This window comes from Dipodomys spectabilis, unplaced genomic scaffold (assembly GCF_019054845.1).
Source record: "Dipodomys spectabilis isolate Male_0828 unplaced genomic scaffold, ASM1905484v1 ptg000019l, whole genome shotgun sequence".
Taxonomy (NCBI): Eukaryota; Metazoa; Chordata; class Mammalia; order Rodentia; family Heteromyidae; genus Dipodomys; species Dipodomys spectabilis.
Window position 1 is genome coordinate 647,256 of NW_024870696.1, and position 271,047 is coordinate 918,302.

The following is a 271,047-nucleotide window of genomic DNA, read 5'->3' on the forward strand; positions in this document are numbered from 1 at the left end:
TTTTTGGCAATATTGAATTTGAACCTAGGGCCTCATGCTAGGCAAGCACTCTACCACTTTAGCCACACTACCTAGACCTTTTGTTCTTAGTTTTAAGTTTTTTTTTCAGATAGGCTTCCAAATGTTTGCCACTGCTGGCCTTTAACAAAAATCCTACTATCATCACCTCCTGAGTGGCTGGGATTACAGGCTTGGACCATCAAGCCTGGCTATTATTGAAGGATCTGAAATGTGTATGTTAACCTTACTTTCCAATGACACTTTGCATTTTGAATATGGCCAACCTGTGCTTCGTCAATAGTTATTTCAAACCAAGGAATGATACAAGTGGAGTGGTGATGCATGGTAAAGCTATTTTGTCCCAAGCCTTCTAGCCCCTTTTGCCTTTTAATCCACCTCAATGAACTGCTTTTGACAAGAAGCAGTGAGGGAAGGTTTCATTCAGGCAGTGGGTAACATGGTCCTAGATTGTTGATCCCCTTTCTTGCCTGGTGTCTATAGAAGAATGAGGTGGACAATAAAGTGGGGATGTCTAACAGTTAATCGATTCCACAGACTAAATTGTTCTTTCATACCCAGAGCCACCATGGTAAATTGCCTACATCACTCTGGGGCATGTGGTTAAGTACCAGGCTTAAGTCCAAGTCTCAGCTCTGTCATATAATTGAGTCATCTTCGCTGTGGCCTAGTTCCTTAACCTATCTGTTCCTTGAATTTTGCATCCAGAAAACAGAGATAACAATAATAACAATACCCGTTGCAGCCTGTTGCAGCCTTGTTGGGCAACTTAAATGAGTTGCAACATGTAGAAGAGATTAGAAAACTGCCTTGTGCATACTGATACTCAGAAACTATTCGAAACTTGTTCTGAAATTTCCTAATTCCTTCCTTTCTTTCTGTAGAATAATCTGCAAGCAGTTTCCATTTGTTCTTAAAATAACCTGAGTTTTCAATAACTGTCTCTGATTAGCCAAATAGGAGATCAACCTAGATGCCCTTCAGTAGATGTGTGGATAAAGCAAATGTGGTTTATTCGCATAGTGGAAAACTTCTCAGCCATAAGCAAAGAATGAAATCCTGTCATTTGTAATAACATAAACTCTAGAGATTGAAGAAAACAAGCCAGACACAGGATGATAAAACCAAACGTTCTGACTCATTTGAGGAAATTAACAAGTCAATATGGTAGAAGAGAACAGAAGAAGAAACTAGTGGTCACGAAAGACCAGGAAAGGCAAGGAGGTCGGGGAACAGGGGGAAACTCAGGGGGACTTTGAAGCACTGGGAAAGGTGGTGTGGTATGAGGTAGAAGAATGTGGAGGCATACAGTTAATCCATGAAGTACAACTAACTCGTAATTTTCTATGCGTATACTGTATGGAAAATCACAGTGAGTCCCATTCATTTCTACCATTACTATAGATTCATCACTGTAATAAAAATCATAAAAGATAATAATTGTGTAATAAAAGAATTATATCAGAACCAACTAGTGTAATCAGTGCTCATGACCAAGATGTCCTATAGGCTGCATCTAAGTTGTCTTAGGGAGCTACCTGTGTTTGTGCCCAGATAGGTTCTCTTTCTGGAATGGCAGGAGGGGAAGAAGAGGCCTTTCCAAAGAGCTAACGTTCAGGCAAGTGAATGCAATGTTTTCTTCTGTTTCTGCCCCATTTTTCTTTCTTTTCGTTTCTCTCCTTTTCTTCTTTCAGCCACACTCTTCTGGCTTTCTCAGTTGCTGAAATTCCTAGATGTTAGATTTGATATCACCATTAAGACTTAATGGATGGATCTCTCAGTCCACTGGGTGAATTAAGCCTAAGTCCCATTGGAGCTACTAACTGATCCTCTGTTCTCACAGCACACACAGATCATTGAAGAGACAGGATCAACATGTGAAATAGTAGAACCATGGCAATATAGATACTGAACAGGAAGACAGCACTCAAGAACAAGGTGACTTGAACAGCTAGGGGTTCATGGGTTATACCCACAGTGATACAACTGTCATGTAACCTGGGAGAAAAAGGTTCCACTGGAGAAAACTAACCTCTAATATCTGAGCAAAAAAGCAAAGGCGGTGAAACAAACACAAAAAGGAGCAAGTAGCAATCTTGAGAGGGTGACTACTCAGTGCCCTTTCTCTCTCTCTCTCTCTCTCTCTCTCTCTCTCTCTCTCTCTCTCTCTGTTTGGCTTTTCTAGCAGCCCACTGAGTAACGGTCTCTTCTGTTCATGGCTTCTTGTTACTCTTGTGCACAATCTATTCTCATCTATCAATCTAACATTTGAAAATGAGATTAAAGAAAATACATCCCCTAAGGAGAAACTCAAGGAAAAAATAAGTATAAAAGCTATAATTTGCAGATCTAGAAAAGCAAGTTAGAGTAATTCACACCAAGTGAAAGACCAATTAGAACCATTAGCAAGTTGTTAGCACTGACTTTGAACTCCAGGCTCTGATTTAGCCTGAATCATTCAGAAGGGGTCTTGGTGTCAGTCAAGTGACACCATATAGTCCAAACACATAAACAGCTCTCAATTCACAACTACCTATTGATGCTTTACTTGTGTCTACAACATACACGCACACGCACACACACATTTCAAGCCTCTAGCTATTGATCTTCATGGTGGAGCTAACATAAAAGATATGAGGTGTCCTCAATAATGAAGGTTGTAAAATTTTTACAAAGAAGAAGAGGATAATTTAAGATGCAGAACCTTCGAGACTAGGATCACCCATATCAAGTTTGAACTTGACCTTGAAGGATGAATAAAACAGAGGCAGAAAGCAAAGACAATAAAAAGAAAACATGTTTCTTAACAAAGTGTGGCATCTGGCATATGACAGGAAGAACTGAAGTGGCCACTTGGCTTGGCACTAATTATTTTACCCGTGTGTCTCCATTTGAAGGAAGATAATATGAATCCATCTGATTGTGAGGTTGGAGGACAAGTAATTTAGCACACAGTTACTATGAATTACAGAAGCCTACACTTGACACTCAGCAGACAATCAGCATTCAGTGATATTACAGATACAGCACTGAATAAGACCAAGAGAACAGATTTCAGAGTACCCAAGGCTCATCCATGTTTGAATTATGTCTATGTTATTTTTTTTTTTTTTTTGGTCGTGGGTCTTGAACTCTTGTCCTGGGCACTGTCCCTCTCTCTACCACTCCTGGTTTTCTGTTGGTTAATTGGAGATATGAATCTCCTGAGTAGCTAGTTTTACAGGTGTGAGCCATGGGTGCCCAGCATTTTTTTTTTTTTTTTTTTTTTTTTGCTTATGTGGTGCTGAGGAATCGAACCCAGGGCCTCAGGCATGCAAGGCAAGCGCTCTACCACTGAGCCACCTTCCCAGTCCTGCCCAGCATTTTTTTAACTTCCTTAGTCAAAAAGATTATTAGGAGACCTTTTAAAAAATAAATCATATACAATGAATTCATCTAGATTTATATGAGAAGCTATAAGGAGATGGTGTATTGCTTTTACCATCTTAGTCTTTGAGCAACCAGCACTTCTTTTGGATTCCCATCAAAGATAAAGAGAGCCTGTATGTTTTAGTTCCACACTTGGGTATCTTGAACCACAGAAATACATTTCTCACAGAACTGAAGGTTGGAAGCACATGATCATGGTGCTGGCCTTCAGGATCCAATGACTACCTTTTGCTGAGCTCTCATTTGGAGGTAGACACGAACAAGTTCTCTGGCTCATCTTCTGAGGGTGTTCATGAATCATAAGGACCCCATCCTCATGACCTCATTTAAATCTTCCATAGGTCCCACCCCCTTATATCATCACATTGAGGGTTATGTTTTCACCATATGAATTCGCAGGGGCTAGAAATATTCAATCCATAATATAAATATACTTAAAAATAATAGAACAAAAATTTAGTCTGCTGAGTTATGAATGGTCTTACATAGCCAAGTATTAGTAAACAAAAGCTTTATTTTTTCTTAATATATATTTTTATTGTAAAGATTCTGTACAGTGTGGTTACAGTTACATGAGCAAGGTAATGAATCCATTTCCTCTCCAGCATTGTTACACCCTCCTTTACTCTCCACCTTCCCAACTCCTCCCTCTCCTCCCCCCCAAAAAAGTTGTAAAGTTCATTTTTAACATACTGTCTTGTACATCTAATTATTACAATGGGTCATCCTGAATCCTTATTTCAGTATTTTGTTATTTCCTTTCCCCTCCCAAAATTAGAAAAATGTATATACAAGATGCAAGACATTGGCATCAAATACAGTAACAACAGGGATTGTACCATGGGGGAAGAACATACAAAGAAACAAAAAAATCACATAGTACATTATAAGTACATTAAAAAGAACAGCAACAAAGATAAAACCACTTGTGTCCCTATCTTGGGGTTCATTCGCTTAGCATTAGGTTATATGGTCATATATGCATAGCTTTTGACCTCTTCTGCTTGTCCTAGACATATACTAGTTATTGCAGATAAAGGAAACCATGGGACTTATGTTTCTTTGAGTCTGGCTTGCTTCACTTAATATAATCTTTTCCAAGTCCTTCAACAAATGGGGCGGTGTCATTCTTTCTAATGGAGGCATAGAATTCCATTTTATATATCACATTCTCTTGATCCATTCATCTACTAAGGGGCATCCCGATTGGTTCCATATCTTAGCTATGGTGAATAATGCTGCGATAAACATAGTTGTGCTGGTAGCTTAATATGGCCTTGTTTTTGATCATTTAGGTAAATGCCTAAAAGTGGGATTGCTGGGTCATAAGGGAACTCTATGTGTAGAAGAAATGATCAACTTCTGTAGCCAGAAAAGAAATGCAAATCAAAACAACATTGAAATTCCACCTCACCCCAGTTAGAATGGCTATAATCAAGAAATCTAATAACAACAGATGATGGAGGGGATATGGCCAAAATGGATCCCTACTGCATTGTTGGTGGGAGTGTAAACTTGTACAACCACTTTGGAAAGCAGTATGGAGGTTCCTCAAAAAACTTCATGTAAACAAGAGCTTTAAAAATTGGAGAAAATGTGTTGAGATGATGCTACCTTCGAAGATTAAAATGTTGCTTTTCTGGGTAGAAAAAAGAATATCATTGTTTTGGAAAACTCTATTTATAGCATGATAAGATATGGAATTCAGAGATTCTAGTGGTGTGGTGAGGCCAGGAAAATTTTATGTAAGTATGAGTACAGTCACCACAATAATTACATCACTAGGAGATAATTTGGTGATAAAAGGTCTAGAAGATTTAGCTTCGGCTGACCCAGCTGATGCGTGGCCTTTGCTGCTGCATGGGTAATGGCACAGGGCCACCTCCCAGAGCCTGGTGCTTAACCTGTTTGTCCCCTCCCCTCCTGTGCTTTCCTTCTTCTCTTCTGTAGACTTTGCCAGTCTTTAGTTCCCCTATGGGGGGGGAGGGGAGCACGCTGGTATGAGGAAGCGTGCACGTGTGTGTGTGTGTTTGTGTGTGTGTGTGTGTGTGTGTGTGTGTGTATGTGTGTGTGTGTGATTTTTCTGCTGGGAGTTTCCATACTGAAAGACCTAGAAGGTTGCTCATGACCTTCCAAGATGTCTTTGTATTTTGGTATTTGTTTTTTTTCTTTCCTTTTCCCCCCTAACATTTTGAAAATATATGTGTTGTTATATTTAAGTACAAAGGACTTGCCATTTGATATAGCAGTATATGCATATCTGCATTGTGCAGGCATTTTATTTGCCTTTTAAAACATATTGACCATCACTCCCTGAATTCTAGATGTGTCAAGCCTTATACAACCTCTGGTCCATTTAACTCTATGATTCCTTCCTTGGGTTTTCTAGATTATTTTGAGCCCTCACTATTATATTGCTTCTGAGCAATGATTTCTCTGAAAAACAAATACAAAACAATGCCATCTATGCCTGGGATCTGGCAAATTGTCTGGTTTCTAACTACTAGGTTTTAAGAAATGTTTGATGATTGAATGACTGTTAAAGGAATAAGAAAACGAAAGGAAAATAGAAACCCGTGAAGCACTTCCTGAGTGCTTCTCTAGGGAGTGTGGTATTATGATGACATTTATTTTTCTTATACTTGGTGAGGTTTTCATGTTTAACAATGCTCCACAACAAACATAGTTCCTTGAATAATTTAAAGACTTGTTTCTGAGGCTGGCTGCATGGGCAGGCCTGCATCCACAGATGTATGAAGTGCTGCTTGGTGGCTTTCCATTACCTCTGAGGATATCAATTCAAAGAGGATCTCATAGCCTGGCCATCAAGTGTCTGCCACTGTCTGATGAGCCCTGAGGGGACAGAAACTCAGGCCAACATTGAAGGGCTTCATCCAAACAGGGTGGTCTGAGCTGCTGAGGGAAGCAGAGGAGAGGGGAAGAATGAAGCATTTGGACTCCAAGTTTTTTTTAATATAAATACAGATCTACACACACACACACACACAGAGTCATGTATATATTGTGTTTTTCAACAAGAACAGGCTTCAAATCTCCAGGGAAGAGCTGATTATATTTGGATAAATTCAGCAGTAAACCCCATAATTGTAAGAAGGAATATAAAGAGAGCCAAGGTATGCCAACTTTGGATTAAAAATATATGCCAGGCACTGGTGGCTCAGACGTGCAATCCTGGCTACTCAGGAGGCTGAGATCTGAGGATCATGGTTTAAAGCTAGCCTGTGTAGGAAAGTCTGTGAGATGCTTGTCTCCAATTAACCACTTTAAACCAAAAGTGGAATTGTGGTTCAAAGTGGCAGAGTACTAGCCTTCAGCAAAAAGAGCTCAAGGACAGTGTCCAGGCCCTGAGTTCAATCTCTGCCAGCAGCAAAACTTATATCTCTATCTCTATCTAAATATCTATCTATCTATCTATCTATTTTCAGCTAGACACTGGTACCTCACCTCACACAAAGAGTCTCAGATCTAATGATATTAAGGTTCAAAGACAACACTGGGTAGAAATGTCTATAAGACTCTTATTTCCAATCACCCAGCAAAATACCAGAAGTAGAGGCGTGGCTCGAGTGGCTCAAGTGGCTCAGAGTGCCAGCCTTGAGTGAAAAATCTAAGGGAGTACAAGGCCCTGAATTTAAGTCTCAGAATAGGAACAAAAGTAAACCAGAACCAAAATATACTTGAGATACTGGTTTCTAATTATTGATATCTTTCTAGTGTCAAACACAATGCAAAGTGAAGTGTCTTACACACGTTACCACCTCATTTTATTTCCCATTTTCTTTCATAACAAACTCGGGAGGTAGAACCTATTAATATCAATCTCAGTTCATAGATGAGGAAAGGTTGACAGAAATCAAACCCTAGGCTTGTGATAATTGGGATGTGGCTGAAAAACACAGATTGAAATCCCTCTTTGTTTACGCACCCCTTCTTAGCCAGTCCCTTTCAAGTGGCTAGACTACAAATTCAGGTTGCACTGGAAAAAAAAAAAACCGTTCTAGAATCTGGATAATTTTTTTCCAAATCGAGTCTAAGTTAAGTTTCATGAACAATGTGACAGTAGTTTTTCAAGTTGGAAAATGAGTGGGAAAGGAAATACCCTCCCCCCCCACCAAAAAGGCTGATTTCCTGAACATGAATGGGTGATTACTACCTCATTTCATTAAACTGAATTAGGAATTTGCTTTTCAATCAAGTGTCTCAGCCTTGTCGTGGCTCTGGATCCTTTTCTATTTTCCAACTTTATCCTGGCACAATGTGGGAACGACTGGGTTGTGCATAATCCACGAGGGCTGCAGAGGGTCTTCCACCCTCTATTGTTTCCTTGGGTGTCCTCACTCTGGGAGCCTGACATTCCTCGCGTGTCTAAGGCAATGACGGGGCAGTGAAGCGCGGGGAAGCTGCACAAAAGACATCCCAACGCTGTCGGCACGGAGCGATCAATTCAGTGTGCACACGAAAAGACCCAGGATGCCAGGCAAGAGGAGAAAAATAGCCGTTCCCAGAGGGTAGGGGATTGGTTGACCTTCTCCGAGGGTTCACTTGAACTGGATGAATGAAGTGTTGGGTGACGATCTCTCCAGACGCCCTACAATCCCCACCCTCCACCCCCCAATTCCTCAGTTAGGCCTGGTCTCAGCCCTTGGGTTCTAGGAGACCAAGGGAGGGTGGGAAGCAAGGCGCGGGAGTCCCGCAAGTTCTCTCTCGACCCAGCCGCCGGGGACTAACCCAAGCTCCATTCATCTTGCCCGCGCCACAGCAACCCCGGCAGGGTGGAGACGCTCGGTGGTGGCACCCGGGCCTCCGCTGCCGATCCAGCTCGGCCTAGGAAAGGGGCAGTGAGGATGTCTAGCCTTCTCGGGTCTGCCTTTGCATGCACAGCCCCTCCGCTGGGCCCGGATCTCCCACAGAGCTGGATCCGCCCGGGATCCCCGCATGACAGGCCCAGGGAAGGAACCAACAGTCTTCCAGTTCCCATCTCCCCTCGGGTGGCCCCGCCAGCTCGGGCGCGCGCGCACATACACAGCACACCCTTGCTCGCGCGCACACGTACTCACACACAGACACACTGACACACACACACACACAGGAACACACATACACACACGCCCTCCTGGCAGCCCGGCAGCCCCCCGACCCTCGCTCCAAGGTGCGCCGCGCCCTGGCGGCCTTTGCAGGCCCCGCCTCCGGGGAGGGGCGCAGGACGCGCGGGAGCGGGGCGCAGGGAGGGGCCGGCGGTGGGGGAGTGTCTGGCTGCCCCCGCCCCTCGAGTGAGTGACTGGGCGAGGAGGTCTCCTCCCTCGTCTCCTCCTCCCTCCCGCCGTCTCTCCCCCCCCTCCCCTCCCGCCCGTCCCCTCCCTCGCTCGCTCCCTGCCCACTCCCGGGGGGGTGGGGGACGTCCGTGCCGCGGCCGCCGCGGCCACCGCTTCTTTCACACTTTAGTTGGGAGCCGCGCGCCGCGCTCAGTTACTGGAGAGCTGGCCGCGCGCCGCCGCCTCCCGCACGCACGCACGCGGGCCGGGCTTCGGGGTTCTCTGCTTTTACTCGGAGCGGCGGGGAGGAGGGGGGACACCCGGACACTCCGTAGGGAGGAGAAGGAAGAGGAGGAGGAGGAGGAAGAGGAGGAGGAAGAGAAGGAGGAGGAGGAGGGAGCAAGAAAAAACCCCCCCAGGCGAGGAGGCGAGGGGCGGGGGGCGGGAGGCTTGCCACCTTCAGCCCCCCCCCGCGAGCACCCAAGGTAAGCGAGAGCCACAGCCAGCCGTGGGGTGCAGGGGGTGCGGGTGGCGACGGCGCACAGCCCGCCCGGGCTTGGCTCCCCGGGCATCCCGGGTGGGCACCGAGGGAGGCCTGCGGGGTGTCTGCCTGCCGCGCGGAAGCCAAGGATGGGAGCCCGCGGTCGTGGCGCTGCCGGCGCGGTGCCCGGGCTGGGCTGCTGCTGCTGCTGCTGCCGCCGCCGCTGCTGGTGCGGGGCTGCTGCAAGGGAAGGAAGCTGGGGTGGGGGGAGCGGCCGGGGGTGCCTGGTTGCAGGGTGGAGGGGCTGGGATGCGGTTGGGGTTGCTGACGACTTTCGTCACATCGAGGCCTGGGTGGCTTGGTGTGAGACACCCCTCCCTTCCCACCCGCACCCCTCCCTCCCCCCTGCGCCCTCAGCCTTCCAGCTCTTCCCGAGCCCTGCCCATAGCCCCTGTACTTTGCCAGGCAGAGCTGGAACGAAAAAGAAAAAGAAAGAAAGAAAGAAAAAAAGAAGCCCACCATTGAGAATCCTTGCCTAAGTCTCCAAGCCCCTTTTGCCTCTTGACTGATGGGTTTATGTGGGTGGTGGGATCCCCCGGGATTGCTGAAGTTTTGACCTTTCGGGGTGGCTTGTTTGGGTGCATCTGTTTTTGCCATGCTCTGTGTATTTATTATTCGTGCCCATGCAAGGTAGCCGGAGAGGGTGCTTGGTGGTTGAACACGACCAGATCTCACTCTCCACTGCAGGCAGTTGGTGAAGTGCCTTCCCCGGGGCTGCCTTTGGTGTGCTGGTTTAATGGCCTTCCTACTATCCTCCCTGCCCCCTCCCTCTGGAGCAGTAGCCGCCCCCCCCCCTCCCCCGCCCCGTGTGTGTGAGAAGTACCTAGGCTTAGAGGAATTCACCCATTCATTGCTCTTCCAGAGCTCTGAATGGCTCAGGCAGGCTGGTAAAATTTGGGGTGGCTTTCTTTGCTCTTAAGAGTTGCACAGATTTAAAACAAAAACATGCCCATGTAAACACCCATTAATCCTGAGAGATGGCAAGCACAGTTTGAGAGGGAAGTGACTTTTTCCAAAAGGAAGTTGATAACCTATGAGATACCACCATTGGATGTAGTTAGGGAAACTGTTTTAAAATAGAAATTGATAGAGCTTATTGCATTCTGCATTCTACATGGCTGGAAGACAATCGTTAAGTTCAGTTCTTGGAGCAACTCTGAAAGTGAGACACCCTAATCCACTAGAACCATGGTGAAGACACACATTCACCGTGACTCACCCTGGGAGGGGTCTGACACACCATGGATTGATTCAATGCAGGACTTTTTTTTCCCCTTGAGACAATCAGGAAATGATAAGTTCATTACACATGAACACCTCCTCTTTCAAATGGATGGGCTTGCTTTCTACCTTAGTGAGAAAGAATTACCTTGGAGTTTGGAAGGATTGTAATGCACTAGGAAGAAAGAAAAGAAAAGAAAAGAAAGCAAACAAGGGTGGAGTGGGTCTTGACTACTTTAGCTTCCAAAGGAAGCAATTGGTGTTTCTGCATGGTCTTATTAATTTAAGTCCAAAATGATGAATTTTTAATTCTCTTTTTCCTAGTTTTTGGAAAATGGGTTATAAGATGAATAGAGCTTGTTTTGCCTTGGCTGTTTGGAAATGCAATTGATCAGACATAGAATTTGGACTTACCCATTTTTTGTTTGTTCGTTTTGCTACTCACAAAATAAAAGTGGTTGTGTGAGCAACTGAGTATTTATAGACATCCAACCCCATTCTGACACTAGCTTCATAGATCACAAATGCAGCATTGAAATGTAATCTCTCCTAATGTTTCTTGCTGTGCAAACTGGGCTCAGAAGATAGCCCTGGAAGGTGACTGGGAAAGCCACTAAGACTACCAGGCTGGGCCCTTGGATTGGAGGTTGACTAAGGAGGGGTGGGTGCCTTGGTTGGCTAGCTCTTACTTGGTTTGGGCACTTTTCCCTATTGGATAGCTCATGTGGTAGAAAGGAATGACATCCTTCATTGTGAAAAGTTCATCCTACAAGGAACTGGAGGACCTAGCTTCCTTCTTAGGGCTGACTCAGTTTGTCTCTGAATTGAGAGAGCTGGTGATTTTATTTTCTTGGTTAGTACTTGATCCTTTTCTCCACCCCATCTGGCTCTACAAGTTAAGGAACCTTTGTCTAGAGAGGTTTGAATTCTTGAAGAAATCACAGAGTGTAAAGGAATAACTTGTTCATTCTTTGCTATTGTTTCTTGTGACTGATTCAAACACCCTACCCAGGAGGAAGGTGGTCTGCACCAGGAGTATTGTTTACAGGTTGCCTGTCGCCATACTGTGTTGGATTTAGGACCAGGCAAGCTCTGCATGTTACATCTGAGTAATTTGTGCCAGGATCTTTGTGGCTATGAAGACATGAAAAGCTGGAGCCTCCTTTAGAGCAGGAGACACAGGAGATATTCATGGATGATCCCAAGTATGCCAAGTGTCACAGGCTCTATTTGAACTTAGTGTAACTTGTAGCCCTTCTCTTCCATTTAAATACACAGGGCATGCGGTACTACATCATTCCGAGAGTTTCTTTTGGGCTGCACTTTGAGAGTTGCCAAGGGAGAGAATGTAACAATAGTTATGGAGGGAGACTATAGAAGGAGAGTACTATCTATGAGACAATCTTGGAGTTTTCTCCAGCTTATTAGAAGCAAAGGAAAAGGAAGGAGGGGTGACATGTCTTTGTATGTCCTGTGTGTTTTTCCCGCCTACTGTTTTGCTTTTATCTCAGACTGTGGGCACTGCTTGTTTTATGTGGTTTCAGCTGCTTCATTTTGGACCCCCCCCCCCCCCGCCCCTCCCCTCCATGGGTGGAATGAAGTCTAAATTTACCAGAGATTTGTTTAGAGATGGGGAAGCTCCAGGGAGTAGACAGCAACTCTCTAAGTAGCACAATGCTCATTGTTACATCTGAGTGACTGTACCAGGATCTTTGTGGCCCTGAAGACATAAAAGGCTGGAACCTCCTTTAGGGCAGGAATGAAGGGTAACAGGTCTGATCCCCAAATGCAAGTTTACCTGAGAAATAGATTTTACATAAAAGTTGATTTGTCCCCAACTTTTCAGGAATGTATTGACTATTGAAATCAACTCATACATCATTAAGGGTTCATTCAGATATTGATTGGATCCAACTTAGCTTCATGAAAATGTACATCTCTGAAAATATGCTGTTTTGCAAGAATGTGTGGTGATGCTTTTCTTCAGGATGGGCGATGGGAGATAATGCAGGTCTGGAGGGCCTCACACTGTAACACAGCCTGCCTTCAAGTGTCTTGCTGACCTTTGCTCTTTTCAGTTTTAGTGGAGAGATAGTTTTTTTTAAGTGTGGTTTTTTTGTGTGTATGTGTGTGGTTTTAGGTAATAAATACATTTTGGCCATTTTTGGCCATTCTGTGTCCTCCGTTGGACTTCACTTTTTAAAGCACCATAGTATGGGGAAAGAAAAAGTTGTTTTCTAAAGATTCTTGATAAAACTTGAAAAGCAGTTTGCAATACACACTATACCATACAGCTTCAGCTGGGCACCAGTGGCTCATATCTGTAATCCTAGCTACTCAGGAGGCTGAGATCTGAGGATCACAGTTTGAAGCCAAGGGGAGCAGAAAAATCCATGAGACTCTTATCTCTAATAAACTGACAAAAGTAGAGCGGAGGCTCAAGTGGTACAGTGCTAGTCTTTTGAGCAAAAAAGAGCTCAAAGATTGTGCCCAGGCCAAGCCCTGAGTTCAAGCCCCAGGACCTGCACGAAAAAAAAAAGTTCAGCTGGATGCGTTGTTCAAGTGGTAGAACATTAGCCAAGCCAAGCAAGAATGAGACCCTGAGTTTAAACCCTAGTACTAGCAAAAGCAAACAAACTAGCAAGTAAAAAATACTTAGAAAACTGTAAAAACAAGGATTGGGCTCATGTACAGGAAGAATTACGACAGTGAAACTCTATTTTAAAAAAATGGTGACAGCTTTGACTTTCAGAGATCATAACTCAACAGCTTATCTGAAGTGGCATGTAAATTATAGACATATTTTAAAAGTAGGCAATTATTTAGCTTGACTATCTGAGTTCTGAAGTTTAATTTTCTAAGTTACAGTTGCAACAAGAAACAACATGACATGCTCTGGTTATGCAATTATGACTGGAGTACTTGGTTGTCCATGGGGCTGGGATAAACACAGACACGAACACACAGCCGTTTCTGCAGGCACTGGGTATTAAGAAGTGCCTTCCCTTCTGACTGAGTATCTTGCTGGAAACTGTCTTTCCTAGATTGTAGGCTAGTGACATAATATCAAGATGGCTCTCTGTGTCTACTTGCAGAGAAAGGACTGTAGCTTCCCCATTTGGAATGGAAACTAAGAAGCATAATTGATCAAGCTATGGGAAGGCAGGGTTGGGAGTCTGCTCATCTCAGCAACTCCCTTACAGCTGGCATAGCACACTACTTGAACTTGGAACTCACTCAATATGTTATCAGATCCTAGGACTTCACCTAATTAGTTAAAATCTGGAATGTGTCAACCCCTAAGAGAAATACATTAGGTGTAGACATAAGTTTTAATAAATCTGTATGATAGTTGTATGTTAAGAGTTGCACATTATGCTTCAGGTATGAGTTTTAAATGTTGAAAAGTGTTTGACAGAAGGTAAACATGCGCAATACAATGTTCTTTGTCTGATTACTGATCAGACAAAGATCCTGATTGGACTAGAGATAATTCCTCACTTGACAAATACTTCTGTCTATTACATAGTCTTCATCTTACTTGTTTGAGAGGCTCAGTGACTAACAACATCTCTTATTTGTCTTGTGCCTTATGGATAGCTTGTTTGACACTCACTGTGGCCATAGCGATTAGGGTCTTTCAGGTTGGGATCTCTTGGAGAATGTGCTGGAATCCAGGAGTAATTGGGGGGGGGGGGGAGAGAGAGAGAGAGAGATCCTGAGAAAGCTCAGGTAACTGCAACTCTTGATTTATTAGATGCACAGCTTCTCCTTCTAAAATAACTTGCAAAAAGGGAAGTGGAGCCCTACCTGGTGTTGTGAGCTTGATCAGGCTCCCACAACTCAGTGGCTCTCATCTAGATCTTTTTTTTTTTTTTTTTAAATCTCTTTCAACCTTTTATTTGCCCTCCCTCACCCTCCCAAATACAAACAAACTTACAAACAAGGGTAAAAGAAAACAAAAACAGCAACAATGGGAGAAACTGGGAGAGAGCAACAGAAGGGGAAATATGGGTCAAAAAGAATTGTACTCATTACTCATTACTTAATTCCTGTAACGGTAACCCCTCTGTATATCAACTACAATACATTTTTTAAAAAAAAATTAAGAAAAGCTCTGGCCTCTACCCAGTATCCCTCCCACCTTCCTACCTTCCTGTTCCTCCTGAGGCTCTTTTGATTTCTATCTCACAGATTTTCATCCATAGACCCTCCAGCTTCTTATCCTAACACCACTCTTTAGACTGGAGTGCAAACGGAGTGAGTTTTCTGAGTCTGAACGAACAGTTCTAGTATTTTAACCGCAGCTCCAGAGCTACTCTCTGTGGACTCCTCTCACCCATCTACTCAACAGTAGAATTCCTGCTGCCAGCCAGCTTTTCCCTTCTACCCCTAGGGCCCCTCTGCTGTTGTCCTGCTTTGCCCCATGCCTCCTCCCTGATTCCTCCCACCCATTCCTTCCCATCTAGTCTTAGATCTCCCAGGCTATGCCTGCCTCTGCCTGTTCTTCCAACTCCTGCCATCTCAGCAGACTCCTTCCTGTAGAGCATTCATCAATCCACAGTGGTATGTTTGCTACCTTGTCAGAAAAATGGAATTAGAGCCACTCCAAGTCCAGGGATCTTTCTGCTTTTGTTTTCACATTTGATTCTGTGTTGACTTTTAAAGCCTCTTAAGCCATTTAATAGTAGCTGAAGTACTTTGCTTTTTCGCTCCGTTTAGCTATTTACATCCTCTGATGGGTAGTACAGAAGAGAAATATCTTGGTGATTATTGTTGTTTTTAAAGATTTGGACAGCAAATCTTGGAACGTGTTTCAGAGCTTTTCATAATAATACCATTCAAAGGCTTTATTACATACCAGATCCTGCTTGGTAATCACAAAAGTTGAATGGTTTATTTACTATCATTTTCATTATCTTTTTTTTAACTGTTCTGTTTAAATCTATGTTTCTGTAACTTGAACCATTTTATTATTTTTTTTCAGTTGTGGTGGTTTTAATGCTCTCCATGAAAAATGTATAAATCATGAGATGCATTTATGCCAAACAAAGATTTCTTAGCTAAGACCTAACATTGCTGTTTTCTCCTAAAAGTTTGTTACTTACACTTACAGTGATCATATTATAAAATTTGTGGAGAGAAAAAGTGGCAAACAGACCTACTGCTGGGCAGATATATCCTATGGACTTAGTACTTGAAAATGAAGATTTTCCTCGAGAACTCTACTTAAAAGTAGATCTAGCCAGGTGTCAGTGGCTCACTCCTATAATTCTAGCTTTCTGGAGAACAACATATGAGGCAAGAAAATTTATGAGACTCTTATCTCCAATTAACTTCCTAAAAGCTAGAAATGAAGCTGTGGCTTAAGTGTGTTACTGGCCTTGGGTGAAAATGCTAAGGGATAATGCCCAGCTCTGAGTTTAAATCCTAGTACCAACACAAACACACACAAAAGTAGATCCACATCCAGATGCAGTGGCTCATTCCTGTAATACTAGTACTCAAGAGGCAAGGAACCATAAGATTATGGTTTGAGGCCAGCCTGGGCACAAAGTTTGTAAGACCCCCACCTTAACCAATAAAAAGTTGTGTGCTATGCCACACGCCTGTCATCCCTGTTAAGTGGGAAGCACAAAAAGAATGATTATGATCCAGGCTGGCTTGGGCACAGAGTGACCCTATTTGAAGATTAAGTAAAGCAAAAAGTATTGAGGGTGTGGCTTAAGTAGTAGAGTGCCTCCTTAGAAGTGTGTCAAGCAGAAAAGGTCAGATAAGTTGATGTTAGGGGAATGAACCCCAAGATAAGTATTCAAATGTTTTTTTTTTTTGGTTTTCCTTTCATGCAATTGTTTCTAACATATTTATAAGATGATTTCTTTGTTGCTTTGTATGTCCCTCCCTCACGGTATAACCCCTGCTTTTAATGTATTTGATGTTGGTATAATTTGTGGAGGGGAAGGGAAAAAACAAATAGTTTAACTAGGGATACAGGTGGACCCATTGCAACAATGAGATGTACAAGTCGTTATGTCAAAAAATGAACTTTACAACTTTGGGGGGGTGAATTGGGGGGGGGAAGGGAGGGAGTATGGGAAGGGATGAGAAGGGGAAACAAAGAGGAGGCATCAATGCTTGATAAGAAATATACTCATTATCTTGTCCATGTAATTGTAACTCCTCTGTATGGTATTCTCACAATAAAAAATAAAATAAAAAAAAGTAGTGTGGGGCCCTAACTTCAATCCTCACTACTACTAAAAATAAAAATAAATAAATAAAAGGTAGCTCCAACACTAAAAATGCAGTATTCTGAGTGGACTCTGCAGGGCTTTTGGAAGCAGATACTTACAACAGAGCAGAGAAATGATGGTTTTCTATGTAAGAATTCCTTGTCTGATGGATTTCTTTGCATGTGGTGCATTTTACAGTACTTTCCATTTATTGTTAAACCACATGTTAGGATAGATATATTCCACTTCATTTGTTGACTTGGGGCTTTTCCTGACAAAGGTAGGTAGGGAGAAAGTCCAAGAAGGTGATCATTTTTTCTGATTTGTTTCATAGCTGTTACCTAAGGGGTAAATGATAAGAGGCAGCATTACGGCTGAACCCCAGGGTTTGGTGAGGAGGACTCCATATGGCCATTTCCAGCATGATGGAGCCCCTGGATAAACACTAATTCTCTCATGAGAAGATTGAAGGAGATACTTCATGCAGGGACAGTGGAGAACTTTCCAAACAAACACGTGGCTAGTTTCTACATGCCAAGGTGGATAGAACACCTTTGGCCTTTCTATCTGAACGTTCTACTGAAAGCAACTCTTCTAAGTTAATATTCTAGCAGTTTCTACAATGGAAAGGTTATAAAGGAATAAGCAACTTATAGCTCATTATATGTCTCAGGCAGATACTTTAGTGAAGGAATGGACAAACCAAGAACCTCTCTGTGCTACTTAATATTTGGCGAAGATTCAGATGGCCTAGTGTGTGTGTGAGGAATCTTTGGTAGTCTGGATGCAATTCTCCAAACCCTTCTGACGCTTTCCTTCATGGCCTCTTCCACAGCTTTACTGCCTTGCCATGGGACAGCCTCTTTCATCTCTTTTGAGATGGAAGTCATTTTTCAAGTGTCAGTTCTTTGCATCAGTTCTTTGGGGGAAAATGTTTTTCTTTTTACCTTCCCTAAACTCCTGTAACATTTATTTTATTTTTTTTTAATTACTAGGGGTGTGTGTGTGTGTGTGCACATGTGCACACCTGGTGCTTTAACTCAGGGCTGGGCACTGTCCCTGAGCTTGTTTGCTCAAGGCTAGACTTACTACACTTCCCTTTTTGGAGGCTAATTGGAGATACGACTCTCAAAGACTTTACTGCCCAAGGCTAACTTTGATCCTTCATCCTTAGATTTCAGCCATCTGAGTAGCTAGGATTATAGGGGTGAGCCACTGGTGTCCAGCTTACTAGTTTTGATTAAGTACTTTTTTTGAGGTGTTGGTGGTCCAGCCCAGGATCTCATGCATGGTTGGCAAGGGCACTACCACTGAGCCACTATCTCTAGCCAATTGTTCATGTTCTCTTTGGACCCATCGAAATATGAGCTCTTCTATGATATGCACTGAGCCCAAGGAGTTGATTGTGTGTTGACTAAGTGGTTATTTGTTGGTTGACTAGTGGTCATGGATCTGAGGCTTGGAATTTCTCTGTGAAACCAGGTAGAACTCTATTTAAACAAAAGGAGAACGTGTAGTCTAGACTGAGACAAGATATTGGGAATTAAAAAAGAAATGTTAACCAAGACTAAGGCACCTAATCTCTCTTATTTGCTCATATAATTTATTGAACAAATGTTTGCATTTGTTGATGACACCTTGTATCAGCTCAGTGCCTGACACTAGAGAAATGTTAGAGGCAGAGAGAAAAAGGAACTGCCCCTGTGTTTGTGCAGTTCTCAGATGAGCAGGGGAATTGACCTGTGGACACATGGTATGGAAAATGGACAAAAGTACTTTGGGTGTGGAGATAAGGAAGCTCACCATGAAAAGCCATGGATAGCTTCACATTGGAAAGTCTGTGGGCAAAGCTAAACAGCACGTAGCATACATAGTCTGTCCACCAAGCTACTGCTCCTGTTTCTGAAAATCTTGGGGGGGGCTAACATTAATTTGATAACTCTTTGCTTTTATAATTTTACTCATTTGTAGATTCATCTCTCAGTTTTCATAGACTGGCATTTGGGGATAAAGGAGGCTGGAGTCCACAACTATGTTTAGCACAGCATTATTCACCATAGTTAAAATATGGAACCAACTCAGATGCCCCCAGTAGATGAATGTGATATATATGGAATTCTATGCCTCCATCAGAAAGAATGACCCCATTTGTTAGGAAATGGAAAGACTTGGAAAAAAATATGTTAAGTGAAGTATGCCAGACCCAAAGAAACATAGGTCCCATGGTTTCCCTTATTTGCAATAACTAGTATACGTCTAGGATAAATCTTACCAAACAAGCAGAAAAGGTCAAAAGCTAGGTATATATGACCACATAAGATGATGCTAAATGAAATGAACCCCAAGACAGGGACACAAGAGGTTTTTTTTTTCCTTTGTTGCTGTTGTTTTTAATGTACTAGATTATATTTTTGTTTCCTTTGTATGTTCCTCCCCCTATGGTATAACCCCTGTTGTCACTGTATTTGATTCTGGTGCCCTGCATCTTGTATATACATTTTTCTAATTTGAGGAGGGGAAAAGAAATAACAAAATGCAGCAACATGGATACAGGGTGACCCACTGTAACAATGAGATGTACAAGGCACTATGTTATAAATAAACTTTCCAACTTGAGGGGGGAAGAATTGGGGAGGTGGGGAGGGAAGGGAGAGTAGGGGAAAACAAAGGAGGGGGTAACAATGCTCGATAGGAGATGTACTCACTGCCTTACTCATGTAACTGTAAGCCCTCTGTACAGCATCTTTACAATAAAAAATATTTTACAAAAAGGAGGCTGGAGTCAAATGGCAGATGAAATAGGGCATTTTAGGCTGAAGAAACGTGATGTAGAATCATGTGGCTATGGATCTGTGGGATTGGACTTTTCACATGTGAGTCTGATAAACTATGCCGAGTTAGTTTTTTTGTTTGTTTTTGTTTTTTGTTTTGTTTTTTCCAATCCTGGAGCTTGAACTCAGGGCCTGGGTACTGAGCCTCTCTGTGCTCAAGGCTAGCACTCTATCACTTGAGCCACAGCACCACTTCCAGCTTTTTCTGTTTATGTGGTACTAAGGAATCAAACCCAGGGCTTTATTCATGCTAGGCAAGCACTCTACCACCTAGCCACATTCCAATCCCCTATGCAGAATTTTGTAGGTCATGCTATACAATTTAGATTATGAAGAGGAGAGACACAATTTACATGATAGATTGTTCTTTCATGAGTGCAAGTAAAAGACTAAAAGGGAATAGAGACAGATCAAATAAACCAGTACCAACTTGGTATGAGCTGCTGAGAACAAGTGAAAGAGAGGAAAAGGGACAAAGAAGAAGGCTTTAGGAAGAAGAATTGGCAGGACTTAGTAAAATCAGGCAAGGAGAATGATGAAGGGAATAAAGGATAATTGCACATTTTCTGGATGGACTAAACTCATGGAGATGGGGAATCCAGCATTGAGGGAAAAGTAACTGTTTTTGTTGCGTATATTCTCTTAGATGGAGCTATCTAATAGTAACTGAAATTCTAGTCTGGATTTCAGAGGACAGGGTTGAGACAGAATTTTGGGTTTGATCTCAGCTTAGCGATCACTTTCTATGGGAATCATTTTATGATTTCCAAGTTCCTCTGTTCTGCTCCCTAATCATACTTCTTTGCCTGCAAAAAACCTCCAATGCTGTAATTGCATGTTCATCTTTATGACTTTTAGATTATCATTAATACCATCCCCAATTGTAATGTCTATGAGGGCACAATTTTACATTAAGGGGAAACCTATGACAAACCTGGAACACATATTTGATGAATGGATGAGTGAATTAATGATTGAATGAAATGCAGCAGGTGCTATCATAATGTGACATGAGACCGTATGTGCAAAAGGAAAAGATAGAGAAGGAAATTGAGAAGCAGACAAAACAGGCAAGAATGGCTTTAGGCAGACTTGAACCAGAGTATCAAGCAGTGGCATATGGCCAGAATTCTTGCATGCAGATGTAAAATCTAAAGAGGATATCTCAGGATTCGAATAATGTCTTCTTTCAAATAGAGATGGAAATATTTCCTCATTGTTCGGAAAGATATCTGGCTGCTTATCACCGTGATATTGTATTAGCTTATGCTGTATGTTTCATGGCTTCATTAGTTTTGAATGCTTGAAATCTGAGGTTGGCCTTGTATAATTTATGCCAGCACACGATGTAGTAAAAATTTGGAGCCATATTTAGGGAGGAAGAAGAAATAGTACAATGTTCAATCATTATAAACTGATGAGTGTGCATATTGATTTAGAAGAGTTCGATAAAATCCTTCTAGCATAGGAATAGCCAACAACAACTACAACATATTAAGGTACCACCATATAACTAAGGATGGCTGATTGTCTGATTTTAGAAGTAGAGTCTGAGAAGTTGTTCTTAAAGTTTTTCAGTACAAAGAGGATACTAATTACAGAGTACTTGATTCTTACTTGCTCTCTGTCACTACTCAAGGTAGAGGCTGGGAGACCTCATAATACACTGGGAAGGATATAGGCTTTGGTAACAACAGATTCTCTCCCAGTTCTGCCACCTCTGACTTGGTGGTCTTGAATAACAATGGCAATAATTGACAGCAGTGATAACAGAAGCTGCATGTACTGAACTAACATTGTCTGTGCCAGTACTGTGCTAAGTACATTACATGCATTATCTTTAATGCTTATAGTACTTAGCATCAGTAACAAGTACTTCTATTTATAGATAGAAAAAAACTGAGGCTCAAGGTGTTTAGAACTATGATTAAGGTCTTGCAACAAATAAGTATATTGCTAAGATTGGAATCCAGGCTCTTCAAGTTTACAATAATGATCAATTCCTGGCCAGTTCTGCTGACCTCCCTACCTTTCCCCTTACCTCTTGATTCTTTGCAGCAAATTACGGACATTGCATCATCTAGTTTGTACATACATGATTTTATTTTAAAAACAGGGATTTTCTTTTAACATAACAACAGTAAAATAATCATACCTAATCTTTTTAACAATAACTCTTTTTTAACAATAACTTCAAATATCTAGGCAGAGGAAATAGATTTTTGAGTGCCTCATAATTGTTTTTTAATGATGGTTTGATGTTATTCAGGATCTAAATAATTTCCACACCTGAGATGCATTTGTCTTTATAGACTTCCTGTTTCTATTTTTCTCTTCCTTGTTTTCTTCTCTAGCAGTTTATTTGTTGAAGAAACAACAATTTGTCCTGTAGGATTTGGAGGAATGTATCTTCTTTCCATTTTTCTGTTTCCTATGGTTCCTGTGAACGGGTAGTGTGAGCCAGGGCAGAAGGTTGATCAGATGGTTTGGGGAAAGTACATCATAAGAAGTGTTGTGTCCTTCCTGACATACCTTATTGGGAGACACAGCACATTTTTTTTTTCCTTTGGGACTCTAAGACTCATTAGTGAATATAGTGTTATCAACCTGACACATTCTGGGCCCATCAGAAACCATTGATGGTCATGGTCATTTCATTAAAGGTTGCAACATGGTGATATTCTTTTACCCTTTCTGCATTTGCTAGCTCTCAAAAACAATAGCAACAGCAGCAGCAGCAGCAACAACAACAACAAAACTCAAAAAAACAAAGCTTTAACCACATCATTCAGAATAATGAATTGATTTTCTAGTTATTGTCAAAATTAAATCAACGAAATATTTTGATATTTTGTTGTTTCTGTGTTTCAGTAGCATTAGGCACACATGGATTTTAATGCAATATATGCTTCAGTCCCTTGTAGTTGTGTATTTTGATGCCTAAATTATCTTTGACCAGTGGGAGACTCTTCATTTCTGAATTTGACAAGATTATAGTAGTCTTTGCCTTGTTAAATTTCTGATTTAACAAGGTATTTCAAACTTACTCTTTTCCTAGCTAGTGGTAAATGGTGTCTAGAGACCAAAGTCTAATTGTTAGAGGTTTTTATTGCATCTGAGCTGGTCATTATTTCTAAATCTTTTAGTGGACAGGGATGGGAAAACATATATTTGTATTTGTATCTATTAATGTATATGTATAAATTTATCTATGTATATGTATGTATATGCCTGTGTTGTGTTCACATAGGCATATAAGACATATCAATGTATACACATGTGTATATTTACATATTATATATGTTTAAGGTAAACAAGTATCTTTATTTATTTTCTCTAGAAAATAAGGTAGTGTGCTATGATTATGTACCTTCCTCTTTGCCCTTTAAAAGCATATTTCAGAGATCACTTTGGAGCTATATATGGAATTTTCTATATATTTTCTCTTGCATAATTACCTCAAAATCATTCATTTGGATATACATGGCTGTTTCTAGACCTTTGTTCTTACATTGCAGTAGGGAGTGGTTTTTGTTGTTGTTCTTGTTGTTTGTGAGTATTCATTTGCAAATCATATACATAAAACCTTAAACTGGCTGGGCACAGGTGGCTCACGCCTGTAATCTTAGCTACTCAGGAAGCTGAGATCTGAGGATTGTGGTTCAAAGCCAACCTGAGCAGGAAAGTCCATAAGACTCTTATCTCCAACTAACCACAAGAAAACCAGAAGTGGAGCTCTAGCCTTGATCAAAAGAGTTCAGGAACAGTGCCCAGGCCCTAAGTTCAAGCCCCATGACCTAAAAAAACAAAAACAAAAACAAAAATCCTTAAACTGGAGTATTATTTTTCATTATAGTTAGGTGAATGACTGAATGAACAGTGTGTCAATGAAGAACCTTTTGAATATATATGCTAGCATTTTTGCCAATTTATGACAGATCTCTAGAAGTGGAACAAGGGTCAAATAACAAATTCAGTTCAGTTATGCTGGGTCCTCTCTCATCCTCCAAGCCCCCCACACCAGTGAATGGCCTGAAACCCGATAGATAGATAGACATGTTTGTGATAAAGCTTAATGTTTAAGTTAGGCACAGTAAGAGATTAAAACAGAAAAATACAGCATTATTGTTAGCTAAACATTATTAAAACATTATTAAAAACTTACAAGTTATACTTTTACTGCTTTCAGAGTCTTACCAGTTGGTACATTGTAGAACCTTGGTGTCTTTGTCACCTAAATGTAAGAAAGAATCACTGTGTATCTCTATTATTACAAGATGGCTAGAGTCCTTTTGTTCCTGATAAATGTCTTAAGTGTGGATCATTTGCCTCTTTTTTTCCTTTTGATTATTTCTTATTTTTTTGCCCACTTTCATTGGGTTGTAGATATTTCCCCTTACATTTTTATATTAGGGATATTATCCCTAATATTTGATGAATTTTGTCATAGTACATCATCTGGCATTTTTCTCTGCTTATAGTGTTTGTTACATAAATTATTTTCTTTGATATAGTCAGTTTTATATCTTTAAATTAAAATATAGCCTTTAAGCCCATTGTATTGAGTCAAAGTTGGATCAAAAAAGTTCTTACATCAGTTGTAGAGCCAGCATTGGCCAGTAGGACTATGTATAAACTACATGTGTAAAATTTTAGCAGCTACAAAACAAGGAGAAACAGGTAAATCTAATTTTTTTTTAGTTGGTCATGGGGTTTGAACTCTGGCCCTGGGCACTGTCCCTCAGCTCTTCAGCTCAAGGCTAGTACTCTACCACTTGAGCCACAGTGCCACTTCCAACTTTTTTTTTTGCTTATGTGGTGCTGAGGAATTGAACCCAGGGCCTCAGGCATGCAAGGCAAGCACTCTACCACATTTCCAGCCCCAGTAAATCTAATTTTAACAATACATTTTACTAAACCCAACATGGAAAATTATTATTTTGGTAAATAATCAGTATTAAAAGTTATTGAGATAAAATTTTCATTATGCTATATTAATTATACAAACTAATGGGTTTCATTGTAATGTCTTCATAGATGTATGTAATGGACTTTGATCATAATTAAATTTTTAAGAATGTATGTCTGTTTTAATTTTTAACACTTCTCAGTTTGATTACTAAGCTTTGATTATAAATGCTTGTTCTGAAATTGGATTTCACAGATTTGCAGTTGAGAAAAGTAAATTCATATAACTGAGTTGTTCCAAGTGTCCTTGAAAATTTTCCAACAACTGAATTATCAGTTTTTCAGTTTCAATTAGTTAAAATTAAGTAAAAAGATCGTCAGTTTCTCAGACCTATTAGCCCCATTTTAAGTCCTCAGAAACCAGGTGGGAAGTGGCCACCAATGTGGAGAGCCACCAGTACGGGGGGGGGGGGGGGGGGGGGGGGAAGTCACCTATAATTTCTGATAAGGCTTGGGTGATTTTATTGCATGTGAATTAATGTTGGTACATGGTGTGGGGGAATGGATCCATTTTACTCCTTTTTAAATCTTGGTTATATGGCTACCACAAGCCCTCCTGTTATAAAGGTCACCCTTCCTCAATGCTTTGTGATGTGTCCTTTTATAGAGTTACTTTTCATGCATCTTCAGCTATATTTCTACATTTTCTATTCAGTCTTGCCCTTCAAGCTGTAGTATCCCACTATTTTTATTAAGTGTATAATACATTTTTTAATATTAAATTCATCGGTGGCTGGGTGTTGTAGGTTGCTCATTCCTGTAATTTTAGCTACTCTGGAAGCTGAGATCTGAGGATTATAGTTTGAAGACAGCATGGGCAGAACAGTTCATGATACTCTTACCTTGAAATAACTACCAAAAAGCTAGAGGTAGAGTTGTGGCTCAAGTGTTAGAATGCCAGGCTTGAGAACAAAAGCTAAGCATCTATGTCCTGAGTTCAAGCCCCAATATCAGCATACAACAAAATTTTTTTTTAAAAATCTGTGATGAGATACCATCTCAGATTAGCAAATTTATGGATATCAAGTATTGAAGAAGGCCAAGGAACAAAGGGTCTGCTGATACAGTGCTCCAATAACTGGTACAATGATTTTGGAAAGAGATTTAGAGTGCCTTGTATAGTGGTCCCCTCATCCATGTAACCATCCAGCTAGCAGAGCGAGATGGGGATGGAGCAGATGACAAACTGGAGTGAGAAAAGTTTTGTCTAATAATTATCTAATTCTAATAACTTTCCTTAATAAATTGGGTCCACTAATTTTGTCATGCCAGAATTATCACATTTCTATGTAAAATGTATCATGCAAAAGGTTAAGAAGTGCTGCCTAGAGAAACATATATGAGCAAGAATGCATGGGGCAGTGCCATTCACAATAGCAGGACATTTGAGACAGACTACATGTCTGTCACAGGGACATAGGATAAGGACAGTATGGTACATTTATACTACACCATACTGAGCATGGCCAATACATGTGCTATCATACTGTGGCATTTGTCTACCATATTTTCCTCCTTGACATTATGTTTTTGAGATTCATAATGTTTAGTGGAAAAGCAATATAGAATCCAGTGTGATTCCATTAATGTAAAGTTCAAAAATGCTTAATTATATGGCTAGATTTAGATAAAGGGAGATTATTCAAAAAGCAAGGACATGATTTGCATAAAGCACAGAAGATAGTAGGTACTTACTTCTGCAGTGAAGGGCAGGCCATATACATACTCCAGGAGACATACAGAACTTCACAGATACTTGTGATCATCTATGGGAAGGCATGTACATGTTCATTTCTTTTTTATGTATTAAATTGTACTTGCATTATGTGATTATTTTATAACAACAGAAAAAGAAACAGGAGTAAAATTCCAGATTCAGGAATAGGCTAACCAAAACTCTGGATTTATGCTTGAGAAGGACTCCTGCCAGGTAGGAAACACTTGACTCTTTTTGTTTCCTATTTATTGGCAGTGATTTTTTTTTCCTTTTTGGTGTTATTAGATTTTGAACTCAGGGCCTCCCACTCTTACTTGTGTGTTTGTCTGACACTCTAGCATTTCCTTTTTTGCTGGTTATTTTCGAGACAGAGTCTTATGGACGTTTCTGTCTGTCTGGTTTCAAATTGTGAGCTCTGGATCTCAGCCCCTTGTAGTTAGGCTTGGCTAGTCCTGTACAGTAACCAACTGAGTTTTTTTACATTAGTTTTAAGCTATGGTTGGTGCTTTCCCATTTGAACCACTCCTCTACTTTTGTCTTTTTTTGCTTGTTAGTTGGAGATTAACTGATTTTTTTGACATCAACTTTAAGCTATGGTTGATGCTCTTCCACTTAAACCATGCCTCTACTTCTGGCTTTTTGCTGGTTAGTTGGAGATAAGTGTCTTGGAGTTTTCTGCCCCAGCTGGCTCCAAAGTGCAATTCTCAGGTCTCAGCTTCTTGAGCAGCTAAAATTGTAGCTGTCAGCCAAACAAAGGTGCCTGGCTCAACTTGTTAGATTTTGAACATCTTTTTTATTTCTTGTTTCTTCAAGGATAACCTTTGTATCCCAAGTTACAATAGGAAATTAAACTTCTTCCTTGATATGGGTAATTATCTAGCAGTATATTTTCAAATCAGACCCAGCACTAATAATTCCTATTATGCTTTGATGTTACAGCTGTTTATCTTCACAATTCCTAGTCTTACTCCCCGTTCCTCCTACTGATATTTTCATCAGGAAACACAGCTGCTACAGGGGCTGGGGTGGGGAGAAGCATTCAGATGAATATGTGGTTGCTAGGGAACCTAGTTTACTCAGAAATTGTGACTTGCAAAAGTTACTTCAAAATCACAGCAGAACTACTTGGAGTCTTTATCTATTCCTTTTGAGGTTGCTGCATCTCTGGGTTTTCCCTTGGAGCTGCTAGACTTGAACTTTCTAGGGAGTGAATACAGAAGAAATGCTTTCACCTGTTGTGTCCAGAGTTCAGTGGGAGAGAACTTGCTTAGAACACAAGAGGAACTGGGTTCCCTTTCTACCACCGCAGAAAAAAGTTTGTAAATCCAAACAAAAAGAAAGTCAACATAAAAGTGGAGATGTTAGCTTCCATTTTGTCTTCTGATTTGTTTGTCTTTGTGTGTATGTTTTTCTAATAACACTGAAGCTGTCTTCATATAATGCATTCTATTTTTATTATGTTTGAGTCACTGCCAAGTTTGCTTTAGGTTCAAATGTTGAGAAAAAATACTTTCTCATAGTGTAATCTCAAATGAAAGTTTTATGATGCTCTGTATGAAGATAAAAATCTCCAACATGTGTTCTGATTTTTTTTCACTCCTTTTAGCCATCATGCCTCAGACTAACCAAGTTAAAAAATAAACCAAATCTTTATTTAAAGAAACAACTGAACTCCTGGGATTAGCAAAAGTAAAATGAATATATCTAGAAGCAATGTGCCTGGGGGAGTCATCTTGCCTTTCTGTCACTTGGTTAGATGATGAATCAACAATTTGGCAATCCTTCTTTGGGTCTTAAATGTTGCCAGTCACAAAGCTGGGATTAGAGTGAAGGGAAGGAAGTAACATCCTTGGAAGAGAAGGAAAAGGAACCCAGTATTTATGGTCGGTGGTTGTTCTTTGGGAAATAAGGTTCCTTGCTGAGTTGTAGAGAGAATTGGAATGGTGGCACCACCCAGCACTGCCTGCCTTCCTACCGGCTTGGGAAGCAGAAATGCCCTTGGAATCTTCCTAAAGGATTACTCAGGAAGGGCTTGAGACCACTCAGTGTCTTCCATGGTGTTTACTGAGCCAGCTGCTCATATAAGGAGTAAGGGAAATTTGGTACAGTCCGTGGTCCAAGGTTAGATTCATTCATCAGAGTTTATTAATGTTTTCCCCTCCTTCCTTTCCACATTGTTCCCTCCCCATTTGTTTTTCAGGTTAAGTGTTTGATGTGGAACTTTGATGATCACATTTTACATGTCTATATGAAAGGCCCCTAAGTGGTACTTCCCATAGTTGAATGCACAGACAAGCTACATGTGTCTGGTAGCCCTTAATATGAAAAACTCAGAAATTCTTTTGGGTGAGATTTTTCTTTCTGAGCTAAACAAAAAATTTCCCCACAGGCTTTGCTGCCTCTTAGTGTGGTATGTGTATCTGTTGAGTAAATGAGTGTGGTTAGACCAGAGAGCCAGTAGATAAAATGTATTGTCTTGACTTATTTCGGTGGCTTAAAAAAAATCTATTTACTTCCCTTTGAAGTATGGTGCTCTGGGTGGGAATTGAAGAAGGTGGACAGACACATTTAAAAGGAAGTATATCAGTCTCTAGCAAATCATTTGTGACTATTGGGGGGGGGGGGGAACAAATGAACACTGTGTTTGATATAGCTACTAACTTCTTTGTTGTTTTTTTTTTTAAAATCAAGACCTCTAAAATAATATGTAAGTATGTCTATATATGTCTTTGTCATGATCAAAGGGAACTGTCTGAAAAAGATCCTGGTCTGGATTTTTCACTGCATGAACATAGAATTTCATCCCATGGGCTAATGGATATCAGGAGAGGACAAGAGCCCTAATTATCCACTCTCAGGGTTTAGAAACCACCAAGCAGGGTACAGAAAACTGGGCGTTCTCTCTCTCTCTTTCTCTCTCTTTTCTTTCCTTTCTCTTTCTTTCTTTCTCTCGCTTTCATTCTTTTCTTTCTTTCTCTCTCTCTTCCTTTCTATAGTTTGAATTCTGGGCTTTGTGTTATCTAGGCAGGCACTCTGCCTCTGAGCTACATACTTCCAGCTCGTTTTTTTGCACTGGGCAGTTTTGAGCTAAAACTTTTCTTCCTGCCTAGGTACATGTCTGGACTGTGATCCTCCTATTTTGTTCCACCTCCTATTTCCACACTACTATGCCTAGCTTTTTTCATTTGAATTAGAATGTAGTGGGGTTTTGTTTTTTGTTTTTTTCTGCCTGGGCTACCTGGAACCTTGATCCTTCTGATCCCTCCTGTGCAGCTGGGATACCCAGTTACTGGTTGAAAAGAAGTCTTTTTGCCCAGGTTGGTCTCCAATAGTGAGGCAATGTTACCCTCTCATAGTGGCCTAAGCCACTATGCCTGGCTTCATTTGTACTTTTATTATCCTGTCTATAACTTTGTTATCTCAGTTGATTAATTAAGAAACAAAGCAATTGGAGAATTAATAACCCTGTAAAATTGAGATTAGTCAACTAAGAAGGGAAAAAGGTCTCCTAAGTAGAAATTGTAGCAATTTGGTATTTCCTTGCTGAGTAGGTAGATGACTCAGTATACTTGGTAAAACATTAAAATTGTTCTATTAAAACTGGAAAGTGTGTGAGTGTTAATATTATTACATCACAGTGGGAAATGGCTTGTTTTGGTTGGCAGTAGTTTATTTGCAAATCAATCATAAAGACTGAGCTCAAACATTACTTTTCATTTACTAGATGGATATCTGAATGGACAGAAAAGCATGTAGTTTGGTTCTGTAGCTGTAGCTAGGAGTTTGGAAAGTTAGTGCTTGGAAGCTGATATGGTGCTCAAAGAGACTTCCCTTCCTAAACATGAGACCTTTGCTAGCTGTGAGAAATTGGTGCTGTACTGGACTTTTTATTGCCTTAGTTTTTTTCATTCATCATTATATTGAATCCAGATCAATAAAGGATTGTCAGTCAGACTTACCAGACTAGGCCTGGAGCTTTGGTAAAATGAACCATAACTTAAGTATTTATCATCAAGAAGCAATTTTTACCTGTGGGGAGAAGGCTGGTCCTGATAAGCACTTGGGAATGGGAAGAGTCACCGAGCTGCTGCCAAGCAGCTAGAATGTGGAGGCACATCCTCCCCAGGGCCCTGTCATCCTCAGGGGACAGTATGACATTTGAAAAAGCAGCTGTAGGGGAGGTCAAGTTTCACCATCTTTTCTGTAGCATCCCAATCTGATAGAGTTTCAGACATACCAAGAAATGGTAGGTACGGATCCTTTTAAATGCTGACAATGCTCTGTCAGAAAATGCTAGAACAAAGTCTGGGCCTAGATCCCATGGCTATTCTCACGGTGACCCATTGAGTCTAGATGTTGCATTCTTTCTATAAGAGATAACCAATCGTTACTTCAACCAAGAGGGTGATGTATGGGTGGTTTCCAGTGCTTCTTTCTCTTTCTGTTTCATCCTTACTCATTTTTTAAACATGGTTTGCTTTGGTATCTTCTGCAGTTGGGGATCGGTAGGCCATTAGGTGGCAAAGGTAGGATGGGGGTCTTGCTGTATTTCTTCCTGGTCCGGATGAGGCACAGCTGAGAGACCCAATAATGTGCTGTTATTTATGGCAGTGAAAAGGTTCTTCCTATATCGGATTCCATTCTGATTCTTGCTTTTCTTTTTTCTTTTTTTTTTGGGTGCGGTCGTGGGCCTGAACTCTGGGCCTGGGCACTGTCCCTCAGCTCTTTAGCTCAAGGCTAGCGCTCTACCACTTGAGCCACAGCACCAGAAGTGGTTATGTGGTGCTGAGGAATTGAACCCAGGGCCTCAAGCATGCAAGGCAAGCACTCTACCATTGAGCCCTCTTCCCAGCCCTGATTCTTGCTTTTTTTAGGAAGAAATGGGGAGGTGATAAATGAGATGAGGTTGTGCTAGAAAGTTTGTTGAGGGTGGAGTGTGGGCTTGGGGGAGGGGACAGGAAATCTATAGAAAGTAACATTGGATGGAGCAAAATCCACGTACTCTTTCAGGTGTCTACTAGAATAAATTAACTCATAATACATCTTGATGAATTAAAACAGAAAGAAGAAAGAACATGATCTGCACCAAAGTAGTAGAACTTTCTTGGTTATGAATTACTACTTACAGAGAGCTGATTCATTCCTTACAGTGAGGATTTTGGTCCACGTATCCCTGCCTAGGTCTATCTCTTCGTACCTTAAAAGTGCCAGGTTGACAGTGGGCCTCCACAAACTGAATTAAATTAAATATGATCTCTGAGTGTTGATTGTTTCAATTCTCATCTCTGTGAGTCACTGACTAATAATCTTCTGGTCTAAGTTGGACCCCCAGTTGGCCTCTTATTTATATACTTCCCTAGAAGCACAGGACAGTAGCTACTGGCAGAAGAGAATCTAAACATTTATATAAATGTGTGTGATGGAAGAGAAAGAAATATAGCAGAATAAGGAGAAAGTGTGAAAAAAATTGGCAAGCTTAAGAGAAATAAGAGTGATCTATTAGACATTCTCTCTGGAACAGAAGGTATAGATACAGTAGGTATTAGGATCTTTCCCTGCCATCTCAGGAAGCCACACAGAGGCGGGCAGGCACAGGAGGAAGATTATAAGGTTTATTAGAGGGTCCATATCTCCCCAGGGAGGGAGAGCAATAAGGCGTCTGCCCCTATTCAGATGGTATCTCTGGGGCTTAGTGGGTCAGGTACTCTGTATGCACAGGTAGGTATGGGTAGAGAGTGAGAGTGGCCAGCTATCTTGGCAGGAACCCTAGCGCAGGGAGAAGCTCAGGTCTGGGTGAAGCTGAGGACTGGAGGCTGGGAGAATGCTAGCAGCAGGAAATTTATTTTTCTCAATATGAACTGAAATAAAGTGTCTGCCCTGAAGTTAAAAAATAGACAAGTTTCTTCTTGTTTTAGACTTTATTGTGTTCTCTTAAAAAGAGAACCTGTTAAATAAAAGATCTGTGAGAAAGAAAAAAAAACAAAAACAAACTACTTCAGCTTGCTGAGGAGAACTTCTGGCCCTACCTTAAAAAAAAAAAAAAAAAAAAAAGATCTGTGAGTACTGTACTACTTTGAAAGTAAAGTCCTGATAATTATGTAGGTAAAGGTGTTTCAAGAAGTTCAGATTTCTCTTGGGAAGGTTATGCTGAAGTACATTTTTCAGGTTAGAGTCTTTGATTTTTATACTTTTAATCCAACTTTGGAAGATGTTGAAGGATTTTGGTCAAATCTGTAACAACACAAGACATAAGGATTTAGACTTGGTTTGTTTCTAGTTGGACTCAGTTCTGTAAGTTGAAATAATTAATTTTATGTGAATAAATATTGGTAATGAAGCCAATGTCTGTAATCCTAGATGTTCCAACCCTCTAGACCAAGACCTGAAGGACTATAGTTTGAAGCTAGCCTGGGATAGTTGCAAGATTGTATTTCCAATTAACTGGCAAAAGGCTGGACTGGAGATGTGGCTCAAATTGAGAATTGCCAGTATTGAGAATATTGAAATGAGAGTATTGAACAAGATTTTGTAGTCAATGTGCAGATTTTCTTTTACTAAGTCTTCTGAATGTATTTTATCTGATATAATAAAAGGCTAGTTTGCTGAAAATACTTATTTTCCTAAGTCTCTGTCAACTAGAATTGCTTCTGTTAGGCAATTCTAAAATCCTACAAGAGAATGTAAATGAAATATTTCCGATTTGGAGATAATGCCTCATCAATTCAATACAAATATATGAAACCTAAGAAAGTTTGCAGTCAATTGCAAGAATCTTTGAGGTTCCATTTGTCCATCTAGTTTCCAAGTCTTCACTTTTAAGGGTAATTAGAACACTTGCTGGCTTTTCTTTTTTTCTTTTTTAATTTTTTTTACTTTCTTTTTTTTATTGTGCAAATACTGTACAGAGGGGTTACAATTACATGGGCAAGATAATGAGTACATTTCTTATCAAGCATTGTAGCCTCCTCCTTTGTTTCCCCTTCCCATCCCATCCTCCTCCTCACCCCCCACCCAACCATCCTCCCCCGGCCCCTACCAAAGTTGTAAAGTTCGTTTTTTGACATAACAACTTGTACATCTCATTGTTGCAATGGGTCCACCTGTATCCCTATTTAAGCAATTTGTTTTTCCCTTCCCCTCCACAAATTATACCAACATCAAATACAGTGAAAGCAGGGGTTATACTGTGGGGGAGGGACATACAAAGCAACAAAGAAATAATCTTATAAATGTGTTAGAAACAATCGCATGAAAGAAAAAAAAACATTTGAATACATATCTTAGGGTTCATTGGCTTTTCTTGTCTGTGAAGGCTCTTCTTCAGGTGGACTTGGGGATGTTTCTCCTTAATAGCTGCAAAGCAAGAATGTTTACTTGTTCTTTTCAGTAAAGCCTGGATATTGAACAGCATTCCATGCTTCCCAATTAGAGTTCAGTGCTGCCTTTTTCTCAAACCAGCATAAGAAAGAGCATTGGTTCCATGCATTTCCTCATTGGTTTCTGCTGCTTCTGGCAATAAGCCCAAGTCCAACTCCAGTTCACAAGCTTGCTGCATAGCATCCCAGGCCCCAATGTGAAATACTTACTTGATGTTCTCCTGGTGCTAATGATAAGCTAGATACCTAAAATTATGCCAGATGGTGTATTTAGAAATTACCTGATTGGCCTATTATTCATCTAATAAAATTTCAGAGAAGCTGGATGCTGATTGCTGATGCCTATTATCCTAGCTATTTAAGAGGCTGAGATCTGAGGATCACAGTTGAAGCCAGCCCAGGCAGGAAACTCTGTGAGATTTTTATCTCTAATTAACCAGAAAAAGTTAGAAATGGAGCTGTGACTGAAGTGGTAGAGTGCCAGCCTTGAGCAAAAAGCTAAGGGAAAGCATCCAGGCCCTGAATTCAAGCCCCGTTACTCTCTTTTTCTCTCCTCCCCGAGTCTCCGCCCCCCCAACCAAATTCTCAGAGAGAAACAGTGGGAAAGGCTTTGCAGTCTACTTCTGTATTTATTTATTTAATTGTGAGAGAGACAATGTAGCCACACTGGCTTGGAATTTAAGATGCTCTTGACTGGGATTACAGCTATGTACCACTATACCTAGTTAGCTGGCTTTTGAATATAATACATTCTGCAGTGAAGGGTATTATCATTGGGTGGCTGATATATTTTTATTGTGTTTAATTTATTTTACTTCCCACACTCACATTAAACAAATATCTCTGTGAGATAAAACAAGTTTTTTCTTAGAAAATGATGAAGCCAGGCCTAACACTGTTAAGGCAAAGTGAGTCATCTCTCAGTGACTGTAAACAGGCCAGCTATGTGTCTTCTTGGGTAAGGAATGTGTGCCTGAAGGTATAAATGCAGGCTTGGGTCAGGTGAACCTGTTTCTAGGCTTGAGAATGTCTGTACTAAACATGAGCATCTTTAGGGCAGAGAGGTAGGATGCATCTAGCCTGTGAGCCATCTATAGCATGTGAAATGTTTGGTTCATGATAAGATAGACAGGTATGCTTGCTGCCAGCTGCCTGTGGCTGTCTGCCTATATCAATCATTTTGTATAGCCTGAGAATGATGTTATAAATATCCAAGTAGTGTTGGCAGAGAAGAGGTGAGGGAGTCTAGGTGAAACACACTCTCAGTGCTTAGCCATTTGCTTGTTTCTGGAAAAAACACAAACACAGTAACAAAGACAAAGTACTCACAACACTAATGGTCTAGTGATCAATCAGCCAGAAAATGTTATACCCAGGAACACATTCTGTAAGGCTTGCAGATGTGGCTTTTAACTTTCTGTGTAGTTAAAATATTCAGCTATAAGATAAAAATATGTCATTGCTTTGGATGAGTGCAGCTGTTGGTGCTGCCCATACTGAGGAGATTTCTGCTTGTAGAGGAACACAGAGGATTGACGGTTTCACTTCACTTGGGAAAATCCAGATGTCTTCTGAAGCCAGTCTAGAAATAATCCTGCTGATTAATGCAAGCAGGGAACAGTGAAAGACATCATGCTTTCCACATCTGGAGGACTTAACTCTCACCATGTAGTCAACCTAAGCCTCCAAGAACAAGCACCTCTGCTGCTCTTCTGTTATTTGCTCTGTGGATTGTGATCTGAGATGATCTAGCCACTGTGAGCGGTTTCTGGATTTCTCAACTTAGGAAGTGATTTGGGCTTCTGTGGGCTGCCACGTGTATGTCTGTTCAAGCCTGACAAAATATATGCATGAGAAATTCTTAAAAATGCTAATGTTTGGGGCTGAAACTGTCCCTCAGTGGTAGAGTATTGGCCTAGCATGTACCAGTCTCTATTTTCAATCTTGTAAAATGAATTAGTGACTAATGACTGAATATATAAATAAAATGCTCTTTATCATCAAACCCCAGAGGGAGGGCTCAGTCACACATCTCCCTAGAATTGTAATTATTCACTATCAGCATTTGTCTGAACTAAATCTCCAGTATTAAGATTGACCAAAATCAAGAAAGGTTTTTGCGCTCGCCTGGATGTCTTATGTTAAAGTGTTAGTGATAATAGGAATGTTTTGTTTTTAATTAATTTATAGACTCATTGATGTGTTTGAAAGCTATAGAATATTTCTCTCTTGTTTTGACCAGCTACAAAACTAGGCAGAAAATTTCTGAAATAGCTTTGATGAGTCCTGACCATCCCTGAAGAGTCTGTATCTGTAAAATACCCACTCACCTGAGGCATTGAGTCTGAGGCTGTGATTGGCTAGGCATTCTTCGAGAAGAATAGATGTATGAATGAAGAGATAGGACATGCCAACTTTGCTTTCACTTCTAAAGTCTTGGGAAGAGATATCCCTATCATTTAAAATGTGGCCTGTGTGTGGGACTGAGGCATCTTCAGGCTTATTCTTCCATTTACATTTGGACAGGAAAAGAAGAAAGGGAAGTCTCAAAGCCAGAAAGAAACAGCAAGGGAAGGTCATTTTACATTTGCCCATTTTCCCGAAAAGATATTTCCCCAGTGTCCACATTTGCAGTTGCTTCTTCCTTCCTCCCAGGGGAATCCTGGGTACTATGGTGTGCTTTCTTCTATGATGTATAACAATAGCAGAATTCTGATTCCCCACCCCACAGAGAGCTTTTGTCATAAAACATGTGACTTGCCAACGGTAGAAGATCTGTCTCAACCCCCTGGAGCTTAACACTGGTTCAGAAGTTAATAGTGGCATATTGAATTAATTTAGCCTATGGGCAGACCATCTTTGGGCTGCCTCTGGAAGAGAGGGCAAACACACACAGCAGAATCCCCACTGAGCACAGCTCTTACTGTGGGAATTTCTATGTCTATGGACTGAAGCCTAACCAAGGAAAGACAAACTAAGTGGAAAAGCCCTTCTGGTGGAAAAGCCAAGTGGCAGAAAAGCAAAGCCAAAATTGTAACCAAACTATGGAGTTGTCAATAAATGCTCCCATTTCATGTTCTCATTTTATTTTCTTGCATGCTGCTTTATTTAGCATCCTAGATAGACTGCTTTTTTGCTGATCTTCCTTTGTTAAAATCTTGGAAAGCCGTTTGTAAGCTTTATAATTTAGGACCTAAAGCCAGTGGTTCTGATGACTGGTTCTTTGATTCCTTTGGCCACTTTGGATCACTAATGTCATGTTTTGTTCTTCCTCAGTGTGGAAGGAAAGCAAAGCACTTGTGCTTTTGTTACGTCTTTTTTCAACCCTTGAGACCATTTTTTTTCAGTTACATTTCCTTTCTTGTGAATTGCTGATGTACGTATTTTCCCATTATTTTTCCTTTTCTTCTTTTTATATTATGTATTGTTTATTATCAAGGTGATGTACAGAGGGGTTAGTTACATAAATAAGGTAATTAGTACATTTCTTGTTGAACTTGTTGCTCCCTTCTTGTTCATTCTCCCAAGTTGTACAGATCATTTCTAACATACTGTCTTTTGAGTATCACTGTTGCATTGGTTCTTCCCTTGTCCTTTGTCTCACCATTTTGTTCTTCCCCTTCTCTTCCCTAATTCAGATAAATGCATATACAATACTCAGGGTACCAAAATGAAATACAGTGACAACAAGGGATAAACCATAGGGGGAAGAACACATAAAAGGAAAAAAAAATCACATAGTACATTAAAAACAACAGCAGCAAAGAAAAATGTCTTGTGCCCATGTCTTAGAGTTCATTTCACTTGGCCTCATCTTATACAGTCATATGTACATAGCTATTAAGCTATTCTGCTCATCAGCTAATATATATACATATATTTAATATATGTATATACTCATATATATACATATATAACACATCTTCTTGATCCATTCATCTACTGAGGGGCATCTGGGTTGGTTCCATATCTTAGCTATGGTGAATAATTCTGTGATAAACATAATTGTGCTGATAGCTCTAGAATGGCCTTGTTTGTGGTCATTTTGGTAAATACCCAGAAATAGGATTGCTGGATCATAGAGGAGCTCTATGTTTAGCCTTTTGAGGAACCTTCATCCTGCTTTCCAAAGTGGGTTGAGCAAGTTTATACTCCCACAAACAGTGTAGTAGCATTTCCTTTTGGCTACATCCCCTCCAGCATCTATTGTTACTAGATTTCTTGATATAGCCATTCTAACTGGGGTGAAGTGGAATCTCAATGTTGTTTTGATTTGCATTTCTTTTATGGCCAGAGATATATAGTTTAGATATGAGGCCCTTGTCTGTTGTATGGCTAGTGAAGATCTTCTCCCAATCTGTGAGCTTTCTATTTTAGGCCATTTTTTTTGGTAGGTCAGAAGTATATTGGATGAGGATGCTACTGCTTGAATAATATCACACGAGAATTGCGGTGTCTCTTTCCATTCCTTAGAGTCTAGCACTGAGCCAGAGGTTAATAGTTGAGTTGGCCAAACATGTGATGCTTTTGGTTCCCATCTTCTTAGAAATTTCATATAAAAATGGTAGCACCCTTCCTATGGTTCTTTATGACTCACCTGGCTACAGTGTGTTCTAGACCATGGAGGAACATGGGCATTGAGTCAAAAGTGATGGACATGGGCCATCAAAGGAGCCTTATGTGCTTAATGAACACAAATCTGGGAGATAGGAGCAAGTATTCCCACTTTGGGCCTGGCTATTAATTAGTAATGTGGCTTTGAAAAATCAGGTAGCCCTTTTGGACTTATTTTCCTTATGATTAGCTGATCTAAACTAGTTTTCAGACTCGAGAACACATTAGAATCACCTAGGAGGTTCATGGAAAGAACAATTCCTGGACTCTTCCAGCAAATATTCTGTTGCAATAGGTCTGGGATAGAACCCAGGAATGTGTCCATGTTGCATGTGCTGTTTCTGTGGAGGTGGACTGTGGCCCACATGGTCAGAAACACATGGTTTGGGTCAGCGCTTTCCAAACTGTGGGAGGTGACCCACACTTGAATGAGTCATGAAATCAATTTAGTAAGTGGAAAAGCCTTTTTTACAACATGAAAGAGAAATAGAAGAGAGAATATCAGTGGAATCACAGAGTAGAAGATCAACCAAGTTTGATAGTCTCCTTGTACACCTCAAGGTATTTGTTATAGCAGCACCCTACCCCCAAGCACTGACTCGAAGGGACTCCCATGCATTACTGACAGTTGACCTCTCAAGTGTAGACTTGGATTCACTTGTTGTGATGGTTTTGATACTGACAGTGCTACCTGTCCTAGGATAGATGTGTTGATTCCACCATCTCAGGGAAGTTCTTTCTTTTCTTAACATTAGAGTAAGAAGTCCATTCCTAACTCTTTTCCTTGAGAATACTGTGGTACAAAGAGACTAACTGGAAAATTCTCAGAAATAAGGACTTCTGTTTGGTGTGTTGACATCTTGCACCATGAGTGAATGAGCCATTCCTTTATGCAGGGGATCCAGGCTGGATCTGTTCATCACCTGTTAGTCATTCAGTAGCTGTTTCAGTTATCAGATCAGTGGTCAGGACATTGCTGTGCTTGTGTCTCAGTAACCATTATTTTCCTCAGTGATGGGCCTAAAGTGCAAGAGTGGGAACATGGGGAGTTCTTGGATGGGAAGGAGAATTCATAGTGTCCTTTTAGTTTAGTGGGAAGGTAAGTTTACAATAGGGTATACTGAAAGAGACTTTTATTGGTAAGATAATAGCTTATTACAATATACTAAACTTGTTTGACTTATTAATCATTACTGGGTTAATCATTTACTATTCTTCATTTATAAACTGAACTTTATCATTTGCTAAGGAAACAAACCTCACAATTTGAATAGGCTTCATTACTGTTATGTCTCGGATATCATTTATGCCCAGTGGTTCATGAGCTGGAAGTTTGACCTTCAGTGTGGCAGTGTTGAGGTAGTAGAACCTTTCAGGGAAAGGCTAGAAGAAGATAGTCATAAAGACATTGCCCTTAGAAGGGACTGATGCTGAGCTTACAAGTCAGTTCTCATGAGAGTGTGTTGTGATAAACTGATACTTCTTTAGATGCTTGGCCCCTTCCACATTTGCAGAGTCATCTTTCTACTCCCTAGTCATGTTGTGATATAGTTTGTGTGTGTGTGTGTGTGTGTGTGTGTGTGTGTATCCCTTGCCAATGTGCTGGCCCCATGCTTTGACTTCCAGAACTGTGAGTTAAATAATCTTATAGCAACACAAAGTGATCTAGTATAAGGACTGTGGTTAAGATATCCGGGATCTTTGATCCAATCAAGAAGAAATGCCAGGGGTAAGCTGTATCTTCACAGGAGCAAAATCATCTGCCCAAGAGTCAGTCTATTGTGAAAAGGTCTAGATGGTTACTCTTCTCAAACTGAACACCTCTCTTGCACACACACACACTCTCATTCTCTCTCTTTCCTAGCATTCGATCAAAAATAGTTTTAGATGAAGACTTTTGAAAACGATTCCATGCTAACATGCTGTTAGCCTTCTTACTCATTCAACTATTTGCTTCCTTGAAAGCATGTATTTGAATATTTTGTTTCCATTAGATGATTTCAGGTTATGAGATTGACAATGAAAAAGAAATAAAGTTTTTGAAAATTTAACTGCTAGATTGGGAGGCAGTTAATAGGCATCATTCATTTAATTTTATTCATTACACATCTACACATGTGGGCCTAATTTTAAAACATCTTAAAGTAGCTTCAGTGTTTTGGTACTAATCCCAAAAATCTTATCATTGCCTAAAAACAAACAAAATCCAAGATTATCCATCACCAAATGCTTTTATAACTCTTCTTTTGAATTTTCTTTTCATCCTCATGAAAAAACTGGTTTCATTACTTAATGGTTTCAGCTCCTCTTTTAGGAAAAAAACGCTATTACTCAACATGAGTACCTACTGTACTTGTCAAGTTTGGCTCTGAGTGCCTGTTTCGGTTGCTTCCCAGAGTCACATACATCTTCAAAAAAAATTACAGCTTGCTGCTACACAACTGCAGTAATGGGATTCAGGTTTTGAATGCAGCTGAACAGGAAGAGTTTCAGGCACGTAATCAATCTCCTCTGGTGTCTCTAAAAGTGCTGCATTCTAAAGGTGAACACTGCTATAGTGTGCTTATGTGAAACTTCTGAAGCACTCATTTGAAACTAAAATTGTGCACACCTAACTTGATGATTGATAGTTACCATTGAAAGATCTAGAAACTTAGATGTTGGAATTATGCCAGTTTAACTATGACAGGGACCTGAAGGGGCCTTGTCTGTGACCTCTTAATGGAGTGTGTGTGTGTGTGTGTGTGTGTGTGTGTGTGTGTGTGTGTGTGAATTCCAGTGGATTTGTACTCTGCCCTTATGTTTTGTACTCTGTAGTTTGTGAACAGTAAGAGGGCAGGGTTGCTGACTAGGGAAGGCAAGACATGTACAAAGTAGATGGATTTCTGTGTAAGACCTTTGCAGTAAAAAGAAAGCTGCATATAGAGAAGATGGCCTTTACTAGCATAAGAAAAAACAGTCAAAATTTAGAGCTGCTTCCATAGCGACAATGCTATTTTTTTTTAAAGTACAGTTAGATCCTATGTACACCCTTCCCCCAAAGACATCCATGTGTCAAGACAGCTTTTCAGAGTGTTTTTAGAATACTTGGATAAGCTTTTCATTTCCCTCCACTCAGGACAGCAGGTTTATTTTACATTACTAATAAAATTTAAATTTCTATAAATTATAGCCTTCACATATTACAAGTTTAGCATTTAGTGTTATCTTGATTAAAACAATTTAATCAGGAAATTAAAACTTTAGAGGTCTTAAGTGATCCCCAAAGATTCTTCTGCACTTATGTGTTCCAATTTTATATCTTTGCACTCAAGTCACAGCATTATTAAGTTAAAGGAAAACAACAGCCAACCATGTGTCAGATATTTAACCTGAATCAGGTCACGAAGATGACCACTTCCCATCTCAAAAGGTGAAAACACATGCTTTCTTAGGCAGTGTAGGGGAGAAAGTACCTGAAGAGTCTGGATGAAAAGACACATGAGGCAGGCCTGACAGGTGACACAGTGTCCTCTTCCCAATTCTGTGTGCAGACTTTTTCTCCCATGTCCTTGGTTCAGGCTCTGGTTAGGGTGACAATAGTGACCTCTGGCTACTCATTCTCAGCCCTCTCTCCCCTCCTGGTCTATTGTCTATTTTAAGCCAAACAAATGGGTAATTGGTTTGGTCTGCTTCCTCCTTGAAGAAAGGCCAACCCTTCTGGAAACTCTTGCTCATCAACTCTGTCTTCTTTGTGGCTGGGTGTTGACCAACACCTTGGTCCACCACTATGATGATTCAAAGGGAAAAAAAGCTCCAATAGAATTTTTCTATCTGTATCTGCTGCTTCTTTGGGTCCGGTAGGGCTTGACTATCTGAGTTGACTTAGGTTTTGTTTTGTTCTGTTGGTTCTAAAGGTACTCCTGCAAACCTCAGAAACTGTGATCAAGAAGTAATTGGTTTACAGGGCCAGAGATGGTGGTCTGTAATCCCAGCTACAGGGATGGAGGTAGGAAAATAATAGACCAGCCTAAGCAAAAATCTGAGACTTTACCTTAACTGAAAACAAACAAACAAACAAACAACAAAAATCACTAAAGCAGTAAGGTCTTGAAAAAGTCTTAAGTGGTGGAAATAATTGATTTACAGAGTACTTTTCTTGTGTAGATTCATTTATGTTACATGTAGTTTTTTTTCTCATTTTATGTCAAGATCAGCAGGTCTTACATAAGGCTGGCAGCTAGCCAGTTTGTTAAGGCTTAGTAAAGAGGTCAGGGTCTGACTTGGTCCACAGCAAGTCTTAAAAGAGACCAATATTGAATTCAGCATTTGCTGATACTGTTAGTTTGCTGGGATATTGTTTACTATTGTGTGCCCTATTGGAATGATTTTTACAAGCAGACTGTGTTGTATTATGCAACTATAACTTCTTTGACAGAATTCTTATTGTGCTTATTTTATTTCATAGATCTAGGTTTTCTCTATCATTAACTGCACTGTAGAGGCTTTCCACAACCTATCCATAGGATCTTTCTCTTTAGTGCTATTGAAGAGGCACATCAGTTTATCGTGAAGGAGACTGAATTGGGACCAAAAGGACTGCCCTGAATCTGCAGAAAGCCCACTGTGCGTGTTCATGGTGGTATGATTTGGGTTTACTTACTTAATTTTTGTGAGCCTGAGGTTGCTCCTCTGTAGAATTAGGACAACAATGTCTTACTTATTGGTTTTTAGTAAAGAGGAGATGAAAAACCAAGTAGAATACAGTGCCAGGTGCTCAGCAAGTGGTGGTCATCAGTGCTTTTCAACTTGTGTTTCCATAACAAATAACTTAAAATGAAAAGATATATTTGGTTTATGATTCTGGTGGCTAGCAAGGCCAAGCAGCATGGTGCTACAGTCTGTTGAGGACTCTGGCTGAGTTACTACATGGCAGCTGACAGCACGTGGTAGTGGGGGGGGGGGGAAGGGTACAGAACTAGTGATGGTGACAAGGTGCTTGTGGAAGAGGCCAATGATGTGGGGTGACCTTGCCTAATAACACCTTATTCTTGGTAACTTGTCCAACTGTCTCTTGACCAGCCAGACTCTCAGGAAAAGCATTAATCCTTTTTGAAGGCTCCAGTACCTCTCAAAGTCATCACCTCCAACATCATCACATTGCGGGTAGGGGACCAAGCTTTCAGCACGTCAGGGGACATCCAAACCCTAACATATAGAAACTCAATTACTTGGGTTAGTTTCTGTGGGCCTAATTAAACTAGTCACCATCTGGGGCTGAGAAGGTGGCTCAGTGGTAGAGTGCTTGCCTTGCATGCATGAGGCCCTGAGTTGGATTCCTCAGAACCACATAAGCAGAAAAAGCAGGAAGTGTGCTGTGGCTCAAGTGGTAGAGCACTAGCCTTGAGCTGAAGAGCTGAGGGACAGCGCTCAGACCTAGAGTTTAGGTCCCATGACCGGCAAGAAACAAACAAACAAACAAGCAAACAAAAAACACTAGTCACTATCTACCAAGTATGGAATACTGAATACTTCATGGAATCAGAAGTTAAAGCAGTAATAAGTATTCATTAATTTATTCATTCATTCTGCAAATATTTATTGCACATATGCTACCTAGTAAGTGCTTGAGATTTCATCTCAGACCTCATAGAGCATATACTTTAAATGGGGAAAGAAGACAATAAACATAGTAAGTAAACAAGAAGGCAATAAGACAAAAAGATAATAAACATAGCATGTCACTTGTTTGAAAGTGTATTTCCATGTGGGGAAAAAATGGAGCTAAAAGAAATGCATTTGTCAATGAATCTAATTGGGCCAGAGACACTCCTTCCAATATTTGACAGTGAAGGACTTGGGCCTGCAGCTGTTTTGGAGAAGTACATTCTAGGGAAACCCCAGGCATCCTGGTCAGTGGCTAAGATGAGCAAGGGAAAACCACAGGAGGGGACACCGTGCTATGATATGCATGGTGTTGGAGGCCAGGGAGAACTTTGATTTTGATTCTCAGAGGAAGTGAGAAGGTGTGTAACTGAGGAATGATAGGATCTGACGGTTGTAATGGGAACACTGGCTGCCACTGAAAGGGAACCATGGAGGTGGAACACAGTGATCATACTGGACACCTTTGACCCCCACCTAGGAGGTAGCATGGAATGTGGTCAGGGTTTGACTATTGTGTCTGCCTCTGTTCTCATGGCTGTGAGACATCCAAAGCTGCAGGAAATCTTCAGGGAAATGTAGAAACTGCTATTAGACTGAAAGCCAGGATTTAGGCTGAGCAAGAAGGAGAACAAAAATACTGATTCCATTTATTTTTACTCGCCATGCATTTATTTTTGTAGCCTACAATTACTTTTGGGGTGTTTGTCCACATAGCTTTGGCTTTATTTATAGATACTTCAAATCTGAAGTGGGATTTCATTATGTTGCCTGTGACATGTTATTAGACTTAAATCTCTGGGTTTGGTTAACCGGGAAGTTGGCTGTCAAGCCATTATGGCACTGGAATGCTTCTGTGGAGTTACAAAGTGAGGTCTGTGATAGTATATCAACTTTACCTAAAGAAAGACCATTGCGAAGGCATCTAATTTTAGACTGTTAGGGGAAAAAGAAATAACCTGGCTTAGGCTTGCCTTAACCTTAAGCCTTTTTGCTTTTAATTAAGGTCTAATACCTCAGGCTTTCTACCTTAACCTCTATGTCGAAAAAACCCCAAAAATGTCCTATCTGGCATCAAAATATACTTTTATCCTCCCTTGATGCTAAACTTGAAATTATTAAAAATAATTGAAATAATTTTTTAATGAATGAATCTTCCTTCAGGTCTAATATTTCAAGTATTTTCCAAGTATTTTTAAGCCTGTTATTTAAAACAAAGCATAACAAAGCAAAACAGGAGAAGAGGTTTATTAGGAACACACGCAGGAAGTTCATAGGAAAGGAGGTTTTAGACCTGAGGCATATACACCATCTTAACAAAGAGTAATCATGTGTAAAGGGACTAGACAAAAAGAAAAAGGGGATGGAGTAAGTTGTGAGAAGGTGACTAGCAAGGATAAGGTAACTAGAGGTTGATTGGAAAATGTCGGATAGGTTTAGTAAGGTTTATCATGCAGTTAAAATGCTCTCCACTTCCAGCACCAGAGAGTAGTAAACATCTTTGAAAACAGAAGTTTATGTCACCCTTCTAAAGAGCGACTTATATTCTGCTCTCAAGCAGAAAAGGGGAAGGCAGAAAGTAGTTCTTTTGTAAAAAATGGTTTTCACCTCAAAATAATTCTAATGCCAAAGCAGCAAATTTTGCAATAAGCCTATGATTTGTTTTTTAAAAAAATATAAGGAGATGTGTAATAATAGATAGGTATTAATTGATGTACAGATGTCACATTACTAATCTTTTGGAGGGGATGATTATCCAATTTTTTCATAGTCTGGGTCTCTTTGTTCTCTTTCTCTCCCTTTGCTTATATTGTGATTACAAATCTATGTCCTTTTCTATGATTGGACTCTAGGAGGGAATAGAGATGCAATTCCTATTTATCCGTTTTGTCCGTGAACTTCACAGTTCCTCCAAAGCTGTGGTCCATTTTCTGTGCATTTCCTTCTGACCTGCTATTACACTTCTACTTCAATGCATTCTTGATGTGTTTGGTCAAAGCATAAATAGACCAAGAGAAAAATAAAGTTCCTGCAGGCTTTAAACCAAACAACACTGATATTAGCTACATTCTGACATTGGGACATTTTTCATAAGTTTTGTATCATTTTTAACATAAAATTACTTTCTACTTTTTCTACTTTATGTGAATAAGGAAATGAAGAAAGGCAACCAGTATGCCTGGTAACTTGTATCAGGGAGGGTGGAGGTGTCTTTGTCTCCAGTTCTCATCTACTTAGGTAGACATAGTTTTAAGTGAGAACCAGAGCTTTCCTCTCCCACTGGTCAGAAATGCAAGAGGAGGAATTGAGATGACTAGGAAATACTGTTTACAGCAGAGCAATCTGTAGTTTGGGCATGGTTTCTAATTTCAGCTTCAGACTGGTAATTAAAAAACAAGTGTCTCTGAACCTGAGCTGACAAGCCTTAGCCTTAGTGCTTCATGAAGGAAGATGTTCTGTAAGCAGAAGCATCCTGGAGCTCTATGGAGATCTGATCATATGTGTACATGTGTTTGCATGTTTATATGGATGAGAATGTATAATCACCAACTGATTGAGAATAACCCTGATCAAAGAGGTATTAACTAAGTATGAAGGAAGCAGAGTATTTCAAGAAGTGACATGAGATGGTTCTAGATGATGGCTAAGATTTCATTTGGTTGAGATTGCTAGAGAATGAGTGTTGTACAGAAAAAAGAGGGAGCCATAGTACCATGAGAGGTGAGGGTGGATATTGATGGTTCCTCCCCTCTCCCCTCCTTTCATTGTCTTCCCAAACTCAGCTGCATCCCTTCTAAAAGCTTATGTGGTGAAGGCCTGGTCCTCAAGCTGGTGATCCAATCATTGGGAGATGACTAGCTCCTGAAGGCTTTGATGTAGTCAGTGGATTGAACCACTGATGGATTCAGAATTCGGAGGCATTGTTGGGAAGTGGTGGAGACTTTCAGGGGTGGTTTGAGGAAGTAGGTCCCTGGAAGGAGGGTTATGCTCTTTGAGGTCTATATCTTATCCTGGGCATCTCTCAGGCTCTGCTTCCTGGCCACCATGAGGTGAGAAGCTCTGTTCCACTACACCCTCTCCACCTCATCACAGCCTAAAAGCAATGAAGCCCTCTGACCATGGACTGAAGCCTGTGAGGTCCATGAACCCAAATAAGTCTTTGCTCCTTTGAACTGTTTCTCTTGCATACTTGGTCACACTGATGGAAGGTCTGGGAAATACAAAGATTTTGAAATGTGGATGGATATTCAAGTCTTACTTTCTATGCTCTTGGACAAGTTTAAGTGAAATGTATATAATACTCGATGTCAGGCAACAACTTTAGCCCTATGTTGGCATTTTGTCTCTGTCGCATCCCTCTAAGGTAGGAGTGCTTTCCATCTCATTTCACAGATGGGGGAACTGAAGTGCAGAGAAGGTCAATGATTTTCTTAAGGTCACCTAGCAAGAAAGTAGCAGTACTGAAAGATGAGTAGTGGCACTTTGACTCTAGTAGCGATGCTCTCAGCTATGTAACCTCTCTGGGTGGCTGGATATTTGTAAAGTTTTGTGGTATGATTTGAAGCAGTGAGTAGTTGCTAGTATGAATACTTCCCATGAAGTATTCATGGGAATACTTCACCTGCACCATGACTGAGTGGTCCCATTGGGTCATAGGTTGTACGGGGCCATAATAACTGATTTGCCTATTTCTCACATTAGATTACAAGATTTATTTTCAGTGTTTGGAAAGGTCCTTGTGCTGGCTTGGCTGGTGCTCTCTTTTGAGTCTTATCTCCATTCCTTGTTTTTTTTTTTTACTACTTATTTTAGAAATTGAATCTAGTGACCTCTTCTCCCTGGGATGGCCTCAAACTATGATCCTCTGAATTTCAGCCTTCTGACTGGCTAGAGTTACAGACATGAGCCACTGGCATCCACCCAATTATAAACTTCTGGAGGCAGAAACTCTCTATGTAGAACTTCTTTCCTTGTTGAATGAGTGGACCAATAAAGCATTATGACTATGGATAGTCCAGATCCAGGAAGAATCAGCACTGTGGTATCATTCACAGTCAGGACTTCAAGGCATGTCCAACTTGCTCACAATCTAGCCTTTTCACCTACTAGTCTGGTGTCTTAGGTATATTTTATATATATATATATATATATATATATATATATATATATATATTCCTTTAAGGCTTCTCTTCCTCATTAATTTAATAGAAATGTTAGACTTGTCATCAAAACCCAAAAAAATTATATATATTAAGAATTTAACAAGCTGGGCGCTAGTGGCTCATGCCTGTACTCCTAGCTACTCAGGAGGCTGAGATCTGAGGATCGCGGTTCAAAGCCAGCCCGAGCAGGAAAGTCCATGAGACTCTTATCTCCAATAAAAAGCACAAGAAAACTGGAAGTGGTGCTGTGGCTCAAGCGGTAGAGCACTAGCCTTGAGCTGAGGAGCACAAGGACAGTGCCCAAGCCTGAGTTCAAGCCCCACAACCGACAAAAAAAAAAAAAAATTTAACAGAATATCTTATTATGATAGGCAATAAACAATCTTGACTATTGCTTTTATTAAATGATTGCTGAATGCGAACTTGGGCTCTGAAAAACAAAAAAGAATTCATAAGACAGAGCAGGGATGAGGCCCTCAGAGTTGTAGACTTAATTGACTAAGCAATGGGAAGCCATTGAAAATTTTTGAGTAGGAGGGTGACATCAACAGAGCTGTCCTTTAGGAAGACTAATCCGTCAAAAATATGTAGGATGAGTTAGTAGAGAGAGAAGTGAGGAAATAAATATCACATAGACCTTTAGTGGAACCTCCTACATGGGACAAAAAATCCATTCTGCAGAAGTCCTTACAGATGGCCAGCCACTGATGCCTAAATGCACCCAGCACAGAGAAGTTTCCTGTCCCCTTAGGCAGCTCTCTCATTTCACCCCTCCCCTTTCCCTTAGAACTTCTCCTTTCCCCTCCCCTCCTCTGCCTTTCCATCCCTTTTCCTTTTCTCTGCCACACCTGTCTGTCCATTCATCCATTCATCCATCAATCCATGCATTGATCCACCCATCCATCTAGTCATCTGTCCATTTATCCACTCAGTCATCCACTTGATTTGTCTATCCTGATTTGGGTGTGGGTTCGAGATAGGACAAGCCAGTATAGATGGAAGGTCTTTGTAAACCAGCAAGGGAACTCTAATCCTGATGTCTAAAGGTGTGGATCACACATCTACATGCCAGCTCCTGGGTTAGGTGCTGGGTATGATGGAGAATACCATGGTCTTGCCCTTGAGGATCACATAGTCCCATCATCAATGTTTTTGCTATAGTTTAAAAATTGCTGTGTAATATTTGAGGTTGTAAGAAAGTTCTTTTTTCTTTAGCTTTAGCCAAATATTCTCTTTTAGAAGTCTCTTTCTATTTTTTTCTGATTTTCTTTTGTAAAATACACTGTATATACTTGTTGTGTATACACATGAAGGGTGAATGCTTTGTGTGAATGTTTTTTTTTATCATAGTCACAAACCTTATCATGGAATTTCTTGACTCTCTTTGGAAAACCGAGTTCCCTTAAAATGTTCTCACAAGTCAATTTCCCAAGATTTCAGGATTTCTTGAGCTGAATGAGACTCTAGAAGTCATTTGGAATTCATATTTTAGTCATCATCACTCCACAGGTAGGATCTGAGTCACAAATAAGTTGTGACTTGCCTGAGATCAAGGAGCTTGTGAGTGACAAAACTGGGTCAAGAACTCAGGCTGACAGTGTCCAGACTTGCACAATTAATGCTCTCTCAAGCTTCTACCCTTGGTTACCTTTCCCAAGTGCTCTGTAACTTTTTAACATCTCTCAAAATGTAGAACCAGAAGTTAAATGTAGTGTCTCCAGTGTGTTCTGAAGGTGACAACTATGTTGTCACTCAAGGCCATCACCACCGGAGTGCCAGCTTGGTGCCAGCCTGTGACTACATTTTCTCACTTTGTATCCTTGAAGCCTGTGTGGCATAGGTTTAGTTTGCTAGAATTGGGATGGGGAAACTGAGTTCCACAAGAGTGAAGAGGTTTCAACTTCCTAGTTGGATTTGTTCAACCTTGTTGACAAAGGATAGAATAAAACTTGAGAATGGGGCCTGATGCTTGTGTGACCTCTGGCTGAGTCTGAGTGGGGTGGGTGGTAGAGCAACAGTGCTCTTGATATCAGGCCATATCAGTCATACCAGTACTGACCTGGGTGTGGATGCAAGATTGAACAAGCCAGTCAAGATGGAAGGACTTTGTAAACCAGCAAACTCTAATCCTGATATCTGAAGATTTCACACAGCTTACTGCTTGGAATGCTCCCCTGTTCCCTCAGAATGTTGCCAGCCAGGGTAAGAGCAGAGGTCAGTTTTGAGAAAACCTACCTTTCTCCCCCAGGATTAATGTTTCTTGCCAATGTAAGCTCTGACCTATATGTTTCAAGCACTTTGAAAACCCTTATCTCAATCTGTTTTGATCAATGCTTGTTTTACCCAGACTTCCCTGCTAGCCTGAGAGTTCCTTGAGAACACAGGCCATCTAGTTAAGTAGTGCTTCAGTTGGGTCTTTTGACACTAGCCATCCCCCTGAGAGTTTTATGCTGGGCATCTTTACTAATTTCCCTCTGGCAGCATCATCCTCATCAAGATAAAAACTTTGGAGATGACAGGGATCAAGAGCAGAGCCAATGAGAAATGTAGCCCCGTGAAGCACATCCTCCAAATTATTATTCGAGTATGCATTAACTTGGATAATTGTTTGGTAATGGCAAAAATAATGTATGACCTATTATCTAAATGCTCTAGGACTCTCCTAACTGGGGAGGCTCCTCCAATTTGTTCTGTACCCACAGCTACTGCCTGTCTGATTACATCTTTTCCTTGCATTATTTTGTGTGCCTGTGTACCTGTGTGTGTGTGTGTGTGTGTGTGTGTGTGTGTGTCTATTTTGGCACTATTAGTTTGAATTCAGGGACTTAAACTTGATAGGCAGGTGCTTTACTGCCTTAGCCACACCTCCAGACTTCTTTTTTTTTTTGCTTTAGTTATTCTTTTTTAGGTAGGATCTCCTGCTTTTTTCTGGGCTAGTCTGCTCTGGGATCCTCCTCCCTATGCATCAATATCAGCTGGGATCTCAGCTTATCCACCACCATTCCTGGCCCAGTTTCCCTGCTTTAAGCTCTTCACTGTCAAACGACATTGTTTTCAGAGCTGGAATACAGTACTCAAGAGCCCCATCACGGGGCTGGGAATGTGGCCTAGTGGTACAGTATTTGCCTAGCATGCAAGAAGCCCTGGGTTTGATTCCTCAGTACCATATAAACAGAAAAAGCTGGAAGTGGTGCTGTGGCTCACGTGGTAGAGTCCCAGCCTTGAGCAGATGAAGCTCAAGGACAGTGCCCAGGCCCTGAGTTCAAGCCCCAGGACTGGCTAAAAAAAGAAAAAAAAAAGAGCCCTATCACCTATCAAGGTTGGCTGTTTCTGAGTCCATCTTGGGGTATACCTTGTTTTCTTTTCATGCATGAGCTCCGTGGATTCTTTCTTCTTTCAACAAGATCTTTCCCCCATCTGTTCACTTTTTATTTCCTGTCTTTATTCTTGACTTAAATAACATTTCCTTAGAAGAGTTCTCCCTTGTACCCCCTCTCATAGTGCCCAGTACTTTCCTGCATAACACTGCAGTTATTTGTGTGATTCTCCTTCAGGTAATACTTGCCCATCACACTGGCATCCCATTTCCCTCCTGGCAGGCAGGGACTTTTGCTCTCTGCTAAGCAGGGTAAACTAGGGCTTCAGCCCATGTCAGACACCTTGTTAATGCTCAGCAGGTCATGTGAATGAGCACAGACACTAAGTATGAATTCATTCATTCAGGTGATTCTGATACCCTCCTATGTGCTGACCTGGGGACCCACCAACTAACTTGGAGAATTCACCTGTGTAAACAAACCATTAGAAGAACATGTCACCATAGTTAGCATAGTGACTGAAAATTCCCCTGAGAGTGCAGAGCTTCCCCTCCCAGTCTACAGGGGCTGGCAGAGGTGTCCCAAGAGTCTGAGTTCAACTCTTTATTTTGCCATTTCACTCTTCAGCTTTTAGACTGTCACAAACACTTACCAACCTTGCCACACCTAAGTGGACCAGGCTTTTCCTGCTCACCAAAATAGGATCAAAAAGTTCACTTGATATGATATTCTTAGTGGATCCTGGTAAATGCCTTGGGCTTATAGAGATTTGTTAAAGCCTCGTTTTAGCTTTGACAGAATTCTGGCTACTGGTTCAGCTTCCTAAATCTAACCTCATTTGGAAAAAAAATGTTTAAAAAGAAAACTTGACATACCTCCTTTGGTTGCAGCAACTTCTTTGACTGCTGAGTCCCTAAAGATTTCTCAGAGAAGCTTCAAGGTCAGGACCTCATTCTCTAGTGTTATTTTTTTTTTAATCATCTCACTAGGAGGCATTGGCACTGGCATGGAGTCTGGGAACTCAGAATCCTCTTCAGCTGGGCGGTGTTAGATAGGATATTTAACCATGGCTTTGATCTCTGTCTTAACCCTGACATGGTTAAAATGAATGAACTTCTCTCCCTGCAATACTTGGTTCTAAGAAGCTTCCTATTCTAGTAATCTTCCAGCTCCAAAACACAGGCAGAGTAGCTTCACCTTCAACTTCAGACTTGTGCCCTTACCTTGCCATCCTTCTTGATTAGAAAAATCTGGTTGTCTTTCTTCTCCCCAACCTTCCACCATCTTTTCTCCTAGAATTAGCTTCATTTGGAGCACAGGCATCCTTATATCTTATAGATTTGAACCTCACTTGGCTAAAGATTTTTGTTTGCTTCACTGTAAGGCTAGAGTATTCCATGACTTCCCTAAAATAGAATCAGCTTGCCTAATTTTAAATCCTGGTTCAGCTCTGTGGCCTTGGCAAAACTCTACCTTAGCAAGTTTCATCTCAACTTCTTCATCTCCAAAATGAGAGTGGTATTTGGTGTTGTGAGGTGTCCATAGCTCATTCTGTTCAGTAACTGAGGTGTGGTGAGTGCTCTTTCTAAGTTAGACATTTTAAATATTAGTGTCTATTTCAGTTTTTCAACCATTGGAGCTATTCTCAGCAGATCTACCCTGAATTCTTCAGCTGGCTTGCATGGCATGACATTGGGCAAAGGCCCATGGATCAGGAGACTGACTATAGGACAAACTTTGCAAATGGCCAAGTTCATGGCATGAAGAAGTCCATGACCGCAGTAAGCAGGGCTGGGACAAATAGGAGGCAGTCAGGGAGCAGCAGCAGGATTCTTTTCCTGAATGTTGCTGCTCGTGGTTTACTCTTGGAGGTGATGAACACTGCAATGGAAGTAGCACATGTTTGATGGGAAGTATGGTGGACAAGGTTATACCTGGCATATGAATAAAATACCTTTTGCTTTGTGTCTAGTTAGAATACATTGAGCCATAAGAGCACTGAGTTGTAGTTGATTATTGATTCAAAGTAATCATACGTTGCAGACATTTAGACAAACATGTATTCACGTTGGTAGTTCTCATTTCCTTTTGTAGTCTGGAGCAAGTTGTTTGTTTATTTGTTTGGATTTTTTCTCCCTCAGTCACAGATACTTCTGCAGTTCTGAGAAAAGCCTGTGGCCCACTGACTTGTGCTCCAAGTTGATAAAGAAGGCCCAGAGAAGAGAAGTAGCCAGTAGCCAAGTAGGAGATGCAGAGAGGGATGTTGTCTCTGTGCTATTATTAGCATTATCGCCAACAAAAGATCTGGTTAGAACAATGGGCTGAAGGGAGGAACCGTGGTCACCAGGTCTTAAGTCTACTCTCCTGGTGAGGTTTTCCCTAGCTGGATCCCTCCCTTAACATGGATTTGTTTGCAGTGACTCCGCACCACCTGCACTGTCACTCAGACATCTATCAAACATCCACTAAGAACCTAGTGCTCTAAACACCTGGCTTACACAGATGAGTTCAACACCCTCCTATGCTAGAAATGCTCTTAGTCCATTTCTTTCTATTTGAGCCACCACTCATAACTAACATCGAAGAATAATGAAAAGATGGGACCACTAAGCCCTGGCATGTTGGCTGACCTGTTAAATGAGGTGTTCACATCCCTTTTCTTACCCCCGCACTGGAAGCTGGTCACAGGAAAGTTCTCTGCACTTGCAAATGACATAATATTTTTTTCTTAAAAAAATAGAATCTTTGCAAGCCTCCTGTTCTAAAGTTCTATGATTATATGGTTCTAGATTAATTTAGGAAAGCAGGCAGACAGTTTTTTGAGTGTGTTTCCATGGACACTGGGTGTTCTGTTGAGACGTCTGCTTAGTCACATTTGTTGCCATCTGTCCTAGAAGAATTAGTGGATTTGGGTCTGAGGGCAACTCAAGGTACTTAGAGGATCTGCTGTCTTGACACTGTTGAATGTTCTAGATGCTTAGCTTAACATCAGATGGATGGTGTTAAGTTTGCCATGGTGAGCACAGTTTATAAAAAATGCAGTTTTTACTTGCAATAGCCATTGGCTCATGCCTGTAATCCTAGCTACTCAGGAGGCTGAAAGCTAAGGGTCTCAGTTTGAATCCAGCAGAGGTAGACAAATTAATCCGAATCTTATCTCTAATTAATCAGCAAAAAGCTGAAAGTGGAGGTGTGGCTCAAGTCATAGTGTGCCAGCCTCGAGCAAAAACAGCTAAGGGAAAGCACACAAACCCCGAGTTCTAGTCTGAGTATCAGCATTAAAAATGTTTTGTACTTGCAATAATTTAAAAGAAATTAGGATAAGTATATCCCCAGCAATATATTTTGGGATTTACTTAGACTAACGTGTTATCTACTCTTTATAGGAAAGTCAATAACTGCAAATTTGATAACTCTGGGCAGTACCTATTTAGGATGTGTGTCCCTGGTGACAGATGGGTACAGATACAAATACCACACAGAGCTGTTTGTTTTATCGAATGATTTTTTTTTTTTAAATAAAAGCAACTTTTCAACTAGTTCCAGTGAATACCCTCCACTCTGCCTTTCCTGAGATAAAAGGAGTTGCTAATTCAAACGTAACACATTTTGTTATTTGTAGGCCTTTGATTAATGTTTCTTCTCTCCTGTAATGAAGTCATAAACAACCATTCTATTAAAATACTTTGAGTGTCCATAAATATCTTTGATACATTCATTTGCAATCAGTTACTTATATTTTTAATCTTTTTAAAAATGAGGCAATATTTGGTGAAAATTGAATTTCTAGTAATTTATGAGTGCTTTCTTGGCTTTGTTGTTGTTATTTAATAAAATAGCTGGAGAATTTATCTGGATCAGGATGTGTTAAATCAAGCACACATCTGCCAGCATCTAACCCCAAACTCGCAGATACTTTCACAGCTCCTCTTTAGTTCTTATTGGCCTTGGAATATTTATAATTAATTGTACCCATTCATCATTTCTTGTAAGAGCTGGTGTCTCTCTGGGGAACAAGGAAAAGTATAGTTCAATGTCTTTGTAAAATTGACAGGCTTTGGTGAAGTCTTTGAGATAATTAAGAATTTCTCTGCTTTGCTTTTGTTGTTTTCAATGAAGGAAGTGAGAATATAGAATATGGTTTTGATGTTTTTAATTGTTGCAATTGGTATCAAAAGATAAATTCCAGAATCTTTAAAAATATTTTAAATTTTATCATGTAATTCTTGATACTAAAGCATAGGGCTGCTTCCAAGTCATCTCAAGTTTATAGAGTGAAGAACCACATGGAACATTCATTTCCAAGTGGATGATCTTTTTCTAAGGACTGCACTGCAGTTCTGCAATAGCCTAAAACAACAGGTGGGTCTAAAAGATATGGGTATGGCCTAAATGATCAGGGTGTGGCCTAAAGGGCCAAAGAGGACCCACCTTTTCTTGGCTCCAGTGGAGTTGTTGTACAGCTAGCAGTCCTTCTGCCTGTGGAATGGTTGGAGAAGGGTGTATATGAATGCTAGTAATTCTTGGTTTTTAGTCTTTTCTGCTCAAGCTGCCCAATGCTTGGGCTCCAGACTCTATTCTGGACTGACAGAGAGAAAAATAAGTACAGAAGACTTTTTTCCTTAAGCTGCCCTTCTCAGAGGACGGGGTAAGACTGGTGTAAGCTGGGGACAGAGGCTCAAGTTTGTAATCTCAGATACTCAGGAAGCTGACATCTGGAGGATGATGTTTGGAAGCCATCCTAGTCCAAAATTTGGCATGATTCCCTCTCAACTAATGGTGGTGGTGAGCCAGCTATGCAGGTTGTACACAAAGGGAGATTGTGGTTTAGGTCAGCCCCAGGGCAAAATTGTAGACTCGATTTGAGAAATAATTTTAAAGCAAAAACAGGTGGGGATAGAGCTCTGTGTGCACAAGCTCTTAGTTCAAACCCTGGTACTGGAAAACAAGTCATACAGGTGTGGTGACACCTGGATGGATGTCTGCCTCTGTACATGCAGATGTATGACTTGTTCATACTGCTGCCTCAGTGGCTCCCATGATTTATGGAATGAACGATTATGGAATAAACTCAAGTTTAGTATCATATGCAAAGCCTTCTGTGACCACTGTCTGTCTAGGTCTGCCTAACAGAAATATATATGGAGCTTAAATTCTTTAGTTGTTACATTATGAAGTATGAGAGGAAACAAGTGAAATTAATTTTTCATAACATATCTCATTTTATTTTCATTTTGCCTGATCTTGACATTATGTTATCTTTACTGATAGACAAGGACACTGAGGTCCCAAGTAAGTCAATCAGTAAATAATTGTTTAGCAACATCATCTCTTGGAATAGCAACAGTGAAGAGAGAGAGAGAGAGAGAGAGAGAGAGAGAGAGAGAGAGAGAGAGAGAGAGAGAGAGAGAGAGAAAAGAAACCACCTTTCAGGAGCTTCGATTTCAGGCAATTGAAACATGCCAGGAAGTACCTTATACTTCCAATTATCTCCTGACTAGTTCCCACTCTCTTCAGAGCCATGGAGTCTGTAACAGTAACCACTTAATACTGTGAAGCATCTTCCCCATGTTAGAGACAGTGATCCTTCTAAAGCTTAAATCGTGCCATAGCCTGCCTTTGACCATCAGTGTTTCCCAGTAATTTAGAAGAGAATCTAGAATCTCTGTTAACAAACTCCCACAAAGCCTTACCTCATCTCTGGCCTCCATGTTCCTCTATTCTTCTAGTTTACTGCCATCTTGAGTGTGACAATAGCTCTGTTCTGTTGTTACTTATACACGTTACATACCGTAGCCCTTCTTCCAGTCTTCCTGTGGAAGTCCTCATCGTTCCTCAGAGTGCTCAACCCATTGCTGCCCCTTCAAAAGGTCCATGGGGGTCTACAAAGCCACAGCCCACTCCAGGAAGCTAGAGTTCCTTTCTCTGTCTAAAGCAGAGTAGGCCTTGCGACCCAGGTGTGCCCACCCCCCAACACCCATGACTTAGGACCATACTTCTCTAAAGGTCAAAAACTTGCCGTCTGCTTCACTCCCTTAATACACTGACTAAGTATTAAAACACATGAAGTTTCACTTTCTTTGTGCTTCCTAGGATTTCTTGTCCCCTTGTTCTCCATCTCATTATTCTTTGACTCCATAAACATCTGTAGAGTGCTCACCAGTGACTAAAAAAGGTGCTTGGGAAGTGGCGCTGTAGCTCAAGTGGTGGAGCGCTAGCCTTGAGCTGAAGAACTGAAGGACAGTGCCCAGGCCCAGAGTTCAAGGCCCATGACTGACAAAAAAAAAAAAAAAAAAAAGGTCCTTGGTCTCATGGAAGATCTGGGAAACTGAACCATAACCAAGGACAGAAAGTATGTCATGCACATCTTTCAGATAGGAAAAAGTGCTGTAAAGTCAATAAACTGGCTGGGTGGTTGGGAAGTACTTTGGAAGGTTGCTCTGAAGACCTGACCTTTGAGTTGAGACGTGAGGGTAGAGAACTAGCTCTGGAAAATCTGGCAACCTGGATTCTTATCTGTTTTGGAGAAGAGGAGGCCAGAGGACCCCTGGAGGTCATCTCAATTTTTTTTTTTTTAGTGAAACTAGGATTTGAACACAGGGCCTTCTGCTTGTCCAGCAGAGGACCCACCACCAAGGCATGCCATGTTGTTTGTTTGTTTGTTTTGCTTGTTATTTTGAAGACAAGAGTCTCACTTCCTACCAGGGCATGTGCCTAGGCCATGATCCACCTATATTAGGTTTTCTCTCAGAGCTAAAATAATAAATATACACCTTTGCACCTGGCTGTCTTTGAGAAGATATCTTTTCTTCCCAGGACTGGCTTTGAACTTGATTTCTTCAGCCTTCCAAGTAGCTAGGATTATAGACATGAGCCACTATGCCTAGTTCTTAATTTTTTTTAACTGTTTGTGTGAAAGTTTATAATGTTTGAATCTCACCAGTGGAAGGCACTTCAATTCTCTTTATCCCTCTGTGTTTCTATCTCTGTCTTTTTGTCAGTTTCTGTCTTTCATATGCAGACATAAACACATACATTTTCAATAGCTATTCATTTCAGGAAACAAAATTATCCTGTATGCATAAAAAAAGAATTTGGTATTTGGATAAAGCTTAGTCTCAAATGAACATGGAATTGATCTGAAGCACAAAAATCAAAGCTTTTCTTTCAGCAACACAAACAAATATAGGCAAATAAGGAGATCCTTCTCAAACAGGCAGCTTTTTCCAGGCCCTCCCTTGACTCTTGTTTTCCCTCCTATCTGAGTTCTTTGTGCTTGGCTCCTATGTTACTGAGAACCTTTCCCCCCAGGTGTCACACCCTGAGTGTAAAGATAGTGAGCCACTGTACATGAAGGTAAGCAGGAGCCACACAGGTGTCAGGTGTATGTGTGCAGGCTGGGTGGGGCCCCGAGGGAATTCACATGTCACCTGCAGCCGTCACACCATACTGTGGACATTTCCCAGTGATAAAAAGAGGAAAGCCAGAGTTTATATTCTTGTTATTCCTGGTCAAAGCAATGTAGAACATAGCTCCTTTCCAAACTCTGTGCTGCCTGACACTTCCACAGGTGCCAGGCTGAGAAGCAAGCTTCCCTCTCCACTTGTGTTTCCTAGTCAGGAATTTGAAAGCTGGAGCTTGCCTGCTCCTCTGGGAAGGTCCCTGGCTTCCTCTTCAGTGCAGTTCCAGGGCTTTGTCTAGCTGACTTAGTGCTGAAAGGGTGGACTGGTCCCTGCAGCTAGCCAGTGCCTTTTCCTGACCTTTGTGCACTTTTTAACACGTGTGAAAAATGACAGATCTTGTCTAGGCATCGGGCCTAGATGATAGGCAATGTTGCCCAAGGCCAGATGATGAGTGACTTGTGGCAGAGAGGGTATTGTCTTGGTGTATCTGCAATCCTTTGGTGGCTGGCTTATTCATAGCCCTGCCCATAGGCCTCAGTCCTGTTGCATTCATGTCAAGGATCCTGTGGTGGAGGAGGCTCATCCACTTCATGGACCTGTGTGAAAGATTGATAGGAAGAGCAAAGGGTTATGATCCTAGTACCCTTCCAAGGACACCTCCCCAGTATCCTACAAATTTCCCACTAGAACCCAAGTCTTAAAATTTCTATCATCTCCCCCAAAGTCCCAAGTTGGGAACCAAGCCTTTAACATGTGGACTTTTTGAGGACCATCCCAGATCCTTGCTATAGCACCTTCATCCCTTGAACAAGCTTTCTATAGCTTCCAGATAGCTGAAAATATCTGGAAAATCTTTAGTGGGAACAGCTGCAGCAATTTCTTTCTTAGTTTCATTAATAACTGAAGATATATCATTAGGTTGTAATCAAGATACATTAAAACTCATTTTTGTATGTGTGGTACTGAGGTTTGATCTTGGGGCCTCCTTTTGCTAGGCTGGAACTCTACTACTTGACTCATATCTACAGTCCTGATTTTTGTTGGTTATTTTGGAAATGGAGTCTCATGCACTAGTTAATTGGAGATGGAGTCCAGTGAACTTTTCTACCAGAATTGACCTCAAATTACAGTTCCTTTGAGATCCTAGTTTTCTGAGTAGCTCTGTGGTGAGACCTGGTTCTGCCAGTGGTTGGCTGTTTCATTTGAGCAGGTTATTTCACCTTTCTGGCCTTAGTTTCCTCATCTGTTTAATTGGTGATAGTAATAATATCTAGTATGAGATGGGAGTCTGGACCCTGCCCTGGCATGACTGAGTCTAAAGTCCTGGCTTTGTATAAGTCTATACAATTCCTTCTAGAGACCCTTTTGATTACCCACACCACGTCATGTGCACACACTGGAGAAGTCAGGAACTACATTTTTTTTAAAAAAGTGGTTTTTGTGATTTAGTTAAAACATAATGGCTAACAATGCCTGGATTTACAAAATACTTGAGGCCAATCCAACGTTTTATAAAACATCAGAGGCCAGTTATTCAGCATATGTGACTTGGCATTGTCTCATCTCATGTTTTGGAGTCACAAGATGGTCACAACAAAGATGCTATGGCAAGTGGCATAAAAATGGGGTCAAATGATTTCTTAAGGTTTTTTTTAATTGGTAGTTGTTCATTTAGGAAAATAAAAATGTAATAATTGAAAGAAAGAAAATAATTGAAACAAAGTCTTGAGACATCATATTAGACATGTTCTTGATTAAAAATTTCCCCTGACTATATAACTGAGGCTTCTAAATTGAGGAGCAATAAAGTAGATTGATAAATGATTGTTAAGAGAGGGTGGCAGGAAGTGATTTCTGAGTTCTCCATAGTATATATTTGGTTGCTTAAATGGTGAGACTCATGTAAGATAAACAGCGTTAGAAAATATCTCTATTTCCTTTTTTTGAATATTAGAATTTGTTTAAATATATTCATTAAGGAAATTTGAAGATTCTATCAACTTCTTTGAAAAAAAATCACTAAGAAGTTATATAAACATGTTCCAGTATAAAAAGAAAGTTTGAAGACTGTCACTGATACTTTAAAGGCCTCGTTAAGAGAATCCAGTATGTGTTTGTTTGTACATATGTACATGTATATATGGGGGGGGGGGGAGAGAAAGAGGAGAGACAGAGTTGTGAAGTTTTTGAAGTGGATGTCACTTAAAAGCACCTGTTAAGTCACATATTCAGCATTTATGTTAAAAAAAAATGATTAGGAAGCCAAACTTTGTAGTGTTCCCAGCACTTGGGGACACTCTGGCAGCCGGATCATGTGTTCAAAACCAGTGTGGGCTACATAGTGAGGTCCTATCTCCAACAATCATTTCAGAAAAGATTGGAAACAGTTTACCTGTTTTCAGCGAGTTGGCAGGAGACCAGCCAGATTCTGGTTTCTCCAAGAAAAACAAGTCCTAGAAAGGTTTTGCTTTTCCTTTTGAATGTTGATGAAAAGATGCATCAAGAAGTGGAGAGAAACTCTGCCTGGTTGTGGAATGGAAAGGGTCCTGGTCCCATGCTTTTGTATTTAACTCAACCTCTTCAGAAAACTGCATCTCATTCAGTTCCTTTGAAGAGACATTAGAGGAGAAGCATCTTCTCCTACAATGCCAAGTCTTCCAAGAGAAGCAAGCATTCTCTTGGTGAGTGGAAATTTCCATCCCTGGATCTATACACATTTTCACTTCAGTGTAGCCTCCTCTTCATTTTTGTGATTGAATTATTTTTAGTGACTTAACCATATTTCTCCTTTTCCCCGCTTAAATATACTATGTCTTTGATTTCACCATTAAATAATCCCCACAGCCCTTTCTTAAACTTTTTCGACATGAAGAAATGGTTTAAATTTTATGTTCTTGTTAGTTAAAGAAAGAGTGTGGGCAACATCTGGTTTGTGTAGAAATCAGATGCCAGATCTGCCCCCAAATTAGATTCTTGTTCTAGATTTATATTTTTGTTTCATGTAGCAAAATTTTAATTCATTCACTAGTTGATTTGTTCTTTTATTCTTATTCATCTTGAAAGAACCTTCTTGTCTGAGATCCAATTCTAAATGAGAGGGCAATAGTAACGTGATTATTATAATGTTGAGTTTTTATTACATACTGAGAAGCAAAGCATATATGTAACTTCAGTTAGCATTCATGTAATGAACCTGCCACATAAGTTGTGACTTCTCAGTTTTATTAACTGGTAAGCAGAGGTAGTCACTTTGATGACTATGGTTTGGGTTTTCTCTCTCTCTCTCTCTCTCTCTCTCTCTCTCTCTCTCTCTCTGTGTGTGTGTGTGTGTGTGTGTGTGTGTGTGTGTGTGTGCCTGTATTGGGGCTTGAACATAGGAACTGGATCCTGTCCCTTAGCTTTTTCACTAAGGGTAGCACTCTACCTCTTGAGCCACAGCTCTATTTCTAGGTTTTTAATGGTTAATTGGAGACAAGAATCTTTCAGACTTTTTACCTTGACTGGCTTTGAACCTCAATCCTCAGATCTCTATCTCTTGAGTCGTTACAATTACAGAGGTGAGCCACTGGTGCCCAGCTGACCTCTGTGTTTATGTTTCTAATACTCTGCCATCCATGTCTAATCCTGACTTCATTGTAAACAGTATATATTTTAGAATCATATCATAGAATGTAACACGAAAGAAGAAATTTGTAGGCCCATTTTTCAGTACATCCTGTCTAGCAGGTATTGATGTTTATAGGGCTTGATCTTCACTGGTGTTATAAAAGATGGTGGTGAACGTCAACAGCCACATTCTTGGACTCCATCCGTTGTGATATGATAAATAAATCAAGCAGCCTGAGTGTGAAGTTCATCCTGGATTCTCAGCTCACATGGAACTTGATTTAAACCCTGACTTTCCTTCTACTCTTGGAGGACCTTGCAAGCTAGTCAACTCTTCCAACCACATTATATTCATCTGTAACATGAAACAATTGTACCTCATGCAGCAGTGATTAAATTAACAAGGAAAATGTATGTGGATGGCTTAGAGGCTTACACATAATAAATATCCAGTGAAATGGTTGTTAATTACAGCTGTCACAGAGATTTACTGTAAATTCTAGGTCAATATAACCTCAGTTATTAGTCTCTGAACTTCTCTTTCCTCGTCTGTACAATGGACATGATACTTAAAGGAGGATTTTATGGCTGTTTGGTGACTCACATCTGTAATTCCAACTACTCAGGAAGTAGAGATAAGAAGATGATAGTCTGAGGCTAACCTTGGAAAGAAGCACAAGACTTCTTTGAAAAACAAACTAAAGCCTAAAAGGAGATAATAGAGACATGGCTTAAATGATAGAATGCTTCCCTAGGAGCAGTAAGGCCCCAGTTCAAACCCCAGTGTTGCAAATAAAGAAATAAATATTATAATAACATTATATAAAAATAGAACATCTGAATGTGTCAAGCACTAATTGGTCTATAGAAGTGGTGGTGTGCTATTTGTGACAACCTCTTGGACTAAGGCAGCTTTTAGGGATCGAATTTCAGTAGAACTTTACTTAATATTGAACATTAGTTTCCTGTGGCATTTGCTCATTTCATCTCAGTAGTGGAGAAAGTTACTTTTTATTTCTCTGAGTCATGATTTTGAATAGATCTAGAAATACTGTAAGGTTCCTAATTCATTCACTTGTTTGTTAAGACTGAAATTTGTATTCTCAGCGGGGTGGCTGTAGCCCACACCTTTAATCCTAGCTACTCTGGAGACTGTGATCTGAGGATCGTGGTTCAATGCCAGCCTGGGTAGGAAAGTCCATGAGACTCTTATCTCCAGTTAACCACCAGAAAACTGGAAGTGGCGTTGTAGCTTAAAGCCAAAAAGCTCAGAGACAGCACACAAGTCCTGAATTCAAGCCCCATGACCCACCCCCCCAATTGTATTCTCTCATTGTTGTTATTGTCACCATCTTTTCCTAGACATTCTGTGCTGGACAAAATTATTTGTCTGTGTGCAAAAAAGGAAGTCCAAAGGAATATGACATCCAGTACATCGTAGCAGTTCACATAACCTGTAAATTGTATGGGTCAGTATGCTATTGTCACTGGTGATTGGGAAGTTAATATTGAGGTCATTAGCATTTTTCTTTTTTATGCTGGTCCTGGGACTTGAGCTCAGGATCTGGGCTCTATCCCTTAGCATTTTTGCTCAAGGCTAGTACTCTACCACTGCCACAACTGGTTAATTGGAGGTAAGAATCTCATGGATTTTCCTTTCCCAGGCTGGCACCTGTGATCCTCAGATCTCAGCCTTCTGAGTAGCTAGGCTTACAGGTGTGAGCCACTAATACGTATCAATCAGTATTTTAAATAACTTAACATTGGGTGACTTGTAAAATTTTTACCTCTGCTTCATTCTCCCTTCCTGTCCACCTTGGCTTGAAGTATACTATTTGAAATCAGTAATAATAGCAGTGATGTGCTGAGTTCCGAAGTTGCAGAAAAGGTGAGAAAAGCAGCTCAACAAGATGTTTCACTGTGTGTTTTCCTAAAGGGAGTTTCTTGGTTGCAGCCTCTTCCCTGAGGTTTAGGCACAAAACTCCTTAATATTTTACTTTGCACTCTTACTCACATGCGCAAATTTATTTTTATTTCTGGGGACTCTGCCTGTGTGCCCTGCATAAAAAGCTCTAGGTGAGATTATTACGTGCAGTGTTAGATCTTCTCTAACCTGCCTTTTCACTGTTTTGGAACGGAAGAGTGAATGTAGTTACCTTGTTTTGAACTGCAAAGTTTTGTTCACCACTGGGTGCCAGATTTTAGATTCTCCTGGTGGACAGGTCTATAAATGCCATGTTAACTTTCCTCCCTTCTTAGACAAAGGCATCACCTCCAGCAGCAACTGTCACGAACCTATAACTGGAGTGACCCCTGGAGCCTGCGAAACACAGTTCCCCCGAGAAACACAACCCGTAAAAGTCATAGTATGTCTGCTTGGTGGTATTTAAGGAGCACGGGGAGACTTCCTCACTTTGTTATTTTCTCTAGTAATTACATTGTTGATTTGTTCCTCAGAGATCTACACACCTCCTCCCCCAAGCTAACCTGTGTTTCCCAGGAAGGTCAGTGCCAAAGGTCTCTAGATGTTCATTATTCATCACCTCCCCTTCTTCGTCAGCAGTGGAAGGGATGGAAGGACTGAGTAGGTTGCTGTGGACACGGAGTTCATGAAGTGAGGTTTCAGGCTCAGAAATCTAAACAAAGTCTGAAGGCCACTAGATCCCACCATGAATGGAGGCTTCTTCCTGCTTGGGCAGGGGATGAAAAGGTGGGTCCTCCAATGGGTAATGTACACAGGCAGCATTTCCTATAATGACTGGGAATGAATTTTAGAATGAGCTAGTAACTAAAAATTTCTCCTCCTGTGGCTGGGAAGTTGGCTCAGTGGTAAAGCCCTTGCCTTGCATGCCTGAGGCCCTGGGTTCGATTCCTCAGGACCACATAAGCAAAAAGAAAAACGCCGGAAGTGGTGCTGTGGCTCAAGTGGTAGAGCGCTAGCCTTGAGCTGAAGAGCTGAGGGACAGCGCCCAGGCCCAGAGTTCAGGCCCCTCGACCGGACCCCCCCCAAAAAAAAAGATTTCTCCTCCTCTTCCTCCTCCTCCTCCTCTTCTTTCTCTTCTTCTTCCTTCTCTTCTTCCTCTTCCTCCTCCTCTTTTCCCTTCCCCCTCTCCTACCCATTTCCCTTCTTTCTTTCCAGATCTGCAGCTGAATTCAGGGTTTCTTGATGTTGTTCAGCTTGCTTGCTTATCTGGTGCTCTACCACTTGAGCCATGCCTCCATTCTGGCATTTTGCTCATTAATTGGAGATAGAATCTCAAGGATTTTTCTGCTCAGACTGGCTTTGAATTGAAATTCTTTGAGTCTCAGTCTAGAATAGCTAGGAAAACAGGCATGAGCCATTAGTGCCCAGCTTGAAAGTTCTTTTGCTTAAGAAAATTCTTATTTCTTGGGTAGTATAGACTCCTAAAATCCTATTCAGCTTTAGTTATTAAACAACCTAACCATCAAAGTCTCAGCAAAGGAAGACACATAATCTTTGCTGTCTCCGTCCTTTGTCCCCCAGGTTGGTACAGTAACCACCTCAGGTCATTAACCTCGCACTTGTTTACTGTCTGAGTGGACTGGGTTCCAGGTGCCTGCTTGCTCTCTGTGAGACTATGGGGAGGTCACATTATGTGGGAGAATGATTGCTTTATGTAGAAATGAATATATGATCTACAGCCTTCCTGTGTACTTTACAAGGCTGTTAGAAGAAAATGGTGCTTCACCCAGCCATTCCAGGAGCACATGATATGCACAAGGGTGAGGTTAAGCCAAACAGAGGCTGACAGGGGCCTCTGGCAGCAGAGCAGAGCCCATCTGACCTGCTGAGTCCTCAGGTGTGAGCCCTAGGGTGCATATAGCATTTCCTCAGTGACTTGTGATGCAAGGTAGGATCCTAGCAAGGCGGAGGGATTCTGGTTCCAGAGGGTGTGTGAAGAGTTGGACCTTGATGGAACACCTCAGATGCTGCCTGTACTTTATGCACTGGTCCTGCACTGGCATCACTCTCTGATTTTTGACTCATCCTGTTTAAATCACTTCAGAGTTGGCTTTATAAATGCATTAAAAAATAAGCTTGTTTTCAGATGAAAGTTTCTGAGGTATAAAATTTTACAATGAAAAGTCTATTAACTTCTCTGGTCCTTTTTAGTTAAAGCATGTTTTGTTTTTATACCTGGAGCTTGTTGCTAATGACAGAGTAATTACAGTACCCAGGAGTACTCAAGGCATTGGAACATGCTCACTCTAGATGCTGAAGGAAAATTTGTTCTTTACAGGTGAGACTAAGAGAAAAGTCAAAGGCAATAGGACAGGTTTTCTGAAGGAGAGCCAGTGTAGGCACATTGAATGTGTCCCTTACGAGGCCATTAGTAAGGGATTCTTCCCCTCCAGCCCTCCTCTCTCTTTCCCTCTCCTCTCTTTCTTCCTCCTCTTCTTCCATCTCCTTCTTCTCTTTCCCTTCCCCTCTTCCCCCCCCCCCCACTTTCTCCTTCTCAGGGTCTAGAACTTGCTAGGTAGAACCTGCTCTACCACTTGAGCCATGCCCCACTTCAAGCCTTGTATTTCTAATAGGCACATTGTGCAAAATCAATGTTTGGATCCTTAAGAGAAAGCGAGTTATGTGAGTGCACTGGTGAAAAGCAATTACGATGATATGCACAACCACGAATCGTTTTGTGGTCATTACAATAATCACACCAATGCTAAGTTCTTGACTAAACGTTTTTTTCTAATAGGGTAAAAGGATGAGATTATATGGACTCTGTAAGATAAAAATAACTTGGATCCTTCTGGCTCTGCCTCTCAGGTAGCTGGGATTACAGATATGAGCCACCACACACATCTATAGTCTTATCATCTTGATGCGTTTAGTATCAGAGTGATGAGCACCAATTATTAGCTCAGTGCCATGGGCAGATGCTTGGGGCTACTTGAAATGTCATTTGAAAGCACTAGAGCACTACTGGAGTATGCAGTTGTTTTATATGTTTCTGATTTGCTTTTTACTATCCAGTCTTTTTGTGCCATACTTTTTCCTGTTCTTCAACCTCACGTTGTTTTTTCAAACTGTCTTTTATCCTGTGACCAGTAAGTATTTTATGATTTTTCAGCTCATCTTATTATCCTACCTTCATGTCTCCTGATGGAACTCCAGAGTCCCTACAAATTATTATTGCTAACATATTGAAACTGAACTTGCTCAAATCTCTATAACCAGTGCTAATCTATGGGATGCAAAGGAATCAATCAAGCCAGGCACAGTGGCTTCTGGAAGGCAGAAATTGAATTGTAATTTAATGCCAGCCTGGGCATTAAAAGGCCATGAAACTCCATCCTAACCAATGTCTGGGCATGGTAGAACATACTTATTGTCTCAGTCATGAGGAAAACACAGCGTGCATCATCTCCAATGACATGGGAAGCTCGAGTAGGATGTCTAGGCTTATTGGAGCATGAATTGAGACCCTACCTTGAAGGACTGGAGGCATAGTTTTTTAAAAAAAGGAAAGAAAACAAACGAACAAGTTAAATGATACATTTAAGAGTCTGTGGGGAGGGAACAGATGGGATGTGGAAGACTGATGGATGGAGTGAGGCCAATGATGATCAAGAAGCAGTAGACACTTGGATGACATGTTAAATTGTAACCCCCTGGTACAACCTTTTGAAATTCAAAAAAAGAATGCAATCAATAAATCAGCAAAATTCAAAAGAACACAGACAACCCCCCACCCGCTACATTAAACAGAACAAATGAGCAAGGGGAAAGGAAAAACAGGCATTCAAGGCTGTAGACACATGTCAGCCTCTTACAGAGTATAACCTTATTTAGAGCTTGACTTCCACAAACTGTAAACAAAGTAAGAAAAGTCATGAAGCAAATGTGAGAAGATGAATATTAACTGGATGTTTGATGCTTTTAAAGACGGTTAAGTGTTTAACTTGTGACCATGTTGGTGTGGTTGTTTTTTAATGGCTCTTTCAGAGATAGATATTGATATTTAGGGATGAGATGACATGAGTTAATAATAATTATTATAATTATAATTGTGTGTGTGTGTGTGTGTGTGTGTGTGTGTGTGCACATGTGCTTGTGTGCCAGTTCTGAGGCTGAGGCGTGAACTCGGCCTGGGCACTATCAGCTCAAGTCTAATGCTCTACTACTTTGAGCCACAGCACTGTATTTTTGGTAGTTAATTGAAGGTAAGAGTCTCATAACTGGGCTGGCTTCGAACCTCAATTCTCTAATCTCAGTCTCCTGAGTAACTAAGATTATAGGCATAGGCCACCAATATTTGGCCGAGTTAATAATTATTGAAATTGCACATAGGTATGAGCAACTGTTATTCTCTCTACTTCCAATATGTTTAAAAATGTCTACAAGTACATGTTAAAAAAGACAGTAACAAATTGAAAATGCAGTCTTATGTCTGTACCACCCACAGTTTCCAATATGTTTCTGAGAATAGTGGTCTGCATTTATTGTGGAGGCTTAATTCTTGGGTGTTTGTGCAGAAGAATGTCCTCTTCTGCACCCTGTTCCTTAGTCTTCTTCTTAACCTTCTTCTCTTTATTGCCTTAAATTCTAGGAGTTCTTAACATGTGGCTTCACAGACAAACTTCAAAGTATGTATAATTCTTCTGAAATACACTGTCCTTTATGTATATGCATATGTGCATCTTGTGGTACTAGGACTAGAACTCACAGCCTCAACTTTTCACTCAGCTTACTTGCATACATCTGGCACTCCCTCCACAATTTGAACTATACCTCTAGCCAAGCCTTTTGCTGACAGTATTCGTGATTTAAGAAAGCTACAGATTGTCTCACTGTACATCATCATAAATAATAATTGATCTTGCTGCATTTCCTTTCTACCTGCAGGTTTGGTATCTCACCTCTGGTGCCCAAGAAATCTATCCTTTGCTTTAGCCATTTTTTGTCTGCTCTTTATCTCCAATAACACCTCAAAGACAGCATGTCTGGGTGATGATTTTATATACTTTTACAAATGCCTCTGAATGAGCCTAGATTTCATTTTGGCTTTTACCTAGATATATTTATCTAGATCTGTCGTGTCCCTTTCTTTTTTTGATATAGGGTTATTCAGACCCTTGCCGTTTGTCATTTGGTGACTGGATCTTCTCCAGAAACCTTCATTATAGTCTCCTTGCCTCTACTTCAGACTTGTCTTTCCCAGTAATTGTATCACTAACACAAAAGTCTAGCAATTCCACATCTCTGCTGGTTATTGATGGCTTATGAGTTCTTCACAAAGGCCATCATTATCTAGTCTTCACCTACTTAAGCACCTTCATTTCCTGATTCACCTTCCTCGGGCCTCTTCAGAGCATGATGTGTTTGTTAAGACCTGACTTTGTTTCTGTGTTCAGTTACCTAGAGGCCACCATCTTGAGTGAACACTTTGCCTCTTCATCTTCACCATATAGTAATACCACCACTTTTCCTCTCTGTCTAAGGGTGACCCACTTCTCTAAGGCTTCTCCCTAGTCTGTTGGGCCTCCTTAAGTGCTACTGCTGCCATTTGTAAATACCATTATTCTGGATGTCTTTTTCTGGTACTCAAACTCAGGGCCTGTTCTTGCTAGGCAGGCACTCTGTGGCATATGCCGTGTCCCAGTCCTTTTTGTACCAGGTACTTTTCACATAGAGTTTTAGTTTTAAAATAAATATCTTCAAATAGTTGTATAAAGGAGTCACCATTCAACAAAGCAGTTTCTAAATAGAGTATGTCTTGATCAATGTCACCTCCTTCTCTCTCTCTTCCTTCCTTTCTTTTCCCTCCCTCCCTCCCTCCCTCCCTCCCTCCCTCCCTCCCTTCCTTCCTTCCTTCCTTTCTGGACAGCAATCCTCCTATTTATGATTTCTACATAGCTGGGATGATAATTGTATACCATTATATCCAGTTTTTGTTGGTTGAGATAGGGGTCTTTTGAATTTGTTGCCTAGACTGGCTTCCAGTCATGGTTCCTCTACTTCTGCTCCCTAGTAGTCATGAGCCACTATGCTGGAGCCTGGAAGGACTGCTGTGGTTGATTTTAATTGTCTTGTGTTTGCAGCTCTGCACACTTAACTTGCTGGTACCTTCATAGCTGAGAACATTTATCTCTTGTTTAAGAGTCATGCCTAAGAAGCTACTGAATTCATGATGCACTGGGTCTTTGGTCTTTCCATCTGGGGAGTGTCATTTGGAGCTCTTTCAGGGAGATAATGGCAAGGAGACCTGAGTCTTGGCTCTCATTTCCCTAAGGGAAGAAAGATATGAAGCACCTGTGTCAGGAGGGATTTGAGAGAGTGTTCAAGAAGAATTTTCTCCATTATGTTCCTCCCTTTCTAAGTTCCCCTATGCCCGCCTAGCTTTTAGTGACCCCTTTAAAATGTGGGAGCAAAGAGTTTGACATGTAGCTACTCTCTTCCTATCTTCCTGTCTTAAAAAAGCTATTTCTAAATGAATAAAGTGATCAAATTTTATTTAAAATTCAAAATTAAAGTGTATTTAAATTTAGTACTTTAGCACTGAAAATTGGGTTTAACCAGATTTCTAAATCTCCAGGAATGATTGAACCTCATTAGCCCCTAAACTCATAATTGAAGTCTTCTGAGAACAGATTTAGTCAGAAAAGGTTTTATCAGTGATCTCCATATTATATATATAATACCAGTCAGAATTAAGATATCCATATCCAATATATTTATAAGCCTGCAGATTGGCAACTGTGAGCATATATCAAATTGTGTGTTCATGCAGCTCCTTGTAGCTCTCCTTCATTTCTGAGCCGCCTCATGGGGTTGGGGGTGCTGGTGGGGAGAGGGGAACATGCTAGCTCTTCATACTTCTGAGGTTATGGACAAAACACCATCTGGGGGAGCATTTTATGGTGAGATTAAGGTGTGAAGTATGTTTATTTGCAGGTATTGTGAGTCAGTGGTCTACTACAGATGGAATGGTGGAGTCATGGCGGTGAAGCCCCATACGCTGTGGGGACCATGTGTATGGGTCACCACACAGAGGGTTTTGCACAGGGGGCTTGTATACAAGGTTCAAGAATCTCCTTTTCATTGGGCAATTTTAGAGTGCATGAACTGGGGAGCTAAGCTGGTGCAGGCTTCTCAGGAGCTGTTCAGGCCCAGCACCCCTCCAGGCATGCAGAATTCTGGTCTCTCTGGCTGCAGTGCAGCCTGTGCTGCTGCTGCTGAACCAGCCATAATGCTAACTAAGGAAATGAATGGTGCTAATGATAAAATCTGTATCTGCCCAGTAACTCATGCATTTAAATGGATGTCATCAATGCCTTATACAGAGAAGAAGAAATGAAATCCATGAGCTTTTTGGTGAAAAGAAGCAGAGATGACATTCCCAGTGAGGTACCTACCTTGTGGGTTTCATTATGCCCCAAGATGTGCATTTGTCTAGTTTCCCAGCCTCTTTCTCTCCTTCTCTCCTTCCTTCCCTCTCTGTCCCTCTGACTCTACATCTCTGTTTCTCTCACCTATTCAACATCACCTATACACACATCTACCTGTATGCACACACAGATACACACACCTATATACACACCAACATGTACATTCCCACATACACATACATACATACATACACAACCATACACACCTTCATATATACCTCACACGCACATGTACACATACACACATACAATTCACTCTACTTCTTCAAAGACAGGAAGTATGAATTTAGAGCATGATCACAAACAAGAGTTAAAAGCTCAATGAACACAGTGGTTTGTGCCTGTAGTTTTATCATTTGGGATATGAAATTTGAAACAGCCTGGATTCCATGGCAAAACTCTGCCTCAAAAATAAAGCTAGCTGCAGAATTCTCCCCAAATGAGATCTTGCACTGAATGCCTCTTCTGCTCCAAGTTCACAAAAAGGGCAAGAGCAAATTACAAAGCATCTGAAAACTCAAGTTTCCCCTGTTTATAAATTTAATGAGCAAATGCTCCATTGAGTGATTACATCCTTTATAAATAGTTTTGTTTTCAGAAATAAATGTTAGTTTGTTGTTGGAGACGAATAAAAGTGTTAATCAGTCCCCAAGTGATCTTTTGCTTTCCCTGGAAGGCAAAATATTTCCTGACATTGAAGTCTAAGCCAGAGCCAACTACTTAAATGAAATTCCTCTCTGTGGCATATGGAGTGCTTCTTGCCTGTGCAGTGTGGCAGTATTCCTAATGACTGCTTCCTACAGAAAGCCTGGGAGGATCTTATTATTTACAAGAGAAGAGCTTGGCTGGCAGGGGAGCAGTGAAGGATGATGGGACCTCCACCATCTTGGCTGGGCTTCTAGCATCCTGAGCTCCTAGGTAAGGTTTATTTTCTTCCAGAGAGCTAGCTGGCCAGAGTCTCCAGAGGCTGGGACACAGCACACATGCCTTTATCATAGGCGTGGCTGTGAGAACAGCTTGTCCATTGGAAAGGAAGATGCAGGCCTTTTCTCACTGGTTGGGTCCATTTGGAGAATGTCGCTGGGTGCTATCTTGTATAGTACACACAACAGAATGAAGGAGTGTGCCGGGAACAAGCTCTGTGTTTCTCTATGTGGAAAACAAACTCCTATTTGCTCCACAGAACAGCAGCTTGATTCCATTATGGCCAAATGGGGAGAGGAAGATATGATCCCCCAGCTCTCACTTGCCCTTTGGAAGGGGCCCTGACTTCTACCTTTTCACATGTCCCTGTGTGGCTGAGGGCTGATCGTTTTAATCAGTAATGAACACAAATGTTCTGTGAATAGCTTGTTATGATGTTACACAGAATTGATGACATACAGTCTGGGTTAAACCGAAGAAGATCAACATTGTTTATTTCTTGTTTATCCTCAGCCCTGTCTCCTCATGAGTGCTCTCTGTCTTTCCTGTGACCCAGCTTAGGTTTATCATAAACTGCCCTATTAGATGAGGGATATTTTAAAGCCTTTAAAAAATTTAGTAGCTTTGCCTCATCTCCATGGTTTGTGCCTTAAAAGCCTTCCTTGGCTTCGTAACTGGAAAACTTACAGTCAGAAGGTCACATAAAGCCTTTTGCTGGGAGGATTGCAGAACTTGGGTCTCTTATCCAGCTGTTTCTTTCCTGAACAGAAAACTGACCTACCTAAAACCATGATCTGCTTCTAGAAAGATTGAGCTGGGAAGCCCACTTTGAGATGCCTCTAAGTAGGCCAGGCATCTGTAATCCTGGCTACTTGGGAGGCTGAAATTGGTTGGAAGCCAACTTGTTCATATAGGCAAGACCCCCTTGTCAACCCAAGCCAGGTGTCATGGAACATGCTTATCATCTCAGTTGTATGCTGGCTGACATCGGGCAGAGATTGCAGTTCTAGACCAGACAGAGGAGAAAAGTCTTTGAGACTTCCAATAGAAAGAAGTTGGGCATGACGGTGAGCATTCATCATCCTCCCAACAATGGCATACCTAATATAAGTGCATCATAGTCCAGGTTTACTCCCGGGCAGGAAGTGTGACCCTATCTCAAAAGAAGCCAGTGCAAGTCGTTATGTCGAAAAACGAACTTTACAACTTTCCCCGGGGCAGGGGGGGATTTGGGGGTGGCGGGGGGGGGGGGGATGGGAAGGGATAGGAAGGGGAAACAAAGGATGAGACAACAATGGTTGATGGGAAATGTACTCATTACCTTGCCCATATAATTGTAACTCCTCTGTACAGTATTTTCACAATAATAAAAAAAATTGTTCCCCCCCCCCCCAAAAAGAAAAGTAGCCAGTGCAAAAAAAAAAAGGCTGGAGTTGTGGCTTTGTGGTGGAGTACCTGCCTGGCAAGCATGAGGCCCTGAGTTCCAATCCGAGTACCTCCAAAAAAAGAAAAAGACCTAGGTTTGAATGGTGTAGATGCCATTGGGGGACAGGGAGAGAGCTGTGCAAAAATGAGCACAATTCCCTTCTGCAGAGACTCCACACAGTGTTAACTGAACTACATTTGTCTCCTACAAACTCTAGCTGAAGACAGCACCACTTTGGGGGCAGCCAGGGCAGGAAATGATGCTTCTGCTTTGGTTTTGTAGCTAACTTTCTTTGCCTTCCATCAAGTTTTAGATTGGAGTATTGTGTAATATGCAATGTAGTAACACATTTTAAAAAAAAACTAGAATTGCCTTTTTTGGCAAATTAGTGTTTTACTTTCCTACAGGAAACAGCTCAATATCGATATGGGTCTGTGTTCCTCTGCTCTGCCTTTTCATGACTAGGTGGGATGGGCTGGTTTTAATATCTTCTCCCTGTTCCAAGGCTTGACTCTGCAGTATGCAGGCATGTAGTTTTGTTTTAAATCTCTGATGCCGTCTCCACCAGAACTGGTTTTTTATTAGGTGGTTTTGCTTTTAACTGCCGTGTTTGACTTGTTCTTCAAGAAAGAGCTATGAGTTTTCATGTGTGAAACCTCAGAGATACAAGACAGTGAAAGCTAGGTGTTACCAATGTTTATCCGCCCTAGTTGGAGATCAAGCCTAAGAGAAGCTGCTCTTGCTTTGCCCAGCATGTGTTTCTAAGTGACAGTGTGTAAAGTGAACCCAGAAAGAGAAGACATAGTGTATTGTCATTCTTCCTGGAGATCGGAGAGATGGATTGAACTTCGTTTTGAAATTAAGTAAGGAAACATTTTACTGGCAAAAACATAACCTGTATGGTGTAAACAAATGGAATTTACCCTGTCCATATGTCCATATGTTTACCCTGTCCACCTTTAAAACATAATAAGTAAGGGATTTTGAATGTTTAATTCTTTTCCGTAATTGAAAATGAGATTTGAAGGAAAGAATAGAAATCGTTCAAACTTTGACATCTTTTATGTACTTCAGTGTGATCTGATTGGGCAGGCAATACTTTTCATCCTGTAGGCAGACTGTATATATATACCAGGTCAACAGTCATGGCGAGTAGTATACTCCACTAGTCAGTAGTATACGGAGGATGGAGCTAGAAGATTGTGATGTGAAGCCAGCTGGCAGAAAGGTCTACAAAACTCCATCTCCAATTAATTTTAACCAACAAAATGCCAGACTGGAGGCATGGCTTAAGTGCCAAAGCATTAACCTTGGGCAAGAAAGCCTAGTGATAGGGAGAAGCCTTGAAGTCCCCATACTGATATGTGCATGTGTGCACATGTGCATGTGCATACATGCATGCATCCTCTACACATACACAAGGTTTCTCATACCACAATCTGGTTTCCCTAAATTCCTTACAAATTATAAACCTTGGTCCCCAGCAAGCACAGAACCATCCTCAGACACTTGCATTCTTTGGAGGAATTAAAGAGTAGTAAACATCTTTCTTTTACATAGATCATTTTAAATTGGTTAATTATGTCCTTGTTCCAAAAGCAGTCTAGATTTTGAAAGTAGGAATTAAAGTTTAATGAAGTGTGATGTGTCATGCATATCTAATTATAGCAGTATTCTGACATCTGAATTTTGAATTTCTCCAATTCAGCTGTGAAACACAGCATAGATATTTGCAGATTTGTCCCTAACTTTATGACTTCACATTTTGTAAGGGCAGATGGGCTCCTTCCAGACTTTCTGTTCCATTGTCCTAGTTAATCTTGGACTTGATGGAATGGGATGTTCATCCTGGGTGGATTTCCACGGCCCTTTAAGCTATTTCTCCAGTGCAGAAATGGGTCCTTTGTGGAGAGCTCCTTACCAATCTATTAATGAAGATCAATTCTGTCTGATACTTTTGAGCCACTCAAAAATGACACAGTCATTGTACATTGCCCTGTTCTACTGCTGTTTATTGAAGTCAAGTTCTCAACTAAAAGTGTAGAGCAGCCTTGTAGATCTATCCACCAATTGCTAGGTGAGCTGCTAGCACTGAACCTGTAAATAAACCTCATTAGACCAGTGACCAGTGCTTTTCCAACTTTGTTTTGTTTAATGATCCCACAGAAAACTGGAAGGTATGGCAGAAGGTCAGTTTTTGGGGATCCTGGGAATCAGCATTCCTAAAACTATTCCAAGTGCACCTTGGTCCCCTTGGGTCCCAGACCACACTGTGAGAAGCCGAGTCTTGGAGAGTGGTTGTGAGACCCCCTGCCTCTCTAGACCCTCAAATCAGTAACTGTCCTTTTAACAAGAGAGGGCATATTCTTGGCCAAGAACATTTTCCCCTCAGGAAGACAGTGATGAATATATTACCATTACTGGGATTGCTAATATTAGAATTTACTGTGAAACTCTTTCAAGTAACCACTTAAAACTTTGGGTCCTGCGGGCTCTGGTGGCTCATGACTAGAATCATAGCTACTCAGAAGGATGAGATCTGAGGATTGTGGTTCAGAGCCAGCCCAGACAGGAAAGTCCTTGACACTCTATTCTCTACCAATTAACCACCAGAAAATTGGAACTAGTGCTGTGGCTCCAAGTAGTAGAGCACTAGCCTTGAGCAGAAAAGCTCAGGGATAGTGCCCAAGCCCTGAGTTCAAGTCCTGCGACCAACAAAAATAAAAATGAACTTTGGATCCAAATAAAAAGAAAAGAAGGAAAGAAGGAAGGAAAGAGAGGGAATGGAAGGGAAAAGGAGGGGACTGGAGGAGAGGTCAGAGCAAGCTTTAGGCTTCTGGTTCTAGTGTAGTGTATCATGCTGATGACCCTAGCTACTTGAGAACCGTAAGTCAGAAAGATCACAGTTCAACTTTGTAACCTAGGGAAAAATTTAGCAAGACCTCATCTCCACAAAAAGCATACTTGTCATCTCGTCAACCTAAGAGGTGTAAGTAGGAGGATTTTTGTGGTCCAGGGTGCCTCACAAGGCCAAAAAAAAAAAAAGCTCAAGATCCTACCTGAAAAATAGCTAATAACTAAAACAAAAATAAAAGAACTAATACAAAAAGGGCTGGGGGTTTAGCTCCAGAGTGAATGCAGACTCTGCCTAGCAAGCTCAAGGCCCAGACTTCAAACCCCAGTACTGCCACATAAAACAAACAGAAACCTAAAATACAAACTAAAGCAAAGCGACCCTCAAGAATTTCAACTCAGGTCCATTACATAGCAAGGTGAATCTAGATAATGATAAATGATAATGTACTATAGATTTTTTTTAAAAGATTTGAAATGTTTTCACCGTAAAGAAATGATAAATATTTGAAGAGATTTAAATCGATCATTTACCTTTTACAAGGGGAGAAGGCTGTTGTAGAGTGAAAGAGATTAAAACTATTTCATCAAACATAAAATCAAAAAGAAAAGACGCACAGAGTTCAAATACTTAGGGAGAGAAAACTCAAAGCAGAAGAAGATCATACGGGGCAGCTCTCTGGAGCAGGCAATCCTGACCACTTGTGTGACTTCATCTCTTGACTTGTAAGCTTATGACAGCATGACCATCGGTCCTTCAGGGCTGTGAATAACGGCTTCATCAGATGTGTTGTCATGTACCTATCTGTGACGATTCTCACTTAGTTTTCTAACTGATCTTAAAGGACAGAATGTACTGGGGGAAAGATGGGTTTGACACACCAAGTGCAGATGAATAATGTTTTTGACCCACTTGCTGGGACTCCTGTTCCCAAATAAAGACTACCCAGCCACACAGTGCTGGAGAGAAGCATGCACTTCTCTGAGGACCCAATGGAGTCCCAACGGACCGCAATGGGGTCCAGCTGGAGCAAGTCCAGCCTACCTAACTGGAGAGAAAGATTTCTTTGTGCAGGTTTCATTTCATTGGGCACCTTAAGCAGAATCAAATGGCTAGCTATAGGCCGTGTAACCTCCTGTGGATCACCTGATCACAGGTTTGTGGCTTTGTGGCTGGGTACTACCCAGGCTGGGACTGGACTTGTAGCTGCTCCTGGTTCTTCTTTTCTTCCTTCATGGCTCCCTTAGCGGTTTGCTCATATCTCCAATCTCTTCCCTCAGTTTGATTTGTTATGGGATATAATACAGATTAAGGAAAAGGCTCACTGCAACAACTTTAGGAAGTGACACTTAGAATCAAGTTCATTTAAACAATAATAGCCAGTTTTAGCATTTGAAGGTTCATACTTCCCAATAGGCGTTTGCTCATGTATTATGATAGATATTGTCTGTTAAGTACTTTACCCAGTGCTTGGCATCATGTGTTGGGGGATGTGTTCCAGGTTTTTGAGAGGCTACTGCCAGGTGAATAGGGCTGAGCTTTTTTTCCCTGTGTGACAGTACTGGGGCTTGAACTCAGGGCCGGGGCATTCTTCCTTAGTTTTATTTGCTTTACCACTGGAGCCAAATTTCCACTTCTGGCTTTTGGTTGGTTAATTAGAGATAGGAATCTCACAGACTTTCCTGCCTGGACTGGGCTTTGAATCATAATCCTCATATCTCAGCCTCCTGAGCAGCTATGATAGGATTACAGCCACCAAAGCCTGGAGTGGAACCATTTTATAGGAGAAAAAATTGAAGTTTTGACAGATGAATACGCTTTCCCTGAGTCTCATAGCTAATAAATAACAACAGAGTCTATTTCTGCTCCAATTTCTTACTGAATTTTCTTTTGATGGTGCTAAGGATTGAATCCTTTGCCTTCTGGGCAAACGTTCTACCACTCTGCTGCACCCCACCTTCCCACATGCAACTCTTTAAGGTTTGCCTTAACAATTTTAGGGCAAAGTATTAAGTTTATACCTGTAGGGAATTGGTGCCAGAGAAATACTGAAAAAAGCAGCACACAGCCTTCCTGCTTTGTCTCCCAGTGACTGACTTTCTGAATGTTTTATAAAAGAAACACATTGTGTTTGTTAAGATGGGCATTGGTGTATAATTCCAGAGCTTCCCCAGGATAGTTATGGCCAGCATGAAGACACTTACATGTTACTCACAGTGGAGACATTGAAGGCAGGTTGTTTAAAAAATGAGGAAGTCCTAGCTTACAATCCAGAAAACGACAAAGAAAAAGACAAAAGGCAATGAAGATAGCAGTCAAAAGTGCCTGGAAGGGCAGCAAAGAGCCTGGGCAGGGTGAGAATCACCATGGCCTCCTGGAGCTTGTGTTTGAGTGTCTAAGGTGGAGTGGAGCTGGTAGGGATGGTGTGCATCACCAGAGACTTCCCCATCCAGTGACTTTGCTTTCATTTTCATTTCCTCTGGCTGCTTCCAGTTTCCTCAGCTCCCCAAGGCTGCTAGCACACCAGGTAGGTCTTGCATCCCATTTCTCTGCAGCTCTTCTGCTGTCCCCTCAGCCCCTGCCCCCACACTAAGACTCCACACCCAGGACAGCCGGGCCAGGGAGGGTTCTGGGAGGAAGCAGCTCCTCTGGATTCGGTACTGCTTTTCTGTAGACATTCAGCTACAGATTTAACTCTGAGCTGTGCTGCTAGGTGGTCACTGAAATAGATGGGGTAGAGACCTGCAAGCAGTAGGAGGAAAGCCAGCCAGTGCGTCCCCAGATCCCAGCACCTGTCCTGCTTGTTTGAGCAGTGGCTTCCATGGTCAGGAGGGCCAAGTCCTCCTCCTGGATGGTGACATCAAAACCAGTCCACAAGCTGGGCCCTGGTGGCTCACACCTGTCATCCTAGCTACTCAAGAAGCTGAGAGCTGAGGGTTGGGATTTGAAGCCAGCCCAAGCAGGAAAGTCCTTGAGAACTCTCATCTCCAATTAATTACCAGAAAACTGGAAATGGCACTGTGGCACAAAGTGGTAGAGTGCTAGCCTTGAGCAAGAAGAGCTCAGAGACAGTGTTCAGCCGCTGAGTTAAAGCCCACAATTGATTGAAAAAAGAAAAAAGAAAAAAAAATTGCCATTTCAGCAGACCCTCAGCAGAAGTGGAGTTGTGAGGCTGAGGATGGGGCATGGTGGTAGAACACATGCTTAGCAGGTATGAGGCCCTGGGTGAAATGCCAGAAGCCCTTCTCCCATCAAAGAAAGAAAGAGGTCCTGAGATCAGAGAGGCTGTAAGACCACTGAACATGCTCCCGGACTCTTACTGGTACTCTGTTGCAGAGGAGATCAAAACGGGGTGCCCCCTCTTCTAAAGCTACTGCTTTGCCTCTCTCAGGCACCTGGACCTGAGTTAAATGTGCTGGCATCTAGAGTTGTGCCATCAATGTCTTCTAAGTCAGTGCCCGAGACCCCACAACTCCGTAAGCCAGTGGCTGTGACAGGTCGCAGAGGTAGAGTGCCGTGTGCACATGAGTGGCTCACTTTGATTTGTGGTGCTCGCACTGACCTCATGTGCTAGCTCCCCACTACCGTGTGAGGACAGGGGTCCTTCCCTGCCTCCAGCTGTGGTACTGAACTCGTAGTACCACACCTCTGCATGCTGTGCCACCCGGGCACCTCCGCCTTGCCCTCGAGCAGCTGGGCCTCTGGGCATGAGCCAGGCAGGCTGTGAACTCCTTGTGGCCTGCGGGCAGTGTGCTGGCCTAGCCCATCTAGTGGATGATCCCAGGGCCTCGCACACTCCCTCATGGGCCTGCTCAGTGGCATGTTGGTGGTGGCCGGCTGCTGATGCTTGGTGGGAAGGGAAGTCACTGGATTGAGTCTGAGGTTTGTGGCCTTGAGTACAGCACGTAGCCTGGTCTGCAGAGCCTTGGGACATTTGGGTCTCCGGGCCCTAGGGCACTGCCATCCCTAAGTCTGTCCCTCACCCTACTGCCTCCCAGCATTTGCTGAAGGCAATGAATGTTTAAGAAGGCTGCGGGTCTGGCTGCTGCACTTCTGTCTTATAGATTGATGATCTCAAGCTGTTCTGTTGATGTCACTGTGCATCTGTGTTTGGGGAGAGAGTATAAGAGAATGGTTAATCCAGCAAGAGCTCATTACGCCATGAATGATGAAGGGTAGGGCCTGGCTTATCCCTGTTTGATTTGCTTGCTTCATTGAGGAAAACAAATGACCGTGTCACCCTACTGAGAATTTCACTTTCTCCTTGACGTACAAATAAACAGCCTCCCATGTTTCATTTATTTTTGCCTGGAATGGTTGGTTTTTCAAAATACATTGTTTGGCTTCTTTCTTGGATTATGACCTTCATTATTGGATAAGGAAGGGAAGCCAGTAAAATGTGTGTGTGTGTGTGTGTGTGTGTGTGTGTGTGTGTGTGTTTCAAGAAATAAAGGACCCTTAACTTCTAATGCTCATTAGAAACCACACTGCTGCAAGTGGTGGTACACCTGTAATGCCAGCACTCAGGAGGCTGAAGTGGGAAGGTTGGGAGTTTGAGGCAAGCTGGGGTTTCATAGCCATGACATTGTTCAAAAAAATTCTTTTAAAAAAATTTTTGTTGTGAAAATACTGTACAGAGGGGTTACAATTACATGGGCAAGATAAAGAGTACATTTCTTATCAAGCATTGTTGCCTCCTCCTTTGTTTCCCCCTCTCCCCCACCCTCCCCCGGGCCAAAGTTATAAAGTTCGTTTTTCGACATAATGACTTGTATATCTCATTGTTGCAATGGGTCCACCTGTATCCCTATTTAAATGGTTTTGCCCTTCCCCTCATCAAATTATATCAACATCAAATACAATGAAAGCAGGGGTTATACCGTGGGGGAGGGACATACAAAGCAACAAAGAAATCATCTTTTAAATACGTTAGAAACAATCGCAAGAAAGAAAAACATTTGAATACAAATTTTTTTTAATTTATGGTTGAAACTAGCTGCGGTTATATATTTGAAGGGAATGACACAGGCAGATACAAAATGAATGTCCCTCCCCCATGGTATAACCCCTGTTTTCACTGTATTTGATGTTGGTATAATTTGGGGAGGGAAAGGGAAAAAACAAATTCTTTAAATAGGGATACAGGTGGACCCATTGCAACAATGAGATGTACGAGATTGGGTTGGGGGGGAGATGGGAGGGATGGGATGGGAAGGGGAAACAAAGGAGGAGGCACCAATGCTTGATAAGAAATGTACTCATTACCTTGCTCATGTAATTATATGGTATTTTCACAATAAAAAACCTTATTAATAAAAAAGAATAAAAAAGCAGTTAGATACAGTACCTCAAAAATAACTAAAAGCAGATATTTATGACAAGCTAGGTGAAAGAGTGGGGAGAATTCTTGTTTGTGCCCAGGGATAGGACTATGTAGAGTCATAGTGTTAACTTCATCATGAATTAGTACTTGGCAATGAACGCTGACAGAGTGTGGGTGCCAGCTATCCTGAACTAGAGGGAGATTTGGGAGTGTCAATTTTAGATATAGAAGTGTTTTATTTCTTTGCCTTTTTAATTCTTTCTCTATGATTTTTCTTCTATTCATACTTTTTATCATATGGACAAAAGTTTCTATTTAAAAATAACCTTTATTCAGAGAGTAATTTTACAAAATTGTAGTATAATTATACTACCACCATTTGACCTTTTTAAATCAGCCTCTAACAATTAGAAAATTTCATCTGTACTTTTGGTGAAGTTGATTTTATTTGAAAAATGATAATTGCCACAATATCCCCCCACCCCCTGCACATTTGGGCAATATGTCAGATCATCAATGTTTAACTTCCTACTCTGCACCCAGAGAGTTACACAGATTCAAAGACATCAAAAGCACAACTTGCCTTCAAAATTTATAAATGAGTTAGGGCACCAAGTCAAAATGTGCAAAAGTTAACCCGAAACATCAGCAGAGGAGATGTCCAAAGGCCATGTATATAATTATTTCCTAAATGAGAGCTAAATAATACTTTCAGAAGAAGGGATTCTAGTGGGCCCAGTGAGATGGAAACGGGAAGATACCTGTAAACATGTAGCAACGTGCGCAGGTGATGAATGAGCCCACGTAGGCCTGTGCTGGTGACTGCAGGGAAGCAGAGGACCTGTCCTGGGCTGATACTTCCCAGAGGTACAAGCCTTATTTCTGACCTTGGGGTAGAATTGAATGCCTGGAAAGGAGTAAGCAAGAGATGGAGTGTTTTCTATTCAAGAGGACTACGAAGAACAGCAAGGTAGTAGCTAAAGACTAGATTGGCTGGAGTGAGGGATTTGTACAAATCCAGGCGAATGAGTTTCAACTTTCTTCTTAAGAAATCCATTTGTGAATGTTTTTATCAAGTGCATATTCTGTTCTAAACCCCATTAGAATCTGGAGAAAATGCCAGGTATGGTGGTACATGCTTATAATGCTAGCACTTGAAGGGTCAAAGGAGGGAAATCACAAGTTTGAGGTCAGTCTGGGCTACATAGTGAATTCTAGACAAGTTGAGGTTACATAGCACAACTGTGTCTCAAAAAGGAAACAAATAAACAAGCTTGTGGTATATAGTAGGAAATAAGAAATACATAGACTAAAAAAAGAAAAAAGAAATACATAGACTATCTCTCAAGTTTACATTTAGACTCCTGGAAACGATAGTTAATTGGGAATTAGAAGTGTGCTGCATTGTGATGGTGGCTATGAAGGGAGTATACCATCAGGGACTCTGAGACCTTTGAAGGGAGGCACAAAAAGTTAGCAGGATGGGGAAGAGTGGGTAATGGCAGGCAAGGAGGTGGGAAGACAAAGCCTGCTACTCAACATATTGAAGACAGTTTGTTGAATTCTTGCTTTTTGCCTAGCAGGAGACACAAAAACATGACTTGCCCTCACAGTGTCTGTTTATGGAGAGCTAGCAAATAGAGATGTACTTTGGATAAGAGTTGGAGACAGAAAACTGAGAGATGTCATGAGATGACAGGCAGGCTATCTATGGAAACAAGGAGGCTTCCACTGCACAGATAGGGAGGAGGAAAGTCTGTGGTACCAGTTATTTTGAAGCAGTAGAAAAGGGCAACAATTGGTTTGCAGGGCTGGGTTCTGGGAGAACCCCTAAAAAGTCATCTACATTCCTTGATCATCTTTAGTTTTCTCATTTGTAAACTTGACCTCACTTGTCCCTGAAGAAATGCCTGACGCGAAAAATATGGGTATGTCAGTTCTTATTCCCAGATATATGAGTGAGGGGTGGAGGACTGGAGGCTGCAGGAAGCATCCAATACAATCAGCACATTAAGATTCTTAATGTATCTTTGTTGTGGAAAAATTAATGGGACCATTATGAATTTATGAAAAGTGATTTTTTTGGGGGGTCTGGTCGTGGGGCCTGAACTCTGGGCCTGGGCGCTGTCTCTCAGCTCTTCAGCTCAAGGCTAGCGCTCTACCACTTGAGCCACAGCGCCACTTCCGGCTTTTTTCTTTTTGCTTATGTGGTGCTGAGGAATCGAACCCAGGGCCTCAGGCATGCAAGGCAAGCACTCTACCACTAAGCCAACTTCTCAGTCCCGAAAAGTGATTTTTTTTACTAAAAATTTTTCATCATTTTCTGATGTTTTCAAAACAGCCAGGGGAATCAGACCATCCTGGTATCCATTGCACTCAACTAAGTGCATTTTTTTAAATGTTCAAGCAAACCAAAAACAAGCAGCAACAAATTAAAACAAACAAACAAAAAAAACAAAGACAAACATGTCATGGGGAAAAAATTATGAACACATAAAGGATTTGGAGGTTGGATCCAGAAAATGATCTAAAAGCGCCAATTTTAATTTGGATCCTAAAAATTCTTTAATATTTTCGAAGAGATCTTGGGAGTGGAAACAGCTTCATAGGCTTCTTTCTGGGGTGGTAAAATAGGGATGATGGAGGCGTGCAGGCCTCCTAGATACAGGAAGCATACATAGGTGTCATGTGTACTTTTTTAGTCTGCCGGAATATAGCCATCACAGGTAGACCATCCATTTCAGATATCAAGGACATTTAGGAACAAGGACATTTAGAACATGGTTAGATCTTCAGTTTAACTCATTTCCATTATACTTTCTTGTGAACAGAGAGCTTATGATCAAATATATATTAAGTCTTCTATTCAGGTGAAGACTTCAGGCCCTGCTTTCTCAGGTGAGGCCTGAGTGTAGCTGGCTTACCTTGGTACCAAACTGTGTAGCTTTTGTCATGTTCTTCCTGCCCATGTTGTCTACTTTTACTGATCTCATCACTCTGCTCTCTTTTTTAAGTATATGTAGGAAAGAATGTCATGTTCATTAACAACAGGACTTCAAATGGGGGGACCCTTGGACTGATTTGAAATAATTATTGTAGAGCAAGCTGCAATTTCAGGTAACACATACATGGTCAGTAGCTCAAGCCCTGTAACCCTATATGTTCTTCCCTGGCTGAATAACATTCAGGCTATGGAGAAGTTGCCTGCCCTTCCTTCTATGGTTTGTTCTGTGAGACCCCATTAACAATCAGGGCATGACAGCAAGTACAGTGGAAAAACTTCAGAATCACAAGCAAGTGTATGTCAGAAGCAGAGTCTAGGATATTCCAAGGACTGCTCATCACTCAGCTGACCCAGGCTTGTTCTTTCTGGGTCTCTCCTCTCCACATCATTCTTACTGTTTTCTCTTAATAAATGATTGCACAGAATATGTTTTGGGCTGAATGATACAAAATCAGTGAACTTCTCCAAAGACTTGTGCATTTCTTAAGAAGAGTATGAAAATGGTGATGCTTTAAAATAAAATGGTAGGCTAAAGGGACATTGGTGCTACCAAACAAACGACATTTTTCTTTTTGATTTGTTTGGCCTTTGGAGGACATCATTCTTAAATAGTTCTTTGTTATGCAAAACTAATCAAAGATTTCAATTCAACAAGAACAGAGAAGAACACAAAGACATTGATTTTGTAAATGAGTAAGTTTTAGATGTGTCTAGGATCCATGGAAGTGAGGAAGCATGTCCATGGAGGTCTGACTGTCTTGTCCATCTCAGAATTTCTGGTCTCTAATGACACAGTGAGAACAAATCAAGTTCTCAAAAATACTGTTGAAATTAATCTTTGCATCATTTTCTCAGGCCAACTATTCAGGTTTCAAATCAGGAATGTGGCTTACTCTGGTCTTGTGTGAAAGTTGGGGCTTTCTAATTCCATGCATGCTTTTCAGATGTGTGCTTGGTTTCTAGCCCCAGAAAAGTAATGGAGAGATTCATTCAGCCACAGTTCTCTACTGTGGTGTGTGGTATTAGAGAGGGTCAGCAACAGAAAGCTGACATGACAGTTGCCTCACTGCGCTCACCGTCATTCAATGTCTTATTGAGGCTCAGCTAACAGCAGTGTGTTGTGCTACATCTCTTGGGGCATGAAATGAAGCTGAGGGTTCTATTTAACTAGCTTGAAGCACCCTCTAACTCTCAAGAACAGCTTTGATCCTTTATCTCCCTGTAGTCTATATTAGTCCACTGCTATTTTGTTTCACTTCATTATACTTAGGAACCTGTAGCCCTATCTGAATGTTAGTTCTTCAAGGTCAGGAGAAATACCTGATTTTTATAATAGATCTCAACACACAGATTGCCTAGCATATTTTCTAGCCATTATGGAAGGATTGTGACTTGTTTGATCTGACTAAAATGAAAGTGTACTTTTTAGTAATTCATATTTATTCTCCCTTCATGTTTGTCACTTTTTGATTTCTGTTCCTTTCCATGTTCTTCTGTCTTTTCTTCTTCTATGCGAGTATGCTGGGGTTAGGTCAGCAGGGCCATTTTCAGAGTCCCCTGGGCAAATGAGTCTGTCCAGAAAACAAAGCAGTGGGCTGATGGGCAACTCCCTCCATTTTGCCTCCCAGATCCACACAAAAGAATGTTGCCTCACATTCTTGAGTACTTTCCTGACCATTTCATTATTTACTTAGATTTTCAATTCAAAAGGAGGAGGGAAAAACACATACCACTCTTAAAATAATTAATTTTTTGGATACTGACAAGGAACTCATACAAATTTGTCCTAAGTAACATGGTGAATTAGCAACATGGCTGTCAAGAAATCCTAGTTTTGGTTGACTCTTCATGAAAACACAAAATATAGAAGGTTCCCCTTGACATACATTGACAACTTCCCGCAAATATTCAGAATCTCCAAAGTGGAAAAAGGTAGACAACTCAGTGTCCAAAAAGACATGCCACTGGTCATGACTTTTGAAGGGCGAATCTAGAAGCTACATAAGTCTCTGGATAGGTCCATATTGCTGTGGATGTGAGGTTTTAATAAGGAGCTCTTCTACTTGCTCTGAAAAAAAATGTCAGCAATGCATGGATTAGGATTTACATATACAGGTAAAGCAAAAGTAGGGTTTTGAGGTGACCAATAATGACACAAAGCTCTTACCCTTAGCTTGAAGGACAGTTATTCCACAATTTTTTTCTAGCCAGTTCTCTGCAAAAAGCAATGTTAAAATTAATTTATATAAAGAAGAGGAAATAGCAGAGTCCAGCTTATACACAATTGAAGTCAATAAACTTAGGCCAAAACATTATTGATAATAATCTTAAGACCCTATAAGGTTTCTGGAACATTGGGGCTTCAAGCTTGCAGGTACAGCCTTTTGAAAAGAAAGGCATAAATTAATTGAGTCTAAGTGAAACCTGGCCTCTGTGCAAGAGTTCATTTTATCTTTAGTATCACCTCTTGGATATACGTGTACAGGTGGATTAGAGAATCCAAGAAAGAGGCTCAGGCATACAAAACCCAGCCTTGGTCCCAGGCAGGCCTGTGACAGCTAAGACAAAAGCTTGATATTCTTTTTTTTTAATTGTCAAGGTAATGTACAGATGGGTTTCAGTTACATAAATAAGGCAATGAGTACATTTCTTGTCAACCTTGTTACCCCTTCCCTCAATTTTCTCCTACTTTCTCTCCCTTCCGATTCCCCGCCAAGTTGTACAGATGATTTCCACCAAATTGTCTTGTATATTTCCCTGTTGCACTGGTTCCCCCTTGTCCTTTGTCTCACATTCTGTTGTTCCCCTTCCCTAATTCAAATAAACGTATATACAGTACCAGGGTACCAATATCAAATATGGTAACAACAGAGGATATACCATAGGGGGAAGAACATACAAAAAAAAAACAAAAAAAATCACATAGTACATTACAAACAACAACAAAGAAAAACCTCTTGTGTCCTTGTCTTGGAGTTCATTTCCCTTAAGATCATCTTAAATGGTCATTTGTACATAGCTATTGAGCTATTTTGCTCATCTGCTAAGGTTATCCTAGACATATATGAATTATTGCAAATAAGGGAAACCATGGGACCACTGTTGGTGGGAGTGTAAACTTGTTCAACCACTCTGGAAAGCAGGATGGAGGCTCCTTGAAAGATTCCACCTAGAAAAAACCAGTTGTTTAAGGATACAGGTGGACCTGTTGCAACAATGAGAAGTACAAGTTGTCATGTCCAAAACGAGCTTTACAATGTTGGTGCGGAGGGGGGGGTGTGCGGGGGGGGGGGGAAGGAGAAGGATTGGGATTAGGGGGGGAGGGGGGAGGCTGGGAAGGGATGTGAAGGGTAAACAAAGGAGGAGGCTGCAATGCTTGGTAAGAAATGTACACATTATCCTGCCCATGTAACTGTAACTCCTCTGTACAGTATGTTCACAAATTAAATTAAATTTAAAAAAAAAAAAAAAAAAAGATTCCACCTAGAACCCCCCTATGACCCAGCAATCCCACTTTTGGGCATTTACCCAAATGACCACAAACAAGGCCATTCTAAAGCTACCAGCACAACTATGTTTATCACAGCATTATTTACCATAGCTAAGATATGGAACCAACCCGGATGCCCTTCAGTAGATGAATGGATCAAGAAACTGTATGTAATGGAATTCTATGCTTCCATCAGAAAGGATGACACTGCCCCATTTGTTAGGAAGTGGAAAGACTTGGAAAAAATTATATTAAGTGAAGTAAGCCAGAGCTTGATATTCTTGTGCCTGATCCAGTGCTCTTCCCATTTGCATCTTGCCTCTGGGTCCCCATCTCTCCCCTGGAAATCCAGCAGAAAGGTGTCCTCCCAAATAGTTCTCATTATCAATGTATGGCTGAGAGACATCTCTATCCAATTATTAGGTGCACAGGTGTGAGTTTTCCTATAAAGGCAGAAGCCAAAATTCATGTATCTTTGGAGTTAATAGCATATTGTCACTTATTGTATCACCAAATGAATGTGAGAGGCAAAGAACTCATTGGGTGTTAAACCAGCAAACGCAGGCTAATAGGAAGGTTTGGCTTTTCCACATTATCTCCATGTCAAATGTGACAGCTCTTCATGTATTATTTTTAACATTCACAGTGAAATTTGAAATGGTGTTAACAGTAGCCCAAGGATACCGAAGCTTCAGGATTAGAAATCACTTTAAAGCTCCTTTTATCCCCCCCCCCCCTGCCCAGCCCAGTGGGCTTCTGCATTAACACTCATTACAGCAAAGCTGAGCAGATGGGCAAGCAGACTGATTAGTTATTTATATATATATATATTTTTTTTTCCTTTAAGTATCTTAGATGTTCGCTCTCTTCAATAAAAGAAAGGAGATTTTTAGATGTTGTTTTGATTTCCCTTTTTAAGCAGAAGTACAAAGGGAGGTACTTTGCTCCTGATCAGTTAGTAATGGGGCTGAATCCTTTCTTAACTGTAGACTTCAGAACTCTCTGAGTGTCCATTGCAATCAAAATTTCATTTTTCTCTAATCCCTACCTCCAGCCTCAGATATTACATCTAGGGTTTCTTTATGGAGTTTATAATTTTAAATTTACTCTTTAGAAGTACTTTTCTTGCCAAGGAAAATTATCAAAAAATATTTTGACTTGATTAATTAGAGGAAAGTGAAATTACTCTAACATTAGGTAAATAGAAATATTTTTCCTGTAGCTTTTTTTTTTTTTTTTTTTTAAAAAAAGGTCAATTGCTTCTTAGGTATGTTTCTCAAAAACAGATTGCTTATTTTAATCCTTGTATGTTTTATAAAAGTAAACTTTTTGACTAAACTATGCCTTCTGTTCAAAATAGGAAGGGAAATTTTTTTAAAAATCGTAATTTCTCCCTCTGGTACCAGGGCTTGAACTCATGGCTTCACACTCACTTGACTTGCAGGTGCTCTAACACTTGAGCCATCCCTTCAGCCTGGTGTTTTTTGGCTGTTTAATTGGAGATGGAGCCCTTCAGAGTTTTCTGCCTGGGCTAGCTTTGAACTGTGATCCTCCAAGTCTGTTGAATAGTTATGATTATAGGCATGAACCACCAGTTCCTGGGTCAGCCATCATATCTCACAAAAAGGCACACATATTCCTTGTATGTAATATGTGATATGTGGTTTAATGAACTTCTCAGGCTGGAACATAAAGCTCTGTTGACACAGTAATTTCACTATGATATCTAAATAGGCTTGAGTGTAAGGAGAGGAAGAACAAACACAAATGGTTTCACATTGGTCAATCCTTTAAAAATTCCAATTGGGTTTATAAATTCACTGATGTATGCTATCATAAGAAGGGGACACATCCTTAAAGGATAGAAGGCATGAAGCTAGGTTAGCTCATAGTCTTATGAGTTGCATTAGCTAATTACATGGTAGGGAATTTGTAGAGATACAACCATTTGTGGGAGAGTTCTACACAAAGCCACAGACAATTAATGGAGCCCTATATTTTTAGAGGTGCCTGATGCCTCCATCACACAGATTAGGTAGCTTAAAAAACATCCTCAGTGCCAGGTGCCAGTGTCTCATGCCTGTAATGCTAACTATGCACGAGGCTGAGATCTAAGGATCTTGGTTCGAAACAGGCCCAGTTAGAAGAGTCCCCTTGAGACTCTTATCTCCAATCCTGGAAGTGGCACTGTGGCTCAAGTGTTAGAGCACTAGCCTTGAGCACAAAATGGCTCTGGGAGAGTGCCCAGGCTGTGAGTTCAAGCCCCACAACTGACAAAAAGAAAAAACAAATCTTCAGTGAAACTTAGTTTTAGAAGCTACCATGAAACCTCAAAGAGATACTTCAGATTCATTCACACACAGTGATCTGCAACTTCAAGAAAAAGCGTTCTCTTAATATTTGGATAGCAGTCTCCGTATGCTTTTATAGCATCAGACTTACTTCTCTGAGGGCTGTGGTTTCTGAAAGGTAAATGAATAGAGGGTGTGGGTATTTGTGGGAAAAAAATAAAGCTAGAGTTTATGGGAATTAAAAGGAACCTGTTCTAGTAGCCTTTAGGTTACCTTCCTGAAGGTCTCTTTGGTTTGAGATCTCAGTGGAGTTGAGGTTAAGGGAAAGACTCTGGAGTAAACACGAAGACTTAGTACACCAGGACATAATAAATTATACAGGACTCTAGGCATTCACACACAGTGAGACCAAAGGAGGACTCTCTTATGGGTGGAACATAATGGTGCAATGCTTATGTGTCTTTGATCATATAATATTTATCGAAGTGAACTTCAGGAAATGGAAACAAGGGTTTTTTCTTTGTTGTTGTTATTTTTGCTTTCTTTTCTTTTTGTCTTGTTTGTTCAGTTATTTGTCTTGGGGAGGGTAAAATGGGACACAGAAATGGAGGGACAACAGGTAAACAAAAGCAGCAGTGGTAGTCACTAGACACTATGTTGAAAATTAACTATAGAAGCTGTGGGTAGGGATGGGAGGGAAAAACTAGGAGAGAGTAAGAGGGAAGGGGGGACACTGTCCAAAAAGAAATACGCTCTTTATCTGACTTATATAACTGTAACCCCTTTGTATCACTTTTATAATAACACAAAAAAATTTAATGAAGCCTTAGCATTATATTAGGCTACAAAGGAGATGCAATTCACAGATGTTTTAAGGGTGATTTGTTAGTTGTGGTCAAGGCTGGAGGCTGACATCTTTCAACAGTCCCTTTCCCAAAGCTGAGTCAAGTACCTGTGGGGTGACCATTCCACTGTTCTATATTTAACCTACAATAGTTGGACTACATTGCTTAGAAACTTATCTTCGAATTAATCTCCTGAACCTTGATGCTGTATAGAGCTAAAGCAGAAAAGTCTATGTCTTCTTTATCATTCCTTACCGATACCTACCAAACACAAGGCTACATTAGTAGTTATATTTGTTAGTAGTAAATATTTGATGATTAAATGATTGAATGGACAAGTGCTTCTTGGGTAGAGTAAGAAACTGTCCAAGAGATGTGAAATTACAAACAAATTAGAATGAAAGGGAGCACAGTGAGAGAACTCCCAACAAGGAGGATTGTGCGTTGTCACTTAAAGTTCAAGATCCTTTGGTGACTTGTTATTGTTTTCTCTTCTCTCTCCTGTTTTGACTTTGCTTATTCCAAACAGACGGGGAGGTGAGGCAAGGTTTCCTCTCACTTTGTTCTCTTTCCTGTGTATGTGTGAGATAGTTTCGCCATGTTTCCTTTTTGGAAAGTAAGATATTCCTGTCTGCCAGCACATACCTGTGACCTTCTATGATGATGCTAGAGATGAGGAAGGTGGGGGTGGGCAGTCACAGAAGCCATGATTCCTAGCAGCCTCCTGTTGGGAGAGTCTCTCCTCCTACTTTTAGGGCTGAGTCCCTTCTCCTTTCCCTTTTGCCTCCAATTCTAGTGATATTTCTTCAGGAACTAGGGAAGGCTGACAGAATGGATTTCTACATTACTAATTTAATACTCTTACAGTGTATACAGATCTGGGTCAGAAAGACTTCCTGTGTCTTGTGATCGTTTATTAAGTTGGTAGCAAGTAAGTCTTTTCTGGGCCCTTCACAAAGCACCAGCAGTTCAGACCTCACCCCTCACCCCACCTCTTGATCATCCTAAAATAAGAATAAGCCACAGGTGTGATGGGCCTTTCCACCATCCAGTGCTTAATGCAGGCTGGCCCTCATGTCCTTGCCCTGCTGCAGTGATCCGTGCAGCCTGCGAATGTCTCCTCGGTCAAAAGACTCCACAAAACAGCACTTCCTCTCTCCATTCCTGCCCTCATATAGCATAATATAGCCTGCTAGTTTGTGTTCTGTATTGTCATAGGCTCCTGTCACAGTAGTTAAATACTGTATTACGTACAGTATGTAGTATGTGTGTGTGTGTGTGTGTGTGTGTGTGTGCACGTGTGCATGCATGCATGCATGTGCGCATACCAATAGTGGGGCTTGAACTCAGGGTACTCTCCCTTCATTTTTTTTCACCCAAGGTTGGTACTCTGCCACTTAAGCCACACCCCCCATTTCTGGCTTTTTGATGGTTTATTGGAGATAAGAGTCTTAATAGCCATTCCTGCCTGGGCTGGCTTCAAAACTCAATTGTCAGATCTCAGCTTCCTGAGTAGCTGGATTATGGATATGAGCCACTGGTGCCCAGCCAGTCTCTATCTTTTTTAATATCAACATTTCTCCCCAGCAAGCTCCCGAGGTCTGTACACACTATGAGAAGAGTAGTAAGTAGAAATGCTGTAGTTTTAAAGACCTTACTACTGAGTAATAGAATTGTGTGTGTGTGTGTGTGTGTGTGTGTGTGTGTGTGTGTGTGTGGTGTGTGTGTGTGTGTGTGTGTGTGGTGTGTGTGTTGTATGCATGGGAGAGAGAGAGAGAGCACATGAAAGCACCTTCAATCTAGACTGTCTCTATGAAGATAGAAATGTGTTAACAAGGGATTTCCTAAGGTGTTAAAAAGACATAAGTATTAAATATGTAGGAAAAGTTCTTCCTGTTTTATAAAGTTTATCCAGTCACTCCATTCTTCCTAGTCATGATTTAATATAACCATTGATATATTCTGAGGAATTGTGTAGACATGACTAATATCATAGTCATCATTTATATTTATTTCAGTTTATATTTTCCGGGTTTAATTTAAGATCATTGCCTTTTATCTAAACTTACTTATTAGATTAATTAGATTTATTGGGGAAAAATTCTCTTTGGTGGGGTTTTCCTGTTGAGATAATTATGTTTCTATGCCTGTAGAGGTCCTGAGTGCTGTAAGGAGGGCTTAAGGTCAGAAGTCTTGTAGGAAGAGAAAAGTAGCAGCTACATTTGGTAGCACCATCTGTGAGATTTGAGAAACATCCATGTTCACAGCAGGGATTTATGTGGTGTGGGTTACAAGACGACGCTTCCTTGACTCTGAGGTTTTGTGGTAGTAAGCGGGGTTGGGGCCAGGGTGGGGGGAGGGGGCTGTATTAGGATGACAGAGATGAAAGAGTGAGTGGAAAATACAGTCAAAGGGGCCACCCAGAAGACTGAAATTCACCATCTGCAGAACTGCTATGGCTGGATAAGGCTAGTGACAATATGAAAGAAAAAAGAGCACGTTGGCCATAGCAAACCCTGAGAATTTGGGCAGCCACTTTCAGTGGGGCAACGAAGGTAAATTCATTGTAGCCAACTTACTATGACCTCTTTATGGCTTATCCATATTCCTTCATGAAAGGCATAGCTGATGCACAAAGCTAGACCAAGAATAATTTCGTTTGCTTTTCTTCTTATTCCTGCTTTTTTCTTTTCGGGGTACTGGAATTGAAACTTAGGGTATTATGCTCACTAGGCAGATGTTCTACCACTTGATCCATATCCTATCCATTTTTTACATCAAGTCTTAAGCTTTTTGCCCAAGTTGCCCTTGGACCATGATCTTCCTGCTTCTACCTCTGTGTACCTGGGATTATAGGCAGGAACCACTGTCTCTGGGCCATATTACTGAATTTTCTACTCAATCCTGAAAACATTCAACTAGCTACACAGAAAGTGAGCAAAAGTAGGTTTAAGACTTTGCTCAGTCTTCTTCCTTTGTCTTTCAAAACAATGTCACCTCAGGTAAATTGAAATAGGGAATTTTTTTCACCACCAAATGGCAATATAAAACCATCCATGTTCTAGTCTGACAAAGAAGGTTACTGAGAAGAAAATTTGGAAGAAAATTTGAGGGACTTCAAGGAGCTAGACTATAGGGTAAGATGGGAAGGAGGAAGTATAATAGTTATTCAAGAAAATAAATACGTATTTCTCTGTAGCTCCTCAAAAGTCCCCTCTCAGTCCTGTGTTGGGGGTGAGGGGTATGCCTTCTGATCTTGTTTCTTGAGTAAGAAGGAAGAATGGGTAGTGTGGTACTTCCTTCTTTGTCCCTAAATCTCATATACAGTATCAGCACTGGTTATGTAGACATCCCAGTGTATGCTGGCCACCAGCACAGAGTGAGCAATGCAAGACACTGGTGCTGCTGGGCCCCGTTCTGATCCAACTTTCTCTTCTTGCAGGTGCACACATCTTGACCGACACTACAGCAAGCTGGATTTTCTTTGCATTTAAAGAAAAAAAATGTGCCTGTGTCTGTAGAGATGATTTGCAGTTCAGCCCGGCTGAAGCTGACCGAATGAGACTATGGGCTGTGCCTCCGCTAAGCATGTTGCTACTGTTCAAAATGAAGAGGAAGCCCAGAAAGGGAAGAATTACCAGAACGGAGATGTGTTTGGAGGTGAGATCTGGCACTCTGTGCCCTGGACTAACAGGGCCAAGGCCTTTCACTTTTGTGGCAATGAATTGTAGTGATTGGTAGCATATCCTGATGGGGTGTATGGGTGATGAGACCTGATGGAAATCAGGCAGACCCTTTTATGTTGGGTAGTCAACATCAAACTTTGTGCAGAGAGACTTGAGGGAGGCTCATGGAAATGTTCTACAGCAATCAGCCTGTTCATCAAGCTTTAAAAATCAATTTGTTTTTAAATAGGTACATAAGACAGTCGCTACAAGTGGCCTGGTTGGGAACACTAAGACTCTACCAAAGTAGAGTGAACAGGGCTTATTCATGACAGAGTGAGACCTATTTAAGGATGGATAGAGTAAACTATATATTTTCACATTCAAAGACTCAAATCTAATGATGATTCTAAATGACGCTAATCTCTCTAGTATGAAGTTTACAAACTGTCAGTGTATCAGGTCTGTCAATCTTTGCTTTCACACCATCACCAAAGAATTTTTAAATAAAAATCAAGGCCAGGCAAGTGTAGCTCATATTTGTAATCCTAGCTAATGAGTAGACTGAGCCCTGGGAGACTGCTTTGAAGCTAGAGCAAGCAGAAAGTTCTGTGAGACTCCATCTCCAAAATAACCAGAGTCAAGACATGGCTCAAGTGGTAGTTAAGCAGACTTGAATGAAAAAACTGAGCATTAGTGTGAAGTCCTGAGTTTAAGCCCTAGAACAACACACACACACACACACACACACACACACACACACACACACACACACACACACACACACACACACACACGAACAGACAGACAAAACACCAACAAGTAAGGCAGCCTTTAAAAATAAGAATGTCTCAACTTAAAAGTTGAGAAAAGAAGTTCTGGCTACCCTGGCTCTTCAGTCTTCAGGTAACAATATGCCAATGGCTTCTAGGGAACTGTTGACCTTAACCTGTAGATGTTACTAATCCCAGAGCCCTGTTTGGCACTGCCCACCTGACCACTTACCCAGCTTGTGAGTTTGTCCCTTGGAAGATCAAGTCTGCTCTGATGAAGCAGGCATATGTGAACACAGTTCCAGTTAGTCTAAGTGGCGAAGGATTCCGATTTTGCTGAACAGTTTCAACCATTCTGACTCCTCCTTGACACTGGGTAGCCCTCTCATTTATGAGAACTGCCTCTTCAGCTTTTACTGACTAGGAAACACCATTGAGGTAATGTTTCCTTGAGTTGTACCATTCAGTCACTATCAAACAATACCATTACTTGTTCAGTGTCTAGCTTCAGTTCTTCGTAATGGTTGTTCTGGTCATTTGGGGCAGACTGGGAATGCTGAGTTAGAATCTGTGTTGTGTTAAAATGTGCTAGGGTGCAGGGAAAGGAAGATTGGGTTTGTTTTAAAGAGATACAATTGTTTCTGAGAATAAATTGGCCTTTCACGGTAACTACCTATAGGATTTAGACCTGCAGAGAAAAATAATGGATAGATGAGCATCTCAATGAAACTTGATCTAGAACATTGAAATCATGGTGTCTGGGAAAAGGGCTAATTGAAACCAGAGTCATTACTGTCACCATTAAATACTTACCTCTTAAGACAAAATAACAGACTAGTTCTGTGTCATGTTCCATCATTATTATTTTTACAATAGAGCTGCCATGTATGAACTGCTGCCATAAGTTGGACATCGTGAAGCATTTACATTCATTTTCATGTTGAATAATCACAACAGTCCTGTTAAATATGTGCCATCCCAATTTTGCATCTCTAAGGGCTGCAGCACCGACAGACAATCTGGTACAGGGTTGCCTGGCTACCAGTTAACAGCATCAGCATCTCTCAGACTTGATTCTGCCTCTCTTTCTCCATGTCATTTCCTGGTGCCTGGCTGTCTCCTCTGGGTCACTCATCTTTTAATGTTATACTGTGTGTAAGGCCTTTTTCTAAATGCCATGGAGATTACAGAAGCAAATAATCCACAAATCTTGCTTTCTAGGACTCCAGGAGAGGATAAGGAAGTGATTCAACACAGAACAAGCCAAATACCAGAAAAGGAAAAGAAATCCATTGTGATAAAAATCAGAGGGATAACATGGGGAACTTAGCATGCAGAATCAGAGCTGATTTCTTACAGAGGTTGCATCTGAACCTGGCCTTCCAGGGCTGGAAGAATCTAAACCTGTTGGATAAAAAAGCTAAGTAAGGAAAGACTAGGAGCAATGTGAAACTTACTCAAGAATTATGAGTAATTGAGTTTAAGCTAGAGAAAGCTAAGTGTTAAACTATAGAAAACTAAGTTACACTATTTAGAAAGATCATCTTAAGGGCAAGATTGGGTGATACTTTAATAGAGTATACTATACTTACATTCTGCTTAGCAGTGAGGTCACCTAACCATTTTATGATTTAGTTATAATTTGGAGAGCCAGGATGAGTCTAATGGACCAAACATACCTTACAAGTGTTAACATCTGAAGACTAGCCTTTTACTAGTTAACTGTGGCTCGTATTACACATCTCCCAATTTCAGCCTGGTTGTCAGAGTCATAAGCCAGTAAGGGCTACACTGCCCTTCCACAGAAGGTCAAGAGTGTGAGTCACACGCAGGATGCCTTTGAAGCCTGGATTTTGAGCTGTCTCACTATCACTTGCATCTTCATTTTACTAGCCAAAGCAGGTGGTGACACGAAGCAACCTGAAGTGAAGAAGTAGAAAGTTCACTCTGATAATGATGTACATCCAGAGTTGAGAATTGGAATTAACCAGCCTACTCCAAGACTGTCATGTCTCTTTTGTCTTGGTGGTCCCATGTATTCCATACCCATAAAGTGTGTAATTAAGGAAAGCCTTCACCAAATTGTTTTCATCCTTCCAACACTCACTGAAGTTGTATTTGCTCCAGCATTCATGATCTTGTTAGTTCATCTAACATAAACATTTGCAGGTTCATGGGATGATGTTAAGTAACATCATCAGAGTGAACAGAACTTTATCAAGTAGAAACGTTTTCTAGCTCTGTCAGAGCTCTGGAAATAAGATGGACAAAAATCTAAGATCAAGATAAGTGACAGTACTCCAGATATTTCTGGATGCTAGAGTTTAAATATGAAAAAGGAAAAGTCCTATCTAGGATACTATACTTATATTAGTTTGCAAGAAGTTTACAGAATCCCAAGATGATCACAGATGGAGGCAGGTGACTAGAATTTCTGGCTCATTTTAACCATTTGATATTGTTGTCACCCATTGGTCCAGTGATCTGATATTGAACAATAAATTACTTCAAACTCAGTAGCTTGTAACCGCACTAATTCGTTATTTCTCATGATTCCATGGGATGGCTGGAGTCCATTTGCTATTCTCCCCTGGACCCAGTCACAAAACGAATTTCAGCGGACACCACTGCCTTTGATGTCCCAAGACCATTTTTCCGAGCCAGGTAGCCATACTTTCACATGGTGTCTGCCATCCATGGGAGGAAGTAGAAATATTACTTTTGTTTCATTGAGTTGATCAAAGCAAGTAACAAGACCAGTCAGGAAGTCAGAGACTCTCCATCTCTGAGTTGGAGGGAAGAATTCATTGGCAGCTATCTTTGGAGATTGGTACCATACCCATTGGAGAGGCAATTTACAATTCCATGACTGCACATTCTTTTTCACTGAACAGAATGGCCTCATTCGCTTTTTAAAAGTTAAATGTTTTAAAAATATTTTGAAAATGTTATTTCAACATATTGGAGATTTGCAGAATCTGTGAAGGGCAGCATATTTGGGATAGCTCTGAGTGTGAATACATGCTCATATTTGATTCTTTTCCCAAAGGTGTTAATTTCATAGTGTCTGAAGACATGCTGGGGAGCTATAATATTGATGTCTTTACACAAATGGTAATTTTTGCTTTTATGATGCAACTTGGTCTCCATAATGTTGGGGTTATTTAGAAGACCCGGCACTCCAAATGCATGTGATAGAATTTCTGTAGAACTCCACCATCCAGAATCAAATGTCAGCTAGGTATGCAGACTCTTAGATTTCAAAGAAATCAGGAAATCATCAATGAGAAACTTTATCACTATTATTTACCTGTACATTTCCTTTTACTGAATGTTAAAGTGCCAGATCAAAATCCACTTCAGCTGGTGTGGCCTTTTCAGAAGTCAAATTCTGCTAGAAAGGCACATTTCTGTATTGGAATTTCTTTCTCTCAGTGGTCAGGGGAGATGAAATAATAGTGAGATAGTCATTCAGAGGACAGCTGGGCACATTGCCAAAACAAGTTTGCAAAAGATAACCAAACAATGCTTGATAGGAAATGTACTCATTACCTTGCTCATGTAACTGTAACCCCTTTGTACAGTATTCTTACAATAAAAATGTACAAAAATAAATAAATAGATAGATAGAAAGATAGATAGATAGATAGATAGATAGATAGATAGATAGATAGATAGATAGATAGATAACCAGCAAATTCAAATGATCATTAACTAATTAAGCAAGTTGTAAGGAAAGCCAAGTGCCTACTGGACTTCTTTCAACAGTCATTCACTTAGAGTGTTAAGGTAGAACAGAGTCAGATCCTGAGACCATCATCAGATTTCTAGCCGAGCCCCAATGTGGGAAAAAAATAACAACTCCACATGGACTTTCCCCTTTGCTCTTTTGTTTCGGTTCTCCCACGATTGCAGGTTTTAGACTTGAGCTGCTTTGGGCTCTTGCAGTTCCCTGGTCTTCTGAGTCTTACTCTTTTCTAGCATCATAGTCAAGGTTGTTATAACCTGTCACCTGGAGGATGGCAGGGTCCCTCTAAGCTGTCTCCAGTTGTCTTCCTTATGATCCAGTTGTTTCTTTGCTTGTGTTTGCTGTTCAGAATTTTTACTTGGTTTATTAACTGAATTTTTGCATCACTGGGTTGCTTTTTCTAAAGTTTTCCTCTGCTTGTGTTCATTCTTGTGCTGCAGAACTTTCCAGATGTTTCTAGTTCTGCAACAATGAAATTCCAAATCCTTTGTCAAGATGCAGGAAATCTGAACATGGCCCAAACCACTTTTTCATCCTGGTTTCATACTCTGTCCCTTCTAGTCAGCCTGGACCACTCACCTTGCACCTTCATCCTGTGTAGGATGTGACCTCACTCCTCATAAGCCTGGTAGCCACCATCACATAACCGCTGCTGGGTATGACCCTCTCTCCTGCTTGCATCTCTTTATATCCTGCTTGCTTTCTAAATGTAGACGGTGATGTGAGGCCTTTTCTAATACCTGTAGAATCTCTTTGCATGTACTCACATGTTTGATGTATTTGCTTAGCGTCTAGTCTCTTTCTTATGTGCTGGTCAGCTCTTATCATGAATGGAAGAACATACTGGTCTCCAGAAGGGATCTCTATCCCAGCCCCTTTAGCTGTCTCCCACTTCACTTTCACGGTCATCTCTTCCTCACACTCTTTCTGGATCATCTCCTGGGAATGAACATCAGTATTTCCACCTTGTACTTCCTCAGTACAATTCTATTATTGGTCCATTTCTTATATACATTTTTGTAATCAGATTTTTATGGAATAACTGGGAAGAACTTTTAAGAATTGCAATCAACGTACAAATTCATTGAGGAGACTTGGCTTACTCTATTCATACATTACAATCGTTTATCGAGATATTCTGCAGTGTAGTTGAATAAACTTGTGTACTTTTCACATGAATGCAATCATACAGATGCACACATGCGTGCACTCACACGCACGCACACACACACACACACACTGCATTGCCCAGTGTCTGATACAGAAAGTACTTAAGTTATTTTCTTCTCTGAGTGGTTTCTGGGCTGTTTGGATGAGTGCTGACTTAACAGGAGAGGCAATGGAGGGTTGCGAGCTGTCTTAAGCAGCCAGAAGCAAGTGGACAATGGAGCCATTTTTCACTTTTATAGCCTAACTGCAAGAGAACAGAAAGTCAGTTCTCAGAGCCATCACAGGGACATGTGGGCAGGGCAGGGCCAGGGATCCATCCTGTTTCCTTCAGTTGCCCTCTTGTGTCTCTTTAGTTGCTTGGTGTCCTCAGGAGGAAAAGGAAAGTGAACCCGGCCCTGGAAAGGCAGGGGAGAAGCTGTGGGATCCTCCCAGCCTTCTGGTGTCATTAGGTGACAGACAGAACTGGAGTCATAGGCAAAGCCACTTGGTACAGAGAAATGCTTTACAAAAGTGGTAACCCAACAAGAGTGGAGGTGGCATGTTTCTTTGCCCATAACAAGTCTCTTCAGAGTAACATTCTCCTGCAGACATCACAGATATTCGGAATAATGGCTGCTTACTAGGATCCTGGCTGTTGTGACAGAACTTAGCATAAGTACCCACCTGGTAGTATCCATCAGGCTGTGCCCACCTAGTGCGTCAGATCATTTAAGCTGCCTTGGAGAGACCATCCTACCTTCAGCTTCTGTCTGTGGCTGTTTCTTTTGCCTCAGAATCATTAGAGTCAAAAAACAAAACTATTGGACTCATTATTGGACTTCAGCGTTTATAAGGTATGTTCATATATAGTTATTATCTTAACTACATAGGAGAGAAAATTGAAGGTAGAAAACTGGGTCTGTGGGTAGGTTTGACAGTGACCCGCCCCCCTTGAACTGAGAAAGTTCTTTTTCAGGAATATCTGTCCCTGACATTAAATCCAAACCAGACTTTGCTCTGGGCAGCAGTTGGTAACTGATTGCTTGAGCTTAGCCTTGGCTTTGAAGGAAGATGCCTGAAGACCATTGTAGAAAATAGGGCTATTTTCAGTGGACTTGAATCATGGCAGCATGCTCACCCCCACAGAACTGTAATCTGGAGAACTTCTTTAACATCCTGGCTGAATATCTCCAGGCTTGGCAAGTTCCTGAGGTACTCTTTTGACTCAGTTTCCTTTCCTGTTGTGGGAAATCTGAGGATGTACCCTGAAGCCTGCATAAGATTGTGGTAAGACTTAAGCATGGTTGTATATGAAGCCTTGGTTCTACTTAGCCACTGAGTGGATATTTATTACTATCATCATCATCATCATCTTTATTTTATTACTGTCATCATCTTGCAGCCTGAAGAGACATGAGCCCATGATACATGTAGTTACTGTGATTCTTTGATTGCAGGGGGGAAAATGCATATTTATTTGAACTCAGAGCTCCAGGCTTGCTAGGCAGGTACTCCATACTTAAGCCATCCTCAAGTATCTACCCCCATCCCTTTTAGCTATAGTTCTTTTTTAGGCCAGGTCTGGCATATTTTTCCCAGGCTGGCCTTGGACCTTGATCCTCCTATGTATACCTTGGGAGTTAAGATCACAGGTGTATACCACCACATTGGGCCTGACTTCACTATTTTTAAAGAGTTTATTAAAAACTAGGTATTTGATTTAAAAAATTAATGTTGCTATTTTCTGAAGGGCTTTTGTTATGTTTCCAGGGCATTGTGAAATCTCTCCCAGAGGAGAAAGCTCTATCATTAGCAATAGCCTTTGGCACCAGAGATGTTTGCCCAGATAAACAGATGGGGGCCAGTCACTGCTTTTGCTAGGATACATAGCACTTCATGCAGTCTATGAAACACTTGCAGAGTACCTTGTGTGCCTCAGTCACAGTGCTAGGCATCAGGCTATAAGATGCTGAATGTGGCCTCTGTCTTTAAGGAACTGATAAAAGTGCAACAGATCAACATCTCAGCATAGTGTCAGAAGTCCTACAGGGATAATGCAGAAGGGACTCTCATCCCAGCAGTTGAGGGGAGACCCAAAGAGACAATAATTAAGGTCTCTGCTGACTCTTAAAAGATGACGTATAGACAAAGGAACTAAACTGAGGCAGGAAATTGGGGCTAAAGGACAGCAAGAATGAAAGGCCAGGAGGTACTTGTAATGTTGAGTGGGGACGAAGAAGATAACTAGATGTCACATTATAGAAGGAGTCTTAAATATTTAGCCTTTTCCAAAAGATCATAATAGACTTTACAGAAATCATTTTAGGAATCTGAAAGTTGGGTGAATATTTGGAAAACAGTAGACAGAGATATGATGCTAGGAGATTTATTCCCTAAGTATCAGCTTCACTTCAGGTTAGATAATTATGAACCCTGAAGTAGTAATTGCAGAATGCAGCCTTCTATGCATGCTGAGATTGTTATCATCTGAGCATAACAGAACCAGCTAAGACAGGGTGAGACAGCGAGGTATTTTCCCTTGTAGGACTAGATGACTCATATTTCTTACTGTACATGGGTGGTGGTATCCCCAGTGTCATGTGTGTTATGAATCATATGACACATGTACATATTCTTCACATGTGGTAACATCAAAAATACCAAAAGTCCATTCCCTGGGGAAAGCAGGAGAAGACTCTACCATGAACTCACCCACCCTTTCCAGGAACATCCTTCATCTGTGAACTATTTTCTGTTTAGTTTGTGATCATAAATTGGTGTCACAGTTTAATTGTGTTTCAGATAACAATGTTCCAAATATTGAGGAAAATGGCTTCATCCAATTAAGAGCTGCTCCTGCAATAATTCTCAGCCAGGAGGGGTCAGTTGACCAATTCCAAGGCCAGGAAGGTTCCATCAAAATGCTGTTTGAAAACAAGCTCTGCCTCCTCTTGAGTAGTGGATACAAAAGAAACAAAACAAGTAGTCTTGTCTTCAGACAGGACAATACTTATACACAGGAAATAATCATTCAGCAAAAAATTGAGACTTGAAAGCATGGTTGCTATTCTTTGGCACAAAGTGTCTACTGCTACTGTGGGGCTCTAGTCTGATTGTTGCCCCTCCCCTAAATTTTATATGATAAAATCCTAAATTCCAGTGGGATGATATTTAGGAAGTTTCAGTGAGGTGAGTAGGTCCTCAGAGGACGCTCATGAATAAGATTACTTTTGGTAATTGAGGCCTCTAAGCCAGGCATGGTGGCACACACAGATAATTCTAGAATTTAGGAAGCAGAAGTAGAGGGATCCTGAGTTCCAAGATCACACAGTGAAATCTTGACTCAAAGCAAACAGAAGCTGGGCGCCAGTAGCTCACGCCTGTAATCCTAGCTTCTCAGGAGGCTGAGATCTGAGGATCGCAGTTCAAAGCCAGCCCCGGCAGGAAAGTCCGTGAAACTCTTATCTCCAATATAAAGACCCAGAAAACCGGAAGTGGCACTGTAGTTCAAGTGATAGAGCACTAGCCTTGAGCTGAATTGCTGAGGGACAGCGCTCAGGCCCAGAGTTCAAGCCCTATGACCAATAAGAAGAACAAAAAACAAAACAGAAATTCCAAGTGCTACCTTGCCCCTAGAACCCAGTGGAGAACCAGCAAGAAGTCCATCTGTGAGAAAGCAAGTCTCAATAGACACCAGACCTCCAGCCCTTTGATCTTTAATTTCTCAGCCTCCAGAGTTGGGCAAAATACATTTGGCTTGTAAGCCACTAGATTGTGATTTTTTTTTTTATAGCAGCTGAACTGAGTAAGACACATGGCAGTGGGAAAATCATTCTGGACCTTCTGTAGGAATAGGATGAAGAGGGAACCAAGATGAGATCAAAAGACTTTATGCATAGAGAAAATGTAGCCACAATTCAATTAATTACCATTACTTTATAATCACTGGCTGTGAACTTCTTGAATATAATCTAATAATTTAATTACACATAGTGCCTAACATCTAGCTGACATACAGTTGCTCAATGATTAATGAACAGATAGTGGCAATGATGTTTGTTGTTTACTGGGTATTGTTTGATATATCTGTGGACAAGGCAAAGGTGCTATGAGAAGCTATGTGATTTTCCTAGGTTACCCAGGCCCTGTTTTAAGAGTCTTGATTGGGAACTGGGCTATGATCTCCAAACCTCAGTGAACAGTGAGCAATGAAAGAGGAGGCAAAGAGGCTGCTCTGTTAGGCACAGTAAGGATTAAAGAAACATGCAAAATGCAGTTCCAGTGTTCCAGAAGCTTCCAGCCCAGTGGAACTTCAGATCACCTGTGTTGGTTCATCAGGCACTGATTTATTGACTATGTTCTGCGTGAGGTTTTTGGCCTTTCAGGGTTACATGAAATAAGATTGAAAAGTGGGAAGTAACTGGTATAATCCTGTTTTTTAGCTAATAAGCATTGTCTTGGACTTCATTACAAAGAAAAAGTCTCTAGGCAAAGGAGAAATCCGAAGCTTGATGAAAATGGGGGTTGACAAATTATTATCAGGACGAAATCAAACCATCCTTATCCTTTGTGATAAGTTCAAATTTCTTAGTTTTTTTTCTACCATGAGTGAATCTTTGAAGAGGTATCTCCTGCCTAAAGAATTCAGTGAGGGGCTGGGAAGGTGGCTCAGTGGTAGAGCGCTTGCCTTGCATGCATGAGGCCCTGGGTTCGATTCCTCAGCATCACATAAGCAAAAAGAAAAAAGCCAGAAGTGGTGCTGTGGCTCAAGTGGTAGAGCGCTAGCCTTGAGCTGAAGAGCTGAGGGACAGTGCCCAGGTCCAGAGTTCAGGCCCCATGACCGGACCTCCCCAAAAAATAATTCAGTGGGCTATGTATTGTATAAGTTTTACTGAAATAAGCAAAGAAAAACAGACAGCTGTAGACTATTAAGACATTTGTAGCAAGCCCTTGGCTTTAGAACTGGAGACCTGGAAATTTGGAAATCTGGATGTATTTGGGCACTGCCAAGGACTGCCAGTGCCACAGCTGACTACTGTAGGCTTTGGTTTCAGTATCTTGGGAATGAGGTTGTCCTAAGTGATCGTTGATGGTTAATGTCCAAAGACTCAACTTTACCTGCTTTCTACATGGTAGACAAGTTACTTATCTGCATAACTCGAAATAATATATGTAGTTTTGTTTAGAGAATTGTTTTCAGAAAAAATGATGGAGGATACATTCAGCTAGTCACAGTGTGTGTGTGTGTGTGTGTGTGTGTGTGGGTGGGTGGGTGGGTGGTGTATGCATGTGTTTTGGTCCTGAACTCAGGGCCTAGGTGCTATCCCTGAGAATTTTTGCTCAAGGTTAGTGTTCTAACACTTGAGCCACAGCTCTACTTCTGCCTTTGTTTTTATTTGTATTTGGGGGCTGGACAAGTTGGAGATAAGAGTCTCACAGACTTTTCTGTCCCATCTGGTTTTGAACCATAATCCTCAGATCCCAGTCTCGAGTGGCTACAGGTATGAATCACCAGCACAACTGGCTTTATATATAGCTTTACAGTCCAAAGTTGATCATAATGTTGATTGCAGTGTTTCTCTGTAAAAATATTAGAAATATCACCAATATATACTATAGTTATCTAGTAAATGTAAGAAAGCTTGAAGCCAGGCGCATGTGGCTCATGCCTGTAATCCTAACTACTCAGAAGGCTGAGATCTAAGGATCACAGTTCAAATCCAGCCCAGGCAGGAAAGTCCATGAGACACTTATCTCTAATAAACCACTAGAAAAATGGCAGTAGAGCACTCGCCTTAAGCTGAAGAGTGCAGGGACAGCACCCAAGCCCAGAGTTCAAAAGCCCCACAGCCAACAAAAAAAAAGAAAAAAAGAACGAAAGAAAAAACGAAAGGAAGAAAGAAAGAAAGAGAAAGAAAGCAATCTTGATGTGTACATGGTCCTGTCCCTGCTTCTACCTTAATAATTGGTTTATCTTTTACCCAATGATGCTTAAATTGGTGCAGCTACTGGTCATTGATGGATGCAAGTTGTAACTTTGATTTAAAGTTGTACAACGAGGAAGGTTAGGATAGATTGATTTAAAAGTGATGATGAGCCAGGTACTGTGATCATACCTATAAATCCTAGCTACTCAGGATACTGAAATCTGGAAATTTGGGGTTTGATTTTAGCCTGGACAGAAAAATCCAAGAGTTACTAATCAGCAAAAAACTGGGCTGGAGATATGGTTTCAGGTGGTGGAATGCCAAGTTCAAACAATCAAAGCCAAATGAGAGCACAAGACCCCAAGACCGTTGAGTCCAAGTCCTAGAATTGGGGATAGACAGGCAGACAGATACATACACACACACACAGAGTGAAATGCACAATAGAAAAGCAGAACAAAAAGAACCACTTCTTAGGTTGCAAACTTTCTAACTACTATTGTACTGTAATCTCACACCCAGAGTGAATTCCTGTGTTAACTTAATGTCCCTGTATGTGATGATCTAGGCAGACTATAAAAGAGCAAGATAGTGTCAAAACTTAAAGAAAGTCCAATTCCAAATGATAATAAAAAGATAATGTTTCCATGGTGATATGTGTATATATATATATAAACATTATATATATAGTAATATGCACTATATAATAGATAATATTCTGCTCACATATAACAATAATTTTTAACTGTGAATAAAATTTTGTTTGACAGTTTTTGAAAGTTTGCATAATTAAAATTTAGACAGAGGGCTGCAGTTGAGGAGTACTAAGGCTGTGACAACTCAATGATTGTAGTCACTTCCTTCTTAGTAATAGTCCATGTTTGAAGTATATGGATATGATGTATATGGATATTCAAGTTTTCATTTAAAATCTGTTTTCCAAAACTTATGTATATCACATAAGAATTGAAGGTAGCCAGGCATGGTGGCTAATACCTATAGTCCTAGCTACTCATGAGGCTGAGGTCTGGAGGATTGTGTTTCCAGGCCAGTCCCCACCCCACCACAAAAAAAAAAGTTCATAAGACCTCATCTCAACAGATAAAGCTTGTTGTAGTGATACCTGCCTGCCATTCCAGATATGAAGGAAGCATAAATAGGATCATAGTCCAGGTCAGCCCAGGCATAAATTTAAGGCACTATTTGACCGATAATAAGACCAAAAGGGGGCATGGCTCAATTGGTAGAGCACTTGCCTAGCACATACAAGGGCCTGAGTTCAAAGTCCTGTAAACACCCTCCCCTCCCTTCCCCAGGGTGAAGTAAAAACAGCACATCTACAAAAGTATTTTTTTAAAAGCACATTCTTTTTTTTGTTTTGTTTTGTTTTTTGGGGGGGTCCGGTTGTGGGACCTGAACTCTGGGCCTGGGCGCTGTCCCTCAGCTCTTCAGCTCAAGGCTAGTGCTCTACCACTTGAGCCACAGCCCTACTTCCGGCTTTTTTCTTTTTGCTTATGTAGTGCTGAGGAATCGAACCCAGGGCCTCATGCATGCAAGGCAAGCACTCTACCACTGAGCCACCTTCCCAGCCCCTAAAAGCACATTCTTGAAACTAAGAAATTTCAAGTTGAAAACAAAGCCACAGAGGTACACATCTCTATTTTAGATTGTGTTTTATTTCCAGTATGAAAGCCAAGATTAGCTAAATTACATTTGGATTCCCTTTCCAACTAGAGATGGCCATGCTTTATTGTGTATATGTCATTGTTGATTTTGTTGATGCTGATCTGTAACCACAGAAGGAATTGTCAAAGTATGAAGAAACCTCTGTGTGTGTGTGTGTGTGTGTGTGTGTGTGTGTGTGTGTCTGTGTCTGTGTGTGTCTGTGTCTGTGTCTGTGTGTCTGTGTCTGTGTGTTCTAGTACTGAGGTTTGAACTGAAGGCCTCACGTTCTCACTCAGCTTTTTCTGCTCCTGGCTGGCACAACATCTGAGATATATTTCCATATCTGGCTTTTTGCTGGTTAATTGGAGTTAAGAGTCTCTCAGATTTATCTGCCCAGGTTGGGTTTGAACCTCAATTCTCAGCAGGCTGAAGAAGCATTTTTTCAATGATGCACTAAGCTCCTTGGCATTTAATGTGTATGTTTTAGATCGGATCTCTTTCTTTCACTCGCTTCAGAAGTCTTATTGAAAAATGGTAAAGATCTTAAGTTTTGACAGTGGCTTTTCTCTTTGTTCCCTGGCTTCTCTCTTCTGATTTAGCTGTGAAAATGCCATTTTTTTAGAAATACAGTATGCCTTAAATGCTAGCCAAATACTGAAAATCCAAAATTACTCATTCAAGAAGTGTTTTTCTAACTGGCTCTTACTTGCAGATAGGACATGGAATAATCCAATGACTGTCCCAGTCTAGGGTTGAGCCAAGCAGTGGCAAGAGAGACGGATGTATGGGATCAGGCTGATATCTGGGGAACAAGCAGAATGAAAATGGACTGAGGGTGACAGACAGAAGATCAGTCAGAAAATTCTATCTGAAGTGTTGATCTTTGTGTAGACACCTGCAAGCAGTGAGCTATACAGGAAGATACCTGGGAACAGCATGTTTCAGAAGAGAACAACAGGTCAGATCTCCATATGGGAGCTGACTGTTGGGTTCTGAGCAAGGAAGCCCCAACTTTTGTGTCTGGGTGGTAAACTCAGAGAGGCAGCTGGGCCCTGTAGCTCAGGTAAGACCTGGATTCTATTCTAAAAGTAATAGGAGTCGTCCAAAAAAGGGTTTTGAGAGGAGGAAGTCTGACATGGGTTTTTGCTACTACCAGGGCCTCATACTTGCTCAGCTTGCTTGGCTAGCAATTTATCATTTGAGCCAGGCCTTTAGTGCTGCATATTTTCTGACTATTTGGAGATGAAGTCTCATGGAATTTTCTGCCCTGGCTAGCTTCAGACCTCCATCCTCCATTTAAAGGATTAGTCTGAATGAGGAGACATTGCTCAACAAGCACAGTGTTATAGACAGAAATGAAGACTAGAACCTAGCATTCCACTGAAAAGCAGAGTGGCTACAGTTAAGTTATAGCCTATATACTTCAAAATAATTAGAAGAGAGATTTGATATGTTTTCACCACAGAGAAATGGTAAGTGTTGCTGTGTGTGGTAGCTCACACCTGAATTCCAGCTACTCAGGAAGTAGAGATTCTGAAGATCATGGTTCTAGGCAAAAAGTTGGCCTGCTAACTTTTTTTTTTCCTCACAGCCCTGGGGACTGAGCTCAGGACTTTTAGCTTGCTAATAAGGAAGCACTCAATCTATAACTTGAGCAATAATCCCAGTCCTTTTGCATTTAGTTTTAGATAGGTTTAGATATTTTGAGTTCTTGCTCAGCCAGACTCAGAACAAGATCCTTCTACTCCATCTCCTGAGTGATTGGTACCATAGGTGTGTGCCTCCATACACAACTTGTTTTTTGAGGTAAGATCTTATTCGTTTGTACTGACGGGCCTCAAACAACAATCTGGTCTCAGTCTCCTGAGCAGGGATTACTGGGATTACATATAAATCACCACACCTGGCCTTCACCAACACGCCCAGCTTGCACATTTACCTTTTACAAAAGAAGTCGGGACAGAGGCCAAGTGGAGTGGTTCACAGCCATAATCCCAGCAACTCAGGAGGTGGAAATCAGAAAGATCTGGATTCGAGACCACAGTTGTCAAAGCTCTATCTCAACAAACAAGCCAGATGTGATGGCATGTACTTATTATCCTAGCTATGCAAGAAGTGATGACAGTAGCATATGGTTTGAGGCCTGCCATGGAAAGAAGCATGCAAGCTATTGTAAATGTGTGAGATCACTTACAGGTGTCCAGTCTTTGGCTGTTTGATCAGCTTCCACAGATTGTGGAAGTTGACAGAGCATGGACCCTGGCAAGTAAGACAGACAGTGAAATGGCCAAGTGGAAGGCAGTAGGTTACAGGCTGATTAGAATGGGGTTTAGGGAGACAGGGCCAGGCTACCATGGAAAGTCTTGAAGGAGCCACAAAACAGTCGCTCATCCCTTGGTTCTCATCAGTGAGGAGAGATACTGAAGGCCTAGCACAGGAAGGATGTCAAGGCTGAAATTCTTCAGCAGCAGTGGATAACAGGAGCTGCTCTGTAGGATAGTTTCCTGTTGTAGTGCTAAGGGCTGGTTCTGGAAATGGACACAGTATGGGTATAGAAGGTAGAAAGGCATTCTGGTGGGAGGAGTATCTATCTCTTAGGGTATGTACAACATGATCCTCAGATGTCACATGCACCTCTGTGGGTCCTGCAGAGAGGAGCTGTGTTCATCCTGGTTTGATCTGGGGAAAGGCATGCTATGTACACTGCTTTAGATGTAAAACATTACAGATTTTTGCTGACTGCTGATGTTCCAGAAAAAATCCTCAAAAGAGAGACGGGACTCTGCCTTACCTTTAGGTACTGAGTTCTTGATGCTGTGCCAAAAAAGAATTTGAAGGCACATCAAGGTAGAGAACAAGAAAGTTCATTAGTACAGCCAAGTGAAGGAAAGCTGGATGGATATACACTACTCAGACAAGGATGCTGACATGACTGATCACAGGTACAATGAGTGCTCTAACATTGGGGGACTCGTGGTTGGAGTATGGCTCAAATTCACATTGGGTAAATGTTTCCCTTTGTTATAATACCTGGTCTATTCTGTCATCCTTTCTGTTACACTGTTTAGCCAACTGAGCCAGAGATTTTGAGGTTAGCCTACTCACTTAGTTTGGGTCATTGATGTTTGGGTATCCTTTCAAAAAAAAGGATGATTCTGCCATATGTTCCATTCAAGTCAGGTGTGAATCCTTGAGATAAGTAAAACATAGTTTGTTTTTCCAGAATGAGTATCTGTCTTTTTCTGGGGCTTGACCTCAGGGCCTAGGCACTGTCCCTGAGCTTAGTTTCTGCTCAAAGCTTAGTACTCAACCACTTGAACCACAGCTCCACTTCCAGCTTTTTTAGTGCTTAATTGGAGATAAAAGTCTCATGTACTTACCTGTTCTGACTGGCTTTGAACCTTGATTTTCAGATTTTAGTCTCCTGAGTAGCTAGGATTACAGGCTTGAGCCACTGGCATCCAGCTCTTTTTCTTTAAGATTTCCTTGCTCAGTTTCCAGAGTATACTAATCATTTTGGGCAAGCAAGAAGTGTGTGTGTGTATGTGTGTGTGAGAGAGAGAGACAGAGAGAGAAATTCTTTAAAGCATTTTTTTCTTTTTACTAATACTATAGTTTATGGAGAGTATAAGGCTTAAAGCAAGGAAAAGAATGCCTATATGTTTCTAATAGAGCTACTCATAAAGACTGTCTCTGAATTCCTTGCTGCTGTCTCCCAAGCCTTATTTTCCGTGATTTACCCCTTGTCTCAGATTGAGTAAGAAAACGCTGAGCCATGTCATGCTGTGCATCCATCACCCTTGAAAACCCTTACGCTCAGGAGCTTTGGCTAATGTAGGCCTTCAAGTACAAGAGCATTCCTGAAAGGGTAATGCTGCCTGCAAGAAGGCTAGAGAAGATGAACACAGAACGGTAGCTGTCCTCATGACTTCTCTATCAGACTGCTTGTGTCCAACTATGTGGGCCTTTTCAGCTTTGCTGTCCATTGGGAAACAAAAGTCTGATTTATGATTTAAATCATGAAAGTCTTAGAAATGACAGATCATGTTGCTGTCACCGGTACTCTTTGAGGAAACAGAATGAAAAGTCAGCTATGAGAATGTTGAAGATGTCTTAATCTACATTTAAATAGCTTCAAAACAGATGAAAAGCAAGCAGGGAGTGAAGGGGATCCCTGAGGACCATCCACACATGCACAGAGCCCAACTAGCTATGGCCCCTCTGTGCTTGATTTGAATTGATTTGCATTGCTTAGATGTCCTTCTGAATCAATCCTCCTCATCTCTTCCCCAAAGAGAAATCTTCAGAAAAGCTCCCACCTTCCACACGCAGATTGAGCAGAACGTGTTACTAAAATAGACTTGCTCAAAGCTACCTAAGGGAACTGTGTTGTTATTTACTGCACCATTCACCATTAAGCCGTCAGACACTTTGGTCCTGAAGAGCGCTGTCATTGTCACTGTCAGACCATTTTCATTCTCCAGAGGAAAATCATTTGGAGATTCCTATCAACTGGCAGCAATGTTTTGTTTTATGAGGACGAGGTGGGAAGAGGTTTAGACGAGGTCGAGGATAATGGTGGGAAGAGGTCTAGACTTGTCAGAGGAGAGGATGGCAGAGTCTGCAGCGCCATGCCCAATGCCCGTCGGCCTACAGTCGGCAGTCCAAGTCAGATTGTGAACATTTTTCACAAGTAGAGGAAATATGCTGTTCTACCACCAACTATATTTCAGATGTGCTTTTCCATTTTAAAAATTCCATGGCACTGCTTAGACCAGGGAATTACTGGAGCTGAAAATGACTCCATCCATTTTCTTCCTGCTCTTGTTAATGATTTTGCTGCCATCAGAGTCCTTCTAATAGTTCTATAAACCCAGATAAAGTCAGGCCCCTGGACGCCAGCGTCATTCCAGAGGCACAGGAAAGAAACATCATATAGCATTGAAAAGCCTTTTAAATTTCCCTGAATAGTCTCAAAGAATCCAAAGAGGCCTCTTGTTCATGAATTACAACTCAGCATCCTGAAATATACTTTTCCATGAATGTAGTTCTCTGCCATTCTGTTGACTTTTTGTGCTTCTCTGTCTTGCTTTCGACTATGTCAAAAATGTCTTTCTCTCTAATTCTCTGCAACTCTCCTTCCAGCCCAGTCTACCCAGGGCTTCCTGCTTCTGGCAGGATCTGCTCTCCTCTCATTAGCTGGGCTCCTCTGTTTCAGCTCTGGGTGTTGGGGTTTCTGGCTCACCTCCTCACCCTTTCTCAATCTGCATCACAAAGCACACCACCCCATCTGGCCCCTGGTCTCTCCATGTGAGGTGTCCTGGGGGTTTGGGCAGGGTTGCTCAATGCTGAGAAGGTTCTTGTTAGGGTTATTTTCTCCAGAATCTTTTCTTTACCAGAGATTCATTGAAGTCAGAGTTCAATGAAAGGAATTAAAACCATTAGTATATGCTTTTACACACACACACACACCCACACACACACACACACAGAGTCAAGTATTTAAAAGCCCTCCTAGTTAAATTGAGCTTCTGGAAGAATCCTATAACTTCTTATCTGAAGCTTGTAATCAGAAGAGGTTCCAATTCTGGGTTTTTGTTTGTTTTTTTCAGATTTTGGAATAATTACATATGCAGAATTTGTATATGCATAATGATATATTTTGGGGCTAGGACTCAAGTTTAGATTTCATTTGATGTATATATACTTTGCACACATAACCTCGTTCTAATTCTGTACAATACTTTTAATAATTTTGTGCATGAAACCTTTTCATGGTGTGGAATTTTCCACTTGTGGCAAACGTTGATGCTCCAGAAGTTTTACTTTTGGAGATGTTTAGGGATTTTCCTTTTTAAGATAAGGGAAGCTCAAACTTAGTATGGGTATGCATTATATAGCTTTATTTGAAAGCTTACATTTAGGGAGAAAATACATCTTGTGAAAGTATAATATACTATAATGAAAACCACAAGAATTTCCCTCTATAACAGAAATTTACTATTTCACATTTGTGAGAAACTCTAATGAGATTCTAGGGTAGACTGTCTGGATTCAAGGTTTGGTCCAAACCAATAGATGCACAGCTAGAGGAGTAAGCAAATGCTCTGTGCCTCAGGTTCCCTCTCTGAGTAATGCAAACATGATGGTCCTCCTTCACAAAACTTGTGAGAATTAAATGAGTATTTGTTTTTTGGGTTTTTTTTGGGTCCAGTCGTGGGGCCTGAACTCTGGGCCTGGGTGCTGTCCCTCAGCTCTTCAGTTCAAGGCTAGCGCGCTACCACTTGAGCCACAGCGCCACTTCCCGCTTTTTTCTTTTGCTTATGTGGTGCTGAGGAATCGAACCCAGGGCCTCAGGCATGCAAGGCAAGCGCTCTACCACTGAGCCACCTTCCCAACCCCCTTAAATGAGTATTTGTATGTCCACTTTCTAGAGGGACTATTGGTAAACAGTACTGATGCCTCTCTTGGGCCCACAAAGTAACTATGAGCAGGATTAAAGTCCCAGCATCCCTGCCCTCACTTTACATCTGTCTCCACTGTTGGGGATCAGACTCCTGCTTAACTCTGAACAAAGACATGTTCATTCCTCAAGGAGCTCGGTCCACAAAACAGTCACACCTAACTCGTCTCATTCTGCAAGGCTGAAGGCACAGAGTAACTCTGGTGTCTTACTGTCAGCATTTACAGTGCCCCCTGTCTCATCCCTCCCCAAAGGCAGGGGAGAGTCTCCAGGCATTTTCCTAAAGCTATAGTCACTGTGGGTCCCAGAAACAGCAGAGCCTCACAAGCCCGAAGCTGGAGCAATCAACTTGTATAAGCCAGTTGTCCCCTCAAGCAACAAGGACATTTTTGGACCATCTTGCAGAACCAGATTTGAGATAACAGTGAATCAGACCACACTTTGACCCAGGCTGCTTAACTATGCAGACCTTTTGCCCTTGCACCAATTTTTTCTTCCTCTGTTTAAACCTAAAGCTCATGTCAGTACTTGAAGATGTGCTGAAATCCTTTCTTTCTCCTTTTTTTTTTGGGGGGGGGAGGGGGGCTGAACTTTGGGCCTGGGCGCTGTCTCTCAGCTCTTCAGCTCAAGGCTAGCACTCTACCACTAGAGTCACAGCGCCACTTCCGGCTTTTTTCTTTTTTGGTTATGTGGTGCTGAGGAATCGAACCCAGGGCCTCAAGCATGCAAGGCAAGCGCTCTACCACTGAGCCACCTTCCCAGCCGACTTTCTTTCTCTTTTTTAATATATACTTTATTATTGTAGAGGTGATGTATAGAGGGGTTACAGTTACATAAGTCAGGTAATGGGTACCTTTTTTCTTTTTGAACCCTGTCACCCCTTTCTCTCATTCTCTCCCAGTGATTCCCTCCTGTCCCCACCCACAAATTGTATAGTTCATTTTCCACTAATGTCTTATGACTACCATTGCTGCATTTGTTCACCATTTGCCCCACCATTTCTGTGCCCCTAATTATCCTCCCCAAACACATAAATGAACAAACAACACAAAAAGAAAAGAAAAACAGCAACTATATAACAACAAAAATCCCTGTTTTTCCATTTCTTGGAGTTTGAAATGCTTGTTTCTATCTCCCAGCTCTACCTGTGTTGATTAAAACCCTTTCCTTCACCAATATTTTTATTTGCATTATTTGAGGTAAGTAGTCCAACCTGGCCATTTAGAACCCTCAGTCAGGCCTGTAGCCCAAGACATGTTTCAGATCTAGAACATTACCAAATCACAAAAGCCAGGTACAATGGCTAACCTCTGTAATCCCAGCTAATGAGGAGGAAAAGATCAGAAGGATCATGGTTCTAGGCTAGGCCAGGTAAAAAGATTGATCACATCTCAACAATAAAAAACAACAAAAAGCCGATTGACGTGGTAGACACCTGCCATCCCAGGAGATGAGTGGGCAGCATAAGTAGGAGAATTGTGGTCCAGGCTGTCTCTGGCAATCACTCAATACTGTATTTGAAAAATAACTAAAACAAAAAAGGACTATGACTGTGGCTCAAGTGATATAGTACCTACCTAGCAAGTGCCAAGCCCTGAGGCCAAACCCCAGTACTGTCAAAAAGACAAACAACAACCAAACAACAAAACTTATGTGGAGGTTAAAATCTCGGCCCTGGACTCAGTTCATCCTGAGTTTGGACCCAGCACTGCCCCTTGAGCACTCTGAAGCTGAAACAGGGAGTTAGGATGCTAGCCTCCTGGGGCTACGAGAACTAAGTCAAAGTGGGGGGTGGGGGAGGTGGGGGGTGGGGGGGAAGAAGCCTGGACAGGTATTATCCAGAATGGTTATCAAGAGAATGGGAACACTGCCATGAATAGCAGAAAGGATTTAGCCAAGCTCAAGCTTTTCAGGAGTTTCCTGGGAGGAAAACCAGCTCCAATGGGAAAGGTAGGACAGGGTTCTTGGAGAATCAGATTAGTCTCTATCACTACCAGCCAGCTTGTCATGACAGCTTGTCCTCTGGGAGAGAGGGCCGAAACCTCAGCTACTTATTCTGTTCCTAAATTGGGAACAGCCTCTACCCATATATTAAGCCATGGTTTACAGGACACTTTTCTAAATCCAGACTGGCCTGGGTCTGCTTGTGTCTTTTGTCAGGTTAGTTAGAAGATGGATGTTCTGGGACCCTTAATGACTAGGTGATAGTTCTTTGGTCACTGACTAATGAACCCCAAATGAATGAAGGAAATGTGTTGTCTGCTCTTTGGAATGATTAAATGTGTCAGGAATGTGACCTGCAGGTCCAATCTTAGATATTAAAGGTTCTGTAATCAGAGGATTTATCACTTTTTACCCTTCCCTTGTTACCTCAGAGTCCTAAATTTACCTATCCTCCATGAAGCCATAGGCACCTGTCTCTTGTCCTCAAGAAAGAAATAAATCACTAGGAATTCCAAAGGCCCACACCATCCAAGGAGTAAATTCTGCTGGTTAGGGTATCTCCAGAAGAGACAGTAGATCAGGCCTGAGAATAGGCTTGAAGTCTTGGCTTCCATGCTTGGGCTCTAGTGGGTGTTCCTGTCACTTTCCAAAGGAAGCTGGGTAATTTGCTGTCCAGAAATGGCAACTCCTTTGTACAACTCCAAAGAGATAATAAAAGAAAAGGACAGAAAAGAAAAAGGGAAAAAGGAGACTGCCAAGAGCTGGTCCTATCAGCCTCTTGACCACTCTCTATATGTCCCAAGATTCCATGAGCAACCAGCTCACATGCCATTTTTACCCTTTAATTTGTCTCATATTTTTACAAAGGAAAAATGCTCTTTTTTTTAATTTATTTTTTATTGTGAAAATACTGTACAGGGGGGTTACAATTACATGGGCAAGATAATGAGTACATTTCTTGTCAAGCATTGTAGCCTCCTCCTTTGTTTCCCCTTCCCATCCCTTCCCAGCCTCCTCCCCCACACCCAATCCTCCCCCCCCCCCCCCCACCAAAGTTGTAGAGTTCATTTTCGACATGACAACGTGTACTTCTCATTGTTGCAACGGGGTCCACCTGTATCCTTATTTAAACGACTTGTAGGAAAAACGCTCTTTTTAAGGAGCCGATACTGCAGTGAGTGTTTACCCTTCTGTCTTAAGTCCTTTTGTGCTGCTAAGACAAAATACCCCAGGACAGGGTAATTAATAGACAATAGGAATTTGTTTCTTATATTTCTGGAATCTGGGGAGTCCAAGACCAAGAAGATGGCCTTTGGTATCTAGTGAGGACCTGCTTATGGAATCATTGGTTGGCCAAAAGTAGAATGGCAAGAAGGACAAACTGATTCCTTCAACTCATTTTGTAACAGCATCAGTTGCACTTAAGAGAGTTGAGCCATCATAACTCAATCACTCCCTAAACACCCTGTTTCTCAATACTATCAAGGTGAAATTAAGTTCAACATGAAGTTTGGAGAAGATACCATAGCAAGTACAAACAATTCCTAGGTGCTGGTGGCCCACCCCTGTAATCCTAGCTACTCAAGATGCTGAGATCTAAGGATAGCAGCTCAAAGCCAGCTCAGGGAGGAAACCCTTGAGACTCTTATCCCCAATTAACCCACACATACACACACAAAAAAACTAGATGTTGATGTTCAACTGGTAGAGCACTAGCCTTGAATAAAAAAGCCAAGGGACAGTGCCCTGGCTCTGAGATCAAACCTCAGTACCTCCTCCCACCACAAAAACACCAAAACAAAACAAAACAATAGTACACAGTACCACTACAAGAAATCTTTCTCTCTCATGTTTAACTCTACTGCATTAGGTTGAAACAACCCCAAGAAAAAACTAAGACATTTTATATTAAATTTGTTAAAGCATGGCTTTAGAAAATGTTCCTAACATTAAGAATAGCACTTTATAATCAAAACAACTTGGTACTGGCACAAGAACAGACATGAGGACCAATGGAATAGAACTGAAAACCCAGAAATGAACTGCAGACCTATAGCCCCCTAATCTTTGATAAGGGAGCTAAAAAAATAGAATGGAAGAAAGACAGCCTTATCAGTAAGTGGTTCTGGCAATATTGGTTAAACACCTGTAAAAAACTAAAGCTAGATCACCCTGCACCAGAATCAACTCCAAATGGATCAAAGACCTCGGAGTCAAAGCAGACACCCTGAAAACATTACAGGAAGGAATGGGAGAAACTCCAAGACTCCTTGACACAGGCCAAAATTTTCTTAATAGAGACCCAGAAACACAACAAATCAAAGAAAGGTTGGACAAATGGGATTGCATTAAACTGCAGAGCTTCTGCATGACAACAGACACAGCTAGAAAGATCAGTAGAAAGCCCACAGGCTGGGAGAAGATCTTCACTAGCCATACAACAGACAAGGGCCTCATATCTAAAATATACTTAGAATTCAAAAAATTAAATCTTCCAAAAACAAATCCTCAAAGAAACAACCGTGCCATTAGTAAGTGGGCTAAAGACTTAAAGAGAAACTTCTTTGAAGAAGAAATAAGAATGACCAATAGATACATGAAGAAATGCTCAACTTCTGTAGCCATAAAAGAAATGCAAATCAAAACATTGAGATTCCATCTCACCCCAGTTAGAATGGATATAATCAAGAAATCTAACAATAACAGATGCTGGAGGGGATGTGGCTAAAAGGAAACCTTTCTGAATTGTTGGTGGGAGTGTAAACTTTACCAGAACAACTATGTTTATTGCATCATTATTCACCATAGCTAAGATATGGAACCAACCCAGATGCCCCTCAGTAGATGAATGGATCAAGAAAATGTGATATATGTGATATATATATATATATATATAATATATATATTATATATATTATATATATATATATATAGGAATTCTGTACCTCCATTAGAAAGAATGACACCACCCCATTTGTTAGGAAATGAAGACTTGACAAAAATTATATTAAGTGAAGTAAGCCAGGCCCAAAGAAACATAGGTCCCATGGTTTCCCTTATTTGCATTAAGTAGTATATGTCTAGGACAAGCAGAAAAGCTCAAAAGCTATGTACATATGACCAAATGTACATATGATGCTAAGCAAAATGAACCTCAAGATAGTGGCACAAGAGTTTTTATCTTTCTTGCCGTTGTTTTCAATGTACTTATAATATACTATGTGATTTTTTTGTTTCTTTTGTATGTTCTTCCCCCATGGTATAACTCCTGTTTTCACTGTATTTGATTCTAGTGCCCTGCATCTTGTACGTACATTTTTCTAATTTGGGGAGGGGAAGGGAAATAACAAAATGCTGAAGTAAGGATACAGGATGACCCATTGTAGCAATGAGATGTACAAGACACTATGTTGAAAATGAACTTCACAACTTCAGGGTGGAGGAGGAATTGGTGTGGTGGAGAGGAAAGGGATAGTAGGGGAGAAACAAAGGAGGGGTAACAATGCTCCATAGGAAACATACTCATTTCCCTTCTCATGTAACTGTAACCCCTCCATACAGTATCTTTACAATAAAAAAAATGTTAAGGTAAAAATAAAAAAGGAATAGGCACTTTATAATTGCTTTGAAGCTGCTTAAGTATTGGTACATCCTACCAGCGGGATTATGGCAGTTATGCCTTACTCAGGGAATTGATAATGGTGTATGTGTTTGTCCAGTTGAGTGTCTATGCATGAGGTTCTTCCAAATTTAGAATCCATCCCAGTGAAGTGTGGGAGTAAAATGCGGTTAGTCTGGGTCTGCAGAGGAATGTGCTCAAAGCACAAGGCCGGTTTCAAAGCATGTATGATCCTTCAAGACAGCTAGCTTTCCTTGAGCACTGTTTCTGATCTCCTCCATCCCCTTCCTCCCATGCTACCAGCAGAGTTTATCACAGACCAGCACACAGCGGCACTCAGCCTGTCCCACAGGTGTTTGGTTGGTTTTTTTTTCATATTTTTTCTTTTTTTTTTTTTATGAGGAATGGTAGGAATGGTTAGAAGAGACCCAGGCTCAGACATGCTGACATGATTAGAAGCTTCACTCTTCTCTGCTCTCCAGTATCTCTGCAATTAAGCTTCTGTTATTACTCACTGACCAATTGCTACAAAAAATGTGACAATAATAGTACTGTATTTTGGAGATTAGGATGGCGGGATAGACAAGACAAATTTAAAAGCATAGCGCAATTATATAGTAGTTAAGTACAGACTTTACATTGCTTAGTTTCTTATCATACTGCTATTTATATAAACCCTGTGAATTGAGGGAAGGTGAGAGGAAGAGAAGACCGAGAAAGGGAAAGCAGAAGGGAGGGAGAGAAGGAGAGAGAAAAGAGAAAAGTGGAAGAGAGGGACAAAGGAAAAAAGGAAGGGAGGGAGGGAAGAAGGGTGGGAGAGAAGCAAAGCGTGGAAGGGAAAGATATAAATGTTCAGATTTGATGAAAAATATCAACACACAGTCCTGGAAGCTCAGCAGCACCTCAAAGTATAAAGGCTGGTTTGTGACTTTTTGGTCCCTAAAGTAACTGTGGACCTCTCTCTCAAGTAACTCTCCCTTCCATAGCACACATGCAACCTCAAGGTTTTCCCATTATATTACATTCCTTCCAGGTGTACCAACAAGAGATTCCTAATTAGTAAGAATCCCCTTTTGATTGAGCACAATAGAAAGTTGGAGAAAATAAAAGTATGGGAATTGACCTTGAAGATAAACTTTCATGACGATGTTACGTAGAGGCAGTGCTGAGGGAGGCCAGAAAAGCATTAAAGATGTGTGTGTGTGTGTGTGTGTGTGTGTGTGTGTGTGTGTGTGTGTGTGTGTGAGAGAGAGAGAGAGAGAGAGAGAGAGAGAGAGGGAAAGAGAGAGAGAATGTGTATGTGCGTGCCTATGCATTTTAGATGGAGATTTAAGACCACTTGACAAGAGAAGGTTGTTTGAGGCCAAAGTTCCACTTTACAGTACTGGCCTGGTTCTGGCCTTCCATCCAGAAGCAGAGGAAATGTTTCCCTTCTCCTCTTCCAATTGCCGAATCTCAACATCACCTCCTCTCAGGATCCCAGTACTAGAGTTGATAACAAAGCTCAGCTCCATCCAGTCCAGTCCCTGGATTCCCAGGGAAGAAGGAAAACAAACCCTTCTTATGTAGTTTCTGCTTCAAAATGCACTTTGAAGTATAGACCATCTGGATATTGAATGGTAGGGTATTGTTTGTGTTTACTTTCAAGTGCTCTCCTTTATCCAGAATCCCAGTGGCTTAATTCTCAGGCATATCTTTATTTTCTCCAAGTAATTCAGTATCATTAGCAGGACACCATGGCCTACGCTTGTCTTGAGTTGTTTTCATTGAAAAGTCATTAGCTGAATCCATCTTCTCTCCCAGGCATTGCACATAGAAAACCTGCTACAACTTTGCCTTCAAAATTAATAAAACTGATAACTTTTAATGGGCTAGAGAGTTTATATCAGGGTTCTTACAAAGCCAGGAATTTTCACAAATGTACCTGTTAGATGCAGGAAGGCAGAGAACTCTACATGCTAATGGAGGATAACAAGAGATCTTACTTACAGTTGTTTTTCCAAACAGCCAAAATCTAAATCTACTTTGACACCTTCCAGCCAAGTCTCCTTTTGATTAATGACTGCTGAAAAAAATAATAAAATTAAAAATCCCAGCCCCTCTATTATAATCTCAAGATGAAATTCTAAAAAATGTCACCAAGACATTGCTTTTCCCCCAGACCTATTTTGACTAGCACAGCCTGCAACTGTTTACACAGAGGGATGGAGAAGCAGCCTCCTGTTCATGATGTGCATTTCAATAAGCCACCTGGCAAGATGAACAGGAAGAAGAGAAAACTGGTGAACAGGTGTGCAGAAGCGTGAGGAAGATGGTCCTGTTTCTCTCCCTTCTTAATCAAATTGGCACATTGATCCCCTGCCAGGATTCTCTGGCTGGTAACAGTGGCTGTCCTCACTGCCTCTACTGTGGCTCTGATAAAAAGGGGGCTTTAGTCCCAAATAAATTCCCCTGAGCCTTCCACAAAAGGAAATCTGGATTTCAGTCTCACTGTCATGACCCAAAAGGCTGCATTTGTCCTGGCAGAGGTCTGTCGAGGAGAGCTGTCCCTGACGGCTGCATTGCCATGGCAATGTGTGGTACATTTGTTGATGAATTATCTGTTTGCAAATGGACATTTTCATCCCAGCACCAGCCTTGGTGAAATTTGATAGATTGTTCTTTAAGTATCTGCTTTGTCCAAATTGTGGCTTCTCTAAGCATCTCGCTGGCATTTTTTGCTTTATATCATGATAGATTTTGTGTGGAGTGATTGTAAGTTGCAATGACTGGTCTGGCGTTGTCATCTTGGATATCTTTCTTTTTTCCTTTCTTCCTTTCTTTCTGTCTGGCTTGCCTGCCTGCCGTCCTTCCCTTCCCTTCCCTTCCCTTCCCTTCCCTTCCCTTCCCTTCCCTCCCCTCCCCTCCCCTCCCCTCCCCTCCCCTCCCCTCCCCTCCCCTTCCCTCCCCTCCTCCTCTCCCCCTCCCCTCTGCTTTCCTTTCCTTTCCTTCCCTTCCCTTCCCTTCCCTCCCCTCCCCTCCCCTCCCCTCCCCTCCCCTCCCCTCCCCTCCCCTCCCCTTTTTTTTTTTGGTCAGTCATGGGGCTTGAACTCTGGGCCTGGGAGCTGTCCCTGAGCTCTTCAGATCAAGGCCTTCCTTCTCTCTTTGTATACAATCATATTGTGTTCTTTTAGCATCATCTTAACTAGCCAGTGGGGATGGCTAATGATGCATTAAAACCTGTCTGTTTCCTAAATTGTTGGAGATTTTTGGCTTGTTGGAAAGAAAGAAAGGATAAAACCTGTGTTTGGAATAATGCTACTTTGAAAGTCGTATTACCAGGCTTTGCCATTTCCTTGGAAAAGAACATGAGAGAAATATTAATAGTTTTAACTTAGTGGTGCTCTGGAGGGATGGGAAAATGAAGGTTGGATATTGCCAGACTGTTCTGTGTGTTTGCACTGAACTGTGGCATGGTAAATGATAGGACAATGAGAAGGAAAGGATGGCCCTTTCTAGGACACACCTTTTGCTATGTAAGATGTGAAGAGCCAGCTGTGATTTTCAGAATTTCCTGCTTAGGTCTGAACATGTATGCTCTTCCCTATCCTATTATTTGAGTCATGTAGATAGAGCCATAGACTGTACTGGAACTGTAATTTATCTGTATCATTATATATCATATATATGACAGATTTTTATATATTATGTATGTGACACATATGTCACAATTCAGATCAGTTAAATATTAAGGGTTGTTTTCAGTTACTCGCTTTTATTTTTATTTGTCTTTTTTGTTGATTACATTGGAGACCTTATAATTTATGTCTTTTAAAACTGACAATTGTTTCTCTTTATGTGGTTTTCAGTAAATAATTCTTAATTGTGTCAATAATTTGTTTTCTGGATGCCAAACTAGAATGTAATTTTTTTTTATTTCTACAGGATGTTCATACTCACTTCTTAGAAAGTATTCTTAAATATCTGTATACAAGGATTTCAATTCAACAATCATAAGTATAGTGCATCCTGATCAGTGCCATCCCTTCCATTCTACTCCACATCTTTCTCAAACCCAGCCAAATCCTCATTTCATTTGTTTGTTTGACACTGAATCTTGCTATGTTGTCCAGACTGGCCTTGAACTTGAGATCCTACTGCCTCTGTCTTCTGAGTGCTGGATTCCAACATGCACCACTCATAGTTGCCTGTGAAATTCTTTGAAATTGTACTTATGAATCACAAGTCATTGATTAACCTCTGAAGACATTTAGGACTTAAAATCCCTAGACCATTCAGTACTATAACTTCACACCAGTCTCTTCAATTTCTGTAGAAAGAGACAGAATTCATATCTACCTTGAATTGTGAGGTAGAACAAACAGGTGGTTTTGCTGTGAGCATGGAGTTCGTATGCAGATCGATGTAAATAGATCAGCTTCACAAGAATGACAGTTCTGAGAAACCTTGGGCCAGCATAATTACTTGGAAAAATGTTTCTATAATAACTGTCTTGAAGGTGATTGTTTCTAACACATTTATAAGATGATTTCTTTGTTGCTTTGTATGTCCCTCCCCCATGGTATAACCCCTGCTTTCACTGTATTTGAGGTATAATTTGTAGAGGGGAAGGGAAAAAACAAATCATTTAAATAGGGATACAGGTGGATCCATTGCAACAATGAGATGTACAAGTTGTTATGTTGAAAAAGGAACTTTACAACTTTGGTGAGGGGAGGGAGAGGAGAAGGGGAGGCTTGGGTGGGGGGGGTGGGGAGGAGGATGGGAAGGGATGGGAAGGGGAAACAAAGGAGGAGGCTACAATGCTTGATAAGAAATATATTCATTATCTTGCCCCTGTAATTGTAACCCCTCTGTACAGTATTTTCACACTAAAAAGAAAAAAAATTAACTGTCTTGAGGGTAGTGTCTTAAAGAGTGCATTAGAAAACCTAAAATAACATGAAAAAGTGGTATTAGAAATACTAAAACAGAGCCAGGTGCCGGTGGCTCACAACTATAATCCTAGCTATTCAGAAGGCTGTGATCTAAGGACTGAGGTTCAAAGCTAGCCATGTAGGAAAGCCCAAAAAAGCTGGAAATGGAGCGTGGGTCCAGTAGTAGTGTTTTAGCCTTGAGCAAAAAAGCCAAGTAAGGGTCAGGACCCAGGCCTTGAGTTCAAGTCCCAATACCAGCACATACCAAAATAATAAAAGGATGAGAGACAAAGAGAGAGGGAGGGAACAAAAGAGAAAAAAAAGAAAGAAAAATAATAAAACAGGAAGTTGCTAAGAAGGTAGTTAATTGTACCCAATTAATTCAATAAGAACATATATCACAGCTTCCTAAACTGTGAAATACGAACTCCCTTCATGATAGACAGCTGTTTTTCCTAGTTATGTGTTACCACATACCATCTGCCAAGCAAGCAAGCATCGGTTTGTTGATGCATTTTTTTGATTCCATAATCTGTATGATTTTTGTTCCTTCAAATTGCACCAGGTGCTGGTGGCTCATACCTGTAATCCTAGCTACTGAGATCTGTGGTTCGTAGCCAGCCTAGGCAAGAAAATCCATGAGACCCTTATCTCTGATTAGTTATCAGAAAGCTGGAAGTGGCACTGTAGCTTAGTATTTAAGGTAGAGTGCTAGCCTTGAGCAAAATAGCTCAAGGACAGCACCTAGGCCCTTAGTTCAAGCCCATGACTGAATAAAAACAAAAAAACGACAACAGAAATGTCTCAAAGTCACTCTGTTGTTGAACTTTGGAGTCCAAGTCATTTCCTGTTGACACAAATCTGATAAAAATGTCATTGTAATCATCACCTCTGTCCTCTGTCCTCTGACCTGAAGGAAAACTCCAGCTGATGTTTTCCTGAATTTGACCTGGAATAGCTATTGACATTGGAAATTTATAGCCTTGCTGGTTGATGGGAAGTATGGATCCATCTGTGACTGTCTACACTCAACAGCTTTCAGTAATACCCTATTTGATCTGGTTCATATTATGGCTTTTTGTGTATTTGACTTTAAATTAAATAAGTATGCATGTGTAAATAAATGGACAGTGTATTTGTAGTAACTCCATACTGCTCAAAGATTAAATATGCAGGTCATAGGAAAATTTCACTTCCCAATTGTTTATATTTATTTAACAGTACAACTCCTTAGTCCTAAACAGTACTCTGTTTTCACATAAGAAAGAAATTAAGGTGTAAACATGCCACTTGAAAATTGCCATTCCAGGCCTTTTACACTAGTCTTCTCTTGAGGAGAAGTACGAATATTCTTTTCCTTCTTGGGTCAGTGTGTCTCTGTGTGTATAGATTTAAAACAGTCTTAAGACAGATTTGCCTGTTTTCTTTGTTTGCTTGCTCTCTGTGGAGGGACTATGCAAAGAACTCATGTCTGTGTTCAGGATGCTGAGTCCATCCAGTAGACAGAGCAGATTCAAGAATCTTGATTGAGCTTTTTCCAGATTGTTCCAGAGAATCCATATAGAAGGGCCAGAGGGAAGCCATTGGACTTTACTCACTGGCAGTTTTCTATGATTGTGGGGAAAAAATTGTAAGATATCTTTTCTTTTTTTGGCATACAGACGAATATAGGATCAAACCAGTGGAAGAGGTCAAATACATGAAAAATGGGGCAGAAGAGGAGCAGAAAATAGCAGCCAGGAACCAAGAAAACTTGGTAAGAGTTGAATTTACTCTGTAACGATGACTTTAGTTGACGTCGTTGTAATAAAATCTGCACTGTACATTTAAGCTGCAACTCACATACTGGCTCACGATTTCTGGAAAATGTTGTGTCTATTTATAGCCCGCCTGTAAGCTAAACCATTACTCCCTATATCCTGTTTGTCTTGAATAAGCCCCTTTTTAATCTTGATAAGGAATGCTCCAGGGAACATACAGCAAAATTAGTAATGTCTTCAAAGAACTAAATTAAAGGGGGAAGATGAGTGGTGTAGGATTGAGATTTATGGATGGAAGTTTTTTTGTTGTTGTTTTCTCTCCATGTCTTTTAACCCCTATCCTAGACAAGATAAATGGTAAAATTTTATTACTCTGGATGTGTAATGTGATTAAGAAAGTTGTCTCCCGAAGGAAAATCATGTCTTGCTAAGGTAGGTGTCCAGAGACTTTTCACTTCTGGAAAGGCTTGCGGGGTTTGTTTGTTGTTGTTGTTTTGTTTTGTGTTTGTGTGTGTCCATACTGAGGCATGAACTCAGGGCCTCATGCTCTTACTCAGCTTTTTCGCTCAAGGCTGGCCCTCTCTCTACCACTTGAGCTGCAGGGTACATCCAGTTTTTTGGTGGTTAATTGGAGATAAGAGAATCACAATTTTGTCTGTCCAAGCTAGCTTTGAACCTCAATCCTCAGATCTCAACCACTGGAGTAACTAGGATTACTGGCATGAGCCACCAGTACCCAGTTGGGATTATAGATTTTGTGTCAATGTGAGAATTGTCATGATATGAAATAAATTAAAAACTTTTTCCCTTAATATGAATCAATATGCATGCTCCACTCTATTATTCTACCTCTATAAAAATAATTGTTAGTGATTATATGAACAGGAGGGAAAAAAGAGGGAAAAGAAGCAGACATTGCTACAGATATTCAGAGGAGTCAAAGATCATGTCTGCTGGGATTAGGACCTGCTTTATGCAAGAGCTGAGTCTTCGATGGGTCTTGAAGTATGGAAGGAAGATGGGTACCCCAAGCAGAAGTAACAGATAGAACACAAAGAATATAATCCATTAAAGCATGTATCCCTGTTTGAGGAGTACCAGGAAAGAGAAGAAGAGGCGTAAGGAGAATGTGAATATGGATGAGTGTAGGAGCTTCATGCCCCACCCCTCCAATTGTACTAGATTTTAAGGCTCCAAATGTTGCCAGGCCAACGACTGGAAAGGTGGTTTGCCCAAAGCGGGACGTGCCTTCCTGCACATACTCCATACCTTTCTTTTGGCTTGCTTACTTACTAGTTTGGGTACTGTAGATTCATTGTCTTTGAGAGAAGTCTCTCCAGCCACCCACACTGTCACTTCTTCATTCTCTTGGATTACATTTGTGTTTTCCTGTAGACTACTCAGCATCCCTGTCTCAGCAAAACTGAATAATTCATTTAAAGTGGATTCTCTTACACTGTAAGCTCACAGGTTAAAAATGTACCCTTTGGGGCTTGCAGTTGTGTCTAGCATGTAGCAGTGCATGTTCCTCATAGATGCTCAGTAAATGCTGAGCTTTCCATGCACTTGAGGATTTGACCATAGTTTCTGTGGGTAGAGGAGATTGTGTGGAGTTCTAGGCTGAGTCATACCTTCATCTTTTATGTTCTCTCCATTCAAAGACAAGCATTTGTCCCAGTTTTCATCGTGGTTTAACATCCATGTGTTCTCTTTGCTTCTCTCAGCTTCTAATCCTTCTTAAGGAAGGTGGTGCCCAGCAGCATGGGTATTTGTTTATGCTCACAAGGATTCTACATCATAAATTTCCATTTGAAACCCAGTGTCTCCATGTCTAGACTTAGCATTTTGGTGAGATATCAGAAACTTCTGTATTTCAAGTTCATCCATAACCTAGGGGAAAAAATTGTTAAAAACACTAGCAGAAAATATTGGGGAGATGTGTTTCACTTCTTAGGAAAAGCTATAAATAAACTTTCTTTCATTGCATAATAACTAAGTAGTTACATAAGACAGATGACTACAAGAAATAGACCCTGGATAGGTAAAGGCTAGGGGTTATATTTATGATGAATGAAAGGCAAAGGATTAGTGTCTGAGATTTATAAAGTGCATCTGTAAATAATTAAGGAAAAATCTTCTTAGTACTCATTTTGTTGAACTGTAAGTTCATTATTCATAGGAATTACATAATCAGAATCCTCCTCTGATTATACCATACTTTGGCCAATTTGTTTCTATATATCTGAATATGACCCTATATAGTTTTTCTTATATGTTTATAATGTAGATCCGTGAAAGAGAACACATATGAGAGAAAAATATGTCCTTTGTCTCTCTGAGCCTGACTTTACTCAATGTAATTTTTCCAGTTCCATCTATTTTCCTGAAAATGTCATATTATTCTTCCTAAGAAATGAGTTAAATTCCATTGTGTGTATGTGTGTGTATATATGTGCATATAGTTGTATATGTATGTGCATATATTTATATATATATAAATATATATATGTCACATACTACATGTTCTTGAGCTACTCATCCATTTCAGGGCATCTAAGATGTTTCCATTCTTAGCTATTGTGAATACTGAAATGCACATAGTTGTGCATGTGTCTTTACTGTATCCTGACTTATAATCTTTTGGATAAATGCCCAAGAGTGATATCTCTGGATTATTGGATAGTTCTATGTTTAGTTTTTTAAAGAATGTCCAAACTGCCTTCCATAGTGGTTGCAACAATTATGAGGGAATGAGTATAGGTTGAGAGGAGGTGAGTGTTGGAAGGGATAACTCTGATTAAGATACATTATACTCATAATCTGCGGTGCTGAATTGCAACTGCTTTGTGCAACTACTTAAAGATAATAATAAAGAAAATCAATCAAGTGAACAAGAAAAAGGTAAAAGGTAGTATTTTAGGGAACATGGTTCATGGGGCAGCATATTGGATGGGAAGCATATAGAATTATGTTTCACATCACTAACCTGGTACATAATATCTTAACCAACCACTCCCCCTCTGCCTTTCTCACTCTGTTTTCCTCTCCCTCTCCCTCTCTCCCTCTCTCTCTCTCTCTGTCTGTCTCTCTGTCTCTGTCTCTGTCTCTCTGTCTCTGTCTCTCTCTCTCTCTCTCTCTCTCTCTCTGTTTCAGATACTGCAGCTCAGTGCCCTCTCCTCTAGGTGGTTTCTGGGCTACTCTCTAAAATACCCACGTGTTTTAGTCAGTTAATTTGGTGATTTCCAAGAGCTGATGGTGTCTTACAACTTGGTAAATTAGGTAATTTAAAGAATATGCAAACCGATGTATCTTCACCCAGGTAAAAATAGCTATGCCTGTGAAAATTGAAGCTATGGAAAGTCCATGAAGACAAATTTCTAAAAGCTTGCTGCTTAGTTCCACCCATTTCTACATTCAGATAAGTTCACAAGGTCTTTAGGTCTTTACATTCACTTCACAGAGAGAAACAAAACCACATCTGAGGGAACCTGGGCTACAGAGGGAAGAGTGAGTGGAACCACAAGGCAATCACTGGCTCCTTATGAAAAGAAGGAGCCTGTTGCTGGGTCCAAAGACAGAAAAGGGTTGCCCAGATGGGTATTTGTAAATAAAGCAAAGTGCACAACCCTTTTCCTGCTACCTTAGTTTTAACTCACTGTATTTGTATTGTTTAATTACCATTTGGGTAGTGTTGCCTCATACAATTTTTATTATAATTCAGGAAAAGCCAATTCGCACAAGGTTCCATTTATCTCCCATAGTTTTGGCATAGTTGTAGAAAAGTATGTATTCGCATGCTCATGGTAAATGCATTGGAGGAGCGTTCAGCCACGTCAGTGAAAGTCTGAATGTGAAGAGCTGTGGTCTTCATTTGTACCTTCAAGCAAGTGCCCAGTGTGTGAGGACGCTTATGTGAGATTCTACGTGGTGTACGACTTCATCAGCCCTCAAGCCCGTATGGCAGCAATAAAGCTGCACCACTTAGGCAACCTTTAAAAAGGATGAGTTAAGGCTGGATGTGTGGCTCAAGAGGTAGAGTGCTTGTCTAGCAAGGAGAAGGTCCTGAAATTAAATACCAGTATCACCAAACGTTATAGGAAGAAGGAAAAGAGGGGAAGGGGGGTAAGGAAAAAAGGGAAAGAAAGAAGGAAGGGAGGAATTATATGAACAATCATGGAAAAATCTTGCAGATTGCAGAAATGAGTATATAGCATGATCCACTTAAGATTTCTGTTTTTGTTCTTGCTAGTACCAAGGCTTGAACTCAAGGCCTTGCATTCTCACTTGGATTTCTTAATCAGAGTTGGCACTCTGCCACTTAAATCATGCCTCACCTCCAGCCTAGCATTTTGCTTGTTATTTTGGAGATGGAGTCTAGAGAAGTTTTCTACCTGGGCTGGCTTTGAACCAAGATCCTTCAGATGTGAGCCTGTTGATTGCCTAGGATTGCAGGTGTGAGCCACTGGCACCTTGCTGCATATGTTTTTGTAATGAAACAAAGCAGCAACATTCTCTGTTTGCCTAAGTACCCAAATGTATACAGAGATTCATTGACAAAAACCTAGAAGGACATGTCCCAAACTCTCAGCAGTGCATTCCCTAGTGGGTGGGGCTTTAGCACACCGAGGTTCAGTTCCCTGCTCTGCAGACTGGAGGTGGATAGTGAGCACACTGTAGTGGGAAGGCCAAGGTGTAGTTAACAGCTCCAGCTTAGACATTGTTGACTGTTGTGATGCTAGTTTCATTACTGGAGGAACACTAGGTGGGAGCACATGAGAAATAATTGGGGCTGTGGACAAAGATTTTTTTCTTTATACTTAACGTTCCTCATTTTATTTTAAAATTCATTTGTTCAAAGGGGGATAACAACAAATATCAATTTGACTACTCCCTGACTCTGTGTATGTGTGTGTGTGTGTGGGTGCATGTGCGTATGTGTGCACGCACTCACCTGTCCTGGGACTTGAACTCAAAGCCTAGGCACTGTCCCTGAGCTTTTTTGCTCAAGGCTAATGCTGCACCACTTGAGACAGCTCCATTTCTGGCTTTGTAGTAGTTCATTGGAGATGAGAGTCTCACAGACTTTCCTGCCCAGGCTAGCTTTGAACAGTGATCATCTGATCTGAACCTCCTAAGTGTCTAGGATGACAGTCATGAACCATCAGCACCAGTTTTATGAATACAATGTATCTTGATCAGTGTTATCCCTTTGAACATTCTTACCCATTCAACTCACCCCTTCCCTCACTTTTCTTAATTTTGTAGGCCATGCAGCGTTCCAAGGTGCTTCAGCATAAAAGAGCATTTTAGCTTTAGGCATAACTGCCTCCTCCTGCCTGGGACCTTAACTTACCACTGATGCTTTAAATTTACAGAAAATGTCAGGACATTTGAAATGGAGAGCTAATAGTAGACATCTTTAATGAGGAGAAATATTCTAGAAACTCACAAGAGCACTCTTTGGAGAGAGCCATAGTATGGAGCTGGTGAATCCAGATATTTGCCCTGAGCCCATAGAATAAGACTTCAGGAAGAAATTCTCAAAGGATGGGTTGACAGCCCCCAACCCAAACCAGAGAGTACGCTTCAGTTCTCTTCAGCACTGGCGGTCAATAGGAAGGCTAAGCACACAAGATAGCAGACACAAAGTCACTCTAATCATGAGAGTGGGAGAGCTAAAAAGTGTGTGAATGCATATTGTAAATATTCAGTCACTGATATTTGCTATTATAAGATATGTATAGTCTCGGGCTCAGTGGTAGAGCACTTGCCTTGCATGCCTGAGGCCCTGGGTTCTATTCCTCAGCACCACATAAGCAAAAAGAAAAAAGCTGGAAGTGGCGCTGTGGCTCAAGTGGTAGAGCGCTAGCCTTGAGCTGAGGGACAGCGCCCAGGCCCAGAGTTCAGGCCCCATGGCCGGACCCAAAAAAAAAAAAAAAAAAGATATGTATAGTCTCATCTAGATCTTCTCATCATCAGGAATTCTGTGGAATCCACATAAACTCTATATTTTTTCATGAATACAGTCCTGTTGCCTTTTCCCATGACCCACAGAGCAGCAACTAGAATTGTGAACTGACTTTCCTGCTGAGTGATTACTGTCCTGAGCTAAGGATTGTCTATTTACCTTTGAGTGCTTGTCTTTAAAGGCAAGAACAATTACTTATTTTCAGAAACCAAGTCACACAAAAGACTAGGACTTTGAACTGTCACAATTTCCAAAGTCATTTAAACAATCTTAGCACTTGGGAAAACAAGGGTCGAACTGGTTTTAAAAGGCAAGTGTGCAGCCATAGTAAGCCCCTCCCCTCCCTACCCCTTGTGCCCTGTTTGCTGTCTTCCCCTCCCCCCCTTCTCCTTCTGCTAGTTTCAGAGTGGCTTTGAACCCAGGTTGGAGCTCAGGTACATTGCTGAGAATGGGGTCTCTACTTGAAGAAGGTATTTGGGGACCTCCTAAAGACTGTGTTGTTCCCTAAACAAAATGAAGGCAAAGAGATTGTAGGTATTACATTTAGACAGGATATTCCCTTTGCTAGGACATAAATATAGTATGAGTGCCAGACTCATTCCCAAAGATCCCCTGGTCCTAACTCTGGGGTACCCTCCTCCAAGTGCCATGCATGATAGGAGTTTGGCATCAGACCGAAGCTCTGTCAGGTGTCAGGACCCAGGCCCCTCCCCTCAGCAGTGCAGTGTCTTCAGAGAATTGCAGACACGGCCTCCCCTCTCCCCGGATGAGGGGGTTTGGCAGTGCCCTGAGCTCCTATCCATCTCAGGAGACTCCTTTGTCCAGCTATCATTGTTGTGTTACTTGAGCCAAGAACATTCGGGGTCTTAGAGATGACTCTGGCTGACACTGTAGCAATTTGTCTGAGGTTAGAATTTAATTTTCTCTGGAGGAAGGATTTGTCCACTCAACCTTCTGTGTTGAGTTTGAAATGTTGGGCACAGTTCCTGATTCAGGAACAGAACATTATGTGAATAAAATCATACACACACAAAGTGTATTGTGCCCATAAAACCCACCACAAATCATAGCAAGCATTATTATTGCTAGTAAAATGGACAGCTGGAACAGGGCATGGTGGCTTACGTCTATTAATTCTTGCTAGTTTGGAGGGGAAGATGATTGGGAGAATTGCAGTTTCAGGCCTGAACAAACAAAAAAAGAGTTGCTCTTTAACCAGAGGTCTGGGCACAATGAGACATGCTTGTCACTCCAGCTGCATGGAAATCCTAAATAGGAAGCTTGCAGCAGCTTGGGGGTAAAAAGTGGTACCCAGTTCAAAAACTAAACAAAAAGTTTAGGTTAGGGCATGGTTCAAGTGGTAGAGCGACTGTCTAGCAAGAACAAGGGCCTGAGTCCAAACCCTATTGCCACCTAAATAAATAAATGAAGACTACAAGTATAGTGCAGGCGAACTCTCCAATAAGTCTGTGTCCAGTGTAGCCAGTTCTCACTATCTGCCAGGCCTTGTATGGTCACAAAAAGGATAGGATGTTTGACAACACCCAACTAGAACACACAGGGAACTCAGAACAGACAGACAGACAGACAGACATTTGCATGGGAAATAGAATTTTGATGGTCTTTATTTGTGTGTGTGTGTGTGTGTGTGTGTGTGTGTGTGTGTGTGTGTGTGTGTGTGTGTGCTTAATTAATAATGAGTCTCACAGACTTTCCTGCTTGGGCTGGCTTCAAATTGTGATGCTCAGATCTTAGCCTCCTGAGCAGCTAAGATTACAGATGTAAGTTACCAGTGTCCAGCTTTACTGAAATCTTTTACAGAAGCCTAATGAAGACTTGTAGAAGAAGAATGACATGGTGGGCTTAAGTGGGAGATCTGAGGAAAGTCACAGAGGGCTGACATTGTACTAGATACCTGAAGATTAGCTTGAGAAAGGGATTCATGTCAAAGGAAAAGTAGAATCCAAACAGAGGTGTGCCGAGAACAATAAGTATTTGGGGGCCTGGTTAGATGGCTAATGCTGTCATCCCAGCCACTAGAGATGGGACGGACAGGACAGAAGTTTGAGACCAGCTCAGGCAAAAAGTTAATGACACCCATGAAACAAAAAAGCTGAACATGGTGTAGCTGTAGTCTCAGCTATGCAGAGACATAAATGGGAGGATTTCAGTCAGAGGCAACAATAGTCAAAAAGTGGGATATTGCTGGGTGCTGGTGCTTTACACCTGCAATCCTAGCTGCTCAGGAGGCTGAGATCTCCGGATCATGGTTTGAAGCCAGCTGGAGCAGGGAAGTCTGTGAAAGTCTTATCTCCAATTAATCACTAGAAAAGCAGAAGTGGAACTATGGCTCAAAGTGGTAGAGTGCCCCCCCTTGAGCAAAAGAGCTCAGGAACAGTGCCCAGGCCCAGAGTTTAAGCCCCAGTACTGACCAAAAGAAAAAAAATAATTTACTAAGGTTCCTAGTAAGCACAAGATGCTGATTTCAAACTCTAATATGATTTTCCCAGCCATTCTATCCCCTCCCAAAAAAAGGGTAGTTCAGGAACTAATAGAATATATTGTATTTATTTGGCTGGGTAGCCAAGTGTGTTTTAGCACTTTCTTTTCTTTTTTGGTCAGCCCCTTTGTTTCAGGTTTATGAAAGGTCATATTGTTTAGTCTTCGCCTTAGCATTCGTAACTACTGACTCCACAGAAGAGAGCTCTGCTTGTCTAATGGAGATTGAGGCTGTGGATAATGACTTCCGTTCCCAGCATTGTTACAGGCCTGATTGCTTTGCCTCATGCTCTCTATGGATGTAAGATGCCCTCACATTGCTGGCTACATTTACACTTGACCTCCTACCATTCAGCACAGGCCGGCCTCTACATGATCTCCCAAAATTTCTCTGTTAACATCTTACAAACCCAACAAGCACAGATAGTACTTAGATTTCAATTTCTGGGCTGAGTCCTTGGTATTTAAGTAGTAAGTGAACAGGTGCCATCCTCCAGGCCTTATTCTGTGTGAACCACACAGATCTGTGTTGATCTCACAAGATCTGGGCAGTATTTACACCAAAGGCCCCAGTCTGAGTCCCAGAGTTCAGGAATGAATGAAGGCCAGGCTTTGTCATTGGAGCACATAGAACCACAGCATGTTTGTGGGTGTTTCCTGCAAGTTGTTCTGATTTCTCTCTTAGCATGGAAGTTCTAGTCATCTGTTGGCAAATTCAGTTTTATGGTTTCCACCAAAATATTATTTATGTTTGCAGTGTGAAAGCATTCAAAGCAGCCACCCCCTGCCAGGTGCCGGTGGCTCACGCCTATAATCCTAGCTACTCAGGAGGCTGAGATCTGAGGATCATCGTTCAAAACCAGCCCGAAAGCCAGCAGGAAAGTCTGTGAGACTCTTGTCGCCAGTAAACCACTAGAAAACAGGAAGTGGTGCTGTGGCTCAAGTGGTAGAGCACTCGCCTTAAGCTGAAGAGCCCAGAGACAGCACCCAAGCTCGGAATTCAAGCCCCACAACTGACAAAATAAAAAAAATAGCCACCCATTTTTCTAAGACTCTAAGACCTGATCAGCACCCCCACTTTGTTTGTAAGCACAGTTGAGAACACCAGCAATTTTTGTCTTTTGAAGAGGCTCTTGGTGCTTCTGAAAACAAGTTCATATCTGTCATTCAGAAAAGAAGGGGAAACAAAGAACCGCACATGAAAAATTCCTGAGTCTCTTTTGGAGACAGGCTAGAATGTAGCACGTCAACATGGCAGAACAGATGCGGCTGCTGCTGTACACTGCGGGCTCGACCTTCATTCCTGGCATGAGTTCATTTACTTTCCTGGTGCGCTAGATGAGCTAAGTTTCTTCCTTCTTTGAAGCAAGTAAAACAATTGATAATGACAACAGTATTTTCCAAAATGTTATCAGCTGTCCCAGAGGAATGGTTCACTACAGCTTTTCAGTTATGGGCGCACTTCTGCTCATCACTGAGCATTTCAGCAGTTACTTAATTTCAGACAACTACTTTTATGGATTAAAAACACTCTTTTAGGAGTATTCAGGTTTGAACACAGGGCCTTATGCTCACCAGGCAGGTGTTCTGTCACTAATCCATGCCTCCAGGCCTTTTTGGCCTGGTTATTATTTTTCAGAGAGATTCTTGCTTTTGTCATAGGCTGCCCTGGATCTGTCATCCTATTTAAACTTCTGGCCTTAGCTAAAATGACAGGCACTTACCACCACACTGAGCTATGAGATGAGATGAGGGTCTTATGAACATTTTGCCTAAATTGACCTTGAACTGTGATGCTCTCAATCTCTACCTCTCAAGTAGCCTTTTATGGATTTTGGCAGGTAAAAGCACTGAGACCAGAAATGAGTCAGGAATGTGGTAATAGGAACTGGAATGTGAAGTAAAGGTCATGTCAGAAACAAAGCAGAAGGTTTCTTACTAGAGTGGGGGTCCAATAGTACTGGCATGATCCTGGGTCCCTCAATGCAAACTAGGGCTCCTTTACTTGCCCCAAATCTGAGACATACCAAGCCCCAAAGGAACAATGGGAAACAGCAGCTAAAGATGAGAAGAAGGAAGAAGCCACTACTACTTAAAGTCTTCCCAGGGGTCTTCACAACCTCAATGCTAAAGCTCATATCAAAAATCTTGTCTGGCCACCAGGGAGACTAGGTGAGCCACACCTAACTAATGCAATAAGTATTTGCCTTATGTAACTGTACTTGAACTTTTCCTGTTTATAAACATGCCATTTGCTTGAATTACTTTCCAACTTACTAGGCAAAATGCAGAAGTGAATAACATAAATAAAAATCACTCATAAATCCCAGTTTTTCTGCTGAATACACATAAAACTATAACTTTTCCTAAACCCAAATAGCCATGAATTTCATGCAAAGCTAAACATAGCCTTACTATATGCATAGCAATCATGCTAGACATACGTTGATATGTTAACAGTTTTATTCATAATTACTGGAAACTGCAAAACCCTTTAGTGGATGACTCGACATTCAGTGGAATACTTTTCTGTGGTGGAAAAGAGTAAGATACTTAGCCCTAAGAAAACATGAGTGAATCTTAAATGAGAGATAGCACTCTTACTGGGAGTCATTAGTGTAAATTGCCTCTTGTCATGTTGGTTAGAACTGGGTAAGAATCATAAACATCAGTCCATCTGTCAGCAATTTTAAACTGGTCAGTGACTAAATCATGTTTTGTGTATTGCTTTAGAAAATGAGAGTTCTTTGAAAGACTGTGAGAACTAACTTCTAATATATCAAGTCATTTTGATCAATTTTGCCACATAGCCCCTGTTCATTAAAAAGTAAGTAAATGCTCCCAGAGATTTAGGTTATAGTCTCTCAATTCTTTCAAAAAGATGACTCTAAAAGAATGTGTTCATGTCCCCCCATTGCTGGGCCACCACTTAAGGAGTGTGGCATTTTAGTATGAACACCCCAAATGTACTCCCAGAGAAATACATTTTCATTACCCTAGAAGAAAACTCCCATCTCCAGCTTCACTGAGCTTGACATCTGTGGCAGCAGAATCTACCTGATTTACTATCTGCCCTGAGGACCTCCAGGGTCAGCTGGCCTTGCCCCCCGTCTCACACACTTGCCTTAGGCTACAGGCTCCACTGGGCTAGCTCCTCAAGATGGCTCACTTGGGCTGGAAGTTGCTTGTGGCAGTGAGCTCAGCTGTAGACCAGGGTCTACAGAGAAAGTTCACTTGGTGTGGGCCACTTGCCCTGGTGGCCTGATGGGTCACACTTGTCAGCTGACCACTGGGTTCCTCCAGGCAGTGGTACAAGCAGTCACAGGTCCCCAAGCACATACCCCTCTTTTTGAAGGTAGAGTGCCCTGGTGAAGAAGCTTGGGAAACAGTGGATAATGCAGCAGCCATCTGTGGGAACTTAAAATTTGCTGTGATTCTCCACTTGTTCACGTGCCTGCTTGGGTATGGAGCACTTTGGAGCAAAGCACTGTGAGACTGCACTTGATTTCAGAAATCTCCGTTATGTCCTGGGATTTAATTTGGATTTTCAAAGAAAAGCCAAGCCATGTGGTGGCTCATGCCTATTATCCCAGCTACATGGGAAGTAGAGATAGACTACAGATGGAGGCCCAAGTGAGCAACAAAGTTATTGAGACCCTATTTCAAAGAAAAAAAAACAGGTATGGTGGCTCACATCTGAAAACAGCTACATGGGAGGTATACACAGGAGGATCATGGTCTAAGGCTGACCCAGGCCAAGAATCACTAAAGCAAAAATGGCTGAGGGTATCCCTCAAGTAGTAGAGCACCTGCCTACCAAGTACAAAGCCTGAGTTCAAATTCCAGTACTAGGTTTGTTGGCATCAATCTAGTCAAACTGCTCTCGGACTTGATGATCTTACCCATCTCCGTGAACTGACCAGAGCCGGGGCTAAAGCACTTCCCCAAATTGCACGAAGTGTCACGTTTTCCTTAGCAACACACTCACAGTGTAGAGCACGAGGCTGAAGAGAAAGCACAAACAATGGCACTTGAGATTTATAAGCACATTCCCATCAAGGTGAGTGGAAGGAAGTAGGTAGGAAGCAGGTGAGAGATGGCAGGAGACCCGGGATAGAAAAGATCCTGGTGGCCATTCAGGACTCTCCCCACCTGGCGTGATGGAGTGGTGACATCAGGGTGAGGTTCAGGGTCTGAATGTTACAAGTCCTGACAGGACTGGACACTCTGTCAAACCATGCGAGCGCACCCAGCTATGAAATTCAGACAAACATTGGTCAGAGCTCTGCACTCTCTCTTACTAGCATGGCAACTGACCTCTCTGGCCTGAGCTTCCCGAGGACACGTTTGTGATCTTCTATCAGCATGTAGTGACAGTCACGCAGGACACAGAGCAGGCAGTCCAGCAGGCACACAGGAAAGTGGCAGCGGCTGGGTTTGCTGGGTTTTATCCGTGGCCATGTGTGGTCGTCTACATTAAAGAAGGCCTTTGTTCATAATCTTACAATGTTAGGGAGTGTCTTGGTACATTATTAATGTCGCCTGCTGACATTTTCATGTCTTATCTCTAGATCTTAAATTATAGTCACCCTACATTTCTCGCTTGGATCCCCTTTCCTCCTCAGTTTCCCTTCCTTTTCCCAGACATTCCCTGTTCTATGTTCCTGTCCTATTTTCTTTTTGATCTAAATTGCACATGTAGATCATGGCCTACAGTATTTATCTTTCTGAATCTGGCTTGTTTCACACCATGATCCCTAATTCCCTCCAAATGACATCATTTCCTCTTTTTTTATGCCAGAACTAGAGCTGGCAATTAACTTGACATTTTGCTCAAGAATAACACTCTCTACCACTTGAGCCATGCCTCCACTTCTGTTTTTCTTCTGGTTAATTAATAGTGAGTTGGATATTTCTGCCCAAGCTAGCTTCAAACCGTGATCCTCATATCTCAATCTACTATCACCCAGCTACTATCACCCAGCTTCATTTTATTCTTCTTTATGGCCAAATAATACCCCATTGAGTCGCTTTGGTGGTTAAACAAGTTAATATTTGTGAAGTACTCAGAAATGTGCCAGGTCCATAGTCCAGACTGTCCACAGGTTTATTACATATATGAATTTAAATTCATGAAATCTCAAAACAGTAGAAATGGACTGTTTGCATTTTTCAGCAAGTATGCTACATTTAGACAGACCGAGTTTCTTCTACGGAAGTCCAGCTGATGGAGTGTGGACCAGTATTAGGCCTGGATCACTCTTCATCATCATGGCAGCTGCTTCTTAACATTTGATTTAAGTACATGCATGTCATCAGCACACATTTTCATGTCGGTGACATGCTGTGCATCTCTGATAAGGTGCAAATGAAAGTTCACACAGGACTTCACTCAGAACCAGTTCACATTTTGCGTTCCAGGTTTTTTTTTGTCTCACTCTATCATTTTCCATCTCCCCTTTATTGTCACTGTGTACAGTTTGAATGAGTGTGTGCAAGTCCTCCAGACTGTTTCCTTCACATTTACCCTGTTTCAGAGGAATGTCTGTTATTTCCTGTTTTTCACTATCACAAGTACATAATGCTTCTGTCAGCATCTCTCCTATAGTTATCATCTTCTGATGCTTGATTTCCTTAGAGACATTTCCACCAATGGGAGTATAGAGCTGCTGGTGGTGGGTAGTTTATTGTTTTAGATGTACACTGCCCACTGCCTTCTACCTGCAGTGGACAGACACTGCCAATTTCAACATTGAAAGGAGGTGGGTATTTAAAATTTTCTTCAAACTTCTGTAGATTTGATTATGAAGAAAATTGATACTCCAAGGCCATTTTATGGTGGGGTTTTTTTGCAAGCCTTGATCACTCATTTTTGAAATGTATTGTCACCTAATTGAATAAGCGTTTCCTACCTGTTCTCTCTGCTCTTGTTTTGATTGTTCAGTTATTCAGTTACTAGTTGAACATCTACTCTGCATGAGACTTTGTATTTGAGGTTCAGAAGAAAAGTAAAAGGCCCAGGATTTCACAGTTTGGTAGTGGAGGCATGGGCAATGGACCGCTTCTGCTTCTTAAGATACTGGCTGGGTCAGGAGTCAATGAGCAAGGAGAATGGAAACACACAGAAGGCAACACATTTTCAAGAGAAAGGTATTGGAAAGATGGACAGATACGTATGCCCAAATGCTTGGATGCCTGAGATTAATGGGAAAAACATCTGTACATGGGCCAGGCACTAGTGGCTCATGCCTATAATTCTGACTATTCAGGAGGCTGGGATCTGAAGGATCACAGTTTGAAGCCTGGTTGGCAGAACCTCTGAGACACTCTATCACCAGTAACCAGCAAAAGCAGGCATGGAGGTCTGGCTCAAATGGTTAAGTACCAGCTCTGAGTAAGAAAGCCAAGCAAGTATGAGAGCCCTTGAGTTCAAACTCCAGTGCCAGCAAAAATTAAGCTTGAAAAAAAAGAATCACATAGACTACAAAGGTATTTTCTGTCTGTTTGTTTTGGCACTAAGTTCTAGAAAACTGTCTTTCCTTGTTCTTCACTTTTTATAGACTTCTATGAGCTATTTCTGCATTCTACTTCCTATGTTTGTTGTTTTCTCTCACCTTATTTTCAATCTCTTATTTTTTAGCACTCCACATGTCTATTTCTTATTCATGAGTCCACTTTTCTGCAGTGCTGACTTTGGCATTGAAGATGGGCTACCATGGCCTTATTTCCTTTGTTGCAGAATTAACATAGCCCATTTATGTCTTAATAGGAATATTTCTTTCTGTCTTCCTAAGAAGGAACAACAACTGCTTCCTGAATATTTTTGCATGGTGTATAGGGTTTATTTCAAGGCAGTTGTAATTGTATCTAAGATTTCCCTAGTTTTTCTTTTACTTTTGTACTATATAACTTTCTCATTAGGGCCAAATGTCATGTATGTGTACGCTGGTATGTGGTTATTTCCAGTGTGTATCTCTTATAGCAAATTGGAGGAACATTGTTAAATCTGAGTGTCATTAGTGTAGAAGTTTTTGTTTGGTTTGGTGCGTGCATGCGTGCGTGCATGCGTGCCTGTGTGTGTGTGTGTGTGTGTGTGTGTGTTGTGTGTGTGTGTGTGTGTGTGTAAAGAACTTTAATGAGAATGGCCCCTCCCCCATCACTTGTATTCTCCTATGTAGTTTTAAGTGAGGGGTTTTTTTGTTTTGTTTTGTTTTATGTTTTTATGTTCTGAAGTTCAAACTCAGAGCCTTGCACTTGCTAGGCAGGTGCTCTTCTATTCGAATCACCCTTTTGACTTTAGTTACTTTTGTAATAGGGTCTCTAGTCTTTGCCTGGGCCTGCCTAGACTGCAGTCTTCCTATAAAGATGATTTTTTTTTCTTCTGAATTAGTTTGACATTTACTATTCTTGGTGGCTCTTTATATCTTTGCTTGACTAACATTTCAGACCATTTTGTGTAGTTTAGTTTTGATGTAGAGAAGGAAATTTCTCCCTTTTCAGAAAACCAGAGTTGAGCATTTGGTCAAGAATTAAGAATTCCAAGTCAGTATGGTAGGTGTGGAAGTCTGTGGATTCTGATCACGTCAAACTGCCTGAGTGGCCTTGGGCAATCCACAGCACATTTCTGCACCTCAACTTTTTCATCTGGAAGACAGTACAATTGAAACTGTCCTAGAAGATTGCTGTGAAGGTTAGATATGGGAAATGCCCAGAAAGCTGCTAGCACTTGTCAAGCTCAAACTGGGGAGGAAGCAGAATCATTCTCATGCTTATAAAGATGTGAGTCAAAGATAGAATGGTCCATGACCTCAACATCACAGCCGCAGTTTTAATTATAGGAGAAAAAGAAAACACTGGACCCCTAGTCAGAAAACCAGCCTCTGTGTTCTCTCTGTGTGTGGCCTCTGTGGAGGCTGCCTTTCATCCATGTAATGACAAGTCATACAGCAATGGAACTCTTTCCCTGCCCACTTGTGTGTGCCCCTTGGTATTAAAGTCATGTTATAGGCTCAACATGATGGTGCATGCCTTTATTCCTCACTACTCAGGAGGCAGAGATCAGCAGGATCATGGTTTCAAGTTAACTCAGGCAAAAAGTCTTGATATTCCATCTCAACCAATAAGAAACTGGGCATGATCATGTATGCCTGGCATCCCAGCTACAATGGAAGTATATAAAAAGGAGAATGGGGGTCCAGGCACATTCAGCCATAAACTTAAGGTCTTGCTTGAAAAATCTCTAAAACAAAAAGGCGACAGGTACGGTACAAGTTGGTAGGGTACCTACCTAGCAAGTGTTAGACCTGAGTTCAAACTCCAGTGCAAATAATAATAATATCATTTTTTCTGTGTCTTATCATCTAGCTGATCTCTGCAGAAAGCCCTTCCCACAGAGCCTTCCTGTGGCTCGTTGGTTAGCAACTAAGCAGAGGAAGCCTAAGTATATCTCTGGGTTCCTCTCTTCCCCTTCCTGAGCCTCCAGGTTTCCTTTGAATCTCTATGATGTGCAGCTTCCCGGGCCTAAAGTACCCACCTGTAGAGTTTCCTCCTTTCCCTTTCTGTCATTTCTGAGCATGGTGCAGTGTATAGAAAATTTGCATCACCACAAGCTCACTGGAACCTACTCCATGGTGAGGGAGGGGCTATGGGTATTTTCATCCTCATTTGAACAGATTTTTAAAAATGAAAAAAATGCAGAGGGATATCCTGCCCTAAATAGTGTCAAAGACTTTCTTTAGAACGAGTTGGGATTTCTATTTAGATTCTATGAATACAACTTGCGGAGTTGAGGAGGCAAAGGTGGTAGATTAGTCCTTAACTCTGCATCTTCTGACTCCAAGTGTAACAAATCCAGGTGTTGTCTTCTCACCCATATTTTTTGCTCTGTAAATGCTTTGTTTCTACCTCAGTATAAAAGACAGGGCAAAAAGGTACCATTATAAAGCATGATTCAGAAAAGAATAAATAAAGCATGATTCAGAATTGTTTGTTTGTGGTCATACTGAGGTTTGATCTCAAGGCCTTTGCTTACTAAGCAGTAGTTCTGCTAAAAGTAAAAAGGGCAGAGGTCACACTTGTGATCTTTCGAATAGGATCTTGCCTTTTGCTTGAGTCTGGCCTGGACCAAAATACTTCTATTCATACTTCCTCAGTATCTAGGTAAAATGCACATACCACTTTGCCCAGTTTTTTATTGGTTGAGACGGGGTCTAGACGGGGTCTTAGACTGGCCTTAAACCAAAATCCTTCTGCTCTTTGCCTCCCAAGAAGCTGGGATTATAGACATGAGCCACCATGCTTACCTTTCTTTTTTTATTGTTTAGTGTTGTAAACTGTGTATTATAGGACTGTTTCTTTTTTTCATTTATACTTTTCATTCAGTAAACATATATTGTATGTCTCCCAGGGACCAAGAACTGTCCCAGGCATTAGGAGTAAAAATAGGATATGAGGGGCTGGGAAGGTGTCTCAATGGTAGAGTGCTTGCCTTGTATGCATGAAGCCCTGGTTCAATTCCTCACCCTAAGCAGAAAAAAAAAAAAAAACACGGAAGTGGCACTGTGGCTCAAGTGATAGGACACTAACCTTGAGCTGAAGAGCTGAGGGACAGCGCCCAGGCCCAGAGTTCAGGCCCCATGACCAACAACAACAAAAAAAAATAGGATATGATCTATCTCTTATAAGTACTCACATCTTATCAGCAATCACGGAAATATGAATGACCAAAATACGATTAAAAAAGCAATGCTACGGACACAAGCGAGTCTAGGGTATGGTGACTCTTACAGAGAGGAGAAAGGACACCCAAGGACAGATAGAGGAGATCAATGGAGGAAAGGCACTCCAGGCAAAGTTGGGAAAGTCCCTGAAATAGAGATGGGCCATATTAGGTTGGCAAAAAGGCCATTGGGTGTGGATGTGAAGAACAGGATGTTAAAGCTCATGCATCTCTGCGCAGCAGGAAGCCCTGGCTTATGGTATCAGCTTTCACAAGAGAACTGTCATTGAAGATTTTGAGAGCTAGGATTGTAGTGGTTCGATCAACAGTTTGTCATAGAAGATTGAGTCCTGTTCACACTAGCTGTTATTTCTGATAGTAGAAAAAAGAATTTGGCCATACAGCTGTGCTGGAATGCAGAAAAAGGAAGGTGTGAAACCTAGTTAGTGGCTTTAGTTGTCCTATGAAGTGATTTAGAATCAGCTCTCTCAACAGGAAGCCCTTCAATAACGCCTAAAAGAGATGCTCACTAACATGTTCCAAAGGAACATGGTGATTGGGAACCATTTTTCTCTGTGCAATGGAAAGGTCCACTCAAATGAGATGTGGCACCCTGGATAAACTTGGTTTCAGGCTCTGCTTTCTTGAATATGTGCTGAAAGCTGCTGACTTTCTCCATCAAAGCCAAAGTCCAGGTGCATCTGAAGGCTTATTTCCCAGAAGGAAATATAAGTTTAGGATAAGTCACTATTCCCTTTCCCATCAACTTTAGGAAAAGTACTTCAAGAATCTCATAGTTTTTCCTCTCCTTGGTCAAAACTTTCAGAATTTCCCATTAGCTTTGATCTTTCTAAGACTATTTAATGTTATAGTTTTTGCATTAAATTCTGCTGTCAACTCTCTTGTTCTATGGTAATTAATGTCTCTATAGCATGGAATTAGAGAAGTAGAGGACTGGAGGGAATGTTACTCTCAGAGCTGCCATTTTAATGTGCAGCCTACAGAAGAGAGGCCTGTATGGCCCTAGAGAAAACTTTTAAACTCTCTTTTCAATTTCTTCATCTCAATCCTAGAATTGAGCCAGTTGACATGGTCACAGTTAGCATCTTATTATAAACATTTATTTCTTTTATATGTAGTGGTAGTATAAAGCCCATAGCTGTTATGGAAGCTTCATAGTTTCAACAACCCAGATTCCTTCCATCTTGTTGCTCTATCATACTCAACACACACAGCTTCCACACTGGAGTAAAAACAATGCTGCTTCAGTACCCATCAACACATATACATCCCAGCCAGTAGTACTGGAGAAAAGCCAGGGAAGAATGACCCATTCCTCCCCAAGACCTGATCAACAAGGGAAACAGAATCCAGAATGTAGCCAGGGCTCTTCTACTGGGAGAAAGGACTGTTGTGTCATATATGTAAATATGTGAGCAGTAGGTGTTTAAGGACAACCAGCATGCTCCATCCACATCTGAACTTGTTTGAAAATCAATGAGAATAATAAATACAAGTTCCAAGTCTAATTGCCTACCAACCTGGAAAGAAAATCCAGACAATGTTTTCTCACCAGAGAAGATGAGATGATATCATCAAATCCAAGAGTCAAATCCTGATAATGTGTGTGTGTGTGTGTGTCCATGCGTGCATGTGTGTGTGCGTGTGTGTGCGTGTGTGTGCGTGTGTGTGTGTGTGTGTGTGCGTGTGTGTGTGTGTGTGTGTGTGTGTGTGTGTGTGTATAAAAAGAATGGATTATTTTCCCTTAAGAAAAAAGTAAGCCGGGCGCTGGTGGCTCACGCCTGTAATCCTAGCTACTCAGGAGGCTGAGATCTGAGGATCACAGTTCAAAGCCAGCCCGGGCAGGAGAGACCATGAGACTCCTATCTCCAATAAACCACCAAAAAACCGGAAGTGGCGCTGTAGCTCAAGTGGTAGAGCGCTCGCCTTGAGCTGAAGAGCTGAGGGACAGCGCCCAGGCCCAGAATTCAAGCCCCACGACCGACAAAAAAAAAAAAGAAAAAGAAAAAAATAAGTAGCCCTCTGTGCAGTATTTTTACAATAAAAAATGTATAAAAAAAGAAAAAATAAGAAAGCTATTTGTTTTGTTCCACACTTACCTCATAAATCAACAGGAAGCAGAGGGGGAGTGTATTTTAACTTCTCTTTACCAAATTTCACATCCAAGTTTTGTTTTGTAACCAAAGGAAAATCTGGTTGGTTTCTGTTGAATACAAATAGCTGCTTCCCAAAATGAACCCCAAGATAGGAACACAGTAATTTTTTTCTTTCATGCTATTGTTTCTAATGTATTTATAATGTACCATATGATTTTTTTTGTTTCTTTGTTTGTTCCTCTCCCACAGTATAACCCCTGTTTTCACTGTATTTGATGTCGCAGTCAGTATCCTGAATCTTGTGTATACACTTCTCTAGCTTGGGGAGGGGAAAGAAAAAAACAAAATTCTTAAATAGGGATACAGGTTGACCCATTGTAACAATGAGATGTACAAGACACTATGTTGAAAAACGAACTTTAGAATTTAGGTGGGAGTGGGAGGGGAAGGGGGCTGGGAGGGAAGGGATGGTAGGGGAAAAACAAAGGAGGAGGCAACAATGCTTGATAGGAAATGTACTCATTACCTTCTTCATTTAACTGGAACCCCTCTGTACAGTATTTTTACAATAAAAAAACGTATTAAATAAACCAAATAGCTGTTTCCCTCCTTTTTGAGATCAGGAAATACAAGCATGTGTGATGTTTGAGTTAGATACAGCTGTACGGCTTTTCTGAAAACTACGATAAAATATGATTAGCATCAAAGTTACCATCTTGATTATTTTAACTACAGTTGGATGGTTGGTATTGTATTTATGCTTACTGTCCAGCCATCACTTCCCACAATTTCCAGAACTCTTCATATCTACCTGTTAAATAATAGCGCCTCATTTCCCTACTTTCCAGCAATAGAAGCCAGTCACCATGCTGTCTTCTGTCTCCATAATCTTCACAGTTCTATGCACCCTACCTAAGTGAAATCATACTATTTGTGGTTTTCAGAGCAGCTTATTTCACCTAACACCATTTCTTAAAGGGTAATCCAAGATACAGCATACGTCAAGAATTTCCTCCTTTTAAAGGTATATCACGTAGGGGGTGGGTATGACATGTTTTGCTCATCCATTCATAAAACATGTTTAGCCACCTTTTGACTTGCCATTGTGAATAATGCTATTAGGAACATGGATATAGAAACATCTTTTCTAACTGATTTCAGTTCTTTGGGGTAAATATGCAGAAATGAAATCATGGGATCATATGGTAATTTTCTTTTTAACATTTACAGTAATCACTATACTGTTTTCTATAACTGTACTGTTTTACATTTTCACCAAAAAGCACAAAGATTTGAATTACTCTACATTTCCAACACTTATTATTTTGTGGACTTAAAAAATGGCCATCCTAATAGGTTGGAGCTGATATCTTATTGTTGATATTTTGTCTATTTTGAGATTTTTGAGGGCGCTGAGGTGGTAAGGTAGGATTTTGCGACCCCAAACTAACCTTGAACTTTCAGATTTCTAAGTGCTGAGATTACAGGTATATGTTACCATATCTGGATTGTTATAGTTTTGACTTAACCTTTCCCAACAATTGGTAACGTTGAGTGGTTTGTTGTGGCGTTTTTTCATGTAAAAATACTTACCTGCTCCTCCCTCTCTTTAGAATACCTAATGAGTCCTTTCCTCGAGGTTGAATTGAATTGCTTATTATTATTATTCTTGTAATTTTTAGGAATTCCACATATTGGGGAGTATTAATCCCTTATTATCTTTAATTTAAACATGTTTTCCCTAGTTGGCCTTTTTACTTTTTTGAGTGTGTCTTTGTTGGAAATCTTTTTTTTTTAATTTTCAGGTTGTCTAATATTTCTATATTTTTTTACCAGTGCTTTTGGTATCACATTTCCAAAAATCTGTTGTGAAACTTCCCTGTATTGTCTCTTCAGAGTTTTATTTATGTATTATATTTAGGCTTTTATTCTTCTTCAGTTAATTGTATGTGTGTATGTGTCTGGGTGTGGGTGTGTATGTGTGGGTGTCTGTAGATGTGGCAGTACGGTTTGAACTCAGGGCCTATGCTTGCTCAGCTTACTTGCTTGTTTTGATTGCTCTGACATGCTTATCAAAATTCATTTGACCATATAGGCAGGGGTTTATTTCATTGTTCTATGTGTGTACACCAGCACCATACTCTGCTGATTTTATATATACATATTATATATATATATATATATATATATATATACTGATTTTATATATACATACTATATATATATATATATAAAATCAGCAGATTATATATGTTTATATATAAATATATGCACATATATTATTGATTATTATAATTTTGTAATAAATTATCAAACCCTAACAATTTATAAATGTTTAGAATTTCCACATATAAGATCATGCCATCTACAAATAGAGATCATTTTCCAATTTTGATACCTTTTTTTCTTAATTACTGTGGTTAGAATACAAAAAAGTGGAAAATGGTTCTATTTTCATACATGCAAATATGAAATGGCAAACTCAAGTAACTTTCTTATTCTTTTTCCTTGTTCTCAATCTGAGTGTCAGTCTTTTAACTTTGAATGTGATGCTTGCTTTGGGATTTTATGTATGAATGTTATTATGTTGAGATAAGCTTTTTTTTTTCTTCCTAGTTTGTTGACTGTTTTTATCATGCAAGGTGGTGAATTTTGTCCCACACCTTTACTGCATCAATTGAGATGATCATGTGGGTTTTTCTTCTTCATTACTAATGTAGTATATGTTACATTGGCTAATTTTCTTAGGTCAAACCATCTTTGCCTTCCATGAATATGGTGCATAATTCTTTTTAACATGCTATCAAGTTAGTTCGCTAATTTTGTTGAGGATATTTTCTTGTGTTCATAATGGATATTGGGCTATCCTTTATAATATTTTTCCATGGCTTAGAATAAACAAAAACATCCCATCTGTGATTGGTGGATAGTAGGGTGTCAGTCACTGCTCAATGTGTGAAAATGAATTCATTAAATAGTCATAGTAGTACTAATACTTTGAGTAAATATGAATTCAAATACACATGTATATATATATATATATATATTCAAAAAACTCAACATAAGTTTAAAGCATTTTATGATGTACCAAGATTTTAGAAGAAACTGGAAGACTTATAGCATATCTTGAATTTGGGCAATTTTTATTATTTTGAGCCATAGATGTTTCTAAGCTAGTTTTGAGGAAGTTGATTATACTAAAATGTTCAAGGGAAGTTAATATCATTTCCTCTTAAGGATCAGAACTTTGCAAGTGCTTTATCTGGATGTCTTTAGGTAACAGAGTACTGACATAAATCATGTGCTCAGAGCGTGGCAGAAATGACAGGAAGAAAAGGTCTGAGGTCTGAGAATAACTTGTTTACCTAAAGACCTCATCATGATTTTCCAATGATATCAAGAGCTCAAAGAGCCTACATGTTTATGGTCTTCCACAGTAGCCTGGCTCTCTTCTTTTGTGTGATAAGGCATATCAGCCTGGCAGTTCATGTTGCCTGGTCCTTTAGGAAAGGTATGACAAAGAGTGTGACTTCATTTCATAACCTGGATCACACAGCATCAGATGTGTATGCAGAACACACTTGGCAGAGCCATCCAAACTTCAGCAAGAAGTGACAGCATTTAATGTGATTTCAAGTAGTGGTGGCATGTCACCTCAGTCAGCCATCTTTTCTACAGTTTTATCTGTGCAGAATCCCTGAATTTGCCGAAGTTAAATATTCTGGGAAAGAAATAACAAGGGTGATTAATTGCCTGAACTGTTTCTTGTGTTTGCTCTTAGGCAAATTCCTCCTCCATACAGGGTGCAGGTCTATTTAGATTGTTAGCATGTTGTTGTACAACTTGTTGGGAGGCTCAGCAGCTTAGACCCATGGCTGCCTAACTGATTGAACAGGATCCCCATCCCTCTTCAGGAACTCACCTAACGATCCTACCACATGTAGATTGTTGAGATGTAGAACTGAGTGATTCATACAAGAAATAATTCTGAGCAAACGCTGTGGGTCAGGCTCAGGTCTAAGTACTTTACATGTTTTAACTCATTTAAAGAAGGTGCTTTCACTCTCCCCCCTTTACAGATTAGGAAAATGTCAGCACTTGGGTAACTTGCCTAGGGCCACCAACCAGTCCAGAAAGGAAATGGAGTTGATCCCAGGCAACCTGGCTCCTGTCCCTGAGATGACACAATCATGATTAGCAGAAGTGCACACTCTGAGGATGGCAAATTATGCCATTGATAGTGAATTAAAGAAAGGAATGTATATTTCACTGGGTTTTTTATTTTCTGAAGTTAAAGATGATGTATGTTACAAGAAGCTTAGAATTCTGAGCTGATCGTGGATGAGAAATGTACTGGTAGGAATCTCCTTTAGTCTCCTAATTAGAGAAGTAGCATAGTTTGAGAGAGCAATAACAGATCTGCTTGTGCACAGAGAGAGGTGGATTTTTAGTAGAAAAGTCAGAAAATGCCTGTAGTACAGTGTGGAGTAGGTACCAGTGACAAGACAGGGTGTTTCACTTGCCGGAGGACCCAGCAGACCTTTGAGGACAAAACATGTAGTTCATATTCATGGGCCCAGAGTTCACACTTGTTTCTCAATGACAACCTACCTCCAAGGTCACAGCATCTTCAAGAAGAAAATAAAGAGCTTAGGTCCCATGGCCTCATCCAAAGACCTCTTTGACCTTGAGCAAGGAGGATGACACTGAACATTTGCAACTAAATCCTTCTCCCATGTACCCCTTGGAAGGATAAATGCAGAGCAAAACCAGTGTGAGAACCAACATTTTTAATTTTTCTTCCCCAGACAGAGGTAGCCAGGGAAAATAGCAATGACAACTGAATTAAATTGTCATCTATCATGTACTCAGGTAGTTAAACAGCCATGTAAGGCCTTCTCGTGTAGGCCTGTGATGATTTAAAGTGATGATTTGATATTCTCGGGGTGCTTAGGGGGAAAATGCTTTCTAGAATTTCCCTGATATGTCTTGAAGTCCTGAGTCTTAAAGAGATAGGTCTTACATAAAAGTAGCTTTTTATGGTGTCTGGCATTAGAAACAGATATATTTTATAATTTAGTGAAATGTTATCAGGAATAATTTTTTAAATACTAAAAATCCACTTTCCTTCATTAGGGTAGTGTTTGTAATTGCTAGGGTGGGAGACCTGTAATGATTTTCTCTATTTTCAGATGCTTTTCTCTAATGGAGAGTATTATTACTTTTTTTTTTTTTTTTTGCTTCTCTCAAATATCCCTGAGCTCTGATCCCTTTGTATAGCTTTGTTTTAAGGGTACTATGTTTGTTTCCCAGAACCATTTATTCTCACCAAGAACTGAAGTCAAATAAAGATTCAGTGGAATTCATATACGATTTGAGACTACTATGATCATTAGGGATCATACATTTAGTTCCCTGTGGATTACTCAATTTTGTTCTTCCACTTTCAGGTCAGCGACATTAAGAGAAATCAGTCTGGGGGCTGGGAAGGTGGCTCAGGGGTAGAGCGCTTGCCTTGCATGCATGAGGCCCTGGGTTCGATTCCTCAGCACCACATTAGCAGAAAAAGCTGGAAGTGGTGCTGTAGCTCAAGTGGTAGAGCTCTCACCTTGAGCTGAAGAGCTGAGGGACAGTGCCCAGACCCAGAGTTCAAGCCCCACAATAGAAAGAGAGAGAGAGAGAAATCAGTCTGAATTAAGATCACTTCTGATTTGAGGTTCATAGTATAAGATTCAAGATTCTATCTCTCCTTACCATTTAATATTCTGTGCATTTTTGAGAAATTAATTAGGAGAGCCTTCTACCTTTACAATCAACTTTGGTGGCTATTCTTTCATTTTAAAAAATGGTTGAATGGAAGTTTTAAATGACATGGCAGTTGCCTGCAGGTTTAGGCAGCCTCTCACTTAGTAATAACTCACTTGAAACCTCACCTTACTCATTTTCTTGTGCATTCATGATGGATGTATGTGGTATGTGGCCAAGAGAACTTTTGAAATTAAAGAAACACACATCAAAGCCAGCAAAGATCAACATTGATCTATTAGTAAACTTGTTTATGATGACTAATTTCTGGTCCTGGTAAGGGTTTGTTGGTGCTTCTTCTTTAATATTGTCGATACCTTTCAAAATTCTACTACATGTATCTTTGCATTATATGTGGTATGGTGTATTAGTTATCTATTACTGCATAACAAGTTACCACCGAATTAGCACCTTGAAACAACAAATATTGGCCATGTCATGCAGTTTGTGAATTCAGGAATCCAATGTGAGTTTGCAGGTTGTTCAAGTCCCGGTGTCTCATGAGGTTGCTGTGGGCCTGGCCTGCTGTCATCTCAGTATGCTGGAGAATTCCTTTCCAGCGTCATTCACAGCACTGGTGGGAGGCCACAGATCCTCACTTCCGTGGCCTTCCACAGGCACCTTGCAAAGGGGCTACTGACAACCCAGAAGATGTGAAACCAGGGAGAAAGCAAGGCTGAAAAGTCCATGACACTTCACCACCAAAATAACCAGCGGGGGTGGGGGGGGTAAGGGGCGCAGGTTTGGAAGAAATAGACTTGAAGGTATGGCTTAAGTTCTAGAAGGCCAGCAAAGCAAGCAAGTACTAGACCCTGAGTTCAAACTACTGCCACAAAAATGTATAAAATCTTTATGTGAAGATTTGAAACAACCTTTAAAATGAACCAATGAGTAAACAATTGGAAATAATGCCTGCATTGATGCATTTTGTACAGATTTTAAAATAGATATACAATCATAGAGAGTATTTCTTTTTCTTAGAATATAAACTGAAAGTCATGGCCGTCTATCATTTTTCCTTCCTTCCTGCCTTTGTCGGGGAACTGTCTGGAAAGATACCTGCTTCACCCAGCTTGCTGTGAGAAACATGGACTTGCTCTACGCTGACCTTTCTTTCCCATGTCCCAAAAACACTGCTGTTGCTGGAGCTGTAACTACTCCTCCTTCGGCCTTGGCTTCTCATTTGCAGGCAGTTTCCTTGTTGTTCAGTTTGTAGACCGAGGGACAGGCTTTGTGCCTCAGTATCCTCAGATAACTGGGCAAGAGTTTTTTTGTCTCAACAAGTTTTGAGAGTTCCAAGATGCCTAGCGTATCAGCAATCTCATGAGTCACTGAAATTCTGGCTCACACAGGGTCCCTCCCAGCTGCTAGCCTGCCTAAAACCCCCTTTAGCCCCAAGCCAGTCTTGAAGTGCTTCTGGCCTGACTCTCCTTTCTTTTTTTTTCTGGAAGCAACAGATTTCTTTCCAACCCTAAAGAGAAATGGAAGTTCTCCTTTCAGCATGAACAGATGAAGTCTGGTTTTCGGTCTGCTAATTTCTGCTTCCTACGATCATTCAGTGAAATATAAGCAAATGTGCCAGGCTCTTCCTTGGCACCTGAAGTCTGCTTGTTTCTTTCACTACATCTCCCTGGCTCTCCACTTAACTTATTCTATAAATATGCATATAGCATCTTCTGTGAACCAGACACTGTGTTAGGGACCTGAGAGGTAATGATGAGCAGAAAGCAGTGGTTTCTGCCCAAAGGGTCCTTACCGTCCAATTGAAAGGTCTGAGAGCACTCAACGGAGCATACGACAGAACCACATCCTCCCTTAAGTACTGTCTGTGAGAAGCCACTTGTAGATGCAAGGAGGAGAGACCTGCAGATTCAGTGAAAGGCTGTATAAAGCCTTGGTGAGAATTAGAAATGGCCACCCCCTCTAGGTAGGCAAGTTCAGAGTAGCCTCCAGGTATCTACTCAACTCTGGATGCCCAGTTTCATAAAGCTGATGGAGTCCTTTCCAATTTACACAAAGGATTCCTTTTTTTCCAGTTGTATGCAACTCAGTTGTGACCAGGACACATGTTTTGGCCAGCACAGGAACCACCCCCCCCATCCCTGCACCTTGACTAGAAGCTCTTAGTTAGGTCAGTCTGCCTAACCAAAACCTAGCTTTTGCCTCCTGACTGACCAGAGAATCATGGGAGGCCTGAGATGAAAGGCCTGCAGGATATATAGCTGCTGAGTAGAAGATATGAGGTGGGTGATCATCTGGACACTTCCAAGTCAACAGGGTGAGCCAGCCATGGGGGGGCCACACACCTACACCCCAGCACTCAGGAAACTGACACAGGAGTAACAGAAGTTCAAAGCCAGTCATGCAGACTCTATCTCAGAAAATAAAAACAAGCTAAATGCCAGTGACTCCCACCCATAATCCTTGCCATCCAGAAGGCAGAAATTAGGAGAACTGTAGTTTAAGAATATCCTGGGCAAAAAGTTTATGAGACAGCTCTCCCAAATGATTGGGTACCATAGTATGAATCTGCCATCCCAGCTTCTCAGGAGACAAAATAAAGTGGAGGATCCACATCTCAACAGGGGGAATAGTGGCATGCACCTGCCATCCCAACTATGGAAGGAATCATAAAATAGGAGGATTACAGTCCAGGTGTAAGTACGGGCAAAATGGAAGACTGCCTCAAAAATAGCAAGAATAGCTGGAGGTATGGCTCAATGATGAATAAATTCAAAGCTCTGAATTCAAACCATAGTGCCCCTCAACCAAAAAAGTCACAAAAAAATAGGGGAAAGCCATTCCAGAAACTAAGTTGGAAAGGAGAAGAGCAGGAGCCAGGCAGAGCCTCCTAGGACCTGACGATAGGGCAGCTTTAAGCTTCTGACCATCATAGCCAAGCGAAGGAACTCAAACTGGGGTGCCATCTCTTATTTATTTAACTGTGTGATGGTTCGGCTTCTTTCTTTTCTCTGTCTTTAACCACTCATTATTTATACTCACTTCTCTGACATAACTTCCTTGCTAGATAACCATATGCACAAACAAAAAAATAGGTGTTGTTTCTCCTCCTCTGCCAAAAAGGACATGCCTACCCAAGGTGAGTTCTTGGGTTTCTTGCTGCGATGGGGATATCCAAGAACCATAAAGAAGAAGTCTAAGAAATAACAAGGAAGCCTAGCCCCTTCCCCAGAATCAGTGCATGCATGTATGCATGGGCACACGCATATACACGCATGCAAACGCATGCGCACATGTGCACACACACACACACACAGCAAATTTCCTGCCTGCCTACAGAGTAAGAAAGATTAATGTGTTTGCCTATTTTACTTTGTCAGCATTTTAGACTTCTTAAATTTTAGCTAACATCTTGAGTTAATTTTAAAAATTGAGTAGATTAAATGAGAACTGAAAATGAATAAGGTATTCTCTTAGAAAACAGTGTGGGTAAATATCAGACAGAAATCAGAGTTATCTTGACAGAGCAAGGCAGTATGTTGACCTAGGACATCAGAAATGTCACACTGGCTCACACATGTCATCCTAGCTACTAAGGAGGCTGAGATCAGAGGATCACATTTTGAAGCTAGCTTGGAAAGAATCATTCATGAGAGTCTCCAACAAATAACTGACAAAAAGCTAGACTAGAGGTGTGGCTCAAGTGGTAGGGAACCAGGTGTGATCAAAAAAGTTAAACAAGCAGACTAAGTGGAGAACAAGAGTGCAGGTTGCTGAGTTCAAGCCCTGGAACTGGCAAAGAAAAGAGGGGAAGAGAAAGGAGAAGATAGGAGAGGAGCAGGGTCAGGACCTGCCCCGTTCACTTGGAAACAGAACAGGAAGGAACGTACCTTGCACCTTCCCTCTGCAGACAAGATTGTGTGATCACTATTGGCCAGTGTCTTGAGTCTGTGGGGTCATAGCAGGACTTTATGCAAAAATTCTTAAAGCCCTTACGTTTTATCCTGGAACAATTCAGTGTGTTGAGGAAGAAGACAAGAAGAAAAAAAGAGAATGAGACTTACTAATCATACGAAGGTGATTCCTGTGGAAAGCCTGGGCCCAGGGCCACCAGGCCAAAGAAAAACCAAATGCCACACTCATTTCTTAAAAGCGTGATCCTTGGTGGTTGTAATTTTAGAAAGGAAAAGATGAATGGGAGACTGGGCTTAGAGAAGCCATTTCTATTTTTTGTCCAACTGAGTCACTGCATGATAAAAGCCACCCAGAGCATCACAAGACTTGTGCTAACCTTTCTGTCATTTCCCTCCCACCCTGTTCTTGAAATGGCTATTTTTATTAACTCCTGCCAGTTTTTATTTTGCTCCAAACAATATGTAGTTTCTTCTCGTCAGAAAGCATTACACCCAGTTAGAAGTTACTGCTGATTTGTTTGCATGCATGTGAGCTGCCCTCCACTGCCATCCGTACACAATGGCATGGGAATTCAGAGTGGATGTGTCTGGCCTTCTGTCTCTCATGAATACCAATGTGGGTGGGCTGCAAGAATTCATCGTTATTGTTCTTAGTGCTGGGTTAGCCTAAGAAGTTCACTTTAAAGCATCATTCCCTTCATGTTTTCATTTCACTTCAAAATTATTTAGACTGCTTTTGGTGCTCTTGAGAATACAGTAATTTTTTAAAAGAAATTTACCAGCAGTACCTTGGCAGTAGAACCATACGCTGTAGCTGACTGGCAGAGGCTCCCATTCTAGATCAGATCGCTGACTGGGCTGCTCAGACGGGAAGTGGGGAATTCCAGAGGACCTTTGCCAGCTCTGGTCCTTAAAAGCCTCCACGAAGATAAACCTGGCTTTTTTATATTAATTCTGGCACATGTCTATAATATAAAGTTTCCTATCTATCCTGCTTTATCTGTTTGGCATTCAGAGTGGTCAGAGCTGGCTGATGTCCATGAATAGCTTTCCAAGGGCTGGGCTTCTTCAACCCAGATATTTCCATCTCTTCCTTCCCACTTCTGATTACTTCATTAGTAGAAGGCACTGTGGTTTTCGGTTTTCCACTCCCACCTCTCACCACTGAGAAGACTTTTCCAGGCCTGACACAGAATATAGCATGCTTAATGTTCATCAGTAAACTATTCTCATCATTTCTAAGGTCCGGATTTAGGTGAGGAATAACTGGGAATTTCATTCACATGGCTTTTAGTGCACTTGATCTTGGCAAAGTGACAAGCTGTGTATTCTTTATTTCCTATAATGGTGACTAGGATTTTTTTTTTGTTTTGCTTCAACAAAACAAACTCACTGTGTAGCCAGCTTGGCCTGGAAGTTACCATCTCGCCTCAGCCCTCAAGGACTCGGATAAAAAGTGTGTACCATCACACTCAGCTTGAAGCATTTTTAAGGCCCATTTTATGTGACAGAAATTCCAAGGTCAAAATATACATGAACAAAAGTTGGTAAGAAATTTTAGGAAGAATGCTGGAAGTCAAGTGCAACCATTTTCCCTTTTCTATCCTCCCAGACACAGGGTCTGTTGATACCATCCATGATGGGAGGAGGGAAGTCCTGGCTCCCATCCTACCTTGACTGTTGGGAATTTGGAATTACACTCTTGGTGCAGTACTTCAGCTGTCCATCTCTTCCCCTGAAGTGATGTTTTAATAATGGCAATACTTTCTCATACAGTTGTTATGAGTGCTAATCACACTTGAATGATACATGACTGAGTCACAGCTTGCTGGTATGGCTGGCCTTGGTGGAACCATGAAGAAGAACAAAGAGGCTAGGCCTAAGTCAGGACGACTCAGTGAGAATGTGCCAGAAGCTAGCCCTGCAAACTTGAAAGTTAAAATTTTTCTGTTTCATTTCCTTCACTGTAAGTCATGTATATGGAACTCATCTTCAGATATACTCATGTAAATAAGTACCTTATTAGGGCCCATAAATTAAAAGCTAGATACCTCAGCCTCCTCCATTTTGTATTTGGGTCCTTTGCCCAGAGCTCTTCTCTCTTACAGTCACTTTGTAGCCATCTTAAAAACCAGAAAGGAAAGGAGAGGAAATTGGACCATCTGCCAGGAATCAGTGACTCTTTTTGTACCAGTCCCCACCTGACCAATCATGAAACAATGAGCTGTCCTGCCACTTCAGAACATGCCTATGACTGGAGCTGTTTGAACTATGAATACATTTCGCCCTCTACCCTCAGTTCTCTACTTAAACTTATAGCTCATTCTGTCTGTACCTGATAAAGGGCTAGAGACAAGCTGAAATAGTCATCCTCTGGCATGACTGTGCTACTCAATAAACTTGTTTCTCTGTCCTTTACCATGCCTTTTTTTGACACATGGTGGCAGATGGCCAGACCTGATGTGTAGAATCTCAGGAGTTTGAAGTTTAGAGCCTAAACTCCTCTATTTCACTTGTTGTAGCAGGCAATCAGGTTATTCAAAGAGCCAGAATTCACATAAGGCTACTAGGTATACAGTGGACGTGCATTAAGCAATGGTGATTAGTCATCTTCTCCAACTACTTGAAGAGGTCAAAAAAGAAAGATGTTTGCTTTGCTTTGGACAACAATGTAGCACTAATGCCCAGCAGATAGTGCCTTATTTAGGAAGATAATGCAGGTTTTGAGTTTCTGGGAACCAAAGAAAGGACATTGTAAGCTTTTTGTAAACCTAGAGTTTGAAAACCTTACAGTAGCTTACTAGAATAAATAAGCTGGTTGGATGTACCTTTCAATGATAAAAAAAAAAAAAAAACCTGTGCTGGGTCACATGAGCCAGAAGAAAAGGCATATCAGAATCTTTTAAAGGAAATTGATACTTTTGTCAAATATTCCAGTAACCTGACTCTCCTCTTCCTAGAAAACCTAATGAGAAAACCTAATGAGGTGAACGAATTGCTGTTAGGTTTCTTTTCTGCAGATAAAAGAGTAAGAGGGCAGACCAGCCCCCTTGCAACATTTGACCCGAAACACCCCTGACCAGCAAGTCCTGAGTTCCCGCCCCCCTCCCCTGCCAGGAACAGTGTAATAAGTGGGAGCTCCAAATCACCACCACCCAAAATTGCCAGTCCCTGGCAGAGATGCTCCTAAGACATGAATTCTCCATTTTACCTGGAATGATTCTTTTGATGATAGATTAATGAGAAGATGACTGATGGCAATTCTTCGATTGCTTATTTTAAAGAACAGATAGGAATTCTTTTTCATTAGTGCTTGATGTAAGCAACATGTCTCCTGAATGTTTTTAAAGGACTGTTGAAAACAGTTGCTTTTCTTATTTCTGTTCAGCAGGGCCTGAGCTCTCTTGTTTACAATGCTATTTGTGCTCTTGATGAGAACTCTTGCTGAGTAGGGATACATTTCTAGCCTTTCATGGAATTGTCTGATTTTAGGGGAGATCACCTTGACAAGGAAATTTACTTTATTTACAACACACTGCAGAGAAGAGGGTGTGTCTAGCCCCAGTTGCTCCCTAATCCTGTGCCCTCTTCCAAGAAATAGCCCTGGGCACAGCTTCCCCTCCCTGCCCACATCCTGACTGTAGAGTGAGGGGTAGGAGCATACCTGCTGGATTTTGCCTAACCACCTCCTTCTGGCCTGGTGTGAGCCAGGTAGATATTACCAGGATGACAGTGGTAACTGGAACCCAAACTCGGGCATTTTAGAATCAATAGACTCTTGTCAGCTAACGGGCATAATCAGATCATATAACCTGCCTAGCTCAACAACCTCACTCAAAGTGTTTTCTCTCCTGTGTCTATTAAATAACTCCTTGAGAAGTAACTTTTGGTGCCAAACAGATCTGACTTGCTGAATGGAAATATTTAAGCATTTCTATAATTATGGCCTGGGAAAGGGCTCCCGTCAGGTTTTCTTTGTTTTTTAAAAAAGTATCTAAGGTCAGTTTTCACATGGCAGAAAACTTCTAAGATTTTCCTCTTTTACCCTTTCTACCAGAATAGTCCTTTCTTCATTGCCAGCTGCATAGGGACCTGTGTGTTGCATATGCAACTGAGAACTGCTTCTAAGAACAACTACAAGCTTCCAGAAAAGCCAGTACATGGCTTTGTAGAGACCGACTCCCAACTTCACCTCAGATGTGAAAGAAAGCTTTCACATCTTTTACTCCTCAGCAAAAGTTATCCTGGATTTGGGAATGAGAAGAAAAAAGATAATATTGAACTGAGCAGATTTTTTTTAAGAACAAAAAGGTGTTGGGCTGTTCACCTCTTCCTTTACCACAGTTAGGGAACACTAGCTCTTTCTGTATCCCCAGAATGCTTTTGTATACTTGGATAAACTCCATACCGATATACTGACATTTCTCCCTGAACAGTCAACACATGTTCCCTGGGATCCTTTTGCCTAGCAATGATTTAGCATAAAATATCAAAACTCCACAGAAAGGCATTGCTCCTACTTTTCCTTCATCCTTTATGGAAAAGCGATGACGAAAGCAATCAGAGAATAATTACGGTAACAAGCAATGAATAAAGCAGTCAGAGAATAATTACGGTAATGTCATGATACTTTAATATTGTCATTTGTCTACACAAGGCCTTTCAGCAGACACAAATGATTCTTCCATGTTTTCTTTCTAGAAGCAAGCATTAAAGTGCTAGAAACTTTGTAAATTGCTGGAAATTATCATCATTACTCATTCAAAAACTTAAGCCTTTACTTACTAGTAATATTGTTTCTCGGAAAACAAGCCAGAGTTCTGCAATAAATAATTTGATATATCACTAATGAAATAGAAGAATGTAAATTGGTAAATGAGCTTAATTCTTAATTGAATGGCCTTTAGGATAGGTCTCCAAGTTGTTTAGCGTTTGGCATGCTTGCCCTAACCATACTACATTTGCTAGGTAGATTGAGCCTGTGTGATTAACGTTGTGTCAGTCAACAAATGCATAGGCATTTCCCCTCCATGCACTTTCTGAATCATGATTGACTAACAAGTACTGGGCTGTTCAGCTTACTTATGGACAAAGGGAGGTAGAACTAAGATGTTCTGAGCACTGATGGTTTGGTTCTACTCATTTGATTTTGTTTTCCTTTCTTTCATATGTTCTTTATTCTGTTTTGTTTTGTTTTGTTTTGGGTCCAGTTGTGGGGCCTGAACTCTGGGCCTGGGCGCTGTCCCTCAGCTCTTCAGCTCAAGGCTAGCGCTCTACCACTTCAGCCACAGCGCCACTTCCAGCTTTTTTCTTTTTGCTTATGTGGTGCTGAGGAATCGAACCCAGGGCCTCATGCATGCAAGGCAAGCACTCTATCTCTGAGCCACCTTCCCAGCTCTTTCATATGTTGTATAAACTATCACAAGACATAAGACATAAGTCTTTGTATATACAGTAGGTAGGGACAGTATCATCTTTTGGGGGTTTTAGCATCAGCATTTCATTATCTTTTCATAAAGTTCTGGGACATAAAGGGAGGGGAAGAAAACAATGAGTGATTAATGCTATGGCACGAATAAGGATTAACTGCACATTTTCTGAACATAATTTATTTTAAAATTTTTTCTGCAGTTAACAGTTTTGGTTAACAGTTACTGGGCTGAAGTTCAACGTTTTTTAATTAAAAATTACAAGCTCTCTCTACCCTTACGCAATACTATATACAACTCAAAGACTAAATGGACAAAACCTTTAAATTGTTCAATAGCACCCTCTAGCATATATAATTTTAAACTGTTAAACTAGGCAGTGAACTCTAGCTGTCATTTTCTCTGTGAAGTATACCTTTTTCATGTGCCTACTTGCACATTTTCAACATTATCCCTGAGCTGAATGTCTGCAGGCAACTACAGTAGATAGTATCGTATGATCTAGCAAAATAATTTGTGTAAAAATGTTTTCAAAATTGTTTTACTTTAACTTTAGCTGTCTAATATCCATTGCTTCTGCTTTGGTTGGCTAGCTTAGAGATTTTTTTTTTTTAGTCTTGACAATAGCTTTGGTACTTTTTTTGATAAATATCATTACAACTGATCTTGAAAAGAAAAGAAACAGAGCTGGGAAAAGTTCCTAAAACAAGTTGGGAAAATCTTCATGATAGAACCATCTGTGATCATCTTCAGTGCTGTCCAGGAGATGGCTCTGAAGCAACAGTCTCTGGGCTTTGTGACATGGGCTGGCAGGCTCTTTAACTGCTCTATGACTTAGTTTCTTTCTATGTACAATAAGTTAAGAGTGATAGCACCTCTGTCATGGAGCTGTGACGGTTAATGCATACATAGCACCTGCCTGATCATGGTGGCTGTTATTATCATGTTTTCACAAGAACCCTTGTATGTGGTCATAATCTATAGCTCAGAAGACCTGAATTCAAACCCTCTGAGAGACTTTGAGTAACTTCCTGAAGTTCAATTTCCTTGTCTCAGCATGGAGATTTTAATAACAACTGCCGCATCTGGCTGCAGAGTTGGGAAATGTGTGGAAGTGTCTAGACTGGACTGTGCTAGAGTAGGTGGGATACAACCATTGGATTTTGTTCAGTAATAACGATAATCTAAAATGAAAAAAACAGGAGACGGCAATCTCAACATTCTGTATGCTGAAGACAGACAACTCAGGTAGAAAGTCAGTAGAAGAAAGCCAGTTAGACTACAGAAACGAGGAAAGGATCAGAGATTGCTAGCAAAGGTATCTCTGGATATGAATGGAGCTATAAAACAAGAGCATTGAGTGAAAGTCAGGTTGAAAAGCAAACATCTGATCACCATGCCCCTTGCAGCAGATACTGTTAAGGGCAAGAACAACAAGAGTCTTTTGTCTCTGTGTGCTGGTCCTGGGGTTTAAACTCAGGGCCTAGATGCAGTCCCTGAGCTATTATGCTCAGGCTATCACTCTCTCACTTGAGCCACCTCCATTTCCAGCTTTTTTGGTGGCTAATTGGAGATAAGAGTCTCACAGACTTTCCTGCCTGGGCTGGCTAAGATTATAGTCATAAGCCATTGGCACCTGGCTCAAACTGAATCTTTTAAGTGGAAATCCATGTCTGAATACCAATCCTCTGGGTGCTAGCAAGCAGGTGCAAATTCTCCAAGTAGATAGGAGATAAGATGTGCTATCTCTTTCCTATTTACCAACTCAGACAGATACTCCTAAGCTCACTGCCCTTGGAGGTTATATAACAAAAATCTGTCACATCCCCGAGACCCATAGTCCACATGACTCATTGTGTACATACATTTCCAGCCAGTCTAGAGCCCACACTGAACTAGGAACAAGCAACCAGGGTCCCATAGCTTTCCTGGGTAGACCACTATCTGTTTTGATGGCCCTGTCAGGGATTTGTCATTGTTTACACAATTCTCTTCTTATGGTATGTTTGCAATGCTTCAACCAAATAACATATAAACCCTTTAGAGCCAAAGACATGTCTTATTTCTTTGTGTAATAATTAATAGTCGTCAGCACCCAATATTGCTTGAGGAATGCATAAATGAACCTCTGCCTTTCTTTACTTGTATGCTATACTAACATTATATTATAATATTATCAATAATATTATACAACATTAATTCCACTGAAGACAGATCTAGGCAGAGAAAGGATTGAGGGCTCAGGAATAAATGTTAGGGCCAAGGAATAAGGGTTGAGAAACATGAGAGGGAAGAAGAAACATCTTGACTAAAACCATGACTGTGACCCCAGGGAAAAAAGAGAGCAACAGATCTCATCCAAGCAGGTGAGCAGTGTCATGTTTGAGTCGGGTTATAAGAACCTCAGGATTGCTTTTTTTTTCTTTTTAAAGTATGTCCCAAGTTCTTTCATGGAAGGAAAAAGGCCTTAACATGCACCATTTCACTCTGAATACCTTTGAAGTATTCCCCCATAATCCTTTTCGGTCATAGTGGTTTAAAAATGTCAGCTGCTATTCTTCCATTTGTAAGAGTGGCCATTTGTATAAGATCTTCTACAAAGTACACAACAATCTAGAGTAATCACATTCATGAGATGTAGTGTCCAGGGGTGAGGAGAAAAGTATGGAGAGCTGGTAATTGATTAGCCAGAGTTTGAGCTTTACAAGATGGGAAAAGTTTTGGAGATATATGGTGGTGGTGGTGGTGGTGGTGGTGGTGGTGGTGGTGGTGGTGGTGGTGGTGGTGGTGGATGGTGGTGGTGGTGGTGGTGGTACAGAAAGGTAAATACAAATGCCATGGCACTCTACGCTTAAAAACAGTTCAAGTGATCAAGTTTATATGTTATTTTACACATTTTTTAACTGTTCTCCCCTCCTTCCAAAGCAATTTCTTTATTGTACAATGAATCATTACATGATAATGAGGCCCAGCACCACACCAGGTACACTGTACTAAACACCAGCACATGAGTGTAAAAGACAGACCTGGCCCACTAGAGGTTGACACTAGATTTTAAATAAAAATGTACAACTAAGATTGGAGTGAAATCTTAGCTCCAGATTCTCTAAACCTTGTTTTAAAAAATGGCTTACATCTGTAATCCCAGCTACTCAGACAACTTAGACCTAAGGACTGACAAACTAGCCCAGGCAAGAAAGTTTGTGAGACTCATCTCCACCAAAAAGCTGGAAGATGAGCTGTAGCTCAAGTGGTAAAGGACTAGTCTTGAAGGAATGAAGGGAACAAAAATAAAAACAAAAACCTCAGCAGAGTCCAGGCCCTGAGTTCAACCCCCAGGACCAACAACAACAACAAAAAAAAAAGTTGAAGGTTTCTTGTTTAATTCATCAAATCACTCTGCTTGTTTTATGTTTTTCAAAGCAGTAAACAGAAAACTTACATATATCAGCATTAGACTTCTGTACGTAGATCTGTTAAAACACTTACTTGTTTGTTTACATAGTGAGTAATCCCAAAAGACAACTAATGTGCCACATAATCCATTGCACAACAGTGGCCCAGAGGCTTGGCTGTCCTGGACAAAGTACAGATGTCATAAAGGTATGAGATGCTGGGCTTTACCAGGGTGTGATCTCACACCCACAGAACCTTGCATATGCTTATGGACTCTTGAGAACTCACAGCAAACTAACTTTAGGAAAGAAATATGGCACTTGGTTTATGACTCCAATGCCAATCCATTTTACAGACAGAAACCCCATGTCATTTCCAGTGAGAGAAATAAAGTATGACTGGAACCAAAGCAGCTGAAGGAACCAGACTGGGCATCACAATTTGACCAAGGAAGAACTAGAGTTCAGAAAAGAATTGCATGCTGGAATCTAGAAAAACACACCCTAGAAGTGGCCAGCTCTTCACAAACTAGACTGGACCACTTAAGGCCTATACATTTTTAAGTAACTATACATTTTTAAGTAACACAGTTTTTAGGTAATTTCCAGAGTTTCTATTTCTTAATCTATAAAGTACTGTTATCCAATTAAATGAGATTAAATAATAATACAAGTACCTAGACTATGATGAGGTTTTTTTTTAATTCTTAGAGGTTGTTATATATTTTCATGAAGCATTATTCTGTTATTATTATATAGGGTATAGACTAAAAAAGTAAAGTGACCAGGTTTATCCCCCTAGTCTTATCCTGCAATACTTTTCTGCCCTGGTGTTATACATGAGTTTAGAAGCAAGCAAGGCACTTTTGGAGATGGTCTAGCATAGCCTTTTGTTCTGCATCAAATAAAGCTAATGCCTAGAGATACTAAAAGACTTAAAGGTCAGATTTGGGCTGGAGTCTCTATCTACCAATATTTCACCCAATATTTCACAGACATGAAAAGAGACACCCAACACCAACTCCTTGGGCTTTTAGGAAACATGGAGTTGTTCCTTTGACCACATACACACGAATCTGCTAAAAGGGCTTAGGATAGATGTCAAGGGCATGGGTACTGCTCAAAAGGGAGTTTCCCCCTTAGGAAACTGGAGAAGTCTACAGCATGTTTTCATAAGTAAGCAAGTTAAAAGCATTTTGTTGTTGCTGTTTTGGCAGTTGTGGGTTTTGAACTCAGGATCTTGAGCTAGCCAAGCAGACACTATGCCATAATTATATAAAGTCACTCTGCCCCCCCTCCCCCGTCCCGTCAGTAAGAACTTAGGTAGAGATAACAAACAATAAGTCTTATATTAAATAAGATTTAGAAATTAACAGAGCTGGTAAATCAAGTCTCTGATGCGGGAGGTTTGGTTCTAATTTATAATTTGTCCATTTCCATAGTGTAAGTCCCATAAAGGCTAATTTCCAACTACATTACCCACAGAATTCCTAAATATGTAACAATTGGCTCTCACTAGTAAGAACTAGGTCTAAGGTGCAATTGGATGTATGTATTATTTAGCCAGTATAAATAACCTCTTAGAAAATTTGACATTGAATGACTTTGGGGAGAGCTTATTCTTGCCATTACCTTTTCCTTAGTGTCTCTCCTCCTACTATTTAATCAGAACATGTTCTCCTGGCCTGAACTGCTCTGGGCCAGAGGACATTGTTACCATTTTCAACAATTGGCCAGAGGTGCATTCTTACGATTCTGACCCATATCATTAAAAGTGTGTCCCATCCAGGCCTCAAGCTCATCTTTAGATACTAGACCTTAAGAAGGGACTTAAAAACTGTGTGCCCTGTTCTTTCCTTCATCCTCTTTATGTAGCTGTAGCTTTTAAAAGAATGCAAACTATATATGGAAAGAGATGCAGATACAGAGCTCCTTACCTTTGGGCCAGTAGTTTTCTTTACCTTATGATACATCTTATGATACATCTCAAAGTCTGTTTCCTCAATGTTCTTATCTTTGTTCATTCTTATCATACATACTTGTAAGGATTAAATGATAATACCTTAATAAAACCTAATAGCATTAATATTGTTGCTGGCATCTGTTGCACTAGTACTTGGGGCCTGTGTCCCAAGTGTCTGTGACACTCAAAGGCCCTAGCATGATGGCTGGCAATGGGGAAGGTCCCATGAATAGCAAAACAGCCATAGTTTTCAAAAGCTCATCTCTCCAGTTTCAAGTTAGTAAAAACATATAGAGCCTCAGGTAAGAGCAAACTAAGCATAATGGTGTTATATGGGGAGTTTCTTTTCTATAACATAGGAGAGGGTAGGGGTGGAGAGAAAGGGAGAGCAGGAGAGAGAGGGAGGGAAAGAGAGAGAGTATGAGAACACGGGGAGAAGAGGAAAGAGTGAGAGCATATACATATATATATAAATATGATAATACATATATTATTAGCGCACACACTGGAGTGTTTTGTTTTGTTTTGCTGTCCCAGCATGTTTCCTACTGAATGACTGTTGGACAACAACCACAATGCATATATCTATGAGCTAACATTTCAGTAACCTAGTGACATTGAGAAATGTTACCTTTCTGTTAAATTTTACCAGGAAACTGCATGTCATTGTTGACCTGGTAAAAGTTTCTACTTCATTATGGCATACAAGCAAAGCTTGTATAGCCTTCAGGAGAGCAGATGGCCTTATATCTTGAGGTTTATGTTTGATTTGAATCCAGTTTGGGAGAGACATAGCTTAAAACACTGACATAGTTTTTGGTCACTTTGGGTTCTTATAGAAGTGTTGCAACAGGGCCAGTTCTATTTCTTTTATTGTCTGTCCTGGAGCTTGAACTCAGGGCCTGGGCACTGTCCCCGAGCTCTTTTGCTCAAGGCTAGTGTTCTACCACTTGAGCCCAGTGCCACTTCCAGTTTTCTGGTGGTTAATTGGAGATAAGAGTGTAATGGACTTTCTTGCCCCGGCTGGCTTTGTACTGTGATCCTCAGATCTCAACTCCCTGAGTAGCTAGGTTTACAGCCACAAGCGCCTGGCTCAGTTTTATTTCTAAAAAAGGAATAGTTAGTCATTGTTTTCTGTGAGCCATCATCCAAGCCCTGCCCCCTACAGTTACTTTGAAGGAATTGTACAGTCAGTGTCCCTAGTATGGAGTGCTGGCATTAATAATTCACAGTGATTTTACTTCAAACAATAAAAATGAAATGGAAATGAAAACAATACATCTTGTACACAGGAGAAGAGAAAAAATGTTGGCAATGCTAATTGTGAAACACTAACATCAGAGGCACACAAAAAGTTGAAAATATCTCAACAAACCTTCATGTGAAGCACTGTTAGGTATCTTCATAATATGTGATTGTAAATGTATGTGCAAATGTATATGAATTAATAAACTCTGTAGGTAGCTGCCTAAAGGTTTTAAGCATGCCTAAAGGACCGTGACGTTTTTCTCTTGCCAAGACATGCTTTTGAGATGCTGCCTGGCAAAACAAGAATCAGTTTATCTTCAGCACTACAGAGTTTATTCAGGCTCTTAATCATATACTTTAATTTTCTTTTGATTTATTTTTACTGCCAGGGGAAGATTTTCACTGAAGTAGAGAGATAAGGAATGAAGGAACAAGTTGATATCACTTGTATTTTTAGGAGTAGAAGCATCAGCAATGTTGATAATCACCGTGTATCTTCAAAGCTCAAAGGGTTTGGGAGATCCTGTGAAGAGGAGGGCCATCTCAATGCTTAGTAGACAAGACATGCAGCCTAAGGTGGAAAATGATGACAAGGATTGGATATCGCAAGATTAATGACATTTAAGCTTATTTTCATCTCTCACTTTGTTTTTGTTTTGTTGATTATGAGGCTTGAACTCAGGGCCTGGGCACTGTCCCTGGGCCTCTTTGTGCGCAAGGCTAGTGCTCTACTACTTGAGCCACAGCACCACTTCCGGTTTTTGCATTTTTTATTGGGGATAAGAGTTTCACAAGGACATGTCTGCCCAGCCTGGCTTCAAGCTGCAATCCTCAGATCTCAGCCTCCTGAGTAACTAGGGTCACAGGCATGAGCCACAGGCACCCGGCATCTCTCAGTTTTAAAGAGAAGTCAGTCATTGCTGATGTTGTTCATTGCTTGTCATTGAGCACTCAGCAGCTTCCATGAAGCACCATCTCCTTCCTGGGCCTCAGCCCCTCCATGGCCAAAAGACAGCTTGGAGCTCATCCTTCTCTAGTCATGCATTAGCCTTCCCTACTTTCTTCTATCTTAAGTTTGGTGTAAGATGCTAGATTTCACCTGCTGTTGCCCACCCAGCTCCACAGAGGGCACAACATGTATTTTATACTTCTTAAATGTTCATTAAAACGTTCTTAATTTTAACATAAGATAATCATGTTTCTGGCATCAGAAGATAACAAGAACAACAGAAAAAAAAATACTCTACTTTTTGTATGTATAAATGTATCAGTCCTGGGGCTTGAACTCAGGGCCTGGGCACTGTCCCTGAGCTTCTTTCACCCAAGGCCAACACTCTACTACTCGAGCCACAGATCCATTTCTAGCTTTTTGTTGTTAGTTTATTGGAGATAAGAGTCTCACAGACTTTCCTGCCCAAGATGGCTGTGATCCTCAGATATTAGCCTCCTGAGTAGCTAGGATTATAGGCATGAACCACCAGTATCCAGCTAAAATTGATTTTGTTTTTAGAGAATTGATTCTTTGCGGATTCACTCATGTTAAATAGCAAATGAGAACTAAAGTCATTGGATATCACTGGCTAAAATGGTGTCTATTATTGTGAGAGAAATGAAAACAAAGAAATTTACTTTGGGGCCATCTGTTGTTACCCCATACCACACTGCTTGTCTTGAAATGTGGATCTTGAAATGTGGACCTGGGCACAGTGGTTTTTAATTCTTCAGTGTAGACACTTTTTTTTCTTTTTTCTCTCTTTTTTTTTTTTTGCCAGTCCTGGGCTTGAACTCAGGGCCTGGGCACTGTCCCTGAGCTTCTCTGTGCTCAAGTAGCACTCTACCACTTGAGCCACAGCCTCACTTCTAGCTTTTACTGAGAGTTTATTGGAGATAAGAGTTTCAAGGACATCACTGCCCATGGCTGGCTTTGAGTGCCCTCCTCAGATCTTAACTCTTCTGAGTAGCTAGGATTAGGGGCATGAGCCACTGGCGCCTGGTGTTGTAGACATTCTTAAATTATGGACGCACCTCACATTCTTTGAGTACATATAGTCTTCTGTTCAGGAGGCTTAGAATTTCTTTCTTTAATTTTAGAGGTATGTTTCACAGACAAATTATAAAGCACTTTGATTTTTCTTCAAAATCATAGAATAGAGTCAAACAACATTGGCTTACACCTGTGATCTAAAATCTAGCAGATCAAGATACAAGGCCAAGCCCAGGCATAAATGACCATGAAAGTATTCTAAAATAGACTGAGGAAACATGGATTAAGTAGTAGAGTACCACCCAAGCAAGCAAGCCAAGCAAGTGCCAGATCCTGAGCTGAAACCCTGATTTTAGCAAAAATAAAACAAAATGGAGCCAGGCACTGGTGGATCATGCATATAATCCTAGCTACCTAGGAGGCTCAGAATGGGAGGGTCAAAGTTCAAAGCAGAAATGTGTGAGACCCCTTTTCAATGGAGAGCAGGTAGATTGGTACAAGCCTGTTACCCTAGCTACAATGAGAAGCCTAATATAGATAAATAGTGAGACCCTACCTCAAAAACAAGTGCAGACTGGTGATGTGGCTCAGCAATAAAGCACTTTCCTAGCAAATGTCAGGCCCTGGGTTTAAACCCTCGTATTGCTGAAAAATATAAATAAATAAATAAATATAAACACTAAATGGTAGTCTTGTTGGAAAGCATGTTTACTGATGATATCGTGCATATAAAGATTTGACAATATTACATAGCTGTGTGGATTGTATACTGGGAATATGAAACTGTGTCCAGCTATTAAACTTCAATATTCCAGTTGAATCCAGTTCCAATATTTGTGATGAGTTTGAGATGTTAGCTGATCTTAGTCATAGCTAGAGCCCATGATGAAAGTAGTTTTGTGTCTCAGAAACTGCAGTTGTCTTCTACAAATAAAATGCACTTCACCAGTTAGCGTGGGCAAGCCAGAAACCACTGGGTTGATACAGCCACTCCCCTTCTTCTCACGATTCTTCTATTCTTTGATCTTTGAAGAACAGAATACTAGCTGCTGGTTGTTTTCTAAATAAAGTGAATTCCTCCTTTCCCAGCTGTGTTCCCTGTTCAAATGTCTGGCAGGTTCCACCTGAATTGTATAGCATCTTTTCAAGGACCTTTGTCCTTGTGAGTTAACCAGCTAACACATGCAATGGCCATTCTGTGATTAAAAATCCTAATGCTGTTTTATTGCCAGTCCTAACTCTGTCTTACCTGTGTGCTTGTGCATTTCAGGAAAAAAGTGCCACCTCTAATACAAGACTTAAAACTAATAAGGAAGTTCCGGGATTTGTCCATCAACCCAGAGCAAAGTAAGTCCTAGTTCTTGTTTTCTTTTAAAACTAAAAAATATGCTTTCAGAGTGAGTTCTGTGTGGCCTACAATGTAACCAAGATTTATAGTAAAGTTTTAGTAATTGAGGTAGTGTGGCCCTGCAAAGCATATTGAAGCCAATATTTTCAGGAAAATAAAAAGAAATACCTTTATCATGAGATGACATTGAAAGCAAATTTCTAGTAAGACATGAAAGATACCCAGATCTTAAGAAAATGAGTAATTAAGGTGGGTGCACTAAAACTAAGAACTTTTATTTATCAAAATTACTATAAAAGAGTAAAAGTTCACAAAAGAGAATAAGATCATGTAAATAGTTGTCATTGCCTTCTAAGGATGTAGAAAGTAATTCTACAAATGAGCAGGCAAAAGACAAAGAGCCCATAAAAAAAATCTAACCATATGAACAATCATTTTACTAGAGATCTACAAATGGCAGATGTTTATGAAAAGCAATGCCATTCTATACCACCAGACTCGATACATTTGATATAAAGTTTACCAGGATGTGGAATAGTACCTTTAACCCCTGCTGGTAGGAATACATATATACTGGTACAATTTCTTTGGAAATCAATTTGCATTATCTAGTAAAATTGAATCTAGGTGCACTTTACCCTCTAGCAACTGAACTCCCAATTATATATCCTTGGGAAACTCCTGTAATGCTCGTACAGCTGACATGTTTTGATATATCCATAGCAGCATTGTTTGCATGAGCTATGAAGGTAAAGGCTCAACAAAAAAAGAAAAGAAATGATTGCTTTATTTATAGTAGCTCACACCTCTACTTCTAGCTACTTAAAAGTCTGTGATCTAGGGAATCAGAGTTTAAGGTCAATCTAGACAGAAAAGTCTAAATGATTCCATCTCCAAGTAACCAGCAAAAAAAGCTGAGCTGGAACAGTGGTTCAAGTGGTACAGTACGTATGACTGCTAAGCAAACATGGCTGTTTTCATGTTGCCACTATTACCTCTGTGGAAGTTAGTGACAACTGTAGACTGTTACAGTAGGAGGGACTCAGAGACCAGCTCACTTTCTAGGTGAGGAGGCAAAGGTGCTGTACCTCACCTGTGCTAGAAAACTGTGCTACTACTGCCAAGCATCTGAATTGTAAGAATTGAATAACACTGCACTTTATTAACAAATATTTCTTATTTTACCATATGTACAAGGTATTTCTTATTTTTACCATATGTACATATATGTTATATGTACATAAGACATATGTTATATGTCTTATTTTACCATATGTACATATATGTTTAGAATTTGAGCCAGAAAATGTCCACTTGAACCAACTCCTAGATATGACATTGTTATGAAGACTTTGCACACTTCTCAGAAACCCTATATATACATATGGTTATCTCATTATCTTATCTTAAGATATATATCTACCTCTTAATGCCTTTTCTATCTGGGGCCTATAGCGGTCCAGAAACCTTCTCTGTTAAAGAGTTTGGCCCAAAACCAAAAGGAACAAAAGTGTCATAAATGTCAATTGTGTACTGCACCCTCAGGAATGTCACCAGTTCCTTCAGCACCATATTCATTACTTTTTGCAGTGACAAAACCAAACAAGTTGAAAGAGGAAGGACTGATCTTGCCCAGTTTCAGAGTGCTTAGCCAGGCCCCATGTGCTTGCACAACTCCTCATTGTGTCAGGAGCATGTGGAGGAGAGGCTGCTCACCTCACAGTGGACAGGAAGCAGAGAGACTAGAAGGAACTGGGGACCCAGTACAACTTTCAAAGGCATGCTCCCTGTGACCAACTTCCTCTATCTAGGTCCTACCTCATAAAGGTTCCTGAACCTCCCAAAATAGCACAACCAGCTAAAAATTCAGAGATCAACATATGAGCCCATGGGAAACGCTCCAAATTCAAGCCGTGACAGAGTCTGTTTACATTAACTTAACAGCTGCCAAACCTGGCTTTGCTCTTTTCAAGCCTAGGGTAGAAGCAGCAGCTGGGGAAAAAAAAAAAAAACAGAAGGAAGACTGATATTACTCTAACAAGAAGAGATGAGAGCAGGATCTTTAAAGCAAACCCCACAAGGGTTTCAGGCCATTTTGCTCATAGCCAGCCAACTCCATTCATACAGTTGGTTCTGGGTATCAGGGAAAGAGCATTACGAGTTAAGATCACAGGAATGGCCTCACTCCAAAATCAAAGTTAAGTGATATTTGTAGTATCTCTACTGAATATTCTACTTAGGAAGGTTTGCAGTTTTAAAAAACTTTTTGATATAACCAGATGCTATGATGCAAATCTGTAATCCTGCCTACTTGGAATATGGAAATTGAGGAACCACAGTTCAAGTCTGGCTTGCGCATAAAAGTTTGTGAGACTTGGGGCTGGGAAGGTGGCTCAGTGGTAGAGTGCTTGCCTTGCATGCGTGAGGCCCTGGATTCAATTCCTCAGTACCACATAAGCAGAAAAAGCTGGAAGTGGCGCTGTGGCTCAAGTGGTAGAGCACTAGCCTTGGGCTGAAGAGCTGAGGGACAGCGCCCAGGCCCCACGACTGAGTACAGGCCCCACAACTGACCAAGAAAAGTTTGTGAGACTCTACCTCAGCCAGTGCTGTGCGAGGTGGGGCACTTGTCATCCTGACTCCAGAGGCAGCACAGTGGTGAGTACAGTATGGCATGTCTGTCATCCCAATGACTCCAGGAAGCACAAGTAGAAGGTCCACACTCCAGGCTGACTGGGAGATAGAGTGAGATCTACCTTCAAAATAAATGTGAAAAGGAACTAGAGGCATGCCTAGCAAAGAGGAGCCTCTGAATTCAAACCACCAAAGAAAAAGTACTTAAGCAAGTACTTGCTTAAGAAGATAAAATCATGTGGAATCAAAGGAAAGTCAGTATATAATAAATGACTTTTTCCCAAAAAAAATTGTGTGTGTATGTGCACACATACACATGCACAGGCCATTCCTGAAGCTTGAACTCAGGGCCTGAAGTCAGCATTCAACCACTTAAGCCATAGCTCCACTTGTGGCTTTTCAGTTAATTGAAGATGAGTTTCACAGATTTTCCTGCCCAAGCTAGCTTTGAACTGTGATCCTCAGATCTCAGCCTACTGAGTAGCATGAGTCATTAGCACCTGCTTCTCCCTATATTCTAATCATCCAAAATTATGTTATTCCTTTCATAGAGAGGAAGTTTGCCAAACAGAACATTTTCCTTTTTTTTTCAGTGATCTAATGGATGGCAAAATTACAAATATGTGTGAAAGTGCTTTGTAAACTGTGAAATAATTAATGGTGTCAGGTATTTGCATTGTTTGCCTTTGCTATCAGAGTTGAAGTCATGTGCCTGCAGAGTTTGGATATTGGCTTTACACATAGGGAGAAACTGGAAGCCCCACTGTCAGCTCGGTTTTGTATCACTTGTGCCTCTCTTCTGTGTCGATAAATGCTGAAGAGGTACATCAGGTGAACTCTCCACAATTAGGTTTTGGTTGTCTATGTAGTTCTGGGGATTGAATTCAAGGCCTTACACTTGCTGTGCAAGCATTCTACCATTTGAACTACACTGTCCGTCAAGTCCTTTTTCTTTTAGTTTACTTTTCATACTAACTTCACCTTGGCCAGTATATTCTATCACCACCTTCTGAGTAGCTAGTAGTAGGCATGTATCACCACATTAGCCCAATACAACTAGTTTGAAAAGAAGAAGCTATTCAACAATTTACCCTCCATCCCACCCCAGACACCACAATCAATAGGTATTAACATAAACTGAAAGAATGCTAAATATGTCTGTCCCTCAGCATCTTCAACCTCCTTAGAATAACCACAACTATTTACTTGGTAGAAATAACTACTCTTAAGACCAAGTTACTACTGAGATCCGTATATACCACCCTCTCACCCTTCCCATCCATGACTCTTCTCTTATTACCTTGCTTTCTCACCTTTAGTCCCCACCAACCACCATCTAAGGCTGTTAGATTATACAGAACAAACAAAACACAGGGCAAGTGCTATGCAGACATGCTTTCTGACATCCCAGTGCAGTGAGATGCATTTGTTATCGCCCATGCAGGAGGCCATGGAACAATGTCAGATCTTCATTGTGTTCTGTGCTCATTGGTCTCCAGCCCACACATGTGGATAGAGACAGCTGTGTACCATGTTCATCTGTCAACATCTCTTATATATGTCCTTCAATATAACTGGGAAACAGTGGGGGGGTTGTTTGCTTTTGTTTTTTGTCAGTCATGGGGCTTGAACTCAGGGCCTGGGTGCTGCCCCTGAACTTTTTTCACTCATGGCGAAAACTCTACCACTTAGACCCACAGTATCACTTTCCATTTTCTGATGGTTAATTGGAGATAAGAGTCTCACAGACTTTACTGCCCAGGCTGGCTTCCAACCCCAAATCCTCAGATCTTAGCCTCCTGAGTAGGTAGGCTCATAGGCATGAGCCACCACCACCCAGCTTATGGATAGTTTGTTGTTTTTTTTTTGTATGGGTCTATGCAGAGTTGGAATGTGCTATGTGCCACTTGCTTTTATTTCTTCTTATAAATCTGTTCTTAAAAACATGTTTGGCACATACCTCCCAGTAATGGTACTACTATAAATAATATCCATACATTAAAAGGAAATAGTATTCCTTCACTCACAGGCACTGGTAGATTATTAGGAAATACATTTGCAAGATGATAGCAATGGCATTTGTTCTTAATGTAACATTAAAGTATTTCAGTGAACAACTCTACAAGTTTAAGGAGGCATCATTTTTCATTGGAAGGGCTGGGTTTGTTGAAATAAAGACTTAACTCTTTGTTTTCCAGCATGCACATTTCTGAGAGCCAACAAGAATTCTTCAGGATGCTGGATGAAAAAATTGAAAAGGTAAGACATCAAATGCATGGACCACATATTTCAAGGGAAATGTGCTAATTAATTTACAAAATAGGATAACAACATTCTATGTGTTATAAGCTTTTTGTAAAGGTGGAGAGTTAAAGCAATTAAGGGTGCTAGAGTATTATTCCAGTGGTACAGTGCTTATCTAGCAAGCTCTGAGTTCAAACCCTTGTACCTCCAGAAAAGAAAATATAGTATAATGTTGGATGTGCAATGGTGCCCCTGAGATGCTGAATTCCCCCTTCTTAATAAAGTGTATCAAAGTCAAACAGAGACTAGGAAACAGCCTTGGCCTAGGCAGCCAGTCCTTGTCACTATGGGTCATCTAGCACCTGATGCAATGTAGACTCAGACTCCTAGGATGCCCTTCTGCCTACAAAATTCTATGGAACACCTACTATAAACTTGACACTGAGCTGAGTTCTTCACTGACATCTTACACCTGCTGCAGTCAGTATCCTGCAGGATGATGGTGTGCTTCTCTCTAGCCCACACCTATTCAGTTGTCGCAGGTGATATGGATGGGCACCAGGGAATTTTATAGACCAGAAAACCTGCTGAAACATGCCTGAGTCATTTAAGCAGAGTCACATGTCAGTGTGGAAATGCATCTGTAGTTTTCAGCTCAGAATGCCCATATGCTAGTGAACTGAGCAGCATATGGAAAACAGCAGTCAATAAGGGCTGACACCCTTGCAGAATTTAAATTCATCATTACAGAGAAATGACTTGTAAATGTTAATGTTACAAATCTTAGCATTGTCTTTTATGAACTTTATTGTAGAGATGAGTAAAATTCTGCATTCAGAATACCAGAACACCATGGTTATCATAAGCAGATTCACAATGTATATGCAATGTTTTTACAATGCAATATATATATATATAGTCACTTAGTTGAAGATAATAAAGGGGTCTTAAGTTCCTCAATAGAGTAGCCCCACTTTGAAGGGAACCCCTAAAAGAATATTGCATAATTTTCTGCCTCCATTACAGGATGAGCATATTGCAGCAGTATGTAAGATGCAAGAGATAATGAATTCCAATGGTAGTTTACTCTGCAGCAGTCCCTGGCTATGTATATTTAAAAGTGTAACCTTTTTTTAAGTTTTTCATTGAAATTCTGGCTTATGCATGACTTTTTAGATTGAAAACTTCATCTAGGAGCAGTTACTAAGTATCACATATTGGTCCAAAAGCTGTTCAGCTTGCTGATAACACTTTGTTTTAGTAAAGAGAAACATAAAGAGAAATATTTTGTTCCCACTGTAATGATAAAGATCTTTCCTCTTTCTGTTTGTTTGGGTTTTTCCCTTTTTGGTAATAAAAAGATCTGCTTAGTAGTTAAAGGAAAAATTGAAACCTGGATGCTGTCTTTTTAAACAACATGTGCAAACCCTGACAAGACATTGAAGATGATTGAATCTCACTTCAACATGGCTGTATAATTAAAATTCTCCCTCCTTCCCTTTAAAACTGAAGTTCATTACTACCACCTGAAATCTGATTTTCCTTTTTCCTTTTGCTTCCAGAATACAGGGTATGATGTGTTTAGCATGACGAAAACAAAGTTAATAACATCATATGCTAGAAACGTCCCTAATCCAAGAGGCACATGGAGGCCAACAAAAATAGTAGTCTCACTATTGATTACATATATGTGTGTATACCCATGTGTGTGTTTATGTGTGCTGGGGATCAAACCTAGGACTGCAGTAGGCAATCACTCTACCACCAAGCTATTTTTAAATTTATTTATATTTAGAGAAAAGCTGCTATTTCATTTGGCATGTACCTAGTTGATTTCTTTTTTTTTTTAATTGTGAACATACTGTACAGAGGGGTTACAATTACATGGGCAAGATATTGAGTACATTCCCTATCAAGCATTGTAGTCTCCTCCTTTGTTTACCCTTCACATCCCTTCCCAGCCTCCCCCCCCCCCACCCAATCCCCCCACCACCACCACCAAAGTTGTAAAGCTCGTTTTCGACATGACAACTTGTACTTCTCATTGCTGCAACGGGTCCACCTGTATCCTTATTTAAACGACTTGTTTTTCCCCTTCCCCTCCACAAATTATACTGACATCAAATACAGTGAAAGCAGGGGTTATACTGTGGAGGAGGGACATACAAAGCAACAAAGAAGTAATCTTATAAATGTGTTAGAAACAAATGCATGAAAGAAAAAAACATTTAAAAACATATCTTAGGGTTCATTTTCCTAACATCACCTTATCTGACCTTTTCTGCTTGACTCATACATATACTAGATATTGCAAATAAGGGAAACCATGGGACCTATGTTTCTTTGGGCTTGCCTTACTTCACTTAATATAATTTTTTCCAAGTCTTTACATTTCCAAACAAATGTGGCAATGTCATTCTTTCTGATGGAGGCATAGAATTCCCTTGTGTATATATACCACATTTTCTTGATTCATTCATCTATTGAGGGGCATCTGGGTTGGTTCCATATCTTAGCTATAGTAAATAATGCTGCAATAAACATAGTTGTGCTGGTAGCTTTAGTGTGGTCTTGTTTGTAAACATTTGGGTAAATGCCCAAAAGTGGGATTGCTGGGTCATAGGGGAGCTCTATGTGGAGTCTTTTCAGGAACCTCCATACTACTTTCCAAAGTGGTTGAACAACTTTACACTCCCACCAACAATGAAGTAAGGTTCCCTTCTGTCCACATCTCCTCCAGCATCTGTTATTATTAGAGTTCTTGATTTTTACCATTCTAACTGGGGTGAGGTGGTATCTCAATGTTGTTTTGATTTGCATTTCTTTTATGGCTAGGGAGGTTGAGCATTTCTTCATGTGTCTATTGGCCATCCTTCTTTCTTCTTCAGAGAAGTTTCTCTTTAAGTCTTTAGCCCACTTATTTATTGGGCAGTTGTTTCTTTGAGGATTTGTTGTTGGGGGATTTAATTTTTTGAGTTCCAAGTATATTTTAGATATGAGACCCTTATCCATTGTATGGCTAGTGAAGATCTTCTCCCAATCCGTAGGCTTTCTATTGATCTTGCTAGCTATGTCCTTTGCCATGCAGAAGCTCTGCAGCTTCATGCAATCCCATTTGTCCAACCTTTCTTTAATTTGTTGTGTTTCTGGGTCTCTATTAAGAAAATTTCAGCCTGCGCCAAGGAGACCTAGGGTTTCTCCTATTCCATCCTGTAATGTTTTCAGAGTACCTGCTTTGACTCCAAGGTCTTTGATCCATTTGGAGTTGATTCTGGTGCAGGGTGATATATAAGGATCTAGCTTTAGTTTTCTACAAGTAGTTAACCAATTTTGCCAACACCATTTACTGAAGAGGCTGTCTTTCTTCCATTCTATTATTTTAGCTCCCTTATCGAAGATTAGATGGCTATATGTCTGTATGTTAATTTCTGGGTTTTCAATTCTATTCCATTGGTCCTGAGGTCTGTTCTTATGCCAGTACCAAGCTGGTTTGATTACAATGGCTTTATAGTACAGTTTGAAATTTGGTATTGATATTCCTCCAGCAGCGTTCTTTCCATTGAGGAGCGTTTTTGCTATTCGGGGTCTTTTATTGTTCCGTATGAATTTTTGGATTGCCTCTTCTATTTCCTTGAAGAATGAGGTTGGAATTTTGATAGGTATCGCATTGAATTTGAAGATAGCCTTGGGAAGTATTGCCATTTTCACGATGTTAATCTTTCCAATCCAGGAGCATGGGAGTTTTTGCCATTTTCTAAGTTCTGTTTTGATTTCCGTTTTCAAGTTTTTAAAGTTTTCATCATAGAGGTCCTTCGCTTCTTTGGTTAAGTTAATTTCTAGGTATTTTATTTTTTGTGGGGCTATTACAAATGGAGTTGCTTTCCTAATTTCAGCCACACTTTTCTCATTGTTGGCATACAGAAAAGCCATTGATTTTGGGGGGTTAATTTTATACCCTGCTACTTTGCCAAAGTTTTGAATCAGCTTGAGTAATTTGGGAGTGGAGTCTATGGGATTCTTTAAATACAAGATCATGTCATCTGCAAAGAGGGAGAGTTTTATTTCTTCTTTCCGTATTTGGATCCCCTTTATGTTTGCATCTTGTCTTATTGCTGTAGCTAGGCATTCTAGTACTACATTGAAGAGCAGTGGGGACATCCTTGTCTTGTTCCTGAGTTAAGAGGGAATGGCTTTAGTTTTTCACCATTAAGTATAATGCTGGCTGTAGGTTTGTCATATACAGCCTTTATTGTATTGAGGAATGTTCCATGGATTCCTTACCTAGTTGATTTCTATGGAGAACTTTCTATGCTCTGAGCTGTGATTTTTCTGTTTCTCTCCTCCTTCCTAAAGTTTATCTTTTTGAGTATGTTCTTCTACTTATCATTTGAATATTAAGCTCCCAAAAATTAAAACACTCTTTCCTGGTGTGTGTGTGTGTGTGTGTGTGTGTGTGTGTGTGTGTGTGTGTGTGTGTGTGTGTGTGTGTGTGTGTGTGTGTGTGTGTGTGTGTGTGTGTGTGTGTGTGTCTAGTTTAATGTAATCTTTACCATTGTTTATATAGTGGAAATTGAAACTTAAATTCTTCCAGGTTGTTTTTCTAGGTTTTACTGTTGCTGAATGTTTCTTTGTCCAATGCTTAGCAACCTTATAGCTCTGATACATTTTTAGAATTTCTTAGACTTTATTAAAAAAATGAAAGAAAGGAAGAAAGAAATGAAGATGATTAAACTCACCTAAAGGTTTACACTGAGAAAGTGAGTCATGCTGAGAGGTCTTGGGTTTTAAGATTTCATCTCTTCTGACAATATTCAGGAATTCCATTCTCCAGTCCTTAAATTGTTTTAAAAAAAAATAAAATAAAATCCGATTGATTGGAGATGGTAGCCTGCCCTTCCTTGAACAGTCCATTGTATCTATTGCATTTGTTAGTGTGGCTTGAAAATTGCCTTCCATATCTCCTCTCTGAATACCAAACAAAAATTTCTACACTGTTTCTCAGAATAAATGGAAGATCACCATTAGTATTCTGAAACTAGGGCTCTCAATTCTGTAACCTTTACAATGGAACTTACTTTCGATTTATCTTGAGCTACTTTGCTTTCAAGTTGTAAAGAGCTACACCCTCATACCTCATCATACAAATGATTTCCTAAGAAGTTAATAAGGAGTAAAATAGTGGTTTTATCTCTAATCTTACACTGAAAAATGATTCTGCACATACCATGTACCACTAGTTTCTCAAGAAATAAAAATAGTTAAGAAATATTGGGGGGCTGGGAGGGTGGCTCAGTGGTAGAGTGCTTGCCTTGCATGCATGAGGCTCTGGGTTTGATTCTTCAGCACCGCATAAGCAGAAAAAGCCAGAAGTGGCGCTGTGGCTCAAGTGGTAGAGCGCTAGCCTTGAGCTTAAGAGCTGAGGGACAACGCCCAGGCCCAGAGTTAAGGGTCCACGACCAACCAAAAAGAAAAAAGAAATATTAGATACAAAATAATTGGGGACTAGCTCTTGTCTGAGTAAGTTCCATTTTTTAGATAAGTGTCTTTGAAATATATTCTTTTACAGATGAAGGAGCCCATCCTTCATCACTGTTCACATCCATACCCCTGCCCTATACTGTCCATAGGGCTTGCCTCGTAGGTCAGGTGTGGAACTTCAGGTCCATTAACCAGGCAGCTTGGCAGCTTCCAGGTCACTTGGTGCAATTCCACTGTGCAGCTCAGTGGAAGCCTGGCTCCTGTCTATATCTGGAAACAACCAAGAAACAGATGTGGGTCAGCAAATAGCAAAGTTGAAAGGAGCTTAGTAATTGTTGGCTTACTTTTGCTTTGCCTTTTAGAGAGTAAAACCTTATTATGAACCAGAAGAACCAGCTCATTACTGTTTTTTTAAAAAACTTATTGTACAGGTGGTATATAGAGTGGTTATAGTTACAAAAATCAGGTAATGAGTACATTTCCTTTTGAACAGTATCACCTCTTCTCTCATTTGCTCCCAGTTTTTCCTTCCCTACCCCTTTTTCCCAATAAGTTGTATAGTTTATTTTCAGCATAAGTTCTAGTGAATATCATTGCTGCATTTGTTCACCTTTTGTGAACCTTTTGTTCACCTTTTGTGGCCTGCCTCCATCCCAAAGACAGATAACCGAACAAACAAGACAAAAAGAAAACAGAAACAGCAGCAAAGAAAAAAATGCTGCTGTCATTTCTTAGCGTTCATTTGAATAAATACTATTTTGTACAGTGAGATACACATAGGCATTGCACCTTTGTGTTCCTCTCCTGAGAATAGCCACTGGTCTCACTGTGTGTGAATATCTAGAGTCCCGTATAATTTATCATGTCCAAATATATTTTAGAGCTATCTTCCTCATATGAGAGAAACCACGTGCTCTTTGTCTCTGTGAGCTTGGATTACCTCACTTAACATGATTTGTTCTAAACCCATCCATTTCCCTACACATGACATAATATTATTCTCTCTAATGGCTGTGCAAAATTCCACTGAGTATAGGTACAATTCTTTACTCTTTAGCTTCTTATTTTTTTCACTCTGAAATCTGTCCATCATTCCACTGGGATCTGTAGATGTTATTGTAACTGACAAGACACAGACTCCTAGAACTTTGTTGAAGTATTGGCATTTGCTTTAGGAAAATGCCACAGAGGGGCTGCTCCCGCCATCTTCAGCCTCCGCCATGGCTAGCAGCAGCGGTGCCAGGGCGGCGGTGGCAGCAGCGAATCTGAATGCAGTGAGAGAGACCAGGGACGTTCTTCTTGAGATTTCAAGAATTTTGAATACTGGTTTAGATATGGAAACCCTGTCTATTTGTGTACGGCTTTGTGAACAAGGAATTAACCCAGAAGCCTTATCATCTGTTATTAAGGAGCTTCACAAGGCCTCTGAAGCACTCAAGAAATAAAGAATATGTGAGCCAGCTATTTAGGAAAGGATGGCTACTGGGAGTGAAATAGTTATGGACTGTATGACCTGGGTAAATCCCTTGGGTCAGTATTCTCTCATAATTATGGTAAGAAAAATAAAAAGAAATAGCTGGTCATGGTGGATCAAGCCTGCAGTCTAGCACCTCAGGAGGCTACTGGAAATATGACAAGCTGATCTTCTGGAGTAATTCTGATGAGAGTTCAGCTCTTCAAAAGAATTTGAAGGTTATAGTGTCATCAAGAATGTCCAGTTAGATTACTATATGAAGCTGTGTAGCATTTTTTTTTCCTTTTTAAAAGAATTATAGAACCATAGCTTTATAACTCAGGGGAAAGATGCTTACATGATGAACTATCATATGTGTTCATATCACATCTTATGGGCTCGTTTTAATAGTCTCTGCTTTGGCATTGCTGTGTTCATATTTATGTATTCCTTATTTATAGCTCTGATAGCTTTAATTTTCTAAGCAATCTGTCTATCAGATATGCACATCTGCTGTGCCTGGTTGAAGTATAGTGGAACCCATCACCAGTAATGTATAGTAGTTATGACTTGTTGACATTTCCATTATAAACTTTAATTTTGAATTGTTTATGCATAATAACTGAGTTTATGTTTTGTCAAGCTGAAAGTTGACATGATTTCAGCCACCTCTTGTGAGTTTTGATTTGGATTCCTTATGTGTTAAAAAGAAAAAAGAAAATGCCACAGTGTGCTGTAGAGCAAAATAGTGGTTTTATCTCTAGTCTTTCATTGTATCTAAAGGAAAAGCAAATATCTAGACTAAAAGTGTGTCCATAGAGAAGGTTCTGAATATAAATACTAAATATAATTAACTTCAGATTTTAAGGTAGGCTTTTTACTTTATATTTCTATTTTCATGTAAGAAGCAGAAAGGGTAAATAAAAATATTTTCTAGAGGCAAAATCAAAATTTTATAGTGTGTGTGTGTGTTTGTGTGTGTGTGTGTGTGTGTGTGTGTGTGTGTGTGTGTGTGTGTGTGTGCCAGTACTGAAGTTTAAACACAGGGCTTCACTCTCTTTCTTGGCTTTTTCACTCAAGGCTAGTGCTCTACCACTTGAGCTGCCTAGCTCCACTTTCTATATTTTGCTTTATGAGTATATAAAAATCCTACTGATGACTAAGGAGTCTTCAGATCTCTTGAAGACCTTAAATATTTAATAAAGAATGACTCAGTACAAAGCCCATTTGTATCTGGTTAATATTTCTCGTGCAAGACTTCTTAGACTTTGTCAGGATTTCGATATTTTCTTTAACTCTTCTCGAAAGTTATAAAGGCTCTCCAAATAAAAATGCACATTGCATCACGTACTATAGACTTTTTTTTAACTGTGCTTGCAGGGTTTTAAAATTCCGTGGAATCTGTTCATGGGCCCCAGAAAAGAATCTGTAGGTTTCTTTGTTGTATTTCCTTGATGTACCTCTCACTGAGACCAACTGCAGGCACACACACACACCAGCCTAGGTAGAGCATGTCACTGCATGTCCCTGACTTTGAAGAGGATTAGGGAAGTGAGTGCAGCCCTGTTCTCCTTCCTTTCCTAAAGAACTCACAGTGCTCCTAAGGCTGTCAGCCTGCCTGCTGATGCTCCCCTGCTCCTGTGTGATTTTCAAACTCTGCCTCTGTCAGTTGGGATTATTCAGTGTGACATTTGGAGGAAATAGTCAGAGAATGATATATGAATCTAAAGTCAGCTGACTTTAAAAGAATCCAATGTGTTTATCTGGTTTATCTGTCCATCTACCAAGCCATCATTTATTTACACTTAGAAAAGATTTCGGTTCCTAAAGTAGCCTAGATTCTCTTGTCCTTCTCAGGACTAAACTAGTTGAGAATGAAGATCCAGGTAAGTCTGTATGTATAAGTTTACTTCAAGGGCTCTATCTCTTGATGTCACAGCATGTCAATTTGACTCATGTCCTGAGTCGATGAGCCAGGGATCAGGTGTTTGATTTTCATCTGGTGAAGAGAGTGACTTGGTGTCATGGTGACCTGTAATGTCAGGCCCTGTACGAACATCTCTTGAAGAGACAGTTGGATCTCAATACAACTAGAGAACTCATTGTAATTTTGACACATGAGCTGATGTGACAGATTTTAACTTTCTGGCCGTGTGGTTAAAGACCTCCTCCAAATCTGTGATTGCTAAGTAAACCTAAGACTCTAAGTAAACCTAAGACACCATACAGTGTCCTTTGGCCTGCCCTGTGTGAGGGGGTAACACATGTGTATTTTAGAAATGGGCTCATCTTTTATTATCATCCCATCAAACGATTTCTTGCTCTATGATAAATATACTCTGATCTTGCTTTTGCAAGCAACCACGTCCTTCATGACATCTCTTCTTACATGCCTTTATATTGCCTTCTCCATGCTCTCCCATGCATATAGACAAATTAAAGCTATAATTACAAAGAGCAAGAATGTGACTCAGTTTTGTTTTGTTTTTATCCACACTGCTTTTATAGCTTTATGGAGAGGACTTTGTAGTCATCATGACAGTGGACTTGGTGTAGGAGCTACAGGCAAAGTGAGTGCTCTGGGCTGTAAGAGTCCTAGCATTCCCTGGCTAGGAAGAACCTGTAATACAGTCAGGAAAATCAATCAGATCACCTCCTGAGCCTCTGTTCATTTTGCTTTCCCTAAGAGATTTGGTTTCTGGAAGTTTAACCACCAGGTTATTCAGCAAGCAGCAAGAGAAGATTTTGGGTTCTGAAACAATTGTCATGAATGTAAATAAAAGGCCCTGCCATTTCTCTGAGGGAGGCATGTCAGACACTCAGCAGTAGTATGGAGTGCCTGGGGAAGGGCTTCATCTTGGTACCGGACAAGGGAGGGAGCCCATTCTTCCCCTTCTGCTATGCCTTCCCCTTACTCTTCTTTGACTTCTCCACTCCTTCCTCCCAGAGGTCTTTCCACTCTTTGACATCTGTGAGCATTGCTGCAGCCCTGTAGAGAACACCCTGGAATGGACAGTGCCTATCTTGGCAGCTCCTCCTGTATTGTTTACAGAAGACCTAAGAAAACTAGAAGCATTGAACATCTCCCTAAGGTTAAGAATTGGGTCTCACTTGTCTCTGTTTTCCTAGAACTTAGTAGAGGGTATAAGAAACACATTGATGAGTTGGTTCCATATCTTAGCTATGGTAAGTAATGCTGCGGTAAACATAGTTGTACTGGTAGCTTTAGTGTGGTCTTGTTTGTAAACATTTAGGTAAATACCCAAAAGTGGGATTGCTGGATCATAGGGGAGCTCTATGTGGAGCCTTTAGAGGAACCTCCATACTACTTTCCAAAGTGGTTTACAAGTTTACACTCCCACCAACAATGCAGTAAGGTTCCCTTCTGTCCACATCCCCTCCAGCATCTGTTGTTGTTAGAGTTCTTGATTTTTGCCATTCTAACTGGGGTGAGGAGGAATCTCAATGTTGTTTTGATTTGCATTTCTTTTATGGCTAGGGAGGGTGAACATTTCTTCATTGTCTATTGGCCATTCTTCTTTCCTCTTCAGAGAAGTTTCTCTTTAAGTCTTTAGCCCACTTATTTATTGGGCAGTTGTTTCTTTGAGGATTTGTTGTTGGGGGATTTAATTTTTTGAGTTCCAAATATATATTAGATATAAGACCCTTGTCCACTGTATGGCTAGTGAAGATCTTATCCCAATCCATGGCCTTTCTATTGATCTTGCTAGCTATGTCCTTTGCCATGCAGAAGCTCTGCAGCTTCATGCAATCCCATTTGTCCAACCTTTCTTTGTGTATGCCCCTCAGTAGATGAATGGATCAAAAAAATGTAATATTGATATATATGTGTGTGTGTATATATATATATATATATATATACATATATATATATATATATATATATATATATATATAATGGCATTCTATGCCTCCATCATTTGTTAGGAAATGGAAAGACTTGGAAAAAATTCTATTAAGTGAAGTAAGCCAGGCCCAAAGAAACATAGGTCCCATGGTTTCCCTTATTTGCAATAACTAGTATATGTCTGGGACAAGTAGAAAAGGTCAAAAGCTATGTACCTATGACCAGATAAGATGAAGTTAAGTGAAATGAACCCCAAGATAGGGATAGAAGTGGTTTTTTTCTTTCTTGCTATTGTTTCTAACGTATTTATAAGGTACCATGTGATTTTTTTGTTGCTTTGTGTGTTCCTTCCCCATGGTATAACCCCTGTTTTCACTGTATTTGATGTCGGTATAATTTGGGGAGGGGAAGGGAAAAAAACAAAATGTTTAAGGATACAGATTGTAACAATGAGATGGGCAAGACACTACGTTGAAAAACAAACTTTACAATTTAGGGGGGCGGCGTGAGGGGGGTGAGGTGGGAGGGGAAAAACAAAGGAGGAGGCAACAAGGCTTGATAAGAAATGTACTCATTACCTTGCTCATGCAGCTGTAACCTCTCTGTACAGTATTTTCACAAGAAAAAAAACTTATTTTAAAAAAAAGAGCTCAAAAATAAAACCATATTGATGAGTAAACAGTGCTGATCAAGCTTCAACTTAAAACAGAAGAATGAAGAGAATGCAGCTGTGATGGGGAAAGCCCCTGTGATAGAGGCTCAGTGCGGCAGGTGCTGTGACAACTCGGAGCACTATATTGAGTATACAGCAAGGGACACTGCCCGGACAGTGGATCCACAGGGGCTCAAGGAATTCAAGGAAGGAGACAGACTGTTGCGAGTGGAAGAGCCTGAACCTCAAACCTGGACCAAATCGAACCACTGGCTTCAGTCATAGCTGTGTGGCCCAGGCTAAATGTTCCAACTCTGATCCTCAGTTTCCTGACCAAAAATGTGGGTAATACTACGAACTTGGCACAGAAACTACAGAAAAGACAGGTCGATTCTCTAGCACAGTGTTTCCTATGTTGTAGGTGTTCTGTAGTGTATAGCTTTTATTTGGGTTGAAGTTGCCGGTCATACAACCAGATCATTTGTTCAAGAGGATTTGAGGAACTAAAACTGAAAGCTAAAAATGTAGTACTTGCCTAAGCAAATGCCTTTCTGTGGTAGGAGTACCTCCTTGTATGGGAGTTTTAGTATACTTCCAACTCATTTATCTGCCTCTTTGCTCTGTGGGTTAAACATGTTCAGGAGTCTTGTGAACATTTATAGAGCCATTAAATAACCTCTGCTGGCTTTTTGGCTGTTATTACAGAATGAGTCAGTGAGGCAGTGGCTTGGTACAGCTGTACCTCTACTATAATTTTCCTGTTTGGAAGATTGGGGGCGGGGGGGTACTGTTGGGATTTGAATCTGGCTTTGTGTGTATTCGGCTATCACTCTATCACTTGAACCACACTCAGCTAGTCTTTTTTGTTTGGGTTGATTTTCCCCAGGGAAGCCTGGACCTTGATCCTCCTATTTATACTTCCCACAATAGCTTGGAATACAAGTACACAACAACACACCTTGCTTTTTCTATTGAAATAGGGTCTCATGAACATTCTTGCCTGAGCTTTTCTGGAGCCACAGTCTTCCTAGTGTCAGTCTCCTATGTTCCTGGACAAATGTATGTACCCAGCTCTTGGTTGAAAAGTTTCGCCTAGCCAGGTGCCGGTGACTCATAGCTTTAATTCTGGCTACTCAGGAGGCTGAGATCTGACTATCACAGCTCAAAGCCTGGAACTTTTTGCCTAGACTAGCCTTAAATCACAATCTTCCCATTCTCCACCTCCTAAGTAGCTGGGATTGCAGGAGTGCCCCATCACACCTGGTGGAAGTTTCATTCCTTCTTAATTACTGTAGGGTTTGTTTGTTTGTTTGTTTTCAAATTTGCTTTTCCAAGCCTTTAATAAAAATTCATCATTAAATGCCTCAAAAATACCTGCAATAACATCAACAACAAAAATACCTTTAATATTAGTAGCAATTTGGAATAGTAGCTCCCAACCAAAAAAAAACACCACATAAATAATGACACCCTCTTGACGCTGTCCTCTTTGATTCCTCTAATAGGTTAAACATGTTCTCTGAAAACAAATGACTCAGAGCCAGAGAAGGTGCAAAAGGAGGAATTAGGAAATAGAACTCTTGGCTTTAGGAAGCTTCTAATCTAGAACCATGATCTTTGGGTTAGAAAGCCCTGTATAGAGAGTATTTTATCCATTTACTCTCGACTTTTTCATCCTCCTTTATAGCAAAGAATGAAATCTGCCATGTGCATCCATGGGTAAAGGATTGTGAGGCACATTACATTTGACACATTTCTTTCTTTTCCTATTGATCTTACCATTCATCAATGGTACAAGAGGGTTTTGTTATGAAAATTCCATATGCATGTGAAAAAGTTTACCCCCTCCATTGTTATTCAGGTAGCCCCCCCTCTCTGCCCTTCCCCCTTTTTCAAACAATATTTGGTGAGTTATGCTGTCTTTACTTTAGCATGTGTTTGTGTGTTTGTGTGTGTGTGTGTGTGTGTGTGTGTGTGTGCAATATACTTGATGCGCTTCACTCCCCCGTTTTCTTTCCCCTCTCTACCCCCATGATCTCCCCTAGCCATCCTTTTATAATCTGTATTATCATTGTTACTATTATTATTACTGTCTCTAACATCATTTTAGGTCTAGATTCCACATGTGAGTGAAAACATACTATATTTACCTTTTGAGCTTGGCTTAACTTACTCAACATGATGGTCTCCAGCTCTATCCATTTTCTTGAAAATGACATAATTTTATTCTTCTTCTTTATGGCTGAATAATACTCTCTGATATACATATATATATGTATGTGATATATATATGTATAAATATATATCACATTTTCTTGATCTATTCATCAGTTGTTATGCATCTAGGCTGATTCCATAGCTTGATTCCATATGTCTTCAGATTTTTTTTTCGGTGAGGGGGAGGGTCTGGTCGTGGGGCCTGAACTCTGGGCCTGGGCGCTGTCCTTCAGCTCTTCAGCTTAAGGTTAGCATTCTACCACTTGAGCCACAGCACCACTTCTGGCTTTTTTCTTTTAGCTGAGGAATCAAACCCAGGGCCTCATGCATGCAAGGCAAGCGTTCTACCACTGAACCTTCCCAGCCCGTGTCTTCAGGTTTTTACTTAGAGATCTTGTGTTATTTTTGAGATACTTTCCCTCTTTGAAATTCTGTTGTGTGGAGACCTAACACACTCCAATCTTAGAGAAAGCATTCTTGCATCTGACACTTCTGGACTGCCTTCACTTCAATACCATTAAATCAAGAGAACCAAAATATTGTAAACCCACACCTTCAAAATGGATTGCTGGAGGTTTGGACCTATGTAATCATGTCCTGACTCCCTTCTGAGTTCTTAACACATTGTAAGCAAACCCAAGGAGCCAGGTGAGCATCCTGACTCAGTGTCTACATTACTAATAAGCTGGGGAATTCCCAGATGCAGAACAAGAACTAGTTTGCAATATATTTGCAACCCTGAAAACATCAAAAGGATTTGTTGTCAAAATATATAAAAGGGTATTATTAATATAAACTAATAGAAACCCTCTATTAAACTTTTGTGTATACATCCCTGAAATTCTCCTACACCTGTACAGCTTTCTGTGTTCCACAGCAAAAAAGACACTGGCATCCTAAGTGTCCACCAGGAGAGAAAGAAAGAAAGAAAAGCATCTGTATTCTTACAATGCAGTCAATGCAGCAGTTTCAAAAATAAAATGAACCACAAGGCTAGCCCACATAGGAAAGTCCATGAGACTCTTACCTCAACTAGCCAACAAAAAGCTAGAAATGAAGCTGGGAATCAATGCCAGAGCACCAAGTGAAAAGGCTGAGGGAGGGGCTGGGAACGTGGCTCAGTGGTTAAAGCGCTTGCCTTGCATGCATGAGGCCCTGGGTTCGATTCCTGAGCACCACATAAGAAAAAAGAAAAAAGCCGGAAGTGGCGCTGTGGCTCAAGTGGTAGAGTGCTAGCCTTGAGCTGAAGAGCTGAGGGACAGCGCCCAAGCCCAGAGTTCAGGCCCTGCGACCGGACCCAAAAAAAAAAAAAAGGAAAAGAAAAAAAGAAAAAGCTGAGGGACAGCTCTGAGGTCCTCAGTTCAAGCCCTGTACTGGCATCAAAAGAGAGAGAGAGAGAGACAGAGAGACAGAGAGTAAGGGAAGTAAAAGAAGAAAGGAAGGAAGGAAGGAAGGAATCAGTCAGACATACATATTTAGCACAGTGAAAAATTTCAAGGTATTTACTAAATGAACAGGAATATACAAAAACAATAGTATATAAATTTAAAACACAAAAATACCATGACATATTGCTTATATGTTTACATTCAATAAATATTTATTAATAACACCACTTATCAATCAGTCCCTGATAGACACACAACACTTAGGCAAGGACATAAAGACACATTAGTGTATTTGGTTTTATATGATTCATTTGCAAATGGTAGGTATTTATATTTGTAACATTTTTATTCATACACAGATATAAGCACAGTATATTTAGTATCAATATAAATGTTACAGGATCTAAAATAAAGGCCCAGTGGTAGGGTATATATTTACCATGCCTGAAATCTGGGTTCAGGTCCTAACACCAAATGGATTTAATAAGTAGACAGGACAAACCTCAACACTATAACCGTTGCTAGGTGTGGGGATGGAACATAGGGCTAAAAGAGTAATTTCATTTCTTGGTGGGAGAGTCGAGGCTAGAAGCAGATGTTACAAGATATTACTAGTTCTTATGTCTAAGTTGTGGGAATATAATGTTTGTTTTATTCTATATGCTTTTCTTTTCTTTTTTTTTGGTCCGGTCGTGGGGCCTGAATTCTGGGCTTGGGCGCTGTCCCTCAGCTCTTCAGCTCAAGGCTAGTGCTCTACCACTTGAGCCACAGCGCCACTTCCGGCTTTTTTCTTTTTGCTTATATGGTGCTGAGGAATGGAACCGAGGGCCTCAGGCATGCAAGGCAAGCGCTCTACCATTGAGCCACCTTTCTAGCCCCTCTATATGCTTTTCTTTAATGCACATTTTTGAAGCATTTTGGAGCTTTATTATCTTTTCTGTGCAAAGTGGTTTCCATTCAACATGTCAATACATAAGTACATTGCATCATTCTCCACCTCCCACCTCTCCCAAGGCCATACATCCCCTCAAGTTATTTGGTTCCATAACTAATATACACTTCTCAAAGTCAAAAGAACTCTATGAAAATAGAAGCATACTGAAGACAGTCAAGTGGACAAAAGCAAATTACGTAGTAGTCACTGGCCTTGCTCATTCCTTCCATTGCATCCTGGTCAGCCTGTGCAGCAGGGTGGAAGAGAACCTTCCAGGAACATTCACCTGTGGGCAGAGGGCCATGCTGTAAGTCACCTGAAACTCTCCTCTTGTAGAGTTCATTCGAACCTGCTCCTAATTCTAAGCGCTCTTGAAGTCCTGTCCACAGATGCACCGGGACTCCTTGACCCCTATGACCCAATCTATTGCCTCTCATGTGTCCTCCAGGCCTCCTCCATTGCCAACCTCCCCAAGTGCTCATTCCCAGGAAGCATGCTAGATCCGTCAGCCAGGGACTGTCTCAGCATCCACAGTGAAGTCTCATGGACCCTGTTTGTCTTGCTCTTCTGGGGTCCACACAGTCTGACCACCTTAGCCATGTCCTGGAAGAAGAATGAAGCCAAGTGAAGGTGCTGTCCCCAGCCCTGGACCCAGGATACCTCACTCCTTGCTGCCCACAGGACCTCTCTCCCTCCTAGCTGGTTAGCCCACTCAATGTTCTCTGCCTTCTATAGTTTGTTGTAAGAGACAGAGCTACCACTCCCCTCCACCTCCACCCAGAATAAGAACAGTTTTTATATGCTTCTAGAGCTGGGGGAAGGGGAACTAAAGATTTTGCAGCATGAATTATATGAACTTTTCTGGGCCCTGGTGGCTCATACCTATAATCATAGCTACTCAGGAGGTTGAGACCCGAGGATCACAGCCAGCCTGAGCAAGAAAGTTTATCACTCTTATTTCCAATGAACCAGAGCAAAGAAAAACAAACAAAAACAGAAGTGGAGGTGTGGCTCAAGTGGTAGAGTATCAGCAAAATGGCTCAAGGATAGTACACAGGCCCTGAGTTCAAGCTCCAGCACCAGCATACACACACACACACACACACACACACACATATTTATATGAAATTCAAATCTCAGCTTCCACAAGTAGTTTAATTTCATTTGTTCACTTTTATCTATGCTGCTTCCATGTTTACAAGTACAGAGTTGAGTTACAGTGGAGACGATCTGGATCTCAAAGCCTAATATACTTACCCTCTGGCCTTTCGCAGAGGAAATCTGCCCATCCTTGCTCTAGAGTGCCATTTCAATACAACCTTCTTCCTGCTCCTTCCTCTTGTGAGAAAGCGGGTCGTCCATGTCATCTGAGTGCAAAATCAGCTAAACTTTGAGCAATCTGTGCCTCAATGCTTCTAAAGTACCCTCCTTATTCTTTGGGTGGAGCAGAGACTCTGGTATAAGAAACAGTTCTTGGGGGGTTGAGCTCAATGGACTGTGACCGTTGTCACTGCTGTTATTAACACAATGATCAGTCCTGCGTATGGCCTGAGAAACAGTCCAGGCTGCCACACCCCACTGTTCATCCCCAACCAGACTTTCTCCAGAGGAAATAATAATAATGCATGAGTCTAATTAGAATAAAGCTCATTAGAGATGGAGGCAGCCGTTAATGCCTCAATTGATTTTTCTAATGAAGTAAGGCGGGGGAGGAGACTTTAATAGGGCAGCTAATTATTTTTGCTTTTCTTCAGTATTTCTAACACATTTAAAAACTCTTGTTACAAAATGGTTACTGGACTGTAAATGCATGCCAGTGAGGCTAGAAAGCAGGCGGTCACGAGAGGTTCTGACATTTCCAGCCAGGGAAGGGGCAGAAGGCCGTGGCTTCCAGTCCACAGTCCTTCCTTCCTTCCTCAGTTGCCACCTCCTTGCGTTTGTTCTGGGTCTGGTTAGGAGTTTGCAGATGCTTTACTCTAGGATGTGTTTATCCTGGTTCAGGAATGTCCTGATTCCCACAGAAGCCTAGATCTCAGGCTCTTCTAGTTGATGATGTGGGGAGGACCAGATTGGAAACCAAGTTGTGAGGTGGGCAGAAAAGAAAAAATATCCGATCTGGGCCCTAGTAGCTCATACCTGTAATCTCAGCCTCCTGAGATCTGAGGAACGAGATTCCAAGCTATCCCAGAGAATTAAAGTCTGAGAAATTCGTAACTTCAATTAACCACCAAAAAGCCAACAGTGGAGCTGTGACTCAGTGGTTAAGTGCCAGCCTCAAGTAAAAAACCTTAGAGACAGTGCCCTGTCCCTGAGTTCAAGCCCCATGCCTGACATTAAAAAAAAAATTAAATCTCTAATCCTTTAACATGGAAACAACAATCACAACAACGAATCTTTACCCTTGGACGGTAAAAAAAACATATGTTCTGAATTGACATAATTGTTAGAATTTCCAGGAAAATAGTAACACAGATCACTGAAGAAGGCATGCATGTTCATGGGCAGAGAGGAGAATAATCAAAACTTCATGGTAGGCAAGAGCTCCTGGGGGTGTTTTGAGACTGGAACACAGGCCCATGTGGTTCTTTCAAACAAGCCTGCCTTGTTGGTGACCCTGGGAGTTTCCATTCTTGCTGCTTACCAGGCCTTCTGGGATCTTATAATATGTCTTATAATATGTACAAGGGTGGGATTGTGACAAATAAAATGTCTTCACAAAGGCTTCCATTTGGGGTGCCCTTGAAATGGGGGGAAGGGAAGGGCAGCCTTCGGCTGAGAGAGTTGCTGTGTATCTCCCAAGCTTGCTCCCTTCCTCCCTTCCTGCCTTCTGACAGCTGAAGGTTTTAAGATTCTCTTTTTAGCAATTCTTTAACAATTTAAATGAGACATGAAGTCATCTTACTGAAGCGAACTCCCCAGCCTACCCATCAGGATGAGGGTTGAAATGGGCCCAGATGATGTTGGTACAGAGCCCCTCCCACGCCTGTCCCTTGTGGGGGGGGGTCACTAAGGGCTGCACTGCACCCCCACTTAGCTTCAGTGTGTTGTGATTTCAGAGGCTTTGTTGCCAAAATATTTGGTTCTCAGAGCTGCTGCTGACAGGTGATGATAACAAAAGTAAGACTGACTTGAATTGCAATTTTGTTATCAAATCGGTACAGTCAGAAGGAAAAAGCCCAGGGCTAACTGTGGGCTTGGGCTGCTCTGGAGTTTACCCAGGGGTAACAAGGCTACACTCGTACACCCCCCTCCCCAGCGCCTGCAGGGTTCACATGAATAATAAATGAAATGATGTCTGCAAAGCAACTAAATGCTTTTCCCCTCCTCCTTGTAGCAATTATAGTATTTTAGAGGAACAAGTGGTTGGGAAATGAAAGAAAGCTATGGAGTCCTATGCTTATGCAGGGGGTTTGTGGGGTAGGGAAACCTTCTTGGGGTAACAGTAAACTTGGAAGGTCTAAACAGTTCTTTGGCTACATAATCCTGCAGCTCCACTGACACTGTGTTATTAGTGAGTACAATGATTCTCATGTCGGTCTGTCTGTCTGTCATTGCATTCAAGTTCTTCATGGCAGAGATGTCCTCTCAATGCCATGTTGGCTAGTTGAGGCTTAATTGAGAGTTGAGGCCCCATTGAGACATAAGAAGGGAAGGAAGCATGAAGTCCTGAGTTCAATCCTCAGTTCCCAATAAGAGGGAAAAGATTATTTTAAAAATACTTGGAGCCTGGTGTGGAGCACATGCCTGTAATCCCAGCTATTATGGAGGTGGACACAGGAGGATAAAAGGTCTAAGTGCAACCTAGGTAAATGTGAGAGGTCCTATCTGGAAAAAAAATTAAAAGCAGGAGTAGGGTATTTCTCAAGTGGTGTAATGAACACTTGCCTAGAAAGCTCTGCTCAGCTTCCAATCCCACTACCCCATAAAGAAAGAAGAGGAGGAGGAGAAATGAAAGGAAGAGGAGGAGCAGGAGGAACAGGAGGAGGAAAGGGGATGGGGCGGACCTGAGTTTTAGGCACAGAAATGCATCTAGGAACAAGAGTGAGTTCATTCTGCCTAGGCCACAGGGCTGAAACAGGTGGAATGTTCTGTGATACCTGTCAGGTCACAGTTCTGGCCACCATCCTCACCTTAATCTACAAGGAGGGAGCTCCCTAGCCCCCTGGCAGGCCCCTGAACAAACCCAGGACTGCTGATCACAAGAGTTACAAGAACAGTCATATTAGTAATCTCAGCAGCTGATACTTGCCGACTACCTGCCAGACTATGGCTTTTCCCCTTTAATCTGATCACAACCCAGTGAGACATATCGCCGTGATCCGGGGAAACACCAAAAGCCTGATTTTGTGCCCATGCCTCGCTTACTTTTCTAATAAAAATGCCTCAAAAACTCCACGCCCCCCAGCCTTTCCTCTCCAGCCCAACATCCAGTGTCCATTGGGCAAGTCTATTCCTGAACTCTGTGAATTGAGGATAAGTGGAGAGAGTGTAACTTGCTGTTACGGTATTCTGTTGATATACTTGTGTTTGCCCCATTGCCCACCCTGAAGAATGAACTCCAGTTGTCAGGGACCCTCAGCCTTCCTTTCCGGCTCTCCTCAGTGGGAGGGCTCAGTGCTTCCTGAGTGGTCTAGCCAAAGCCAGAGATGGCATCACTTGAGCAGTGTCACCAGGAGTGATGATCACCTGCACACTCCTCCTCTCCAGAACATTGGTCATTACCCACTTTCCCTGCCTGAGAGAGATATTAATGCAGCAAGTGAGTACCTGCGATTATAAAATTGAACCATCAAGCCTGGCTAGAAAGTCTGTTTTTATAGAGGAAATTGTCTCCTCTGAAATGAGAACACGTTTATATTTAGAAAGAAAAAAAAGTTGAGCATATTATTTGAGTGATATGGGTGGGCTTGGCAAAGGTAGGGGAATACAATGGAAGGGGTGACATTGGTCGAGATGCATTGTACTTATAAGCTGCTTTGTTGAATGGAAACTTCTTGTACAACTAAAGATTTTTTAATCAAAGACTGGAAGGAAGGAATGAAGGAAAAGAGGAGGGAGGGGGCAGGGAAAAGAGGGACACCTGCAGGATGCAGGCATAATAATATACTTGGCTTTTATAAGGTCCTGATCTTTGACATTGTAATGCCATGGGAAGGTACCTTTGTCCCTTTCTCTGGGATTTCCACACCAAGAAAGTTAAGTGTTTTGAGGAAGACAAGCGATAACGACTAAGGAGCCTAAAACCTAATCCCAACTGTGTCTTCATGGGTTTAGAACCCAGTGGAGAAAGGGTAAAATGTGTGCAAAGCAACCATTTCCCACCATCTTTAAAACCTTCCAATGGCTTTGCTAAGAAGTGCTTCAAAACATCTTCCCAGTGATCCACAGTGACCAGACACAGTCCCCAGTATAACACCAAATCCTCCTTCGGTGTTTTTTTAGAGTTCAGTAAACCTGAGACCTTCCTGGATTGCACACCCTCTCTCTGTCAGACAAAAGGTCAGAGCTGTAAGGATAGCAGCCGGGAGTGATTTGCCCACTCTGCCTGGCGAGACATTGATCTCCAGAATGTACTGTCCACTTGGTCATTTCTTGGCACAGGTTGAGTCTTCTATATGCCGACGTTGATAGAAGTTTTTCCCATCATAAAGCAAGAGCTTAATAGATGTTTTCTACTGTGAGCTACACACACACACACACACACACACACACACACACACACAGAGCTTAAAAAACTGCCAGTGTTATCTCTGATATGTGTTCTGCCAGTGTTATTTATGACACATGAACTTTGTGCCCAGTAGTTTCTGATAAAGCCTGGATTCGCTTACAAAGAGACATAGACTGAAAGAAAATCAATCACCTGTAAGTATTTCAAGCTCTCATTGGAAGTTCTTATTCACATATTCTTCCCTTTCTCTTTTTCTTCAAGGGTCGGGATTACTGTTCGGAAGAAGAAGATATCACATAGCACCAACTCTCCCACTGAGACCAGGAGCTACTACTGTGTAAATAGGTTACACCCCAGTTGAAATCTTTGCAAAGGTCGGTTCTCTTCAACGAACAGCATTATAGCAAAAGAAGATCGACCCATATTGTATGCCCCATTAAATTACAGTGTTTCTTAATGAACTTGCAAAGGAATATTGCTAAAAACAAAAAAAAAAACAAAAACAAAAAAAAGACACCTGTCATGAAACTTTCTTTGTTGCTGCTAGTTAAAACTTGTTGCAACTCTTCACTTCTCTTGTGTCCAGGTATGCAGCAAAACTCTGCAATTTCACCTTCCACATACAGATGCTCTCCAACCTATTTTCTATCAGATGAGTTAGTGGTGAACTCAAGATACCCAACTTCTATTCTGAACTGGTTCTGCTTCTCAGTCAAGCATCTCGGTCCCTCTCTTTCCTCCCTGTCTTTTCTGATCAGTCAAGTGGTGGCCTGAGCTTTGCTTCCCATGGCAATGTTAGGTTGTGGAGATGGGAAAGGAGCCATGGCCAGCCTTGTTTCTCTGCTCTGAAGAAGTAGAGATGTGTCAACAATACAAAGCATGTTGTCACCTGACTCCGGAATTGACATAGGCCTGAGCAGCAGGTCGGTCCAGTTAGTAGGTATCTGAATCAAGGTTTAAGCTCACAGCATTGGCTTTGCTCAGATAGATGGAAGTATGATCGTAATCATTTTGAATCCTCTTCTTCCCCCTCCCTCTTTTTCTAAGAAATAAACATTTTACTGTTTTTATGTATCCTTGTCTTCTCCCCTTCATCCAGCTCAGTGTTTTAAGCTGATCCTGAGTGTGGAAGCTGAGCCTCCCCCCTCCACCTCCCCCCCCACCCCAGCCTTCTCAATGGCACTAATCAGTGGACTACATGGCTCGCCACTCTTTCATCCAGCATCAAGCCAGGTGTAGAAGGGCCTTCGAGAGGAGGGGACACCCCGTGGCTCTTTGGGAGGGCACAAAACAAAACCCACCTTGTTACTTTTCAGTTTGTTACTGATGGGAGTTAAAGCATTCTGTGTTGTCCATTTGCAATGCTACATGAGCATTGCTACTCACTTCCTTCTTAACTTCCAGCCCTGGGTATTACAGTGGAAAGGGTTTGCCTGCTTGGAAATACAGTACATTTACACTGGTGATGTATGGAGATGTGAAAGCCCAAAGTCCCTGGGGGCAGTGGGGAATGTGGACTGTGTGTTCAGTAGAGTTTATTTTTCCATACTATATTGAAGAGAATAACCTCTTCTTAAAGACAGAAATAATATTTTTAACCAATATTGTCACAAGTAAATAGCAATCAAAAGGAGAAAATAACTTTTGTATTTTTTTAATGTGTTTGATAGCTTTGATGAGGGTTCTCTTTATTACTTTCCCAGAGATGGTGCCCTGTTCAATGCCAAGTCAGTGGTCCCGGGGTGGGTTTGGCCCACAAAAACACAGAAGGAGCATTGTGTGTGCCTCTCAGGAGCACTGTGAACTTCAAGGGCCTGGGTCTCAGCCACACTGTCCCCCTTCATTCTGAAGGTAGACAGCTGTGAAGGTGGGTAGCTAAGATGTTCTGGGTGGTCAAAGGACCACCTGCCACAAAGTAAAATAAGAGACTAAATTTGTTCTTGACTGAGAAGAGCCTTGGCTTCCAAATCCATACACGCCATTGATGCTAATGGTGAGATTCCTTATTTGTTTTCAGACCTAGAGCCGCAAAAGTAGAGGAAAGAGAACTCAGTCAAGTGTCATAGAAAATGGACTCAAATGTTAGCAACAAAAATCCCTTCATTCTTAAAGCCAGCAGCAGCTATTTTGGGGAACAGCTGTGGTTGTTACATAAATAGAGACACAGCCAAAATCTAAGGCTTTTTATCCTGCTTTGAGCAGAAAAAAAAATGGGGAGAGTCAAGTTGTCTAGGGTTTTACGTTCCCTTCCCTTGTATGGATTTTAGCCAAGGTATAAAAATAGTTTTCCCTAACTGTAAACCAACTGCAAAACCCCACCTCAAACTTGTCCACTGGGGACTTCGTTCACTGTTCCATGGATGACATTTTTAAAGGATCTCATGTTCTTATCAAGTTAAGAATGAAGCCAATGTTAAACATCTTCCATTTGATTTCTCTGCTTGGTGTCTCAGTATCTTTTCAGAAAACCGCCATCTTCTACCCAAAGACAAAATATCCACATCGTTTTCCTCTGTCATGTTTAATGCCATGACATGTTGCACATGTACTTAGAGCCAAGTGGTTCTTGGGAACCTGAGTTTTGAGTGTCTAATAAAATCATAAATTTGTTTCCAAGAACCGGCACCTTTTTACGTGGAGTTCTGTCTCCCATGTTGAACACTGGATACGTCTTTGCTGTGCAAGTAATTTCATACATGTTGGGTACCTCTAGAAATAGATCTGAAATCGATCTGAGGAATGGAGTGGTTGAGTGAGTTGGCATCATGCAATACTTGGATTATGTTAACAGTATTCAAAACTATCTGTTTTCCATTTGTTGGTTTTAATCATAAAATTGTCAAGTAATTTGTGTTGACCCTTTATTTTTCTATACCTCCTGAAAGACTCTATAGAGGGGGAAAAAAGCTTTGTTATTTCTCCCGGTGGATCTGAACAGTAAGTAGAAAGAGTGAAAAGAATAATGCAATGCAACTGGTCCATTTGTTGGGCTTTAGGATGGGGGAGGTGGGAAGAGAGAGGGAGGGAAGTGTCTGGGTGAATAGAAGAATTAAACATAATGAGAAGTAGACCGAGTAAGTTTAGCAAAGAGGGCTGCTGGACTGGCTGGATGCCCGGGGGCAGTTGGAAATCTAGTTGCCTTGTGGCCAGAGTGTGGGGTGGGGCTACAAGCAAGACTTCCAGCTGGATTCCATGTCCTCCAAGTTGCAGAGTTGTAAAAGTTCAGTCGTATGTGCGCAGCTTTCTTTTGATTGGCAGAGATTCAGGATCATGAAGTACTGCTCTCATAATTGAATGCGTGTTTGTTACTGGCAGACAGCCTTGGAAGAGGTTTTGTGTGTGTGTGTGTGTGTGTGTGTGTGTGTGTGTGTGTGTGTGTGTGTGTGTGTGTGTGTGTGTGTGTTACCACTATGATGCAGGAGCCTAGAGTAATGCCTTGGAAGAGGTTGTGTGTGTGTTACCACTATGATGCAGGAGCCTAGAGTAATGCCCTGGTCTATTTAGGGACAAAAAGAAGGTACAAAGTCCAGAGACAGAAAACTAGGTCAGTCCTCAGAACCAGCCACAGCTACACAGCAGCCCGCTGGGCAGCAGGTTTCTCCCCATCTGATCTGAGTGATGCATGCTTCAGCAACTCAAATAAGAAATGACCTCGCTGAGTAGTTGCCTTTCTTCAGCCCTCTGGTCTCATACCCCTTCTATCACTCTAATAGAAGGTGAGGAACCTTGGATCCCAGGCATACCCAGGCCTAGGAAGCAAGCTGACAGGCCCGCAGATGGAACTCATATCCTGCCACAGTTGATGTCACTCAGAGTTGAGCTATAACTTTGTCCCCACCCCAAACCTCTTAGCCACTTTTTTTTCCCTATGAAAGACTCTCCCATAGCCTGTTAAAAACAATGAGCCTGCCTCTTAAGAGTTTTACCTCAGTAGCTTATGACTCAAGTTTGGAATATTGATTATAAACCCTGCTTAGAAATTGGACAACAATTAAAGACTATCCTGTCTCTACTAGTCTGAAGAGACTTGGTTAAATATGTTAGTTTTGTAGGAAGATAAATTCTTCAACCAGGAAATACTAAGAATCTTGAACTCAAGAACTCTGGATACACACACACACACACACACACACACACACACACACAGGTGACAAACCAATGGCATCTAAGTTTCTCTCCCTTGAATGTCCCTTTGAAAAAGAAACAGAAAGGAGGAAGTTATTAGATTGCACTCTTACAAAATCTGCCTCCTATGTTTTTCCCCTAAAAGGCATTTTCAGATCTTTATTTCTTTGTACCTCATAGAATTTGCTCTTTCTGTTAAGTTAAAAAAAAAAAAACAAGGCCTAGTTGGTGGGTGGGAATTGTATTTAAAAGCACATTGAAAAGGGAACTCTAAGCAGGGACTCTGGCTTCTCACTGACGTGGATGGTTAGCGTGCCCCAGTGTGGATCTGTGGCGCGGTGACGCAGCACTGGCTTTCCAGGCTGCCAGTACCCCTGAATAAACCCTTTGGAATTTGATGAATGAGGTCTGTGAATTGCCTTTTGCTAATAAATGGATGCCTTTTTTTCCAAAGGGGAAAATGTTCTTGACTTTAGCCATCACCTTTTTGCCTATGTCTCTGGGGGTAGAAAAAGAAAAAGAAATCACAGGACTCTGGCACAAAGGGAGACTTTGTGGATGAATCTGTTTACCTTGGGATGACTAGTAAACTTTCAGGAAATTTCTACCTTTTCTTGGATCTATTCTAATCTTGGAGGAAGAAGAAAAAGGAACTGATATTTATTATTTACACTCACTCTGTGCCGTATACTCTGCTGAGCAGTTTATAATTGTTTTGTGTAATCTTCACAATAACTGTGATGTGAGTCCTCCAGCTGTGTATCTTCAGTAGTGAATGCCTCTATCCAACAAAAATGCCCAAGTGGGAAGAAGGAAAGGTGTCACTCAAGTATTTTTCCAAAATAGTTATTATCCTCAGGCCCCTTGCAACACTGTGAACACAACTTTTTGGGGCATCTGTCCTCCGGATTCTTTCTTGGGCTCCTCTCCAGCTGCTTCCTCATGGGAAGTGTATTGCTTGGTTTTTGGACATCTGATGAACTGCACACAAACAAGTAGAGACCACTGCCTGAGGCCAGGAAGGAGTTCAGTGCTAGAGGGAAAAGGCTTTGGGGAGACACCTGTGTCTCCTCCCTCTTGGAATCCCTTTCAGCATCTGCAGTGTGATACCAGATGCAAACAGAACAGGATTTTGAGTGCCGTGATTTTGTTCCTGGATCCCCACAGCTTCTAGTGTCATCACAGGCTACACCTTTTCATGATGAGTTAAAGACCTCAGCCTTTCGGAGAGATCTTGAAGAACTTGGTCTCCAGCCGTAGAGGAAGGACACCTAGATTATTGACCTCCAGTGAAATCCTTTTGGGGGGCTAGGTTTGGATGTCTCTTTTCAATTGGTGGAGTAAGGATCTGCATTTTCCAGACTAGTTTAAGCACCAAAATTAGAGGTGAAGCTCAAGACTTTAAATGATTTTGGATAGTCAGAGAATGACTTAGTCATTACAATGACTCCTTCCAAGGTCTGGAGAGCCCAGGAACTCCCCAGAATTCCTCTCATTGCTTCTTATATGTAGAAGAGATCTTAAGGTGCTGTCTACAGGGGAACCCCCCCTCAAGCCACCCTCATTCATTGTGCTTTAAAGTATTTTCTTAAGTAAAAAAAGAAGCCATTCCAGCTCCCTTGTGAAATCTGATGCCAAGATCTTGATTCCCTCCAGCCTGGCAGCCAAAATCCCTCAAGATGATGTGGGAAATGGCTCTTAGAAATTGCTGTCTAATTCAGGAAGATTTCACCCTCAGTTGAAGGCCCCATTCTGATAGTGGTTCCCTTCAACTCCACTCTTCTTCCCTTCCCAAGGGCTATTTTTAGACCAAGACTTTGAACTTCCACTAAGGTTAAATGTAGCTTTAGAACTTTATCAGGCCACTTGGCCCAGACCCAAGCATAAGAGAAGAGACACCAGTACCCAGAATGTCCAGTGTCCAGAATAGAATGTCAGAAATGATTCTCCCTTGACAGGCAAGGGAGCGAGGGAAGTTTTGTAAAAGAAAGTATTATTTTCCTAGTGCAGAACCTTCTTAGGGCTTTAGATTTGGATATATTTTCTGAACACTCACACAGATATGTGGACAAAGAAAATACAAATCACATCAACAGGCTTCCAGAAAGAGCTGCATAGCCTTTATACTAAAATAGAGAAACTAATGATCACTCTTGCAGAAGTTGGAGTTAAACGCCAATAGGAATATCAAGGTTGGCTGGTGATCCTGCTTCATGCTCGCTCTGTGCCAGGCATCCACATCCTCTGGGCCTCTGGCTGGGCGCTGTGGCTCACATCCTGTTCTACCCCATGGTGCATAAAGGACCCATCCATAATGATGTGTGCTGGGTCCAGCTACACCCGACCGCAGCATGGGCCTCCCTGTTTCTCACTCATCCTTTGGCTTTCACTGGCATTTCAGTAGCTCTGCTGGGACACTCTAACACCAGTGAGTGGAGATTTTTTTTTAAGGTTGTTCCAGTGTAGCATTTTTAGCCTTTCCCTTCTTAGCTGTGCAGAGTTGTTCATTCAGGTTATTTGTGGATACCTGGTACACTCCAGGCCCTGAGCCACCTGCCAGCAATACACAATTGAACCAAATACAGCTCCCGCGTCATGTAGCCTGCCTCTAGTGGCCTGGAAGGGCCACTGCAGGGAGAAGTCCTGCACGTGCATGGGAGCCTGTCACAGCTGCAGCCAGCACAGCTTTGGGGATGGTGAATTTCTGAAAGCAGCCATATCTCGTCTGGGGACAGGGGGAGCATTACAAAGGGTTATCCATGCTGAGAGAACAGCATGTATGTAGGAGGGCTGCCTAGGGCCTACATGTGGTGACGGAATCAGAGTTTGGAATGGAAGAGGAAAAGGAGAGGAGTAAGGACAGAGTGGTGAGCCAGAGCAGCCAACAGGGCTCCTAGGCTTGGCTGTGGATCCAAGGAATAGAAACGAGTTCTAGATGCCACTCTTCCATCCACAGCCCATAGCCTAAGTCTTCAACAGCAAGACAGACTGACTCGTGGCTGATTGACTGTCCTCCCCTCGTGGAAATGCAGGTGGATTGTTGAGATATTCCTACCATAGCCTCTGGCTCCATCTGACTCCATCTGAGTTCAAGGGCTTTAGCTTGGGCTACATCTGATTTGGAGACCCATGGAGAATAAAGCCGGGTCATCTTGACCTGCCTTTACAGGCATCATGGTCGCAAATGCCTCTTGGGACCAGGCTTGCCTAGACGCTGAAATAAGAGCGCGCCCATACGCTAAAATAGATGGGAAGCAGCAGAGGGCTTCCCTATTGAGTCTAACCAAAGGCAGCGGCAGCACTCTCCCGGGTTGGGTCATGTGTGTCTGGTGGCAAGCTCCTCCTGGGTAAGCCTCTGCTGGGTCATAGGTGTATACCTGAGTCCTGCCAAAGAAAGGGGAGATTTTTTTTTCCCAAAGGGCACAGATGGGTTGTATGTAAATAGAAAGGAGCAGAAGCTTGGGCAGTTGCTGAGGATCTCTTGGGGGTTTGTTAGCACTAGTAGTTATTCCAGGGTATGTCAGGGATGTTCAGAGAAACAATTTTGGGTCGCCAAAGAACCTATTTAGAGTTCAGAATATGAGACTTTGTTTTTCCTGTTGTTGTTGTTGTTTTTCTTAACTCCTATACAAAGAAAAGTTTTAGGCAATAAAAGCACTATTCGGTACTTAAGTGTTAGACACTCAAAACAAAAGGCTCCACTAGGAGCCAGTTCCCCTGGGTGGCGCTGGTCCTCTGCTTAAGAAACACAGACAACCTGGAGTCTGGCCTTTCCTGCAGGCTTCCCACATCTACCCTTTGGGGTGCAGCCTGACACCCCCAACAACAAATGCCAGCCTCCTGGGCCCATGGGAAGATTTTCACTCAAATACCTTTTCCCAGAGAGTCTTCTGGCTCTTTACTGAGTTTCTCTTTCTGTATCTTGTGGTCCCTACACTAAGCATTCTCCACACCTAGGCCTCAGCATGTATGAATTAGACCTTGGTCATAGGGCTGGGAAATGACAAAACATTGGGCCCTCCACTCACTCTTGGCAATTAGGGTACCCTCTCCCCATCTTCTGCCCTAGTTCATTTCCCACTCAATTCCACCTCCTTGCTCAGGAAAGGATCAAATTACTTCCAGCCTGTTGTCAGAGGCTATTTGCTCTTTCCACAAATATGTGTGTTTTATCTAGGAACACGGGCATCTGTTTGAGGAGAATCTTAGGGCAGGATAATGGCACAATGGCTCCTGACCAGCTCTGCGGTCTCGCTCTTCTGAGCATGTAGAGAGTCATCTACAGGTGAGCTTGGGAGCCCAGAGAAACAGCCTTCCTGACGCTGAGCTCACACATGAACTCTAGAAAGAGCAGGACCCAGCTCTTCCAATGCCATAAAAACTGTTGTGCAGTGCAGCCTCCTGTGTGCTTGTTAATTTGTTAACAGTGTATATCTGTTCACTTTTTACAGTAAGTTAGGCCCATTATTAAAATACACAGCATAGATATTTTAAATGAATAGGATACAAAATATCACACACAAAGGTTCTAATCGTTTCTCTCTCAACTCCTGAGTGTAAACGTGGGCTCCCTGTGGTTCATTGTACAACCCCTTTGAGCATCATTGCCTTGTCACATCTTGACGGCACTTCAAGCCACTGTGTGGCACTTTGCCTGTAGAACAAGAAAATTGTAAGGTAAAACCCGAAGGAATTTTGAATGTGGGAAATGAGGCCACTAGACAGTAGTAGCTGCAGGTGCTAAGAAGAGGGGGATGCACTGTCAAATGCACACTGTTATGCAATGCAGCATGTGTTGCTCACCTAACCTCCCTGGGTTCCCAGCAAAGGACATTGGCGATGTCCTCAGCTCATGCCTGAGTAGAATTCTCTGCCCCCCAGAGTGCTTCAGTACTACTGGTCCCTGTGCCACCAGTGGACAGTGTGGCTTCAATATTATTTTTGATTTGACCACCAAGATGCTCTGATGATTCTGTTCCATTTTGAAAAGGGTCTGAGAAAGTGTACAGGCCTAATTATATATATATATACATATTTATACATGTGTATTTTTGTTTATTGTTACATTTTGACATTGGACTTTCTATTAAATAATTTTTAACAGTTGGCCTGGCTTTGTTCTTTCATATGTCTTCTTTCCTTGGTCTAGGTTGGGAGGGGAGATTAGAAATGTCTACAGTATCCTTGTCCCTCCCTTCTTTCTGCCCTCTTCCATGCACATGGCTTCTCCCTTCCTCTCTTGTATGTCCTTCTGTTTTTACAGGATATGTGTTTCACCAGACACTCACTTGAAGGGCCCCAAACCTGTTTTCACCTCCATCTGTCAGGCACAGTCCACACTCTCCTGGACTGTTCTATCAGTTTGGCCATCTTTATAAATTCACAGGCTCCCAGAAGTTGCAAGAATGGGAAGTGGATGATGCCTGAACTATTTCTCTGTGTGTCACACAAACACACACACACACACACAGAGTGGTCTTATCTATGAGAAACTGGGCACATCACATAACCTTCCTGAGCACCTTGTTTCTTGAGTACCAACAAGTGTTTTCTCTTAAGTATGACTTGAGATCCTTTAGTACCTGCCTAAAGAACAACCATCTGTTTCACAGATGTTTCTCTTCATTTGATCATCTGACATTTGTTCATTATTCAGGGTATGTCAGGCTCTGAAGCTGTCCAAATGAGACATAAAGAATGTGAAGATTTAGAGGATTCCCCCACTCAAAAGTCAGATATACCAGAAGGGTATGGAAAGTAAGGCCTGACCCAAGCACTGGTGACTCCATTCACCACTCATACTAGCTGCTTGTGAGTCTACCATTAGGAGGATCACAGTTCAAAGCCAGCCAGCACAAAAAAACTTCACAAGACCCCTTCTCAACCAAACACTGGACATGATAATGCACACCTGTCACCCCAAACTACACAAGAGGCTGAAATCAAGAGGATTACAACTCCAGGCCTACCGAAATGGAGAAGTCCGTGATACTTCATCTCAACAGAAGAAGCCAAATGTGAATGTTGTGGTGCTCACCTGTCATCAGAACTACAGGAAACAACAAAATTGCAGGCCAGGCAAGAAGTGAGAGTCTAATCACAAATTAATCAGTGTGAAAAATGGTAGCACACCTGACTAGCAAGCATGAGTCCCTGAGTTTTAGTCCTAATATCAAAACATAAAAAAATAGAGTCCTATACCTCACAGCTTCCACATGCCCACATTAACCTTGTGACTCCCTGTCACATTTTCCAGGCTGAAAACTGTGGATTTTCCCATTGTCTGGCTGTCCAGGGTCTCCTACACAGTCTTGGGGCACTTCAGAAAACAGAAAGGCAGAAGCTGTGTCTTTTGCTTTGTCTTCCCTGTGGCCCACCCATTAACCCCAGCCAGCTCTGTTCTGATCAATCTGCCCACCAGCCTTCCGCCCACCACCCTTGCATTTGGGAACAGATTGTCTCCCATGATTTCCTGGTAGTATGGAGGTGAGCATGAGGGTGGGTCAGGGTAAATGAGGGTCAGCCAGTGGGGGGGGGGGGGGGGGGACGGGCTGATCAGTCATCCCAGCCTTTATCCTTTGAGCCATGGAGCTGGAAGCTAAAGTTTGCCTGGTGAGTTTTATGAGCTGTCAAACAAGGCCCAAACTCAAGCATCTGTCCAAAGTAAACTTGAATCACAGCTGGATTTTTGTCAGAAACAAAACCTGTTTCTCCCAACAGAGGCTCACTAGTAGTCACGAAGGCCAGCCAGCTGAGCCTCCCTCAGGATCCCTTCGCCCTTCTCAGACATTCCTGCCCCGGATTGGGACTTGAAGAGCTTTCTGTAGCTTCATGCCAAAGAGCTCAGGAGCTGGCCCTGTAGTCTCCTAGTGTTTCTTCCTAGAAATGTGGTTTCTACCTTACTAATAATAGCTGGATAGGAGCCCCAGGCCTGATAGCGGAAAGTGGGATGCGAATGATGGAAGGAAAAGGAGTCAAGCTTCACTGAGCCCCCAGCACCTCACAAAGGACTGGGAGTACGCCAGTATTGGAGGTAGGCCATCATGGGATCGCTAGTGGGAGGTAAGGGCTTCTGATTTTTGGAGCAGCTGGCCGCCATCACCTCAGCCACAGGCCTACCCTGTCATCACTTCCCGCGGGAAAACACAGATTCTGCAATGTAGTGGAAGAAAATTGTTTGACCTTCTTGGGTTCCCATTGTGTTAGAAACGCAGCTGTCAAATCTGAAGCAAGACCAGCTTCTATCTGTTGGCCTGTACCATTTCATCTTGGCCTGCACTCTGCTGCATCCACAATGCTCATTTCCTCTGCTAGTTCCTGCTATGCCCTCACCAGGAAAGCATGCATTTCTGTCCCATCAGGAACTGAGACTCCATTTACCAGATAAAATGACCACTTGCATAAACCTTTCCATCTTTCCTACCAAAGAACATTGCCCAGGAGGAGCAGCTGGGCATGGGTGGGAAGGGATGGTACGAGAAATCCCAAATGGCTTGACCCAAGGAAAACTGGTGACGTCCATATCCAAGTGCACATCAGAGCCTAGCATGACATTGTGGATCTTGGACCTGCTGCCACATGGACTGGACCCGTTGCAGAGGAAGGATGACCTTTTGCAGCCTAGATAGGTAGCACACCTGAGAATTGTAATGATAATGGATAAGGAACTCAAGAATACAGAATACCTGAGTTCTAAGAGGCGCTTGTACACTGGAAGTAACGTGATGGGTTGTTTTTGTTTGGGACCAGATCCAACCCAATTGCCTCGTGGATGCTAGGCGAGTACTTGACATCCTCACCTCTAGCGTTATTTCTAATAGACATCAGACACAATCCATATTTTTTTTAATGGAAAGGAATGAATGGGGCAGAAGAAGGTCCATCTTGCTTATACAGACTAAGCTGTGTTCTTAGTCCCAGGGCTTCCAAAGGCCAAGCTCGTGGCTCCGCTCACTAAGGGACTAAGGGTGGCTGGAGATGAGACCAGCACAAGCTTTGTAGCACTCAGCTCTAGGCAGCCTCCTCTTGAGCTGTGGTGGTTTTCTTGCCCTTTCTTCAGAGACCATGCCATACTGAGGGAAGGAAGGAGATAAAATGTTCACCACTAAAACATGAATCCTGGGCCTTGTCCAAATGGTTGTTCTTCCAAACTTCCCTGAGGGATCTGGTATATAGCATGAACAGCCATCTAACCACCCTGGTTGCTCTCCAGGGGAGGAACTCTCTTAGTTTTTCAAATATGTGTGTCATCTCATATTTCATGTGTTCTTTTCTCTGGTTTCTGCACATAGATCTAACAGATCCCCAGGAGTCCTGGACGGAGTCTTCCTCTGAAGTCCCACAGCTCCCTTCAGTGAGCTGGGCATCAGACTGGCTTTGACTAATGCTTTGGAATCAGATGCTACTCATGATTTTTACCCTGAGTGAGATTCTATCCAGATGTATTGGGTGTGTTCCAATTTGGCTCAAAACACACCATCTGCATGCATTTCTTCCCAGGGCTTTGAGCCTTACACACAGGACCCACAGACTTACCCATGACTGCTTGCCACAAAACTCCAATGCTTTCATGACAGAAAAGGCACCAGATACTGTGGACTGGTTAGCTGAGATTAGATGACACAGTAACTACCAAACACATGAGAACCATCATCTGAGGGGCTTAAAGATATAGGTAAGTAGATACGTAGATGATAGGTGGTGAAGAAGGAGAAGGAGAAAGAGGAGGAGGAGGAGGAGGAGGAGGAGGAGGAGGAGGAAGAGGAGGAGGAGACGGAGGAGGAGGGGGGGGAGAAGGGGGAGGAGGAGGAGGAGGAGAAGGAGGAGGAGAAGGAGAAGGAGAAGACAGATACATATATACATGATGGATAGATAGATGTGCATAGATGGATGGATAGATGGGTATTTAGAGATGGATACATAGATGATGTATGGATAGATTGATGATAATTCATAGGTGATACATAGATAGACGATAGAGAAAGAGAGATGATAAAGATGTAGAGATGAACTGTGCACATACTGACCATAATATGAGAGTGACTTTTTGAAAGATTAGATCAGAGTGGTGATTATGACAGGCACAAATGTGAGAACCAAGTATGAAGTCTAGAGGATGTTGAGGAAGAGGTTTGGCAGCCATGGAGACTCCTCTGGGGATAGGCGGGAGAACAGGAGTTTCTTAAGACTTAGTGAGCAACTGACTCAGTGTGGTTCCAAAGAAACCAGAGGAGAAATGCCCATCAATAGCTCTCCTTCCAGAATGTGATTCCCAAAGGGTTTTATGGCTCAAATAAATAGAATCAGCAGTGAATCAATGCTAGCTGTGGACATAGGCTGAATCTGCCTCCCCATATACATAAAGGAAGAGAAAAGAAAAGGAATCACTTTGGCAGAACTGCCTTTCTTGTCCATGAACAATCTTTCCTGGTGGTCTCCACTGAGGCTGCACTTCTGGGATCATTGGGGTTATGTCCAGTAGCCATGGTCAGACGGCATCCTTGGGGCAGTCTTTTCAGAATCCTGGGGATGAGGCTGAGCACCTGGTCCTACTACTGAATTGGGAACTAGCAAAAACATAGTTTCAGAAGAGTTGAGTAGATGTATGTAAATACAGTCTCAGAAGCTCAAAGAACCCTCCAAGGAAACAACACTTTCCAGAGAAATCGCTTAGCAGGAGAGAGCAGATCCTGCGAGGAACTCCCACAGAACACATGAAGGAACAAGAGGAGCATCCCTACTGCTGACATGGAATAAGAGACTTCTGCAAGACCAAGAGCTCACTATACAACTTGGGATGGGGGAAGGGAGAAAGGAAAAAACAGGGAGAAAACGGAAGAGGAGGTGACACTGTTCAAAAAGAAATGTAGCCGGGTGGCTCATGCCTGTAATCCTAGGTACTCAGGAGGCTGAGATCTGAGGACTATGGTTCTAAGCCAGCCCTGGCAGGAAAGTCCATGAAACTCTTATCTCCAATAAACCACTAGAAGACCAGAAGTGGCACTATGGCTTAAACAGTAGAGCACTCACCTTGAGCTGAAGAGTGCAGGGACAGCACCCAGGCCCAGAGTTCAAGCCCCATGACTGACCAAAAGAAAAGAAAAAGAAAAGAAAAGAAAGAAAATGTACTCATTGCCTGACTTATGTACTCTAACCCCTCTGTACATCACCTTTTTGTTGTTGGTGGTGGTGGTCATGGGCTTGAACTCTGGGCCTGGACACTGTCCCTCAGCTCTTCAGCTCAAGGCTAGTGCTCTACCACTTGAGCACAGTGCCTCTTCTGGTTTTCTGGTGGTTAATTGGAGATAGGAGTCTCACAGACGTTCCTAACTGGGCTGGCTCAGATCTCAGCCTCCTGAGTAGCTAGGATTACAAGCATGAGCCACTAGCACCTGGCTTGTACATCATCTTTATTTAAAAAAAAAAAACAGACTAAGGAGAGGTTTTAAGGGTTCATTTGCTTGAGCCATTCCAAAGAAAAGTAACTTTATGCTCTACAGGAAAGCTGGAAACTCCAGTGTGAGGCAAGAATCTTCCCCTCAGGGAAACAGCCTAAACCTGCCCCTACTCCTGCCCCCAGCATCCCTAACCATACAAGATACATTCAGGCTAGAACTCAGCATCCAGGGAATGAGTTACTTCCAAGGATGCTGTTGACAAGCCAAGAAATGTCAGCCCTGTCCCCTACTTCCCCACCCCCCAGCCCCAGAAAAGCTTCCAAGTCAAGAAAGGATCCATGGTTTCAAAGCACTGAGGGCACTGGCTGCTATTCTCTGCAGGTTCCCCTCAACTGAATAAACAGCGAGATTCACATACCCACTGCCTTTGTTAGGGGTAGGGAGTTGTTCTTATCATAAGTGAGCCATTTTGATAAAGGATAAAGGGTGAGTTTGGGAATTGTGATTGTATGTGACCCCAGACATATGCATCTCTCCAAGTAAGCAGCCACTTCAGAGTTGGAAATTTCAATCACTGCACTTGTTTGCAGAATACTGGTCATTGGTATGCTCAACACTTCACCACAGACCTGACACAGTTTTTGCCCATCGGCTGCTGTCCTATGGAGGACTGAAGGCTTTGAATCCATCCAGCATAGAGAAGCTGCAATTTTAAAAAAAAAAAAAAAAAAAGCCAGCCTCTTTTATTCTCAGAGACTCAGCTGAAGGATGAAGATGCTGGGAGGAATTCTGGCTGATCTGTCACCAGTCAGATGAAGACTCCTCGGGATTATCACAACCCTAGGCTTGTGTCCACGGGGAGCAAGTAAGTCTCCCATGATCAGATTGGAATATAAATGGGGCTTTAGATTCAAAGGTTGGGCTGGATGGCCTGTGAGCACGTGGCATCGTGCCATCATTCAAGTCACTAACAAGGCTCTGTCTAGTGTTCATTTTCACCTTCCACTCACAGGCTTTGTCTAAAAAAAGAAAGAAAAAAGAGGTGAATCTTTAAGTCAAATAACCCTGAAATCTTCATTTTTTTTTTTGTTGAGATGATCTGTCTGGCCTTTTATCTCTACTAACCCTGGGATTCTGGTGAAGTCCCATTAGGGCTCTGCTAGAAGGTTCAGGGATGGTCCTGTCCCCCATGCCCACCCTCATGCAGAAGTGGAAGAGCTTGAGGACCCTCCAAAAGATCAGCACATCGATTCGTGGGGACAAGGAAGAAGGCCTCAGGCAAATTGAAACATGGTCCTGAGGTCCTGCCTTCAAGTTCCAAATGAGACCTGGCTTCTTAGCAGAAGATGAAGTTGAGTCTGTTGAACACAGGCAGAGACTGAAGCGCTCAGGGGCATGAGTCATTTCCTGGTCCCCAGTGGATGCATCTGTCACTGCCACTTAATGAGCAGTGGCCAGATCTTCTCTCCTGTAATCCTTCTGATAACCCCTATAAATGGGTGTTGATCCTTTAGGTTAACAACTGGGAAAAATGAGCCTCCGAGTGATTGAGTGAGTACTCAAGGTCAGACAGTAGTAAGTGGTAGAGCCACAAAGCCAACTGAAGTCCATTCTATCCAGAGGCCTGCCTGGTTTGTAGCCATTCAGTTCCAGTGCCACTTTTAGGGACACCTTGAGTCACCATGCCATTGCTGTTGCACTTGGGCCATATTCTTGTCCAGTTGAAAAACTGGACAGTTGCTTTCTCTACCTTTCTTCCAATATCCTCTGTCCTTACCTTCCCTCACTGGAGACAAGCACTGATTGAGAAGGTGACTTTATCAGATGAGGCTTGGTAAAAATCATCAGGGGCCCCCAGCATCTGTGAGCAAGACAACCCAGCCTCCTGTGTACCCAGTGGTTTTCAGGCTAGTGGGTGGTTGTTTTTCCTCCAAAGCCTTTGGCCAGCCCTTCCTCTCACCAGAGGGCTGTGGTTTAGGGAATGTTTTGACTTGAAACATTCAGGCCCCTGGTGGTATTTAGAGTTGTGAGACCCTTCTGTGCTAAAAGGCATAACTGAATGGTCTATTTAGAACCTGCTGTGTAAAGAACAAGCAACAATTGTGCTGCCTCAATGCTGGCTTGCCGAGAGCTGCCCCAGAGAAACTGGCCATGTGGCAATGGAGGACCCTGTTCTGGTTAGTTCATCTGAAAGACCCCACACTAGTGGTAGAATGGCTTCTAGACTATTATGCCTTTGTCCTGGCTTTTTCTTGGCCTCTCCTCAGGCTTTTCCCAAAATACTCTCCTCCTGGGGCTTGTGGTATTCTTATGCTTGAGTGAGACCACTTCTGCACCAGATGAACTTTGCTCAAGGAAGGGTGACTATTCAAGACAGGCTCCTCTTGGGTCTGGATGGTTAAATTTGATCTCACAATGCTCAGCTGAGGGAGGAAGCTTGCTTTCCCTTGGAACAAAATGGTGAACACTGGAGCCCAGAATATACTCATGGTGTTTCAATCATCAGAGAATGATGCTTCATCTCATTGAAGCCAAGGATCACAAAAGAATATGAAAATCTCAGGTTTCTAAATATTCAGCCTAAATAGAGGTTAAACCATTTACTAAAATAACAAAAGCTTTTTTCAAAAAGGATCCACGACTGGCAATGATGTTCAATTAATTTACCAAAGTAAATTCTCCTAGCTAGGAGCTGGTGGCTCATACCTCTACTCGAGTTAAGATCTGAGGATTGAGGTTCAAAGCCAGCCTGGACAGAAAAAAAAATGGAGACTCCTATCTCCAACTAACTGGCAAAAGGCTGAAAGTTGAGCTGTGGCTCAAGTGATAGAGAGCCAGCCATGAGAGAAAGAGACTGAGCAAGATCATGAGGCCCAAAATTTAATCCCAAGTGCTGGCACAAAATAAATACATTAAAATTTTTTAAAATAAATTCTTCTAAAACTATAAGTAATTCCAATAAAAATAAAATACGTTTTTGCATGGAAGTCAGAAAACTAAGTCTAAAATTTGCATTGAAATGCAAAGACTAGCAAAAGAAATTTTGAAAAAAAAATAAATGTGGAAGACTACCACAGCCTTATTGAAGAACTACTGTACAGTTATGGTAATCATGTCAATGTGGTATTAAAGTAAATGTAAACACATTAATAGAACAGAAGTCCAGAAATAGGCCCAGGCATACAAAGTCAACTGTCTATAAACAAAGGTGTCAAGGTATCTCAATGGGGAAAATATTGACCTCTGAATAAATTCTGCCACTATAAATTGGACATTCATATCCATAAAATAAACCTGATCCTTACCTCAAGCCATACAGAAAAAATTTAACTTGAATTGGATCATAGTACTGAATGTAAGAATTAACATAATAAGACTCCTGGAAGAAAATTAGTAGGTTACACCTTTGTGATCTTAGGTTAAATAAAGAATTTTCACTAAATGCTACCAAAAAAAAAAAACCCTTAAATCGCAAAAGTGAAATTTGATAAGTTAACTTCAAGATGTAAAACTGCTCTTTAAAAGATTATGAAATACAGAAATACAAAACAAAGAAATACAGAACAGGTTGATAAAATAAGTGAAGAGCATCTGCCTGTGAAAAGCATACCTAGTATATGCACATAAATATTTGATCATGTGCTCTCGACATTATTACAGTAATCACTAGGGAAATAAGAGCCAAAACCACAATGAAAGGCCACCACACACCCACTAAAAGAGACTAAAATACCAGCAACTCCACTTTCTCTGTGCACTTTGTCAACAGGTGTCTAAACATAGTACACAATTGTCAACTTATTAAAAAGTGAAGCAACCCCTTAACGTGTCACTCAGAAATCCCTTTCTTAAGTATTTACCCTAAGAAAAGGAAAATTCATTTCCATAACTTTTTTGGGGGGGAGGGGGGGTCCGGTCATTGGGTCTTGAACTCTGGGCCTGGGCGCTGTCCCTCAGCTCTTCAGCTCAAGACTAGCATTCTACCACTTGAGCCACAGCGCCACTTCTGGCTTTTTTCTATTTGCTTATGTGGTGCTGAGGAATCGAACCCAGGGCCTCAGGCATGCAAGGCAAGTGCTCTACCACTGAGCCACCTTCCCAGGCCCCATAACTCTTGTATTTTAATGTCCATAACAATTCTATTCATAATCACCCAAGAAAATAGGCCTACTGCTGGGGACCCAATTGGCCACCATTGGTTGATGGTTGATTCCCATGATGAACCCCACTGCTGTGGAAGCTACATAGCTGTCTCTCTAACAGCTTCAGTCGCCCTCCAGCTGCTTTCTACCACACAAGGCTAGGCCATACACTTACAATTAGCTTGAGGCTTTCAGTATTCCATTGCCAGTTAGCCACTAGTAACCTAATGCCACTGGTGCCATGGCTTCAGCTACCTCCAGATGCTAGCCCACCTTCTGCTGCTCTTGCTGTCCCCACTGCTCTTCTTTTCTTTTCTTTCTCTCTCTTTTTCTGGTGCTAGTCTTGGGGCTTGAAATCATGGCCTGGGCACTGTCCCTGAGATTTTTCACTCAAGGCTAGTTCTTCAACAGCTGAGCCATACTTTCACTTCTGGCTTTTGGATGGTTCACTGCCCAGGCTTGTTTTGAACCACAATCCTCAGATCTCAAACTCCTGAGTAGAAAGGATCACAGGCGTGCGCCACCTGTGCCTGGCTCTTCTCTTCTTTTTCTCACCAGGCTCAGTCACTCTGCTAATGATGAGAATCAAAAGTAGGCAAGGCAGACCACTACGAGAAGTCTTTATTTACACCTGCTGCTGTAACAACAGGGGGCAGCACATGGAGATGTCTCCCAACTGCTCACCAAGTGAGCTGAGAAGCCTTAACTTACATAGCAGAAGGGGTGTATCATATCAATTCCCTCAGGTATTTGTGTCAATCACAGACCTTCTGCTAGGCCATGAGAAAGTACCTCCCCTTTGGCCTTTGTGCCAATGGCTACGGATCATCCAAAGTTCACTGGTGGTAGCAAAAATGTCCCCTGAAAACTGTGAACTGGGTCTGTGTCTTCTGCAGTCAGAGGTCTCACTTGGAGTACTGAGATGAGAGCAGTCTGGTTGCCTGACAGGCAGTCCTTTGCTAATGGCAGCCTGGCGCTAGGAAAAGCTTCAACAGTTGTCAATTAGGAATTTAAATCTCACTAGCCCTACCATTTCAACTCATTTGCAAGAAAAATAAACTTTCAAAAGTATGCTTACTACCACCACAACCATGTTCATTGCAGCATTATTTACCATAGCTAACGTATGGAACCAACCCAGATGCCCCTCAGTAGATGAATGGATCAAGAAGATGTGGTATATATACACAATGGAATTCTATGCCTCCATCAGAAAGAATGACATTGCTCCATTCATAAGGAAATTAAAAGACTTGGAAAAACTTATATTAAGGAAAGTAAGCCAGACCCAAAGAAAAGTAGGTTGCATGATTTCCCTCATTTGCAATAACAAGAATATGTCTATGATATTCTTAAAAGGGGATCTCAATAACCTAACTGCTTAGTGCATAGGACCATATATAATGAAGAGTATCAACATAAACCCCAAGATATGGAAACAAGAAGTTCTTATTATTCTCTGTATATAGTTTTTTTTTATTTCTCTTCATTTTCTGTACCTTGTATCTTGTATATAAGATCATTTGATAAGTGGAAGGAAAGAGAAGCACAGAAACAGCAAGACAAAGGACGAACCAAAGCAACATTGATTACTCACTTGACACTATGTTGGGTATGAACTTTACATCTTGGGGGAGGGGGCAGAACAGAGAGGGGAAGTGGGAGGTATCGAGGGAAGGAAGGAATAACAATGACTAAAACAAATGTGCTCATTACCTTACTTATATAACTGTAACCCCCTGCTCATCACCTCTTCAATAAAAATAAAATTTGGAAAGTATGCTTACAACAAAGTTTTATTATCAACAGTGATTAAACAATATTTGTCAGTGCTGTAATAATGCTCAACTCTTGCCCCAGTGCTGCAGGAAGTAGTGAGCCCCAGCCATCTATTGCAAAATGTCATTAACTGGCAAGTAATTTAGAAATTATGGCACATCCATATAATCTAACAAAAGTGATCAGAGAAGTAAACTACTCATATATGGAGCAGCATGGATAGATAAGAGAAAGAAGTCAGCTTCAAATGATTCCATAACGTATGTTTCTATTGACATGATATAGTGGGATGAAGTATAAAGACAGAAACATCAGAAAGCATTTGGGCTGCACAGGAAAGTGCAAAAGGATGTGAAGTCACTATTTTGGAGCAACAGTATATCAAACGCTTTTTTAAAAAATGAAGGCTGTGGCATGTAATTATACCCTAATAAATCTAACTTTAAAGCAAATGAATCCCCAAACCAGCTTAGATAATGGAAACTCATAAATTTAGATCCCTTCATTTATATTTAGTGATAATTTATACTCATGGGTCAAATTTTGTTCTACCTAAAGAGGATTATTTTGCCCCTATATTTTCCCACCAGGGAAAGAATGAGGAATAAAATTGAAATTGGCAGGATATAACATTTGCCAGGCATTCTTCATGGTAGATATTTGGCACATGGTTCTCTGTGGTCTGTGCTGTGGGCTAACTCTGTTCTCCCTTTTTTTTTTTTTTTTTTTTTTTTTTTTTTTTTTTTTTTTTTTTTTTTAAATTTTATTTTATTTTATTTGAGAACATACTGTACAGAGGGGTTACAATTACATGGGCAGGATAATGCATACATTTCTTACCAAGCATTGCATCCTCCTCCTTTGTTTACCCTTCACCTCCCTTCCCAGCCTCCCCCCTCCCTCCCACCCAATCATACCCCCCCTCCCCCCCCCCCCTCACCGACATTGTAAAGCTGGTTTTGACATGACATTTTGTACTTCTCATTGTTGCAACCGGTCCACCTGAATCCTTAAACGACTTGTTTGTCCCCGTCTCCTCCACATGTTATACTGACATCAAATATAGTGAAAGCAGGGGTTACACTGTGGGGGAGGGACATACAAAGCAACAAAGAAATAATCTTATAAATGCATTAGAAACACATGCATGAAAGAAACAAAAACATTAAAATACATATTTGAGGTTTTGTTTTCCTAACATCACATTATCTGACTTTTTCCGCTTGACTCATACCTATACTAGATATTGCAAATAAGGGAAACCATGGGACCTATGTTTCTTTGGGCCTGGCTTACTTCACTTAATATAATTTTTTCCAAGCCTTTCCATTTCCTAACAAATGGGGCAATGTCATTCTTTCTGATGGAGGCATAGAATTCCATTGTGTATATATACCACATCTTCTTGATCCATTCATCTACTGAGGGGCATCTGGGTTGGTTCCATGTCTTAGCTATGGTAAATAATGCTGCAATAAACATAGTTGTGCTGGTAGCTTTAGTGTGGCCTTGTTTGTGATCATTTGGGTAAATGCCCAAAAGTGGGATTGCTGGGTCGTTGGGGAGCTCTATGTGGAGTCTTTTGAGGAACCTCCATACTGCTTTCCAAAGTGGTTGAACAAGTTTACATTCCCACCAACAATGAAGTAAGGTTCCTTTCTGTCCACATCCCCTCCAGCATCTGTTGTTGTTAGAGTTCTTGATTTTTGCTGTTCTAACTGGAGTGAGGTGATATCTCAATGTTGTTTTGATTTGCATTTCTTTTATGGCTAGGGATGTTGAACATTTCTTCATGTGTCTATTGGCCATCCTTCTTTCTTCTTCAGAGAAGCTTCTCTTTAAGTCTTTCGCCCACTTACTTATTGGGCAGTTGTTTCTTTGAGGATTTGTTGTTGGGTGGTTTAATTTTTTGAGTTCCAAGTATATTTTAGATATGAGACCCTTGTCCGTTGTATGGCTAGTAAAGATCTTCTCCCAGTCCGTGGGCTTTCTATTGATCTTGCTAGCTATGTCATTTGCCCTGCAGAAGCTCTGCAACCTTATACAATCCCATTTGTCCAGCCTTTCTTTGATTTGTTGTGTTTCCGGGTCTCTATTCAGAAAATTTCGCCCTGAGCCAAGGAGACCCAGGGTTTCTCCTATTCCATCCTGTAATGTTTTCAGAGTGTCTGCTTTGAGTTCAAGGTCTTTGATCCATTTGGAGTTGATTCTGGTGCAGGGTGATATATAAGGATCTAGCTTTAGTTTTCTACATGTAGTTAACCAGTTTTGCCAGCACCATTTACTGAAGAGGCTGTCTGTCTTCCATTCTATTGTTTTAGCTCCCTTATCGAAGATTAGATGGCTATAGGTCTGTAGGTTCATTTCTGGGTTTTCAATTCTATTCCATTGGTCCTGAGGTCTGTTCTTATGCCAATACCAAGCTGTTTTGATTACTATGGCTTTATAGTAGAGTTTGAAATTTGGTATTGATATTCCTCCAGCAGTATTCTTTCCGTTGAGGAGCGTTTTTGCTATTCGGGGTCTTTTATTGTTCCATATGAATTTTTGGATTGCCTCTTCTATTTCCTTGAAGAATGAGGGTGGAATTTTGATAGGTATTGCGTTGAATTTGTAGATAGCCTTGGGCAGTATTGCCATTTTCACGATGTTAATCTTTCCAATCCAGGAGCATGGGAGGTTTTGCCATTTTTTAAGTTCTGTGTTGATTTCCTTTTTCAAGATTTTAAAGTTTTCATCATAGAGGTCCTTCACTTCTTTAGTTAAGTTAATTCCTAGGTATTTTATTTTTTGTGAGGCTATTACAAATGGAGTTGCTTTCCTAATTTCAGCCACACTTTTCTCATTGTTGGCATACAGAAAAGCCATTGATTTTTGGGGGTTAATTTTATAACCTGCTACTTTGCCAAAGTTTTGAATCAGCTTGAGTAATTTGGGAGTGGAGTCTATGGGATTCTTTAAATACAAGATCATGTCATCTGCAAAGAGGGAGAGTTTTATTTCTTCTTTCCCTATTTGGATCCCCTTTATGTCTGCATCTTGTCTTATTGCTGTAGCTAGGCATTCTAATACTAGATTGAAAAGAAGTGGAGAGAGTGGGCATCCTTGTCTTGTTCCTGAGTTAAGAGGAAATGGCTTTAGTTTTTCACCATTGAGTATAATGCTGGCTGTAGGTTTGTCATATACAGCCTTTATTGTATTGAGGAATGTTCCATGGATTCCTAATTTTTCCAAAACCTTCATCATAAAGGGGTGTTGGATCTTGTCAAATGCTTTTTCTGCGTCTATTGAGATAACCATGTGGTTCTTATTCTTGCTCCTGTTGATGTGATGAATAATATTAATTGATTTGCGTATATTGAACCAGCTTTGCATCCCTGAAATGAATCCTGTTTGATCGTGGTGTATGATTTTTTGGATGAATTGTTGAAGTCGATTGGCCAAAATTTTGTTGAGAAGTTTCGCATCAATGTTCATCAAAGAAATGGGTCTATAGTTCTCTTTCTTTGATGAGTCCCTACCTGGTTTTGGGATGAGGGTTATGATGGCTTCATAGAATGTGTTCGGTAGTGAGCTTTCTCTTTCAATTTCATTGAAGAGTTGGAGGAGAATTGGTGTGAGCTCTGCTTTGAAGGCCTTGTAAAATTCCGCTGTAAAACCATCTGGTCCTGGACTTTTCTTAGCTGGGAGGTCTCTTATTGCTGTTTCTATTTCAATGCTTGATATGGGCCTGTTAAGATAGTTTACCTCATCTTGGTTTAGTTTTGGCATGTCAATATTTGCTAGGAAGAGGTCCATTTCTGTCAAGTTCTCAAACTTATTAGCATAAAGTTTTGAGAAGTATTCCCTTATAATGTTCTGAATCTTGGTTGTTTCCGTGGTGATGTTTCCATTCTCATCTCTGAGTTTATTAATTTGGGTGTGTTCTCTTCTTTTTCTGATAAGATTTGCTAAGGGTCTGTCAATTTTGTTAATTTTTTCAAAGAACCAACTCTTTGTTTTGTTGATTCTTTCTATAGTTTTTTTGGATTCTAATTCATTTAATTCTGATTTAATTTTGATTATTTCTTTCCGTCTACTGGATTGGGGTTTATCTTGCTGCTCTTTTTCAAGGAGGTTTAGATGTGTCATGAAATTGTTAGTTTCAGATCTCTCCAATTTGTTGATGTAGGAGCTCAGAGCTATAAACTTGCCTCTGAGTACTGCCTTTGCTGTGTCCCAGAGGAGCTGGTATTTTGTGTGTTCATTTTTGTTGAATAGCATGAACATTTGAATTTCCTTTCTAATCTCTTCCATGACCCACTCATGATTCAGCAGTGTGTTGTTCAGCCTCCATGTGATACCGGACTTTCTTTGGTGGCTTTTGGTGTTGAGTTCTAACTTTATTCCCTTGTGGTCAGAGAGAATGCAAGGTATAACTTCAATGTTTCTGAATTTAGACAAGTTTGCTTTGTGGCCTAAAATGTGGTCTATTTTAGAAAACGTTCCATGTGCTGCTGAGAAAAACGTGTATTCTGATGCTGCTGGGTGAAATGTTCGGTAAATGTCTGTTAAGTCTAATTGATCTATGCAGCTGTTTAGATCTGCGGTTTCTCTGTTGAGTTTTTGCCGAGTTGATCTATCTAGTGGGGAGAGTGGTGTGTTAAAATCCCCAACGATTAATGTCTTTGGATCTATATGGGATTTGAGGGAAAGTAGTGTTTCTTTGATAAATTTGGGTGCTCCATTGTTTGGCGAATAGATATTTAGAATTGTAATATCCTCCTGAAGGAGAGATCCTTTAATTAGTATGTAGCGACCTTCTTTATCTCTTTTCATGAATTTTAATTTGAAGTCTATTTTATCTGATATTAGGATTGCAACTCCCGCCTGTTTATGCGGTCCGTTTGCTTGGTAGATTTTGTTCCAGCCTTTAACATTGAAAATGTGTTTGTTTTTATGGGCAAGATGTGACTCCTGCAGGCAGCAGATAGAAGGGTCTTGTTTTTTAATCCAACTAGACAGTCTATGTCGCTTAATTGGAGAGTTCAGTCCGTTAACATTAAGAGATAGGACTGAGAGGTATTTGGGAGTTCCTGCCATGTTATCTACCTTCTTGGGGGCTGCGAAAACTGGGTTCTTCCTATGGTTCTTGGATTCTCAGTTTGGGTGCAGTTTCTTGGCCTTTATTGAGGTCTTGTTGGTTTTCTTTGTGTAGGACATCTTTAAGAATCTTTTGTAGGGCTGGTTTGGTGGAGATGTATTGTTTCAATTTTTCTTTGCTATGGAAGGTTTTTATTTGGCCTTCAGTTATGAAGGAGAGTTTAGCTGGGTACAGTATTCTTGGTTGATAGTTGTTTGTTTTTAGGGCATGGCATACATCATTCCAGGCTCTTCTTGCTTTGATTGTCTCTGCTGAGAAATCTGAGGTGATTCTAATTGGTTTCCCTTTATAAGTGATTACCCTTTTCTCCCTGACAGCTTTAAGGATCTTTTCCTTGTTCTGAGTTGATCCTGTGTGGATTATAATGTGACGGTGGGATGTCCTATTCTGGTCTGGTCTATTTGGGGTTCTAAAGGCTTCTTGTATCTGGACAGGCCTATCTTTTTGCATGTTTGGGAAGTTCTCTGCTAGGATCCTGTTAAACAGATTTCCTAGACCATTAACTTCTGTTTCTAGGTGTTCCTCTACACCCATTATCCTTAGATTAGGCCTTCTGATGGTGTCTTCCAGGTGTTGGATAGATCTATCATATTTCTTGGACTTGTCTTGGATGGTTGTATGTTCTTTCTCTATAATATCTAGGCTGTCTTCAATCCCTGAGATTCGATCTTCTGCATGGTCTAACCTGCTGTCAAGACTCTCTACTTTGTTTTTTATCTCTTTTCCTTCTAGTTGGTCAGCTTTGATGGCTTCAAGTTCTTTGTTGAAGCTCTGTTTTAGGTCTTGTATGAATTTCTTTACTTCCTTAATTTGGTGTTCAGTGGTTGTCCTCAAATCACTTAGTTGATTGGTTATGGTTTCTTTGGGCTCCCATTCCTTCTGTTGGGTTCCATTCAGCATTCCCTTTGTGGTCTCCCTGACTTCCTTCAGCTCTTTGTTAATGGATTCCATGAATGCCTTTAGTGATCTTTGTGTGTTCTCTACCTGGTCTCTCAATTCCTGTATTACTCTTTGATTAGCTTCCTCCCGTTCGTGGGATTCCTGCAGATCTCTTTGAGTGTTCTCAGCCTGCTCACGCCATTCCTCCCTTTCTCTTTGAGTATTCTCAAGTTGTTCACGCAAATCCTGTATCAGTTTTTGAGTAGCTTCCTCACGCTTATGATATTCCTGTATAAACTTCTGGGATGCCTCCTCTCTCTCCCTATCACGCTCATACAGAGTCCTTTGTACGTTGTCAAACTTTTCATTTATCATGTTTGCCACCAGTGTTTGTAGAGCTGTTTGGGAACTCTCCTCTGGATTATTCATTATCTGTTCTAACCCCTGATTATCAGGATTGGGAGTTGAGATACCCGAATTTGCCATTTTTCTTGTGTTTTTCCGGCTTACTCTGCCCATTTGAGATGAAGATAGCACCAGTTTTGTGCTAGAACACTATCTTAAGGCAACCATCAACCAAAGTTTGCATTTGTACAGTCAATAGTCTACAGATACAATCTAGTTCAACAGATACATCTATTCGACATCAAACAACTATATGTTAAAGAACTTCAAACCGCAGAGAAGAATTTGGAAAGCCAGAAATTATTAGGGTTAGGAAGAGATGTGGGTAAAAAATAGGAATAGATTGGTGTGGGGAGGCACAGGGGGAGTTAACTATGTCCTAATCACAATGCAGGAAATAGGTTGGGTAGGATGTAAGTAGAGAGAGAGAGAAAAAGAAGAAAGGGAAAGAGGAATGAAAAGAGACCAGAAAAAAAATAGAAACGTAAAAATTAATGTTATTTTAGAGATTAAAGGACCATCTATTTATAGAGGAATATGAATATGTTGAGAGAAAGGGAGGGACATAGAGGAGATGAGAAAAACTTTAAAAAAATGCTTAAAATATTGTATAGGTATAAAGTACTGCTATTAGTGAATTTAAGTCTCAGAGGTTTTGAATTGAGTAATAAGTTTGTGGATTAAGTGTGTACACAATGGGGGATAGGGTCTACTGGTTAACTACGGGTTTATCTGAGGATGTGCAGGACAAGAGTTAAGTCACATAAAGATGAACAAAGAGGAAAAGATGGAAAGGATAGGAAAGTGAGAAGAAAAGATCAGAAGTTCAGTAGAGCTAGAAAAAAAAAACAAAAAGATAATTAAGAATGAAAGAAAAAGAGAAAGAAGACAAGAAAAGAAAAGAAAACACACATTCACGTATTCCTAAAATAAAAATTATAAGAGGAGAAAAAAAAAAAAGTTAATGGAAAACAATTATTTTTTCAGAAGAGGCAAAAATTAAAGATTAATAAAAGTTTTAGAAAAGCAAAAAAATTTTTTTTATATATATATAAGGTAACAAAAAACGAAAAAAAACAAAACAAGAAAAAGAAAAAAAGAAAAGAAGAAGAAGAAAAAAAAAAGTTCTTTGATTTTTTTTTTTTTTTTTTTTTTTGGGAGGGGTGGGAAGAGTCCTGTATCTCCCTTTTGTCTGTAACCAGAGTCTGGTTGGAGTCTCTGGTCAGCTTGAGGTCCTGTGGCTTGATTGGTTTCTTAAGTCAGTTTGTTGGAACAGGCAGGAAAATGCTCTGCTTTACCCAAGATTTTGAGATCCCCCTCCCAGGTTAGTTTACTATGAGGGTGATCTGCTTTGAGAATCACAAAAGAGGGGGATGCAGTGATGAGGCTAGGTTCTGGGTAGAGTTGAGGCCTTTCAACGAACAGTAGCTTTTCCCTGGGGCTATTTTGTGAAAAAAACACTCACAGCACCCAGCCTGGAGCCATTCTCAGGGTTTCTGTTTTTCAATTGATTGTGGTGGCTGCTAGAGGGAGGGGCAGCCTCTGGCTCTGGCCACCCAGCGAGGAGAGCCACTCCAGTGGCTGGTGCCTGAGCTGGGCGACCCCTCCCTGGATGGAACTGAGTCTGTGAGGTCACCTCGCCGCCAAGTTCCTGTGACCTGCCAAATGACTAGCTCTATTCCAAGGCCTGAGCTGGAGCTAGCCGCTCCTCCGAGCTTTGTCAGTATCCAAGATGGAGATCACCGGTGCTGGGGGGGGAGGGGTGGCCTTCCCTCCTCTGCTCCCAGAGGAGTGAGGAAGTGGGGCTTCTACTCACGCGGAGTCTTGGATCTCGGGTCGTCTCTGGTCTGCAAAGTGCAGGATGAAGTTGTCCGCTCCTTGTCGGTTCTTGCTGGTGTTGAGTAGAATCCGCTCGTCCGCTGCGTCTGGCTCCTTCGTCCCGGACTGCGTCTCAGGTATGCCTCCGCGGCAGTGGTCGCCGCTGCGACCCTGCCGCCGCAGCGGCAGCTGCTCAGATGTGTCTGCTTGGCTTCCCCTCTCTTGACTAACTCTCTGTCCTGTGATGGCACACTTGGTGTGATTCTCTGGCTTGGGACTGTTCACTGGAACTCTGAAACTGTTTTCTATGCAAGAGCTTGTTCAGATTCCAGCTTCTCCTCCGCCATCTTCCCGGAACTCTCTGTTCTCCCTTTTCAATTCATACATTCAAACCTTAACTCTGTATCTCTCAGTACAACTTATTTAGAGATAGAACATGCCAAAACACAATTAAAGGGAAGGAAGGCAGGCCATTACATTTGGTTTTAATCCAATCCAGATGGTGTTCTAAGAGGAGAAAATTCACACACCAAGAGAGATCACTAGGGTATGTGTGGACAAAACAACAACAACAACTACTACTACTACTACTGCTACTACTACTTACTACTATGGAGAGGTAGCGGGAAAGCAGCAATCTACAAGTCTAGTAAAGAAATCTCTAGAACAACAGAAACTAGTGAACTGATCTAGCCTCCAGAACACTGAGAAAAAGGATTTCTATGCTTCAAGCTACCCACTCCAAAGTATTTTGCTATAGAGCTGTACAGATCAGTGTATTTCTTCCCAATGATTTAAATATGACAGACAGGAGAAAAATATCCAAGGTTCTGAGAATACTGATAGTTTTCACAGACTCCAGCATCTAGTGTAGTACCTGGGAATAAAGGTCCATCTTCCCCCGCTAGCCTCTAGGCTGCACCTTACCACCTCAACCTAGATCACAGTTCTTAGAGAATTTAAGCTGGATCCTCCTCGTCCTTGGACATTACACACAGTAAATGCTAAATTCGACTAACGAGAGTAATAAAATTTGGGGGTACAGCGAAGACCCACATTTCATATTCAGCTGTTTTCCATTACAAAGTAATTTTTACAATGTATGCGGTCCATCATGACTGATTGCTTATCTACTCATCATGCCCTGAGTTCTGTGTGTGCCAGGCCCAGGGAAAGGCACTAAGAGTGCCAAGGAAGGACTTTTGCCTTTGTTCTCAGGCAGACACTTCTTACAGAGCCTGTGTAAGCTGCATTGGGCCTGACATTCATTTAGGGCACAAATCATTTTTGAGCACTTAAAAAAAAAAAGCCGAAGTCAAACCCTTATGTGTTTTTTTCTACAACAGATTTATACCAGATACTAGATCATGATCATTTCTGTCCCAGAATAAATAGAATAAATAACAATAGAGAGGCACCAGTGGCCCATACCTGTAGTCCCAACTACATGAGAGGCTAAGTTTGGGGAAAATTACAGTTGTAGGCCAGATCTGACAAAAGAATTCTCAAGACTCTATCTGACAGAAAGCAGCTCAGTATGGTGGCAAGTACCTGTCATACCAGCTATGGTGGTAAATACAAATAGGAGAATCACAGTCCAGGCAGGATCCACGGCAAAAACACAAGATTTTAGCTCAAAAATAACCCATGCAAAAAAGGGCTGACAACATGATTCAAGTGCTAGAGCACCTGCCTAGCAAAGACAAGGCTGGGGTTCAAACTCTAAACAATTCAGTGATTTTCTTATATACTTGTTTTATTTTTTTAATCAATTTTTTCCCACTCCGTACACCAAACCCAGCAGAAGTGAATCACCTGGGTTGAGAAGATGACAGTCTAGAAATGCAGAAGAGATTCTTTATGCTCTGGGCATTTCCAGGAGTGCAGAAATTGACCTTCTGGTCAACACTGTCTCCTGAAGGCTCAGTAAGAGTGGATTTCTGGTAAATTTTATTTAACTAAATATTCAACTAAAGTTGAAGTGGTTTAAATGTTAGTGACTCTACTGTTCATGGTGAGAAATAGCCACTGTCAAGAAAGTGACTTGGTGTGTTCTTTTATTATGGTTACCTTTAAGTAGTTATGCAATGGAGTTTCAACTCAACAAATCAGTTTATAAGAACAATTCATCTTTTTAAAGATATTTTTATTGTAAAGATACTGTACAGAGGGTTACAGTTACATGAGTTCAGGTAATGAGTCCATTTCCTATCGAGCATTGTTCCTCCTCCTTTGTTTTTCTCCTACTATCCCTTCCCACCTCCCCAACTCCTGCCTCTCCCCACCCCCAAGTTATAAAGTTTGTTTTCAACATGGTGTCTTGTACATCTCATTATTACAATGGGTCAACCTGTATCCTTATTTCAGCATTTTAGAACAATTCATCTTGATCAATACCGCCCCTTCCATTATTTTCCCCATTTTTTCTAACCCCATCCGTATCCTCAAGATTCTATGTCCACATATGTACATTGAATATATTCACTGCAGCTGCCTACCCTTCCTCTCTCTATTCATCTGTCCTCCTCCCCTGCCCGCCTTGCCCCACCCCACTTCAACACAACGTGTTTCAGGTGCACTTTTAAAATTCAGTAACAGTCAGTCCAGTGAGAGCAGTCATCTACTCAATCAAATCAAGGTCACAGTAGGGATGGCAAATAAAAAGTGAGAGAGCTGAATATGGAAATTAAAGAGTAAGGAGGTTAGTCTGCCTTCTGTGGCTATAACTGAGCACCACAGTACACAACAGTACTTCAGTTAGGTCATGGTTCTGGAGGCTGACTAGTCTAAGAAAATGGTGGAGAATATACTATCATGAGACAGAACATGCATGTTTGGTTTCTCTTCATCTTTTTACAAAGCCACTATGCCACCATGAACTTCCCTAATACTAATTATTCCCAAATACCCAACTTCCAAATGCCACTAGCATTGAAGATGAAGTTTCTAGCACATGAACTCTGTGGAAATACAGTCAGAACATAGCAGAAACTTGACAGAAGCAGTCTGGCTTCTGAAGAAGCAAAGACAGTTCTGGAAAGAGCTGAGTAGAGACTTGAGATTTGAGAGGGAGAAGATTGTCCACTTGGCGACATCCTGCCAGCAGGGAGCTTTGTACAGATCTATCAGGACTAGGAATCGAGGAGGTGACTTTAAATATTCTGCCTTACTCCTCCTTCTGAGAACACTCCCTGATGTTATCTTTTATGAGTTTCTTGAAACATTTCCTTTCTGCTGCTTACCCCTTTGCAACTCTATGTATTCATGGCTTCTTCCTTTAATTCTATCCTTCTAAAAGGTCTCTCTTGTCACCAGTCTTTGGTTTGAAATAAAATTCTTAAGAACCCCCTTGCCTGCTAAAAGCTTATTGCATGCCTGTCTCCCTCTCATTCTTTAAGACTGGGCATAGGCATCCTTTCCTCCAAAAAGTGGCCCTTGATGCCCTAGACTCAGTTAGATGACCTCTAGCTTGTATGCATCACACCAGGACAGGTGTGAGAGAGGACACTCTTCCTGCATCAGTCTGCCCAGAACGGCAACCACACCTAGGGAATCTCACCTGTGTCCTTAGCACCCATCTAGTCCCAGGGCCAGACTTATCATATGTGTTTTGATCACGTATTGTCAAAATCAATAAATCATTTCAAAAAGAAATTTCAAAAACCAAAATTGAACATTCCTACATGTGCGTGACGCAGCTTGATGGATACACCAAAGCCCCCAGTCAGCCCGGCATTGTGTGTTCTGCTAAGTGTTTCCCTTCTCTTATTTTTGTGAAAAATCTGCTTCCTCAAAATAGCAAATGGTTCCTCAAAAGCAAGTAAAAGAGACTGTCTTAATTGAAGTGATAAAGTGAGAATTTGAGATTTGTTGGAACGTGTCAAGTCTTTAGCAGAAGTTGCCTGGTATTGTGGGGGCAAACGAATCAAGCAGCTGCAGAACAGTATTAAATTCTACGCATCCTGAGCATAGAGTTTTTGCTTAGGTATAATTTGACCTACAAGGATCTACTGCATTCAGCTCATCTCGGGAAAGAGGGAGGATTGCAAAGGAGAGGGAGAGTAACATGATGGGCACAAGACCCTAACTGAAAAATAATGAAAGCCAATAGGGCTGGATGCATGGCTCAAGTGGTAGAGGCTGGGGGACAATTAGGCTGGCGAAGGGAATATTGAAAATACCCGAGTGCCATTTCTGTAACTGCCATATCATATGACTTTCAGCCCTTTGTCTACAAAGGAATGGGCAATGGCAAGAGAAGATTGCAATAAGACTCGCAGATGTGTGCACGTGTGCTCTACCTTAGGTACTGAGGGAAGAATGGGTGGATGATGGCTACTCTGCAGAGCAGACCTTCCCACCCTTCACTGCCAGCGTGGGAGACAAAGTTTCCCTCCTGACTTCTGCTTCAAAGAAGTAGGAATAAACTAAGAGAGAGGCTGAAAGTGAACTCAAATCAGTCTGTCCCTCTTCTGAATGAAATTCAGTCCTATCCCTCATCACATATCTATTCATAGCCCTTCAAATAAGTCACATTGAGACATTTATTTGCTGTCTCTGAGAAGGCTTTTACCTAAAATAGATCCCAAACCATTTCTCTATGTTGCTGGGACTCAGCAGCAGCCAAGGTGGGCATCATTTCTTGGAGAAATATATATGTGAATCAGGGATGGACCATTCACAAAACTTGAAACCCGGGGCTGGGAAGGTGGCCCAATGGTAGCATGCTTGCCTGGCATGCATGAGGCTCTGGGGTCGATTCCTCAGCACCACATAAGCAGAAAAAGCCCGAAGTGGCGCTCTGGCGCAAGTGGTAGTCTTGAGCAGAAGAGCCCAGAGTTCAGGCCCAATGACTAACCAAAAAAAGAAAAAAACAAAAACAAAAATTTAAAACCCAAGGGGCATGAACACTACTCTTAGAACCCTTCCCCAGAGACTACTTTTCCTGTGGAAGAAGTACTACTTATTCTCTACAGCCTTGGTATTGTCTAAATTCTGACACAGTTCCTTTAATAGCATTTGAGAAAATACTGCTGTTGACAAATGGAGATGGGAAGGTGAATACAGTCATAATATTCAATGTATATATGTGAAAATAGAAGTAGGTAAGTTGCCGGTGGGGTTGGGAGAGATGGGGGAGAAGAAGGAAGGGGTGACTTTGTACTCATAAATTGATGGGTTGAACTGAAAGCCTTTTGTTCAATTACTTAAAGATAACTTCAAAAGAACAATTTAGTTTGCCACTTTTGCATATAACTTTTAAAAAATTAAAGAAAAATTTAGTTTGTCTTTTTTTGGCGTAAGTTGGCTAATGAGTACATTCCTCCTGTTTGGGGACCAATCTTTTGAAAATCCAAAAACTTTTTAAAAGATGTTTTTTAAATAGAAAATACTGCTATTTGGCCTCAAGTGTGCCTGGTAGAGCCCAGGACCCAGTGTCACTGGCTGCCCCTCCCTGTCCCTTAGATCTTAATCCCCTCTAAGCAAGGGCCTTGCTTTACTCATTTCACACAACCCTACAACCTCATTTCCTCCTCTGACCCAAGCCATTTTTAACTGTCAGACTGGGAAGGATTGGACCTGACAGAACAATTAAATATTTAATACCTTGATTGAAGAGTCTGTGGAAATCAATTAAAAGTAGAACATGCGAGGCTAGGATATTTTTAATCTATTTTTTTCTTTATGTCAGGAAAGTTTTTGCTGTGGAACTCAGCCCCAAGTACTCCTGAGATGAGAAGTATGGAGGGCCAGCTGGATAGATTTTCACCATCTACCACAGATGAGGCCATAGGTACGGGCTGTGAGTTGTCTTTGCCCTACCATGAGAATGAGAAAGGCTTCCATAGGTCATTCTCAATGCTTCATCAATGTCTTCCCAGAATGATCTCTCTTTCTTAGCTCTCATCTTGTGCCAGCTTACATCAGACATTTGTGATTACTAGTTGCTTTTTAAAATTTGCTCAGTATTATAGACTGTGACACATGGAAGATTTTATTTCTCAGTACTGAGATTTGAACTCAGGACCTCATGCTTGCTAGGCAAGAAGCTCTACTGTTATGGCAGTCCTCAAGCCCTTTTTGACACTAGTGGCTCATGCCTATAATCCTAGCTACTGAGGGGGCTGAGATCTGTAGATCACAGTTGGAAGGCAGCCCAGGCAGAAAAGTTTGTGAGGTTATGTCCAATTAATCATCAAACAGCCAAAAGTGAAGGTATGGTTCAAGTAGTAGAGTACCAGCCATGAACAGAAAAAGCTAAGACAGAGCACAAAGCCCTGAGTTCAAAACCCAGTACCAGCACAAAAGAAAAAAATTCCTGTAATTATGAAGACTGATGAGTGTCAGATATTATCTTCCATGTGCTTTTCTGTCTTATAATTCTATACAGGGACAGGAAGTAGGGAATCTATACATGGATTTCATGAAGAAGTCCTGGGCCTGTCTTCTATCTGGAATATCAAGGGCCTAAGCAAGCTTTGGCAAGTCTTTATCCACTGGAGGTTGGCTCTTACCTGGACTCCCCTGCAGCCCTCTATGCACAGCTCTTCATGACTGTAAGCATAGCTCTTCATAACTGCCTATACTGAAAGCCTCCTGGTTTAGCTACCAGATGAGGAGACAAAGCACCATTCACTAGCAGATGCTCATGAGCTGGACTTAACACCTGGCTTACAGAAAAAGTAAACTGGTTCAACACAAAACAGGGAATCTGTAGCAGCAGGAGTCCCTACGGGCAGAGCCAGTGAGACCTGTAAAAGAACTTCTACAAGGCTCTGGAGTGAAGTTCACCAGTGCTACGTGACCTATAGCTATTACTATACAACTAATAACTCCTAAACTGTATCAGCTTTAAAACTGGACAATTATTATCTCATCATTCCTGTGGGTCAGAAATCTAAATGCAGCTCAGCTGGATAGCTCTGCTCATGAGACTGTCACCAAGAAAGGTGTCAGCCAGAGCTGACATCCTCTGAAAGCTTGATTGAAGCTGGAGAACCATGGTATTGAAAGCTTCTTACTGGCTATATAGAAGGCTTCAACCCTCACCACCAAGACCTCTGCATAGGACCCTCAAGCGTCCTTAAAATGTGTCAGCCAGTATCCATCAGAAGAAGCGATCCAAGAGAAAGAGGGGGAAATGCCTTCATAACCTAATCTTGAATACCCCACGCTGTTGTTTCCTCTACATTCTCTTGGATGGAAGTGACTGGCTAAATTCAGACATCCTTGATCCAGTGAAGAACTAAGCTCCACCTCTTAAATGAAGGAACATCAAAGCATATGCTGACATATTTTTAAGTCACCATAGCAGACAATAGGGAGAAAGTGGTGTCAGCAGCCAGTGCCAGCCAGAGTTTTGTGCCAGAGATGGCATGCCATGCTGAACAGAGGAGAGACTGGAGAATCAGGCATCCCGGGCAACACACATCAAGCTCGTCCACTTGCCAGCTGAGTGAGCTCAAAGGATATTTCACTTGCTGTGGACTTCAGTTTCTCCTCATTTACAATAGAGATACTCATTTTTGCTAAATGCTGTCAGAAACTTGGAAAATGCACCATCAAACCCTCTTCAGAATACACAGTTTGCACTCAGGAAATGGCAAGTATTAGTAAGTTATTTTATGATACCTCTTAATCCTTAATTTCTAAATTGATATACTATACAAGATAAGGGAGTATATAAACTGCTTAAAGAAGATTGTTTAAGATATATTACATAAATGGTAAGAGATTATATATTATATATTATAAGATATATAGTTATTATATTATAAGATATTATATATAAGATATTATAAGATATATAATATAGTAATCTTGGTTCAATTCTCAGCTTGCCCTTTTGGAATTTGTGTGTGTGAGAGTGTATATGAGAGAGAGAGAGAGAGAGAGAGAGAGAGAGAGAGAGAGAGAGAGAGAGGGAGAAAGAAAGAGAGAAGAGAAGAGAAGAAGAAAGGAGAAGATTCTACCCATTGTTCTCCAAAGACATTTTAAATGGCTTACAAAATTAGCAACTGCAAAGTAGAGACACTAAAACAGAAAATTTAAAAACAAGCAAAAAGAAGCAAACTTTTGCCCATGGATGTGTAAAGCACACTTTCAATGATAAGAAAGACTACAGTGAAGAGGGAAATAAAAAATCTGCAAGACAAAATTTGAATCTACAGCAAAATGAGCAGAGCACCACAGAGAAAGTGATAAAGAAAATCTCAACTCTTCTCCGACAACCTGATTCTAGAGGAATGCCCCCCAAGGCTCTCAGTACTGAACTCCCAAGGCAATGTGGAGATGTCTCTGTGGGAGGTACAATCACGATTTTGATAAAGCATCCTTACGAAGGTGTGGCCTCAAAGTGCTGTTGAACAGTGGCAGATCAAAGGAACCTAACTCTCCCTAATGGTATTTAGCTTAGTTAAGAGCGTAGAGGAGAGGGAGAGATCTTTATTGTAAACACCCTTTAATGTTAGTTTTCTTTTTGAATGATTGACGCTGTCGTGGTGGATTTGCTAGGCCGTGGACAGATCGTTGTCAGATTCCTCCTCTGTATCTGGCTGCTTTGAATACCCCAATGATACTTCACTCAAGCTACAAAAGCCGCTGCAACAGTGGCTGCTGCTGAAGCCCCGACTTGTACTTCAGAAAGCCCTGCTCTACTCAGGACTGCTCCAGACAGCTCGCACTGGTCCTTGAGACTTTACTCTCATCTGACAAGTCTTGTGACCTCTCCATGACTCCACCTATCTGGAAGTGATGCTCACTCGGGCCAGGAGGAGCAACTCGCTGATAACGTCACAAAACCATCTCCACTGTTGCACAGGTAAGCCTTATGACCAGAACTAGAAGCCACGCACATGCCAGAGTGTGGCTGATAGAACTAGAAACGATACACAAGCAGGCCACACCCTTTCTCTGACTCCAGGAGCTCAGTCTCTTTGGGGCCAATCTGGAGCTGAAGGCTTCCCTACTAAGTACTAACCTGATGGTACAACATTAGGCTCCATTAAAACTCTTTCCTGCTTAGAATGTGTTTGTGACTTTAACTGAGCATCACTATCCCACAATGCTGTGAAATTTGGGAAATTATGTAACCACTTAATCATAATAAAAAATTTGAAAAAGAAAAACTCTTTCCTGCCTTGCCTCTCATTTACCTGCTTGTGGTCTTTATCACAGTGGGCTGAGTTGCTTGCACGGGTTGCAGAGAGTAGAAAGAAACGCAGGTCTTTCATACCCAGTGTGGCAGCAGTAGTAATAGCAGCAACAGTGAGGAGGCAGAAAAGCTCCAATGTTCATCTTTCTGGCAAAACCAAAAAACCTCAGAAAGCTGAGGGGATGATCAAGGTGAGAAACCCTGTAAAGAGCCAGAATAATAGTTTTTTTAAGTGTCTCATTGAAAACTTTTCAAAGAGCCACCAAGGGTTACGAACCAAGAGTTCAACACTCAGGAGATGTAATTCTAGCTGCTGATGCTGGCCCATTAACACTCAAAGCCTAGTATAATAATAAGCTGTGACCTGAGCACCTAGAACCATAAGTTTCTGGCTTTGAAAGTTTGAGAAGAGAAGTCTCTGGTTCTCAGGGTCTAGATTCTGGAAGTCTCATGGGTTTGAAAGCTTAGTTTATAAGCCTTTGGTACTCAAGAGCTCAGGCTGCCAACACTAAGGGAGCTGTTTCTTATCTATTATCAATTTCCACATAATAAAGCAAAGGATGCCCAGCCAGTCATTTCTGACAATTCTACAAGGAGCTGAGCCTGCTTGTTATATCTGGAAGAATGAATGGGAGATAGCTTACAGATCTTTTAACAGTACTTTTCCAATATTTAGAGTTAAGATGCTAATAAAAACAGTAAGATGTTTTAAAACACTAAGAATCAATTGATAAGCTGAGTGCTTTCTATAAATAACCTAGAAATCCTAAAACACTATGAAATCAGGACTCCCATCTTGCAGATGAGAAAACTGACATGCCAAGTTCCTGAGTCATACAACAGTAAGTGGGAGAATCAGGATCTAAACCTGGGCAAGCTGAGCCCACTCTTCAAACTCTTTCCTGTGGAATCTGAAGTACTAGGGATTGAGGTGCAAAAGATTGGGGTGAAGAAGCCTGGAAGACCAGACAAGGCCTTTTAGCAGGATCCGCCATGCAATAGCTGGTGACATGGATTCCAGCAGCATGGACTCCCAGCGCGGACTCCCAGCAAGGAGTGCTAGGAGAAATAAGCGGAATTATACAAGAGACTACAAAGGAATGTCATTAGTCCTCTAATCCTAGCGACTCAGGATGCTGACATCTGAGCATCACAGTTCAGTGCCAGCGTGGGCAGACCAATCTTTAAGACTTTTATCTCTAATTAACTACTTTGTTTAAAAAAAAAAAGTCTGTGACCGATTGCAGCAATGAGATGTACAAGATGCTTTGTCGGAAAACAAAATTTACAATTTAGGTGGGGGGAGGGGAAGTAATGGGAGGGGGGTATAGTTGTGGAGGTGGGAGGGACAGGATGGTAGGGGAAAAACAAAGGAGGAGGCAACAATGCTGGATAAGGAATGTACTCATTACCTTGCTCATGTAATTGTAACCCCTCTATACAGTATTTTCCCAATAAAAAACGTATTTAAAAATAAACTCTGGAACTGGAGGCATAACTCATATGGTGGGGAGAGGGCACGGGGGGGGGGGGGGCGAGGGGAGGGAGGAAGGGAGTGAGAATCTTCCTGACCTGAGAGCCAATGGTGTGGTTGTTAGATAGATAGAAACTCCTCTAAAGAAGTCCATAACCAAATAACATCAGAAAAGAAACCAAGATCTATTAATATAACAAAGATATAATAAAGACCCTGGCTGAGGCCCAAAGAAACATAGGTCCCATGGTTTTCCCTTATTTGCAATAACTAGTATATGTCTGGAACAAGCAGAAAAGGTTTTCAAAAGCTATGTTCATATGACCAGATAAGATGATGTTAAGCAAAATGAACCCCAAGATAGGGACACAAGTGGTTTTTTTTCTTTCTTGCTATTGTTTCTAACATATTTATAATGTACCATGTGAGTTTTTTATTTTTTTGTATGTTCCTCCCCCATGGTATAACCCCTGTATTCACTGTATTTGATGTCAGTGCCTTGCATCTTGTATATACACTTCTCTACTTTGAGGAGGGGAAGGGAAAAAAACAAAATGCTTAAATAGGGATATAGGTTGACCTATTGTAACAATGAGATGTACAAAACACTATGCTGAAAAACAAACTTTACAATTTAGGCAATGGGGGGGTGGAGGGAGGTGGAGTGTAGTTGTAGAGGTGGGGGGAAGGGATGGTAGGGGAAACAAAGGAGGAGGCAACAATGCTTGATAGGAAATGTGCTCATTACCTTGTTCATGTAACTGTAACCCCTCTGTACAGTATTTTTACAATAAAAAAGTATTAAAATTTTTTTTAAAAAAGACCCTGGCTGTTCTGTTGTCAAGAAATCCATTTAGCATCCTATAATCTGGCAACCTTTGTTTTGTGGAAACCTACGTTAAATGCTGAAGAAATGACAAATTCAAGCTTAAAAGATCACTAAGTTCCCTTCAGCTCAAGATTTGAAGACTTCTTTAAAAGGTAACCACAGTGTTATTGAGTAGTGTTTTCTTTTTGTTGTTGCTCCAGGTTCTGGTATCTGCAGCAAAAAAAAAAAATGGGCCAAATACATGAGTGGTGAGAGAAACACACATTTATTAATGAGAAAGTAAAGGGAAAGTACAGTGGGAATATGCTACACAAGCAGGCCTGAGCAAGAACGTTCCAAGGCCTAGCCAGGGGTGCCTGGAACCATTTAATGAATGGAAGGGAGGAATGGAAGATTCCTTTCGCAGGAGGAATCCTTTATGATGGACAGTTTTGAGGGGCAGGTGGTAGTTATATAATAGTGTACTAATGGCACAGGTCCATTCCCACAATGCACTAAACTGAAATGATATTCATCATCTATAGGGTATAAACATGAGGCCTCACTGAGCAGTCTCTCCTGAAAGTTTGCTAAGTGCAGTCAAAGTACGGTTAAGTGCAGCACTGTACTTGTGTCCTTAGGGGGAATTTTATTTTGTTGAGAAAAGGCACTTGTTCAGCCCATAGGAGATTTATGGTATGGCAGTTTTTGACAGTCATGAGGGTTAGGAAGGATCTTGGAGCATTCCTCAGGCCCGATCTACAGGTAGATCAATGGACTAATCTCACAAATGGTCCTGGCAACCCTGGGCCCAGTTCTATCTTCCTGTCTCAGTAGGAGCAAGGAATTTGAAATAAGATTGTATAAATTTGATTCCCAGTTCTATTCTGGTTAACTGGAAAACCTTGATAAGTCACTTAATGGCTCAAAGCCTTGTGAAATGAGGATAGTAATATCGGTAGCAGTAAGTGCTGTGAAGGTCAAATTACATAATTAATACATACTAAAATAATGTATGCATTGAAATGTGACATACCTATATTAGCTATTATGATTACAACTTTAAAATCCATCTACAAGTTTAACCTGAAAGCATTTAAGCCGTGTGGTTGTCCACCTGGAACTTGTTTCCTGCTGCCCTACCTGTTTTCTATTCGGTAGCCCCCCAATATTGGGGTCCATGATCCTAAGGAACAAGACTGAAACAAAGCAAAAGTCAGACAAAGCTGTATTTCACGCCAAGCATCTAGAAACAGCCTGATCGGTCAGGGCCGCCCCAGCAGAGAGCGAACCCCACCCAGCTGCATGGGCTAACTTTTCTAGGGAACAGGACATGCAGTTTAGGCTGGCCACACAAAGGTGGCCAATAGCATTGCAACACTCACACAAAATTGCACAGTTATGTCAGGCCACATGCAGGTGACCAACGAGCTTACAACTTATCCCCAAGCAGTTGTTTAAACTAGCCTACTACTTTGGTCAGTTTTGGCACGTGGATTTGGGGGGGGGGGTGGAGGTTCATTCCTTGGTGGTCACTTGGTAGGTAGTGGGGCTACATACTGATTGGACATGTCTACTTGGCCTCTCATTTTTGTTCTCTAGGGACTTGCAAACCACATTTTTCCTAGACTTGTAAACAAATGGATATTTAACCAGGGTGGAGTCACGTATGCTCACTTGGTCCCAACATTAAGATGGGTCCCAACATTCTCAATACTGTGAAAGAAGGATTCATATCTTCAAAACAGAGCAGTTCCGTGGCTTCTCTTTTCCGATTCTTGAAATTGGTACTTTCAACAATACTTTCAACTTGCAGCTGAGTATTTATTTGGATCGTGGAAGGCTATAACAAATAGTTTGTTCTTCTTTGCAGCAATCCTTTGCTAGCTTTCAATGCCAAAGGAAATCAAATAAAGACAGAGCACAAGACAAAGACAAACTCACAGGCAGAAGAAATTCATTGGCAAGTTGAATCCCTTACAGATGGTCCTGAAAACAATTGTTCAGGGGCAGATACAGTGCTAAACCTATCAGGGCAGCTGTCTTGCTAGTAGAATGTTTCTTTTGCACTTCTCATGCTGGCAGCTGGCAAGGCCGTCATCATGGCCCAGAAAATACTTTCCTGTCTTCTGTACTTAGTAAGTAATTAAAATTTCCATCATGGAAACCTTCCAAATTCTTCTACCCCATTTACTTATTTTCCCAATTTGTGAGTCTCCCTCTCTGCCAAGTCAACCCATTTATACAGTGTTTTTAATTTTTTTAAAAAATTGTGTGTTTGATTTGTTGTGTTTCTGGGTCTCTATTAAGAAAATTTTGGCCTGTGCCAAGGAGACCTAGGGTTTCTCTTATTCCATCCTGCAATGTTTTCAGAGTGTCTGCTTTGACTCCGAGGTCTTTGATCCATTTGGAGTTGATTCTGGTGCAGGGTGATATATAAGGATCTAGCTTTAGTTTTTGACAAGTGGTTAACCAATTTTGCCAGCACCATTTTACTAAAGAGGCTGTCTTTCTTCCGTTCTATTTTTTTAGCTCCCTTATTAAAGATTAGATGGCTATATGTCTGTAGGTTCATTTCTGGGTTTTCAATTCTATTCCATTGGTCGTGAGGTCTGTTCTTGTACCAGTACCAAGCTGTTTTGATTACTATGGCTTTGTAGTAGATTTTGAAATTTGGTATTGATATTCCTCCAACACTTCTGTTAAGGATCATTTTTGCTATTCGGGGTCTTTTATTGTTCCATATGAACTTTTGGATTGCCTCTTCTATTTCCTTGAAGAATGAGGTTGGAATATTGACAGGTATCACATTGAATTTGTAGATAGCCTTAAGAAGTATTGCCATTTTCACGATGTTGATCCTTCCAATCCAGGAGCATGGGAGGTTTTGCCACTTTCTAAGTTCTGTTCTGATTTCCTTTTTCAGGTTTTTAAAGTTTTCATCACAAAGGTCCTTCACTTCTTTGGTTAATTCCTAAGTATTTTATTTTTTGTGGAGCTATTACGAATAGAGTTGCTTTCCTAATTTCAGCCACACTTTTCTCATTGTTGGCATACAGAAAAGCCATTGATTTTTGAGGGATAATTTTATACCCTGCTACGTTGCCAAAGTTTTGAATCACCTTGAGTAATTTGGGATCAGAGTTCATGGGATTCTTTAAATACAAGATCATGTCATTTGCAAAGAGGGAGAGTTTTACTTCTTCTTTCCCTATTTGGATCCCCTTTATGTTTGCATCTTGGACAAATGGGATTACATGAAATTGCAGAGCTTCTGCATGGCAAAGGACATAGCTAGCAAGATCAATAGAAAGCCCACGGATTGGGAGAAGATCTTCACTAGCCATACAACAGACAAGGGTCTCATATCTAAAATATACCTGGAACTAAAAAAATTAAATCCCCCAAAAACAAATCTTCAAAGAAACAACTGCCCAATAAATAAGTGGGCTAAAGACTTGAAGAGAAACTTCTCTGAAGAAGAAAGAAGGATGGCCAATAGACACATGAAGAAATGTTCAACCTCCCTAGCCATAAAAGAAATGCAAATCAAAACAACATTGAGATACCACTTCACCCCAATTAGAATGGCTATAATCCAGAACTCTAATAACAACAGATGCTGGAGGGGATGTAGACAGAAGGGAACCTTACTGCATTGTTGGTGGGAGTGTAAACTTGTAAACCACTTTGGAAAGCAGTATGGAGTTTCCTCAAAAGACTCCACATAGAGCTCCCCTATGACCCAGCAATCCCACTTTTGGGCATTTACCCAAATGATCACAAACAAGACCACACTAAAGCTACCAGCACGACTATGTTTATTGCAGCATTATTTACCATAGCTAAGCTATGGAACCAACCCAGATGCCCCTCAGTAGATGAATGGATCAAGAAAATGTGGTATATATACACAATGGAATTCTATGCCTCATCAGAAAGAATGACATTGCCCCATTTGTTAGGAAATGGAAAGACTTGGAAAAAATTCTATTAAGTGAAGTAAGCCAGGCCCAAAGAAACATAGGCCCCATGGTTTCCCTTATTTGCAATAACTAATATATGTCTGAGTCATGCTGAAAAGGCCGGATAAGTTGATATTAGGGGAATGAACCCCAAGGTAAGTATTTAAGTGGGTTTTTTTCATGTAATTGTTTCTAACATATTTATAAGATGATTTCTATGTTGCTTTGTATGTCCCTCACCCACGGTATAACCTCTGCTTTCATTGTATTTGATGTTGTATAATTTGTGGAGGGGAAGGAAAAAAACAAATAGTTTAACTAGGGATACAGGTTCACCCATTGCAACAATGAGATGTACAAGTCGTTATGTTGAAAAACGAACTTCACAACTTTGGTGGGGGGAGTGGGGGGAGTATTGGAAGGGAGGGAAGGGGAAACAAAAGGAGGCAACAATGTTTGATAAGAAATGTACTCGTTATCTTGCCCATGTAATTGTAACTCCTCTGTATGGTATTTTCACAATAAAAATAAAAAATAAAAATAATAAAATAATTGTGTGTTGATGCCATGCCACGTGTGTCTTGTGATTCTGTCCTGTGTCCTGTCTCTTGGTTCATCTCCAGTCATCATGGCGTCCCAATTCAGCTCTCCATCAGAGCTGAACTGGTCTGCTGTTTGCCTTGCAGGTTTTTCTATAACAATTGTAGCCAGGCCCACAGAGGATAGAGGATGTAACTTTGGCCCTTAATAAGTTCCAGATTCTGTAGGATTTGCAGAAACCCCGGCAGGAGGTGTGACAATCCATTGGAGCTGCTGGGAAACACTGCTGCTGCTGCCCACCCTTTTGGGTAAAGTTCAAAGACAGCCTGAGTCTACATCATCATCCTGACCAACTCCATCTTGGTAAAAGTGGACTTGATTCATGTCTGACTCCATCACACGCAACTGATTTCTGGTGTGAGACTGCTTTGGATCTGCCAATCCTAAGACTTTGGTTGTGGAACATTTTTTCTGTGAGACATAGATTTGTAAATCATACCATGCCTAACCTTGAAAAGTCCCCTGACTATATGGGTACCAACCATATGGAGCCAACCTTAACTGCTGGAGACTCCTTAAGTTACAGGAGTTAACAGCCCAGACAAAAATCCAGCTCTCCTACAGAGAAATCAATGATTTGATTTGTGTACATAAGAAAAAAGAGGGGAATGAAGTGGGGAGGTAAGGTCTGGCTGGCACCATATTAGCCACATGGTAGATGGTAGGGTCTGGCATCTTGTCTCTGTGCTGGAAATGCTCCTGTCTCTCAGGTGATGGGTGAGCCCAGATTCCTGGAAGCAGGAGTGGGCACTTGGCTGATAGGCTACTGAACCTGTCAATCCAGTGCTTGGGACTAAGAATTTCCTGTGGACCTGCCCCCTGCCCTGACCCTATATAGGCCCAGACCAGCACAGGCACCAAGATGCCATGGTAATCGTGTTCTGTGTCCCATCTCCTGGTTTATCTCCGGACATCATAGCTCTCCATCAGAACTTAATTGGTTTGTTGGTATTATTTTTGTTCTTTCTTCCCTCTCTGGCCTGTTTCCTAGCTGTGTTATATGTATTTGGGGGCTATAGACCATTGTAACAACGGGCTGTTTGCAGCCTGCTAACTGGGTAATAAAGACTCCAAAACTACACCTTCAAAAAAAATGTGTCTTGTCAGGTGTGATGGAGCACTCTTGTAATTCCAGCATTTAGGAGGAGCGGGAGTTCTAGGTTAAGAGACTGGTCATGAGCTCCTGGCTCCATAGTAAGACCTTGTCTCAACAACTGATTTGCTTCATTAGTAAAATAATGATCCTGAAGGTCAATATTGAGTCAGCATGAAACTTTCTGATAACTTTCCTCTGTAAAAATATTTTGGAATCTGATTAATCACTGACAATGTTGAAGGATGTCTTAGATTTGTTCTCAGCAGTAACAGGGATTTCTCAAAGGAAGTGTCACCATTGCTGAGCCATGAAGGTGTCCTCCCAGAGCAAGATGTGACTCCAAAGACACAAAATGTCAGCATCATAAGTTGCAGAATGTGGGCTCCTACATTTTACTCTATTCATGGGGTAAAATGAAAAGTCCTCGTTCTGCATTTCTAAAATGTCCTGATACATGAAATGCTATTCACTTTTTTTTCCACTCAATTTCATGGAAAATGTTGAATGTTAGATGAAGGGGAAAAAATGTAGTCTGTCCTCATTTTTCTTAAACCAGGAAGTTTTCTACATTGGCACCTGTATGGTTGGACTAAGATAAGCCTCTCCAAAGCTGAAGAGTTCCCTTAGTGAGCCATTTAGATGCAGAACAAACTCTGAGATGAACTCTCTGAAAGAGCTGTAGTTAATCTGCTGTCTTACCTCATGCTTATCCTCTTTAAGCCCATCCACGTAACCATGACGAAGCAGCTCTTTTGAAATGATATAAAGTTTATTCTTTTAACTTTTTTACTAAAAAAGATTTGGACTCAATCAGCATTAAATAGAAAAACAGTGCTGTTGTGTATATTCACACATGGATATCTATTATCTAATAGGTAAGTGTTATAAACTACATTTCATGGGCTGGGGAGGTGGCTCAGTGGTAGAGTGCTTGCCTTGCATGCATGAGGCCCTGGGTTCAATTTCTCAGCACCACATAAGCAGAAAAAGCCAGAAGTGGCATTATGGCTCAAGCGGTAGAACACTAGCCTTGAGCTGAAGAGCTGAGGGACAGTGCCCAGGCTCAGAGTTCAAGTCCCACAATGGCCAAAAAAATTTTTTTAATTACATCTCATATAATATATAAGCATTGTGTACTGTACATCATAGTATATAAGCATTGTCTCTTACCTATATATAATATATAAACATTGCATATTATCTACCTATAATATATAAGCATTGTATAATATACATCTGTATATAAGCATTATATATTATATGTCTACATATACAAGCATTGTGTATTATATATCACATAGTGTGTGAGTATTGTACATTATTATATATAAGCATTTTATATTACATATTGCACAGTGAATAGGTACTGAATATTATATGACATAATATATAAGCATTGTGCATTATAGTTCATATAATATGTAATTATAAAGCTTATATGCGATACATATGTATACACATTTGTACATATCTATATATATATATGTACTCTGTAGATCATGTCTCCCCAATCTTTATGATTTTTGTAATTATCTATTATATTAAATTATATATTTTATAGCATATATATTCTGTGTCTAGATACCTAGATAGCTATCTATCTATAGATAGATGGATATATATTCTATATTCTATATATATACTATAGATACCTACAGAATATATATTTTATGTGTAGATATCTAGATATATTCTATAGAATGCATTTTCTTATGTTCTCCCTTTGTTTCCTCATGTTTGTAGTGAATATATATTCTCTCTATATATATTCGCTATATATATCTTCTGAATAGACAGAATATGTAGACTGCCTACATTTACACACACATTTATTTATCTTTCTGCACTCAGAATACAACAAAAGCAAATAACACCCCCCATATGGAGGAATCTTTCTCATATTCTTGTGTTCATATAACAATATGCAAATATGTACACACATATGTAAAAGTTGTCAAATTCATTTTGCAAAAATATTCTCCCCCTCCCAATAAATTCTCTGGTTTGCTTTCATCACTTAAAACCATATTGTGAAAATCTGTCTGTATGTGACTCCGTAAATAAGCATGGTATTATGAAATTGGGAATGTACCTTAATTGACTCCCTCCACTTTTGTTTCCTCTTGTTTGCAGTAGACATCTTTGAACTGATGGATTTATATCTGAAAGATGGACTTTTAGCAGTGGAAATGATGGATCACAAAAAATAACTGTGACATTCTACACATCCATCCCCAATGAGTCTTTTTCTATTAATTCTTACCAGCAATGTTCGCCACCTTAATGGGTGAAGAGCAATTCCGCACTGGTTTTCTGATGGTGTTTCCCTGATTTATATCATGAGCAAAACATATCCAAGGCTTTACTTTGTGCGGGGTTTCTGTACACCCAGGCCACATCCAGAACACGTTGCATGCACTAGCACCTGATCCTCCACAAGTCAGAGTACTATAACTAGTGCTGTGTATAAAATAAAAACTAAAGCACAGGAGCATTGGTAACTTGGTCAACTCACATGCCAGGCAATCTACAACTATAGAAGCTCAACTACTCCGATTTCTGCATCAGCACACAATACCAGCTCCTACACTAGATGCACAACACTTTCAAGTTGTGGATAACCTGGAATGTTTTCTATATCTGCTTCTTTGGATATTTTACTCACTTTCTATTTGGTTGCTATTTGATTCTCCATCTGATGAGCTCTTTAATATGAAGACATCAAAAATTCTCTGTAGAAATATTCCTGTTGAATGAGATGTACAAGTCATTATGTTATGTCGAAAAACAAACTTTACAACTTTGGCGGGGTGGGGGTGGTGGTGAGGAGGGAAGGGATGGGAAGGGGAAACAAAGGAAGAGGCAACAATGCTTGATAAGAAATGTACTCATTACCTTGCCCATGTAATTGTAACCCCTCTGTACCGTATTTTCACAATAAAAAAATTAAAAAAAAAGAAAAAGAAAGTAAAAAATATACAGAAATATTGCTGTTGATTTTGTACTTTTTATCGTGTGAATGTTTTTCTATTTTATGTGTCAATCGTTTTCTGTTATGTATCTATCTCTATGCCTTCTGGTTTTCCTTTCTTACAAAAATAAAAACAAAAACAAAAAAACATTCTCCCAACAGATAAGTTAGTATATAGACAGAGCTATGTATTGTAGCTTTAGGGCTTGAACTCAGGGTTTTGTGCTATCGCTGAGCTACACTCCCAGATTTCCCTACTTATTTTTGAGATAGGGTCTTACTTCCTGGACCACGATTCATTTGTTTTAGGCTTCCTGTTATAACTGGGATGACAGGTGTGTGGTGGAATCTTTTCTGCCCAAGCTGACCTGACATTGGGATCTTGTCCATCTCAGACTCCCATGTAGCTTAGGATGACATGCATGCGCCACTGTTCCCAGCTGCGAATTTGAGCCGGAGGTCTAAAGAACCTTTCCTCCCAGGCTGGCCTCAAATCAGTATCCTCCTGCTCTCCGCTTCGCACATAGCTAAGGCTGCAGGTGTGAGCCTAGTTATTTTTGAATATGATGTAAGGTAGAGAATCCAGCTTTACTTTGGATGGATGACAAATTGAGCCAGCACCCTTTACTACAGTATACCAGTTATCTTTTCCTTATTAGATTAAAAGATCAGCTTTTCCTGTAGTATAGTATATTACTATAGTGTACTGAGATTCATTTCTGAGCGATTTAGTTTCTGAAAAGTCCTCCTTCACTACTCTTTCCTTAATTTTGGGATATTCTGGGGCATATAATCTTCCAAATAAATCTTTTAATTATGTATTTAATAAAATAAATACTGAGTTCTATTAATTACAATATTTGAGGAAAATCACATTTTCATGGTATGAACTTTTGCCTTCCATTCTGTATCCTTTGACTTTTATCTTATTGTCTTTCTGACTTGCTTTAGATCAGAAAATATCACTTCTTAGGACTCATATCTTTCTTGTATATATATATATATATATATATATATATATAGGCAAGGAGATATTATTGATCCTAACAATATATTTCTTGGACATAATAAAGTGGTATTACCTATCACCCTTTCTGTTCTAATATACAAAACATTTCAGTTTATTATTTTCTTACATTTTTTGGAACTTCAAAATAATATTAGATTATAATGGCAATGTCTTTTTTCCTCCTGATTTTAATGAAAGTAATAGTCCCACTTTGTTGTCATATTTACATACTTTCTGTTGTTTTTTACTTGGAACTTTTCATATGCAACAGCTTCAACTTGGGGCCTTATGTTCACTATTTGCTTGCTTGCTCATGGCTGGTACTCTGTGACTTGAGCCATACCTTCAGCCCTACTTTTTGCTGATTAGTTGGAGATGGAGTCTCACAGATTTTTCTTCCCTAGCTGGCAGTCTCTTGAGTAAGTAGAATTACAGGCATGAGTGATTGATGCCTGATTTTTACTTGGAGATTTTATGGTTAAGTAATGTGCCTTAATGGATCGATAATCAATAAAATTATTGATATCAAATCATTTTCACATTCCTAGAATAAGTCAAACATATTATTCTGTAACATATTGTTCTATTGCTCACTTTTTATCACTTTTGCAAAAATATTTATTGATATGATTGGGCTTATTCTCTTCTGTTTTAAACGTGTGTGTCTGTGTGTGTATGTGTGTGTGTGTGTGTTTGCCATTCCTGGGGCTTGAACTCAGGGCCTGAAATCTGGGCCCTGCCTCTGAACTCTTTTTTACTCGAGGCTAACACACCATCCATTTGAGCCACTGCTCCACTTCAGCTTTTTGATGGTTAATCACAGATGAGAGTTTTAAGGACTTTCCTACCTGAACTGACTTTGAACTGTGATCCTCAAATCTCAGCCTCCAGAGTAGCTAGGATTATAGGCTACCAGCACCCAGCTCTTTTAAACTTTTTAAAGTGTTTCCACACAAATTGTTCACAATTTATTCACCAGCTTTTTTTCTTAAGTTATCTCTCTCATGTCATCTCTCATATCATGTAGCTGAAATTTACTTGCTATTTTTAACTCCTTAGTTTGTTGGATAAAGGCTGTAGAAAACATTGGTTTCAACATCAAGTCAGTTTAAAAACAAAAAAGATGGCAACTCAAATTCAATGCTCATAGGCTACCTTTTTTGTTCAGAGAAGACATGAATAAGCCCTTTGTGTTCATGAAGTTCATTCAAAGAAAATCATAAAATCATCCCTTTATCGAAGGGATCTTTTTAGCCTCAGAAGTAAAATGTTCTTCAACATGGTACAAATGCAGCTCCTGCACCAGAGATCAGATTTCTGCAGACCTGTTCGACTTTCTCGCTGCCTGGTGAATTTTACATTTGTTTTGTGATGTGAGAGAAAAGTAAGGGAGAAAACAAGGATTCCTTTTTGTTGTTGTTTTGTTTTGAATGAATGCATTTGGAATGTTCTCTGTCACAGTCTGAAGGAGATTTGCAAAGCGTTTTTTTTAAGGATTAGAGAACTAGGAGGAAAAGGTGCTATAGGACCAAAATATAAGTATACTACAGTTAGAAAAAATAACATAAAAAAAGAATGACACTGATAGAGACTACTTTGTAAGGTTAAATGAGCCACAATTAACTGAAGAGAAAGCAGTGTTCAACGGATCTGTCCACCCCAAGTCCCACCTGGAGGACAAAGTCATTACTTTTTTTTATTTTTGTATTTTTATTTATTTTTGGTCCTGGAGCTTGAACTCATTGCCTGAGCATTGTCCCTGAGTTTCATTTGCTCAAGGCTGGCACTGTACCACTTGAGCCACAGTGCCGTATTTGTCTTTTTCTGAGTAGTCTATTACAGCTAAGAGTCTTGGATTCTCCTGCCCGGGCTGGCTTTGAACTGTAATCCTCAAATCTCAGGTTCCTGAGTAGCTAGGATTACAGATGTGTGCCACCTGTCCCTGGCTAAGGTCATTACATTTTGAATAATCCTGGATGTGGTTAGCTCCTAGGACAAAAAAATGGAATGTGGGAAGCCTTGGACATGCACTGGGCTGAGGCTCAAAGCAGTTTCCTCTCCTGGCCTTGAGCAGTAGGTCCAGAGTTAAGGTGTAAGCAGTGCTCAAAAGACCCAGTCAGTAGATCCAGGCTTGGAGGCCCTTTGTGACAGCCTTCAGGACAGCCAACCAGCATCTGAGAGTAGCTGCCCCTCACATACATTATGACATATTCTTCTACTCTGAACTACTTCCCTTTTAATGTCCCTAGCTTTCAGAAAAATGCTGAGCAGCCACCCTGAGGGGAATCGAGGAGGCTGTCCATTTGCTATGAAAACTGGTGGCTACTCTTCTCAGGATAGCCCGCTGGGTGCCTCCAGATGGTCCAGCTTCTAGCTGAGTCTCCTCCAGGCTGTGTCTCTGCTGCAGAGTGCCTTGCTCGGGTGTTCCCCTGTAGGTAGCTTTCATGTTGGGGCTGATGGAGCTTACAGAATCTTAGCAAAGACACAGGACACTTGGAGGACAACATTTCCGCCTGCCTGGGATGATTTTCTGCCAAGCTGGCGGTGGCTTTTCAACCTGCACTGGAATTCATCCAGGGCCTTTCACAGGTTTTGGCCTCTACTAAACATCTGGAAGTCTACTTCTGTCCCAAGTCGTGCATGCCTTTGGAGAATCCAGACTGCAAGAAGAATGGCAGGTAGGACACAGGGGAGAAAGGGGATGGCCCAGCCTGAGCAGCAGAGCCCAGGCAGAAATAACCAATGAAGTCCAGTGACCAAAGTAGACTCTTCGAACACACAGATCCTGTCATGCAGCTCCTGGATGCCTGGTTTCATTCTTCAGCTCCTTCTCACAATGTTCCCATGCCAGCACCAACTCTCCAGTCCCAAACTTCCTGCTCCCTCTCACAGATCCATCCTTGTCCCTCCAGGGGACCAGTGTCCTCACCTCCAGCAGCTTCACCCTCTAATCTCATTGTTTTTGTGAATAACCAACCCTACCCCTCTCATTTGCCTTTTTACTTTGTGCTTCCCTATTTCTCCTTTCTGTTACTGAGGGAGCAGACCAAGATTCCAATCTTATTTACCACACACCATCTCAACAAAATCTACCCATGTAGGCCTTCAGCAAGGCTCCAATACTTGGAGAAGCATCAAAGCCTGCACAGGGTTGTCCTACCTGTGGTTTGCTGAAAATCTGTTCTCTGTAAATCACATAAAAAGACATATAGACCTAATGTAGAGCATCTGCTAATACCTAGTTTCTGTGCTGGTAAGACTCCCAGCAGGACAGATTTCAGTCCCAGCTACTCAGGAGGCTGAGATCTGAGGGGTAAGAATCAAAACTAGCCTGAGCAGGAAAGTCTGTGAGAATCTTATCTCCAATTAAGCACCACAAAGTCAGAAGGAAAGCTGTGCTGGCCTTGACCAACAACAACAAAATAGCTCAGGGATAGCATTCAGGCCTGGAGTTCAAGCCCCATGACCGACACAAAACAACAGCATAAAGATTTCCCAAGCTGTAGCGGCCAGTTTGCATACTCTCCAAGTACTGAACTGCTAGCTTTAGAGATTTCATAGGCGCTCCCCCCCTACCCTGCCCAAGCCCACACCCCCACCCCACACACACCCCAGCACAGCACTAGCAGGGGCCGCCTCCATTCTCCAGGTCAAACCAGCCAATCTCCATCTAGTTCTCCTCGCATTGTCATTGGCTAACACCTCTGTCATTCCTGAAGTCAACTCATGCCTGCCCCCTGCCCTGGAAACTTTGCATGTCTCATCTCTGTAAGTCTCCACATCATCAACTATTCTGCCATTTCACACCATGGTTACTACTGGAGGATTATCACCTTCTATCTGGCCTGTGTCAGCTAGACAACAAAGGCACAACACCTGTTGTACAAAGCTCCCTGCTCTCCTTACAAACACATGTCTAATGCAATGGAGAATTGCATTATATTCTTATATGTTTTAGTACTACTTGATGCCATGGTAAAATGTTTATGATATACAGTTGGCCCTCCAAATCCTTGATTCAACTAACCACAGAGAGAAGATATTTGAAAAATATGTATTTTCTTGTTCCCTTGTATTATTCTTCATAAAATGGTATATAACAATTACTTACACAGCATTTACCTTGCAATACATATTATAAGTAATTCACAGGTAATTTGAAGTATACAAGAGGCTTGGGTAAGCTATATTATAGGCAAATGTTACACTGTTTTATGTAAGGGCGTCAACATCCATGGAAAGTGCATTTGAAAAGTAGAATGTAGCCAGACACCAGTGGCTTACATCTGTAATCTTAGCTACTGAGAGGGCTGAGACCTGAGGATTAAAGTTTGAAACCAGCCTGGGCAGAAAGGTCAAAGAGACTCCATCTCCAATTAGCCAGCAAAAAAGCTGCACTGGAGACATGGCTCAAGTGCTAGGGTGCCAGCCAAGGAAGCTAAGCAAGCACAAAGCCCTGAATTCAAGATACAGTACGGCCAAAAAAAGAGTAGCATGTAACATAGTAACATACCATATCTACAGAACAATAAATATTTCAATGAAACATTGCGAGTAAAGAAAAAATGTTACCAGTAGTTATCTCTCAACAATGGAAAGTAAATTTTTTTCCACTTCCTTTTCTATAGTTTCCCTCATTTATTTATTTATTTTTGCTGCTCCTGGGGCTTGAATTTAGGGCCTGGGCACTGGCCCTGAGCCTCTTTGTGCTCAAGGCTAGGGCTCTACCACTTGAGCTCCCAGATCCACGGGGTTGCTTCTCTTCTCCCCTCACTCGCTCTCTGTGAGGGGTTTCCTTCTAAAGCTGAAGCACCACAGCGTCCTCAACAGCCGACAGGCCCCGCTGACATTTGTCCTTGGCCTGCTGTCTTCCTTCTCCCTGGCAGGTGGCTGCTGAACAAGCCTCCTCTGTTCCAGCCTCCGCCCCTTCCCTCAACCCAGGTCAGTTCCTTCCTTGCTGACCACGTGTCTATTGTCTCCCTTCCTCTGGGGGGTTAGTTACCCTGCCAGACTCTGGGAACCAATTCCCAATTCTGGCTTGTTACACCTGCCAGTCAGGTGGCTTCACCAGGCTCCAGAAAATGTCAGCGCTCATGCTGGGAACACAGCCTCCTGCAATTTACAGGCAGCAGGGCGCTCTTCAGCATCTGGAGCTGCGCTGCCAATTAGCTTGTAGTCTGCCCACATGCCCAGCCCAGCACTATTACACAATGAACTTCCAGAACAGCCAGGGTGAGGGCCTTGGGAGCCCCAGCTGTTCCCTCCTCCTGGGCTGAACATGGGCTTTGGAATGGAGGTTGCAGGAAGGGTGAGGTGTGTGCGTGTGTGTGCACGCATGTGCGTGTGTGCATGCGCACATGCATACTCCTGCACTAGTACTGGGGCTTTAACTTAGGACCTTGTACTCTCTGTTAGCTTTTCCACTCAAGGCTAGAGTTCTTCCACCTGAAGCCACAGCTTCACTTCTCACTTTTGCTCCTTAATTGGAGATAAAAGTCTCTCAGATTTATCTGCCTTGGCTGGTTTTGAATTGAGATCTTCAGACCTCACCCTCCTGAGTAGCTAGGATTGCAGGCGCTTGGCATAGGATTTTTTTAAGAGAAAATTTATACAGCAATTTTAGTGAAACATTCTAAGCAAATACACATTCTAATTCCTAAGATTTGACAGATATTAACATTTTGTCAAATATGCTTCTCATCTTTAAGTTAAAAAGCAATCACAGGAAGGAGTGACATTGTCCAAAATTAAATGTACTCTTTACCTGACTCATATCACTATAACCTCTCTATCCATTGCCTTTATAATCATTGAAAAAAATTTAAAGAAAAAACAGCAATCATGATCAACATGCGGGACATCCCCTTTGTTTCTCAATTATCCAGTTTTCTCTCCGTTTTCATTGATAATGATAGCCTGCTTTTATACATATATACATCCATGAAAGGATTTTCCTGTTTCTAGACTTTTATGACAACTGGATTTTAAATGTTCACTTTTCACTTGTGAGGGGTAGAATAAAGGCTTTTGGAGAGGGGCATGGGGCTTTTGTCCCCTCTTCCTGACTCTGTCTGCAACCTCAGCGTCTGGGCTGCTAGGGTAAGGCATCTTTCTTGAAAAAGCAGGGAGAATGAACATTCCAGATTCATACTTGGTGCTACTGAACAGACATGAAATGTGGAATGGGTGTCGTCCTGGTTAACAGACTAGTCAGGTATCTCTCCTAGGGGATGCAGAGAAACTTAAGCCCCTACAAGAATACTCGATCTCTGAAGTTAAGAAGGCAGACAGAACACAAATGCCATGAACTTCATCAGCGACCTCACAGGTGCCTGGCACTGTTCTAGGGGTCTTCTCTGTGCTAGCTCATTTTCTACAGCAGATAACATTTCTGAAGGATCATGGAGCTACAAGGCAGGTGGCTTGTTGACACATTAAAGAAAGGAAAGAAATGTTCAAGATTGGAATGCCTGCTGCGTCAAGACACCTAATTAGAAAACAATGTAACAGTAAATTAGCAGAGCAAGGCACTTGCTCTACCAGAAGAACTAAAATAAACGTGTTACCCGAGAGATCACAGACAAAGCCATTATTGTCCTCATGATTCTAGAGATCCAATGCAGGAATCAGAGGTCAGCCATGTCTGAGGGTCCCATTCAATAATGTCCCTTCCTGACATCTTGGTCAGATCACTAAGGATCTATTGCTATCATCAGATATCTTTTTTTTTCTTGCTTTTTCCCCTTTGGCAATAGAAGTTTGAACTCATGGCCTCACACTTTGTTAAACAGGTTGCTCTACCACTAAGCCACACCTCCAACCCTTCATCACATTGAGTTAGGGTCTCACTTTTTGTCCAGCATATAACTGGAAATATGACTTGTCTATTCTATGTTTTTTGTCATAGATGGGATGTCAGGCATTGACTATTGAATGAGATGGAGTCTCGAGACAGTTCTGCCTGAACTGGCCTGGAACTAGGACCCTCCCAACCTCAACCTTGAGTAGCTAGGATCATAGGTGTGAGCCACTGGACCTGTCAGCAGTCAGAGCACTGAGTCATTGAACTTGTCTAGTTGTAGTGACGGAATATCAATGTAACTCAATCCACCCAAATAAAACACTTCTGCAAAACTAAGCAACAGCAGAATAGGAAGATTCATACATGTTGATGGAATTCTTTCCCTCTTTTTTTGTAGTAATCTTGCTGTGTATTCCAGGCTGTCTGGAACCCTTCATCTTCCTGCCTCATACTCCCTGGTGCTGAATTACAGGTATGTGTCTCTATGCCTGGGAAGAGACAATTCTTATATACAGAATTTTCTGCATAGACAGTACATGGTGATTACTTCAAAAACAGTTTGTGAAAGAGAATTACCAGCTATCACTTCCAACTCAGATACCCACTGTTATTATAATACCCCACATCGGTATTCTGTATTCTGTGTATGTGGAGTGTGGAGGTCTCACACACTTACTTTTCCTCCAGAAGAGTCCAAGACTGTATCATGGCAGGGTGAAGTAGGGTGTTATAAAATTCTGAAGGAGAAATAATACACATCATTAGAGGACAAGTCTGTTAGGGAATCCTGTAGCAAAACCATGTGTTACAAAAATATTCATAGCCTATATTTGGGCTGGGGTGGCACGTGCACACATGCTAAGACATTTGACCTTGATATTGGCATGGTCAAGGACATTGTGCCTAGAGTATGTGTCCCAGCAGTGAGTGGTGGACAGGATAGAAAAGACACATGGAGGCCAACCAGGAGAGCAGCTGCTTTTCATGGAGTCTACCTTCCTTACTGCTTCTGCCTGCCCTCCTTCTGCCCCACCTGAATCCTTCAGGCTTTGCTTCCATCTCTTCTTTCCCACCACTTTCAATAGATGCTTCTGTAGCATTAGCTTCTAAGACCTGTCCATCCCACTTGCATGGTTGGCCGTGACCCTGGATGGAGTCTCCTCTCTGAAACAGAGCCTCTGGTGGTTCTCCTCCACTTCCCAGTGGCTTCACTTTACAGTCAAGCTGTTCCTGCATCTACCCAACACCTAACACCAGCATTCTTAGGCCTCACAACTCCCCCATCCCTGCCTCCTTCTGGTAAAAACTCTCCTTGGGAAATGCCTTACTTGTGGCACTTCTGTGGCTAAAATCCTTCTCAGCGAAAGCTACTACTAAGCAAGCTGTAAATGGGAAGATCTCAGGGAGGGGGAAATTTTTATCACTACAGTGACTCTCATAATTAGATTGTAATTCAGCCATCACTATTTGAAGACAGAATCAAGTAAGTATGATCCCATCTTCCTTAGCCTTGTTATAGTTATGCTGGGGTTCTTTTTGTACTTCTTGTTTTTGTTAGTTTGTTGGCAAGAGTAGGATTTGAACTCAAGGCTACCCACTAACTAGTTAAGCAGCTCTACCACTTGAGCCACATCCCAATCTTTTTGCCTTAGAAAGAGTCTTGTACTTTTTGCCTAGGCTGGCTGCTGACCCAAATCCTCTTACCTATACTTCCTGCATGGCTAGTATCACAGGCTTACACCACCCCTCCCAGGTTATTGATTGAGATGGGAGTTTGTCTGGGAGCCACGAGCCTCCAGATCATTGTCTCCCAAATAGCTGGGATAACAGGCGATAGGCATTTTACCCAGATGTGACTGAGTCCTTCTGCCTATAAATGTCAGCTGTACACACATTACTGGTTTGCTGAGATGAGTGGGACACCAGCAAACACTCTGGAGTAAAAGAATTTAGAAAAGGTCATTTCACCACGTAAGATGATGCTAAGCAAAATGAACCCAAGACATGGACACAAGAGGTTTTTCTTTGTTATTGTTTTTAATGTACTATGTGATGTCTTGTTTCTTTTGTATTTTCTCCCTATGGTTTATCCCTTGCTGTTAGTGTATTTGATTTTGGTGCCCTGGGTATTACATATACATTGATCTGAATTAGGGGTGAGAAGAGGAACAACAAAATGGTGAGACAAAGGACAAAGTGAGGAACCAATTCAACAGTGAGACTCACAAGACAATATATTGGAAATGATCTGTACAACTGGTGGAGGGGGCCCAGGGGGAGAGGCAAAGTGGGAGAAAAATGTGGGAGGGGGTAAGAAGTTCAACAAGAAATGCACTCACTACCTTTCTTATGGAACTGTAACCCCTCAGCATATCACCTTGACAATAAAATTTAAAAATAAACAAAATAAAAAGGTCATTTTAGGAGTTATTGACTACTGCATCCAAACACCCATCTTGCCAGTCACACCTGTCACTGAGGGATGGTTTGGGGACATGATCAGCAGCTGTATACTGGCTGGCTGTGAACCCAGGTGCTCAAATCTAGGCTGTTATCATTTATTTTTTTAACGATGTTTTAAAGGAGAAGAGTGTCTCACATATTCCTCTCTGGCTGGATTTTGGTCGTACTTTTCATTGTTGAGTTTAAAACTTCCAGAAACGATCGAATTTTCTAATAAAGACTTCTTGCCTGAAGGCATGTTTGGTGTCCCCACTGACTGGCAGGTCTAATGAAATTTGCTTGCCAATTGGAATCCATGGGAGAATGCAAAGAGTGCAATCTACTTCCTTTGAATGCTTGCCTGCTCGAGTCAATGAACGTATTACCTGAACCCTGTGCTCCCCTGTTAGGGAGGGCAAGCCTGAGATTTCGAGAGCTGTTCTGAGTTCTTGGCTGGGCCTCTAGGCCTGTGGAACATTTACGCATGCATACAGGCAAGAGCCTGTTACCTGTGAGTGAACTTCCTCTCAATTTCATTCAATATATTGGAAATACTTTTGGAATTACCTGCTTCTGATCAAAATAGAAGCCCAGCCAATAACTAATCCTTACAGTGAACCACTACTGTATTCTTTATTTTATTGTTCTTTGGGTGGGGGGAGTATGAGGAACTGAACTCCAAGCCTTGTATGCCCAGGTAGGTGCTTTGCCATTTGAACCATACCCCATCCCGCTTTTATTTCTGTATCCCCTAGCATCTTGTGCTTTTGCCTGCAACCAGGCTCAGACCACAACTCCCCACTTCTGCCTCTCAAATAGCTAGAATTTTATGCTATCTTCAGAGTTGGATTGCATAAATATGTTTTGAAAATATACACATTTTTCATAGTGCAAAATAGAGAATTTTATGTCCTTTGCTTGAAATATATGCTAATGATTTCTAGCCCCATTTGATCTTTGCAAGGGATATTTGTTCTACCTTCTCCCAGCCCTTCCTGCTGCAAGAGCAGACAGGGGCATGCTCTCCTGGGCAGTGGTAAACTCAGCTGATGGTCAGGGGCAACAAATGGAACAGAATTGTACCTCTCTGTATGCCAATCCAAGAGCTATGGATCAGACCTAGCTAAGCCAAAGGCATCTGGGGTTTATGTTCTTAAAAGTATGTTTGCCTTCAGGTAAATTCGCTCTATTTTTAGTTTGTATGCTTATTTGATTTTTGGTACCAGTTCTTGGGCTTGAACTCAGGGCCTGAGTGCTGTCCTTGAGCTTTTTTGCTCAAGGTTAGCACTCTTCCACTTGAGCCATAGCTCTACTTCTGGCTTTCTTAGTGCTTAATTAGGGATAGGAGTTTCACAGACTTTCCTGCCCAGGATTGGCTTTGAACTGCAATCCTCAGATCAAAGCCTCCTGAGTAGCTAAGGTTACAGGCGTGAGCCACCAGCACTTGGCAAGCTCATTCAGTTTTCAGAAGTTCATTTCATAATCAATTTCCCCAGAAGGGTTCATGGATCCCCCATGGTATGGGGTAGGTGTTTTAGCATTTTTCTGTGGACGAGGTAATGCTAACTATTCTATTTTTTCTTCCTTGCATTCTCTCATGAGAACTAATTTCATTTGAATTTCATTTGAGTATAGGGGCTGCACAGCAATGGTGGACTGCATCTAAGAGCAAAATTTTATCTCCATCAGGAAGTAGAGAAAAGACATTCCTTGCTCCTATCATAATCTCCCTCTCAGGATAACAGAGAAATCCTTTAAAAGCAGACTTTGGTGACCTCAGGACCTCTCACTAGGTCCCACCTCTTAAAAGCGCCACCATCTCCCATGCACGGGCTGCAAAGGTCAAGCTTTAAACAATGTGAGCCTCTTGTGTCTCTATCTTGGGGTTCATTTCACTTTGCATCATCTTATATGGTCATATGTACATAGCTTTTGACGTTTTCTGCTTGTTCTAGACATACACTAGTTGTTGCAAATTAGGGAAACCATGGCACCTATGTTTCTTTGGGCCTGGCTTACTTCATTTAATATAACTTTTTCCAAGTCTTTCCATTTCCTAACAAATGAGATGGTGTCATTCTTTCTGATGGAGGCATAGAATTCCATCATATATATATATATATATATATATATATATATGATGTGATATATAGATATATATATATATCTATATATCACATTTTCTTGATCCATTCATCTACTGAGGGGCATCTAGGTTTATTCCATATCTTATCTATGGTAAATAATGCTGAAATAAACATAGTTGCACTGGTAGCTTTCTATGTGATTTTTTGTTTGTTTCTTTTGTATGTTCTTCTCCCATGGTACAATCTCTGTTTTCACTGTATTTGGTTCTGGCGTCCTGCATCTTGTTTATACATTTTTCTAATTTGGGAGGGGAAAGGAAATAACAAAATGCTGAAATAAGGATACAGGTTGACCGATTGTAACAATAAGATGTACAAGACACTATGTTGAAAAGGAACTTTACAACTTTGGCAGGGGGAGGGAGGAATTGGGGAATTGCGGAGGGAAGGGATGGGAGAGGAAAAACAAAGGAGACCCTAACAATGCTCGATAGGAAATGTACTCATTACCTTACTCATGTAACTGTAACCCCTCTGAACAATATCTTTGCAATAAAAATACATACTAAAAATGACACATGAAATAAAAAAAACAATGTGAGCCTTTAGGAAAGACATAATTAAATCTTATCTAAGCCATCATCCCCTCATTACTCTACCATCATCTTGGAGCAAGAATCTTGGGTTCAAGTTGCTTTATTTTCTTTGGGGGTGGGGTGGGGGATGTGCGCACATTGGTGTTGGGGTTTGAACTTAGAGCCTAGGAATGAACTCAGAGCCTATGAACTATGCTTTCACACAAGGCTGTTAGCTCTATCACTTGAGCTACTGCTCCACTTCTGGTTTTTTGGTGGTTAGTTGGAGATAAGAGTCTCATGGGCTCACATTCCCCTGGCTGGCTTTGAACCACAATCTTCAGATCTCAGCCTCCTCAGTAGCTAGGATTACAGGTGTAGGTCACTGGTGACCCACTCAGTGGTTTTGAGGTCACCGGTGGGCATAGCTCTTTCCACATGTAACCTTGATTCTCCATACTCTGCTGTCACAAAGATCTGACAGATCTAGCCCTTTTCCATAAAGCTTCTATGTCCTATTACTGGTCCCCAACTGTCTTTAAAGCAAAGAATTTTTTCTTCAAAGAATATCTGATTTGGGAATCAATATGTCAGATAAGTCTATCTGGAGTTCTTCCATTTTTATCTAAAATCGAGAGGAATACTGGCCCCTCCTGTGTTCTCTTTTGTTCTCTAAGCCCCAGAGAGAATTGTGCTAAGCCTAAGGTGAGCTGCCTTCCCTCAGCCAGCTGATTTACACTGTGAAGTCATTCTGATGATGCTCCCTCCCCAGGATCCCACTCTCCAGGCTGACTGACAAACCCAGGCTGAGTTGACAGCCAATCCGGTCTTTAGGATGATCCACTCTGTTGCTATTCTTTGTATTTTTTAGATGATCTGCCCACCCACTTTGCTCAGAACACAAGAAGGAAAAAGCACACATCCTCCTATCCAGCTGATGCTCCAGGCTATTGAAAAGTGACAGATACTAGGATTCAGGACTCAAAGTACACAGAAAGAGTCAGTACTGATGTGGTATTCAATTCCTATGACTAATGGTATATTCTCTCTCTCCCTCCAACCCTCCCTCTCTGTGTCCTCCCTCCTTCCCTCCCCTCTCCCCTCCCCCCCTTTCTTTCCCCCTCTCTCTCTGTTCCCCTCCCCCTCTCTCTCTTCCAGTTCTGGGGCTTGAACTCAGGGATTTTTCCATTCAAAATTGGTGCTCTAACCACTTGAGCCATGCCTCCACTTTTGACTTTTTTGGCTGATTAAATAAAGAGTCTCCCAAACTTATCTACCAGGGCTGGCTCTGAACCAGATTTCAGCCTCTTGAGAAACCTGGATTACAGATATGAGCTACTGGTGCCTGGCTGACTGTGACTTTTCTTTTCTCCACAGAGACGTTCGCACTGCATTAAAAGGAAAGCAACAGAATGGTAAGATTTGCACACCATCATATATACACACACACACACAAATCAAAGGATGTGTCACCTGGCCAACTGCCACTAGTGAAGACAGTGTGGATGGACACAGTGAAATTTACAGGCTTAGCTTAAGGACAGCACGCTGCTATGAGGGCACTGGAAGGCACATTTACATGCAGCGTTGTGCTATAGCTAATAATAGCAATGATGCCCACTGCATTGGGCTCCCATAGTGGGCAAGCAATGAGGCAGCTGCCTGAAAACAGCCATCTTCTGTAGTAGGTCTTATCATTGTGACAGACTAGGAGACTGAGAGGCTCTGTTCAAGGTCACATAGAGGAAGAGGAAGGGAAGCTTGGCCATTCTAACCTCAGCAGTCTGGCTCTAGGCTCTGGATTCTTTTCTTTCTTCCTTCTCCCCTTTCCTTTTCTCCTTCCCCCTTGCTCTTTCTTATTCACATGTATTATTTTTACAAAGAAATATCACTGTGCTACTTCCATACATATAAAATACACTGTGATCAATTGCACCACTCACTCCTTCTTATGCCCTCTGATCTTTAAAACAGTATTTAACAAGTTTCATTACTCTATTTTTCACACATGAAAATTTATGTACAAATTATTCCAATCATATTCATCCTTCTCACAAACCCTTGTTGAGCACTTAGCTTCTACAGATAACAAAGACAAAAACGTATTAATTGCCCTTCCCAGTGCCTTTGGTGCCAGCACTAAGATTATTCCAGGGACTTCCCTCCCTCTCTTTGCAATGTCCCCTCACCTTGCTTAACTGAGCCATGGTGTTTCTGTGATTGCCATAAAGAACCTAGGAATCACAAAGGTACACATTTCCTAAAGATCTAATAAATGAGCATTGCTATTCAAGACATTGCAGAGTTTCACTGAGGTTTGGGAAACACTGACTTAAAATGAGATGTCTCTGGTTTCACTAACTTGCAATTTTTCTATTTTTTCCTTACCAATACAGAGATTAAAAAAAAGACAAGAGGACTGGAAGTACATAGTTAGCTTGCACAAGGCCTTGAACTGGGAAATAGAGAGACAGAGACAAAGAGACACAGAGACACAGAGAAAAACGGAGACACAGAGACACAGAAAGTGGCAGAAAGACACACAGGGAAAAAGACCAAGACAGAAATCAGCAAGTTGCTTCTCATTCTTTCTGTAAGGTCCACCCTGGATGGCAAGCAGACTCCACCCTCCTCGCAGCAAAGTCTCCACCCAGTACCTGCGTTACCTAGGCAACTGGGACACCTGGAAGATGTCACATCTGCATCCGCTGAGGTCACATCTGAATTTGATGTGGCCACACCTTTCCCCACCTATACCCTAGATAAGGCCTAGCCCAGGCCCAGGCTCTCTCTCTCTCTATTCTATTCTAGCTCTCTCTGTTCATTTCTAGCTCTCTCTCTCTGTTCTGTTTCTAGCTCTCTGCTACCTATCTCCCTCACTGTTCTTTTCTAGCTCTCTCTGCTTTCTCTCTGCTCTAGCTCTTTTCTCTCTCTCTTTCCCAGGCCTTTCCCAGCCACGTGGAGTGCCAACCTTGCCTGGTCCCATCAGGTCTACTGAATAAACCAAACCCTTACCTGAAAACCACGTGAGTGCTGCTGTTCTTACCTCTCTCTCTGCTCTTTTCTAGCTCTTTCCTCTCTTCCCAGCTCTATCTCATTCCCAGGCCTTTCCCAGCCACGTGGAATGCCAACCTTGCCTGGTCCCAGCAGGTCTACTGAATAAACCTACCCCTTACCTGAATACCACGTGCGTGCTGGTGCTGTTCTTACTCAGCTACCTCTTTTTAAAAACCTAACACTTTCCTCTCTGTACTACTTGAAAGTTCAAATTTAGAAATGTCGGATTAAGTGGTTTGGGTCTAGAGAACCATTTGTTGTTGTTGTTGTTGTTGATCACGGGGCTTGAACTCTAGTCCTGGGTGTTGTTCCTGAGCTCTTCAGCTCAAGTCTAGCACTCTACATTTGAGGCATAGTGCCACTTCTGGTGTTCTGGTGGTTAATTGGAGATGAGTCTTACACAGTTTCCTGTCAGGGCTGGCTTTGAACCACACTCCTCAGATCTCAGCCTCCTGACTAGCTGGAATTATAGCCGTGAGCCGCCAGTGCCCTGCTAGAGAACCATTTTTGCCTTCCCCACAAAGCTGGGAAACTCTGGTGAGCTGAGTACCTGAGTCTCACTTGCCACTTTGGGCACAGCCCACATACATGAATTGCAATGAATATCAGGACAAAAGAATACACAAGAATTATTCTTTCATTAATATGTTTAATCATCAGGAAAAGAAGAGAATAATAGTGGCTGCTAATGAGACTAGCCAGTTTTTAGAGAATTAAAGACTTTTGCTTACATATGCAATGAGTGTAAGTAATGCACAGCAAATGACCTAAGCTAGTGGTTTCTAAGTTATATTTCATAGAGCCTGAGGAAGGCATTTTAGGCGCAGCTCTGAGCTTATTAATTATCTTCCTAGTGGAAGGCTACTTTGCAAAGCAATGAATGGGCTTATGCAGGGAAGTCATGATTGAAACAAACATGCTATGGGCAGGTTTCTGCTTCCAATGTTCGGTATAATCAATACCTGCTTAGCGCGATGTTGCTCAGTCACTTCCCACCTCTGGCATTAGTTTTCTGTCTCATGAGGAGAATCAATGATATAATTCTCTCAAAAAGATTTGGGTTCCAAAATTCTAAGTTTCCTGCATTGTGTTCTCTTCCATAGCTCCTTCCAACAAAAACTCTTTAGGACTATTTTGGACAATGGTCTCAGAGTTGATGTATCTTTTCCTTAACATTCCTCACTGGTGGTTAATCCCAGCCTTTGTAGAATGAAATATCTCAGCCTCCTGTTTAGTGGGGATGTTAAGTATATACTACTGTGCCCAGATATTGGATGAGATGGTGTCTCCTGAACTATTTTCCCCATCCTGGCCTTGAACCAAAATAGCTAAACTTTTCCTTTTTCTTAAAGGGTTCATAGTCTGGAGATAAACTAGCAAAATACAAGTAGAATTCTTGTGCAGTTGTAGCTGTCTCCGGGGCCTAGCCCTTTTGGCTGGAGGTGATGAAATGTTTGACCAAAGATCAGGAAAAACTGATGGTTGCCTAGGAAACAAGGAAACCTTTTCCCCTGTCTACCATTTTGCAGTGGCTCTGATAAACATGGTCTGTCTAGCCATAAAGCTTGGATCTGTGAACAGTCCCTTCTTCTGTCCCTAGCCCTTTAGTTAGTGCTAAGTACCTTCAACTCCCAGATTCCTTCGGCGGGTGCCTGGGTGTGAGTAAACACTTCTGTAAAGTGAACTTACACATCTTGAAAGACTGCCCTGAGAAGCATGAACAACCTACCCAGGCTGACCAGACTGTGGAAATGCCTAGGGAGAATTCAAGAAATGGCAGCTCTTCTATTATCCTGTTTGGGTTGGGGGGGGAGACATTAGTCATCGGATTTATTAGAGCTGAGTCCTCTTTGAGGTACTGCTGGGGCTAGAAGAGTCCTGTTGCATTGAGCAGTTTATAAATGGATCCTAGGTCACTCTGTGGCTCTGAGGAGGCTCCTGGAACCTTCATGAACCTCAGAAGAAAGAAATTGGGGTGAAGAAGAGTTGGCAGTCCAACCAGAGCAGCTGATGAAAACAGCAAAATTCAGGAGGGAAATTTCCATTGCTTGAGATATGGAGGGTCACCATGGTTGACATCAGAAAATAAGAAGGGGGAATAGAAGCCTTTGACGTCACATGATGTTTGTTTGGCTTGAACAATGTTAAGTGCACTCAGAGAAGGAAGTTAAGTCATTGGAGGCACACCCTTGCAGGGAGTCCTGGGATGCCAGACCCTTCCTTTGTTGCCCGCACAGCTTTGACTTGTCATGTGCTCCCTAAACACAATGAAACCCACATGCTAAGAATGAAATTTCTGAACCCATGAGACAGATAAACTGCTCCTCCTTTTGGTTTTCCCAAGTATTTTGCAATGGCAAGGTGAATAACACAGTGTTTTGAGATGGGTTTCTGGCTTCTTTCAAATATAGAAGATGGAGCTGTGCAATCTTGCAGTCTATTAGCAACAAGTACCCAGTCTCCTGTAGATGTCACTGCCATTCATAGATAAATGGCTGCTACAACCAAGAAATCCCTCACCAGTCCTCAGTGGAATGTTATTTGAGGCTTTATAATGCTGTTCTAGTTTTCTTCCCACCTGTCCAACTGCTCTTTTTCCTCTGTGTTCTTTGATGCCAGAGATCCTACTAATCCTCTTTTCCATATTTACACATTTTCCCAATACACTTCATCTCCTCCCACAATTCTGAATCTTAGATGTCGCTGATGCACAATGCCTGTGAAAATAAATGAAATGTGCAGAAGGGCCAAATAGAAGTGATCTGGTATGATACATTTCTTTTATTCTCTAACTAGACTATTTTTACTTTTTATCTCATGTTTATTTTTGGAAATTATGAAAATGTACAAATAGACTAGCTTCTCCTTGTCCAATTTTCTTTTCTTTTTTTTCTGTCATGGGACTTGAACTCAGGGCCCAAATGCTGTACCTGAACCTTTTTTGCTCTACTAGCACTCTACCACTTTGAGCCACAGCTCCACTTCTGGTTTTTAGGTGGCTAATTTATGAGTCTCACAGACTTTCCTGCTCAGGCTGGCTTTGAGACATGATCTTCAGAGCTCAGCCTCCCGAGTAGATAGGATTACAAGCACCCAGCTTTCTACAGTTTTAACTAACCTATTGTCCACCACTGTTTGAAATGAGTACATGAAAAAAAAAACAAAAACCAGAAATAAGTAAGTCCTAAGTTTTCAGTGCTCCACTCTAAGCCAGGTGATGAGATCTCAGTGTCATGCGCCTTCTCCCCCAGGCTGACTCCCTTTGTCCAGTGTGTCTATTCTGTATACACTATCCACCTGTTTGTCACTTGGTAGCCACAGTGCCTGTGTTCAGGTTACCCCACACTAACATGTGTCACAGTCTATGTCCATTCACCTCACTTCATCTCCTTGGTAAGGTACCATTACATTGCATGTCATCACAGGGTGCACATAGCTCAATAGTTTGAGAAACCACGTTCACATGACTGTCAAGAGTATATTGGTCTCATTCTTTATTAATTACTATTGTTAATCTCTCACTGCATGTTATTTGGAAACTGAACTTTATCATAAGGTATTTATGCATAGGCAGAAAACATTATAGTTTAGTACTGCCTATTTCAGACATTCATTAGGAGTACTGTGGATTAGGGATTGTACTATATATAAATAAGGAAAACAATTACCTATCATTCAGAGATAACCACCATTGATTTTCTAGTTATTTTCTGAGACTTAAAATAGAACCTCACTCACTCCATGCTGACTTTAATCAGCATGTAAAGGGTATATATACCCTTGCAGTTTTTCTTAAATTTGTTTAAAAATATTAGTATTACTTTTTTTTTTAATCATGGGGCTTGAACTCTGGGCTTGGGAGCTGTCCCTCAGCTCTTCAGCTCAAGGCAAGCGCTCTACCACTTGAGCCACAGTGCCACCTCGTTTTCTAGTGGCTTATTGGAGATAAGAGTCTCACGGACTTTCCTGCCCGGGCTGGGTTTAAACCACGATCCTCAAATCTCAGCCTGTTGAGTAGCTAGGATTACAGGTGTTAGCCACCGGCGCCCGACCAATATTTATTACTTATAATAAATAATATATAAATAAGATAGTGATATTAAAAATAAATGACCCATTTATTTTTTAAGTTTTGCGTTGTTTTTCCAGTTATATCCTCACATATGTGCCTGGCGCATAGGAAGTACTCAGAAAACCTTTGCTAAAGGAACAAATGTCATGTGTGTTTATACGTACACACATGCATAAACTTACCATTCTTTATATACAACTCTGGATTTGTCATTTAGCCCACTGACTTGCTCAAAACCCACCAGTGATTTCTCATTACCCTTACAGACCATAAGCTCTTAAATCTTTGAAGCTAAGGCACCCACAAGCCTGAGCACCTACAACAGCTCTGCCCACTGACTTGCTCAAAACCCACCAATGATTTCTCATTACCTGTACAGACCATAAGCTCTTAAATCTTTGAAGCTAAGGCACCCACAGCCTGAGCACCTACAACAGCTCTGCTCTGGCTTCTCCCTCACTGGGCTAGAGCTACAGGTCATATGCCTTCACTTCCAAAGTCTTCAATTCTTGTTCAACACTTGCCTTCTGGATTTGACAATAAATCCCAGGAGAACAAAATCTGGAACTATTTGGAGCATCACTCCCATGATTCAATTCTAGTTAGGTGCCTAGAAAATAGGAACGTCAAGAAATGATTGCTGAATTAAATGGCATTGAAGAACACATTCTTGAATATTAAAGCACTTTATATATATATATTTTTTATTGTGAGAATACCGTACAGAGGAGTTACAATTACATGGGCAAGATAATGAGTACATTTCTTATCAAGCATTGTTGCCTCCTCTTTGTTTCCCCTTCCCATCCCTTCCCATACTCCTCCCCTCCCCCCACCTGATCCTCACCCTACCCCCCACCAAAGTTGTAAAGTTCATTTTTTTTGACGTAACCACTTGTACATCTCATTGTTGCAATGGATCCACCTGTATCCCTATTTAAGGGATTTGTTTTTCCCTTCCTCTCCACAAATTATACCAACATCAAATACAGTGAAAGCAGGGGTTATACCGTGGGGGAGGGACATACAAAGGAAATCATCTTATAAATATGTTAGAAGCAATTGCATTAAAGGAAAACAAAAGAACAAAAAAAACCATTTGAATACTTATCTTGGGGTTCATTCCCCTAACATCAACTTATCTGACCTTTTCTGCTTGACTCAGACATATACTAGTTATTGCAAATAAGGGAAACCATGGGACCTATGTTTCTTTGGGCCTGGCTTACTTCACTTAATACAATTTTTTCCAAGTCTTTCCATTTCCTAACAAATGGGGCAATGTCATTCTTTCTGATGGAGGCACAGAATTCCATTAATTTTCTTAATAGAGACCCAGAAACACAACAAATCAAAGAAAGGTTGGACAAATGGGATTGCATGAAATTGCAGAGCTTCTGCATGGCAAAAGACATAGCCTGAAAGATCAATAAAAAGCCCACAGATTGGGAGAAGATCTTCACTAGACATACAATGGACAAGGGTCTCATATCTAAAATATACCTGGGACTTAAAAAATTAAATCCCCCCAACAACAAATCTTCAAAGAAACAATTGCCCAATAAATAAGTGGGCTAAAGACTTAAGGAGAAAGTTCTCTGAAGAGGAAAGAAGGATGGCCAATAGACAAATGAAGAAATGCTCAACCTCCTTAGCCATAAAAGAAATGCAAATCAAAACAACATTGAGATACCACCTCACCCCAGTTAGAATGGCTATAATCAAGAACTCTAATTAAGCGACAGATGGAGGGGATGTGGACAGAAAGGAACCTTACTTCATTGTTGGTGGGAATGTAAACTTGTTCAACCACTTTGGAAAGCAGTATGGAGGTTCCTCAAAAGACTCCACATAGAACTCCCCTATGACCCAGCAATCCCACTTTTGGGCATTTACCCAAAAGATCACAAACAAGACCATACTAAAGCTACCAGCACAACTATGTTTATTGCAGCATTATTTACCATAGCTAAGCTATGGAACCAACCCAGATGCCCCTCAGTAGATGAATGGATCAAGAAGATGTGGTATAGTACTTTATATTTTAATAAGTGCAACGTTACTTTTAATTGGTGTGTCATACTGCTCTTAAACCATGACCCTAGAGCTGAAGAGCTGAGGGACAGCACTCAGGCAGAGTTCAAGCTCCACAACCAACCAAAAAAAAAAAAAAAAGACATTTAAATGTATACATTTCACTCTTTCACTGTATTTGGATGGAAGTCTGTGGTTTTTCTCCTCTATCTCCTCAGGTTCCCAGTAACAGATGAATTGAGATAAAAGGAAATAAGAGGCTTTGATGTGTACTGCTGAACCAGTATCTACAAAAACTGACCCATGTGTGGGTGTGTGTGCACACGCACGTGTATGTATGTGTGTTTTGGCATTTCCACCAGCAGTAGAGAGAAAACAAAAACAAGAGCTTGATATACAGGCTTTCACTCAATGTTTTTTCCCATTTTCCTGTAAAGACTGGGACTGTTTGGCTGAGGCTTCCTTGTGCGGGATTCCCAGTATTCCTATTATACCAGTACTAAAGCTTACAGGCAATCTGTTCCCTCTGGTTGCAGGGTGCTACAGTAAAGGATATAAGAGAATGGACAGGGATTCCTTTACCTTGTGGTCAAATGGAGTCTAGCAGTCTGGTTCTTTCATTTTCATGTACATCTGGTTCAAGTCTAGGGTTCCAGCTCTCCAACATTAGGATAGAAAAAGTCCTAGGATTCACAGGAGAGGTTGTGTGATTCCACAGGTGAGGGTTGGTACAAGCTGAGTCCTTTTCATCTCTATTTTCTCAATGGTGAAGTCA

At 41.2% G+C, this 271,047-nt stretch overlaps 1 protein-coding gene across 1 annotated transcript; it reads left to right on the forward strand.

Annotated features, from left to right (window-relative positions):
* The first annotated feature begins 79,457 nt into the window (after window positions 1–79,457).
* Window positions 79,458–201,353, forward strand: CUNH1orf21 (chromosome unknown C1orf21 homolog). Its single transcript, XM_042674549.1, has 6 exons — window positions 79,458–79,498; window positions 95,367–95,584; window positions 127,455–127,549; window positions 172,825–172,901; window positions 177,732–177,792; window positions 199,700–201,353. Exons 2-6 carry the CDS (start codon window positions 95,491–95,493, stop codon window positions 199,736–199,738), a joined length of 366 nt encoding a protein of 121 aa, XP_042530483.1. The 5' UTR covers window positions 79,458–79,498; window positions 95,367–95,490; the 3' UTR covers window positions 199,739–201,353.
* Window positions 201,354–271,047: the final 69,694 nt, after the last annotated feature.

Excerpts from the sequence above, each read along its gene's own strand:
- CUNH1orf21 (XM_042674549.1), top strand. The coding sequence starts at position 95,491 with ATGGGCTGTGCCTCCGCTAAGCATGTTGCTACTGTTCAAAATGAAGAG. Across the intron at positions 172,902-177,731 it reads GTCCATCAACCCAGAGCAAA|CATGCACATTTCTGAGAGCC; the intron begins GTAAGTCCTAGT and ends TTTGTTTTCCAG. Across the intron at positions 177,793-199,699 it reads TGGATGAAAAAATTGAAAAG|GGTCGGGATTACTGTTCGGA; the intron begins GTAAGACATCAA and ends TTTTTCTTCAAG.